This window comes from Mytilus trossulus, chromosome 12 (assembly GCF_036588685.1).
Source record: "Mytilus trossulus isolate FHL-02 chromosome 12, PNRI_Mtr1.1.1.hap1, whole genome shotgun sequence".
Classification (NCBI taxonomy): Eukaryota; Metazoa; Mollusca; class Bivalvia; order Mytilida; family Mytilidae; genus Mytilus; species Mytilus trossulus.
This window is the reverse complement of record NC_086384.1, coordinates 46876222-47149857: the sequence shown is the minus strand read 5'-3', so window position 1 is coordinate 47149857 and position 273636 is coordinate 46876222. Positions and strand designations below refer to the sequence as shown.

The 273636-nt window shown below is 31.3% G+C and overlaps 4 protein-coding genes and 1 pseudogene across 11 annotated transcripts; 1 reads left to right on the top strand and 4 right to left on the bottom strand.

The window, feature by feature from the left end:
* Window positions 1-41009: 41009 nt before the first annotated feature.
* LOC134693614 (uncharacterized) lies at window positions 41010-54824 on the bottom strand. Of its 2 annotated transcripts, none has more exons than XM_063554452.1 (6): window positions 54633-54824; window positions 47973-48215; window positions 46326-46389; window positions 45171-45317; window positions 42452-42735; window positions 41010-41227 (listed from the first exon to the last, which is right to left on the bottom strand). In XM_063554452.1, the coding sequence occupies exons 1-6, from the start codon at window positions 54666-54668 to the stop codon at window positions 41015-41017; spliced, it is 987 nt and encodes a 328-aa protein (XP_063410522.1). In that variant the 5' UTR covers window positions 54669-54824; the 3' UTR covers window positions 41010-41014. The 2 variants fall into 2 exon arrangements, with proteins under 2 accessions (XP_063410522.1, XP_063410523.1); XM_063554453.1 differs by lacking the exon at window positions 54633-54824 and adding an exon at window positions 49662-49756.
* A 7815-nt stretch (window positions 54825-62639) lies between these two features.
* On the bottom strand, window positions 62640-76658 carry LOC134692709 (transmembrane protein 185A-like). The gene is made up of 7 exons (XM_063553205.1): window positions 76492-76658; window positions 74382-74558; window positions 71510-71717; window positions 67764-67847; window positions 66595-66771; window positions 65513-65636; window positions 62640-64168 (listed from the first exon to the last, which is right to left on the bottom strand). Exons 1-7 carry the CDS (start codon window positions 76527-76529, stop codon window positions 63942-63944), a joined length of 1035 nt encoding a protein of 344 aa, XP_063409275.1. The 5' UTR covers window positions 76530-76658; the 3' UTR covers window positions 62640-63941.
* A 182-nt stretch (window positions 76659-76840) lies between these two features.
* LOC134692708 (ankyrin repeat domain-containing protein 46-like) lies at window positions 76841-83649 on the top strand. The gene is made up of 2 exons (XM_063553203.1): window positions 76841-77224; window positions 80250-83649. Exons 1-2 carry the CDS (start codon window positions 76908-76910, stop codon window positions 80512-80514), a joined length of 582 nt encoding a protein of 193 aa, XP_063409273.1. The 5' UTR covers window positions 76841-76907; the 3' UTR covers window positions 80515-83649.
* A 10010-nt stretch (window positions 83650-93659) lies between these two features.
* Window positions 93660-95139, bottom strand: LOC134692511 (uncharacterized; annotated as a pseudogene).
* Window positions 95140-105192: 10053 nt separating this feature from the next.
* On the bottom strand, window positions 105193-241542 carry LOC134692706 (zinc finger protein squeeze-like). Of its 7 annotated transcripts, XM_063553198.1 has the most exons (8): window positions 241483-241542; window positions 240990-241059; window positions 171047-171122; window positions 163566-163608; window positions 142951-142998; window positions 116969-117180; window positions 112066-112204; window positions 105193-107391 (listed from the first exon to the last, which is right to left on the bottom strand). In XM_063553198.1, the coding sequence occupies exons 2-8, from the start codon at window positions 241004-241006 to the stop codon at window positions 106571-106573; spliced, it is 1356 nt and encodes a 451-aa protein (XP_063409268.1). In that variant the 5' UTR covers window positions 241007-241059; window positions 241483-241542; the 3' UTR covers window positions 105193-106570. The 7 variants fall into 7 exon arrangements, with proteins under 7 accessions (XP_063409268.1, XP_063409267.1, XP_063409266.1 ...); XM_063553197.1 differs by lacking the exons at window positions 240990-241059; window positions 241483-241542 and adding an exon at window positions 240622-240863; XM_063553196.1 differs by lacking the exons at window positions 240990-241059; window positions 241483-241542 and adding an exon at window positions 223885-224113.
* Between the last annotated feature and the right edge of the window lie 32094 nt (window positions 241543-273636).

Here is a 273636-nt window from a genome sequence, read left to right as displayed (position 1 = left end):
TAGCTCTTTATCGTTCTCCTGTTCTTAAAAGGTTAACGATATTTTATACTGTAATTACTAAAGATAGTTATGAAAAAAGTCGTCTTGTAGACAGGTCATACTGTATAAGTCAAACGTAGTGTAGCTGATGGTATAACAATTTTATCTAGAAAAATAGAACAATAACATTATCAAAGCTTTTTTGGGAATATGCTGTCGTGTCCTTTACACAAGACAGACTAGTATCGTATAGGTACAAAAAAGGGACGAAAGATACCAGCGGGACATTCAAACTCATAGATCAAAAATAAGCTAACAACGCCATGACTGAAAAAGAAAAAGACACATACTCAACTAGGTGTACGCAAGCCATAACATAGAAAACTAAAGACTAAGCACAACATGAACCCCACCAAAAAACCGGGGGTCATCTCAGGTTCTCTGGAAGGGTAAGCAGATGCTGCTCCACATGTGGTACAAATATACTATGTTATGAAGAACTTAATTATGAATATTAATATAAAAGTATTTGTTAAATATTTTCTCCTCATTTTACCTCATGATCCCAACTCAAACTGAAAAGTAAGCATTTTATTATTTTGTCTATTTAGGCTTTAAATACAAAAACTTTACAAACTGAATCCCGTTCTGCTCGCTTTTAAACATGTTTTGTTTTGCAATCAATCTATCCGTTCCTTTGGAATGTGAATGAGAAAAGATGACCTTGGTTGTCAATAAAACAGCAACCCAATGACTGTTATACATCTAGGATATCTAGTAAACCACTGCAACAAGCTACATATGTTCAGGCTAATATACATGTGTATCTAGTACCGGTATTTCTTCAGATTCTAGGTCAAACATTCAAGTTAGTGTACTTCTCAAATGTTTGTTATACATGTAGATACACTAACAAATTCTTGTTTTCTTATCAGTGTAATGGTACCTGCTTACCAAAAACTATTCCAATAAATATACGCATATGTATGTTCATATCGTTAGTTTTCAATTCTTCAGCATTGATAGTAAAATCATGTCCGATGAAAAACGTTGAATGCTAACAATATGGACCCTCTAAGGCTTATATATGAAGACAACACCAAGACATGCTGCCACACAAGAGGGGAGCAAGACCTTTTTCGGGACGTCGGAATTTGGTGTTGTTAAGCTCCGGATTTCAGGATTGATCCTTTCGGGATCCGGGAATTCTTTATTCGAATTTCGGGATGTCGGGATTTAAATCTTTAAATTCGGGACCTCGGAATTTCATGTTTTTAAGCCCTGGATTTCGGGATCAGGACCCCTTTGACCCCGCATCCTCTCACACAATGTTGTAGGATTTGTTTACATCTAGTTATGTTGAAACTTACTTGCACTGAAGTTATAGTATCGTTTAAGCTTTCCAATCTATAGCCAATGATCGTTATATTTCAGCGATGATCGATTACAAAAGCGTGCTTTGATCCTAGTAATTGTTATATCCTAGGGTTGATTATCGATACCAGTACTGCATGCAGGAATTGAAAAATAACAGCAATATTTTATCAATGACAAACACAGTCTAGAAAGGTCAAATTTTATACTTTATAGATTTAATCTTGACATTTTTCTGAGATGTTTGATCAAATCATTTGCCAAAATGAAAATGCATGAATATTTCCATAATTTAACTGGTACCATACAATGTTGAGAAAAGACGAAGCGACAACGTTGTATTCTAGCAATTTATTCTTCTTTAAGATCCGTTTCGTTCATGCTTTATTACGCCTACGCAGTTTTGTAGAATTGAAAACTAGCGATTCACTATATTATACTAGAATCCCTTATTAGTACGATATTATGAAATCATGAGATAGAAAAATTACTTCCGCTTGCTGATTCATAACTCTTATATACAGTTGTATTACAAAAATAAAACCACTACTAACTCTTCAGATTACACAGTCATTATTCTAGACAAGGGCTGGCCCCCCTTTCTGGGAAAAATTTTGGTGGCTTATATAGGGAATCACTGAAGCGTGACTGGAGCGGGCCCCCTCTTAGGTCAGTCAGTGGGCCCCCACTTATGAAAATTCCTGGATCCGCCACTGAATGCGTACTATATAATACAAAATGTTACAACCAAATTTCCTATAAAATAAGAAGATGTGATATAATTATAATTGATACATATCTCCACCAAAGACATGCCATAGGAAGATAGCAACTATAGGTCTTCGTATGGCCTTCATCAATAAGTTTTTTTTGTTTTAAAATTAATAATTTTTACTGCTTACTTATTTTATAGCTTTTAAGGTAAACATAACATTTCTATTTCGGAAAAATGACGGTGGTTGGTTATTCGATCTTCTATGCGTTCTAAATATTCTATTTCTCTATTATACATTATTGTTACGGTAGAAAATATTCTTCTACAGATATGTTTGAATTCAATGTAAAAAGATTCAAATCTTTTGCAAATTATAGATTAACCACTGTTCTTCAAATCGGTAAATTTATTCACATTCATACTTGACGTATAACAAAAGTGTTATATCTTTTCCAAAAAACTTGAAGGTATTGGATTACGATACTCAAGACATCTGTAATAAGCTCCGATTCTAGCATATAATTAACAGGGGGACGGTATCAGTTGTAATGACAATGAGGTTTAACCAATGAAGATTTATGTTTTAGATAGATGATAAAAAACATAATGAAAGTAAGTGTTATTAGGTCTGTTATTTTCTGTTTCAATCATTTTATGAGCTGATTAATGATTTTGTTTTACTTGTGTGTTCTTATTCGCCTTGTCTGAATCGAAAGTATTATCGGTAATCTTATTGTTCGTACTCCAAAATGAAAATACGTCACGTCATTCAATTTGGTTGAATTTCCATTGTATAGAACGTTTTAAACCAATCAAACCGTTTTTGTGTACGCTTTTAAAAGTATTACCCAGAATGCATTAGATCTTGAAATGGTGTAATACAATTCCGTCCTCTTTTTGTCGATTGTAAAATCATAAAAAGTGACTTAATTATCACCAGCTTTAGATTTTACTAAGAGCAGCATGACGGGTGTCACTCATTGAAGCAAGATATGGTAAAGGTTACCCTTCAAGGTCACACACTGAGACTCACATCATCCCCATATGTTAGCAGATTTAGTGTTGCTCAGTCTTTATTTTTTTGCGTTTTGTTTTTGTGGACTTGTTCGTCTTTCCGTCGTCTTTCATTTATTACCAATCCTTTGTACGTATCTTTGAGACTTATGAATTTTGAATGTCCCCTTAGTATATTTCGCCTCATTTTATACAATGTATTCAATAAATTATTGGTTCTCTAGACAAACTTCGGTCACTGACTTATAAAAAAGAAGATGTGGTATGATTGCCAATGAGACAACTCCCCACAAGAGACCAAATGACACAGAAATTAACAAATATAGGTCACCGTATGGCCTTCAACAATGAAAAAAGCCACATCGCATAGTCAGCTATAAAAAGGTCCTGAAAAGACATATGTGAAACAATTCAAAAGAGAAAACTAACAGCCAAATTTATGTAGAAAATATGAAAAAAAAAAAATATGTATCACATCAACAAACAACACTGACAACTGAGTTACTGCTTCCAACTTGGGACAGGCAATTTCATATCGAATGTGGCGTGGTTAATTATGTTAGTGGGATTCTCACCCTCCTCCTAACCTGGAATAGTGGTGTAACAGTTCAACATAAGAACAAACTATAAAAATCAGTTTGAAAAAGGTTTAATTCATCAAATGGATACAAATAGAAATACTTCTAACAAAAACAAAAACACAGAATGGAGCGGCCGGGTACTTGTATATCCCTATTACAAAAGGACTTTTCTGGATTAATAAAGAAAAAAATGTCATTACATGTAATTCTATTTCCAGGACAGTAAATTAAATTTATCGATCAAGATGGTACAAACATGCATGTAACACTACAGGGAGATAACTCTGTTAAAAATCAACAGTTTCACTCTCCCTCCTTCAGTTCCCCTAACTCCTAAATGATAATTTGTCTCATAACTAATAAAATGGCTCAGAAAATGTATCAATATGTGAGGACTGTAAATGGGATATAAAACTCAGACATATGTTCTCTTGTTATATCCTTTACCTTATAAAAGTTCTTTTTTTGCGTCAAGATAATAAAAAAATACCAGTGTTATATTGATGTGGTAATATGTTACTTAATTGACAAATTAAAAGCAACCGGATATGCTACAGAATCAGATACTACGATTGAAATCTTAAAATATCAATAATATATTTCATTTATTAGCTTTTACACAATAATCTGAAGTTAGCCTCCATTTTATAAGTTATAAAAAGTTCAATAACAAAAATACCGAATTCCTATAAAAATCCAAAACGGAAAGTGTGTTATCACAAATGACATAATCAAAATATAAAACACATCAAACGAATGGATAACAACTGTCCTGGTACAGACATTTTTGACGTAGAAAAGGGTGGATAAAAGCTGGTTTACAGCTAGTTAAACCTCTTATCTGTATGACAGTTGCATAGAATAGAATAGAATAGAATATAGAATAGAATATTTTTTATTTCCAAATTACAGGGCCCATAAAGGGCATAAAATCAGATACAATTGATTTACATAATTAGTAACAACAGCAACAATAGAGGCATATACATATATAATTGGAATATAAGCATTGGTCAGAATCAAGCTAAAAACCACATATATATTGTGAAAAAAAGAATAATAAAATTACATTATACATGTATATGTATTTATTTTCAAATTATTTACTTGACTAAATGTCAGTGTTCATGCCTGATCTCCTTAATTCAAAACAGTCACAAATATAACAACCCAGTTTTTCCATAAGAGTAACATTTTCTTGGATCAAGAGCCATAAAAATTTAGAAGATTTATTTAAGTTTATAAAATTATAACAATTGTTAAAAATCGTCCCTTTGAATATCATAAAGAGGGCATTCTAATCAAAAATGAAGCTCATCTTCAACTTTACCAAGTGAGCAATTAGTACAAAGACGCTCAGATCTTTCTATATGCTTTTTTGAATATCTGTCTGTCTCAATTTTTAAAGAGTGAGCACTTATTCTTAATTTACAAATTGACTGCCTTTTTTTGAAGTCCTGCTATTCTAAATATTTTTCTTTTTTAAAACATTTTTTTATGGAAAAACAAGTACCAAGCTTCCCTTTTTCAGAGTTAATTGTTTGATACTTCAGTTTATTCCAAAATGTGACATAACTTTTACATAGTTTATTTTTAACATACTGACATAAAGAACCAATTGATTGGTCAAAATTTGGTAATTCAATTTCTTTCTGAATATAATCTTTACTAGAATACCATGTATTTACATTAGAGCTATGTAACTGTTTACAACATATAAACGCATCATATAATAGTCCTTCTGTCAAATGTTCCAATCTATGACAATATTTTAACATTGATAAAATTATAGTAAAATACATAGGAAATCTACCAAGCTCTGACATTACAGCTATATTACTTGACTTTCTGTTTACACCAAGAATGTATTTCATAAATTTGGTGTGAGCTTTTTCAGATGAATCCTGACCAAAGACTTTTTCTAATATATAATCATTATCTTTTTTACAAGCAGCTGAATTCGTTCTAAACATTCCCCATATTTCACTGCCATATAATAGTATGGGTTTAATTGTATGCATATGATCATAAAGATGTAAAAAAGTGGCAATACTAGGGTTAGATGATGACAAGCATCTCTGTAGCTTAAAACAAGCTTTTAAAGATTTGTTGTATAATTCATCTTTACACTGCTTAAATAAACCACTAGATGTAAATGTGATTCCAAGATATCTATATAATTTTGCACTTTCAATCTCTTTACTTCCAAAACGTAAACAGCATTTTAAAAATTTTCCTGGCTTGTTAAAAATTATACTTTTTGTCTTTTTTAAATTTACATCAAAACACCATTCTACACAATATTCATGTAACATATTACTTCTCTTTTGCAAGCCTTCCTGTGTTTCTGAAAAAATTACTACATCATCAGCATACATAAGACAGTCTACTCTGCGGTTATTAATATTTACTGGATCAGGACAAGATAAAAACTTGTCAGGTAGATCATTGATAAATATTTTAAAAATATTTGGGCTTAAAACATCACCTTGTCTAACCCCTATAAATGATTTAAAACATGGAGTCATACAATTCCGTTGTGTGAACAAAACAAGCAGACGTAATGGGTAAAATTGTCGAAAATACAGTCGTCAATATTGTGTTATCATCTTAATCACTTTAAAAACAAACAAATATATCAGCAAAGAAAAACAAAGAAAACAAAACACCATAACGTCTTACTAAGACAATAAACAAGGCCATAACCACAGGCACTTGTCTCAAAAAATATTTCCTGTATAGGCCTACCTTAATACATTGTATATATTAAGGTATACAGGATTTTTTTTTTGAGACAAGTGCCTGTGGCCATAACCTAGAATTGATACTTCAAGACCATAATGTATGATTAGTGAAGTTAGTACGGATATATATCAACACGCTCTTAGTTATTCTGATGAAATTTTTAAAGGACTAGACTTTCTTTGACAAAACCCTTGTTTATCAACTTTCTGCTCAGACACGTGTGCAGTCTGAGTAGCAGCTGCAAGCTCTTAAATACCGAATGAGGCGGGAAATTCATATCCAATATGCAGGCTAAGTTGATATGTTAAATTATCTGCCTTCTTTGCCTGCTTTCGACAAGTTACTGAAAGAACTCACACTCATATGAAAAAAAGAGGAGGTCGACAAGGCGTACAGTTCATTCCAATATGAATGCTGATTATTTGTTGAAAAAGTCTACCTCCAAATTCAACAAATATTTTGTTAATAAGAATCTCCAGCATACTGATCACTTGTTCCTCTTTGTATTTTTGTCAAGGTAACGGACTATTACTTTGTAGAACATCCAATGAGCCGACAATGTAACGTTTTGTAAGGATTTTGTAAAGCTTAAGTATCAAATACAAACAATTAAAGTCCTCATATATGTTGCTGTTCAATGTAACATTCATTAAAAGCACTTATGATTCGCCAAAATTTCAGACTTGTTTAATGGTATGTGTTTGTATGTGGGATTACCAAACTGCTCATTTATACTTAATTCTTTTACAATACACTCGGAATTTATATATAAGATAATTTTATATGCAGCTTTGTCCGCTGGAACAACAAAATATCTCCTTTTTGTAACCTGTTCGTTCTGTAGCCATAGGTAGATATTGTTCTAAACAAAAAAGAAAAAAAAAAGAAATTAGTATTAGGTCTTTACGAAATGTCAAGGTAGTTGAAAAATTATAAACTTTGATTATATTCTAGTATACTACTAATATATAAAACCTTATGGCAAATCTAAGTATAAATCTCCTTGCAAAGTACATAGTATGAATCCTTCTATTTATATGCTACATGTATTTAAAGTAAACAACATTTCCCCAGCCCATGCTGACGTTCTATTTACGTGTGCCCTCTACGACAGAAGAATCACTGTCAGCTATATATTTACATCAGGAGATATTCCAATACAAGTAAAATACTATAAATATGATCAATCACATGCTATGTTTACAAAACGAATTTAAACCAAAGATCAGACAAAAACAGATTATTCCAGGAATAACTCTGACAACATATTTCCTTAAATCGAATGATAATCGCCACAAAATATCAATTAGAATTGATTAATCAGAGTGATTATATATTAACAAGACTGATCATTTATTCTAAACGACAAATACACGATGTTAAGAAACAACACCTTTGCTCAAGGTGACAATTACAGTCAGTCTTCATTGATTCTCAATTGTATGGCACAGTTGTATATACGACTATCGTGTGTTTTGTTTGTTAAGTAGTTGATAAGCATTCGTCACAATTAGGCAGATTCCGAACTCCTGAGGAAAATTTAAAACGAAACGTCCGAATCAAATGGCAAAATCAAAAGCTAAAGCACGTCAAACCAATGGTTAACAACTGTTATATTTGTGACTTGGTACAGACATTTCCTTATGTAGAACATTTGTGGATTAAACCTGGTTTTATAGCTAGCTTAACCTCTTTACTCAACCAAAGTTCTAACTCCCCTACCAAAGTTGACCTTAAATAAATTCGAATATATTTTCATGTCCCTATTAGGAATCAAGATCCTCACGTATCTGTTTTAACACATCATTGGCTTTAAACTTGTGGAGTTGGAGTTTTATAGGTTAAGGTTATTCCTGATCAGAACTTCGGACGCACGAAATTTATGAAATGTTATTATCAATTAACAGTTTTTTATTACAAAAAATTAGAAAAAGGTAAAATCACAAAAAAATACTGAACTCCGAGGAAAATTCAAAAGGAAATTCCCTAATCAAATGTCAAAATCAAAAGCTCAAACACATCAAACGCGAATGGATAATAACTGTCATATTCCGGAATTGGTACAGCTTATTTTTTGTGTAGAAAATTGTAAATTGAACCTGGTTGTGTAGCTAGCTAAATAAACAGCATCATACAAATGACTGAGTCTAGATGAGAGAACCAATTCACATATATCTAATACAGATAGACAAAGGACTTATCATCGATGCTGTACGGTATAGGGAATAACCAATCTTTCTGTTTTTATCACAACTGATCATGACGTATACTTATTGTTGAAAATGCGGGCAATTCATTTCCTATAGAATCATACACTTTGATTGTCTAAAATGTTAAACATTGTAGTATCACACTTTCATGTATTGGACATCGGTTATCAAACCTTTCCAGATCACCACGCTTATGCCGGAGGATTGATAAAAGATCCGAAGTCTGAATGATGGTAACATTGAAGTAATAATTAATGCTATTTTGTCTTTTGTAAATAAATGTTTCAAATTAAAGCTTATCAAATGTTCTTTCACTTTTAATGCACCGCCTTTGATTACTAGTAACATCATGACTGTCCGTATGGCCGTCATGTATGGGATACACATTTTGGTTTACGGCAGTTTACCATCAAGATGTGGTTACATCAACTAGAAGCTTTATAGAAAAACAAAGGATATAGGGTGGCCATCCATGACACAAATTCAGTACATACAATACTAGTTTTTTTCATGAAGATGTAAAACTTCTTTCAACATATGCCAAATTAGGGGTTAGAAGCTCTTTTTGCGACTCACTGACATCGAAATATATAAGTGTAGAAAGGACAAATGTTAATTGCTTTTAAAAGAGGGACGAAAGATACCAAAGGGACAGTCAAACTCATAAATCTAAACCAAACTTTCAATATTTGTTTGCCATCTATTACTATCTTTAAAAAAAAATCCAGTAATTTCTATAATTGCATTGCTATCACTACTGATTGTTTATGTGTTTCCCTCGGTTTTAGTTTGTAACCCAGATTCATTTTTTTTATCAATCGATGTTTGACCCTTAACGGTAGTATGCTACTGTTGCCTTTATTTGTCCCTTAGCTGTACAGACGAATCGCCCCTCACTAAATCTCAAATTTATTTTAATGAAAAATTGCTAATAAATAACAACACTTCTATGGTAACAAAGAAATGTTGGAATCAACACTGAGAAATTAATTGATAAATCTTAAAACATTATTCAGACGTGTCGTAGAAAACCATGTACTGTTAACGCCATACTGGATATTTATTATTCTGTATCCGTCTGTCAAGAAGAATTAATTGTCTGTATAAATCTTAAGTTACCTTTGAGATAGTAACAATGTGTTAAATCAGGCTCAGCTATCTGAGTTATGGTGTTTACCATTCCTTTGTAATTGTTAGGAATGATTTAATGATTAAATGTCAACAATTAAGATCTAATCAGAACAAACGAAGGCCTCTGATCTTCAGAGACAGTTCCATATGTATTTTAATAAGATGCTTCAAAAAGAACATATTCAAATAACGGGTGGGAAATAATTGGTGAAAAGTATGCTTCAGTGAGTAAAAGAGGGGCGAAAGATACACAGGGACATTCGACCTCATTGTTAAAAAAATAATAAGACAAACAAACGAGAAATAGTATACAAAAACTATAGAAAAATATAGACTAAGTAACACGAACCACATCAAAAACTACAGCTGATCTCAGGTGCTCCGGAAGGGTAAGTAGATACTGCTCCACATGTGGCTTCCGTCGTGTCGTATGTGCATTGAAATTCGTTCAGTTTCATTAAATCTGTGAAATTTTAATCCAATATGAAGAACTGGATTTTCCCTCACTTTACTGGAAACCCAAATCAATTCACAAAAGAGGATATAGAAAAATCCTGTCGCTGTATTATTCAAATGATTGTGATTATTTATTTAGTTAACCTGACAAAAAAGATATTACAGATAAAGTCAAGAATGATTGGTGTCTTGCCTTATATTTAGGAACTGATAGTTATGATTGATGTCCATCTTAACTTAACGTCTGTGAACTTTCCATTTCTGTCTTACAGCGTCTCAAATTGGAGTATGTTTCTCCTTGCTGATGCTATATTCCTATTGCGATTTCCTTGACAAGGAAGTGATTGAACTAAGGGTTCCAATTATTTTTGAAGTCCTTCAAAAAGACAAATAAAAAACAGTATACAAAACAGTACGTAAAAATCTAAAGATTTGGGAACACGAATCCAAGCTAAAACTGGGTTGATATGCAACTGTTATCTTTCACTTCGTGTTGCATTGTCGTTTGGTTTTTTGTTGCACTTTAGAGTTTTTATTGTGTCGTTGTTTTCCTCTTATATTTGATATGTTTTCCTTAATTTTAGTTTGTAACCTGCATTTATTTTTTCTCTCAATCCATTAAATGATTTCGAACAGCGGTATACTACTGTTGCTTTATTGATATCAAATGTTCCTGAAGATTAGCAGATCCGGGTCCACGTAATAAATCATATTTGAAAAAATATAAACATAAATATCTGTTAGGACTTGCATCTTTTTTTCATTTTATTTTTTTATCCTCAATGGTAACCCTAATTTTGTCAAGGCATAGGGCAGGGGGGGAAAAGTAGAAAATGTTTCTACTTCATGTATGCACTTATAGTAGTCTTCTTTGGAGGTGGTGTATTTTTTCTTAATAATTTTCGAACGAAATAAAGTATTATGTCCCTTCCAATTCTGAAAATTATTCTTTTAACCAAAAATTGAGAGTCAACTCAATTTAAAAAAAACCTCTACATGCAAAAAAAATTATACATTTTTCATAATAGAAATAGTTAAACAAATAAACTGCTGTTAAAAGATACCTTCTCACTCAATAGCTTGGAATACTCTTTTCTCATCGAAAAATGTTGAACTGTCATGTTTACAAACATGCCAACGCATGAAGTGTATAATTAAATGAAAGTGAGCCTTGATCAGTGTATCCACATTTCTTTCTTTCTGATACTTTTCTGTAGAATTTGTACGTGATTAAGTGTTAACTTTTCTCTATAAAATAATAGTTTAATTGAGCGTTTATAGTGTAGTATATTGAACCATTTTATTTCATCATTTTCATTATTATCGTTGATAGATTTACATCAAATGATGGCCACAATAATTGATGGTGTCAATTTTATACTGAGTGTAATCATTTAACTCGTTGGCTTCTTTATCAATGAAGTATTCTAAAATTTGTAAATTTATTTATTATGAATAGGGATTCTATTTCCTTGGGCATTTAAAATATGCTAATAATGTTAAACTAAATTCTTCGTCGATTCTATTATTGAATGCAATTTTCTACTTTGTATATATCTTGGAAAAAGGGGGGGATTATGCACTTTTTAATTTTCAAACGTCTGCATGGAAAGTGATATACCTGTATGTATCTGTGACAAAAAACTGGATTATACAAAAATATAGTGTTCACAATAAAAGTGATCTTATGATTTCCGTCGTTTTTGGCACAACTTTTTGGTTTTATTTAAAATGTTTGATTTTCACGCTTTTAAACTTTGTTTATGATTTATTCTTTCCACTTAACATTTTTTATTTGATCGTCACTCAAGTGTCATAGAAACTGATATATAGCACTGTTCGAATTTTATTTGTGAATCTGAAATATAGCACTGTTCGAACTTAAGTTTTGAAGATTAATTGGTGTTGAAATTTAAGCATTAAAACCGCTTGTATTGCGCAAATTGTTCCAGGCAAATAAACTTATCAGAAATACCAAGGTTGAAATTCAAATTTAAAATTTTGAAATCATTTAAAATTAGGGAATGACATTATCTCCCATATGCACCGATCTGACTCTTAATCCAGGTTTAGTTAAACGTTTGATCTTTTCTTAAATATGAGCTTTTCAACTTTTGTATTCGATTTGGTTTGATCAGACATTTTGGCCTGGAACATTATTGAAGAGACTTATAAAGACTGTCGAAAGGTGCATATTGTGCATCACAATATGCTCTGTTAAGTTTGCGAAAATGTAAACACCATGTGAAGCTTTACTTTTATACTCAAACTGGCTGGAAAGTTATCATTCTAATCGCATATTTTTGTGTAAGCCCGGTTTTTTTACACATGTAAAAAGTTACGAACAGATTCCAATTAGATTTGGTTATGTCAATGGTGTTTCAACCTTTAGTGGCAATAATTTTTTTTATTAATGATACTAAAGTGACATTGAAACTCTTGATTCGAAAATAAGCTGACAATGCCATGACAAAAAAAGAAAAGACAGAACGCCAGTATACAAAACACAACAAACATACTATTTGGTATTAACCTGGGGCTGTTCTTTGTTCTTTGTGATGGTTGTTGTTTCTTTAACACCTTCTCTGTTTTAGTTCTCAATTCCACATGTTCTCCAGATACTTATACAAAAAAATGGATACTGTCTAAATTGGTACTCTTCTTAGACAATACAACATATATTTCAACTTGCCACTAGAAATAAACCAATCAACAATCAATTAATCATTCATTTTTACTGAAAATAACATTCGTGCAATGAGCCTTCATTTTGCAATATCATGTGACAGACTTTGTAATTAAACTAACATTTACAATGATGCCACACAGTTGGTACATTTGCAATTACAATTTTGTCATGGCATATTCCACTGTATTCTAAAGGTAAATTGTTAGCATACAGATACTAACAATTTCAGAGTTCTTTGAATCCAAGTAGTTTCTTTTAACAGAGAAAAAACGTAGTGGAAATATCCTGCGTCCAAAATGCTTTTCTGAAATTAACTTCATCGCCATTGTCAGATTTCTCAAAAAAATACAATCATGTTCGACATATGATTCTCAAGTTTAACTGCCTTTAATGTTGATATTCACATATATAGAGCTCATGTATACAACATGATTTTGAAAAGAACTGAGCACACATCTTAATATATATTATATCGATCTCCATTAACTATCAACTTTTATATAGCGGTTGCCCAATTCTTTATTTTATCTTTATTTGTCTCTTCTTAATCGAATATCGGTACACTGATATTGCCAAGTACCGCCCTACACGACAACGACGTACAGAGTAGTGTGTAAGTTAGTAAACTGCTTTTTGTATCTGTGTGCCTGTTCCAAGTGAGGAGCCTTCAATTCAGTCAGTTGTCGTTTGTTTATTTTTTGTACATAAATAAGGCCGTTAGTTTGAATTTGAATTGTTTAACATTGTCATTTTTGGGCCTTTCATAGCTGACTATGGTATGGGCTTTGCTCATTGTTTCTGTGTCATTTGGTCTCTTGTGGATAGTTATTTTATTGGCATACATACCACATCTTTTTTCATATTTATCTACTGCTTTGACCCTACTACTTTGCATGGCTAAACAAAGTCAGTATACCTGATGCATATGGTGGTCTTGTACTGTCTTTTTTTTACCTGCTTTTTTTTTCATTTTTTCGGTAGTTTTGTTTTATTAATGTGTGTGGTCTTTTGAGATCTTTGAACTGTCTGAAAATGTTGATGATTCTGTTATTCTTTTCATTCATCATAAGTTTATATTTCTATCGAACTTGTAAAATGCTGTTGGTTGACTGGTTGTACCAAAGACATCTTCCGTTAGAGGCGTGTAAAATACCACGACAACAATGATGTTGTAGTCAACAAAATACACCCCTTTATCTAAATAAGGTGTTGTGGTATGATTGTTCAAAGTTCAAATAAAGTAGATGTTCTTTGCCAGTTACGAAAAAAAATATATTTAGGGTGTGAGAAAGCAATGCCATCAGAGTTCATTAGTATGGTTTTATTGCATGCAAAAATTATCTACCTGAAGGAATATAACGCCTTCTCAAGAATTACAATCCCTTCTAAAAGATGTCAACATGAATATTGATTGCTTTTCTCGTTGTTTTACATGCTGCCATTTACCGTTCTGGATGCAGAAGGATGAATATATTTGTACATTGAAGACATTAACCTTAATATATCGATGTAATGGTGTTTTAAAACGTTCTGACCTAAATATTAATGATTAAATTTCTTTTTGCCAAAAGAAAAAGTCTGCGATTACACAAAGTCAAATGAAAATGGATACTTTTACGTCGGATATCAAATTGGTTTTAGTGAATAGTTAGCCTGATTCAACGATGTTTAACTCAAAGCACTGATTTGACAAATGTATTAAAGATGACAGAAAGTATTCAGCGTATTATCTAAGAGTGAAATAAATCTTTTAAGTGCATAAAGTTCGAAAGTACCCGTCGAAGATTATTTCAGAAAAGAAGTGTTGCCCACACAAAAAGGAAATTTAACATGTTAAAAGAAGATTTAAAAAGGTTTGATGAAGGACTGTCAGCTTTTATAATTTTCCATAAAGTTCGGGTTTTTTTTTTTTTTATTGTACTTCTTATAACAGATTTACATCAAACTACAGCTGTTCATGAGACAATTAATCCAATACAACATTTAGGAATTTTGGTCCTTAATGCTCTTCAACTTCGTACTTTATTTGGCCTTTTTAACTTTTTGGATTCGAGCGTCACTGGTGAGTCTTTTGTAGACGAGACGCGCTTCTGGCGTATATACAAAATTTAGTCCTGGTATGATGAGTTTATTTATATTTAACAAATTATTTTCAAAATCTTTCAAGATCAGCAGTTTTGCATGGAAGTCCTTTAAGTATATAATTACAGTACTGCAACCTGTAAAACAATCGGCGCAAATGAAAAAAAAAATCGGCGCAAATGAAAGAAAAAATTGGCGTAAATGAAATGCACATCGGCGCAAATGCTAAACGCCGCTGCAAACTACATAGGTGTACAAAGATTTTTATGACCCACCGTATACATACTTGTCATGCTTTTCGCAATAAGCATAACTGATATCGATGGAACTAATGATTGGATGTCTTTGTTCTAGTGCTCAAATTAGAGACTAGCATAAAATTTCTAAATTGTCGGATCACTTCTTCTAATACGAAAACAACAGGACTGGCTCTTTCATATTTATGATGGTCTAAAATCTAGGAAATTTAGATTAACTGTATTTTTATTGAAAAACTAATAACCCAAAAATCATTAAAAAATAATAATACATTGATTCAAAATTGTCCACAAAAGCAACGAAAAGCACTGAATTAATATTTTTATTTTCCGGATACAAGTATATAGCTGTTGAAAAAATTCTGTAATGTTTATAATCTAGATTCGTATACAAGTTCCAGTTTCATATGGTTTCACTTACTTTCGCATTTATACCTTCATACCTTTATCTTTTGGTCGTTATAATTACATAAGCCAAGGCTTCTACTGACCCCTCATCTTGGATTGTCGTATATGATTCCTCATCTCATAATAATATATTTTAATATGATATATTAAACTTATCAAAAATACTTATTTAGATGTGCGCAGCCGAAACACTAAACACGAACATATGAAATTACATGGGTTCCAATTTTCGCCATTTAATGCAGACTTATAATTATTCAGAGTCTTTGTCGTCACCGTTAAATCTGACAGGTTATTCCATTGATCCACTACTCTAACGGTAAAAGTATTTAGTCTATGTGTAGTCTTGCACTGGTTTTTTTTAAGTTTTAATGAGTGACCTCTAGTATTATTAGATGGTGCTAAAGTAAATAGGTTCATCCAGTCGATGTCATCTATACCATGCAATGCTTTGTAGACTTGTATCATATCATTCCTATCACTACGATATTCCAAGCTTGGCAAACCCAATGAACGTAACCTGTCTTTATAATTAAGATGACAAATATTTTTTACAAGTTTTGTGGCCCTTCTTTGTACAAATATTTGTATTCAGTTGGCGAATCAAATTCAGTGCACACTGACCATACTGAGATGTTTTCAAAATGTGATTTTTCAAAAATAGATTATTTAATCCTCCCTCTCAGTGTTTCCATCATAGAGAGAAACAACGCCTAGTTTGAATGTTTAATTTTAATTCTAACAAAAGATAGAAAAGGAAGAACTGCTAAAAACTTGAGCAGTTCAAGTGATTTTGATTTTAGTTTATTTAAAAGGTATTTGTTAGGGGAATAACACTTTGGAAGTGTTAAACAAGTCCTTTAAAAATAGTTGAGATGTTTACCTTTTATTTATAGATAGTAAAATTGTGTGTAGGTATTATTGGAATAGAATAGATAAAACATGTTTTTAACAAGGTATCATCTCTTATGTGCTCAGTTACTTCATTTAAAGTAGGGCGATACTTTGTACCGGAAACTTAGACTCAAAAACTTAACACACATTTTATTAGTACAGTAAAACTTGACTAAACCTAATCCTGCATAAACCGTAAAATCTGTATAAACCAAACATGTTCTTAAGCACCGACATATCAAATTACATGCGTTCTGAACCTGATAAAACCGAACATCGGACAAAACAGAACAAAATCGTAAGTCCAGGAGAGGTTCAGTGTAAACAGGTTTCACTGTAGATAAAATGAATGACCCTTCATCTTTCATTCAATGTACAAAAAAAAAGATAAAACATTATGTACTTTGAAAAAAAATCATATTGTGAAATATCATTTTGATTTCAGTAAATCAGACAAAAGTATTTTTGATGAAATGAAACGATAAGATTCAATGGGAAAAAATACGTTTCCGATAATTTTATGACTTCTGGCTATGGAAATTCAGGTCAATTCGAATAAAGAAAATGACTTATGTAACAATCAACTGTATGTTAGAAAAAGACATTTGATAGTAATTTGTGCTATTTCAAGTAATTCATGTTTTAAATCTGCACTTTAGTCGTTATTGATGATTTTAACGCGTGTAAGAGATGTCTGTGTCCGTGGTATATATACATGTTTAAGTTGTTTAAGTTATATATAGTTCCTGAGGTGTTGATTTCGCATATTCTATTAATGTATCATTCAGACATTTTTACTTTAATTATGCTGTGTCTTGGATCATGAAACCATGTTCATGATATTTCTATTGTGTCCTCATTCTTAATAAAGGCAACATAGTTTATCGGTGTTCAAAAGTCATATATCGAAAAATAAATCCACTTTAAAAAATATAACCAAGGGGAACACATCAACTATAACAGTCAAACAAAGAACCAACAGGAACACTGAAGTGCAACAAAAACAACCGGCAACATATATATATTAACGAACTGTTTGATAACAACTGCCATATTCCTGACAGGTATAGGACATTTTAAGAAAAAATGTTGGGTGAACATGGTTTTATGGCTAGCCAAACCTCCCGTTTATATGGCAAAGTTTACAGTATCACTTCCAAGAAATCAAAAATAAAATCTGTTTCGTTGGTGTTTTATTGATGTTTTTATTATTATTATCATATTTTTTTCATTATTGTTTGATACTGATGAAATAATACATTGCTGTTACAAAGTTTTTTGTTGCAAAAGAATATATAAAAGGAAAACAAAAATATGTTTTTGAAAAAGAAATCATTTCTTCAAATTTCAAAATTGAAAATGAAATTAGATGCGTTTTATTGTAAACGAAAACAAAGTCACGTGAGGCGTTTTAATACATTCAATTTGTCCATATTAGTTTGGTGCGAATGTACAGAAGGAATGGGAACAGTTTAAGATTACATGTACGATCAATTCACTTGGACAAAATATCTAAAAACAAAAACATTTAATTCAATTATATTATATTCTGGTGATTTTTTTTCTTTGATGCATTTGCATATTATATAATCTGACTCTTACAATTCAACAGAATAATAAGGAAAAAAACGAAGTTTCCAATTTATAATCATATTGTGGAATTTCGTGCACGACTAAAAACTAACTTTAGGGCATTCGGTGACTTTAAGTTGCTAACTTGTCAGTTTATTTTCGATCTATGAGTTTGTCCTGCTGGTATCTTTCGCCTCTTTTTTTGTACATCATGTGTTCTCTGCAAGATAATCGTCTGATTGACAATCATATTACAACGCATTAAACTCCGCTTATTTTTACGCAACAAGGTAGATTCGCAACGTGCTTTTGAACAAAGTTCACTTTTTTTGCTGGAGCGCCAAATTCATCGTTATATGTATATATAGTTCTATTGAACTATCTTGCAGATGTTCTACTGGATAGCGATGCCAGTATATACAAAGTGCAACGTTTTGGTCAGTATTTTAAACTGATGAGCAACACAACAATATCGTCCTTTTAGTGTCCAATACTACATATTGAAAAGCAAAATACTCACACCAAGTTATGAGTACATGTATTTCATTTATACACACTTCTAGCATTTCAGTTAGCTTGTTTCATTTTACATTATGAACTTATTGTTGATACTGACAATCTTACATTGACTGATGCAGTTTATCGAATAATAAAACATTTTCAACCAAGATCATATTAGAAAGGCGCCAAATTATGATAATTGTTTTTTTTCTAGAATTAGATGCTATTGATGTTTTAGTTGTTGTTCATTCATTTAATGAGATTGAGCTGTTGATTTTGCCATTTGATTATTGACTTTCCTTTTTTGAATTTTCCTCGGAGTTAAATATTCTTTTTTATTTAATTCATTTCTAATCAAACAAGGAAAGTCATTCCTATGATTTATAGTTTATACTAAAACATTTGTGCAAATCAACTTAATTACTGTAATATCTAAATTTATTTTCCCCTTTTTTAAGTTGCTGATATAAAATTATGGAAATCATCTTTTATATGAATAATAAATCTTTCTGATTTCTCGTCCGCATTTGAGTATTCTCTTAGGTTCTTTTATTTTCATCAAGTCTTCGACGTTTTTATTAGGATTGGATTATCAAACATTTTGGACCCAAGCATCTTTGAAGAGACATTAGTTGTTGAACTGTGCATGTGTTGCTGTAAAATCAGTTCCGTTAATGTTATTTGTTAGTTGACTCTACATGAGAAGAAGAAAAAACGCAAAACAAAAACTAACTTTTCTATTTATAAATTATAAACCAGATAGAGAAAAATAAGTGACCGTGTATTTTTCGCCGGAAATTAAGTCTCTGATAAAATATATATATAAATCAAAAGATGCAACTTAAAAATAAACGCACGTGGAACAAACACATATCGTATTTCAATACAAGACACCCGTTATCAATCAAGAGCCTGCATTGTGGAATTTAAAGAAGCATCTTCGTCCGTCCATTAAACTGCTGATAAATTGCATTGTTTTTATACTAATTCTAACACATATGCACTCTTTAACCATGTTTTCAACATTAGTACATGACTGGCACGTGTATGGTACCATCTTTTATCTATGTATTATCACTTTTGTAACAAATAACAAGATTGATTCGGAAATGATATCTTCATCTAAATTATACAGTGATAAAATGTTTTATTTTGTCATTACTCAACGTCAGTAATGGTATCAAATCAGATGGTACGTACTTGTATTACTGATCATTTTGCAATGACATGATTCTTTCTTTTATTTATACTTACTGACTGGTAAAAAGCTTAGAAACAGAAGTACATATTTTGGTATCCTTAGATAAGATTCATTGCATGTTTTGAAACTTCTTTCCTTTTTTTTCTTATATGTATTTGACCTTTTTTTTTCGATAATATGAACTTTTTATTTGCATTGGCTTTGGACTAGCTGTCAGTAGCTGCGAGTACTATCAGATCTATCATAGTCCTTTTTGTTGTTGTAAGGGGTGATGGATGGATATATACCCTCTCACGCTCAGTCTGTGTCTTTATGCCCCATCTACGATAGTAGAGGGGCATTATGTTTTCTGGTATGTGCGTCCGTTTTTCCGTCCATTCGTTCGTCCGTCTGTCCCGTTTCAGGTTAAGTTTTTGGTCAAGGTAGTGTTTGATGAAGTTGTAGTCCAATCGACTTCAAACTTAGTACACTTCTTCCCTATGATATGATCTTTCTAATTTTATGCCAAATTAGAGTTTTTACTCCAAGTTCACGGTCCATTGAACATAGAAAATGATAGTGCGAGTGGGGCATTCGTGTACTGGGGACACATCCTTGTTGTTACGATGTTTTTGTGTGTATCGATCTGATGATGTAAGCCTTTTTCAACTGAATTTTATAGTTTGTTCTTGTGATGTGCAGTTACACAAGTATTCCAGGTTAATTAGGGGAGGTTTGAGCGATCATAAATATGTTCAACCTCGATAAATTCTTGGTGTGCCCAACCCAAGTCAGGATCCTGTAAGTTAGTGGTTGTCGTTGGTTCATGTATGTCATATTTGATTTTCGTAAATTATTTTGGTATAACTGTAATTTCAATTATAAAGTTTTTGGTTCGACCCGGTCGGTGTCTGAACTGAAGATATCTCACACTCTAGGCAAGCATGCTACGACGAGACCACCGGGCGGTGTAAAGGAAGGCGTGAAGGACAAAATATGAAGAGGACTTTATACTGAATATTACATCTTTGATGTCAAACATGTTTTAATATCTTTTGTAATGAAAATTTACTGTCTTTTTTATTATGATGAGAAGCGTTCACTGCATCAAACTGGTTTCAAGGAAATAATCATTTGGCTACGTATCTTATTTCTACTTCAGGTTTTGGAACTGCGACACAGAAAACGTCTTAACAGCATTGTTTATGCGAATACTTACTATTATATTAAACGTTTTAACAAGTGGTGTTAATTTAGCAAATTTACTGGTTATTTTGGTTGATTCGTATTTTATACAAAATCAACTAAATCAGAGAGTATACAGTCGTCTGTGTTACAATGACGAAAACAAATTGGTAAATAAATAATAAGAATATGTCAGAAATGTACCTTTGAGGTTAGGGTATTACAGTTAGAACACGTGATACAAATTGAATTTTTATTTGAAATTGTTACATCTGATGAAAAATTAATAAGTTGCTTAATTAAGATAAGCGAAATCATATAACGTTCATACTTTCATGATAATACGAATCACACGTGCTTTATGAAGAACACACTCTCAGAAATGATGAAATAGTTAATGGCACTTTTAAGGTACATTATGGTAGATAGACACTACAGTGTATTTCTTTCTTTGTTTTTTTAATAGTTGTAGCCAAAAGGGTTGGTGCCTATCGAACAATAATTAATGTTTATACTTATTTTATTTAAAGAATTTAAGGATATGTCAATTGTTTTTGTATCTATTGACAAGTGTTTAAGCTTAAGCCAAAAGGATTGCAATTGGCGCCTATCGAACAATGATAGAAGCATAAGTTATCGCCAAAATATAAAGGGCAATCTGGCGTCTACTTTCGGGTATATGTAACAAATAAAAAGGTTTGTTGTATATTTCTTGCATTTCTGATGCAAACTTATTTTAGATAATGACATTCTATTGTGCATGTATGCATCAGAATTTTTGAAACGATGTGTCAAGCATAGATATGGAAAAGTGTATATACTGCAGCAACGATTCAAGTCTATAAATTTATAAATATAAATAAAAATATTAAATAAGTTGAGCTACTTTGATTAACATAGGAAAATTCTCTTCACAGCACTTCTTTTGAAAAAAATCCAATAAAACCAATAAAGATTTTGTAAATAGGTCAAACTTATCGTAAAAAACAAAAAATGTGAAATCGTTTAAATCATTCGATATTTTTGCTCTTGCAATAATGGAAATATTATATGATTTCAAGAGAAAACATGATTGCAACATTCTGGTCAAAAATCCCTCCCGCCTAGGATTTTTCTAAAACTTTTCATCAAAGTAGACAGTTTAAATCTGCCGATCTTTTATTCCAGGGATGTAAGATAGCCGGGTACTTTTACAGAGTTGAAAGGTCTAGACATATTCTAAAGAGATTTAATTACAATTCTTATATTCCAGTTGGTATAATTATCAAAACAATTCATATGACAAAGTGGAAATTTATTTACTATTTCCTAAATTTATTTTTTCATATAATACCTATAATATGTTGACTACGCATTTTTGTTTCTATTGGTTCCAACGCAACTTGTTGTTTAAAAGGTTACAGTATTTTTTAACATCTTTGGGAAAACTCTTTTTCGTCTTGAAAAAGGGATAAAGGTAGTGTATCAATTAAATATAAAAAGGTTTGTTTGAGTGCCAATGAGACAACTCTCCATCCGAGAAACCTTTATGAACCACATCAACAAACGACTACCACTGAACATAAGGTTTCTGACTTAGGACAGGTGCGAACAAATGCAGCGGGTTTGATAGACAATAACTGTTTAGCGTCTTTAAATATCAGCTGTATTTGTACGAGGCTAGGAAACAAGGTGTATGCGAGCTTTTAGCGAGCTGTATTTGTACTCGGCTCGAAACAGGTGTAGTTCTGTAGCTCGCTAAAAGCTCGCATACACCTTGTTTCCTAGCCTCGTACAAATACAGCTGATATTTAAAGACACTAAACAGTTATTGTCTATTTATCTGGCGTCAACCAAAGACAGTTAAATAGGGGTGCAATGTCTGCTCAAGAGGGGGTCTGCTCTATTCATTCTTTAGTAATTCTCTTATTTATGAACTTCATTTTTCACACAAAAGGGGTCCGGACCCCTCTCCGCCTAAAATCCGACTTTAGTCCTGAGTCTGGATCCTTGTCAGCTGTTGTCTTAAGTCATATTTAAACAATAAATTGTCAAATATTAAAAAAGAAGACGTGGTGTGATTGCCAATGAGACAACTCTCCAAAAGAGAACACTTATATTAGACTGTGATTGTCAATGAGACAACTCTCCAAAAGAGAACACTTATATTAGCCTCTAGTTGCCTTTTACTTATACTCATCGTTCGGTTGCTGTCTAGTTAACAATTACATCGTATGTCCCTTTTCAGAGTGAGATTTATTTTTTTACATTTTGCCTTCGAGTGTTCATATCAAAACTACTTATCTCTATAATATCAAATATATGTTTTATGCATTTAATTTAATAAACTTTACAAGAAAAACATCAATGCAAAAGATTTCTCAATTTAATTCATAATTTTTCAGGAACCATTGAATTTCATTTATATTTTATTCAAGGTTTTTATATAGAATCAACATCACAGTTTGTAATTATTAAACTTATTTTTCACTCAAAATTGTATGTAAAACATTATAATTTGCAAAGATAAACATTCTATCGTGACTTTTTCTACGATATCGGTGTAATAAAATTTAGGTTCTTTATTAGAAAATGTAAAAGTCAGAAATTGTTTTTTCTTTACATTATTTCAAATTGACATTAATAAAAATGTTAAAAAGCCGACCTCAAAAAGGGCTTCTAGTTCTGGGTTCGCCGTGAAAAGATCCGAAAATCTTGGTAGTATCATATAATTTGAAATAATCAAATTTGTATCCGTACGGCAAAACATAAATACACCTAATTAATTCTGAGCTAGAATGACCATAAGAAAACTTTCCCCCGTTGAATATCCACATAGCGATTTTTCGTGGTAGTAGCGATATCAAACGTTGCGTCTTTATCGTGTTCCATATATCTGATCTTCGTATTTAGCCCCTTTCACCTAATGATTAATAATGGATTCTTCTATATATCTTTGAACCAAACCTTTGACAGTTTGGATTTTTCTGCTCAATAAAGCATGGGTCATTTAGGAGAAGGATCAACACCGTTTTCGTCCGGATATCAATGTAATATTTGACACTGGACGTTAAACATCAATTTAAAATGCATCCTTCCATCCGAATTCTTCCATTCTAAATAGTTAGAAAACAAAAGAGTGACTCTTTCAGATGATTAAATAGTATATTTGCAGGCAGGCAATTCTATTCTTATCTATATGTATAACTGTTCAAGCTAAAGACTTCACATTGAGAAGATATGTTTTTGTTAGTGGTGGTTTTGCTAAAGTTTACAGTAGCATTATATAGATATAGGAAGATGTGGTGTGAGTGCCAATGAGACAACTCTCCATCAAAATAACAATTTAAAAAGTAAACCATTATAGGTTAAAGTACGGCCTTCAACACGGAGCCTTGGCTCACACCGAACAACAAGCTATAAAGGGCCCCAAAATTACTAGTGTAAAACCATTCAAACGGGAAAACCAACGGTCTTATCTATATAAACAAAACGAGAAACGAGAAACACGTATATGATCGTATATATTACATAAACAAACGACAACTACTGTACATCAGATTCCTGACTTAGGACAGGTGCAAACATTTGCAGCGGGATTAAACGTTTTAATGGATCCAAACCTTCTCCCTTTTTCTGAAACAATAGCATAACATCACAACATAGAAAAACATACCATAAAATATCAATTGGCAGACTTAACTCAATCAAAAAACGTATGATTACACAATGAACGAATAAATTTGATCTGCGATATCTGAATACAAATGCACAGTTAACTAAATATTAGAGACAAACATTCATGACCAAAAAGCTAACAAAGAAATTCAAACACACTGAGAAATATTTAACCAATCAATGTTCACTTTAGAAAAAAAACGTGTTTTTTATAATCCTAAAGTTTATACAAATGTTGTAAGAACAAGTGAAAAATTGAAGATATTACAAATAATTATATGATTGTATTTCACATGAAATTGATGCTTTGCTTAAAGGACTTGATATTGGTATCTTAGAAAGCTTTACAGCGCCATCATTTTGGGTTGACCGTTGTCGGTATGACCATCCTTTACACCCGTTTCATCTCTAGGGGATTTGTAGGCGTTTAAGCTACCTTTATTAGCATTAAAGTATTGTACAGTGAAACCTGTTCAAACCGAACCTCTTCGGGACTTAAGGTTTTGTTCGGTTTAAAGCGATGTTCGGTTTTATCAGGTTCAGAACGCACATAATTTGAGATGGTGGTGCTTAATAACATGTTTGTTTTATACAGGTTTCCGGTTTAGTCAGGTTTCACTGTATAGTGCAGAATTCAAGTACATGTAAACTTTGTTCATTAGTACCACGACTTAAAGATTTATCAGAGATCAATTCGTCCATATCGATAAAAACTGTCTTAACATCATCCGAATGATAGAGGTATCAAGAAATAATGTCTCCCAGTCTGTCTGTATCTATGTCATCAAAGTGTTTTATTCCAGTAGCACCTACTATGAGGTCGATCTTTCCGTGTTATAATCAGAACCAAGTAACCAAAGAAAATGCAATATTTGGCACAGAATCCGATTAAATGACGGAAGAAAGAATTAAGGCACCATTGTAAATATTATTACGATGAAACTAGAGGTGTGAGATGAGCCAGTTTAGTGTAAAGTCACTACGTGTTGTCTTTGAGTGACAGCGATTAATTACCCTTTCAATACTTTTAGGTAGGTACTTTGTGTAAATTAACGCACATTTTATCTAAACCGTTCTTTGTTAATGATAAACATTCCATCAAATTATACCCTTGTCTATTCTTATTTTGTTATAAGGTTAATGAAACCGTTTTATGTGATGTTACCTGAAAGATATAGACAAAAACTATGCAAGAATTCCCCTTGAACTTGTTGCCATTGAATGGGATCTATTAATCACCCAATTATGTAATAATCTATCGAAAATTGTTTTTACTCGAAATCAAGAGAAACGTGGAAGCTATATGCAACAAAGGATGGGATGCAGATTGGTGCAAGCTTAATTGAATCTTCAATTTATTAAAACAAAAGTTATTGCGTAATACTGGCATTGCAATTTTTTTCATCACTAAAGGGTCGGGATCGTTAACATATTGCTTTATTTCGATATTAAACGATCTCGTGTTTCGAATCATTGATGTAAACAATTACACGGTACCAGTTAATGATATAACAAATACATTTCTTGAAATAACAGTTCTAGTTTGACTTTGTATCACAGTTATAGTTTGACTTTGTATCACAGTTATAGTTTGACTTTGTATCACAGTTCTAGTTTGACTTTGTATCACAGTTCTAGTTTAAACATATTTATTTTTAGTGGATTGGGAAACAAGTTTTGTAACTTATATTAATTTATCCCTGTCCACTTTGCGGGTGTGAGTGCTGCATTGTAGCGGCATTGGCCTGCTCTCATTCGAAATCTACAAGGTTGTCATTTATGTGCAGTAGATATGGCTCTCTCTCTTAACACGGGTCAGCCATTTATCGTCCCCTTCAGATGGACTATCATCGTTTCTTCAAGACCAAATTCGCAAATGGTGTCAAGGGAGAGCCGAAAACTGAATCTAATGACGTGCTATGACGTGGTGTGGTTGGGTGTCAATTGAATATACCTGTAGACACTGACCGAGTCCGTTTCAAGCACGTTTATTCCTTTCATTCAGAGACCCAACTCGACCTTATTACGTCCTTATAAAGTCTTTAATCCGTCTTAATACGAACAAAGGAAAATAAAGTCCGATTCCTGTAAGCAACAAGATTGTTCTTAAATAAATACGTTAGAAGAACTATATATAGGTTCTATATATTATGCTCTACTCGTGTTTATTGCGTTCTTATGTAGTTCTTAAAACATACAAGTAGACAAATGGTATACAAAGAGGTTATTTTCTCACTTGTTAATCGTTTGGCTACATGTAGTTATATATTTAGAAACGCTTGTACAACATGGAAGTTCGTTTTTGGAAGGAGGAGGCTGGAATAATCTTCAGTCACCGTGTTTACAGTTTTATATATAAAAAAGAAGATGTGGCATGATTGAAAATGAGACACAATAGACAAAAATGACACAGAAATATATATAGTCACCGTAATAGTTTTCAAACAAATATACATAGTATATATGTGTTTAGGGGCCAGCTGAAGGACGCCTCCGGAATTTCTCGCTACATTGAAGACCTGTTGGTGACCTTCTGCTGCTGTTTTTTTTTATGGTCGGATTGTTGTCTCTGTGACACATTCCCCATTTCCATTCTCAATTTTATTTAAATGATCTGACATATCGCCTTAGAAATTTAATTGTTTTGATTTTCTAATGTTTCTCGTCTACGACGAAAAAAACGTGAATTTCACAATTTAAATCAATAAACGTGAATTTCACAATTTATATTAAAAAACGTGAATTTCACAATTTATATTATAGACACTTATGTAATACTGTTCTATCTTGTTGCGGTTACGAAATGATTTCGATAGAAAATTTCCATGCTATGGTGACTGAGTTGTTGCACACATGTAAAGGAATGCGTGTTATCTCAAATTCATTGACTTGCTATCTGAGAATACTTTACAATGTTGCTATGAATAATGTAATAGCATCTGCAATTTTCTCTTTCTAAAGTTGTTGCAACATAAAGTCAATCATTCTTATAATTGTTTTCTAATTTGAAAGCTTTGATTGGGTATTTCATATGTTCATTCACTCATTCATTCATACATTCATTCACAATTCATTTATTTGGAGTAATCTGTTTTACAAGAATTTGTCAGGATGGAAGAAAGACAACTCATTACAATTAAAATGTTGTTGGTTTTTTTTCTTACAGATTTACGCATCTTTGCACTTTAAACCGTAACTAGTATAGCGAACAGGATTGAATTATTACAGCTAATTTTCTAAGGCATGTAAAGCAAGCATTTGCTTAGCTTACCTGCTTTCTTTTGTATATATAGTTCCATTGTTATAAGGATAACGTCCAAACAAATTTAAATATTATATGCAGGTTTAACTTTGCCTACATATATTGTTTGAAGATGTCAATCTTACATAAAAAAAATCTTTGGTTAATATGTATACAAACAATGCAAGCAACCAAACCAAAGTATTGCCCTCCAAATATTATGAAATTAGCTCTAATTTGTGTTTTTTTATCTTCTAAATAATGGCTATACCAATCATTCATTAATTCACATGTTCACTCATTCGTCCAATAAAAGAAGCCCGAGACTCATTGGCCAATTCATTGAAAATAGTAAAATAACAAAAATACTGAGCTCCAAGGTAAATTCCAAACGGAAACAAAAGGTTCCAAGTCAACTATTACAAGACCGCTTTTTTATTTATCTAAAAAATAAAATCACAAAAAAACTCCAAAGAAAATTCAAAACGGAAAGTCCTTAATCAAATGGTAAAATCTAAAGTTTAAACACATCAAACGAATAGATAACAACTGTCATAGTCTTGACTTGATGCAGGTCTTTTCTTATGTAAACAAATGGTGGATTAAACCTGGTTTTATAGCTACAATGTAGCTAAGTTTCTCATTTGTATGACAGTCTTATAAAATTCCATTATATTGACTACGATGTGTGATCAAAACGAACAGACATATAAGGTTAAAATGTCAAAAATAGGGGAACAACAGATTAAAAATATGAGACATAACAAGTGATATGATTTTTGATGCGACATCTATCTATGTAAGATCACATAACAAGCCTGAGAACAAATTCATGTAACGGTTACGCCTACGACAACGCGTACATGCCTTTTGCTATAAACATTGTTTAACGAATGAAGTGTATAGCTAATTACTATTATTGTTAACCACTGAATAAAAGTTCCTAGCTTTGGATCAGAACATTACAGCAACAACAACAACAATAATTTATTTAAGAAGGTTACACATTTAGCTATAAAACTAATCCTCCCTGAGGGTCTCATCATAATAAATCAACAAAATGCATATACATTGCATACATTAGTATAAAGAGTCAGGTATGATAATAATGTTCAATACAACTTGATAAAATGTTATGAAAAAACAAACTTGATGACATAATTCATTTTTTCAATATTTTTTCAACAGGTTGACTTCAATACATTATCTGGTTTGTTTTTTTTGTATATGAAAGAATTTTAACATTTTTAATATTTCCTACTGTTTTTTTGGCAAATTATTCCACAAGAATGGTTCAGAAAAAGTTTTTTTCGAACAATTCTACTTTTGGTTTAAGGAGTATGAAGTTGCCTTGAACAGCATTTCTCAAGAGGTATGGAATTTAATCTGAAACATAATGAAACTGTTAGTACGATATCATGGGGCATCATTTTTTATGCTCTTAAATTTCATCACAAACTTGTGATATTTTATTCTCTGTTCAACATACAAAGGGTGGTAGAGATTGAATGCCTTTGGGTGCTTACATTTTGTATTTATCCTGTATCAACAATGGTCAAATTTGATCTCCCACCTTGGAGAGGGTTTTGCGTTCGGTTGAGATCTAAAGATCTGAATCTCAAGTAAATAAAAAGGGCATGTGACCTTTGAAATATTCAAAACCGAGAATCAGTTCATTATAAAATTGTTCAGAAATTTACAATTTCCTAAATCATAATTTTACACCACTTTCCCTGATCAGTAGAGGAATGAGCGTTTGCAAAAATGTTTTTTCCCCGTCACATTTTGAAATTTTTTTATCTTTTGGAATTTTTTATCCTTAATGCTCTTCAACTTTTAACTTGTTTGGTTTTATAAATATTTTGATATGAGCGTCACTGATGACTCTTATGAAGACGAACAAGTCATGTCTGGCGTATAATTATAATCCTGGTACCTTTGATAACTATTTGCATATGCCTGCCAAAAGTTAGGAGCCCGTCATTCGTCAATATTTGGAGATTCAAACCGTGAAAAAAACCCGGTCTAATCTATATAAAAAGATGTTATAAGATATAAGAAGAGGCGGTATGAGTGCCAACGGGTCAACTCTCCATCCATGTCACAATATTTTAAAAAGTAAACAATTATTTAAGTCCCACACACTTTGCTCTAGCATCATCATTTATCTGAGCTGTGTAAGCCATGAAAATATAATAATATCATGCTTTAGATAGTATATGATGGCTTATGTGCTTGTACAGTAGTTTTCAAAATATCATAATTAACACATTTATAAATTTTTTAAAATCAGGAGATGTAATACAATCGTCAATTAGAAAATTATCCACCGAATTTTAAATGAAGTTGATGTAAGAAATTTTAGTCAATCGAATGGCCTTCAACAATGAGAGAATCCCATACCATATAAAAGGCACTGGCATGATATATATGAACTACTTTAATTATGAAATTGAAAAAATTATAGCCGTCTTATTCATAACAAAATAATCTAAAAAAAAAATATATATATGACAGACACGAATCAACGACAAACACTGTACACTAGGTTCCTGACTTAGCATAGGCCAACAAAGAATGTGGCGGGGTTATGCATGTTTAAAGACATATACACTCCTCTTTTCTATGACAGTAGTGTATTTTAATACGACATAAAAACAACCTATAAAGATCAGGGGTGGTGATCTTGAAAGTATCGTAAGATTAAACTTTTAGGATGGACTTAGGATCAACTTAGGACACTCTTAAGTTGTGTCTCGAAGCTATCTCAGACGCATCTTATGTTAGGACGTCCTTTACATATCCTAAGTGCGAAATTTTAAATCGTATAAGTCATTTTGTTATCAAACATTATTAATGACGAAACAAATAATAAAACTGTTTATGAATTTTATAATTATATGTATAGAATATATGTATGATTTCAAATGTAATTATAAAATTAGATAAAAAATGATTGCAAATATAAACTAGAAAACAATTTGTTTTGAAATGAGAATTTGAATTAGTAGTGTCATCGTATAGTGAAACACGAAGTTCAAAGTTTAACATCATACAGAATTTCCTTATTTACGAGTAAATAACCAATAGTGCGTTTCATTTCATGTTTATCTACACGTAAAAAAATGAGCAAAAAGAGAATTTCAAACTTTATTAACATGTGGAGCAGGATCTGCTTACCCTTCCGGAGCACCTGAGATCACCCCTAGTTTTTGGTGGGGTTCGTGTTGTTTATTCTTTAGTTTTCTATGTTGTGTCATGTGTACTATTGTTTTTCTGTTTGTCTTTTTCATTTTTAGCCATGGCGTTGTCAGTTTGTTTTAGATTTATGAGTTTGACTATCCCTTTGGTATCTTTCGTCCCTCTTTTATTAAGTTAGGATGTAGATAGGATGATCTTAAAAGGGCATACGATACAGTTTTGATCCTGTATTTACAAGTTCATGAAAATTTGCATAGAGGCTATTTTTTACCTGATTAAATCAAATCTGTAATAAAAAATATATCTTCATGTGCTACTTTTCGAGTAAAATGAGGTCCAAATTTTGTATATTTGCTCAAAATTCAGATTTATGGCCGTAATTTCTTTTTCGAAAGAAAGACATAACTTTTTTGTTATAAAAGATAAACGCAAATTGTTTTTTGTTAAATAATCGGTAATTTCTGTATTTTATAAGTATCATTAAAATTTATGCAATTTTTATCCAGAAATAACTCATATTTATTAAATGTTCATGAATAGAGGAAAAAACGTAATTTTTTGCTGCATGTTTATCAAAATTAAAAAAAATCCTCTATTTACAGTTTTATAAAATTTGGGTCACATAATCTCCCTGCAAAATGAAACAAATTGCCGTTTTGAAAAATAGGGGTCCATGAACTCGTTTTCAAATTAAATCAGGTTGATTGATAAAAATCAGTCGAAAAATGCATCTTTTCCCGATATGTTACAGTTTGACGTCGCGAAAATAACATTTTACGTTAGCAACGTCATTACCTCCCCTGTAACTGTATCGTATGCCCTTAAGACACCTAATTTGGTGTTCTTAAGTTAGGACGAAAAATGCGATGAATCCTAAGTTAAGAGAGCTTCGAGAACACGACTTAGGACAAAGACTTGTCATAAGTTGGTCTTAAGTTATGACACGTCCTAGTCCTAACATAGCTTCGAAAACACCACCCCAGTTAAAAAGGACTGAACCCATCAGATCGATACAAAGAAGAAACACCTAAAAAAAAACAATAACTCCGACCGTACATGGCAGATTATCTACACACCACTTGCATCAGAAACGACATATCTGAGAGTACTCGCAGATACAATGTACTAACAGCCAATTCAAAGCCTTTAAAAAAATAATAAACAAACATGTATCTAAGACTGAAACATCAATCAGTACACATCCAACATCCAATGGATTTAGTGTTAATTGAGACTTCATTGTCATTCATAGTATTAAAAAAGTTCTATCGTATTTATTTAAGACCCCTCCCCTTTTCTGTACTTTGAAATAATAATCATACATCTGTTAATCTATTTCGAACTGAAAATCAGCCCTATGCAAAAAATGTAACTGTTAGAAAATCAAGTTGATATAAAAATCCTACAAAAAAGACATATATGTTATGATGGTATGATACTAAACCCCTAACGGGAGGTTTTGTGCCTGATGTTCATATGATGGAATCATAATCTTTCAGTCAGTTTAATTGGTCTGGAGCTGGCATGTCAGTTAACTGCTAGTAGTCTGTTGTTATTTATGTATTATTGCCATTTTGTTTATGTTATTTGGTAACATCTTCTGACATCAGACTCGGACTTCTCTTGAACTGAATTTTAATGTGCGTATTGTTATACGTTTACTTTTCTACATTGGCTAGAGGTACAGGGGGAGGGTTGAGATCTCACAAACATGTTTAAACCCCGCCGTATTTTTGCGTCTGTCCAAAGTCAGGAGCCTCTGTCCTTTGTTAGTGTTGTATTATTTTAGAAATATTTTAGTTTCTTGTGTACAATTTGGAAATTAGTATGACGTTCATTATCACTGAATTAGTATATATTTGTGTAGGGGCTAGCTGAAGGACGCCTCCGGGTGCGGGAATTTCTCGCTATATTGAAGACTGTTGGTGACCTTCTGCTGTTGTTTTTTTTTTATTTGGTCGGGTTGTTGTCTCTTTGACACATTCCCCATTTCCATTCACAATTTTATACAATCATTTTTATTTAGTTACTTATTTGAACGCTCCAAAATCAATCGAAGACTGATACATGTACATTTAAACGTGCATTTGCAAAAGATCGCGATCGTTTATCATATCTACGTAGCTTATCTGAAAGATTGTTATTTCGTTCCATTCAAGGACATTCGTTTGATGGTTTATTTTTAAATAAGCAGATTGTTATCGAGAATAATTGTGTATGGAAACATGAATTTTGATTATAAGTTGAAGTAAAAATTACTTTCAAGGTAAAAGGTTAAAGGTTAAATGTCTTCAATTTATCAAGCAGAAGGATATAATTTTATATGTTTACAAAATTATTTGAATTTGAACAATTTATTCAATCTATGAAATGATCAACAGAAAGCTTAAATGAGTAAGCATATGCCTGTTTTACAAAATGAAACAGTTCGAATATATTAAACCGGAACTTATGTCTTTCCCCCTACCTGCCAAAACATTGCAATAAAATCAATCTTAAAAAAACACTAAACTCCCTGGCAGTTCCAGCTTTGATCCGCATACTAGTTCCAAAACGGAAACGATCTCTGTACGGTACAGTTGTATATCAATTATTATAAGTCTAAATCGGTCACACTGCCCAGAAAAGTCTGAACATAAAAAGATAAGGATTCAAGATATTTTTCAGATGCATTCTTGTTGAAAATTCAGTACTGGTCGACATGTTGATAATAAATAAAGTCATCATAGATACCAGGACTAAATTGTATATATACGCCAGACGCGTGTTTCGTCTACAAAAGACTAATAAGTGAAGCTCGAATCCAAAAAAGTTTTTAAAAAAACGTTGAAGAGTATTGAGATCCAAAATTCTTAAACGTGTCAACAGAGATTAAGTAATGTTTAGTAGCTTAAAGTAAATTCAGTATGCCCCTTGTCTGTAAGGAAATAACTAACTGAACAATGTACACATCGCTGACAGATTTGAAGTGTATTGGCTGAACAGTAATGAATTTACCACATAATAGATAAGTAGATGTGGTATGAGTGCCAATAAGACAACTCTCTATTTAAGTCTTAATTTGTAAAAGTAAACAATTATAGGTCAAAGTACGGCCGTCAACACGAATCAGTGGCTTACATCCAACAGCAAGAGAAAAAGGACCCCAATATGATTAGAGTATATAAAACCATTCGAACAGGAAAACCAACGGTATAATTAAGAAATAATTTATGGAAGCCATAGATTTGTTGGAAATTTACACATGGCCTGGGCCGTGATATTCGAATTTATTCCTGAGCGTTAGCGAGGGATAAAATTAACGAATATCACGGCCCAGGCCATGTGTAAATTTACAACAAATCTATGGCTTCCATGAATTATTTCGATTCTAATAGGACAAATAAGTTAATCTAAATACTGAAGCGAGGGTTGGTATGCCGTGTGTGGAGCTGTTCTTTTTTACTCCTTGTTAGATAAAGCTCAAATATTCTCATACATCTTTAACTTGCACTTCGTTGGTTACAAAAAAGTTTTTATTTTTGTGATTTTGACTAAATATTGTTTTTATACTGCAACTTAAATTAGTATATTGATATTTTTTTAAATCGTACCATAAATATCAAGCTTATATGCATCCCTTAATGAACCCCTCATTGTAGAGAAAGTGTTCCATGATGAAATTGACATTGCACAGAATATACAGTGTTACTATATTTAGGAAATAAACAAAACTAGTTGCAATACATTAATTCTTTTTATTATGCATCTGAATAAGAATAAAAGTTTTTATTATTTTTTGTTTAATTAAAATTAGTAATACAATAAATTTGGCAAAGCGTTTGCAATGTAGGTTCAAATACATGTGGATTTACGTGGGAGGTATATTGTAACATCCATTATTATGTATATCTCTGAGTCTGCGCTAAGTATAGATGTATCGAGAATTTTCACACAGTGTTGTTTACAAAGCGAAAGAAGCACGTCATATTAGAATTTATTTTAGAAACGAGAAACACTTATGAATGACATCAACAAACAACAACCACTGAATATCAAATGCAGCTTTTTACCAACTAGTAAGTACATCACATTGTTGTGCCTTACATCACTGAAATTATTTTTTGAGAAATGCAAGCAGTTGTGATTGGTGTAGAAAAAAATGAAGAAATTCACATAGCTTATATGGCTTTTAACATCAAGGAAAAAAGCATTTCAATTCTATTAAACAACTATTTAGAATGATTTATACATAATTTCTCTATCACTTTCATAAAATTGATTTACTGATGCAGTTTATCTTTGAATTTTTGATATACTAAGGTTAAAAGGCTTTTCTTCATCAGGAATAGATAACCTTTAAGTTAGCTGTATAAGGAAAAACTTTTGGAATATTTGATACTCAATGCTCTTCAACTTCGGAAGTTTTTTGACCTTTTAAACTAATTTTTATTCGAGCGTCATCAATGAGTCTTTTTTTAGACGAAACGCGTGTGTGGTGCAAATAAAAAAATTCAATCCTGGTATCTACGATGAGTTTGTTGATGTTCCTTTAAGGTCCTTGTTGATCATACGACTCCTCACAATTCGACGAATTTGTACACCCTTGTATTTCAAATATTTAGGTTTGAGCAGTTTCTTTATGAAAAGTAATCCATCATAGCATTGCGGGTGAATTCATTTGTCCTCAATTTTCTTCAACTACGTAAGTATTTTTTTTTATTATTAAAAGTTCAATTTCAATCATGTGTAGATTTCAGTTTTCAGTCTCACGAATAAGACACACAAAAGATTTACAAAACCAGCCATCTTTTGTCATTAGCTTATGTTTGTCAGAAAATTACCAATTACAATCATAAGAACCAATGAATGGTGGATAATAAAGGCAACAGTAGTATACCACAGTGTTCAAAAGTCATAAACTAAAATCGAGGGAAACATATATACATAGAAACGAACAACTCCCATATTTTATCGTTATCGTTATCGCTTTAGTTTATAGTTATAGTTTAGAGGAAGCTCTTAAAAAGTATATATACATGTATTTGTAAACATCAAACGTTGAAAAGTTACATTTATTACTGTCCAAAGAAAATTTACGTTTATCGAACCTTTTTTATGGTTTATTGGGTAAACTTGTAAATACCAAAATAAAGTATTTCACATTGGAAGTCCCGACATACATAGACACACATACAAATGAATTGTCATTTAGAAAGTCAAGAATCTAAATCAAAAAGAAATTTAGGCTTTTAACTCATAGTCTCCTGTCTAAAGTTTGTAGTAAAAAGTAGTCTCCACGTCTACAGTTTGTAGTAAAAAGTAAAATAATAACAATACCAATCTCATAGGAACATTCTAAACGAATAGTCCCTAGGCAAATGGCAAAATTAAAAGCGCTCAACAAGTTTTAGCTTTCTAAAAAGCTATGGACTACTTCGCTCTACACTAATTTAAGGTTGTATGTGTGCATGTGGTTGTTAAAATAATATTGGAATACATCCATGCTTTTAGCAAAACAATCTCTTGATGAAAATTAAAACAATTATACATTTAGACACGACTCTTTAGGTGTGCCTTTCTGGAGTTGTGCATATATTGTCAGAAGTTATAAAATACAGATAATGCATTTTTGAAAACATTGTATAGGAACATCGTTTATCAAAGCAAATCGTGCAAATTGCAGATGATAATTGTATACTAGGAGTACAATATGACATAAAAAATACCCCTTTTGTAACCATCCGTTTATAGTATGGTTCACACTAATGTGGAAGTACAAGGCAATAGTAGTTTATCGATATTTCGTGGATCCATTTTGACTGTATTAACCAATCGAGATCACGATGTGAGGAATTAAAAAAAAACTAGACGGGAGCGTCGACATTTTGGTAAATCAAGGGCTGTAACATTTTCAGAAATAAATGAGCTGACACTGCATTTTTATCTAGAATTATCTAAAAAGTTTGAAAAAAATAAGTTCTTTTTTATCTGTTTTTCATTTGTGTTTAAACTTACTGCTAATTAAGATATTTCAGATAGTGTGTTAATGCTTGAATATGTTTACCTAATAAAGAATTCAAAATACAAATTAACTAGCTTCAATTATCGTCACAAAATGTTTTATTACACCCACGCATCATACGTACACACATCCTCGTCCAACAATTTACACCACAATAAAATTGCGAATGGAAATGGGAACGTGTGAGAGGCAACAACACGACCGAAAAGCAAATTTACCGAATGCAACCATTGGGTCTTTAACTCAGCTAGAAAGTCCTGCACATAAAGGCGTGCTTCAAATGGCCATTTAACAAAAATGTGTACTAGTTCAGTTATAATGGAAGCATACGGTATGGGCTTTGCTCATTGTTGAAGGTCGTACGGTGACCTATAATTGTTAATGTTTGTGTCATTTTTGTCTTTTGTGGGTATTTGTATCATTGGCAATCATACCACATCTTCTTATTTATATACTCCTAAACATATAAATTAATTAAAATAAAAATCTAACAAATCTAACAAAGACCAGGGGTGGTGTTCTCGAAAGTATCCTTAGATTCGTCTTAAGACACATCTTAGACCAATTTTAGGATGGACTTAGGATCAACTTAGGACACTCTTAAGTTGTTACTCGAAGCTATCTCAGACGAATCTTATGTTAGGACGTCCTAAACATATCCTAAGTCGAAATTTTAAATAGTTAAAGTAATTTTTTGATAAAACATTCATTAATAACGAAATTATTTAATAAAATTGTTTACGAATTTTATAATAACATATACAGAATTAAATGCATAATTACCAATGTAATTATATCAAAAACGATTGTTATTGAAACTGGAAAACAATTTGTGTTGAAATGAGAATTACATTTGTAGTGTAATCGTATCGTGAAGCACGAAGTTCAAAGTTTAAAATCATGCACAATTTCGTTCTATACGAGTTGATAACCGATGGTGCGTTTCATTTCGTGTTCATTTTCACGTAAAATAATGAGCAAAAAGCGAAATCCAAACTTTATTACACTAGGATGAAGATAGGATGCTCTTAAGACACCTTATTGGGTGTCCTAAAGTTAGGACGAAAAATGAGATATATCATAAGTTAAGAGAGCTTTGAGAACACGACTTATGACAAAGACTTGTCATAAGATAGACTTAGGACACGTCCTAGTCCTAAGATAGCTTCGAGAACACCACCCCAGGTACTTCTGACCTGGGAGAGGACAAACATGTCGCGGAGCTTAACATTGTTTGTGAGATCTCCGCCCTCCCGAATACCCCTAGTCAATGAAGATTAAACAAACACACAGCAATACGAACAGTGAAACTCAGATTAAAAGAAGACGAATTAATGAAACAATAGAAACAATGTTTTTAAATTGAAATCAATGTTGAAACGTGTAAAACTGTGTCAATTAATAGCAGGAAGGTTCTCATACCAAAGAATCTGTCTTTTACAAATGATAAACAAATTACTTACTCCACATCCGATAAATTACTCTAATTATTTACTAGCAACAACAAATGTTCTTTATAAGAAATGGAAATTCTAAAATTACTTTCTCAAACGTAAATAACTTTTTTTTTCAATTAATAAGGCAGTCATGTGCTAGAACAGACGCAAATCAAATATAACTATTTGTGGTTGATAAAACCAATTCAGTGACCAATACGTTACATTTAAATCACATTTCAATTATGTGTCACCTCTTAACCTTTTAACCTTTATTGTTGTACCAGGTGCTGAATTATTTATTTTTTTATCAATCTTGACGATTTTAAAACATTTCATCGCATAATTAACACGGTGACAGAATGATTCCCACTCTTTATAATACAAATGATTAGATCAATAGCAAAAACAACATCTACAACAAAGTTAAATGTATCGCGGAACTTTTTAATACATGGGAAAAAAAACAAAATTTAAAAATATCGAAAGAGCGAGCACTCACAGACACTTGTCTCTGAAAATCAATTAGATATACACCTTGATGAAACACAGGGTACTTGAATCGGTACAAGGAAATTCTCACCTCCTCATTTACTAGTTGTCAAGTAACTTATGTAGTACAAAAGTATAGAATCAAAGTCAAAGACAAGTGCCTGTGCGAGCACTATGCAGATAAAAAAAAATAGAGTAAAAAATAAACAAACAATCATGAGAACTTCAAAAAAAGTTAGTGATTACAAAAATTATTAGCAAATAAAGTTTATAAAAGACCGTTGGCTTTCCGTTTGAATGGCTTTACAGTTATCCTCTTTTGGGCCCTTTATAACTTGCTGTGCGGTGTGAATTCAGTCGGAGCCAAGGCTTCGTGTTGAAGACCGTACTTTGACCTATAATGTTGTTTGGTTTTTTTTTTAAATTATACTTTTTTGGAGAGTTGTCTCATTAGCACTCATACCACATCTTCCTGCATATAAATATCCTTTTAAAATTTATGCGAGTGCCAAATTGAAAAAATAAAACACATGAAGAGTTTTATGACAACGAAACACACGTCTGACGTATTAAATTATAGGCCTTGTACCTTTGATAACTATTGTGTAGTCTGTTTTTTTTTGGTTTTTTTCTTATTTCTATAATCATGATCAAATGCATACTTTTCAATTCAATCTTTGTGAGACAAAGCTCCATGTTGAAGACCGTATTTTAATTTTCCATTTGTAGATGGCGATGTTCCTTTGGCACCATCTTACGGTGTTTATATTTCACAGCTTGTTCGCTTTGCCCGAGTCTGTTAGGACGTTTTTGATTTTAACGAACGCAATCAAAATTATGTATTACTGATAAATTATTAAACCAGGTATAGCGTTCCCATAAATTACTTAAAACCTTTACTAAATTTTTCCATGGATATAAAGATTTGATTTTGAAGTTTGGTTGTACCTGTAGAAAACTTATATTTCAAACGGGATAGCACATCCTCATTCTAACGGTAATGTTGTTAACCGTGCTCGGAAATTTAGAAATGATTCATGTAAACTCGTCGCTCCTTTGAATAAACTTATTCTAAAAGGTTACCTATTCAACACTGTAATAAGATCCATTGAATATTGTTTTATTGGTATAAATATTGATTTTGTTATCAGTAAATTAAAAGCTAGCTAAATATTACTAGTATGTTATATACATATACTGAGTTCAGTATTTTTGTGATTTTACTTTTTATACATATTCATGGATCTACAATCTGTCGATACCTGTAACTTGGCATTGCACAAGGTCATGTTTGTCATTGGCTGTTTATGACGTCTTTACACTAAATCCATTGGATGTTGGATGTGTACGGATTTATAGTTAAGTCTAAGATGCATGATTTTTTTATTAGTTGTTAGTGTCTTTGAACAAGCTGTCAGATAAATGCGAGTACTCACAATCTGTTCATTGTGTCTTTTTGTGTCGGGATGTATAAATACCCGTCCACGTTCACTTGTATTTGTATCTATCTGATGAGTTAAGCCTTTTTCAACTGATAGTTCGTTCTTATGTTGTACTGTTATACCACTGTCTCGTGTTAGAGGTAGGGTTTAGCCCCGCCACATTATATATGTGTGTGCCTATCCCAAGTCAGGAGCCTGTAATTCAGTGGTTGTCGTTTGTTTATGTGTTATATATTTGTTTTTCGTTCATTTTTTTATATGAATAAGGCCGTTTTAATTGTATTGCATTGTCTTCTCGGGGCCTTTTATAGCTGACTATGCGGTATGGGCTTTGCTCATTGTTGAAGACCGTACGGTGACCTATAGTTGTTAATGCCTGTGTCATTTCGGTCTCTTGTGGACAGTTGTCTCATTGACAATCATACCACATCTTCTTTTTTATATTTGACCTATAATGTGACTTGGAAAGAGAGTTTTGTTATTGGCACCTTCACAACATCTTATTATATAAAATTAAGAATCTTTATACGGTATTTTAAAAAATAAAATCTTTGAGATGTATATGAAGTCATAAATTTATTTTCCATTTTGGTAAATACTTTGCACCCTGAAAAGATGTTATTTGTCCAATATTTGAATTAATAGTCTGCAGTAAATCCACAGTATAACCGTTGTATCGATCGTCACCATATCCTACTCGCGAGTAGAGTTTAGTCACATTAATACTGCTATTGAGTTGTTTCATACTGATGTTTGATTCCTCTAAAAACTTATTTGATATCTGAAAATAAAAGCAAAAATATATTATTCTGATTATTACTTTAAAAGTATTTATTTATAGTGGATTGGTAAATAAGTTATTGCAACTTATATTAATCCCTTTCAACTTTGCGGGTGCGTGTGTTGCCTTGTACAGTAGTGGCATTAGCATACATTATGATTTGTATTTGCATATATACTTTTATTGGCACAATGAACTTAAGTAGTAAATGATATATTGAGAAATATAACGTTAACGAGTCAAATACGTTGCGTTATATTAAGGTATATATGTAATTGTTTTTCAGAGAGTGCTCGCTTTTTCGATATTTCTAAATAATGCTGTTTTTTATATATTCAAAACTTCCGTGATACGTTATATCTATAGCAGTTTATGTTGCATTTGTTTTATTTACTTGTATTAAATAGTACGAAGATCATTCTGTCATCGAGTTAATTACCTTATTGTTTTCAGTATAATAGAATTTTATGGGACGTCATACAAGTGAGAGAATTAGTTAGCTATAAATAAACTTATCATAGATAACAGGACTAAATTTTGTATAAACGCCAGACGCGTTTTTCGTCTACAAAAGACTCATCAGTGACGCTCGTATCCAAAAAGTTTAAAAGATAAAATAAAGTGCGAAGTTTAAGAGCATTGAGGACCAAAATTCCTAAAAGTTTACCCAAACAAGGTTTAATTCACAATTTTCTATATAAGAACATGCATGTACCAAGTCCCGAATATGACAGCTGATTTCAGCTTTTGGTTTGTTCATTTGATTCAAGGCTTTTCATTTTGAGTTTTCATCTTGAGTTTGGTATATTTTTTATTATTTTTTTACCTTTTCAATGTTTCAGTGTCTTCTTTAAAAAAAGGATTCACTTTTTGTACATTATATAAACGTCTTTTTATAACTATCATTTTTATTATTATTATTATTATTATTATTATTATTATTATTATTATTATTATTATTATTATTATTATTATTATTATTATTATATTGATTAAAATTAAGTGATAAAGGGAATATGTCCTTTTTTCAAATTGAGATTGAAAAATATATGATGAGGCATTACTTTTTGCATGAATCGTCTTTGTAATTGGTAATAGTCTTTGCAGAAATCTTTTTGGGAATTAACAATAAATAGAAAATAATATTGAGTTATAACATTCTAATGCTGCGCATCAATATACATTAAACAATACATGCATTTATTGAACAAAAACAAAACTTACAATATAAATTTTATTCGTCTTCACCATATCTGAAACATGTAAAATCCATTCGGTTTTCAGAAAATTTGCTAAAACTAGTATAACATCTTTTCGCCTTGATTTATTTGCCAGGTTCAATTGAAGAAAAGATTTTTCTTGACCTGTCTGACCATACATGCTTACGACGTGTATTTCAGTGTCCTTATTGTCAATGTCTTTGTAACAACTAAAAGAAGATCTTTTTTCGTTTGATATATGCTTTGTCAGTCTCTTGGTTCTGTGAATAGCACACCCGTTAACAACAGCTGTAATACAAAAGCTACATGTATACCTTTAAAAATTAAAATCGAGTTATGAACATGTAATAATATGGTTGCCATTATTTTTTCAGCTCCAAAATCTTAATTTATTCCAATTCTAAATGTCATTAACTAAATAATAATTAAATATTATTCATTCTCCCATTCTTCGTCAATTTATCCCTTTCTGCACCCATTATATAAAAAAAAATAATCAACGTGTGGTTCGTTTGTTCTCAGTACTTCATTGGTTAAAATCCGATTATGACGTCGAATTTTCTTGATTTCCTCTGAAATTCCTATTGTGACGGCATGAAAAAAGGCGACCATGCCTGCTGACGTCACATAGAAAGAACACATCTTTTTTGCAGATCATTCGAAAAAAAGAAATAAGTTTGCCTGAATAATGTTAGAAAATCATTAGAGAAAGAGGTTCCACCACAAAATCTCGTGTAATACGATATTTATCTACTCTCGACACTTAGATTTTAAAATATTTTCAGTCAACATTACAGAGTACTATTTCTGCTTTAGAACTTATATAAGTGTATGAAATTAAGTAAATGCTATTTAGTTTAAAAGGCCACTTGGCAATTCAATTAGGTAAACAAATAAGTATTTCTATTTTAAATTTACTAAATGAGAAAGAAGCTCAATATTGGATTATTGTTTATTTGAATTTTCAAACAAGTTATGTAAAGATGTTAATTTCACAAACATGTTTAACCCCGCCACATTTTTTCGCCTGTCCCAAGTCAGGAGCCTCTGGCCTTTGTTAGTCTTGTATTATTTTAATTTTAGTTTCTTGTGTACAATTTGGAAATTAGTATGGCGTTCATTATCACTGAACTAGATATAGGAAGATGTGGTGTGAGTGCCAATGAGACAACTCTCCATCGTATATATTTGTTTAGGGGCCAACTGAAGGACGCCTCCGGGTGCGGGAATTTATCGCTACATTGAAGACCAGTTGGTGACCCTCTGCTGTTGTTTTTTTATTTGGTCGGGTTGTTGTCTCTTTGACACATTCCCCATTTCCATTCTCAATTTTAATGAATATATATTGACTCAAAATTTAACTGTTGCATATATCCAACTTTTATGTGAAATTTGAACAACTCTCTGTACATCTAAAACTGAATGAATTTGCTTTTGTCCCTTTTTTTTTAAATTAAATCGTTTAAATAAATGACAGATCAAAAACGTAATACGCAATAAGACATTACGAAATAAATTCATTGGCGACACATCACATCAAAAACATGATTTTCAAAACATGTTAATGGAGTAATTGATATTTCAAATTATAATTCTATAAAAATAGATATTTAACAAATAAATGTAATTCAAGAAACTTTTAATTTAAAAAAGAAAACATTAATTTTTCATTTATCTATGAATTAAAGAAATCAAATTCAAACATCAATTTTATGCATGTATTTCACGTTTTTTATTTCAAAGATTTACAAATATACAAGGCTATCAAAACATCGCATGCTTTTTGTCATTAAAATTCTTTTTGTACCTACTGTTTTGTGTGCATAGCACAATAAAAGGTGCTAACGGTTAATTCTCACTGATATTGATTCAAGCAAAGTATGTTCGATGGTAAGATTTCACACAAGGTCATATTAGATTGTGCGTTTTCATTAAATGAAAATTATGTAATCTTTAAAACGCAGTTAATATTTTTTGTAATTTGATCAAAACTTTTTCAGTACCGTTTGGCAAAGGCAAAAAAACATAAAAATACAAAATAAATGTGCTTAATCTTACAGAGATTTCTTTACTGTGCCAGTTTTACTTATCAATCTTTGTCAATAAAATTTATGTTAGCTCTTTAAAACAGTATACATATACTGTGGATTCATTTATTTTCGTAGGTACCAATTTTCGTCGATTGAGGAAAACTTACATGTTCGTTGATATTTAATTTCACGGTCTTGCCGAAGTATGCAAATAAGCTTATGGAAAATTTTGTATTCGTTGAACATTTAATTTCGTAGTTCACATGTTCCTACGAAATCAACAAAAATGTTATCCAACGAATAAAAATGAATCCACAGTATACAGATCGCCTCCACTTTTCAGTCAGAATACAATTCAATCAATTATAAATTAAAAAAGATGTTAAATATACAAAAAGTTTTTTACTTGAATCATCCGAAGTTTCAGACTGTCATACAAGTGGTTTAATCTCACATTTTGTACACAAGGCAATGCATGTAGCAAGTCAGGAAATTCAAAATGACTTTTTTTTTTATTTTCAAATTCGATAGCTTGGTGCGAGTTTTTTTTAACATTTGTTAAAGGACTTAATGTTTTAAACGTTCCATCAATTTCGGTATTGTTGTTGTTTTGCTGTTTTGTGTGTGGTAGAAAAAGCTGTGCGGGAAATCTATGACTTTAAAGTAACTTGCTAATATGGTGTTATTACTCACGTAAACATGTATTGGTGTCGTAAAATTGATTTTTACACCTACATCTTCCTTTTTCACATGTGGATTCGAATCGAAATGCCGAATACTTTCTACACGTGGTTTGGCATGGGATAAAATCCTTTAACGATTTAAAGGTATTATCAGCACCTGCAAAAATATAACATTATTGTTTTATTACATGCATTTAATATTAGTATTATATAATATTGAAAAGGTGGGAATGACAAATAGAACGTTATCAAAAGAAAATTGTCAAATTAGTGGAATTCCGAAATGTAACTTCCCTTATTTGTTAGCATCTTCTAAACAGAATCAAATCACTAACAAATTAACAGTCTTGTGAATTTTCCATGCTTGATTCTCTTTCAAGCTTGTTTTGGCACCATAAATGTATAAAGCGTTTTGTGACGTCAAACCTTTGGCAAACCTAGTCTTATATCATGACAAAAATATCCCAAAATTGATATACGTTGCCATTGGATAGAAGCATAGAATGATACTGCTTTACAAATTTCTATTTTCACGTTTTATATATTATCGAGATCAGAGATTCCATATATACCATTACCTAAAAGAGCGTCAGCAACTTTGTTTAGTAAGCAGGTTTTGTTCGCCATTTTACACCCGTTGTTTTGCTCATTTAAGTTTAAATTTAAATTTGGTGATAAGTTTCAGTCATATTTGAGGAACAGAGGATTTGATTGCGGTTACCACAATTGAAATATAATCGTCGTCAACTGTGCAACAGATATTCTATATCAGTCAAAAAATTAAAGCAACACATTATTAATTACATTGGTCCGACGCCCTTGTCTGTATTTACCTTCTACAGGAAAACTTACAGCCGAATATTTGAAATCGAAACAGTTGAAGAGCCTCATTACCAAACATGAAAGAACCAGTTCGTGATGTCGAGTTGTATTATTATTTATGAACATTTGAATGTTTTTCACATATAATGAGTTTGGTCCTTTAAAAAATGCGTTTGTAAGAGTGACCGCATAAATGAATAAAAATGTCTTCAAATTAATTAAGGCTTCAAAATCAGTTGGCTTTTTTTTACTGCAATTGATAAACTAGCTTTAAAATGATAGTACTTGGAACATTCGAGCCGTTTCAAAGACCATTGATTATTTGCTCAAGATATAAATATACCTTTTGAAATATATCTTCTTCTGTTGCTTGTAATGTTTGAAATCTGACCTGTATCATTGTTTCGCTGAAAATAGTATAAAATAATCAAATAATTGGAAAAACAAACATGACGATAAGAAGAATGACGATCTTTGTTGTAAAGAATGGATTAGAAGACATATGTGTGTATTGACTATCTAACAATGACGATGGAAACGTCTGAAAATTAATTTGAAATATATTTACTGACGTTGCTGATATTCAAATACTTTCCTTTTACCAAAAAAATGTTGATCAAGTCGTTATTTATCAGGGTTTTTTTTTCAAGCCGGAGCAATTTCTTTTCAAATAAACCTTCAACCTTTATCAACATATAAGCTAGTATAGATTTTAACGTGAACGTTAAGCTTTTATCTCATTTTTGCCAAAAATATAAATGCCTTCGTGTATCAAAAAATATACCACCTCGATTACAAAAATGGCGGGCAACATTCAAGGCCCTCGATAAATGCATACTGATTCATTATTATTCGTTGGATGTCTATTTTTGTGGATTACTTGGTTACCATTGAATCACGAATTCTACTGTGACACGAGTAACATTTTTTCTACAAAAATGTATACAAATTTGAGCAAAACCATGAAATCAAATATCCACAAAAAAAAAAAAAAAGTTTTCTTCACCACAAAAAATGGTACCCACGAAAATAAATAGATCCACGGTATGTTTATTAGAGTCCACATTGAATATCAAGAGTAATTTACTTAATTAAGGCAACAGTGGTTTGCGGATATTAAGACTCATTTATGAAGTGCTGTGAATAAGGTTACTTATTTCGATACTCTCTTTTTTATCGGGCGTACATTATTCGAAATTGATGGGTGTTTTGTAACCGAAACACGCATTCAGCCTACAAGTCTATAGAGCCTGGTATTTTTGGTGAAGTTTTTATTTTATCTGATTCCGCATGCTTGAAAGTATTCGTCACAAGACGTGCAAATGTTTGTTCACCACAAAAAAAGCACATCAAGATAAGCTCATCAATCATGTATGGTTCAATAGATTCCTTAAATAGCAGTCGTATTAGTCAAAATGATATATAACAATTTTCATTAAATTCAAACAGTAAAAAAAACGATTAACAGAATTAGTGATGGGTTTTTTGGTAGGCGTTTTACTTTCAGGAACACAATTTATACAACTATTCCAAATTTCAATGATATTGGGGAAAAATTTATTTGGGCAATACTGACACGCTGAATAAGATTGTTAAACATGCTAGCTCCCCAGAATAAAGCCAAAATGGAGATATGTCATCCGTCTGGACATATTATTCTTATTAAGAGATCATGCAGCATGGTGGGGTCATTGGACACATCTATTAAACTACATGTCCCAAACTTGATAGCTTCCAAAAGAGAGGCGAAAGATACCAGAGGGACATTTGAACACATAGATCAAAAATATCAAATGATAAAAAAAGATAAACAGACAAATAATAGTACACAAGACTCAAAATATTTTGGCGCTTGGACCAGTAGTTTCAGAGAAGAGAATATTTGTAAACCTAAATGACGACGAAAGACGACAGACACCAAGTAATGAGAAAAGCTCAATTACCCTGTGGGCCAGATGAGCGAAAAATATAGATTGTAAAATGTACATACCTCTGAAGAAATATCGGTCAGAAGTTGTGAATGATGATTGTTCGTTTTCTGAATAACAACGCTGACAGTTATCGAAATAGCGATAATCATAGTCAACATAAAACCACATACACACAGCACATTTCGTCTTTGTTTATTCCTTTCAATTACAATATGTTGTGGCACGTGAATGCTTATATATTTGATATGCATTGGAAAGCTTTCTTTGTCGAGGGTAAAAAGCGGCTCCAAGTCGTCTCGTGTCTGCAAAATTAATAAACTTACATATACAAATATATATTTATTTGAATAATTTTTTTATTTAAAAAATCATTTTCATTTCAATTGAAATCATAAGGTTGAAGGTTGCACTTATTTACTACTAATCAATATGAATAAATTACAGTGTTTATTTAGATTATTAATAATTAATGTCAATGTTTAGATTTCAATTAATGAAGCTTTCGATTTAGTAAAAGTGTATACACCACAACGAAACTGATTAAAGTGATGACTCCCAGCTTCAAACATCACATGGTTAGACGAAAAATCACAAAAATACTGAGCTCAGAGGAAAATTTATAAAGGAAAGTCCCTAATCAAATGTCAAAATGAAAAGCTCAAACACATCCAACGAATAGATAACAACTGTCCTATTTCTGACTTGGTACAGAATGACAATATATATTGTCTGTGACTCTATCTTACATTAATTTGTAGGATCCTTTACTATAGATAATTTAGTTGATCTGTAACTATAACATATTCATGCCTTATATATCATGTACTGTAGTACGCCGCAAGATTGAAACTGACGTGGAAAGGTAACACATGGCCAGCGAAAGCTCTTTTTTGAGAGCCCAGGTGGTCGTGATGTCTAGCTGCAGCAGTGCAGGCGATTCGGTGCCACGATATCACAGTAGCATGGATTCGAATCCCGGCGAAGGAAGAACCAAAAATTTGCGAAGGCAAAATTACAGATCTAACATTGTTGGGTTGATGTTTAGACGAGTTGTATATATATATATTTTTTGCATTGATATGCAGTTTGTCTGAACGGGTTAGATTTGTTTTTAAATGAACGGTTACAATCTAACGGTTTGCAAAAAGATAAAACATTAACCCTCGACACATGACCTGTCCAGTAGAGTCCAAATTACTATTGGTAATTTATGTTTATTGATTGCAGTAAGTAACTTTCGCATCTAGCCTCGGCCACTAAAGTCAGTCGAGAAAAAAAACTCATAAAAATACTTTATTCATGATATAAAACTTCACACGAATGTGTGAGACCAAATTTGCAATTTAATTAAATAACTTTTCAATGATATACAGAATAATGAATGCAAATTAAATTTAAATATTTCAATCTTTAAATAGAAGTGCAGTTTTTGTCAACAACATGATTTCTTTCACAGGAAACTGGTGACATGTAACATGCGATTACAGTGCACATAAAAATGGAAATTATCTTTTTTATAAGTATTCTATGTCCAACAACTATTCATGTAGATACATATTTATCTGCATATATATATTTTACATATAAATCAGTAAAGTGACATTATTGCAATACATTTAATTGGTTGAATTTGACAATCAGAAAAAGACAAACAGTTCTGCTTGATGAATACAAAATGAACATTCTCAAGGCGTTCTGCTTTATTTTACCCCCATTTTTTTGTTTATTCGTCCTTTTTTGTTACAAACCCCACATGAAATGATTCCGATATGCCACACATTTAGGAGATAACTGTATTGTATCTTAAGCTCCGACGGTTACAAATCACCAAATGATGCCGATATGCCACACATTTAGGAGATAACTGTATTGTATCTTAAGCTCCGACGGTTACAAATCACCAAATGATGCCGATATGCCACACATTTAGGAGATAACTGTATTGTATCTTAAGCTCCGACGGTTACAAATCACCAAATGATGCCGTTTTAGCTTGAAATACAAAATATTGGTATCTCAATTGTGACGAAACTGACAGAAATAAAATAAATACCATACATACGTCGTCCGTGCTTGCGTGTATGCTTTCATGACATAAGTTGTAAATTCATGCCATGAAAATTAGTGACGTTATTCAATTAAAATGAACGTTACAAACCATGTTGCATTAGAAAACCATTTTTTGTCATTTGATAATGCCTGTAATAAGTCAAGAATATGACAGTTGTTGTCCATTCGTTTGATGTGTTTTGTCATTTGATTTTTTCATTTGATTAGGGACTTTCCGATTGAATTTTCCTCGGAGTTCAGTATTTTTGTGATTTTACTTTTAATAATCATTCTATATTGAAGACAGTACATAGTGTGCGTGTAAATTTCTATTCCGAGTTCTACAGTCTTTTATTTAGAAAAACAAAACATATCTAGGAAAAGCATTGTGTCCAAAATATAGCACAGTGAACTGTAGCTACATGATTGCGCCTATTCCGACTGGTCGTGGTGTTGATTCCACGGGTGGTTAAAACCAATATTGCCTTGCAAATTGATTTGCTTACTGCTACTTTATCCTGGAAGGCTCTCCTTTGATTGAAATTGTCTATTTTGATACATCCCTTTTGGTATTACTTCTCGCGTAATTTCAGTTATTCATTCGTCCATGGTCATTTTAGTCAGGAGCGTTCCTCGTCTAGTTCAATCTTAAAACGCGCATCGGACACGCTTAGTTTATAAAAAAAAAATTTGGTGTGTAAAGTTGATTTTATAACTTGAAAATCATAGTCATGCAAAACTTAATGTACGAATAAATACGCCAAGCAGCCATGCAATCCAGATTTTGCAATATCAAAGTAAATTACTGTTGTGTTAAATTATGTCTGATTTTCTATACCACATGCAGTTACCGATTTGTGATTTATACGAATAAATCTGTTATGTTTAACTTCACTTCATGTTAAGTCTATAACATTTAACATAGTTTAGCATTTATTGTCAGATATTTAAAAATACATATCATGATTTAAAACCATAATTATCTAATTAGCCCCTGATATTTTACCAATTGTACTAACGCATATATCATATTAAATAATTCATTGGTTTTATTCTTTATTATTCAGATAACACTGTATATTAGCGGGTTGTCTATAAAAATATTAGCAGTTACAAAATAGCTAAGATATTGATTTATATTTGATTTTAATCATATTAAATTTATTCATCTATGTCAAAATCATTGCATAGTATAATGCTGATGATACAAAATTATTCAAGTAATAAAAAAATGTTCGAATTTGAGGACTCCTCATTGCTTTTGAGATTCTACTTTATCAAGAACAATGTTAACAACCAGAAAAGTGAAATAAAGAAGGGAAATTTGGGAATTATCAAAGAGACAACAACCCGACCAAAGAACAGAAAACAGTCGAAGGCCACAAATGGGCCTACAATACAGCGCGGAAATCCTGAGCACGGAGGCGGTCTTCAGCTGGCCCCTGAACATAATGTGTACTAGTTCGATGAGAATGGACGTCACACTAAACTCATATCTGTACAAATCGAATTTAGCAGCAGTATATGGCGAAATTGACAGCATTCTTTAGTTTGACTAATTTATAATTTCCAAAAATCTTAACAATGTTTCAATTTTTAAGCGATTTATCGAATTTTGACGGCTAGAATATGTGGGGACCCTTCCAGAGCACCCCAAATCCTCCGGTTTTTGTAGCGGCTATTGTAACTCAGTTTTGAACTTTCTATGCTGTAATTTATGTACTGTTGTTTGCAATGGCGTTTTTAAGTTTATTTTCGACTGAGTGTGTATAACTCAATCAAGTATCTTTTGTCTCTCTTTTATAATGAATGACGCAGTCGTCCTCTATCAGAGAAATGCTTAATAGGCTGTCCAAGTAAATATCAGGCAAATCCTATGATATGGATGGCACAACATAATGTTTTCCCACTGAATTATTGGTTCCTATGCAATGTTTATATCATACAAAGGATATATATGTCAAAGATATTTTTGAATAAAAAGTGGATGGTTCAGAAAATGATTTTAAAGTTCGCTAACAATGCAACACATTTTTGTACAAAATGAAGAGTTATCTCCTCTTTTCAATGAATTTTCAGTGCTTTCTATGTATTTTTTTCTCTTTATTTGTTGCAGTTAATATAAAAACAAAATTTAATTTTGAGAAAGAATGAATATGTGATATGAAATAGATGAAAACAAAATATGTCATGTGCCATCCACTGCCTGGTTTTTCCATGGACACCCTCTTAATACTTCAAAGCAAACGGCTTATTATATACATGGAAAATATGATTTTATGTGTTTAATTGTTTTAATTAATTCAACCCTCTGTTTTTTTTATTACTATTAAATGCAACGAGAACTACCAGCTTGGTCAAAGAGTATTGGGCTAATGTTATCACTACAGAATGTTTAAAGAAGTAAAATCAAGGACTAAAAATAAAAACAAATTAAAAAGAAGTTGTATCGGCTATTGTTATCTGAACAAGTCTCTCAAAAAAAACGCATTCACATTTTTGGATTGAGTTGTGAATTAAAATTTAAGATATTTAAACGACAATATATTAATTGGCCCATTACTCTTGGTAAATGAAAACATGTTAGTTCATTTTGCAAAACTCAATAACTTATGTTTCCATGTGTATGTTTCCATGTGCCTAACAATATACACTGATTGCCATTGGCATTCCGGAACACAATTTAGTTACAAACTACTTTATTGACAAAAACAAAACTATTCTCTGTAAAAATCCTCTCAATATATCGTTATTTTGATAAGACAATTCATTTTGATAATATAATTGGTCTAAACTTCATTTAGTAAAGTTCAGTTTGCTTAAGTTTTTGAATTCGTTTCCTAAAAAGTCAAGTGCATTTCAGTAATCGAAATTCATTGTATCCGATCATAAAATGTCCTTAAACATAAACATAGAGTATCTCAATGGTGGGTATAATTATCTCAATTTTTCTAAATGTTCTCAATATTTGAAGTGAATTTGCTTTCTCCTTATTCTATTTATATCTGAAACAAGTGTCTAGGAAATCGGAACAGTTTCCATCATTATGGTATGTATGTAAAATAATCCAATGGCATACTAGTATAATAGTTAATTTTTGTATAGGATATTTAAAAACATTTATGTTTTATTAATAACTTTAAATTTCACAATCTTGTCATAATTGCGTTTACGTTTATTACTACCAACTGAGATTGAGAATTTAGCTGAAAAAAATAAAATATCTTTGATAAAACGCGCGTCTGAATATAATCCTGGTATGGTCGATGCTACTGCTGGCAAAGCCTTTCTCCCCGAAGGTATCACCAGCCCAGTAGTCAGTGCCTTTATGTTAACATGCATTATCACTGATATGATCATAATTATAAACTGGCTGTATACAAAACTTTGAAGTTTCAAAAATACAAATGATTTTCTACCTCAGGTCTAGATTACTTTTACTCTGTATTTGGCAAAACTTTGTGGATTTATAGGTCCTCAGTACTAATCAACTTCATACTTTATAAGGCCTTTCTTAACCTTTCTTAATAAAGCAGCAATGATTAGTCTTTTGCAGAAGAAAAGCGTGTCTGCTGTACACATTACAGTCCTGGTATCTTTAAAGAGTTTATTGCATGCATTTATTCCATTTATTCTAGTGGATAGTTGTCGCGTTGTTATTTCTTCTACCCTTACTTCATTTCTGTTGTATATACAACACATTCGTGTTCGAGTTCTACCACTATCACAGTGACACTGATGAATTTTATTAAGACAAAACGAGCGTCTTTCAAACAATGGTTTATCTTGGTATCTTTATGATAAGTGTGTCCACTCTAAGCAGGGTACCACTTTAAATTGTAACTAAGATGGAACAATGAACGTTTCTACATCTTCATGTATAATTGAATACATTCGTTTAGCATATGTAAATACCAATGAGTTTAATTCATTAGATGAGAGGCGGAATATACCAAATATACATTCAAGCTCACAAGTCAAAAGTAAACTTACAACGCCCTGACAAAAAAAGAAAAAAGAACACAAGAACAAACAACAGTTTACAAGACAAGACATTGATAACTAAAGACTGAGCGAGACGAACCAAACCCAAAATCGAAAGGGATTTTTATTATATAGAAAGTTTAAACAGATTCTGCTCCACATGTAGCATCCGTCGTGTTCTTAATGCAAGTGCAAATTCGGTGATATAAGTTATTATATGATTTCAAAAAAAGACAGGGTTGCGGTTACGGCAACTGAAACATATTTGTCGTCATCTGTAAAATCGATATCTCCTTAGCGATCATAAAAATCATTTCGAAATATTCTAAACGAAATTTTGGTGTGGTGTGTACCAAGCACCAGGTACTTTAATTTTTACTTCTGGTGTTAAATCAGATTTTTCTATATAGATATATACAATATAAAGACGCAAATGTTTCAGAAATTCATAAAAGCGTATAATAGTAGCTCTGAGTAATTGACAGCAATACAAATTGGGCTTTTCTTTGATGTATCAACATTCTTGAATTACAAAATTTCAATCTTGGTATGATTTATTTTATGTTTATTAATTATTGATCTTTTTTACAAGTTAGAAAGAATTAGTATCAGTATTAATAGAAAATAAGATTCAAATTTAAATAAATACAAACATTATAAAGATATATACAATTACAGTGACTTACCTGAATTTTAAAACTAATATTCTTTTTATATTTCATCCCCGTTTTTTCCTAAGAAAATAAATTTAATTCTTTTCAATAAAGAATCATTCGTTTTCCCATTGCAAGAATAAAATACAAGCTCTATCCTTAAACGATGCTGCGGAAATAAATAAAATACCAATGTTATCAAATGTTTAACTGAATAGCTTTTTATTGCTGGGTTCACTGAATTAATTTAAGAAGTGGGGGAGATCTTATGGAGTTTATTTACAGACTAGTGAAGTGTAACAATTGATATTACCAATATCATTCAACAGGTAAAAATTTCTCGTTGGCCACATGGCTTCTCAACTTCGACACCTGACTAATACCTGTTGATTAAATAAAGATTTTACAGCAGACGGGAATAAAAGGAACAGCCGGTAGACGGCAAAGCAGGGTTTTTTGAAAGAGTAATTATGAATATGATCTTATTGAAACTAGTAAAGAATAACAGATAGCAAATGACGGAAAATTATCTGCACGTGCACATGAAATTTCTTTATCATTTTACAGTACCCGTATTAAATTTTATATAGATTTAATTTGTCATTTAAGATCTTTACATATGCGTACGGTAAAATTGTTTATTACATAATTGTTGCATGGCGTTTTAAAGTCTTGGAATTTTATACAATGTGAAAAGAATATAATACAATAACAACATAATGGGTCCACTAAAAGTTATAAATAGAGTATCAGGAATCTAATTTGATCCACCAGACTCATGTTTTTTTCTAGATAAAAACTACCAATAGTACTCGTATCAAATTGTTATATGTAGTCTTCTTATATTTTAGGGGCGTTAGCCACGATGACATTAGACTACTATATTTGATTTGCATATATTATTAGAAGTGAATATTAGTTATTTTATTCTTTTTCTTGTTCTTAAAAAAACAATTAGGTTCGATAAAACAAGAAAAAGTTTCATTTTTTAAATATTTCACATGTGGTAACACTTCCATGACATTTTTCAAAGTTGTGCATTTGGAATAAAATCTTAAATAATACTTTATCACTGCTTTTGTGTAGCTATTTGCGTCGCTGTAACATCTTGTATTTTTCTGGTTTAATTGCCAAAACCTTAACTTTTTGCTGATAAAAGTTAACTTTTCTATATGAGGTCAAATAAAAAACGAAGATCATCGGAAGTAAATTGAAATAGAAAAGTTACAAAAGTGTAGTATGTTACGTCTGGCTAATTAGTCGTCTTTCCCGGTGGTCAAAAATCCCTAGTGTTTCATATATTTGTAAAATTGTAAACAGTAAAGCTATAAAAAAAAATTACCGTGAAAAACATGTCAACCATTGACTAATCCATTTGGGACCGAAACGGTCACCACAGTGACATCGACACTCAGTGGTTGTTAAAACATCAAAGATATCAGGATTATAAATGCAGACAGGTTAAAAAATACCGGGTAAAGTATCAATCTAGAATTTAAGATAAGTAAAACGGAATTCGCAATGGCACTATCAGAACAAATCAACTATTACTAAGAAAACAAACGTTTAAACAGATATATTTCAAGGAAACTCTTGTGTATATGATACAAACAAAATAAGAACTGAGAAACAAAAACTTAGTTAAACATAATAGCAAGTGAACATTTTTGTATTTAGTGAAAGAATATATTCCGTGGTATAACCCAACAATGTTAGATCTGTTAATTTGCTTTCGCAAATTTTTGGTTCTTCCTTCTTCGGGATTAGAACCCATGCTACTGAGATATCGCGACACCAAATCGCCTGCACTGTAACCGGTGAGTTAGACCACACGAACACCTGGGTTATATATCAACTATACGTTTTTAAAAATAAGAGTTATTGACTACTTATATTTATGATCTAATGTTTTTTTCCAATTAACAAGGAGTTCTATATCAAAAAATGTGAACCGTTGATTTAATATGTCCTTTATCAAATGCATTCGGTTATATTTAAAAATCCAAGCTCCATTGAGTCTCATTTTAAAGATATCGAATTTTGTTCAATCATGTAGCGTAAAATAGGAAATAAAAGTGTCAGATTTTTAAATAACTTTTAAGGTGATCGTGTCGTTAAACATTGATAGATACAATAACAGCAAATTCAAGATGAGACGATTACAAAAATATAAAGAATCATCATATTAATTGATAGTAGGTAATACATTTTGCAATATGAGAAGCTGTTTACAAAAATGCGAACAGAAAATGCTCTAAATCCGTAGAAAAAACATAAATTGCTGAAAGTTGCAGTTCTCTTACAAATGCTAAAAGTCGAAAATTATATCAAAGAATGTGCAGTTTTGTGGTTGTTCATAAAACTAAAATGACATAACTATGTAAACATCGGCTGAACATTTTGTTGTTGAGAAAAAGTTAAGATTCTCAATGTTAAAATTAGTGTGTGTCAAATTGTTATATATCCATTGCAATTTTACCGGTAAAGTATGTGGTTCAAGCTTTTTTTTAATATATTTTTGTCAAAGGGTCAAAGAAAAACCTTTTTATTTTTTAAATTATCGAGCGAAATAAGTTTTTGGTCAAAGTGTTTGGTACCACATTCTAGAACTATCAGTCCTGGACTTACTAGTATGATATGTACCAGCATATATGGCTGAGTTCACCTGAAACTCTTCAATCGATTTCAGAGTTTATCGATTATCACGTGAACGCACTAGGGTTGATATTCGGAACAACTCTAAGAAACTCTAGGGTAAGGCCTTGATCAAGCATAAAAAATAATATATTCTCTTTGGTTTGACGTCATTCAACATATTTTCGAGTTTAACCCTGGCTTGGTGAGGGTTGGAACTAAAGTACGAGGGGTTAACTCGATTGGTTCAAGTAAAATCGTTTTGTTCAAACCCGAGTAAGTAAAGTAAACTCGAGAGTTTCAAGTGAACTCGGCCAATGATAAATGACAAACTTATCCTATATATCATGATTATAATGTGTACGCCAAGCGCGTAGTTGATCACTCATCAGTGGCGATCGATTCTAAAAGTTATAAAAATTAATGGACGAACGATTCTAGAACATGGGAAGTAATTTGTTTACTAAAATTATTTATGTAATAAATATCTCAATACAAGTATAAAGTAGTTTCAAAAATATTTGTTGAAATAGGACAGGTTTTTTTTTTGTGACATAATTTTTAATTCAATCTTTGATAGGAATCGTTGATATTGTAATAAAAAAAACTGCTGTTTACAAAGCATTTTGTTTTTAAATATTAAGGCTTTTCTACATCAGGAGTAGATTACTTAGGCAGGAATTTGGCAAAACTCTTAGAAATTTTTGGTCCACGATGCTCTTTTACTTCGTACTTTATTTGAACGTTTACCTTTTTTTTTTCGAGCGTCACTGATGAGTCTTTTGTACATGTAGACGAAACACGCGTCTGGTGCAAATATCTGTGATGAGTTTATGTTAACCTTTAAACGTTGAAAAATTCAGAGCGTACATAATGATCCAGCATTTAGCAATTTGTAAAGGTTAATATTTCGATTAATGAAAAACCTTTAAGCACTTACTCATTTACGTCTTATTCATGATTGTGGGAGGGACGATGTTTCTGAAGAGTAGCTATTAACACTGGTATGTTATGGGGTTATCGAAAGCAGCATGTACAAATTGGTAAGTTTGCTACTTGTTTTGCCACAATTAAACGTTTTATTTTTATGAGCAATACTTTATGTAAGGCACTTATATAAAAAAAAAAATCGAAAGGGTTCCGCGGAACCCGGTATCTCCGATACTTTTAATGTTAATCCCAGGCTCAACAAAAATGAGGGGGGGGGGGGGGTATATCTCTCTCGATCCTATCTTTTGATTTTATGAAACTACTGTCCAAGTTTGATAAAAAAAAAAATCCAGGATAAAAACTTTAACTGCATATTTTATGTAATGTTAACTGGAAGAAAAAACAAAGTCCATTTATAATTAATATACAAAAAAACAGGATAGCATAGAAAGTTATTAAAATTCTAAAAACTTTAACGACAAAGTGAATGTAATGTTTCCGGGAAGAAAATTAAGTCCATTTATTAGTAAAATGCGGGAAAATAAGATTTTTTTTTACCGAATTTACTTCTGAATACTATTTTTGATTATAAACAAGCTTCTATCCAAGTTTGGTACAAATCCATGATAGTTTAAGAAAGATATTTGAATTTTAAAAACTTTGACCACAGAGTGAATGTAATGTTTCCTGGCAGAAAAACTCCATTTATAAGTCCATTTATAAGTAAAATTCAGAAAAAAACAGGATGATCTTTTTTTAAAACATTTACTTCTTGTAACTATCTTATAATCATAAACTAGCTTCTGTCCAAATTTAGTACAAATCCAGAATAGTTTTAAGAAAGTTATCAAAATTTCAAAAACTTTAACCTCAGATTGAATATTTGTGGACGACGGTCACGCCGACGACGAAATATAGGATCGCTATGTTTCGCTTTTTCGAAGAAAAAAGTCGCACTCTCGACAAAGACACACAAAATCACGGATACATCTGGAAGTCATCTAGAGTTAAACAGGCAAACATAGAAAAGCGTCAAATGTTAGGATTAGACCAAATCGACCAGTGTCGACACGAGTAGTTACTAGTAACTATTTGTTGGTGTTTTTGTATGGGATGAAGGAGGTTTGGCATGCCACAAAACCAGGTTCGACCAACCATTTTTTCCTTTAAATATGTCCTGTACCAAGTCAGGAATATGGCCATTGTTATATTAAAGTTCGTGTCTGTGTGTGTTACATTTTAACGTGTTTCCGTTGTGTCGTTTGTTTTCTCTTATTTTTGAGTGTGAATTCACATTACAATAAGACGTGTCACGTTACTTATCTATCCCAAATTCAAGTATTTGGTTTTGATGTTATATATGTTATTATTGTATAGCAATATAATATTTCCCACAGAACGTTACCAAAAGTTAGCGTGCAATAAATTCTAATATTGTATTGCACTAGTGCAATAAATCTTCGAAATTCATGACGTCATCAACGTTTAAATCTTAGTTTAAACCAAATTTTACTCTCAAATATTATATTACTATACAATAAAAGGGTTATTGCATGAATATTGGGAAATATTGTCCCTCGTAGAACATATATTGCACTCGCAAGCTCGTGCAATATAAAATTCAACTCGGGAAAATATTCCCCCATATTCATGCAATAACCCATATTCTCATAGGATTTTTTTCTAATGCTTTGTACGTTTCTGTTTGTGTTACATTTTAATGTTGTGTCATTGTTCTCCTCTTACATTTAATGCGTTTCACTCAGTTTTAGATTGTTACGCCGATCTTGTTTTTTGTCCATGGATTTATGAGTTTTGAACTGCAGTATACTACTGTTGCCTTTATTTAACATTATTAGAAAGTGCGTCATGAGCCGATTTCGTTTGTTGACTATTTTGTAAACTGGTATGATTATGGTATGTTATCGGACATTCGGGTTGCAATACAATATATAATTCTTCTTTTTTTAATTATAAATATAAATTGTATACTTTTGTTGGGATGAAGTATATAAATCCGATATTTTTTAAGTAGCAAAAGTTAATCAACCGTTTTATCATTTTGAGGTCGGGGTTGGGATAATCCAATTACAATAGGACATTGGCATACAGCAATAGATTAAAAGTTTCCCATGACATTATTATTAGTTTAGTCAAATAGGTGAACCAAAGCCATTCTTCGTAGTACTTCAAGGTCATAAAGATGGTTTGCAATACATAATCACAGTCCAATGGTTCAGATTGATTAACACCTATATCTAATAAGTAAAAAATTATACGGAAGATTATCTTATGAATTTTCACATGTTTAGTTAGCACAGCAGTATCGAGAGGACAAGTCAGTGAATTTTAAACTCATTCAAATTCATTAATAACTTTTTTATTCATTGAACAAAGAATCAATGTCAAAATAAGCAGTGAATGATTATTTATTATATCAAAAAGTACAAATATTTTACACAAGCAGTAGGTACGTTTAAACTGCCATCAGTTAAATATAAACTTTTTTTAATTTAAAAGCTTTGTTCTATAACTTAGATCAATTTCCAAACTCCATACTGTGAAGATATTCTATAAGTTTTGTCTCCTGTTTTGTCCGGATGCCACACCACGGCTTGTCATCAATACCTTTATGTTATCCTATTAGTCATAATTTCCCTTCCGTCCATCAATTCAACTTAATTTGCATTTGTTCATTCAGTGCAGGCGTCCATTAAACTCTAAAGTTCGGTTCAATTCAGTCTTTAAACATAAAGATTATGTATATTTGTAAGGGATAATTCGAGAAAAAGACATGTATAAATCATTTCCGATACAAAATTTATTGAATAACCTAAAACTATTGTTTTATATACTAGTACATGCAATTCTTGCAAAGATTATAAATTGTAGTTGAGAATTTGGATAGGCAATATTAAATTACAAATATTAAGCAATACCCCTTTGTGAAATTATGTTACAAACTTCAAGCTTGGCAGCCTGAAAATAGTTATCAAAGGTACCAGGATTATAATTTAGTAATTATGTTACAAACTTCAAGCTTGGCAGCCTGAAAATAGTTATCAAAAGTACCAGGATTATAATTTAAAACGCCAGACGCGCGTTTCATCTACATAAGACTCATCAGTGACACTCATATCAAAATATTTATAAAGCCAAACAAGTACACTTGAGACAATGCCCTAATAATATGTCAACACAACAGTGTCTACCACTGATCTAGTGGTACGTTTTTTTACGAAACGTTCATCAGAGGTGGCATAGACCAAGTGGTTTAAACAGCTCATCAAATAAACCAGACTTATATTTTGGTATGCCAGATGCCGTTCCATCTATATATGACTCATTAGTGGCAATTGAAGGTACAAATCCACAAGCATGCCTCCGGTGTGGGATTTTCTCGCTGCATTGAAGACCCATTGGTGGTTTGCGGCTGTTGTCTGCTCTATTGTCGGGATGTTGTCTCTTTGACACATTCCCCATTTCCATTCTCAATTTTAGTATTTGTATTATTTACTTTCAGTTTAATTTTCATACCACAGTTGTACGCAAAACAAATCTATGACATGACTGACATTGTTGTCAAGATAAGAAAATTTTATGTAACTGTCATATACAAGAGAGGGGTTAAGCTAGCTGCTTTCTACATAAGAAAATACCTGTACCAAGTCAGCAATATGACACTAGATATCCTTTGTTTCGTGTGTTTGAGCTTTTGATTTTTCCATTCGATTCGAAATTTTCAATTTTGAATTTTCATCAGAGTTTAGTATTATTGTTAATTAATTTTTTATCCTAATTGACTCTAAGCATTTTCCAACTTGTGATTTCCAAAGGATTGATAATTTGACTCCATCCTGCAATGTTATTCTATGTAAGGGAGGCAATCCAATTACACTCAAATACCTTAAACTGGCTTTCAAACTCGTGTTTTAGAACAAAAACAATGCTTTATCAATGTTTTATTCATATTATAAATTCATCAAATTATCACATTAGTATCTTAGTTAATAATTAACTCATCATAGATACCAAAATTGAAATTTTTACAGTTGAAATTTGTTTAAGTTCAAAAATTCTATAATTGATTAACTAATTATTTAGGGATTCTTTACAAAAACCATTAGAAAATTCTTTTAGGCATTATCATTTTCAATGAGAAAAATAATTTCCTTAATTTCAAACCAACAGGAGAAATCACATATCCAGATTGTTTAAGATAAATGTATATCATATTTTACACAGCTCTTAACATGACACAATACATACTAAAGCTGTGCTTTTATATGTTTTGATTTTAGTTAACATATGACATTTCTAGTACATTTGGATATGTACAAAGGGTACATCTTTTCAGACTCACTTAAATAATTTAATAACAAATTTCTGTAGCATATGCTCATTCTTAACAAGACCTGAGCAAATAATCGTCAATTCAACCTGGTTTTTTTTTTCATTTTGTAGAAAACAAAGCTATTGAAATTTATGTTTGAACTATATTTCTTGAACACTTCATCTTTTTAACATCATTTTTCTGATAAAATGGCTCTTTTTATAGCTCAAAACAAAAAAACAAGACAAGCTTATGCTATTGTACTATTTAGGTAAGAGTTAAGAATCTTTTCATCTTTTTAGTGGACCATTTAAAACAATCAGAAATATTGAAAATAATCAAAGTGTGTGCTAGCATTTAGTTGCAGAATATTGCTGTCAATAAGCAAAATTGAAATCTAAATTACAAATTGGATATGTTATCAAAGAAATATATCCAGACAATATTGTGGATAGAGTTATCTCCCTTATTCCAATTATATACAAATTTCTGACAAACAAAAATAAATAAGATAAATATAAATCGTCATGAGTTTGTCAAACTTTGATATTTTTTCTTACATAGATACACCACAGTAAAATAAGCTTGAAAAGGGGATGTACCAAAAAAAATTCAGCATTGAATAATTAGTTGGTTTACTGTATTTCAATTCATGGTTTCCAAACATACATGAAATCACAAGAATATAAATGAATCAACAGTATACAAGTCATGGAAACAAATTGACATAAAATACTCTAGAAAAGGGGATGTGTCTATAAAAAAAGGAGATACTGCAATAATTAGTATTCAAATTCATGGTTTCCCCATATTCATGAAAGTTCTGAAATTGGCTTCACTGAAATATTAATGAATCGACAGTATACAAAATCAGTAAACGAGTTTCATAATTTTATTCCTTTAATGAACATGACTAAAAGCAAAAAGGGAATTCCTTAATTGTTTTTATAACCCTGTATTTTATATATATATGCTAACTTACTCTGTGGACTCACAAGTATGTCTCGTCTGTACTTCTACAAAGTCAATGAGGCATGGCTGAGATAGTAAGGCATCAATAACAACAGATGTGAAGATGCAAATAGAACAATATGCCATGTCAGAGGGTCTGAATGGGGTGTTTCAATTTCTTTATTTTAATTTTAAAGACAATTTTTCATTATTTCATTCTGTTTTTTCCATTTAATATTCTCTACTGTTTACATTTTTACATTTTGGGTCTCTTTTCTGTATTCTACATTTTTTTAGCCCTCCATTTTGTAAACCCTATTGAGACCATTATGTAACTCCGACATACATGTAAATTTACAATTGCTCTTCACACAGCAAAATAACAGAACTTATGGTGGACTTTTTAGACACCGGTAAAAAGTGAAAAGCAATATCTATGACTAGCCTGCCATAATTACATAGAAAACAAGAATATACATAAAATGATTTGATTTTCAGTCTGGTGTTTCAATAGATATCACAGGTACTATTGGTTTGGGTTGCTCATCATGTATGTATTTTTTATGTGGTAATTTATCTGCCTTGTCTGGTGGTGGGGGTCGTGATTCCACTGTGAAATTATTGTCTTTATGAATTGTATATGAAATATTTCCATACTCTTGCAGTAATGGACAAATTCCTAATAGAAACTGACAGAAGTCTTTCCTGATTCCAAACCACCCTGAAAAAAGAACATAATATTTACTGTACACATAATAGAAAACTTGAAAATAGACATAATATTTAAGGTTTAGATCCATTAAAACGTTTAATCTCGCTGCAAATGTTTGCACCCGTCCTAAGTCAGGAATCTGATGTACAGTAGTTGTCGTTTATTTATGTAATTTATACGTGTTTCTCGTTTCTCGTTTTTTTTAAATAGATTAGACTTTTGGTTTCTCCCTTTGAATGGTTTTACACTAGTATTTTGGGGCCCTTAATAGCTTATTGTTCGATGTGAGCCAAGGCTCTGTGTTGAAGGCTGTACTTTGACCTATAATAGTTTACTTTTTTTAAATTGTTATTTGGATGGAGAGTTGTCTCATTGGCACTCACACCGCATCTTCCTATATCTACACATTATAGAAAACTTGAAAATCTGAGGAGCTCAATAAATATATTGCTGGCTCATCAAATTAAGATTAAAATTCAAAATTTCTTTTAAAATGCAATTCGGTACAAAAAGAAAGAAATTACCAGACTACGGCAGTCAAATAAACAGAATTAAATAATTTTTATAAGAATTGGGCATATAAAATAAAACTGTTGACATACCAGAATTGGGCATATAAAATAAACAGAATTAAATATTTTTTAAAGAATTGGGCATATAAAATAAAACTGTTGACATACCAGAATTGGGCATATAAAATAAACAGAATTATATATTAAAGACTATATGAGCCGTGTCAGATAGAAATTGACCTTATACAAATCAACATCAATACATTGGTTAACCTATAGAGGTTTTCAGGAAGCTCGTTTTGGAATTTTTGTCAGATTTTCGGAATCCTCCGGTTTTATCCATTTTAATGCATTAACAAATTTTGCCCGGTGACCCCAATTTTTTTTATTTATAATTCTTTTACATGTATAATGATAAGCTGTCTGTTTAAGTCTTATAGAATTTTAATTATTTTTTAATAGATTGTGGGGACTTAAACTTGTCAATGATAAAGCTATTAAAGGTCAAGAGAGAACATTTTCCTTCCAAAATTCCAATGGCTAATACATCGAAAACAAGCATGGCGACCTATACATTTTTTGGCTCTTTGGATTTCTTTATTAATGCGCTATCAATATAAACTAGTGTTTTGAAAGAATCAAACTCCCTTAATATAAATTTCAATAGAAAGTCTGGCACAAGTTGAATTGATAACCAAATGCTACCAAACTTCATCTTTTATTTCACTGTATTTCGTATATAAATGTTCCAAAAACAATAAGAGTCTTATACATATACATATTTATGTACACTTGCATACAATTAATTTCTATCCGAGGCAGCTCATATATTGATACTTACATTGGTTACCTCCCTTAGCACCAAATGAGAGACATATCAATGTTACGAGAGATATAAACAATGGCACTGTAATGGCAGTATATTTAAAATGATTGTCACCGTCTAAACGATTGGCTAATAGTACCTGGAAAGAGACAAATATAGTAAATATAAATATGGTACGTCATACAAGAATAAAGAATATATGTCCATATGCACAATCTCATTTCAATGTCATTTAACCCAATCTGTTTTTTTTGCATATTATATCACAAATAAGGGGGCAAGAGATACCTATACTTTTTTTACAAAGTAGGATTTATCCCTCCCTAAGACAAGATACTTGCGTCTAAGTTGGCCCTTCTATTTTATGAAGCAAATTAGAGCAATTCCAACTCTTTCAATTCGTCAAGTAGTTGGAATTGGGAATACTTGTGTAGAGTGTAGAAAATCCAAATGTTTAATTACTATTGCAAGATGAAAGAAACCTAGAAGTTATGTGCTCTAAAAGATCTTTGTTTTTTTTTCAGTATCTGTAGCCTTTTCAATACAGTTATGGCCTTCATCAAAAGTTAATATATAAAATTATTAAATCTAGGCAAGGTTATTTTCTGAATGTTAAAATCCAAAATTATCAAATAGAAGGAAAAGTTAATATCTAAAATTATTCCATATTGGTATTTTTTTGGAAGGTTTCTTTATATAAATTGGATTTTGAATTAAAAACATATTCACCTGAGAAAGTGTTATTCACTGCGCTAAAGGTCACACACTTTTACATGCAAAGTTATGGTAAAATGTTTCATGTAAAATTTGTTTTGGTATATGTTTGTCATTAAATACATTTTCTTCTCTCGGAATATGGAATAAAACAATTACTGTCTTTTGTTTCGGTAAATATGCGGTTTTATTGATTTTGAAAAAATGATATTCACTGAGGCCCACAAAAGACAGTAATTATTAAATCTAGGCAAGGAAAGCCCAATGAATATAGAACTGATTTTTTACACTGCATATATCTAAAACATCCAAGGGAGATAATATAGAGGAAAAATAACCTGGATAAAAAAATACAATTTTTCTTGTCTTCTTTAAGTTCTTACCTCAAAAACAAGTAATGGTACTACCATTAATGAATAACCTATGGCAGATGAAATGTTTCCACGTCTTTGTTGTGGAATAATGTCTGGCGATTTGATTAATATAATGGCTAGAATAATAGCATATAGTACTCCTATCATGGCTGTACACATCAAAATCCAAATTGGAATGAAAACAATCTGTAAAAGAGACAAAAGTTCATAAGAAGACAGAAATAATCTTAGTATTAACATGTTTCTTTCAAGTTATGTGCCATGGCTTCTGTGTACTGTAAACCAACTTATTTTTGGGGATGCTTTATTTCGCGTATTACCCTTCTTAGACCACTTCAAGGCTATTTAATTTCGCGATTTTCTGACTTACTTGATGAAGTTAAATAGGGAATGATCCAAGTTTTAGATATTCTCTAGGATTTATATCTGCGTTATTTTTTCACTCACAAAAGTCGCGAAATTAAATCCCTCGCGAAAATAAGTTGGTTTACAGTATTCAAAGTCATCATCATGAAGTACACTATTTTGGATGATTTATAACAACAGCTGAACCAGGTATCAAAATAAAAATATCTCATCAATGTGTATTTGAATTAAAGGAATGACCATCTATGAGGAAATAACATCAAAACATTCAAAATGTAGTGCACACTGACTACCTTGTGTAGTGGGTTGTTTTAAAGTGAGCACCACATTTTTATATTATTTTGAATAGACAGAAAAATCTGGCAGTCATTTCTTAAAATTTAATTCTAAATCCCATTTTAAGTCGGAGTAAATTGTGGAAAAACGTCAGTCACATGACAAAACCAAAATTTTGACACATCCAATTTTTACTCATCAGGAGTCGAATTACATACATTTATATGGAACAAAGTTCAGGACCAAGTGAAAACTTTGACTCATCTGAAATTTCGAGTCAACCGAGTTCGAGACAACTAGAGTTAACTGTATATAAAGGATTAACTATACCTTCAAATATTGTTTAAAGGTAAACTGTGCTCACTACCTGTTTACCAGGGTCTATAAAGATGATATACCTTTTCATCAGGAATACCACAGTTGTTTTTCATGTGTTTTAATTTTGAGCTTTTAATTTTGCCATTTGATTACGGACTTCCCAATTTGAATTTTCCTTGGAGTTCTGTATTTTTGTAATAATCTCAATTTATACATACCACCCAGCTCCATTGGATGACTTTATCTAATCTTAGAGACAGAAATATAAATTGTAGAATATTTACAGAACAAAACAGCTCCATCTGAAAAAAAAATTATCACGGTTAAAATTACAAAACAAAACAGATTCATCTGAAAAAAAAAATATCACGGTTAAAATAACAAAACAAAACAAATTCATCTGAAAAAGATATACCTCTGTTAAAATTACAAAACAAAACAGATTCATGCAAAAAATCATAGTTAAAATTACAGAACAAAACAGATTCATCTGAAAAAGAAAAATCACTGTTAAAATTACAGAACAAAACTGTGTGAAAAATGCATTGATCATGTTGATAGCCATAAGAATATATAAATTAAAACCAGTTAACCAATTCATTTTTTTTAATTTTCCTTGTTTCAATCTTCATAAAAATCTCTTCAGATTTAGTTTTCAGATTTTCTTTCAGTTTCTCACATCAAATTGTGTTGTATTCTATTGATTAAGAGAATAATTATTGATTAATAACAAGTATGTGTCCATAGTACATGGATTCACCACTCGCACTGAAATTTTCTATGTTCAGTGGACCATGAAAATTTGGTCAAAACTCTTAATTTGGCATTAAAATTAGGGAAAATGTAAACTAAGTTTCAAGTTGATTGGACTTCATCTTCATTAAAAACTACCGAATACACAAATTGTACTGAAACTTAAACCTGAAAAAGTTAAACAAGCAGGACAGACAGACAGACAAATAGATGAAATAGTGTTGACCATAAAACATAATGCCTATAAATGGGTCATAAAGAACTAGAATTTCCGATGACATAACACATAATATAAAAAAGATGTGGTATAATTGACTATGAGACAACTGTCCAAAAGAGACCAAAATGACACAGAAAATAACAACTATAGGTCACAGTACAGCCTTCAACAATGTGCAAAGCCCATACTGCATAGTCAGCTATAAAAGGTGAGAAAATTAACAGCCTTATTTATGTACAAAAAATGGATGAAAAACAAATATGTAACACGATAAACAAACAACAACCACTGAATTACAGGCACCTGACTTGGGACAGGCCCATTCATACAAAAAGTTCACCAGAAAAATTCCTCAGACGATTAAAAGCTTTTAAGGGAACAGATATTAGCACTACATCAGTTGAATTGACTGAATCAATGTTGATCTGTTCTGGACTCAACACCATTGTTAACCAGCCTGTATTACTCACCTGATATACATATTGAATAAATATCAGGTGGGGCTTGGGAGGCCTCATTTGATCGAAAAAAAATATTTTGGGGCACAGAATTGTCCCAAAAAATGTTTTCATCAAGGGTACTTTTTATCCCTTTCAGGAGGATTACATCCTCTTCCCCCAACCCTGAATCCTCCTGTGAACAGAGACTCAATGGTAACAAATATTTTCTAGTGGTCATGCATGGTGGTACTGCCTTAAAACTAAATACAACAAAAAAAACATATCAAATTATGATCATTCAAGTTTGTTTGGACTATAGCTATAGTTTAGAGGACACAGAAACCTTTTAAATGCTATGTTATCTTTTATTTATTTCTGAATTCTGTCAAGCTTAATCTTCTAAATATCTAATCAAATATCTAAACAGGAATTTTCACTTATTTTTTTTACAAATTTATATTTGGAGTAACAGTGGCAGCCATGTTTAATGCTATGGGTAATAAATCACAAGCATTGTAGGCTTATAGAGATTTAAAATAAAAGTACAAATATATTTTGAATTTCTGTAATTAATGGCTTAGTATAGATATATATAGTCAGTCATCAACTTAACTTCTTTTCCAGCTTAAATAAAAACCACCTCAAGAAATGTTTTTTTTCTATTTCCCTCATAACACCAACCAATCTATTTCTGAGAGCATCAAACAACCTCAAAGGTGAGTTAACAATTTTATAGCAAACTTGCAAATAACAATGAACAACCTACCTCAAAAGAGCATTCATTTTTTACAACCCATACACAAATACCAATGGACAACCTACCTCAAAAGAGCATTCATTTTTTACAGCCCATACACAAATAACAATGAACAACCTACCTCAAAAGAGCGTTCATTTTTTACAGCCCATACACAAATACCAATGGATAACCTACCTCAAAAGAGCATTCATTTTTTACAGCCCATACACAAATAACAATGAACAACCTACCTCAAAAGAGCATTCATTTTTTACAACCCATACACAAATAACAATGAACAACCTACCTCAAAAGAGCGTTCATTTTTACAACCCATACACAAATACCAATGGACAACCTACCTCAAAAGAGCATTCATTTTTTACAGCCCATACACAAATACCAATAGACAACCTACCTCAAAAGAGCGTTCATTTTTTACAGCCCATACACAAATACCAATGGATAACATACCTCAAAAGAGCGTTCATTTTTTACAACCCATACACTAATACCAATTGACAACCTACCTCAAAAGAGCGTTCATTTTTACAACCCATACACAAATAACAATGAACAACCTACCTCAAAAGAGCATTCATTTTTTACAGCCCATACACAAATACCAATAGACAACCTACCTCAAAAGAGCGTTCATTTTTTACAGCCCATACACAAATACCAATGGATAACATACCTCAAAAGAGCGTTCATATTTTACAACCCATACACTAATACCAATTGACAACCTACCTCAAAAGAGCGTTCATTTTTTACAGCCCATACACAAATACCAATGGACAACCTACCTCAAAAGAGCGTTCATTTTTTACAGCCCATACACAAATACCAATTGACAACCTACCTCAAAAGAGTGTTCATTTTTTACAGCCCATACACAAATACCAATGGACAACCTACCTTAAAAGAGCATTCATTTTTTACAACCCATACACAAATACCAATTGACAACCTACCTCAAAAGAGCATTCATTTTTTACAGCCCATACACAAATAACAATGAACAACCTACCTCAAAAGAGCGTTCATTTTTACAACCCATACACAAATACCAATGGACAACCTACCTCAAAAGAGCGTTCATTTTTTACAGCCCATACACAAATACCAATGGACAACCTACCTCAAAAGAGCGTTCATTTTTTACAGCCCATACACAAATACCAATGGATAACCTACCTCAAAAGAGCATTCATTTTTTACAGCCCATACACAAATAACAATGAACAACCTACCTCAAAAGAGCATTCATTTTTTACAACCCATACACAAATACCAATTGACAACCTACCTCAAAAGAGCGTTCATTTTTTACAGCCCCTACACAAATACCAATGGACAACCTACCTCAAAAGATTGTTCATTTTTATAGCCCATACACAAATACCAATGGACAACGTACCTCAAAAGAGTGTTCATTTTTTACAGCCCCTACACAAATACCAATAGACAACCTACCTCAAAAGAGTGTTCATTTTTATAGCCCATACACAAATACCAATGGACAACCTACCTCAAAAGAGCGTTCATTTTTTACAGCCCATACACAAATACCAATGGACAACCTACCTCAAAAGAGTGTTCATTTTTATAGCCCATACACAAATACCAATGGACAACCTACCTCAAAAGAGCATTCATATTTTACAGCCCATACACAAATACCAATGGACAACCTACCTCAAAAGAGTGTTCATTTTTATAGCCCATACACAAATACCAATGGACAACGTACCTCAAAAGAGCATTCATTTTTTACAGCCCATACACTAATACCAATGGATAACATACCTCAAAAGAGCGTTCATTTTTGACAGCCCATACACAAATACCAATGGATACAACTGACATAAACATTAAAGGTATAAATACAAGTATCCACGAATGGTGCTCAGTCTCTAGGTTATCACAGGCTAATATTTCGAACATCAGCAATAGTAGGTGCAGTCCAGTACATATCACCATAGCTTTATACTGGACATAACCATTGCCTTCTAGTCTGAAATAGAAAATAAAGACTTGGTGAGTACCATAATAGCTTTATACTGGACATAACCATTGCCTTCTAGTCTGAAATAGAAAATTAAGACTTTGGTGATTACCGTAATAGCTTTATACTGGACATAACCATTGCCTTCTAGTCTGAAATAGAAAATTAAGACTTTGGTGATTACCGTAATAGCTTTATACTGGACATAACCATTGCCTTCTAGTCTGAAATAGAAAATTAAGACTTTGGTGATTACCGTAATAGCTTTATACTGGACATAACCATTGCCTTCTAGTCTGAAATAGAAAATTAAGACTTTGGTGATTACCGTAATAGCTTTATACTGGACATAACCATTGCCTTCTAGTCTGAAATAGAAAATTAAGACTTGGTGAGTACCATAATAGCTTTATACTGGACATAACCATTGCCTTCTAGTCTGAAATATAAAATAAAGACTTAGTGAGTACCATAATAGCTTTATACTGGACATAACCATTGCCTTCTAGTCTGAAATATAAAATAAAGACTTGGTGAGTACCATAATAGCTTTATACTGGACATAACCATTGCTTTCTAGTCTGAAATAGACAATAAAGACTTGGCGAGTACCATAATAGCTTTATACTGGACAAAACCATTGCCTTCTAGTCTGAAATAGAAAATAAAGACTTGGTGAGTACCATAATAGCTTTATACTGGACATAACCATTGCCTTCTAGTCTGAAATAGAAAATTAAGACTTTGGTGATTACCGTAATAGCTTTATACTGGACATAACCATTGCCTTATAGTCTGAAATAGAAAATAAAGACTTGGTGAGTACCATAATAGCTTTATACTGGACATAACCATTGCCTTCTAGTCTGAAATAGAAAATAAAGACTTGGTGAGTACCATAATAGCTTTATACTGGACATAACCATTGCCTTCTAGTCTGAAATATAAAATAAAGACTTGGTGAGTACCATAATAGCTTTATACTGGACATAACCATTGCCTTCTAGTCTGAAATAGAGAATAAAGACTTGGTGAGTACCATAATAAGAAAATTGCATTAGGAATTTAATTAATACATATATAATATTTATGCTTTTTTTTTTTTTTTCAAATTGCAATAATTATTCTAGCTTTTTTTATGCCAAGAATAAATGCTCATAATTATTTTAGTGAGAGGTTTAGCTAGCTTTAAAATCAGATTTAATCCACCATTTTCTACATATGAAAAAGCATGTACCAAGTTAGGAATACGACAGTTGTTGACGATGTGTTTGAGCTTTTGGTTTTGCTGTTTGATTACTAGGGACTTTGCTTTATGTATTTTCCTCGTAGTTCATTATTTTTGTGATTTCACTTAATTAACAGTATTGATTGATTGCTGTCTACCACCGCTTTCAGCATGAGCAGGGTTTGAACTGACAACCTCAGTGTTAACTGGCTAGTGATTACAATAGTAAAACTACTTGAGACCACTGAGGCCCTTACCACATAAGATATGAGTGATGTAATTCACATGTACTTGATTATCTTAAGTTACATATCATTTAAAATTCAATAATCATATATAATGGAAAAACTTTCTTAAGTTAAAAAAACTTGTGTCTGATCCTTTTTTTCATTGTTTATGACAATCATTAAAGTAGAATGTTCTAACTACTAAATACAACCTCAGTCATTTAATTTTAATTCTTAACAAATAAAACATTTCACCATTATATCAAATAGATGTAATGTTTCGTACTAATTGTCACTTTTGTTTGAGTGACAAATGCATTAAACAACAAATAAATGACATCTTCGTTTTTTTCTGTATTTTTCAAATATGAAATTGACTCCCTGCAATTTTAACATGCACACTAATTCTCAAATTATTATTGTGTCAATAAATAAGATATTTTTCTCTTTTTCTGATGCATGGTCTTGTTCTTTTTTGTGTGAAAGTTTTTGAAGCTCCTGCAAATTAATACACATAAATCTCTGCATTTTAAGATGCACACTAATTCTCAAATTTGTCATTATTATTAATGTACAACAAAATTATTATTGTGTCAATAAACAAGATTTTTTTTTCTTTCTGATGCATGGTTTTATACTTTTTGTGTAAAAGTTTTTGGAAAGTCCTAATAAATTTATTCTATATTCATTCATCAGGTTTTTTAACAAAATAGGAAATTGACTCCCTGCATTTTAACATGCACAATAACTTTCTATTTTGTCATCATTCATAAATACAATAAATTGTATTAATGTGTCAATAAGTAAGATTTTTCTTCTTGTTCTAGTGCATGTTCATGTCTTTTTTCATGAGAACGTTTTTTGAAAATTTTGCATTCTTTCTATTAACATTAATTCATCAGTTATATACTCATACAAAATTGGAAAGATTAATCTTGCATTCCAGTTCATTGTTCATCATTTAAAATAATAAAGTCTCACAAAATTTGCAAATAAATAGATTTGTAAAATTCTAAATTTCTTTTCATTTCTTCAGTTTTTAACTCTACATGTGTGCCAGCTGAGGACGACCTCTTGGTGTGTGATTTTCTCACAGTGTTAAAGACCCATTGGTGACCTTCCGCTGTTGTCTGCTCTTTGGTTCTGATGTTGTCTCTTTGACATATTCCTCATTGCCATTTTTAATTTTATTAAAGTATTGTAAAATATTCATGTCACCTGCATTGTGGATTTTTCCACCAAATATAACTGCCAACACCTGCACCCGCCATAACCACAATCTTCCAGATCCATATCGGTAAAAATATCACCCAATAACTCCATTCAATTGTATTGTCTAATCTTAGAGCAAACAAGAATGAAAATAACAGTAGGCAGGAAAACACAAGGAATTTGCTGAAAATGAAGAATAAATATAAGTTTTATCATGGTCTATAAATAACTTTATGGTTCAAACCACTAAACATGACTGTATAGCTATATTAAACATAATCCTTTGCAGTTACCGTTACACTAGCACTGACAATAAATCCTAATCCTAAAGACCTTATAACATACCAAAACCATGTTTCTGATTGGGTATTTTTTTCCCTCTCTCACTGGAGTCAGTGTTGGTGTGGTCCATTGCATACAGCATAGTCTTTTATTGTTAGTGATTCTTGTTATGGTCTTTTTACACGTTTTCTTTAAATTTCAAATCGGGACAAGTAGTTTGAATTTATGGAAGGTTTCATGATGCTTTGTCTTATATTTTCAATAGAGTTCTTTGTTGACTTGTTACTTTTTGTTATTTTTCATGTTTTTCTATGGTTTTTGTCAGTGTATTTCCCATTTCCAGCTCTGAAAGTACTCTTGCCATTCCAGGTACATTTTGTATATATGCTTCTTATTTTTGCATAGTACATGAAGTATCTTTCATTTAATTGTTATCATGGTTATTGGAAGTGTATCATTGGTTTGGCAAACTTTACACTTCTATCATAATCATGATAAATGGATAAATGTGAAAAACCAATGCCTTCCACTTTCAATTTTCATCCTGCTATTTTTTTACACCTGGTCCCCCATTTTTTCTTGTTAAATATCTTGCAACACTACTGAAAAGGAGTAAGACCACTCTTAATTCACACTTGCCAACTTGTCCTGCTAGTTACGAATTCAAAAAGCCTTTACCTGCTTAATATTTCCCTGAATTATAAAGGCCTCCCAATGCATCATTCTTAGGAAACAGAGTTAAATTTAGGCTTGGCAACTCGTCCCACTAATGAAGAGTTCAAGAGGTGTTCAATCCGGGTTAAGAATCACCCAGGCAATTCACCCCCACTTTTGAAAAGATATGTCCAGATGAATAATGGCCAGTCAACTCGCCCCATCTACATTTTATGTACATGTATGTTTAAACTATGTTTAAAAAGAATCTAAAAAGAAGTATTCATATAAGCATGATGAGTGGGGTGATTTTGCATGGTTTTATTACAGCAGGATATGATTTCTGTATGCAAGTGGGGCAAGTTATATTAGTGGGTCTTGAAATACATGCAGGATTGAATTCCTTTTAAATTAAGAAGAGATTTGGAATACAGCTGGATTGAAAAATGATTGAAGTCCTTTTAATTGAAGGGACAATTAAGGCACATAATTAATTTCACGGGAGTTAACTACATTTAAATAGCTTGCAAATTGACAGGCCATAAATCAGCAACACTTAAACCCTATTTCAGTAGGGCCAGATGGGATATACTAGTCCAAATAATTATGACGTCTTGAAAGGCTATTATAATTTTTTTCTTTGACGCCCTACTTCAAAGTAAGGCATTTTTTGTAAGGCGTCAAAGAAAAAAATTATAATAGCCTTTCAAGACATCATAATTATTTGGACTAGGGATATACATGCACAAATGTAGTTGGGGCAAGTTGGTCTGCGACCAGTTGTCATGGATCCGTCATTTCTCCATGAATACACGTTATCGCTATTAACCTACTCGGCCGGCCGAGCCTGCCGCTTGACCTTTTGACGCATACAACAATCACTTTTCCATTGTGGAGTCAGATGTTTTGTTTTATGATGTCAAAATTTTACGGGAACCTGTGTGATGTCCAGTAATGGCAGTCAAATAGCGATAAGGTGTATTTGTTCCCCTCATTTGTTAAAAGTATACTGATTTTGGTTTTTTTATTTACGTTCCTGTTCAAAATGTTTTTATTTTATTCATGTAACATAAGAAAAAAAGTGACAGAACTACATTTTGATTTTTGTAAGAACCAAGTCTAACTATACAAATCCTTGTAAGAACTAAAAAAAACACCACAATAATATTATTTTTCAGACCTAGGGTTGAAATCCTGAAATAGATTCCGTAAATTCATTTTACGGTCATGACTTTAACCAAATCTGTTCATGCATCAAGTGGTAGCCATCGTAATCACAGTAGAAACAAACAGATACGAAGAATGAATCAGTCACTATTGTCAAGAGAAAAAAACATGGGGCCGCACATATCGTTAAGGAAATATTAATGAAATCAATAATAAAGAAATGACTAAAAAAATATTTTGACAAATTTCCGCACAATTATGATGATTTTGTTGTTTTAAATGGAAAACGTTTTTAACCATAATAGTGTAAAAATATTCTGTTATTTATATTATAAATTCAGAATTATGCGGTTCGCAAGCGGCACTCAACTTTCATTTTGTAAACAGAAAGTTATTGACATTTTGTAAAATGTTTGATGTCGTATTTGAATGGAATCTATAGATCACATGTTAGACATGATGGAAATCGGAAATGATTTACAAGAAGCTGTACTTGATGGTAACGTTGATCTTACCATAAATTTGTTAGAAAGCAGAAAATTTGACCTAAACAAGCGAGACAAACAAGGGCGCACTCTACTCCACTATGCAGCATGCAGAGGCCAATGTGAGATAGTCGAACTTCTTCTAGAACAAGGGGCAAAGGCACACTTAAAAGACAAGAATGGAAACACTCCTCTTCATTGGTGTGGTCATGCAGAGGTTATTGATCTTCTTATTAATCAGGGAGCAAAAGTAGATGACAGGTATACATTAATGTCTAGTTGGGTTTTTTTTTATATAAAATGAGTTACACAAGTTGACCCCAGGTCAATTATTGTTAATTATGTCATGAACCTTACCTTACCTCTTGAACCTTACCTTACCTTACCTATCCTGTATTTTCCACCTCTGTCAAATGAACCACTGGCACTTCTGTCCTTTGTCAGTGTGAATTACTGTAAACTATTTAAAATCCATGAATTGTCACTTCATATTGTATATACATTTTGTACATACACGGTTACAGTAACAACGGTGCACTGATAAAATCGGTTAGCATGAACAATTAGTTATCACTGTTATTATAAGCATTGTGAAATAACTTTTAAAAGAGGTAGGACTATATAAGAATAAGAATATTTTATTTCCAATTAAAGGGCCCTATAAAGAGCTTTCATGACATTACATACAAGTACATATGATTAGACATAAATTAGAGACATATAATATAAGAAAACAACATTGTTTAGTACTATTAAAAATGTTATAAAAGGCCAGGACAGAACCAGACAATACTATTTAGATCTTTAAAATATACCATTTAAAATCATATACCACTCAAAATATGTATATTTGTGGCTAATTTGTATTCATAATTTTTTAACTTCTCCTTATCTCTAGATTTTTAGATAAATACTTTCCTAAACATTTATACACATTTAAATTTTCTTGTGTAAATAGCCATAAAAACTTTGAAAAATTGTCTAACGATTGAAAATTATTACAATTTAGACATATTTCAGTAAAAAAATCATTTCTGTTATCAATATATAGTGGACATTCAGTTACAAAGTGTATCTCATCTTCAACTTTATTTAAAGTACAGTATAAACATTTTCTGAGTGTCCTATTCACATACAGTTTGCCATATCTATCAGTCTCAATCCTTAATGGATGAGCGCTTATTCTAATTTTCAGATTGATTGCCTTAATTTAAAATCTTTTAGATCCAAATATTTTTCAAAACAAAATAGAGTTTTAAAGGAAAAATAGATAGTAAGTTTACCTTGATCTGATTGTAAAACTTTATTTCTATTTTCCTTCCAGAAATGGAGATAGTTTTTATATAGCTTATCTTTAATAAATTTTGTGAAAGAGTAGATACTGGTTTTTAAATTACATGTTTGTATGCCTAGCTTTTTTAAAATACAGTCTATACTTGAAAACCATGTATTCACTTTATTATTGTGAAGTTTTTTACTACATACATATGCGTCATATGATAAAATGTTCTTAGAATTATTAAGTCGATGATAATATTTCAACATTGCTAATAGAATATAAAAATACATTGGGTATCTCCCTAGTTCAGAAGTCACAGCAAGATTACTGGATTTCTTATTTACACCTAGAACATATTTCATAAATTTGATATGTGATTTTTCAGATGTATCATTTGAAAACACCTTTTCTAATATATATTCATCATTTTTCTTACATGCAGCTGAGTTTAAAGAAAACATACCCCAGACTTCACATCCATAGGTTAAAATTGGTTTTACAGTGTGGTCATATAAATGTCAAATGAAGTAAAGTTGAAACACTAGGGTTTGAGTTGACGATGACATACATTGTTGTAATTTAAAACATGCTTTCATAGACTTTTTGTACAGTTCATCTTTACATTGAAATGATTAAAATGTCTCCTTGTTTTATTAAAAATCATAACTTTTGTCTTGTTCTCATTTATATTTAAACACCATTTAGAACAGTAATTGTTAAGCATGGTTATAGAGTAAAAACTATATAGAGTAAAAACAGAAAGGTAGGACAGAGATTACAACTAAAAAAAAGCTGTACTAAATTTGTTATCCCCATCCCGCAAAAAAAAAATTTGTAGCTCCCTGAAGTATAAACATTTGTATGAAGACGGACAGCCTCTGCTCAATGTTAGCATGCTTAACTTGAGTGAGGGTAGTGATGCACTTAACTGTCTGGTGTCAAACGGTCAATTTCGGCTACCTTTAGCGTCAAATTGGTTAAAATTTAACCATGATTTGTCCAAAGATCCTAATTTGATTTGTCAGAGGTCTTAAATAATTATTGTTACCATTATTTTGGGGAAATAGTCAATGTGATTCGTCAAATCAGTCATTTTTATATCGTCTAAAAGAAAGTGTACCGGGGTATATTTTATCTTCTTGCAAATAAAATTACTGTTAAAGTCATGAAGGTACCCCCAGTACTACCCTCTTGAGTATGATGGGTGTTCAAGGGTCAAACCAAAGCCTTTAAAATTGGTATTTGCTGTTTCTCTGTTAAACAAACAATATTAGGGAGAAACAGTTAAGACTCATTTGCAAGTACATGTATGTAAGAAACCTACAAATTTTTATGTTACCTTGTGAACTTTTAAAAAAAAAATAGATGTGGTATGATTGCCTATGAGACAACTCTCAAACAGAGATCAAATGATGTAAAAATTAGCTATGATAGGTCACTGTAGGGCCTTTAACAAATAGCTAAAAACAATTATAGGTCACCTTATGGCCTTCAACAATGAACACAAACTTATTTGTAAGCTACTAACATGACTAAAGGCCTGGAAATGACAAATGAGAAACAATTCATATGAGAAAACTAACAGCCTGATATGTTCAAAACAATAAATGGGCACATTAAAAATCCAGCATAGCCTGTTGGCCTCGTCTTGGGTTAAACCAGAGCCTTTTAACCTCGTCTTGGGTTAAACCAGAACCTTTTAACCTCGTCTTGGGTTAACCAGAGCCTTTTAACCTTGTCTTCGCTTAAACCAGAGCCTTTTAACCTCGTCTTCGCTTAAACCAGAGCCTTTTAACCTCGTCTTGGGTTAAACCAGAGCCTTTTAACCTCGTCTTGGGTTAAACCAGAGCCTTTTAACCTCGTCTTGGGTTAAACCAGAGCCTTTTAAGTAGGTATTTGCTGCTTCTTGAAGCTTAACACTCATCATTAAGAAGTGAGAGTAAAAGACTGACCATCTCGAAATCAGAATGATGTGTATGTATTTTATCATATTATTTTCTTTTTCAGAAATTGTATAGGAGCAACACCTAAAGAAATGGCTAGGAGAAGAGGAGTGCCGAGATCAGTATTACAAGTATTTGACCAGTATAAGAAGGAAGAAGAAGTATCTCAGAACAATTTGAAAACATTGTTTCACGAGTTTAGCGAAGAACTTGGCATTAAGAATCTCCTATTACTGATACTTTTACTATTATTTATTTCTGTTTATGCAGCATATACTATTACAGGGCTGTCTTCACATCTAAAGAGAGCAAACCCTATTATTGTGTAAATATCTGATTCTGTCCGGCCAAATAAAAAAAGATGTGTGTTTCCTTTTACCCTACCCTTCATTTTTTAAGCTCCAAAATAGCCTACCCTTAAGTTTCTTTTGTCATTTACAATAAGCACTGTTAAAGTCAGAATATCCTTTCCATATTGACTCAATGTAAAAAAAAAAGGTGAAATAAAAAAAATCCCTTTCTACCTACCCTATTATTTTCAAATACGTAATCAATGGTAATAGGAAACACATACATGTTTATTAATTTTTGTGGCCTCAGTCTTAATTTTTGAATATTTGTGAGTTATGAAGTTTTTGTCAAAATTAATCACTCACTATTTTGAAAGGTTTTTGTTGCATGTTGTTTTTCAGCCTCATAACAGACTTTTACCACCAAAACAAATAAGTGCAAATAATAATTGAATAAAAATTTCTCAATTACTCTTGGAAGTATCATCTCAATTGAAATCTGGATTTCAAATTAAGTAGTTATATTCCATATTTTCAATTCTATTATAATTTATCCCAGCAGTACAATTGATAGAAGGAGTCAACTATTTTTTCGCCGAGGCCATATAAAATAAATGTGTGGTTCCATTTACCCTACTTACCTTTCTTTTTAGTCATAATAAAAGCCTACCCTAAAGATTTTTGTGATTTTTAATTAGGCACTATTAAAGTCAGAATTTTGCTCCCAAAGACTTAATGTAAACAAAAAACAGAAAATTAAAAAAAAAACTACCTACATGTATACCTACCCTATTTTTTTGTAACTGGAACTACACATACTATTTTATTTGGCCTCATATTTTCAAGTGCATTTATATATTACATTGATTTGTGTTGTAACATTGTCTCAAGTAAATTCATTTCTTTGTAACTGTAAATTGAGTCAATTTTCAAAAATATTTTTTCTGACTCAATTTAAACAGTCCAATGGGAATGTCAAAGTAGTTCATGTTCTCCATTATATTTTTTCTGGTTCATCTGACACAATTTATATAAATGTATACAATGCAGTTTAAACAGAAAAAAAAAAATTTAATTTTGAAAAAAAAAATCAGTTAAAGGGAGATAATTCAGTACAACATTTGGAAAGGATTATTTTGATAGACAAAATCAGATGTTTGCTGTTTTGATTACTTCCCTTTGCATGCTATATGATAAAGTGATTATCTAGATGAAAATGTCAGTTGTATGAAGACTTTCGTATGTTACTCCTGAAAACTTTGCTTTTAATGGACATTTTTTTTAAATTCTTGGTCTTAAATGGTCATAATCAAATTGCTTCAACATTATCAAAAGATAAGTTTATATGGCATTGAATTTAACTTTTAAGGATAAACATGGATATAAGAACTGCCATGTGACTATATTATTCAAGAAAAAATATGGTTTCAAGTAATTATTTAAACATGATAAAAATGATTACAGGACAAAAAATTTAACACTTTTCTTTTAATTTTTAAATTAGAAAAGTTTTTGATATGAAGATATGATATCCATTTAAAAATAAAATAAGTTCAAACTTCAACTGATTGTTTTTTTACTTATTTTCTATGATTTCTATTTTTTTATTTATTTGTTTTATTATTTTTGGGATGTGGATTATCCCAGAATTGTTATTTTTGTACTATTTTTTTTTTATATTACTGTGTTGCAAGCAATTATTAGATTGTTAATTTTCTCTCAATATTCACTTTAAAAAAACATATTTTGTTATGTAATATGTTATATGAATTGTTATATTACATTATTCAAGAACTCATTTCATCAGATTTTTTATGAAAATCACTAGACTGTTATTATTAGGTATTCATTAAATAATTCCATTTGAAATATAATTTCTTGTTGATAACATACATTTTTTATTTTAACTTGTTAAAGTACAGCAGTGTCTAAGTTTATATACTTAAATTTTCCTGGAATAGAGCTAAGTATATGGACACCAAAAGTTCAGGTTATAAAATAGATCCTCATTAAGGAATAAATTCTCCATAAGACCTGTATTTAAAGTTTAATTTTCAGAATAGGATTTAATGACCAACACCACAATCTATCAGAGTTAAAATAATGAATAGTTTTAAAATAGGGTTTTTTTCTCTTTAAATAACATATTAGAGGTCTACCAATTATGTAAAAATTATCATAAATTTCAATTTTCTCCTAATTTATTCAAAAGAGGCAAATTTTCATTAGTTTTTAGATTGGTAACATTTTGTATTATGCATTCATCAACAAAAACAATTGTACATTTAGGAACGACATCAAAGTTCAATGGAGGATAAAAAACTTAATTCACATAGTTTTTTCACTGACCCCCCCCCCTTTCCTTTACTTAATTTGGGAAAAAATGATTGACCCACCCATATAGATATATGTAAAAATCAATGTCAGATAACCACATCTTGCAGCAGTTATTAAAGAAATAAAGCTTAATAATAATTGTTTTATTAACTCTCTTAAGTTTTATTATGCATTTAACTGAACCAATTTTCATCTAGAAATAATGGACTAAATATTGAGGTGGTGTATTGGCCGTTTACTAAATATTTCATAAAGAATAAATAGGGGGAATCATTTCTTGTTAAATATGGTGGGAAATTATCTAAATCAGCTGCTGTGAAAGAAAAGTAGTGATTCATGATTCTTGTTTTTCTGCTATTTCACAAAATAGTGTAAATTTCAATTGATTTGCAGTTAAATTATGTAACGCTTGTATCTGCATTGAACACCTTAAAAGAGTTATCTCTCCTTGCAAAATCAGAATTTCAGGAAAGATGATTAATTGCATCTCTTAAGGGTGTAGACCTTGAATCAGGGAATTAACTCTTTGAATCAGTTATCTGCTTTTTTAAAGTCAATATTCATCAATGTAATTTAAGCAATTACCTGAAACGAATTTGAAATAATTTATTTAATTCAGAAGCTAAGAATATATTCATGAAAATGGTTGACACAAACATACTGATATAATTTTATTTTCCATAACCTAGGTGTAGCTCCTTAATGCATGCATGCATATCTACAGATTTGTAATTTCAGCTGGATTATATATTGTCAAATAATCAAATATTTATACTTTTTATCCAGAGTCAAGTTCTATGTTGTATACAGAGTTTATTAAATATGTTATTTTTAAAAGCAACTGTATTTTCATTTATTTAATTAATTTGATTTGATGAACGTCACATAGCCAGAAATTGATGTTTCCTTTTTATTTTATGTTTCCTAGTTGGGATAATTTCAAAGAAATTCATGATAGTGCTTCGAATAGTTTTGTCCTTTAGGAAATGATGTGTTTATGAAGATCTTATGCTCACCTTTGTTGGGAAGGGGAGGGATAATTTCTTTTACCCATATCTGTTTTAATGAAATTAAATTGTTTTTATCTAGCCATTGTAATAAATTACTAAGTCTGATAATTTTTAGTAATCATTTTGTTTAAATTGTCTTCTTTTTTGTTTTGTTTTTAATTATTGTTTTGTACAAAAATCTGTTTAAGTGTTAGTATTCTCATTTGAATTGGGGACTATATTTGTCAGAGCCTTTTATAGCTTGCTTTGCTGTAAGTGCTTTGATTTAATGTCTGGTGACAATTTTTCTCATTAACAATCATACCCCGTTTACTAATTTTGTAAACTATATAGAAAATATTGAGCTGTGTAGGCCCCAAAATACTTGATTTAGAACTCTTTCAAGTTTTAACCAAACATGCCCAATTCAGTTTGTAGCTAGTCTACAGAAGTTTTGTTTGTTAGCTGGTAATTTCCAGCAGTTTTAGGCTAAAAGATTGCAAATGTTGTATCTTTCAAGTCTTTACCAAGTTGACAACTTGCACATTTAGTTTGAAGGTGGTATTCTTGAGTTAGTGAATGTCCAGCAGTTTTGACCAAACAGTAGTAAAACAATGTTCAACTTAAATGGTAATTTTGATCTGAACAGCACATCAGAATGAACAATGAATATTAATTAATTATCTTTAGTAATTTCAATTCTTTACTTGCAGTCTACTAAGATCTGCTTAGACTATTTTCAGACTTTTCAGTAGTTGGCATTTACTACACTGGATTGTCTGAAATACAATTGAACTGTGATGAATTGACTGTAAGTAAAATATCTAATCACTACTGTAAGTCAAGAAAATATCTGAACACTACTGTAGGTCAAGAAAATATCTGGACACTACTGTAAGTCATGAAAATATCCCAAAAATAACTAAAAGTTTTATGAAGACTGTTTAGGTTCGTACTATTAAGATGTTGAGAATTTAAGACTAAAATCCATTTACTAGTCAAAGGATGAATGGTTTAGTTTTGTAACCAGTCTTCATTAAAAAAAATATAGTAATTTTCAGCAGTTAGTCCAAAGCTAAAATACGTTATTTAGATTTCTGTCATACCATTACCTGGTTTGCTGTACGGTAATGTTTTCCTATGGTTTATTAATACCGGATCATAAATTATTAAATGAAATGTAGTGTTTTCAATCCAAAAGCACAAATGAACAAATACATGTACAGTAAAAATAATAAAACTTTCTGTGCAATATGCAAAGCACTCAATTGTTAAATCTCTTTATTCTCTTAAATTATGAATAAATTAAATGGTAACTATTTATAGATCTTCCATTAACTATCAACCTCTAGCAGTCAAATAACACCCTAAAAAACCAACATAAGATGAAACAGGTTCAAGGTTCAAGTTATCAACAGTCAAGGTCTTTCTCCCACGGTAAACATATCTAGAGGAAATGTTTCAGCAAGAATGCTTATCAAAATTAGATGTTAAAACAAGCCAACAGGACTGAAATCGTCAATTAAACCATTTTGAGAGTCACTGCTGTTGAAAGATGATTTTTTCCATTGTTTCAGAAACTAAAATAGATTATAAATAAAGGCAACAGTAGTAAAAAGTAAAATAACAAAAATACTGAACTCCGAGAAAAATTCAAAACGGAAAAACCCTAATCAAATGGCAAACTCTAATGATAAATTCATCAAACAAATGGACAACAACTGTTATATTCCTGACTTGGTACAGGCATTTTCAAATGTAAAAAATGGTGGATTGAACCTTGTTTTATAGCGCTTAACCTCTCACTTGTACGACAGTCGTATCGATTTCTTTTATGTTGGGCAAAATGTCACAAGAGGTACAAAACAACACGGACCCCATCAAAAAACTAGGAATGATTTCAGGTGCCACAGAAGGGAGGGGAAAGGGGGTAGGAAGGGCCCTTATATCAAAATCCCGGGCTTAAACACACGAAATCCCGAGGTCCAGAATTTAAATAAATTAAAATCACGAAATTCGAAGAAAAAAAATAATTCCCGGATCACGAAAGGGTCAATCCCGGAATCCTATGCTTAAAAACACCAGGTCCCGGAGTCCCGATAAAGGTCATATCCCCGTCGCAGAAGGGGAAGCAGATTCTCTTCCAAATGTTGCACCCGTCGTGTTGCTCGTGTTACAAAGCCGGTAAAAAGTCTAATTCGGTAGGTCACATTCAGGAAAAGGGAAGGGGATTGTTGTTACGACATAAGGAGCATATCTGTTCAAAGAATTTTCCATAACGTTCAACCAACTCGTGATGGCGTCTATAATATTTATGAAGTGATAATATTTTGATCTCTTGGTTTAAAAATGAAAAGTTAATAATTGGGAAACTGATACCATATCTTGTTTCGTTAAGGTTTGTTTTCAACCGACCCTCATATTCAATAATTAAATAGCAAAATCAAAAACTCAAACACATCAAACGAATGGATAACTACTGTCATATTCCTGACTTGGTACAGACTTTTCCTTAAGCAGAAAGTGGTGCATTGAACTTGGTTTCATAGCGCTAAACCTCTCAGTTTTACAACAGTCACATCAATTACAGTAAACCGCTGTTCGAAGAGAGAAATGTAAATATGAAAAATGCTCAGTAAAATTAAGATCTATTTAAATGAAATAAACCCCTTATAGGAGTTATTGCCCCTGAAAGTTTGTCAAGACTTAATGCAACTTGAAGTCTGGCCTGTACAATGATGTCCATGCTAGCCAAAGGTACTGATCCAGTTCCCTTCTCTCTACTTGTAACCATTCAACCTTTGGTTATCGAAGATGGTATAACGTATGTTCTGATGAGTTTTTAGTGATTAACTTAATTCCTAGATGTCTTTGTATTATTAAGTCTCCCAAACAAAGTTTGGAGAATTATTGTTTTTGCTCAGTTCTTATTATTTTTTATTATTCTTCCTCTTCTTACTATTCTGCTTCCTCTTCTTTCTTTTCTTCTTCCTCTTCTTCTTCCGCCACTTTAAAAATGAACTTGTCAGATTTACTTAAGGTTTCATAGAATGTTAGACTAATATGTCAAGGTGAGCCATCAATTGTTTGTTTGTGCATTGGGGTCTAATTAGGGGTATTTTGGGGACAGAAAGAAGGGAGGGGTTAACTTTAGAATTCTATGGGAATTAATTTTCTATAATTTTCAAGAAATGCTCATAGTACAAGAAAAATATCGCATGAAATTAAAGGGAAACCCAGGGGGTCACCCCACCCTGTTCAATTTGAAAATGTGCTATTATCTTGTAAACGGTCCAGATCCCCACCCCAATAACCATATAATTCTTGGAGAGGACAATAAAACAAATCAAATGAATTAAAAGGGATGTCCCTGGGGGTCATCCCCACCCTGTTCAATTTGAGAATGTGCTATTATCTTGTACACGGTCCAGATCCCCACCCCAATAACCATATAATTCTTGGAGAGGACAATAAAACAAATCAAATGAATTAAAAGGGAAGTCCCTGGGGGTCATCCCCACCCTGTTCAATTTGAGAATGTGCTATTAACTTGTAAACGGTCCAGATCCTCCTAAACCATCTATATAATTGTAAGGGACAATAAAACTAATCAAATGAAATTCGAGGGAAGTCCCTCGAGGTCATCCCCACCCTGTTCAATTTGAGATTGTGCTATTTTCATGTAAACAATCCAGATCCCACCCCTAAACCATATATATTCTAGTAGGGCACAATAAAACAAATGAAATGACATAAAAGGAAAGTCCCTTGGGAGTCACCCCATCCCCTCTTGATAGAAAACTTGTAAACGGTCAAGATCCCCATCCCTGAACCATATATATTCTTGTATGGTACAAGAAAACAAATCAAATGAAATGTAGGCAAAGTCCCTGGGTGTCACCACCACTCCCTCCTGTTTGATACTTGTAAATGGATGGGACCATAGGAATGGCGAGTTATGGAAGATTTGTTTGGGAGACTTCGTAACAGCATCCTGTTACAATTACTTCTTGTTTTTTTTATGAAAAAGTGGGGGGGGCGAGTTTGTCTATACATGTTTAACCTACAATACGGACTAAAACAACACTAAACTCTCAAAGCAAGCTTAGAGTTTTTAATCAGCAAAATTAAAATCGTACCGACCTGCACCCTAATATCGGCAGCTGCACCTCCGCGTAATCATATTTCACACACCCAATTAACGTAATATTAATGACAAGAATCAATGACCTTTTTCTCCATGTCACAAATCAAATTTCACGGTATTGGAGCACGATATGAATATGAATGAAATATTTAACTCTTGTTTCAGTTATTTAAAGAGCTCCGTAATTTAAATAATTAAAATTAATTGTTTGTAAATAGAGTCATTAATCAAACTGTGAATGGATTGTTGTATTTTTGTTTTTCTGTTTTAGTGCAGAAAGGGTGTTCCGTGCTATAAAAAAATTTAAGGTATCGAGTGGCAATCTTATGTAAAAATATTGGAAGAGGTCCAAAGTAAAAAAGAATCTTATAAAACATATTTCCTTTTGGTTTTTTTTTAAATGGAGGTGTGATAGCAATTTTTTTTAAATGAAGATTTGATAGTATGTTTGTTTAAATGCAGATTTTAATGCAATTTTATTTAACGAAATTATTTCTTAAATTATTTCCGAGTCCCTAAAACAGCTACATATAGATCTGTATCTATTGGTTGTTAAAATTTGATTGGTTAAGTCTTGTTTTATTTTATCATTTTCAGTGGTAATTATTACAAGCATATTTAAAAAGACGAGAACACGTTTTTGATCATTTTATCGTCAATAAGGTAGGTTCTGCATCATTGTCAATATAATGGAGTTTGATGCGACTGTCGTACAAGTGAGAGGTTTAGCGCTGTAAACTAGGTTCAATCCACCATTTTCTACATTTGTACAATGCCTGTGCCAAGTAAGGAATATGACTGTTGTTGTTCGTTTGATGTGTTTTATCATTTGATTTTGCCATTTGATTAAGGACTTTACGTTTTTGAATTTTCCTCGGAGTTCAGTATTTTTGTGATTTTACTTTTTTTCTGCAGGTCAGCCAGGATGAAGAAACGGGTAATATATAAACTTAGCAATCCGGAGTTTGCAAAGTTGCTGCAACTTCGGAAATTGCAATCACTTATATCTTAAAAACGTAAAGAATTGTTGTATTAATTTATGTAAGAAAGACTGGCTTCTTATTTGAATAATCCAGCGTTGAAAAACATATTTGTATGACAAATGGACACAGAGCAACAATCAAGTTTTAAGTACAAATTTAACTGGATTTATTTCATATGGTTTTAAATTTTGTATCTGCATCTTTCAACCAATTTTGAATTAGCTCTTCGGTTTTTCTAATACTTGTCGAAAGGGAACTACAAATATTTTTTTGCTATAAGGATAAGTAATTGTAGCCTTCAAATGATTTCATACGGTTTCCATTGAATTCCCCACAATAATTGTTTTGCTAGTAACTATTATCTTCTACAATAAGTTTGACCTAAGTTTTTTTTCTACTTTCTACATTGAAAGATATACCAAAATATCAGGCTTAAGATCAGCTATAAAAAAAGATTTATGAATGATTTACCAATTAGGCCGTAGAAATTAATTTACGTGTATTGTTTATTATGATTTTTTACAATATGATTAACAATGCATGGGAAATTTTGCAATTATGGCATTTTTTTTTATTAAGGTTGGTCGTATTTAATTTAGTCAAAGAGTGAGTATGAAAAGTTCAAACTTTATTTGTTCTTTTTAGAAGACAAGATTTTCCTCTTTGAATCACTCTGGAATTCCAACTTTTTAAAGTCAATTTTTTTCTTTTGATTTTTCTTTTTGTTTTATGAATATCGACGGTATTTTCTGCATAAACATTTCTGCAGTGAGTTAGTTTGAAATGTTTTTTTTTTATAATTTTCTTACTACAGAGACTAATTATTTTGTTTTTATAACGATAATTGCTCTATGAGGAATAATTAATATGACATTTGTATTCGTCTTTCCACAAGAAGCTATTTTTTGTGATAATTCTTTCAAATTATTATTTTCCCATCAAAATTTTAATTTCGTTATAAATTTTGGATTTTAAGAGATCGCAAAAATAACGAGGTTATAGCACGTATTTCGGTGTGAATTTTCATTTAATAAGTCTTTTATGACCTTACTGTAATAAAATATAATATAGAATAATGTAAAGGGAACGGGTATGTTTTGAATTTTATCCATATCAGAATTCTAGGGAGACACATAATTTTTATTGGTGAAATGATTGGTAATATCGATATAGTAATTATTCCATTTATGGATATAATTTAAAGGTTAAAAATTTACGAGCTTTCAAATGATTTTTATATTGAATTAAAAATAGATTTTACAGAACATTTGACACTTTCATTTTCAAAAAATCGTTTAATACAATGTGAGACATATATATGCCACCTTCAATACCGTGAGTGCGCTCTTTGTACTTGTCCATGGTTTCAGTAGTTTGCGAGATAAATGATGAGGTTGCTTCATTTCTCTATGGTTTTATGTCACTTTTCTATATTCTCCTCTCCCCTTTCCCGCATTACTCTCTATTCTTTAAATTTTAGCATTCATAATTTAGAATGGAAATGGGGAAGAATGTGTGTAAGAGACAACAAGTTGTCAACCTAATATACAATACCCTAACAAAGGTCAGAGGCTCCTGGCTTGGGACAAACACAGAAATGCGACGGGATCACATACATGATTTGTGGGAGCATGCCGGCCCTCCTTCAGTCAGTCAACCCTCCTTATGTAAAGTTCTGGATCCGCCACCGATGTACAAAAAAACAAAATCGGGATTCATATTCAATGAACGATCATATAATCATAACAGAAAAGCATTTTAAAATGTAGCTTTGAATTTGACCTTAAATCATAAAAGTCATGCATATTAATGATCTTTTAAAGTTGTGATCGACGGGTCAATTAAAAGACGAACACCATAACTAACCATGAATGATTCGAAAAAGGATTGTGTTATTATAGTTTTTAATAATTTCAGTATGTTTTAAATGTTCAAACGCATTTGTTTTCATTTGAAGTATATATTAACTGTATTCCATGTATTCCACTCATGTATTCTATGTCATTTATCAATTTCCATTTTGCAGCATTTCTGACCAATTTCGCATGAGATTTGCCTTTCAAACTGTAAAATAAAGAAACCGTGACACTTCGAATTCAACTCACTCAAAAACTTGTAATGATTTTTACCGATTATATATCTAGTTAACAATAAGTTTGTTAAATTTTTATATAATACGTAATTATTTTATTTTTTTTATTTTTTGTTTAATGAAGTTTACATGTACAATTATTATACAATAATTATTAATTAACTTTGATTTAAAACTAGTTTTTAATTAACCATATTTAGAAAATCTAAAATATTGATAAAATATTATATCATATTTTATTGTTTTCATATTTAATTTGCATTTACTTTTCCGCACATACTCAGGACATCGGTTAGGACGTTCAAGCTAAGATATTCTTAAGATAGCTTCGAATTCGATGTTCATGCTGAGACGTGTTGCAAGTCGGTCCTAACTTCATCCTAAATTCTGTCCGAAGGAATTCTTAGGACGGAAATTATAACATTTTCGATAAACAGACCCCTGGTCATTACTGAGATCCAGAATATCTTGAGAGAAGTTTGACTTAACATTATTAATCTAAAATGAAACCAGTATTTAACGGATATATCTCAAAATGTAGAATATGTAATTTCTGTGATATTTGATTGGGTCAAATATTTTCCTGAAAAGCAGCTTGAAGTGAATTTAACAGAACACGAGAGCGATCAATCAAACGAAACTTGGAAAATAACATCGTTTACATCAGCACAAAAAATTTAGGCACTAAATAAAGGCAACAGTAGTATATACCGCTGTTCAAAAGACATTAATCGATTGAGAGAAAACAAATCTGGGTTACAGACTCAAACAAAGGAAAACACATTAACTATAAGAGGACAACAATGGAAAACAGAAACACTGAAGTGCAAGAAAAACAAACGCCAATACAACATGCATATAAACGAACTATTTGATAACAACTGCCATATTCATACCTGAATAGGTACATGACATTCAAAAGATGGTTTATTATTGAGTTTGATTACGAGCAAAATGTCATCTTGAACTCGAACCATGGTAATAACCATCACTTACAAAACTTATTTTTCTTTTATAGTTACAACTAACTCTCGTTTTCCAGAGGTATGTCCGATCTTGATGAAATATTTTACTAAGAGCGAACTTCGTTTAAAGTTAACTACATGCAGTGTGTTTTTTGTGAGCCAAAATTTGTTCCTGTGAAAAAGTTCTAGAGGACCTAATTTCACAGGAAATATGTTCTGGGTTCTGGTGAAATAAGTTCCAGGTTTGTGAGATTTGTTCCTTACCTGGTGAAATAAGTTTTTTGTCTGTGAAATAAGTTCCACTGGTTAAAAATGTTTTCTAATATACTGAGCACTTGTCATCAGTGATTTTAAACTATTATTCAAGTGCAGTATAAAAAGTTGTATTAAATTGATAACGTAATAAATAAAAAGTGTAAACATCCAATTTGAGCCAGAAAAGAGTAGAATAAGAATAATCATTCATATAAAAAAGTAGATTAAGATGAAATTTGTACTAATTTGAAAAGGTCAAAATGAATGATTAATCGCATCAAAAGATATAAAGAATCACACTCTTTTGAAACTGTACCATAATCTTATAGCTAAGTACATGTATGCCGACTAGAACACCCTCGACAGATTTACAGGGAGATGGAATACCACAGAGAACATAACTGCAAATTATGATACATTACCATTGCTTTTCTTCATCCTACAGTCACAGTCATGCCTTGAATTGCAAGTTTACCCCATGCAAGCACAGTACAGCATTATAATTTTTAAGTATAACAAGAATATCATCTCTGTGCGATATGTTGCAAAGGTACTTATTTTCTGTGAAATATGTTAAGCAGAACTTATTCATTGATTTCTATGAAATATCTACGTTTAAAACTAAAATCACGTGTATTTTTTCACTTTTTTTAAAAAATTTAATATTTGAACAAAATTCACGGAGCTGTGATTTTTGTTCCGGAACTTAATTCACATTTCGTCAAAAGATTAGTTCTGGAGCAAATGTTACAGTGCTGGAACATATTTTCTGTGGTATAAATTCCGCTGGAACATATTTCGTATGATATATGTTCCGGCGGAACAAATGACACGCCAGGACAATTTTTGTTTTTCATTTTTGTTCACTTCAGTGTTCTTGTAACGACTTTGTGCTCCTCTTACAGTTGATGTTTCCCTCGGTTTTAGTTTGTAACTTGGATTTGTTTTGTCTCAATTGGTTAATCATTTTTGAACACCGGTATATTACTGTTGACTTTATTTACTGTTTGAATGCCTATTTGGTATCTTCGTCAATCTTTTATTGTACGTTAGATTCAACTCATTGATGAACTCAGTATGTTCGACACATCATAGTTTATAATTTATAATGTGGAGAAAGATCTGCTTACCTTTCCGGAGGACCTGAGATCGATCACCACTAGTTATTTTTTAGTTTTCTATGTTGTGTCATGTGTACTATTGTTTGTCTGTTTGTCTTTTTTCATTTTTAGCCATGACGTTTGTTATTTTCGATTTATGAGTTTGACTGTCCATCTGGTATTTTTCGTCTCTCTTTTATAACACTATATAGCCATCACTGTTTTGCTTATTGTAATCAGTAGTTTCATGTCAACCATCTTGTTATCACTGGTTGTACAAAATTACAAATATTTTACAAATATTTTATTGGCACAAACACAATTACAATAATTGGCAAAGGCCCATATTACAGTGCATTACAACAATGAATACAGCATACATTTACTAGTATTTAAATATGTTATAATTAAGAAGCTAAAATCTCGTTTCTATACATCAGACATTTATATATATAAGAACTAGTCACTTTCAGGACTTTTAAAGAATTACTATTAATACAACTATTAATATTTAGCTGATTTTCACTACAACATGTAGGAAGTATATTTAATATCTTATTTTTAAAGTTAAATCTATAGTTTGAAAAAATTTCACATTTCAGTAAAAAGTGATTTTCATCTTCTACCTCACCTGATTTACATACATTACAAACTCGTTCGTCGGTGGCTAAACCTAGATATCGCCCCTTTTCAATAGCAAGATTGTGTGCACTCAATCTAATTTTACACAGAGATGACCTTTCTAATCTATTACTTAGAACATCAACATAAGAACTACGCTGCTTTGAATTATGAAATTGTTGGTAAAATTTTAGTTTTGATAAATCATGAATTTTTTATGATTGATCCTGTGTGCACTGATCAATCACTCGTTGTTTAATACTTGGTAGATATTGTTTAATAGAAAAGTTTCCCCCAGCTAGGTTTGAGAATCCTAGATTGTTAAAAATAGAATAAAGTTTCTTTGTCCAGGGGTTATTTTTTTCAGTTGCCAGAAAAACTTTGGATATAAGTGCGTTTTCAGACCTTAAAATATGATCATAAAACTTAATACAAGAAAATGATATTTTTGAGCATAACGGTAGCCTGCAAAGTTCAGCTCTACAAGGAGCATTAATTGCTTTACAATGAACACCTACAATTTCTTTTATGAATTTCATATGGAATTTTTCCAAAATGGAATTGTCTCCCGAATTATCAAAAACACCCCAAATCTCACTACAATACAGCAATATGGGGCTTACTAATGAATCAAATAATTTTTCTAAAAGTTTACAAGGATTATCCAATCCAATTGTTTTTTTAATCTTAAAACATGCTTTCCTAGCTTTTTCCATCAGCAAGGATACAGCTACGTTAAAGTTGCCATTACACTTTAACATTATTCCCAAGTAGCAATATTTGGAGACAGTTTGTATGATATTATCATTATAAAAAAACTCATTTAGATATGTTTTACCATTAGAGTTAAAATCTAAAACCTTTGATTTTTGAACATTAACCTGTAGCTTCCAATTTGAGCAATATGTACTAAGAGTATTGAGACTGGCTTTCAAACCAGTTTTGCTTTCTGATAGTAATACAATATCATCAGCATATAATAAACAATTTACAGACAAATCACCAACTCTAACTGGTTCACAGCTACCATTGAATAAATCTTTTACAACATCATCAATAAAAATATTAAAAAGTGTGGGGCTTAAAACATCCCCTTGTTTAACACCTCGCTCTGAAGTGAATGCAGTACTAAGACCATTTGAAAATTTAATTCTAGTGGTAGTATTTTCATACATTGCAGAAAAAATATTAAAAAGCTTTTTAGGTAAACCTGATTTTAAAAGTTTATAAAATAAGCCTACTCTTCATATGGTATCAAAGGCTTTACGTAGGTCTATGAAAGCAGCAAATACTTTCTTCTTTTTACTTTTATAGTGATCAATAATGGTTTTTAAAGAAAATATGTGATCAGCAGTTCTACAATTTTGTTTAAATCCTATTTGATATTGACTGATAAGAGATATGTTATTAACAAATTTCAGTAATCTTGAATGAATGACTCTATTAAAAAGTTTTCCCAAGTTAGAAGTGATAGAAATGCCCCTATAATTGCTAGGGTCCATTTTGCTTCCAGATTTGTGTAAAAGGACTAGGAAACTATCATTCCATTTAGATGGGAATTGGCCAATATTTAGAATAAAATTAAACAGCTTTGTGAGAGGATTTAATATAGCCTGACCTCCATATTTAAGCATTTCATTTGATACCAAATCCATTGCAGTACTTTTCCCATTTTTAAGAGCTTTGATAGACTTAATTATTTCATCTGTAGTGATATCTACGTCTAAAACTATAAAACTAAAACGTTGTATTAACTTAATTAAACGGACAATTTTATTTTATCAGTGTGATTTGTTTTTGTATTTTCGAAACCTTAAAACATTGTGGATATTTTGATATATTGCTTTTCTATATTTGTAGATATTGCCTTGGGCCAGTTCATAAATTAGAAAACGCCATGATTAAAAAATAAAATACTCAGAGACAAACAGACAAACAACAGTGAACTAAACACAATATAGGAGGCTAAAGAATAAGCAGCACGAACCCCACCAAAAAGGCATGTGCTCTGGAATGGTATCCAGAGCAGACAGGCTTTATTTATACATGATTTCGTCCTTATGTTATGAACATGCATATAGATAATCCACGATACAAAAAGCAGATGTTTGCTTAAGTATAGCCCTTGTCCATCATTGACGTCCTTATGGTGACCTATAGTTGTTAATGGCTGTGTCATTTTGTCTCTTGTGGAGAGTTGTGTAAAAGACAATACTACCATACAAAAAAACAGACAAAAATCCAAGACCAATGAACCATGAAAATGAGGTAAAGATCAGACCAAACCTGCTAGACTGACATGTAACAATTACAGTCATTCTATACACCACATATAGTTATCCGACTGCTTATAGGATTAGAGGAACTGACCTAATCATGTAACTTTAACCTTGGTCACTGGTCCATAAATTGGGGTCGAGTTCCGGTGAATCGTGTCTGATGGACACGTAGACGTTGCAAAGAATACATATGTCCAATGTAGTTATCTGTTTTAATATTAAGTGAGAAATTTACATTACAAAAAACTCATTTTTTTTATCAAGCAGTCACTGAACCATGGATACTTTGTAACATAAGGTATCTGCATACAAGATATGAGGAATATGTGGCTGACCATGTCTTAAACCTCCTGAAATATAAAGCTGTATTCGAGTACTTTACGTCACCACCAGATAGTAATATCTATGGCTGACATACTATGACTGTCGTCACAGATGAGACAAAAAATGTGAAAAATGGCAAGAATATTCAGAAATAGATATTAAAAAATATATTTTTGCCACCCAAGGATTATAATAATTAAGGCTAAAAAAGTACTTTTTCACACCAACAATTTGTTTTTTAATGGGTATTTCCCCTGCAAGGAACCAACCTTTCAAAACCCCTGCTAAAGTACATGTACTTTTGATTATTGTTTATGTCACTGTGGGACTATAACGTGTAAAATACATGTAATGTTGACAATTTTTATGTCATTTTTTTTCAAGGATAAAATGTAATGATAAAGTGTTATGTTGTTGTATTTTAAAAAAAATCTTGTATCACATATATTTTGCAAGAGAATAAAACTATTAAATGTAATGATAAAATGTGTGGGAAATGTTGTTTTGACTTTTTTTATATTTTTTGTAGTTGTCACAATTCTTAGTCTTCTGCACAACCAAATAATTTTTCAGGATACTTTTTTTGTGATTGCCTATTCTAGCCAACTTTGGTATTACACGTACTAGTTATGGGGATTTTCTAACTGTTTCACAATGTGCTTAAAACACTTATCATATGTCATCTCTTTCTTGACATCATTCAGTTCTACTTTCTGTTCTGATATTTATAACACCAGCCAATAATTTTTCAACCTTTAAATTATTGAAAGTGTGTAACATTATGACAAAAGCAGAGGATTCCGAAAGTTTTTTGTTTTTTTAAAAGTATGGTACCATTATTTCTTATGTTGTCGTAAACTTTCTGTAGAATTTAGAAAATTTGTATGACAAATGTTTTGGGACGATAAAATGTTTAATTATAAAATGTGTGCAAAGTGTTGACTTGACCACACCGGCAAAGTTTGTTTGGACTCGATGGTATCTCATATCCGGCACGGTGACGGAACATTATTGGACAGAGAAAAGGTTGATTTCGGTTTATTTATTTGTTATTTTTATGATATCGAAGAATGTGTACACATATATAACTATTTTCTATTGTAAGGTGTTATATATTTTCTACAGCCGTTCTATATTAACAGAGAAATAAGTAAAAATGCATGTCAAAATGACGATTTGCGTGAACCTTGCCTCGAATTTGTTTAATATCTCGTTAATTTTTTCACATTGTACGGAAAGAAAGGTATGAAAAGAAATATATTGACACGGAGATTACAAAACTAGCCACTTCGAGCACCTCAATACTTGTATTTCTGAGTATGGAATGACAGAAATGGGTCATGTCAAAATGGAAATGCCGGATATTAGATACCATCGAATCCAAATAAATTTGGCCGGTGTGGTTTAAACACAGTGATTTAAGTGATTTCAGAAGAAATGAAATTATCACAATTCTAAATAATTATCGAAGATATGTAACATAATGGAAAAAAACAGAGTTTCCCAAAAGGTTTTAAAAAAACAAAAAAGTAGGGAAGCATATTGTGTTATACTGTTGTAGAAATTTTCGGTAACATATAGAAAATGTAAATGTTTTGTGAGATGGTTAAGCTCTTAAATTTAAATTATACAATGTGTGCGAAGTGTTGTTTTGGCTTTTCTATGACATTTCAGAGATGATAAAATGTGCGCGAATTTTTTGTTTTTTTTGTTTTTTTACTTTTCTATGACATTTCAGGGATGATAAAATGTGTGTTTTGTTGTTTTGACTTTTTTTATGACATTCAGAAGAGGTGTAATTGTCAAAATTCTTCTGCACAATTGAATATTTTTTCAGGATATAATTTCTCGTGATTGCTCATTCTAGCCAACTTTGATGTAACTAGTTTTTGGTGATTTTCCATCTTTTTACAATGCGCTTGGAACACATATCATGTGTCATCGCTTCGTTTATAAGGATCCGGCATAGCTCAATTTTACTGCTTTCTCTTCTGATAATTATAACACCAGCCTATCACATTTCAACCTTTGCATTTTTGAAAGTGTGTATCACTATGATAAAACCCGAGGATCTTGAAAGGTTTTTAACAAGAGTTCACACTATAAAATGTCTCGACTTCTATACAAACCTATGATAAACTTAACATGATCCAAACAAATGGGATCAAGGTCAGATAAATAAAGGCAACAGTAGTATACCGCTGTTCAAAACTCATAAATCCATGGACAAAAAACAAAATCGGGGTTACAAACTAACACTGAGGGAAACGCATTAAATATAAGAGGACCTTACAATCATTCAATACACAAAGTATAGTTGACCTATTGCTTATAGTTTCTAAGAAAACAGGCTTAACCAAGAAAACTAAACATCAACCAATGAACCATGAAAATGAGGTCAAGGTCAGATGATACCTGCCAGACAGACATGTACATCTTACAATCAATCAAAAGTTGACATAATGCTTATAGTATCTAAGAAACAAACTTAACCTGGAAACCTTAACTTTGACCAATGAACAATAAAAATAAGGTCAAGGTCAGATGATACCTGCCAGACAGATATATACACCTTTCAATCGTTTCATACAATAAATACAGTCGAACTATTGCGTATAGTTTAAGTAAAACAGACCAAAACATTAAATATTAACAACGAGCAATGAACTGTGAAAATGAATTTAGGGCCAAATAAAACCTGCAAGACTGACATGTACATTATTAAATATTCCCATACACCAAACATAGTTAACCTATTGCATATAGTATTAGAAAAAACAAACAAATCAAAAACTAAACTTTGACCACGGAACAATGAAAATGAGATCAAGGTCAGATGACACTTGCCATTTAGATATGAACACCTTACAATCTTCTATACACCAAATATAGAAGAGTTCTTACTTATAGTTTTTGATATGTGGACTGGACAAGAAAAACTAAACCTTGTTCACTGATACATGAAATGAGGTTGAGGTCAAATGAACTGACTGACGGGCAGGAGGACCTTTCCAGGTACGTACATACTAAATATAGTTATATTATTACTCATAATAAGAAAGAAATTAACATTACAAAAAATCTTAACTTTTTTCAAGTAGTCACTGAACCATTAAATGAGGTCAAGAACAATGGACACATACAGACATAAAACTTCGTAACATAGGGCATCTATATACAAAGTATGAAGCGTCCAAATTTTCCACCGTCTATAGTATACAGTTTTTAAAAAGTTAGCTAAAGCTGCAGCGGCCGGATCACAATCCCTATGTCAAGCTTTCTGCTACAGAAGTGGCAGGCTCCACACTTAATGAAAAGAATAGTATTACATAATATTATGTTGTTGTTAAAGATTCTGTAACCTTTAAAAAAACTTGTGTGAGAGAGTAAAACTGTTAAATTTTAATGATGAAATGCGTGTGTGCTTGTTGATGAATTCATTGTGACATTTCAGAATGTCAACTGCATTAAATAAAGGCAACAGTAGTATACCGCTGTTCAAAACTCATAAATCCATGGACAAAAAACAAAATCGGTGTAAGAAACTAAAACTGAGGGAAACACATTAAATATAAGAGGAGAACAACGACACAATATTAAAATGTAACACACACAGAAACAGACTAAGCATTAGACAAAATCCTATGAGAATAACAAATATATCATCAAAACCTAATACATGAATTTAGGATAGATAAGTACCGTGACATGTCTTATAGTAATGTGAATTCAAACTCAAAAATAAGAGAAAACAAACGACACAACGGAAACACAACGTTAAAATGTAACACACACAGAAATGAACTATAATATAACAATGGCCATATTCCTGACTTGGTACAGGACATTTTTAAAGGAAAAAATGGTGGGTTGAACCTGGTTTTGTGGCATGCCAAACATCCCTCGTTTATGGCCATGTGCAATATAAAATTAAAATGACAACATTACATTACAGGACTACAATATAAATAAATAGGAGAACACAATTGACAAAGAAACACACGAATAATAGCTAACAAAAGGCAACAAGTTTAAAATTTTAATACGCCAGATGTGCATTTTGTCCACACAAGACTTACTATAGTGACGCCCAGATACAAAAGTTTGAAAGCTGAAACAAGAACAAAGTTGAACACCATCGAGGAAGCACATTGACTGTTGTTGTCAGAATGAAAACTTGTTATTTTGCCGGGCACACAAGCCAAAAATGGGGAATAATGAATGTTTCGGGATATTTGGTTTCCTGATAATGCTTTCTAATCAACACTGATGTGATTGGTTTTTGTTATTTTTTAACTGTTTCACAATCTGCCTGAAATATAGAACTTGCGTCTTAAATGGATCTGACAATACTTAATTCAACATACATTAGCATTTTTTTGAAAGTGAATATCAGTAGAACAAAGCTGAAGGGTCCAGAAATGTTTCAAAGACAGAAAGTAGAATTGAGCGTTGTCAGATTTTTGTAAGTAAGGCGTAGAAGCATCATCTGTATTTTTATCAGCTTGACCAATAACCCATAAGAGAAATTGAGTTTAACACATTCCTAACAATTTATATTCCAAAGTTGAAGGCCGTACGGTGACCTATAGTTGTTGATGTTTGTGTCATTTTGGTCTTTTGTGGATAGTTGTCTCATTGGCAATCATACCACATCTTCTTTTTTATACTTTGACTGGCACTTGTTATATTATAGTTCTTTTCTGTGTGTATTGCATTGTCTTTTGTTTGTTTGTTGCACTCCAGTGTTTCTGTTGTTTGTTGTTTTCCTCTAATAGTTGATGTGTTTTTCTTCATTTTTAGTTTGTAAAGCCGATTTGTTTTCTGTCAATCGATTGATGACTTTCAAGCAGTGGTTAAAACCAGTTAATTATTAGCTGGAAAATCTGAGTGAGATCAGGATTTTTGTTAGGGCTAGAAAATCCTGAATTTTATATAAATAAAAAAACAAAAGAAAGAAGCAAAGCGAAGACAGCTTTATTATTACATTGACTTGAAGCCTTTTAAGCATTGGTCACAATACACTATAATCAATATTTTAGAGTTGCTATGGCAACTGTTTAGCCAAAGAATATCAAGCAGTAATACACCAATACATATATATCTACCAGTATATAATATTTACAACAATATTTCAACAATTATGATATTATTATTATTCATGATCATTAATGAAGTGAAGCTACACTTGATACACTCTTTAGCATAATAAAGGGGGGTGCATCTATAAGGAGTAAATTGGTGATTTTAATCTATTTTAAAAATTTCTATTTTCTTATAAATTTTAATGAAAATGTCAACTTTTCTGATGTTAATGAAATTGAAAAAAAAATTACTTGCATTTCTGATTACAAAACTATCATTAACTACCTTATGTAAAAATGAACAATATTGAGAAACTGTAAAACCAATTATTTTTTTTCGTGAATATTTTATTTTGTATTTAGCCTTTACTATTCAAATTTGTGATTTTCAAATTGCATTAATGTAGTAAGACAAAGAAAAGATCCCCGTTTTTAACTTTCACAACTATTTCAACTGGAATTATTTTTCTCCTTGCAATAAATAACACGTAGAAATTAGTTGATTTACAGTAATTAATTCAGAATGAATATTATTGACATAAGAATCTCTCCCTTTTTCTACAATGAGGATGAAACACATGATGAAAAAATATTGACAATTATGCATGAAAAAATTACAATTTAATCTTAAAAAAAATATATATGAATAAAAAAGACCATCAACATAAAAAATCCCAATGACATCTTTTGAAATAAATGTCTATTTCATGCACATTTCATTATAATTTTCAATGTAAAAAAATATTTGTTTATCAACTCTGCTTTATAGATTACTAGGGTCATGAAACATGGTTCAAATACGAGATTTATTCTCATCTTATGAAACCTATTAGCATTTAAAGCCAAAATTTAACTATACATATTTTCAATTTTCAACTTATGGGTGAATGATGAAAATGATAAATCAAATAAAACTAAATTTCATACCCTTAAGCTGCAGCAAATGCCCAAAATAATGTACAGAGGCAGACCCCCTCTAAGGCACTCAGTGGGCCCCCTTAGGAAATTTCTCGATCTGCCACTGATGTATATCATACATTTATATAGTTACTCATTTTTCTACAGCTAATAATATAAAAGATGATTCGATATTCAAATACAAAAAAAAATCAAAGTACAATTTTAAACTGCCAAAAACTTCAAGATATAATATTATCTATCTCTATTTAACGAAATTTTCCTTTCATCTTTTCTGACTGATAATTTCCTTTCTCAGCACAGTATAAAGATATGAAAAATTACAGCTAGAAACTAAGTGGCACGTGCCGTTGTCAATGTAAACATTAACATCGTCATAAGCAAAATAGCGATAAACTGATTATCATTGGTGACATCTCAACTTGATTGTTTTTCACCCTTTTTGCCATACTGGCTCGAGGGAAAAAAAATCTTGTTGAGATGACCAACTATGAACAATCACCCTTTTTGCCATACTGGCTCGAGGGAAAAAAAATCTTGTTGAGATGACCAACAATGATCTATAAATCAAATCAAAACAGATCATCCATCTAAGGAAATGAAGATTTAGGTGGCCGCTTTTCTAATTTATTTCTTGGAATTATCTACTTGTGGCTTTATTCTAAGGAGTAAAAATTTAAATTAAAAAAAAGTTTTGAAAAAAAAGTGTAATTGCTCTACACACTGAAATGTGAAAAGAAAAAAATATACAATAGTAACAAAGTTATTTTTTTCTATCTATATTTTCTATATTTTTTGTACATTTGTGACCCCAACAATGCAAAAAATACACACACACATTATATACATAAGACAATGAACAAACTTATAAAAAGTTTTGATTTCATAAATGCACCAATTTAAGTTCTTAACAAAAACAAACAACCTAAACAATGAAATGTGAGTAATAAAAGTACTGAAAAGTTATTTAATAATGATAGCACCATCTAGAATGTTGCATTATGGATAAAAAAAAATACATGACATTAATCATTAAATAATGCAATCATCACATCAACTATAGCACTATTAGATAAGACTCTGGATTTTTTTCTGTATAAATATTTTTTTTATAAATTCTACCAAACAATTTTTTTTGTGTAATAACACACAGGCAGTTTTTTCTTAATGGATAAAATTTTAGCCTGCCTACTGCAATGATACTCTTGTCAAAAAAAAGTGCATGTAGTCCAATTTACTATTAACAAATTCACAATGGAATGAATTAAAATAATAAAACTGGGTGGAAAAAAATCATGTGCAATTTGTCTTAAAGACAATAAACTTAAAGGCTAAATATTTACAGAAATATACATATTTACCAACAGATCAATACCATTTAGAAATTAAATGTCAAACCTTAATTTTAACAATTTTGTAAAAGAATTTATTAATGCAGTCTTTAATTCAATTAACCAATCAATTCATTGAATTTTAGGTCTGTAATTCAATTTACCAATCAATTCATTGAATTTTAGGTCTGTAATTCAATTGACCAATCAAATCATTGAATTTTAGGTCTGTAATTCAATTTACCAATCAATTCATTGAATTTTAGGTCTGTAATTCAATTAACCAATCAATTCATTGAATTTTAGGTCTGTAATTCAATTAACCAATCAATTCATTGAATTTTAGGTCTGTTATTCAATTATCCAATCAATTCATTGAATTTTAGGTCTGTAATTCAATTATCCAATCAATTCATTGAATTTTAGGTCTGTTATTCAATTGTCATATCAATTCATTGATATTTTCTGATTTTATTGTGATATGTGCCTTTTAGTTAGTTTAAACATATTTATTTATAGTGGATGGGGAAACATGCATGTGGACCTCTTGTTTAAATGCCTTGGAAACACATTTAGGCATCATAGTCCTGTGGAATTGTGCAAAAAGGTGACTCATGACGAAAATGCTGTTCCAAATATTTAACTGCAATAAATTCTAATGGTATTTAAACTGATTATCACCATGCATATATCATTCAAGAATAGGTGTTAGCGTAAAAATTACCATGATTCTTTTAAAAGGTTGAGGAGTCACGGTCAAATATCAATCTATTTTAACATGAAATAAAAAATTTCATAACTGACGAACTTTTAAAAAAATAAATTGTAATTCGGTGCTCTTAATACTATTCTCTCTCACAATTTTTCAAAACGTAATTGTTAATTCAGCTTATACTTTATAAGTGGGAATGAACATATTTTTTATTCCGATAGATGTTTAAACATATTTAATAAAACCCAATGTGTTGCTGTCTTATCTAGTAAAAATGTTAATTTATTCAGAAAATAGAAAATATATACACTTTAGTACCCAAGCTGTTTCACATGCACTTACAATGAACTTCCATTTTGTCTTACAAATGACCTTTTCATTAAAATTACTGGATTTATGATTTTATTTGAATATTAAACTGATCCAAACTGTTTTTTTAAAAACATCAATACAGTTTAAAGAATACTGTAAAATCTGAAATTATTGTGTGCATTTATCATTACTATTTTGTCATTTTAGACTAAATTGCGATTTTAAATTTTTGCTATATTGATATTCAAGAATTAATTCATATAAAAATTTCAAAAAGAAAGTTTAAATTATTGCAATTTCGCAATAATAAAAGCACAGCAATAATTACTAAATTTACAGTAGACATATCTATAATGATTAAAGTTCTACAGAACACATAGATTTATGAACTTGTGAATTATACAATTGAATAAAAGCTACTTTAAATTTTTTATAACTTTTTATTAGAACTTATGACTTATTTTCCTTAAAAAATACTTTAATTTTTTTTTTTTATATATTTGTAATGGCATAAGAGTTCAACGTTTAGGTCAAGAAGTCTTCTTGAATTATCCTGTGTAATAGGTGAAAATAATGGTTTCAGAATATTGTAATATGATTATACTGGATTTCTGGTAAAATTTTAACATTACTAAAAACACTGTGAAGTAATATCAAGATACATATTATAGTTTATATTCTGATGACTAAGAAGTTTCCAAATGCTAATCTTTTAAAAATAACCCTCAAAATGCTTTGTATGGTGCCTATAATAATTTGCTATTGTGTGCAAGGTGCTTAGAAAAGCTCTAACTAAAAGATAAGGCTAAGTTTTTTTACTTTTTAAAACTTCATTTAATATTTTTCATATAAAGTAAATATTAATCAGCTTAAAAAAAAGATAAATTATACTGATAACATTTTTATAGATCAACAAATTGAAGTTTTTAACGACCTTGATTGGCTTATAATACAGCCCTTGCACGGTCGGTCGGTATTTTGATAGATTGTAACTTCAATATATACTCATGATGGCACATATTACGAAAAATGGGCAGGTAACCAGTGATATGAAAGTTTATAACAACACTAAGTAATGTGGCATATATGATTTAGACAGTAGAAAAAGACAACTTATATAGAATTGTCAGCCTACTGTGAAGAAAATAAAACTTACATCTAGTATAAACTTTATAATCTGTCGAGTCAACAGGCATTCGCATAAATATAAACATCGTAAAACTATTTATACAATATATTTAAAGACATCCATTCATAAATAAGTACTTTTTTCTCAATTTAAAATTCCCAATAATCAAACAAAATGTTTCATTTATATTTTTGAAAATGCACCAAAATTAAATAGATATCTTTTTTTAATAAAATTATAAACTGCAATTTTAAAATATTTTTTTTAAAATTTCCATCAAGTTTTTTTGTGTTTAAAAAAAAATCAATGTTTTCCATTTTGAAGCTTGAAATATTTATTCAATTTTTCTGCAAAGCACAATTTGAATTTGAATTGGATTGAAAGAAAAAAGTATGCACTTATGAATGATACCAATTCTAATGAGCAAAATATACTTAAAAGAACGAAGATTACAATATCTATCTTATAGTTATACATTCAAACACTACTACTAATAAAAATGTCTATCACAATAAAATTATGCTAGTCTTGAGGCGCTAGCACTTCCCGTCGTTGTAAATGAAGGCATCTGCTGAGATGCATAATTTTTTATTGACTGCAGACTTAATAGGCTGTTGGCCAGTAACTGGTTTTCATGTCGATTTATAGATGAATTGAAAGTTCTTTCTTGAGCATCAGGTTTACGGAAGCTGAAATGATCGTACGGACCAATATAACTCCGTGGGGTCATCGATGATATATGCGGTAACGATGGATTAGTGGATAGATGGTTGTTTCCGTATGGAAAAGTGCCTCCGGAGGAGCTGACCATATTACTAGGAAACTGGGGAATCGGCATAAAAGCTGAATTCATTTTCCCACAGTGTGCTGATCCTTCTTGAGACCTATCCGGGATGCGTTCAGCAATTCGACAGAACTCAGCTTCTATGGAATGCTCCGAAGGCTCAGTTTTGATTGAGCGTGGGGGTCCCATTTTGTTATTGTCTAGGGTATGTTTGCCCATATGCCTTGTAAGATAAGTTTCCTGTGTATAAGACTTTCCACACAGATGACAAATATGTGTTTTTAAATGTTTAGTTTCTGAATGTTTAGGGATATGTTCTCTCAAACCTTGCTCACTGTTGAAGCACTTGTAGCAGCTGTTACAACGGAACGGTTTATCGGTCATGTGTGATCTTGAGTGCGACTGGAGATTGGACAGCTGGGAGAAGGCTTTACCACAACCAGGACTCATACATTTGTATGGTTTTTCCCCTGTATGGGTTCTTATGTGCTGTTGTAGATGAGAAAGCTGGGTGAACTTCCGCTCACAGATATCACACTTGTATGGTCTGATGCCTGCAAAATAAAACAATACAGTATGCATGAATGAATGAATATTTTATTTGCAAAAGCATAAATAACATGCTATGGCAATACAATAAACAAGTATATACAATGTGACAAAACAATATAGCAAATTATAAATATCATAATTATTGGGTGCCAAAAAAATTGCAATTATTTTGACTGCATCTCATCAACTTCAAGATATGAACAACAGCCTAAACACAAAATATTCCTTTTAAAAGACGATGTCTTCCTAGAAGCCGAGGGGTCGGTTTCACAAAGAAACGTGTGACTAAGATCTGTCGTAAGTATACTGAATTGTTTTTTACTTAAGATCAGTCTTAGTTGTAAGTTTTTTTTGTGAAACTGACTCCTGAATTGCTCACCTAGCAAACATAAGCTATATTGAAATATCATTTATTGGTTGATACTCATATGTATAATTCACATTCTCAAACATGATATCCAAACGATTAATCAGTTTTGTTAATAAAGAACACATACTGTTAACAAACAATTTCATTGCTGTTAACTATATTGTAGTAAACATCCTGTTATCATAAAAATTTGCTACCAATTAAAGGTAACATTTGTGACTTGTCCGAAAGTTGAAAAAGTTAAAATTTGTATTTGTTTATCTCTAAGGGATGAGATAAGGTGAAGAAAACATGGTTGTCCCACTTTTCAGTCTAAGGGATGAGAGAAGGTGAAGAAAACATGGTTGTCACACTTTTCAGCCTAGTTGTTTATTTAGAGTTTAAAAGTTCATCTTCTAGATACAGGCTCATAGGCAGTTGTTCCTTAGAAAAAGTAGGAAAAAAAATAAAATGACAAACTTAAAAAATATTGAGAGTGTTGAAAACAGTTTTCTAGTGCCCAAACTTACAATCCCAGTATCTTTAATATAGAGGTTATAAGGTTATATACTACATCAATCAACATGGCCATTTATAGCAGATGTTTCTGGGAAAACTTCGAAGAAATAAACTAGAGGCTCTAAAGTGCTGTGTCGCTCACCTTGGTCTATGTGCATATTAAACAAAGGACACAAATGGATTCATGACAAAATTGTATTTTGGTGATGGTGATGTGTTTGAAGTTCTTACTTTACTGAACGTTCTTGCTTCTTACAATTATATCTATAATGAACCTTGCCCATTAGTAACAGAGAAAAATATTTGGTAAAAATTGACTATAAAGGGCAATAACTCCTTAAGGGGTCAATTGACCATTTAGGTGATGTTTGACTTATTTGTAGATCTTACTTTGCTGAACATTATTGCTGTTTACAGTTTATCTCTATCTATAATAGTATTCAAGATAATAACCAAAAACGGCAAAATTTCTTTAAAAATTACCAATTGGAGGGCAGCAAGCCAACAACTGATTGTCCAATTCATCTGAAAATTTCAGGGCAGATAGATATTGACTTGATTAACATTTTAACTTCTTGTCAGATTTGCTCTAAATGCTTTGGTTTCAGAGTTATAAGCCAAAATCTACATTTTACCCCTGTTCTATTTTTAGCCGTGGCGGCCATCTTGGTTGAATGGCCAGGTCATCGGACACATTTTTCAAACTAGATACCCCAAAGATGATTGTGGCCAAGTTTGGATTAATTTGGCTAAGTAGTTTCAGAGGAGAAGATTTTTGTAAAAGATTACTTAGATTTATGAAAAATGGTTAAAAGTTGACTATAAAGGGCAATAACTCCTAAAGGGGTCAACTGACCATTTCGGTCATGTTGACTTATTTGTAAATCTAACTTTGCTGAACATTATTGATGCTTACAGTTTATTTCTATCTATAATAATGTTCAAGATAATAACCAAAAACAGCAAAATTTCCTCAAAATTACCAATTCAGGGGCAGCAACCCAACAACAGGTTGACCAATTCATCTGAAAATTTCAGGGCAGATAGATCTTGACCTGATAAACATTTTTATCCCTGTCAAATTTCCTCAAAATCCTTTGGTTTTTGAGTTATAAGCCAAAAACTGCATTTTACCCCTATGTTCTATTTTTAGCCGTGGCGGCCATCTTGGTTGGATGACCGGGTCACGCCACCCTTTTTTTAAACTAGATACCCCAATGATGATTGTGGCCAAGTTTGGTTTGATTTGGCCCAGTAGTTTCAGAGGAGAAGATTTTTGTAAAAGCTAACGCCGGACGACGCCGGACGCCAAGTGATGAGAAAAGCTGTGGGCCAGGTGAGCTAAAAATAAAAAAAATAAAAAAAATATTCGGAAAGGTGCAAAGAGGCTGCTCAGTGCTCAACCTTACAAAAAATTCAAGGTCACATTTGAAGGACAAAACCACACCTGACTCTACCTAAAAAAATCATCTATTACAAGACAAAAACCATCATCAAATGGTACGCTGCATAATTTTCTTCAATGCTTTTTTAAATTAAAGATCTATGAACCTCTACCGATATTACAATAGGTGATTTTTCGTTTAACATGTAACTGCATTTTATGAAATAGCCCGTGCAACATTAAAGGGAAGAAATTTAGTATGAAAATTTAAGCAATAGAAAGCCCTTTGATGTTACATAACGTATTCCAACATTATTAATATGGGATCAAAATAAATGTAATTTTTGAACAATTTACAAATTAATGGGGGTACCAGTAATGTACATTTCTGAAAATCTACTTAATCATGCTACTAATGCTAGCAAAGAAATATTTTCAAATTTCAAAAGAACAAATAGTAGTTTTAATTTTTATAAATATGAAAAAAATATTATCTTGAGCTGAATCACTTTCTTATTGATATGAAAATTCAAAAATTATTTTTTAATTTCAAAAGAACAAACACTTGTCTTGATTTTAATAAATACAAATAATAATATTTTTCTGATCTGAATCATTTTCTAATTGATGTAAAATCAAACTCAGTTTTATCATCCAAAAAGGTTAAGAATTTTCTTGCCTTGGAGCTCTAAGTCATATTAAAATTATAAGTTTACAAAAACATTTTCTAGACTAGCTAATGACATTTGTATTGAAGATTAACACTTTTAGTACATAAAGACGAAATATTTACCATAAACAGTCTTAAAAATCGATATTATTATGTAATCTCTGCGTCTAAACATGACTTTTTTACACTTGTAAAGAAAAGCAATTTTGCATGTTTAATATAAATCTGTGTAGTCTTGTTCTCCTTATTCAGTTGTTGATAGATATTTGATGAAAGTGCAAATGTCCTGTTACAGATGGAATATAGAAACTGCACATTTCTATCCATATTTATTTTAATAAATAAACAAACTGAAGCCCAGATTTAAAAAAAAAACTTGTTTATTTCTTCACAAGGCTCTTTTCTATCAATAAAACATTCCCTTGAAGCATAATAAAAAAAACTATTTGTTTTTTGAAATATCAATTTTAATTTGAAGGAATTACACATTATATTTTGAAAGGAATTTTAGACTACAGTTGGAAAATGAGGTTTAATTGGATAGGGAAAGAAATTTAACCTCACAACAGACCACCTATGAACCCATTAAAGAGTTTTTTGCATTAAGTGTTCTTGACCTTCAGAGATCCTGGAACTCTCTCTACATAATGAATCTGATCTAAGACCCAACTTCCTCATTATGACATGACCTGGCCGCTATTTTATACATCCCACACAACCAAACAGATGCCCCCAGGCCCCTGTTGGTCAGAAGACGAAGAGTGACCATGTTTCTATTCTATTTTCAAGCTTGAGGTGTGAAAATAAATGACCCCATACTAAGTAAAATAATGTAGATCAGGATACCTACAGATGGATTAATGTCAACTTATTAATGATTAGCATCCCTGATTTAAACATGACTTACATGTTTGACATTCTGATTTACAAGGAAAAAATAGGCAGGTAAACATGTTTTTGAAGACCCATTGGTGGTCTCCAGCTGTTGTCTGCTCTTTTGTCAGTTTGTTGTCTCTTTGACATATTCAAACAATAACATATTATTCCTGCCAAAAACTGCCAATGTGTGCACTTGCGTCTAAACACCACATGATTTATAAATTGGCAATAGACATTCTAGATATATAGTTTATCATGAATTCTCAAGATTTCCATTGCAATAACTCTTTTTAAATAAGAAAGCTTTAAAAAGACATTAGATTGTCACCTAGCAGGTTATTATCAATTATGTCACATAATAGATGATGTCTTATTAAATGAAAAATGTTGTTCTAACTCATGACAGATGATTTCCTATCACATGATAGATGTTGTCCTGTCACATGATATATGTTGTCTTGTCACATGATAGATGATGTCATATCACATGACAGATGATGTCCTATCACATGATAGATGTTGTCATATCACATGATAGATGATGTCCAGTCACATGACAGATGTTGTCCTATCACATGATAGATGATGTCCTGTCACATGATAGATGTTGTCTTGTCACATGATATATGTTGTCCTATCACATGATAGATGATGTCATATCACATGATAGATAATGTCCTGTCACATGATAGATGTTGTCATATCACATGATAGATGTTGTCTTGTCACATGATATATGTTGTCCTATCACATGATAGATGATGTCATATCACATGATAGATGATGTCCTGTCACATGATAGATGATGTCATATCACATGATAGATGATGACCTATCACATGATAGATGATTTCCTATCACATGACGTTACCTACCAGCATGTATCCTGTTGTGTTGTGAAAGATATGAAGAATTAGCAAAGCACTTCTGACACTGTGGACATCTGTATGGTTTGGTCTCTTGTCTGTGTAACTGTTGGCTGTGTATCAACATGTCAGACTTGGTGTTAAATACCTGAAAATAGATTTATATTTGTTAAAAATTTCAATATTTGATTATGTCACTGTCGAATGAGTATCAATATGTGGGATAAAGATGAAAGATTTGGGTTTCATCTCAATTCATTGTGTACCAATTTTCATTCATTTTGTTTTCATGATTATAATTTTAAATTATTTTGAAGTAATGCAACCTTAATATATGAACTATTTTTTCAAATGGTCTCATATATCAGTTATCTTCTAGTCTAAGTCTAATAGAGGCTGGTTGCACCCAAATCTAATAAAAAAAAAAAACAAGGAAAAAAAACACACAAAAAAGATATTTTTTAATGAGAAAAAAAAAGGGCCATTCACCCTTCCCTTCACCAAAATCCCACATTAGTCCCCTATCTAAAGGAATATTTGTCTGAAGTATCTATCACAAAAATATTTGTTTTTCATATCATTTTAAATTTATGTGTAGTTCAAGATAACTTATAGACTGTACCCCCTGTGGGTAAATATCAGTTATGTATTTTTTGCACCTCAATGTGAAGGTATATTACATAATTTTTTCTGTGCAAATTAGCACTTGAAAGGTTGTTGTTTTTTTAAAAGCAATAATGCATGTGACTGAGTATTAAGATTACTTATAGACTGTGCCCACGGTGGGTAGTTATCACCTACATATTTCCTGCAGTCCAGTAGGAATCGTTTCAATATTTTTTGTATCAAATGGAACTTGAAAAGTGTTTTTTTTCGTGTTTTTTTTAACATATAGATTGTCACAAATAGCACATGACCGAGTATGCAGTTCAAGATTACTTATAGACTGTGCCCACTGTGGGTAATTATCACTTATGTTTTAAGTGCAGCCTAGTGGAAGATATTTCATTTTTTTCTGAGCCAATTAACACTTTAAAGGCTGTTGGGTTTTTTTTTTAAATGAGAAAAAAACAAGTTTTGTGTTGATATTAAGCCAAATAGTACTTGAAAAGTATACAGTTCAAGATTATTTAGAGACTGCCCACTGTTGGTGATTATCACTTATGTTTTTAAGTGCAGCCCAGTGTGAAGGTATTGTATTTTTTTGTGCCAATTAGCACTTTAAATTATTGTTTTTTAAAAATGAGGACAATAAAAGTATTTTGTTGATGATGTTTAAGTGCAGCCCAGTGGAAGATATTACATTATTTTTTGAGCCAATTAACACTTTAAAGATTGTTTGAGGGTTTTTTTAAAGAGAAAAGAACAAGTTTTTGGTTCATATTGTGCAAAATAGTACTTGAAAAGTATGCGGTTCAAGATTATTTATAGACTATGACCACTGTGGGTAATTATCACTTGAGTGCAGCCCAGTGGAAAGGTATTGTATTATTTTTTAGCCAATTATCTCTTTAAAGGGCTGTTTTTATAAAATGAGAAAATACAAGTTTTTTTATGATGTGGTAGATTGTCACTAAAAAAGTGTGACTAAGTATGCAGTTCAAGATTACTTATAGACTATGCCCACTGTGTAAAATTATCACTTAGGTAATATCTGCAGGCCTGTGAAAGAATTTTCATTATTTTTTGTACCATTTTTTATTTGTTGATGCCACAAAAAAAGTGTGACGGAGTATGCAGTTCAAGATTATTGATGGACTGTGCCCACTGTGGGTAATTATCACTTATGTATTCACTTATGTATTTCTTGCACCTCAGTAGGAATGCATTTAATTATTTTCTGTGCCAAATACCACTTGAAAGGTTGTATATATAAATTGTGACAAATTTCATGTGACTGAATATGCAGTTCAAGATTACTTATAGACTGCGCCTACAGTGGGTAATTATCACATTTGTATTTCTTGCAGTCCAGTGGAAAGGTATTGCACTATTTTCTGTGCTAATTAGCACTTGTTTTTTAAATGAGATAAAAAAAAAAAATTTGTTCATATTGTGCCAAATAGTACTTGAAAAGTATGCGGTTCAAGATTATTTATAGACTATGTCCACTGTGGGTAATTATCACTTGAGTGCAGCCCAGTGGAAAGGTATTGTATTATTTTTTAGCCAATTATCGCTTTAAAGGGTTGTTTTTTATAAATGAGAAAATACAAGTTTTTTTATGATGTTGTAGATTGTCACTAAAAAAGTGTGACTAAGTATGCAGTTCAAGATTACTTATAGACTATGTCCACTGTGTGAAATTATCACTTAGGTAATATCTGCAGGCCTGTGAAAGAATTTTCATTATTTTTTGTACCATTTTTTATTTGTTGATGCCACAAAAAAAGTGTGACGGAGTATGCAGTTCAAGATTATTGATGGACTGTGCCCACTGTGGGTAATTATCACTGTATTTCTTGCACCTCAGTAGGAATGCATTTAATTATTTTCTGTGCCAAATACCACTTGAAAGGTTATATATATAGATTGTGACAAATTTCATGTGACTGAATATGCAGTTCAAGATTACTTATAGACTGCAATTACAGTGGGTAATTATCACATTTGTATTTCTTGCAGTCCAGTGGAAAGGTATACTATTTTCTGTGCTAATTAGCACTTGTTTTTTAAATAAAAAAAAAAAAATGTTTTTTGTTGATGTCATTATAGGTTGTCAAAAAATTTCAGATGTACTTTAAAATCTTTCTTACAAACACACAACAAGACATGATTTCAGTTTGATGCAAACAGAATAAAAATAAAGAGGGAAGGTGTCCATGGGACACAGATGAGGCTCCCACAGCTTTTTCTCTATAGTATCATTTCACAACACACTTTTTTCTAATTTCAATTTTAATTAAGAAAGTATGGAGACTTTGTTATCTTGCAATGTAATGAACACAAAACAATGAGTACAATTCTTCATTGAAAAGAGCAAATTTGTATTCTGAAAAGCAACATATTTATAGGACTTTTCATTCCAATGCAAAATTGTATATGATCTTAATCCCATGTAAAAAGCTTCTTTTACGGTTAGCCGACATTTGTTTTATTACAAAAAATAAAATCATTGCATGAACAATAAAGAATGATGATTCAATCAGAAAATTTTGTTTAAGTCTACTTTAAATTTAACAATTTTGTTATGTGTTGGATAAAAGAAGTATTTCCTAAGAGCACTTATTCATTCTGAATTTTGCTAAAAATAGACCTTTCCAATTTTCGAAAACTATGGATATTTTATCCAATTTAGCAACAAATTTGGAAAAATGTTAATTGAAAAATAAATCTTTCAATTTTGCACATAAATTCATAGAATGCAAATTCAAGTATTATCATAAATCCTTCATAAAAACCCCAATCTTCTTGTTCTCTCCCTTTTGAAACAAAATGAACAAATCACAACTTAAATGTGTAAATTCTCCTAAAGCGGAATTTCCCATGATTTGAAAATTCTCATTAATATAAAAACACTAGTCACTAATTTGAGTGATCATAGCGAGCATTGCATAACAAAATAGTGTTACATAATATTGGATTTGTCAATCAATAGTACAGCTACGTACCATGATAGTACATCTGTATCCATAGAAAACTTTAAGTACATGTATTGCCTGATTGTAGCCAAATTTTAAATCCAATGTGGTGAAATTTAATAAATGCTAGTGGATAATTTGTATCGGTCTTTGTCACTTAAATATTCATTGAGCTTATAAAATATTATATAAAAAAATAGATTGAGTACAAAAGTCCTTCAAACAATGCACATACACACTGTATATATTATCTGCAGACAGCCTGGCAATAAGTCTATAGTTTTTTGTACTTTTAAAATTTTTTCACAAACATCTTACTAGAAATGATATGCGATTGTTTACAATGAAATTTTCATTAAATTTCTATTTCCAAGGGACGTAACTCCTTTGAAACTAGTTTATCAGTACTGATTATTGAACTCAACTTTTGACATAAAATTCATAAAAGTCTTGCAACATGGTTATAGCAACATCAAAGACCCTACATATGAGGCTCTGAATGGGGAAATCGTAGATTCTGTATTCTTTTATATGTTGGAATATACATTTATTTTGTCCCTTATTTTTTATTCTTTATATTTATTCTGTCCAATATTCTCTATATTTTTTTTTGAACTCCGAAACTATTTTCCGGTTGCTTTTTTACTATTTTCAATACGCCCATTATTCTTTTTTTTGTAGACCCCATTCGGAACCCTCTTCTTTTCTTTTAAAAGCATTATTCTTTGATATTTAACATTTGTTTGATCAGATTAAACACAATTCTGTTATACTTTCTTACAAAATCAAAATGGTTAGTTTTATTGGTAGGAAAAACAGGATGCCTAGGGTAATACTTTGACCTTCAAAGAGAGGCTGAAACAGAGCTGAAGCCGATTTACCTGAGAACACAGAAAAATCTCTTATATCAAAAAAGCTTGAAAACATAAAAAAAAAACTGATTCCATTAAATAAACATTATTTTTGTATTCCAAAACGTATTATCATAGGAATTTTCTACCACAAATGATTTTTTCGAAGGGAGATAACTTTCATCCAAAGAATTTAACCTGATATAAATACTGGTACAGTAGTCACCATGACTACTATCAGTTAATATAAGTAAAAGATGGAGTGCATGTTGCCTATTTTCAATCTTGTATACATGAGAGATTGAGTGAAAATTAAAAAATGTTTTCTAGAATTTAAAATGAATTTCATAAAATATGTTTAAAGTATTATAGGCTGTGTAGAGTATGCATTTATGTACAGTACACACCTCCAAAAATTGTAAAAAAAGTAGTAAAATAAAGTGAAATATTTCATGTATGTTACCCTGACATTATAATTACCTGGTCACACATTTTACACTGATAAGTTTTGCCCGGTTTATGGTTGATATTATTGGGTTTCACTGGCTGCGGTACAACTAATGGGGTATTAGTCGGTGTAGATGGACTGCTAAGACTTCCCGAGTTGCTACGGAAACTGCCTGTACTACCAGTACTCCCATGACGTAAAACTCCTGGTGGCTCATGATTTGTCATTTCGGAATTGATATTTCCTATAAAAAAAAAAGCAAGTAAAATATTAAATGAAAAGCTGCATTTTTTTAACTTTATCTAAGTTTCCTGTAAAAACTGGTTAACAATCAAAATACACTGATCTAAATTATTATGTTGTGTCCTCAATTATTTTCCTTAAAGTTATATTCTTTTGCCTTTACAACTTAATTTACTTCGACAATACCAAAAACTATTCTAACAGAGCTCAACAAAAATGTCAGTAATTTTACAATGTAGGCATCAAAATTTAATTAAGGAAGAGTCAGAAAAAACAACATGTTACAGGAATGTAAGAACAAATCGTTCTTTTAAAAATACTGTATGGCCTATTCATTCTTACAGGAATACTCTGTGTATTCTTACATTAATACTGTGAGAAGTATCAATTCTTACATGAATACTGTGAGAAGCATCAATTCTTATATGAATACTGTGAGAAGTATCAATTCTTACATGAATACTGTGAGAAGTATCAATTCTTACATGAATACTGTAAGAAGTATCAATTCTTACATGAATACTGTGAGAAGTATCAATTCTTACATGAATTCTGTGAGAAGTATCAATTCTTACATGAATACTGTGAGAAGTATCAATTCTTACATGAATTCTGTGAGAAGTATCAATTCTTACATGAATTCTGTGAGAAGTATCAATTCTTACATGAATTCTGTGAGAAGTATCAATTCTTACATGAATACTGTGAGAAGTATCAATTCTTACATGAATACTGTGAGAAGCATCAATTCTTACATGAATACTGTGAGAAGTATCAATTCTTACATGAATACTGTGAGAAGCATCAATTCCTACATGAATACTGTGAGAAGTATCAATTCTTACATGAATACTGTGAGAAGTATCAATTCTTACATGAATTCTGTGAGAAGTATCAATTCTTACATGAATACTGTGAGAAGTATCAATTCTTACATGAATACTGTGAGAAATATCAATTCTTACATGAATACTGTGAGAAGTATCGATTCTTACATGAATACTGTGAGAAGCATCAATTCTTACATGAATACTGTGAGAAGTATCAATTCTTACATGAATACTGTGAGAAGTATCAATTCTTACATGAACACTGTGAGAAGTATTAAATCTTACATGAATACTGTGAGAAGTATCAATTCTTATATATAGGAAGATGTGGTGTGAGTGCCAATGAGACAACTCTCCATCCAAATAAAAATTTAAAAATTAAACCATTATAGGTTAAAGTACGGCCTTCAACACGGAGCTTACATGAATACTGTGAAAAGTATCAATTCTTACATGAATACTGTGAGAAGTATCAATTCTTACATGAATACTGTGAGAAGTATCAATTCTTACATGAATACTGTAAGAAGTATCAATTCTTGCAGGAATAGTGAGACCTATTCATTCTTACAGGAATACTGTGAGAACTATTCATTCCCACAGGAATACTGTGAGAACTATTCATTCCTACAGGAATACTGTGAGAACTATTCATTCTTTCAGGAATTGATTATTCTGTAAGATCAATCCCTTCTCTTAAGAATACTGTGTGGCCTATTTATTCTTATTGGAATACTGAAAGAACTGTTTATTCTCACAGGAATACTGTAAGGAACTATTCATTCCCACAGAAATACTGCGAGAACTATTCATTCCCACAGGAATACTGTGAGAAATATTCATTCCAACAGGAATATTGTGAGAACTATTCACTCCCACAGGAAACCTGTTAGACCTATTAATTCCCACAGGAATACTGAGAACTATTTATCCATGCAGGAATACTGTTAGAACTATTAATTCCCACAGAAATACTGTGAGAACTATTAATTCCCACAGGAATACTGTTAGAACTATCCATTCCCACAGGAATACTGGAAGAACTATTCATTCCCACAGGAATACTATGAGAACTATCTATCCATGCAGGAATACTGTGAGAACTATTCATTCCCACAGGAATACTAGACTTAACATGTATGTAATAAATTTCAAACTTGTAATATAATAAATAAAATCTTTGAAGGAATCAATATTCAAGTTTTAAAACAAACATATGCTTTAAATGCATGTGCATTTGTTTAATAAGAAAGGCAGAAAATCAATAATTTTAAGACAGATGTTACAATTCATTTACATGTCTGTCATAAAAACAACATATTGTGATAAGTAATAAAAAAATCATTTTTCATGTTTTTGCTGCACATAATACTTGTATTAAAATAAAAAAGAACTAAAAATCGTACATTTGCCTTTAAGTATACACAATTAATCCTTTTTGCTCTACTTTATGGAAACAAAAGCCATTCAAAACATGAAAATTGAGCAATACATGCATATTACATGATTTAAATAATTTGATTTTTTAAAAAAATGGTTTTATCTCTTACTTTTTATTTTACTGTATTTCAAAAATATTGATAAAATTGAGAAACTACTCCAAACAAATATTAAAATCTAATTAAAAGTTGAGGTAAATGATCAAGAATATTTCTATTTTTATCTAAACATTTGTATAGGGTGTCTGTGAAAGTCGTAATATTGATTGTTTTTCATTGAACCTAGACAATTAAACTAGCTTGTACCTAGGCAGAACTAAGTCAGTCACCAAGATGATGACTGGTTAAGACTACCAGTTCGGAAAACTAGCTTGAACCTAAGCAGTACTAAAACAGTCAACCTAGCTTTATTGCCCTAGGTTAAGACAAATAGTTAGGCAGTCAATCTAACTTGTATCTAGTAAAGACTAATAGTAACACAGTCATTTTCTGGCTTGTTCCTAGGCAAGACTAAAGACTCAGACAGTTAAGCTAGTTTTACATAGGCAAAACTAAGACACAGATTGTCAAGGTAGAAAGTAGCAAGGCAGGACTAAGATTTAGACAATCAAGATAGCTTGTACCTATATGTGGCTAGGACTCACCGACAGTTAAACTATCTTGAATAGTCAAGAAAGCTTGTACCTAGACAGGACTAAGGCAGTCAACAAAGCTTGTACCTAGAAAGGCCTATAAAAGTCAACTAAGCTTGTACCTAGAAAAGCCTACAAAAATCATCTAGTTTGTACCTAGATGAGAGGGTCAATCTCCAATAATTCTAAGAGAAAAGTCTGAATATATTTCATCACAAAACTAGTCAGATCACTAATTTTGTTTCTTAAAAAACCTAGAAGTTCGTTTAAAAATAAGAAGATGTGGTTGATAATTAATCAATGAAACAGCTATCCACCAAAGAGGCAGATTAGTAAGAAAGAATAAAATAGGTCACTGTATGACCTTTATTTTGACATTTGTATTTCTTACTCCTGATGCATAATAAAGATTATCAACCACTTATGAATGTATTAAACATATAAAAAGGTCTAAATAGAATCAATATGTAAATGCACTTTACAAAAAAGTACTTAAAAAAAATATCATTATACACAATCCCCTTGTTTTGATATCTAGCATACATCACTATTGATTTTGACACCTTGGTTAATAAATGGTTTTTATTCTTCATTTATTATTCCACTAAAAAATTATTAAAAAGACACATAAAGTTCATATTATATACATTTGTATATTATAACATATACAAGGCAATAAAATATTTAAAATTTATACTTTTTTTCTTTGTTTGTATTCTTTTATTGCCGTTTTCAAGTTTCATTGTGAACTGTGTTGTTCCTCTTTATTATCAAATTTCATTAACACCTACTTTTAAAACTATTCAAGTTAGTTTGTAGGTAGCAAAACATGACAGAATGTGTTTACAGAGGGGGGCAGGAGGGGTCCTGATCCAGAAAACACGGACTTAAAAAGACGAAATCCTGAAATCCTGGGCTTAAAAATACGAGATCCCAAGGTCCCGAAATTCGCAAAAAAAAATTCCAGTCAATCCCGAAATCCCAAGCTGAAAAACGCCAGATCCCAGAGTACAGATAAAGGTCCTATCACCCCTTTTTACACTTTGCCTCAATGCAGTTTTTACCATGATGATTTTCAAAAATAAAAAAGTAAACTCTTTGGTGTGGAGAACAGATTTGCATAACTCCAAATGCATCCTTTTAATCTTGTATTCCAAGTTGTGATCTTGACCTTAAAACAAAGAAATCTTTTCTCGGAATTACTCCATACCCAAGAGTTTGATCATAAATAGGGAAGATTGAATGCAAGGTTAAAGCCCTACCCTGCCTTAACAGATGTCATGCTGACTTGGTAATAGTCCTTAACCTTTAAGTTATAATTGTATTAATTTAAAAAAAAAAAATCTGAATTATTTGAGAAAAAAATAAATATTGAAACTTACTGTTATCAGTATCTTTCTATGATAATTAAAAATTTGCACTGCCATAAAAAAAATATATATAACATTGAAATTTTATTAACACTCACACATTAATTCAATACCTTATAAGTTAATGACCTTGAGATGGAGAAAGGTGTTTTTACACCTAGGTTTAATAAAAGTTTTTTTAAAAACCCTCTTCTTCATTATGCATCCCATAGAAAAATCCCAAAATTTTAAAACAAAGTTGTCATTTCTCCACATTTGGAAACAGCGGAAATCCCCCTTATCTCCAGTAAACCTAATAAAATGGAGGAAAAAAAGAACTAGACTTTTTGAAATAAAATATAAAAATTTCTAAATCTTGCTAATTATTCAACTTCTTACAAACTTTTCCTTGATCGCTTATGATTGTTTGACAAGTGCTTTGTAATAATACTAAATTTTATTGCAGTTTTATTTTTTTGCCAATAATCTCCTGCATAATTTGACAGTTTTCCAAAAAATTATTACACATATTATTGACATGAAAAAAAATATTACAAAATATTTCCACCAATTATAAGACATATTATATTGCTCCCAAAACACAACTCAAAACTCAGAACCATGGTCTCATTATATTTCAAGACGAAACTCTTCTTGTACTAATACTCTTTAAAAGATTAAACAATCATTTAGTGAAACGCAAGGGCACAGTTTATGCAGAATTACAGTGAGCACAATTATTCAAAAACATGGTAAAATTATATCACAGAAACTGAAACGATTATAATTCAAATAGTCTAATGAAAAAGGGCCAGTTTTACTTTTTATTTGTTCACCTACCAAAATACATTTTATCTCCACAAGAGGAGGAGATATCAAAAGTTATCTATGTTCATTTTGGATGTGTACGGATTGATAGTTTAGTCTTAGATGCATGATTTTTTTATTAGTTGTTAATGGCTTTGAACTAGCTGTCAGATAACTGCAAGTACTTTTAGATCTATTCATTATGTCTTTTTGTGTCAGGATGTATAAGTTCCTGGCCACGTCCACTTGTATTTTTGTCCATCTAATGAGTTAAGCCTTTTTCAACTGATTTTTATAGTTCGTTTTTATGTGTACTGTTATACCACTGTCCCAGATTAGGGGAGGGTTGGGATCCCGCTAGCATGTTTAACCCTGCCACATTATTTATGTATGTGCCTGCCCAAAGTCAGGAGCCTGCAATTCAGTGGTTGTCGTTTGTTTATGTGTTACATATTTGCTTTTCATTCATTTTTATATATAAATAAGGACATTAGTATTCTTGTTTGAATTGTTTTACATAATGTCTTATCGGGGCATTTTATAGCTGACAATGCAGTATGGGCTTTGCTAATAGTTGTTAATGTCTGTGTCATTTTGGTCTCTTGTGGACAGTTGTCTCATTGGCAATCATACCACATCTTCTTTTTTATATCATATAAATGTCTACAGATTTTACAAATGTATCGCCAGTCTTAGTCTTAATCTGGCCATTTAGTCATAATTAGTCTTAATCTGGCCATTTAGTCATAATTAGTCTTAATCTGGCCATTTAGTCATAATTAGTCTTAATCTGGCCATTTAGTCATAATTAGTCTTAATCTGGCCATTTAGTCATAATTAGTCTTAATCTGGCCATTTAGTCATAATTAGTCTTAATCTGGCCATTTAGTCATAATTAGTCTTAATCTGGCCATTTAGTCATAATTAGTCTTAATCTGGCCATTTAGTCATAACTAGTCCAAATCTGGCCATTTAGTCATAACTAGTCCAAATCTGGCCATTTAGTCATAACTAGTCCAAATCTGGCCATTTAGTCATAACTAGTCCAAATCTGGCCATTTAGTCATAACTAGTCCAAATCTGGCAATTCAGTGGGGAAATTTTACCTCAAAATGTCTAAAATGAAAGCAACGTTTTTATTAGTATTTCAATTCTTTTACTGAAATTTTGGAATTTGACACATTTTTAACAAAAAGTCAAGTTCACCTTCCAATCAATCAAAAAATCTAAAGGCAAAATAATACCTCCCTGTGCAAACTGAGGAATAGGAACTCATCAATAGTTGGCACATTCTCCTTGGCAACCATTTGACACATTTTAACTATTTTTACTTTACTATAAATGCAGCACTAGATGACATTATTTTGATGACAAAGCATATTTTTCCGAGGAAAATGAACCCAAGGACGTATTCTATCTGAATATGACAGAATCTAATTGTCCTATTTTAACATCAGATGATTATGAAATTTATTCCAACCTATTTCATTGCATAATTAATTTCATTTTTTTTTTAACAAAAAGATCAAAGTCAGTGATGTTATTTTTTCCGATATTAAATGTTTCATGGTTCAATACATATATTATAATTATAATAGTTGTGCATATCTTTCTATCTGTACTATGGTTCATTTTTTTCAAACAATTATTATTCGCCATCAGGTTTTATTAAAATGCAGTTTCAACTCAGTGTGTTAACTTGTCCATTAATGAAAATAGTTAAATAATTAAATAGATCTAATTTAACATTATCAATAATTTATTTTTATACTTGATGATGTTTACCCTTGATTTACTGCAGCAAACAGACCAATTAAGTTGACCAACATGGGTGGATCAAGCTAATTTAATACAGGGGTGTCCCAAACCCAGGAAAAAGGAGGGGTTCCAACCACATGTCCCTATTCAAATGCATTGATCGTCCAAAAAAACACAAGGGTTTCGGCCACTGTCTAATTTCGAATTTATCTCCTCATATGATGTGCCATCCTTCTATCAAAAGTACAACCACAAAAAAATTATCAATAATATAAGTAGAACCATGATTCCATTATAAATAAATGCAAGACCCTTATGTTTTTAAGGTGGTACCTAACACTACAGGGAGATAACTCTGTAAAGTCAGCTAAACGTTTTAATTATGTTGTGTTGTAAAAGGAAAATTAAGCTTTTCAATGATCAAAATTGTTTTTTGTCAAAGTGCTTTATAACCAGTGTAATTTTTCTGACAAAACAGTTAGTTCTAAGTTTTTGAAATTTTTATATTTTTTTTAAGGGTCAAAGTAAATACTTTGACAAAATTTTATGAAAATTAAACGAGCCAAATTAATTTTAGTGAAAGTGTTGGGTACCACCTTAAGTCCAGCTGGCAAAGCTAAGGTGAGGAGCGTACATTTTTTTCTCCAGTCAAGGTTTCTGTTTATTCTAATGTCTAATTGTCATTGCTTTTGATTATAGATCAAGAAAAACTTAGGTGTGCAGCATATTTGATGTCAACATGAAACTTTATCAAGGAATACAAATATAAATTCATAATTCTTGTCAAAAGTATAGTTTGACCTTGATTTCATGCCTGAACGATCATACCATCTTTTGATATGTATAGTGCACATTTGTGTATAATGTGCACCCTCTTTATGGTCCAAGAAACGAGAGAAAAAAAGTTTATTGGTCATATATAATATACTCTTAGACATTTTCCAAAAAGTTACAGTCCCAAAAGGTGGGGGGGGGTTGTTTGACTGTCTGTCATATTTGTTTTTAGTTTTTATGTCTTTTCATAATAAAATCAACGGTACCAATTTTGTTGCACCAGATGCGCATTTCGACAATACATGTCTCTTCAGTGATGCTCGTGGCCAAAATATTTGAAATCCAAAGCATATATAAAAGACGAAGAGCTATAATCCAAAAGGTCCAAAAAGTATAACCAAATTCGTGAAAGGAATCAGAGCTTTGCATGAGGGAGATACATTCCTTAATTTATAATAATTTCTAATATTTTGTAACAGCAAATTTATCAGGCTGCGCTTTTTCTCAACAAAATCGTTTTACGTTTTGTCATGTCAGGGATTTGATATATAGCTGACTAAATAATATGGTTTTTTGCTCATTGTTGAAGACCTAATGGGTTGCCTTTAGTTGGGTTTATCTACATTATTTGTAATCTGTTGTGTGGCTGTCTCATTGGTAATTTACCACACCTCCTTGTTTTTATAAATATCATGTTAAAGAGCAACCATTTAACTTCGAAGTTAATTTTTGAATATGTCACAATTTTTTTTTATTCAGAATCATTTTTTTGTCATTTGTTTGAACAGAATATTTTCTTTTTCATTTAATGAAGGATCAGAATATTTTTTCAGAAAAAAAACATAACCCCTCCCTGAAGTTAATGGTTGTACCCTTAAATAATGGATTCCTCATTAGATTCATGTCTTAATCAAATCCAATAAAGTCTTACAATATTTTTTTGACATAATGATACTATCAAAATATTTCCATTTTTGGCCTCATCTGAAAACCTTTAATTACGTAACCCTTTTCATTAAAAAAATTCAATTAATATTTCAAGTTTGAAAGTGATATTTCCTTCCAACTTTGATGTTCCTTCAATTGTTTTTATAATTCTGTTAATTTTTAATGGTTTTTGACAGTTGGAATTTCCCAATAGTTATTCCTACTTTGTTTCCAATCCTTAGAAAATCGCTTAATTTATCTCTTCTGCATCTCATAACAGTGACAAACCAAAACTGCAATAAAATGCAGCTTACGGATCACAAACGATACACATAATTCTTTTCCCAGAGGAAATAAAATCGTGATGCCATGAAAAAAAATGAGTGTAAAATCTAACTTTTTTGTTCTTTTGTTAAATTTATTATTTAAAAGTAAAAAGAAATATTGGTTAAGAATATAAAATTCAAAAACATTTCAACATCAAATATAATAATTAAACATAATACATAGATAAAAAAATAATAAGTTAAATATAAAAAGTATAAATACCATTTATAGAGAGTTATATCAAATATAATTATTTTTCAAATTTTTTTGGATTAAAAAAACAGTGTCTTGCATAAGATTGCTGCTGTCAGTTCAAAAGGTTAAATTTGACCATCCATTATAAGTTAAATATGGAAATTATTTTTTTTTCAAATCAAACTTTTTTTTAATGCTTTTTTAATCTTTTATCTTCGAGAAAAATGTCTAACTGTCATAAAATTTCATGAAGGTTAACAAATTTATCATGTACAAAAAAATAATCCTTTATATTGTGATTAAGTAAATGTCAAATAAAAAAAAAACACAGGAAAGCTTCAGCCAAAGTCTAACACCAGATTATCAACATGTGAATTGCAAAAAAAAAAAAATAAAAAAAAGTTAAGCCCTTCTTAATCAGAAAAATATGGAAAAGGGAAAAAAAATAATCATATTACTTTGCTAAAGATACTGGGTTCTAAAATAAAAAAAAAGCTTCATTCCAAATTTCATGACACTTTCCATGATGTTTTGATTAATTTATTGATGACTGAAAACCTTTGACCTTAGGGTGTATCTTAGAGTTAATAACACAAAAATAGAACATATATCAGTAATATATTGTCAAAATTTTGCCCTTGATACTATAATCTTATGGTCCTATTAAAGTGCTGTCCATAAAAAATCCATGAAGGTTTGACAAAGTTATTGGGGTCTAAAAAAGTAAGTTGGTAATCACCAATTGATACCCTAGGTGGTTAAAATACAAAACAGTTTTCTCCGAAGTATTGTCTTACAATGTAAACATGTTATATATAACTGACAAATTAGACCAAATCAAAGGATACTCTAAGAGGCTGAAATCACTTCTATAAGTAAAAAAAGTCACATTGATATTTCACTATACTTCTTTTTACATCAATGTTAGTAAAGAAAGTACAGAAATGTCAAGGTCATATAATGTAATTAACATGTTATTAATGACACATTTAACCTTAAACAGAGGTTTGGCTTGAGAATCTAAAATTACTCAAATAGTCCCCAAATTTATTGCTTTTAGAAATAAAATTAAATGGCAGACCTGCCAACTTTCCTATTTTTTTTTTTGGTTTTTAAAGAAATTTTCCATGAAAACTGTTGACCTCACACTTGAAATTCTCACTAACATGATAGTCTATTTTGAAAAAAAAACCCATGAATAAAGCATTTAGAGGAGTAACCCCTGAGTTGACAGATGTTTAACACATATTAAGGCACTAAACTAAGTCATAATCTTTCAGTGGAAATTGTATGCTGACCTATAAATGTCATTTTGCTATCTGTTGTTTTTGGGTTGTTGCCTAATTAAAAATAACACCACCCTGTGTCTCTTTGTATCTTCTCTTCTTTATAATTATGTATTTTTCAAATATTTTCATTGCTTTGTAGTATGTTTTCCTGATTTGGTTTTGTAAAAATTTACCATCATGCAACATTTTAAAGTTACCCATCATGCAACAAATCAAAAGAATTAACAAAAGAAAAATCTATAATAAATTAAAGATTATGCCTTATTTGTATGTTTGGGCATGTTTCTGGGATTTCAGAAATCACTCCTAAGATGTTGATGTGATACAATAAAAGTTTAGTTTTTTTTTATATTTTAAGACAATAGAAGAATCCCAATCAATTTCAAAAGAATGTTTCAAGTTTTCTACTTCAGTGCTATCATTTACACAATATGCTCATTAGTTTTAATGATCTTCCTGAAGAAAATAAAATTAAAGTTTTCAAAACAATAAATTGTGTTTTTATGCATATTTTGTTATGAAAAGCATAAATATTCAATGTACAAGGGATGAAAACAAAATCTGCAAATCTATATCATATAAAGACATAAATTTATAATAAGCAATGTTAAAAAAAATTGTTTGAATCTGGATTATTTTTGAATTCTGGAAAATTGATACTAAAAGTATGATTAAAAAAAACCAACTAAATAAGGTTAGCCATGAGCTCATTGAGTTGAAGGTTAATTTTACATTTACTTATATTTTTATGATGAACAACCAAACCCCTGTTAACCATGGCTAACCCTATTTAGTTGTTTAAGTTTACACAAGGATTTGTATAGTTTAACTATACAAATCCTTGGTTTACACCACACATTTCTTACAAATTTTCCAAAATTCAAAATGATTCCAGATTCAAATAATTCCTTGCTTTAATTTACTACTTTTAAAAATGGTTTTAAGATAAAAAATAAAATTTAAAGTTCTCATTTTGATGTTTATCTCAAAACACATTTTGCATATAATCATTTAATTATTAATTTGGTGCAGAAAAGTAAAATAAACTTTTAATTCTTGTTCTGATTGGAGACCAAGTATCTCCATTTTAGTTTAAACATATTTCTTTATAGTGGATTGGGAAACAAGTTTGACAACTTATATTAATCCCTTTCCACTTTGCGGTTGCGAGTGCTGCCTTGTAGCGGCATTAGCCTACTCTTTTTCGAAATCTACAAGGGTGTCTTTAATGTGCAAGAGATATGGCTCTCTCTTAACTGGGCCCTGCCATTTATCGCCCTGGTCTGACAGACTATCATCGTTTCCTCAAGACCATACTCGCAAATGGTGTCAAGGGAGAGCCGAAAATTGAGTTCCTGAAATTTTCTTCCCAAACGGAAATCGAACCAGGAACCTTTGTGTTAGAAGTCCGATGCACTAACCACTACACCACGGATCTCTATTTGCATTTTATGTAATAACGGAAGCATTGCATAAGTATGTAAATGTCAGATACTGCTGTTTTCTCAAGACCAATATTTGTATTTAATTTGAAAAAAACTTTTGTATTGTATTATCCAATCAAGGAAGGAAAGTGCCAAGTTTTCTGTTTTTAAACATGTCTTTGGAAGATGACCATATATGGGTACATGATATAATCACTTTATGACAACCTCATTTATAGAAAACTAAGAGAACAGAGGATTTTACTTCAAGGGTGTGTTATGGTTTTTTCTTTAAAAAAAATTCTGATCCTAATTTGATGACAAAAAATATTGCAGTCAAGCAAATGACAAAACAAAATATTCTGAATCCAGATTTTACCTAATTTTAGTTTTGAATTTTGAAAAAAAAATTATTTGGATTGATAGTGTTGGAAACCTTTTCTGACTCAAACAAAGTACGATACCATCCCCGGATTCCTAAGCATTTTCAGTCAAAGTCATATCCAAGTTAGCTTTTGAATATAAATTTCAGCAAAAATAAATCAGTTCGAAATCTTCAAAATTAAACTTTCTTACTTTTTTTTTAATTCAGTGTAAATTATGTCTTGTGATAGATATACAAATTCCTAATAAGGTCAGATGTAGGGAAGGGGGGAAAAAAACTTCTGAATTTATGCAATAACAGTGGCAACAACAAGGTTTTGTTTATTAGAGTTTTTCCTGTTTTTGTTACACAATAACACAACATGTGACAATGTTTTTCTCTAATAGAAATTTCAATCATTTTGAAATGAAGTTTTTAAAAAGAGTTGATAACTGGTTGGTCCATGTATTAATTAAGTGTCACACAAAAACTCCCCTTTTCTTAATGCTTATAACAGGATTAATAATTTTTTATCTTATGTGCTTAACTTTACTTTTGGTAACCCTTCATGTTACAAGAGTTTCTGAAGAACAAATTAATGTTCAAAGAAAAAAATTGGAATTTAAAACATAAACTGGTAGAAGACTAAGGTAGAAGTACTGAAAATGTTTCTATATGTGTAGTATGAAACAAGAGATTATCTTAAAAAATGTTTGTGAATCTTAAAGAATGGTAAATCATCTACTTAATTGGTCAGGATTTGGACCAACAGAGACAAGTTGAACACATATAAATTTTTGATGGTTCACTTTTTCAACAATTCTAATTTTGTTTGTCTGAAGCATTTTTCAGGAGTTCAAACTTTATAAGAAACTTCCAAACCATTATATTTGAATTCCAAAGAATGAGGGGGGATAGGAGGGGTCCTGATCCCGAAATCCCGGGCTTAAAAACACAAAATCCGAAGGTCCCGAATTAAATAAAATAAATCCTGACGTCCCGAAATTCGAAAAAAAGAATTCCCGGATCCCGAAAGGGTCAATCCTGAAATCCCGAGCTTAAAAACACCCGATCCCGGTGTCCCGATAAAGGTCCTATCCCCCCTCAAGAATGTAAATCAAAGCCTGAAAGGCTGTAAAAGCAATTGCTGCCATGTTTATGTTTTGGGGACTTTTTTTTCATCCACATATATTTAAGAATTAAACATGACAGGAGTGTTTTCTAGTGAGAATTAAGAAGGTTTTAACTTTATATCAATTAAAGACTTTAGCAGAAAGTCATTTTTAATATGTTTTATATTTCACAAAGGAGACGTTTACCAGGCTAAAGTTGGGGTCAAATATACATGTGCTGAAACATATAACTCCAAGAGAAATTATCATGGATTATCCCCTAGAATTCTAGTCAAATCGGCACCTGGTTAAATCGGCACCCGGTCAAATCAGCACTCAGTATAGTCAAATCGGCACCTGGTCAAATTGGCACCTGGCTAAATCGGCACTTTATATAGTCAATTCGGCACCCATGTTAGATTTGTTTAATATACATATTTGAACAGTTATTTCCGCAAAAACAGTAAAAATAAGGAAGGGGTTGTCCAGAAATATTCTCTTAATTTTATTCACATTTTTTGGAGTTGATGTATATATATTTTTCTAAATGCATATTTTAGTTATATATACAATGATCAAGGATTTGTATAGTTTTCACTATACAAATCCTTGCAATGATATATGAGGTATGGTACTGGATATTTTTTATGCACATTTTAACAGTTGAACATTTTGTGGTTGTTGGTTTAATGCCGTTTCAACTCTCCTGAAGAAACATTTTGAATTGCTAATTATTTTGCATGAAAGTTTGAGTTATTGAAAGGGACTCATAATTTCCATTGTATTGCTTCTAATTGTCTCATTGTTAAACATTAGCTTGTGTAAGGGCTTCTTTGTTTCTTATGCAGTTTTTGAAGAATAAAACATTAATAAATACCTTTAACATTCTACTGTTGAGTTAAAACCACACACATATTAATTATGTACTTGATTAAAGTTATTAAAATTAGTTGAAAAAACATCAGTCATATAATGTTGGGAAAACTTTAAATAATTAACCTAAGTTTTCTAACTGTTTGATTCTTTTTAATGATGTAATTCAAACCCCAAAATAAATCATGAATTTATACATTTACATATATAATATCAAATATTTTTGGATGCCGATTTGACTATACTGAGTGCCTATTTGACCAGGTTCCGATTTAACCAGGTGCCGATTTGACTTTTTCTATGGGTGCCGATTTGACCAGGTGCCGATTTCACTTGTACCCATCCCCTAGTAGTGTTTGTAACTGGACAATAATTTCCTTTATTGATTTAATTTTCATTGAAAAACGGGAAAGAAACAAAATATTTTACAAGGCATAAACATGTAAAAAATAAATATATATTTCAGCTGACCAAAAATATTTTCATAATGTTACTTTGTCATCATTTCTTAAAAACTAAGTCCCAAACATTATTGCTCAGTTGATATGTGTCATCCTCATGGGGTACGAGATAACTATAATTATCGTGCAATCCCGAAAAGAGGGGCCATCACAGACAAACATGACATTAAATCGTCATTATACGAACAAGACCAAACAGCTCTAAGTTGCTTTGATATTTATCCAATTTTCAGGAAACATTGTGAAAATGATCTTCAATATTTCGAATTTATGTGAAATAAAATTGCAAACACGGTGGACCGTAGAGGGTCAACAAACGTAGTAGACTCGTTCATTGGAAAGACTAGGATAATGGTTTCATCATTTGTCATGCATACCCAGTTTTGAATATGATATCCAAAAAGGATGTACTTTTTTAATCTATGAAACTAGAAAATTCCAAATTGTAAATATCTCTTCATCTGGACTTGGCATCTATCACGTTTGAACGGGTCCATTTCATTAGTAAGGTGATCGATAAATCTTACGGAGTTATGGCAAAAAAGGAAAACAAACTTATTGTTGTGTGTTTTTAACAAGGGTTTCGTTCCTCTAAATTATTTGCGCAAACAAATCAACAAAATAGGTCAGTTAACTTTGTCTATTTTTAGATGACAGGTAATCATTTGACACTACGTATAACCTGATAACCTGTGTAGTGATTTTGATTTTACGATAAATTTATGAATGAACGACAATTTTATGAATGAACAAGAGCACCTGACCTCTTTCTTAAAAGAACACCAATTAAACATATAAAACCGTATATTATAAAAGATAATTCAGTCAAATTTTCAATACTAAATCAACAACTGAAATGATTCCATATTTTGTTGAAACATCGTACGAACGGAAAACGGAATCGCAAGTATAAAAATGCATTTTTTCACTCGGACGTCTATGTTTTTTGTTAGTCAAACGGTTGTCCCCCTAAATACAAAAATACATCTACAAGAACGTATGCTGAAACTTCTTAAATCCACTAACGTTTTTCAAAAGTTTCAAGCTATGTATTGCATTAGAAAACATACACAGGTGTTTAAGAATGACAGATCAGGAGCCTGTTTAACAAAATACTATGGCTTGATCTGGGCGGAGTCTCTGATCTGGGTCACAAAGATGGCCATACGCGACGGCATAAAAGCAATTGCTTTAAAAACTAAAACTCATGAGGAGCTTAGATATGACCAATAGGGACAAAAGAGACTTTTCGTTGCTAGTCGAGACCTATTGTTATTTGGAGCTTGCCTCATGGAAGTGACATTTTTGTTGTTGGAAACCTCAAGTTGGATTCAAATGCCTTTATTTGGTTTTTGCTATTGGATTGTTGTAAACTTAACTGTTGTGTAACTTTTTGTGCAAAACAAATTGTCAATTTCATTACCAAATAAGAAAAATTAACACATAGTTGGTGCTAAATTGTACATTTTACACTTTGTTTTAAAATTTCTATATTCAGGAAATTTTAATGAGTTGTAATGATTTAATTTGACTTGTAAAAACTCTCAGTTTGGTGTTAACCGACAAAAATTTAGAGGAAAATAAATAACATTGAAACTACTTACAAATAAAGCAAACTTTTTAAAATTTATTAAGCCACCTTTTATCCCAAAAAAAGAAAAAAAGATCTTATCAAATTTTAATGAAATTATATGCAACCTCAATCTCTTTATTCTAGTTGTATAGGAGTCTAACATTGAAATGAATTGTTATGAGTGTAGGAAGAAAATGAAGTTCAGTTTTCCTTAACAACCAAAATCAACAAAAAACAAAAGTAAGACGCAAAAAATAATTTTTGATACAGCTTGAATACAGAGATTATATTCAATAATTAACGATGAAAATCCGGCAATGATGTCACACTCACGCAACGAAAGAAAAAAATTTAAGCCGCAAAAATGTTCTTGCCATCACAAATTTAATCGCCAACTACCAATATACGACTGCAAACAGTTATTTTACCGCTGAAATCATCAGACTTTCTATTTGCTGTCCTTTCGTCGACATTCATATGTATACACCTTGATGAAGGCATCTCGTTTGTAATTCAACATCATTCACGAAGTTAGTTTGTGTTAATTATGCAATGCAAAACGCCATTTTCGTTCATTAACATTCAAAATAAAACATGGCCGCGAACTAAAATTCTTCGCCCTCTGTGATACTTATGCATACCAGCGCAACAAATACGAATTCACAATGATCTCAAATTTTTGTTCTATACTAGCTGATGTAAGAAATGCAATTTTTTTTTCATCAATATAACTAAAAAAAAAATTACTATTTAAATATGCGCCATTTTTTGCCACATTTTAATTTTAAGATGGGAATGCAACAGGTCAAGATTTAACGTTTCGCACAGCGCTAATGATGAAAATCTACGCGACAAATGCTTTGATACGAAACGAAAGAACAAAAAATATCAACTTCTTCCTACCTCTATCAAAAAAACAGTAGCTGTTCAAATAAAAGTCTCGAAGCATACCACGATACTGCATTATGTCCAGGGATATCGTCACAGTAAAGATCCAGACATGGGCATGCGTAACAACGTCTTAAGTACCAAAAACCGAACTACTATTTAGTATTTTCCATAAAATGCCTAAATTCGAGTGAGCTTTATCTTTTTCGAAAAAAAGCCGGTTTTGTTACTCATCCTTTTTTGTCGCTATGGAAACAATAACAAAGGCGTTCTTAGTTAACACAACTGTTCTTGTAATTGAAATTACATAAAAACCAAAATGGCGTCCTTGGCCTCCCACAAGAAAAAAACACATTACCACGCTCCATCAAACCAAAAGGTCACAAAATTCAGAAATGTTGCAGCGACAATCACTTCTATCATCTTAAAAAGTTCAATCTAAAAAAGCACTTTCGAAACGAACAAAAAACGACAGATTTGTAAAACTTTCATGAGAATAATAAACCAACTGTAACTATTCGGATTACATATAATCAAATGTAGGTCATCAGAAAAAGAAGTCCCGCTACATGTAGAACTTGAAAAATGGTCTAATGGCGTCAATTAAAAGAGGCGGTTCAGACAGATAACCCGTTATATAATCTGATTCTCTAACAATAATCCTAGAATAACCTTACAGTTTCAGGTTAGACGAACTGGGGTACAACTTATCAAAGTAGGATTTGATTGGAGGCCTTCTATCGATTCGAAGTCTGGCCTTGGTTTCGAGTACAAATTATTTTGCTGTCTGGGAAAATGATTACAAAGCATAGCTGACTGTTTAACATACCTTTAAAATACATCAAAAGGGAAGAGGCCGGACCAACATTTTTTATCCATGTTGAATGGTGCATGTTTTTAGTTGTTAAATACCATTAACGTTTATAAAAACACCACTGCACATGCGCACATGCATTCTAATCAAGATGAATTCAGCTCTTATTTCTTTTCTAGACTGTGATTAACAAAAGATGAAATTACATGCTTGTTTCTCCTTCTTTTGACTTACGACATGGATAAATGCATATATAAAATGCACTTGCACATTAATGCACTTCGATGACAACCAATATTTTACTATTTTAAACAGCGTCATGCAGTGTCGCACCTTTTATGCAACTTTTAAGTACCTTACAATAAAAAGAAGTCATTAGTTATATTTTACATTTTTAGTATTTATTATAATAAAAATCTTTTTTGTGTTTTACCTTCTTTCGACATTATGAACAGCTGAATGCTCAACCCTCGTCTTTAAAAAAAATGTGTGGTCTAAGTCCAATTATGATTTCGCATAAATGCCTCTTAAGTAAAAAATTATAACCTATTATGACTTAAAAGGATAAAAAATTAATAATATGAAATAACATTAAATCCTTATATAATACTGCACTGCGACATCATTCCGCCCAAATCGCTTTCTTAACTGCACAAAAATCATTGTCTGTTAATAGCCTTTTCTTCAATTCAAGCTTCTCCGTGCACCAGACTTTTTAAAGGTTTTTAATACACTTGATTTACATCGGGATACGCCATGTATTTACGGGTTGAAAATAAAATCAACAAAAAAATGGTCTTACCTCTGTTATATAAAAACTGCATAAAAGGTGGTGACATTTTTTGGTTCCAGTAATTACCCAGCATGCTTTGTTGTAACGTACACATTGATAAATAAATTACGTATGTCAAAAAAATAAATGCCCACTATAAATTATGCAAGTGTTGTATTCAAAGTTTTAAATATGAAGTAACAGACTTTTAATACATGGTGTTCTTTATACAACACATGTAGCCATCCTCCATTAAAATACATATCATTTAAAATTCTATTGATTTCAAATTTATCCATTTAAATTCATTGCTGTCACATAAGCAATGATGTGCAATTCAGGAAATGCCGGGAAAAAAATTTGAAACTATTTCATTTGTTGGTTTTTCACAAGATTAATAGAGTTTTAGAGATTAACATACATAAACTTAAAAATTTCAATATCAAACAAATGTATTCAGTATTTTCATACTACAAAAATATGAATATTCATGAAAGCATTTATTCATGTTTTGCATTATGTAATGCAAAACAGCTTTTCACAAATAATTCACAAGTTATCAGATATACACATCAATAGAATACTTTTGAAGTATTACTTAGGAAAGTAATGTTTAAAATTCATATTTATGGGACTAAAATATTAAAATTTTGAATTTGATACTATATAAGGTAAGATACGAGGTTTATTTCAATGAGATTGATTAACTGGTTTTTAATGTCACTTTCAACTTTATTGACTACATTGGTGCTCAGTTTCTATAGGTAGGGAGAACCTAAAAGTGTCTAGGGGAGAACCTGAGAGTGTCTAGGGGAGAACCTAAGAGTGTCTAGGGGAAAACCAATTGACCTTTGGTAGGACTACTGACAATCTTGGTCAATTATTTGATATTGGATTTGAATGTGGGTTCAAACTCACAACATCAGAATTGACAGGCTAGGTATGCAGCAGTTTAATTATTTTGACCACTCAGCCACCAATGAGGTGACAATATATAGTGAAACATGTTTTAAAAGACCACTTAAGGGAGAGAGAGAAAAAGTGTCTTATAAAACTGATGGTCTCTACAGAGAAACCTAAAACAAATGGTCTTATAACACAGGATTTTGCTTTATACAGGTGGTCTTCTAAAAACAAGGTTTGGCTGTATAATGGAAACAGTACAACTTGTCTTGTCTCACTGAACAATGTTCAAATTTTTTTTTCTTTTCTACAAAAATATCTTTATTGCATTTTTCTTTGCTGTAATGACAATTTACTGGACAGCAGTTGGCCGAGTATCCCTGTTAATTAGTCACTGAATAACACTGTTGTAACTCCATATATGGGTAAAAGTAGATGTTATGTAAAATTACATCAATGAATCAGTACCTCAATGGCACAAACTATCAAAAGACAGTTTTCTTGTCAAACTGCCAAGCTCTTAATTATCAATATCTAAATAAAGTTGAGAACACATTTTATATAAAGAATTAAAGATCGGCCATCATTTCAAAAAATTTCAAAACAAACCAAAAACAGTTTCTCTCTACTAACTGAAATGTCTGCTAAAAAAAAAACTCAAGGAAATATGGGTAAATCTAGTTTCAAAACAAAACTGTAATGTGTTAAAAATGTCATACAAGGGCCAAAACTCCTAAAAATTAAGACTGTGGTGCTCATTTTTGGCATTACGTTTTTTGGTTTCCAATCTACTACAGTTTCCCAAGACTTATAATAGCCAACATTACTAATTTTCTTTTTTCTTTTTAGAAATTCTTTAAGCACAATTAAGGAAGCTATCTATTTATATGTTATTCAAAATTTTATTATTTGGTTTCTTTTCATAAATAATGGTTAATGTCTATAATCAAGTCTAAATAATGTCGGTTAATAAAATCTAACAATTTTGGAAAACAATGCAGCTTGCATATGTCGAGCTCTATGACTTGTGCAACTTTTCACACTTCTGAAAATAGTATGAACTACATTTTGCATTTAACAATTGTACTGTTATTAATATAGGATATCAACTATTATGTTTTGCTGATAAAAAAGTGCAATTTTTTCACACTTCTGAAAATAGTATGAACTACATTTTGCATTTAACACTTGTACTGTTTTTAATTTAGGATATCAACTATTATGTTTTGCTGATAAAATAACATAATTTTGATTTAGATTTTGCTTAGTATTCTTGGTGTGTGCATTCAAAGGTTTGATCTTTAGATAAATTTTACATAGCAAAACAACAACTTTTTTAAAAGAATAACAGGATGCTTCTTTAAGTCAATAAATAATATAGTTATATTCAAATACCTAAGTATTAAAAATATTACATATGTTTAACATACATTTTTTTTGTATTCCAATAAACTAGAGAATTGATATTTTGTTAGCAAAGGAATCAAATATTTTCTTAATTTTTTGGGGGATCCATAGTATGGAAATATCTTTGTGAAATAGTATGCCCAAGCGGACATGTCCAAAACCCAAACAGACATTTTTATTGATCGATAGTTGGTCAAAATTGAAATCATCGTTTTATGGAAAATGCCTTGAATAACAAAAAGTGGCAAACCAATTCTGTTTGAGGCTGAGAGCAGCCGGACTTTTTAAGAAAGTTTCGGTCAAATACGGAATATATAACCGTTTTGGAAGTCTTGATCCATACCCCAAAATCAAATATATAACTTCCTAAATAACATAATTAAATAAAATGTACTTTCTAAGAGTCATTCTCAAATTAGTAATTTAAAAAAAAAAGAAATTGTCTAGTACATTGGAGTATTGAGGTTTAAAAAAAAACAAAATTAAGAATGGAAATGGGAAATGTTTCAAAGAGACAACAACCCAACCAAAGAGCAGAAAGCAGGTGAAAGTCACCAAAGGGTCTTCATGCTTCTTCGACTTCTTTAAAAGTAATGGGAAGTTACCTGGCATGGGACCTTGCCTATTTAACCAGAAATGTCTATATACTTAAATGCTTCAAAACTTATTGAAAATACCATGTACAGTGAAACCTGATTATAAACCGAACCCTGAATAAACCAGAAATCTGTCTAATTCAAACTTGTTCTGAAGACCAATCATATCACATTTTTAGCATTGTGAACCTTATGAAACCGAATACCTGCCAAAACTGAAAAAAATTTCAAGTCCCGAAAGAGTTCGGTTTAGTCAGGTTTCACTGTATTCACTGTATAAGGAATGCAAAGATGCAAATATTACGTTTGCTGAATCTTTACCTATCCAAATCATTTGAATAACATCAATTCTAATCTTCTGCCAAATTCAAACCATGCAATTTTTAAATGCCAAATTTCACCAAAATCTCCATTTCTGACTTATTTGGAGTGCAATTGTCAAATTTCACCAAAATCTCAAGTTCTAACTTATTTGGGGTGTAGATTTCATATTTCACCAAAATCTCTTATTTTTGACTTATTTGGGGTGTAAATGTTAATGTTAAGTCACAAAAGTTTGACTTAAATTATTCAATTCCACTTTCTAATATATTTATTCATCAACTTGAAACACTTTTCATTTTGAAAGTCAGTTTGAAAGTCAGTAGGGGACTAATAATGGACTTGACATTGAGCGGGCCACACAAGGCTCTTACCAAAACTTTTCTGTGAGTTACTTTTGATTTTTTTAATCTATTTTTATAGGTATTGAAATATTGCTCAAATGCAAATTCTATTTCAGATGTAGATCTCTCCATCCCCCTCCCCTGGTCACCCCCTAATTTAAAAAAAAAATCAAAACGAACAAATTTGTGATGCATCATGGCTTTGCAGAAGTATGATAAAACAATGAGTAACTTACCGTACATACAGGCTGAGTAATTTGAATTATAATATTCATTCCCGGCACTATAATACATTTCGTCCATATGAGCATGGTCAAAATCATTTTGCGGAAAAAATCGACAACTAGAAAACATTCTGAATATTTTGTAAACTGAGTAAGGACTTGTGCGAAAAATTACAGAATAAGTTTGCCGACAAAAATTTTACACACGTTTATTTATACTGTATTAATGTCAATTCAAACTGTGATTTAACAAGGTGCTAATTTTTCTTTAACTCTCTTTGAAAATAAAATAAAATGTTGATATTATTGAAAATTAATAAAATAATTAAGCAATGCCATGTTTGAAAATGTAAAAAATATTATGGCCAGTTTAACATATATTTTCTAAAAAAAAAAATTATTTATCATAAATTTCAAAAGACAAAAACAGAACTAAGACAAAAATAAAGAACGTTAAAACAAAAACTTATATCAACAAATAATGTCTTTGAATTGTAAAAAATCTGGTTTTAAACTTTTTTTATTCAAAATTTAAGAAACAATTACAATTTATAAAAAAAAATAATCTTATTCTGATTTACAACCTAACTATTAAAACTTTGAAGAAAAAACCAATCATTTAAAAAAAATTATGAAAAAAAATAATCTTATTCTGATTTCCAGCCTAACAATTTCAACATTGAAGCCAAATAACCGTTCCTTTACAAAGTAGCAATCCTAATATACATAAAATAATATTTTTTAAACATATAAGTTCAGAAACAGCAAGAGACTGTGTCTGTAACAGATTTTATTCAACAGATTGGGTATTGTATAATAAAAAATGACAAGTGGTTTTTTTTTGTCTTTTCAATGTACTGAATGATCACTAGTAAATGCAAATTTACCTGGTAAAAAAATTCAATATATTTCAATTAATAACTTTATTCATTTGTTTTAACATGTTTAAGGTGAAACTTACAATGATGAAATTATCTAATTATTTTTTTTCTTTTTTTCTAAAAATTTTCTAAACTTTTCTATACTTGTCAAACGAACACCTGACCAAAGAGTCGAAAACAGCCCTACGAGCCACCAATGGCTTTTCTAGAAAGTCACAAGACAATCCAGCACATGAATTCTACTTTAGCTGGCCTCTAAACAATAATACATACTAGTTAAAAAAAAAAGAACAATATACTAAATGCAAAGGCATACAAATGAACATAAATAGCAATATTTCAAGTGGCGGATCCAGAAATTTATATAAGCGGGGGCCTATTGACTGCCTAACATTTACCTTGGGCCCTGCTTCAGTGATTCCATATAAAATCTATAAAATTTCCCAAAAAAAGAGTGGCAGGGTTGTCTGCCCCCACTAAATCCACCTCTGATTTCATTAGTGTGAAAAATAAGGCAAATGCATACAAAAATGTTTCAGGTTAAACATGTGCTTTTTCGTCAATTACATGACATGAGAAATGTTATAATAATACTGTTCAATCATTTTATTTGGTATTTTTGGGGAGTATAAAATCAATTGCCTGATGAAATTGAAAATCTTAATGAGGAATGTGTTGAAGAGACAACAACGGGACCACAGAGCAGAAAACAACTGAAGGCCACCAATGGATCTTCAATACAGCTAGAAAATCCCACACCTAGAGTCATGCTTCAGCTGGCTATAGTTTAAAAATAGACCTCTTGATAATTTATGGTTTTGCAGTCAACACCGTTAGCCACTAGCCCCAGACTAGTAAAATTTGAGAATAACTAGTGAAAAATTATAGTCATATAGATACAAGTTTTGATGGTAATTCACAATATGAGTCCTCACCAAAATCATTGGTATAATGGTAATTCACAATTTGAAAACTCACAAATTATTGGTATAATGGTAGTTCACAATTTGAAAACTCACCAAAGTTATTGGTATGATGGTAATTCACAATTTGACAACACACCAAAATTATTGGTATGATGGTAATTCATAATTTGACAACTCACCAAAATCATTGGTATGATGGTAATTCACAATTTGAGAACTCACAAACTATTGGTATGATGGTAATTCACAATTTGACAACACACCAAAATTATTGGTATAATAGTAATTCACAATTTGACAACACACCAAAATTATTGGTATGATGGTAATTCACAATTTGACAACACACCAAAATTTTTGGTATGATGGTAATTCACAATTTGAGAACTCACCAAAATTATTGGTATAATGGTAATTCACAATTTGACAACTCACCAAAGTTATTGGTATGATGGTAATTCACAATTTGACAACACACCAAAGTTATTGGTAAAATGGTAATTCACAATTTGAGAACTCACCAAAATTATTGGTATGATGGTAATTCACAATTTGAGAACTCACCAACATTATTGGTATGATGGTAATTCACAATTTTTAGAACTCAACAAAATCATTGGTTTATTGGCTATTCACAATCTGAGAACTCAACAAAATCATTGGTTTTTTGGCAATTCACAATTTGAGAACTCACCAAAACTATTGGTATAATGGTAATTCACAATTTGAGAACTCACCAAAAATATTGGTATAATAGTAATTCACAATTTGACAACTCACCAAAGTTATTGGTATAATGGTAATTCACAATTTGAGAACTCACCAAAATTATTGGTATGATGGTAATTCATAATTTGAGAACTCAACAAAATCATTGGTATTATGGTAATTCACAATTTGAGAACTCACCAAAATTATTGGTATGATGGTAATTCACAATTTGACAACACACCAAAATTATTGGTACAATGGTAATTCACAATTTGACAACACACCAACATTTTTGGTATGATGGTAAATCACAATTTGAGAACTCACCAAAATTATTAGTATAATGGTAATTCACAATTTGACAACTCACCAAAGTTATTGGTATGATGGTAATTCACAATTTGAGAACTCACCAAAATTATTGGTATAATGGTAATTCACAATTTGACAACACACAAAAATTTTTGGTATGATGATAATTCACAATTTGAGAACTCACCAAAGTTATTGGTATAATGGTAATTCACAATTTGACAACTCACCGAAGTTATTGGTATAATGGTAATTCACAATTTGACAACACACCAAAATTATTGGTATGATGGTAATTCACAATTTGAGAACTCAACAAAATCATTGGTATAATGGTAATTCACACTTTGAGAACTCACCAAAATTATTGGTATGATGGTAATTCACAATTTGAGAACTCACCAAAATCTTAGTTCAATATTGGCAATTCACAATTTGTGAATTCACCAAAATTATTAAGTATAATGGAAATTCATAATTTGAGTACATACTCACCAAATCATTGGTTTAATGGTTATTTATCAATTTGAGTACTCACCAAAATCGTTGACATGATGATGGTTCATGTGTTTCCATTTGAACAAATCTGAAATCAAGAGAACAAATATTGAATCGTCATTTCAAAAATGCAAAAAAAAATAATTTCTGAGTACAGTTTCAAGAAGTAAGACCAACTGTCTATGTGGTTCATCATAACAAAGCAGGGGTGGAACAAGCTATTTTCAAAACAGTAGTTCCCAAACCATAATATAGGGGGTATTCCACCCATATGTTCATATACATTGATTGTCCAAAAAAAGGAAGTTTCAGCCACTGGAATACCCCATACCCCTCCTCCCCAAGTTTGTTATAAAATCTGAGTTTTTCAAATTATTTTTCATTTTATCTGCAATTAATTGGGTAGAAAATCTTATGCTTCTCCATAAATTTATCTGTAGATGGTTACAAATCATTTCAAGATAAATGCATTAATTTAACAATAAAATTGAGAAAGGAAATGGGGAATATTTCACAACCCCATTTTACAGACTTTATATTTGTAAGAGAAGTTTAATTATTCTTTCTTTTCTTCTGTATGAAAGGGATGTTGTATAAAAATATAATTTTTCTGTTTAATATGCATTTAAGCATAATAAGTATCAGATTTATCTACCAATTTTTTTGGCTACAAAGCTACGGATACCAGTATTATGTCCCAAGTATCAAATTTTTAAATGAAAAATGAAAACGGTTTAGTCACCTGTCAGTCTTGCCAAAAATGAGAATTGAGAATAAGATATTTCCTCAATTATAGTCAATGCAGTATTGTATTTCTTTTGACTATCAGTGTACATATCATAATACATGGAATAATTTACCTTTTATGTAAAGAAAGAAACTTTACAATATATTATTTGACCTTTAAAGAAAAAAACAAATATATTATACGGATGCTGTTCCTTTTTTCTGCTCTGTACTTCAGAACAAACAAGAGGCTCCAAGTATACACAAGAGAATTTTTTTCATCTCTGACAAGTTTTGATCAAATTGGCAATTTTTTATTTTTTTTTCTTCTTCTTAATTCAGGACCTACTGAAGGCTCAAAGTATGGACCAGAGATTTTTTTAAACACTATTTTGGCAAAGTTTGGTACCAATTGGGATTTTTTTTTAATTTATTTCTTAGATTCCTACTACAGAAAATATAACAGGGTCAAAATATACACCAAATAGGTATTTTATACATCATTTGTGCCAAATTTTGTTCAGATTTGCAAATAGAACCTTCTTTTTTCTTTTTCTTGCTTTACATTTCAAAACAAATTAGAGGCTCCATGTTTACGTTGAAAAATTTGTTTACATCATTGCCGCCATTAGTTTGGATCAGATTTGCAAATTGTTTCAAGGAACAAATTAAAATAATAAGAATAAGGATGAACAAAATATATGACAGACCAAATGACATTTACATGATGTAGGTCGAAACTAAATCCCACAAAAGCTACAGTATTAAGTAAATAAGACAAGGATGACAAGTTAAATATCAAGGGCACATGTATCCTATTACCACCTTGTATAACATGTTAATATAACCTAGGACTTGGTGTTATGATAATAGATCCAAGAGACTGACACTATAAATCTGTTAAATTGGTAACCCAATTAAATTCAAATGCAATTGATATTTTGGTACCAAAATTTGTGTGCATCAAAAAAAAAATAATCATTTTTTAAAAGTAAAAAGAGTTCAAATTATTCTTGATTTTTTTAAACAGTAGTTCTACGTAAATTCCATACAGTGACCTATAGATGGTAATTTCTGTGTCATTTAGTCTCTAGTGGAAAGTTGACTCATTAGCAATCCTACCACATCTTCTTACTTTTATATTATCTTTTAAGACAATTCACTTTAAAAGAAGATTTAAAAGTTCAGTATTGTTTTTATATAAAAATGTCTATTCTTTTTTTATAACCAGTAATTCTGGGTAGATTTATTTATTGAGACAATTGACTTTAAAACAAGATTGAGAGGTTCAGTACTGCTTGACTAGACTAATTGTTTTTATCAAGTTGGGGATCAGAATATTGTTTTAGGTAAAAAAACATAATCCCCTCCAATTTAAATAGTCGTTCTCTTTACCACACAGCAATTTTTACTAAGAAGGTTAATATAATTATATAGTCACTTATTGGGAAATTCAAATGTTACATTTTAGACATCTTGTTTATCATTTTTTCCACTTGTTGATTTTTTTAGATAACCTTTTTACACTAACATCAACTCAGACACCAAACATAAAAAAACCAACACAATTCCTTCACCATTATAAAAACAAAAGAAGCATCAATAAAAATCAACAAGTTAGGCCATTTGAACAGTTAACAGGCTAATTATTTGAACTTGGAATTATTTTTAATTATGGAATTTGCAAAATTTCTTGTGACTAAATTTTTTAATAAATTCCATGTTTATTTGGTATTATGATCATTTGAGCCGTTTATAACATTTTCCATACAATGTATTTTGGTTAGATAGTGTTGTGCGCTGCACAGTACATTCTATTGAAAATATAATATTTTCTTTGTAATAGAAAGTAGTGTGTGCAGCACAGAACATTTCAGTACAGAATAAACATGTAATTTATAAAAAAAAAATCAAAAACAAGAAATCAAGCAAAATCCATAATTAAAAATAATTCCAAGTTCAAATAATAGACTGTTAGTTGTTGTTTAAACAAAGAGGAACCTATGGATTATTACAAGAAAAACATCCATGATGCAGTTTGTTGATTGGAAACTTATAGTCACTTATTGGGAAACTCATGCCGGTCCAATAGTTTGTCTGTCTCAGTCAAGATGCTGTTTTTAGATGATTTTTTTCTCTCACAAAAACACAAGAAAAACACCCGTGAGGTACTTCACAAAAACAGAGGTACAAATAAGTCTGTTGATTGTATTGTGTACTAAAGTCAAACTGTTCCTTTTGTTTGTCTGTTCATCCATGTTTTTAAGAAGGTACATTTTTTCTAAATAACATCAAACAAGGGATGAGTACAAGCCAAAAACATCTCTGATGTGCTAAACAAAAACAGGGGCAAAATTGGCAATTGTATAGTTTAGTCACTAATTGGGAAACTCAAAACTGGTCACTTTATTTTTGGGTTTTTCTAGATGCTGTCTACATAGAAATCTTTATACTAGAACACTAACCCATCTGGGATAAGAAGAAGAAAAACACATATATGATGTTTTTAATAAAAACAGGGAAAAAAATAAGTCTATAGGTGATTGTATACATATAGTCACTAATTAGGAAACTCATACCTGTTTATCCAGACAAAGTTTTTTTGAAGGTGCAATTGTTTTACACAATAGGAAACTAGGAGTACAAGAAAAAAACATTTATGATGTGCTTAACAAACAGAGGCAAAAAAAGTCTATAGATGATTGTTTACTTATAGTCACTAACTGGGAAACTCATATGTACGTCACTTTGTTTTTTCTGTTAATCCAGATGGTATTTTCAAGAAGGTTCAAATATTTTGCACAACATAAAACCAGGGATGGTTACAAGAAAAATCAGAAGAAGGAATGCTTAAGAGAGAACCACTGACCTTTAGCAAGAACACTAGGTAATCTTAGTCATTTGAAATTGGAATTAAACTGACATGTGGGGTTCAAACCCACAACCTCAGTGTTGAGAGGCAGGTGATAATGTAGAAAAAAAAAGAGAATGGAAAAAGGGAATGTGTTAAACAAAGAGACAATATTCTGACCATAGGGCATAATACAGGCCAAGCCCATCAATAGGTCTTCAATGCAGCGAAAAAAATTCATGCAAGCATAAGGGGGTGAGAAGGAGGTTCAGCTGGCCTTTAGAAACCCCTAAACAAAATGTGTACTAGTTCAGTGAAAATGCTTTGACCTTTCTGGCATCCAGGCATCTTAAATGCAAATTCATGAAGAAACAATTCAAAATGTGTTATTTAGTTACATATTTGAAAACTTTAATCCACCTTAAACCATAAAATGTTGACACAGAGAGATGTCTTACCTGTAAATTATTTTGAGAGTGAAAAGCAAAATACTCAAAATCAATGACTGAATATTCAATGCCAAATAATTTCTGATCTAAAATATATGCCAATGCTAATACAACTCCATTCTAAATACCATTGACTTATCATTAAGTGGTTAATTCCTATTTAAACTGACTAATAACAAAATTTAACATGTAAAGTATGTAGAAGTTCAATCCTTCCATATAACAAATATAGTTGACCTATTGCTTATAGTTGAAGAAAAAAAGTCAGTAAAACACCAAAACTGAACACTGAGCAATGAACCCTGAAAATGAGGTCAAGGTCAAACAAAACCTGCCAGACTGACATGTCGAGGGAAGATGCTTTCATTCATAATTCAATCAAATCATTTAACGTTATTTGATGCATCACTCTAGTCTCCAACGCAAAGGTTTATTTCCTTAGTTTAATTCATGAAAACATATTAGTTGCTATCTCCCAACAGTCATATTTGATCAATACTGCATATCATTGCGTAATATAATAGAGTTTTTATTTCGCCCTACTTTACACTGGAGCAAATGCATGTGACAATTCATATATATTTATTGCATATAAAAACTGCATAAAAACTCCATAAAAAGTTTTATATTTCACAGCTGATCTAAAACGGAGAATAGTCACTGAAAGCATTATTTTTTCACTGTCTGGTGGTTTTCAACGGAGAGTCGATATTTCTAACTATAATTAATTCCATGGGAGAATATTTAATGATATGTTTCTCAATTACATAATAAAAACAAACTATATGAGATAGATTTTGTTTATTTCATGTACAAGCATGCATTACTGTACTTCCTCATTTGAATAAAAGAAAGAAAATACATTGTAACTAATGAGTGAATAAAAGGAAGAAAATACATTGTAACTAATGAGTAAATAAATGGAAGAAAATACATTGTAACTAATGAGCTGACTGAATCAATGAACTTCATTGAATCATAATTGCTTTTAACTAATGGAGAGACTATATTTAAATATATGTTACGTCATTTCTGTGGATTGATTGACTGAATTTTGGTGTTTAACGCCACTTTGAACACTATGGCTGTTTCATTGTGGCCAGTCTTTGAAGGTGGAGGAAGCTGCAGTGCCCAGGGAGAACCACCAATGTTTGGCAGGAACACTGACAATCAAAGTCAATTTTAAAAGATTTGAGTCAAACGCACCTTGTTGTTGACAGACTAGAGATATTGTTGTTGAACTACTACAACAACTTCACAACTAAGGCCTATCATTCTTTGGATATATGGAAATAAGATACCAATTTAATAATGGAGAAAGAGTGTAATTTTATAAGATGCCATTCTATGAATGATTGGAATCAGAATATTTTTTTACTTATGTTAAATGTTAATTTCCTTACGAATCGACCCATCTACTTTTAAGAAACTGAATAAAAACCATCAGTTTTAACTGCATTCTAAATTTTAAGTGATTGTTGATTTCATCCGCAAGCAGAATATTGACAATTAAAAAAAATATTCTATTAATAGTAAAAGTTTTTGAATATAATTAATTAATAATAGTTTGACTTCTTTATTTGACATTTATCATTTTGCATTTTAGGATTTAGTGTCAAATGTGGTGTAGGCACTTGCTAGTATGTGTACAACATTGAATAGAAAGCCCTCGTTTGGCTACTGAAAAAAATCTTTTTTCTACGTTTTTTAATAAAAGTTTTAAAGCGGAAATGATGATAGTCTTTGTATAAAGTTATTAAATGATAAAATAACTTGTCATGGAACAGAATTTCTTATTAATATTAGTTCCAAGCTTGATGACAACTGAAGAAGTGTAAATAACATGGGTAAAAAGTAATTAGCGATTATCATCCAATATCTCCTAGGGGCATTAATTGAGAAAAGATGGAGAATCTTCCAGACCATCCTTGAAGGTCATTGACCTTTAAGATTAGATCATGTCTGGCTAATTATTTCAGGACCCAAGCATCTCATTTTCTTTATTAATAATTAATGAAACTCACTCCCATATATAAAAATTTACAATTAAAAATTTGCTTATATTTTTATAAGAGTAATTCAGTATAACCTCTTATCTTAATTTTCAAGATCTTTTTTGAAAATGAGCACATTTACATTTTATAGTTGATTTTATCTGATATTTTGTAAACAAAGAAAGATAACCCAAATTTAACCTTAAGAAGAAACAAACCTAATCAGATATAGGAAGATGTGGTGTGAGTGCCAATGAGACAACTCTCCATCCAAAGAACAATTTATAAAAGTAAACCATTATAGGTTAAAGTACGGCCTTCAACACGGAGCCTTGGCTCACACCGAACGACAAGCTATAAAGGGCCCCAAAATTACTAGTGTAAAACCATTCAAACGGGAACACCAACAGTCTAATCTATATAAACAAAACGAGAAACGAGAAACACGTATATATTACATAAACAAACGACAACTACTGTACATCACATTCCTGACTTAGGACAGGTGCAAACTATTTTCACATTACAACTTTTGACTCCAGAGGTTTTTTTTTTCCAACTGTTTCCTTCTTTCTTGTTGGACATCCTGGTACTCAGTCAACCAAGAGAAACCAAAACAAGTAAAATCAAACATCTAATTTGGTGTAATTTGAGGGGAATTTAGTCTACTGTTTTTGATGATTTTATGGTGTAGAGAAAATATGAAGCAGTTAATTAACCCGCAGAAATTGTACCGATTGAAAGCTTGATTTTACTCTTGCTCTTGTTTTGGTTTCAGGATGTCCAACCACAATGTAGGTAACCAGTAAAAAAAAAAAAACTTCAGGGTCAAAAGTCGTTAATATGAAAATAGTCTATTACATTGATGGGTAAATGGTCTGTAAATAAGAAATTAATACATGATATATGATCAACAAGACAATCATAAATATTATAGCCATCCAGGTTAAGTGAAAGCTTCCGTAACCTAGTATTTTTTTTTATTGGTAATTTATTTAAGCAAGGACTATAGAATGCCTTGATTAAAGAGGGACCTTTGTATTGACACATGTGAAGAAATATCCCTTTTGTGATTGGCAAGTGTAATTCACCCTATTATCAAAACAATAAGCTCCTAAAACAGCCTGAATTCCTTTCCTAGCATATGGGTTAAAATTTTAATGCTTTTTTAATCAGGCTAAAATACTATTCATTTCACAGAAAAAGTTGTGATATAACTATTAATAAAGAATAACAATTTTTTAGAAACATCACATTAAAAATGTCAAAGAAATTTTCCCTCTAGTATGCATTATGTTTTATGTAATCTTAGTTTTGGTCAAATTTTCAAAAATATAAAAATAGTTTTAACTGACAAAAGAACAAAAAAACAAACAGATGCAAAACATAATGAACCTTAAGTGGAGCAAAAAAAACCAACACGGCTGGGTATCTCCCCCATTTACAAAATAATTGTAAATTTTCAAATAGCAGGGGGTGGGGTGACCCAGGGGACTTAAAACTCTGTATATCATTCAAATCATAACAAATGGGAATAAGTATTGTTCAGGGGTAGGGATATTCATCACTAACAAGATATTTGAACATTCTCCGATGACAGGGGGCGGGGCAACCTCTCCTGATCCACTCTTAATATCAATCAAATCATTTTCACTAACAAACAGGATTTTATATGGTTAAGGGGTGAGAATCTGAACCAATTATAAGATTATAGAACATTCTCAAAAGGCAGGGGTGTGTGAACCCTAAGAAATAACCCTGTATATAATTCAAATCATCTTGAAATGATAAAATGGAATATATAGTTTTGAAAAGGAGATCTCAAACACTAACATTTAGAATTTTCTCAAATGTCCCTGGATGGGGATGACCCCTGGGGACTAACCCTGTATATTGTTCAAATCATCTTGACATGACAAGGTAGAAAATACATGGCTGAGGGGTGGGGATCTTGACTACTGAACAGCATTCCCAAATAACAGGGGTGGGGATGAACCCTGGATACTAACCCTGATATCATTCAAATCGCCGTGGGATGGCAAACTGGAATTTAAATAGTCTAGGGGAGGGAATCTTGACATTAAGAATATTCTCAAATGGCAAAAAAGGTTTGATGTGACCCCTGTAGACTAATCCTATGTATTATTTAAATCATAATGGGATGATAAAATGGAATATATAAGGTTAAGTGGTGGGTTGATCCCTGCAGACTTACCTACATGTTATTTTTTTTTATGTAGGAAATGTTCATTACTTATGTTAGATAGACACTACAGATATATTGGCGCTGTTTATCACACATGCTTCCAGGGGAACTTTTGTTAGGCGGAACAAATATTATGGCGCCGTTTATCACACGTATCCAGGGGAACTTTTGTTAGGTAGAACAAATATTATGGCATTGTTTAGACCAATGTTTCCTGGGGAACTTTTGTTAGGCAGAACAAATATGATAAAATTGAGAATTGAAATGGGAATTATGTCAAAGGAACAACAACCTGACCAAAGAGCAAAAAACAGCCGCAGACATTGTTTATAACGAAGTTTCAAGGGGAACTTCTAGAAGGAACAAATATACATTGACATACTTAAAAGGAACAATAATATTTGTAGTATACATTGACATACTTCAAAGGAACAATAATATTTGTTTAATAAGTATTTACTTCACACTTAAATACAGACGTGAAGAAGCTCAGTCACATGTTACAAACTATTTTTCCAATAATACGCCATATCTAAACTTGTTAACCTATTTCATGGGTTACTAAATCAGTGACGTCAAGTCAATAGAAAGAGAATTTTCAAGGCACTATTATTAATAACTTTCACAGTTTTTCATGTTAATCCATCTGTCTTGAACTTGGAAATTCATCTCTTGTCTCACATGTCTGTCAAAGTTGTGAATTTGATTTTGAACCCAGAACTCGGCAGGTGTGTTCTATTCCAATATCAATTAATTAGAATTATCAGTTTTCCTGATGAAGGTCGTTGAGTATTCAGTGGCGGATCCAGAAATTTTCATAAGTGGGGGCCCAATGACTGCCTAAGAGGGGGCCCACTCCGGTCATGCTTCAGTGATTCCCTATATAATCAACCAAATTTTCCAAGAAAAGGGAGGGGGCCTGGTCTGCCCCTCTAAATCCGCCTCTGGTCTTTCCATCCTTGACTTTCATTAAGAAAAACTGACCACCACCATATAGTCAATAGGGCTGAAAGTAGCTTAAAAGCAGAACAATCAACTTGACGTCATTAATATATTCACTCAGCTTAATTTTCACCAGAGTAAAAACAAACCAAGATGAAACTATTGCTTTAACCTAATAATGGTATTGTATGATCATTGTACATAAAACCACAAGCGTAACTTGTCTCAGATTTTTTTTAAACCTATTACTAGAAAATAGAACAAAGTGTATTAAAGTAAATAGGTAATTTTTTTTCAGAAACAATTGATATGCACAAAAAATATAAACAAATTTTCAACTAATTAATTTTAGCTTGTTTCAGTGTCTGTTTAGTTTACTTATAAAAGTTTTCCATGATAAACAAACTATAGGCTCACCATAGTAAATGTGCACCTTCAACAATGGGTTCCATTGTTATCTAAGGGGCAATAACTACTTTAAGAGTTGTCTGACAGTTAGTCTGTTAATAGAGTAAATAGATAGAAGGTAGATCTCAACATTCTAAAAGATTAAGGCCCCTGTCTATATATATAGGGGTTTTAAAGTTGTCAGACAATTGATAAATAATAAGTACAACTTTTGGCTACCTGGAAAGGGCTACAACTCGATCATTAACAAGAAAAAAACCAAAAATCGTGATAGTTGAACTTGACTTTCACTTCTGGCCACTGGAAACGGTGATATATACCTCATTAACAAGAAAAGCTAAATTTGTGATAATTGAACTTGACCTTCACTTTTGGCTATTGGAAAGGGCTATAACACATTAACATGAAAAACTAAAATCATGAAAATTAAAATTAACCTTCATTTTTGGCTACTGGAAAGGGCTATAACTCATTAATTATATTTATAGGAAACAGCATATCTAAATTTGAAAAAAAATCGTCAATGTGTTTTCATTTTAATGAACAAACACTGGAAGCCGTTCACCCGCCCACCCACCTCCCTGCCTGCTGCCAGCCTTTCAATCCAAAATCAATAACCAATTTTTCCTTTGAAAATCTCAGTTTTGGTTGTAAATTCTGTTTAAACCTCTGTTAGATTTGTTAGTCCGCTATAAGAGTTAATAAAAGCTCACTTGGCATTTTATAAAGATGCTTAGGTATCACTGGAAAATGAAATTTTTAGGTTTATAATGAAAAAAAAAAGTGAATTTTTAACATAAAGTAAATTCAGAAATTAAATTGTGATTTCAACAGGACAGAGCAAATTGTGAAAAAAAGTGATTTTTTAACATAAAGTAAATTCAGAAATTAATGTGTGCATTTATTATTGTGATTTCAACACGACAGAGCAAAAGGTGAAAACAAGTTACTGGAATTGCAGGAAAAGCTGCACATAAATATGTCTGTTAATAGGCTTGATAGTCTTGGATGTCATGTTTGTTTACTAACCTGGGGGCAAAACACAAACTTTGTGCTACATATCCATTAAGGCAGCAACCATTTGATTTCCGGGGGGGTTTGTTTCCAGTTTTTGGTGAAAAAAATAATTTGTTTTGGACCCTGAGAAAAAAAATATGTTTGTTTCACCCTCAGCTGCCACTATATGTAATGCTAAAATTGAAAGGAAAAAAATTGTTTTCGGTTTGTCGTTAAAAAAATAAATTGTTTTTCCATAGCCCCCCCCCCGAAAATCAAATGGTTGCTGCCTAAGGATCATTCACCCTAAGTTTGGTTAAATTGGTTCTATAGTTATAGAGAAGATCTTTGAAAAAAGATTCACGACAAACAGGACAGACACGCCAAGTGATGGAATTTATACATTATGTAGCTCACTTGGCCTAAAACAAATCTTTCTGCAAAATACAAGAACATAGAATACGGCAGATGGCGCAGTGTCTTAGCCATAACTGCATATATCTAAACCAAATTTAATCAATAAGTGATTTACAGCACGAAATGTAGGTCTAATAATGACCCATTTTTCCCTACATGTCTATATTTCCAATCAATACTATTTAGAATCTATAGCACAGACATAATTAGAGGTCATAGAATGGTCAATGATGACTCTGAGGGAAAGAAAGTGGTTTAAGTATCTCAGATTTTATTTTTTTTACAGGATCTACGTATATATACAAATTATTTACAAGTTAACAAATAATACAGGATACAATTAACATTGTAAAATGAGAGAATAAAACCGGTTTTAGATGACATAATCATTGTGTAGACTTCAAATAAAATTGAGAATGGAAATGGGGAATATGTCAAAAAGACAAAATCTGACCAAAGAGCAGCGATAACAGTCTATTATTAAAAACCATACGAATAACCTCAAGATATCTTTTCATTTTATTTTATTTTATTTCTTTTTTATTGTTGGGCGACTCTCTATATGAAGGCCTCTCAACTCCCACTTAAATCTTATAAAATCAATTGTCCCATATGTACTGAAACCAATATTTTAGATTTTTTTGGTATTTTTAGATCATTCTTTCTATATGAAGTCTTCTGAACTGCCACTAATATTTTCAATTTTTTTTTGGTCCAATACCAATTTTAATATTCTAATATTTTTTTATATAGTGTGAGCAACTCTTTTTATAATGAAGGTTTCTCACTCTACTGAAATTTGATCTTCATTGTCCAATCCCGAGCCACTTCAATATGTTAAAAATTTGTAGTCCATTGAAATGTAACTGATCAGTGTACGATAATATGTCCAGTATAATAATACGAAGATGTGATATAATTGCCATATGAGACAATTATCCATCAGACATCAGATGCTCCAGGAAAAAAATAACAATAATGCATTTTTTTTTTTAGGAAAATGTATTTGTTGAAATATATATAGCAGTATTTGACTAATATAATACCATGATAGATTGGTTGATTGGTGTTTTAACACCACTTTGAAGCGGCTATTTTGGGCTATTTCGTGGCAGCCGTTTTTTTCATTGGTGGAGAAAGACAGAGTCCCCAGAGAAAACCATCGACCTTATAATACCATAAAACATCTACTGAAAAGCAGAGCTTCATGTTATTAGTATCTGTAATTTATGAAAAATTTCTTGTAAGAAATAATATCAATATGTCCTTCAATTATCATTTGTAATAGCGTAGTAAATTCTGTAATCTTAACCAAAGTACAAATAACTAAAAGTACTTTAAATAATTACAAATCAAATAGAACTGGTATATTTTCCTAACATACTTTTGTAATTTAAAAGTAAAAAATCTACTTAAAAATTAAAAAATATCCTTTAATTTCCTCAGTTTTAATCTTAAACCTTTCGTTTGGCCTCAGTACATGTAACAATATGGACTAATCCCCTATATACATGTATGAAGATAGATATATAAGATTTCCTTGTTAGACACATACTGTACATATGATCTATATAATAATTAAATCATCTGTTTTTTGCCAAGCTATTTACGTTTTATCACAAGATATTGATTTTTGAGTAATAATGAAATTGACGACATACCTGAAATAGGACCACGTAATGACAAATTCATCTAATCCTCTTCTTCATCTGTCAATCATTAAAAAGATGTCTATTTCTTCTTAATTGGACCAAAAATTGGACCTTAAGTATTTTAGTCCTTGTTTTTTTTTCTCTCTTGTTACCCTATATAAATTGGGTGTGTATTCTGACATGAAACCTACATGTGGTTTTTACACAACAGCTATTACATAATCAGCCCTAGTTGTGCAGCCGTTTATGTGCAGTTTTTACACCTAGGCCAAGCATAGTTAATTTTGAACATTCCTCTACAAAGGGGAATAACTCAATTTGAAAATATGACATTTCTTTCATCAATTTTTTTTTGTCATTAAAAAATATCCTTTTTCTTTCAGCAGCTAAACAAACTTTCTTTAATACTTATGAAAAGAGATGTAGATTTTATCATTAAATATCTTGTATTGTCAGTCAAACAGTTCTTTTCAATTTTTTGTGAAAATTTAAATGTCCCATTATTTGTAGAAAAAATAAATAATTGTTAAGTAATTTAAATGACATGTGAGTGCACCTAGTAATCATCGAATCTCATTTTTTCCCTAAAAGTCAATATATTTTATTCAAAAATGGTTAAACTGTTAATCCAATCTGTCAAATTATAAATTCTAAAATTTCAAGAGGTTTGAACCCAGGAAATGATAAGTGTGATCAAATATCTTTGCACATTTTATTTCAATTACTGAGACACTTTTCTTCACATTTTGTTTATCATTTTTATATAAAAATCTGAAATTTGCATTAAAAACACTTTAAAAGTTAGCCTTAGTATTATCAATTCATATCTTTACTGCCATTACAATAAATCTGACCTGATTCACTGTCAATTAAAGTTAACTAGCATAGAACTTCATTTGTTCAACTGTTTCCGTCATTTAGCATTAGTTTAGCTAATATGTATTTGGATAAATCATCACATAACAAGTATAATACACTAAGGGGGAAAAGAGGGGAGGGGGGTGTAGGGTGCTTGTACATTCTCTTTTTGGAAAACATTTGGTTGGTTGTTTAGGGAATCCTAGAAACATGATTGGAGCAGGCCCCTCATTAGGCAGTCAGTAGGCCCCCCTGATGAAAATTTATTAGCTCTGCCAATAGTTTTGTGGATCCAGAAATAAGCAAAGTTGCTTTAACAAATCTGCACTCAATTTCAGAAGAGAAAAGATATACTTGTCAGGCAATTTGTAAATATTTCAGTATAAATTTATGATCAATTTTTATTTTAACTTTCTAAGAGTTTTTGAAAAAAGGTAAATTTCTCGTAATCAGTCAGTATTATTCGTAATGAAAAATGTAAATGGCCTTCAAATAGAAAATCTTCAATCTTAACTTTCTCATCTTTGTTTTTATCTCTTTTCAAGTTGAAAACAAATCTTAACAAAAATATGGAATAAATAATTAAAAAAATACATAAAAGGAATAAGAAATATCATCTACTTATCATTCAGAAACTATTTAGCTCGTATATATAATAATTGCTTCTCATCCTTAATCTTGAAACATTTGCCACTTGACGTTAAACATGCAACAACCAAATATAAATTTATTTTTGCATAAACATAAAAAAATTACTTTGAATGAAAAAGTCATGAAAAATAATCTCCACGGCCTTATTTCTTTTTCACAATGTCATTTTTGGAAAAACATATATAAACCACAAATACAAAAATCTTGTGCAAAATGCCCCTAAGAAAGACAAAGTATTATTCTTGCGGGTTTTTTTTACCACAAATTTGTGTCATATCAACCTGTCACTCATCAATAATATTTTTACGACCAAAAACAACAAATTAGATTGCATGAAAAGGTCAAGGCTTATTGTGTCCTGGAAGATTTAAAACAGAAAAAAAATTAAAACTCAACTTTCAACTTATAATTAAATTCCAGGAGCTGATTCCAAACACTAATTAGAGGCAGATTTAAGTGAGGGGGGGGGGGGATTAAACATTTGCATAGTATTTTTTTCTCTTTTTAAAATTAACTTTTTTTGAAATATTCCTAATACAATTTTGTACTGTCCAATATCACAGCCAATGTGTGTTCCTTTTAAGAGGGGGGTCACTGCAGGGGCAGATCTATCAAATTTTAAAAGTGTGGATTCTTACCCAGGAAAAGGAGGGGTGTTTCCAACCAAATGTCCCCTTTCAAAAAAGTTGATCTGCCACTGCACTGAATCCAGGCAATAGTTCACCTCTTTGAATTATGAAAATTGGACTTTTTCTTCAACTACAGTCTAGTAATATTCAGAGCTTATGTGTGGTCCTTTTTAAGGAAGGTGGGCCCAATTAATTGAAAACATGTTTTTAAATTATTGTAATTGGTTACATTTTTAATTATAACCCAATACCAAGAGCCTATGTGTGTTCTTTTAAGTGAGGAATAAAATTAATGGCATAATCACCATTTTTAATTATTGAAAATGGCAATTTTTTTTTTTTATATAGTCCATAGTCTAGGTGTGTTCCTTTTTAGAGGAGGGACATAAACAATAGAAATATACCTCTTTAAATAATAGAAATTGGCAAGAGTGGTATTCTGTTGCATTCAATTGATTTTGTGAGACTTTGGCATTCTAATAATTTTCTTTGTAATTTGCTGCGGATCAGCTGGATAACTCATTAAGATATTGTTTTCTTACATGTAAGTGATGCATCTGACATTTAATGCACATGATGCAGAAATGCACAATTGTTGTAATATCTTTATGTTTATAGTATAAGATATGAAGTTCTTAAGGTGAAGTTTTCTTTAGCCTTTATGAAAGAACTATATATTATGTTTATGGTAAAAGATTTGAAGTAGTTAAGGTGATCTCTTTCTTTAGAAGCCATGCAAGAATAATACGTTATTGTATAATGGTTCTTCAAAAAAGAGGGAGTTTCTTGTCTACGATCATTTTAAGGTGCGAGTGCACTTAGAAAAGAATTAGTATGAATGTTCTTCTAGTTTGAAAGACCATTGATAATCTATTAATGCTATGTTCTAAGGCAACGTCATGATGGCATACACTCTCCTTGACTGAGAGAAAACATGCAGTAAGATGAACAAAAAGTATCAGAAAAAAGCAAACAAATTCCAATTCTTTCTATATTCAATCTTAAATAGAATTTTATAGAACAGAATGTTCTACATTTTTAGCCATATTTTATGCCATTAAACCACTAAAAATTGAAAACTGTTATCAATTTTCCCAAGCTCAAATAATTAATTTAATAAAATATTACTGAATCTAATTGAAACAATAAAGTATGTCATATTTAATTCATTTGTGATTTCACATTTCCTATCTCTGCCCATATTAGTATCATAAAGTGAAAAGTGAATACGAAAAAAAATAAGTACTCAATATAATTATTATTGGTAAAAAAAATCATTAGTTTTAAAAGTAAAGTAAGCACTTTATGAAAATAAATGAGTATGTACCTTTTGAAAATATATTAGTAAACACTTTTTGAAAATAAATGAGTACCACTTTTTGAAAATAAACTAGTGAGCAATTTTTGATAACTTAATTGGTAAACACGTTTTGAAAATAAATAACTAAGCACCTTTTGAAAACAAAATTAATAAGCATTTTTTGAAAACTAAATTAGAAAGCACCTTTTGAAATAATTTAGCAGCACTTTTTGAAAATAAATTATTGAGCACTTTTTGAATATAATAAATAGCACCTTTTGAAAACATAATTGGTAAATTGAAAATAAATAAGTATGTACATTTTGAAAACTAAAATTAGCACCTTTTTGAAAAATTAAAATTAGTAATCAACTTAAATCAAATTTAAAACAACTTTGGAAAACTAAAACCACTGTGCACTTTTGGAAAACTAAATTAGTAAAATAGAGAATGGAAATGGGCACCTTTGAAAATGAGCACCTTTGAAAAAATAAATTAAAAAAATTTAGTTCTAAATTGTCTCCAGAAAATTGTATTTAGTGTAAATTGGTTGTTGTCTTGTTTGACATTTTCTATCAAATAACTACACCCCTCCCGTTTCCCATTATGAGTATACAAATAAGGAGATGTTTTATGGTTGTCAAATAAGACAAATAAATGGTTATAAGCAATTACAAGACTTTTTTCTCTCCAGTATATAAAAATATTTTGATTTTAAGTAGCTTGGCCTAATCCTGCATATTCTTATTGATAGTTTTTATGCACAGACAAATTTATCTCTTCTAACATTATATCCCTGTCTGATAAAACCAAAGGTGTTCATGTGTGAGTTATATAATACCCTAATTTTAATGCAGATTTTTGCATCAGTGAATTTTCACCTGTACCAACAATCGACTGATGAAAGTTGTTTGATAACAGGTGTTTTTACAGGTAGAAAAACTTCCCAGGTGTTGTTAAAATAAAGTCTATGTCTGTCTGCAGATGATCAGTTATATAGATAATGATTTATATGAAAGAGAGGTCAGCATGAACTATATACACTAGAAAAAAAATTAATGTCTTTATGTTCAAAGTATATTTGTTGGCATCTTCTACATACAGTAATAATTTTAAAACAAAACAAAAAAACGAACTTTTTTTTTATATATAATGAAAGTTCATTGACACACATGATTTATGAGTTGCATCACAATAATCAATGATGGTTGAAATAACTTCCCTTAAATTTTCAAATGTTATATTAATCAGGGACTTTATGCTGGTCCTTTATATCTTGATTCTTGGATCTTTTTATACAATTTTCTCTATTTCATAATTATTTGGACCCCTTTTCTTCATTCTTTTTATTTGGACCCCTTTTCTCCATTCTTTTTATTTTAGCTCCCCATTATTCTCTATTTTCATTTTTTGTATACTCCACCCAGACCCTCATAAACAACTGTGACATAGAATTTTCTTATTTTAATTAAACATTTAATTAAACAATTAACAGTAGGTAAAACATAAATTTCCTCCAATTAAAATTGCATGAAAACGTTGAGTTAAAGTGTGAGCTTACCTAAAGCATTTTCTGATTCTATTTCAATTTTTCAGTTAAATTGCTATTTCTTTTTTCTTTCTTTTTTTTTGGGGGGGGGGGGGGAGGGAGAGGGGGAGGGGGTGTTAAAAGAATACTCCCTAAACAAGACTTGTAGAAAATTTACATGTATAGAACTTTTAAAAGTATCCTGTATGGCTTTTAGTTTTTTGGTGTATTTTTTCTTGAATTGAGATTGTCTAATGTCTTCAAGGAAAGGTTTTTGCGAGTCAATTAAAAATGTCATTATGGTTTTGTTGGGATGGAGTGCTATAAATAAACAATTTTTTGTGCACATTTATTTTTAAAGTTGTTGACACAAATGCAAGACAATTATTGAGCTTCACGAAATTCCGCTGACATGTTATGCATTCAAAATCTAAAATAAAATTGAGAATGGAAATGGGGAATGTGTCAAAGAGACAACAACCCGACCATAGAGCAGACTGAACAGCCGAAAGTCACCAATGAGTCTTCAATGTAGCGAGAAACTCCCCCATTCAGAGCAGTCTTTCAGCTGGCGCCTAAACTAAATATATATATTAGTTCAGTGAGCATGAACGTCATACTGAACTTTCAATTGGTTGTATTTTTGTGACAACAATGCTGTCAAAAGTTTTACCATAAAATAAACCACAGCAAAAATGTGTATGTATATATCATTTGATATGTCCTGTCACAGGCGATAATAAAATTTAAATATATGATTCAAAGTAGAATGACATACTGTGGATTCATTTATTTTCGTGGGTACCAATTTTTGTGGATTATGGAAAACTTGCAAGTTCGTGGATATTTAATTTCGTGGTTATGCCGAAGTCTACATACAAGCCTATAGAAAATTTGTTATTCGTTGAACATTTAATTTCGTGGTTCACAAGTACCCACGAAAGCCACCAAAATTGGTATCCCACGAATAATAATGAATCCACAGTAAATATCAATACACCTTATCGCTATTTGTCCGCCATTACTGAATATCACACAGGTTCCCGTAAAATTATGACGTCATAAAACAAAATAGCTGACGCCACAATGAAAAAGTGATTGTTGTATGCGTCAAAAGTTCAAGCGGCAGGGTCAGCCGGGAATAGCGATAAGGTGTATTGTTCTAATAAATACGGATCTTACACCATGCAAACATCAATTCAATCAAAGTTTGTTTACATATGTAATTATACTTTCTTGTAAATTCATGTTTAACTATCAAAGGGCAGTAACTCTATAAATATAATTTAATCACCACAACACTATGAAATAATTCTGTCAACTCATCAGTCCTCACTGGTATTTCTATTGCAAAATACCAAAACTGTGTCTATTGCAAAATACCAAAACTGTGTCTGTCTATTGCAAAATACCAAAACTGTGTCTGTCTATTGCAAAATTTTGGAAGTCAAATCCACTTTTAACAAACTCTAAATCGTAGATGTATGTCCTTTCAAAACAACTAAAACTATATTTATTTGTATAAGAACTGAGACTACTATATATAGTAGTCTCAGATAAGAATAAGGACTTTATTCTTGACTAACATGGCATAAATAAGACAGCCATCCAACAATCTTCACTGTATGTTTCATAAGACTTGTGTTTGTATAAGGTTACAATAAACCATTGGATGGTATGGGCACAGTCATTTTAAGAAGATATAAACATGATATTCAGATTATGGTTAATTCGAATTAGTCACTGAGTATGTATGTGTAGTCAACATTTTATTACCAGAGACTTTGAGCACTCTGCATTATAACAAAGGCAAACAAATATTTTCCCAAACCCTAAATGACATTTGAAGTCTTTTCTACACTGCAACAAGACACATACATCTGCAGTTTTGATGGGAAAGGGCAATTAGTACAAATTGCACCAAGAAAAGCCGTAGGAACATTTTGTGAATAAAAAATACTGATCTAATACTTTAATTCTAGTTCGGTTTTGTTCTATAAATCAACTTTCTAAAGTCTGTTTGCAGAAAAATGCTACTGTACCCTCCTCCTGGAAAATCAATTGTGTTTTGCAAGCATAAAGCCCATTTTTTTAATATGCTGTCATAATTTAGTTTAAAATCATGTTTATAATTTGTACATGTAGTTTTTCAATCTTCATTATTTATTATAAAATGCTGAATCTACCAAAGGAATATAGTACTTTATAAAATGCAAAACAAAAATATGTATTTCCCCAGTCATAGTAGTTGTAGATGAATTACTTCTATCCAACCTTTCAACTGATTTTCAAATTTGAGTTATCTCTCTTTGAACCATAAAGGCATCTGACTTTTTGAAGACAGGATAGATCTCTAGAATTCTTTATGTCTTTGCTTAGTGACAGTATTGGGTTGCTGTTTGAATGAAAAATTCCCTTGTCTATGATTTTCCTCTAAACCCCTCTAATTTCAAGTTTCTTCATTTAGAACAAATGCCTCATTGGATTTTTTTTTCAATTTTTGAAAATATAAGGCTTGTTGCTATCATATTTGAATTATTAAATGACTACACTCAAATTAGAATATGTGTTTGTGTCAAAACACAAAAACATCTTAAGGGTGAGGTTTTGGATATTTGTGTAAGATGTTAGGGCTCAATACAGGTAAAATATTTTGACCCATAACACCCATTTTTCTTTTTATAAAAGACTTTAATAGGCCATCCTAAAAGATCAATTTCCAAAATTTAAGCAGATTCTTAATTTCTTTTTGTATCGTAAGATTGGTGACCCATATATTACCAATGCAAAAATACGTTAAAATTTTAGTCAGCCTATCACCACCATTTTTTTAAAACTCAAATTTCTAGACATGGAGCTCCACAACCTGTCAATAATTTTAGCTTATTTTGTTCCTTAATAATTGATGCTCTTTTGCCTATGTGCCAATTTTAATTTCTTGATTTTTTTTAATTTCACCTAAGTATATCCTTAATTTTCTGTATAGGCATCAAAAAGTGTTTTACTCTTTGAAGAATTAAAACACAAATTCAGACATAGTTCACCTACCTGCTGAAGGATTAACTGGTCCTGGGTCTGGCGCTGGTGAACCCTGAAATAGAAAAACAATATTTTACTAGAAATCTAGTTAGAATTATCTCCCCTTCAACACTGAAAAATATTCATGCCTGTAAAAAATAAATTAAAATGACATGATAATCAAGATCTTTCAAAAAGATTTTGTGTGATCATGTTACTGTTCCTTAAAGTTTTATACTGGGTAGAAGAAAAAGAACTGAGTAAAAAAAAAGCTTACCAAATGGAAACTATACAAGTTATTGTCTGACCAAAAATCAGGATTCCTTAGAATATAACCAAAACTGTAATGCATCGTGCTGCTGGTCTAAATTATACAAACTGACACCAATAGAAGTGGACAAAAGTTTGAAATACTACGAAAATAGTTCTAAAATCTGATTGGAAGATTTTTTGGAACAAAAAAGTGCTTTTTTACAGGTAAATTTGCTTTGCGTGTCATGTCATGACATAATTTCTCATTGCCAGAGGTTGGAATCGGAACTTTTTTAGGACAACGAACTTTATCAGGATGTTCCTTGTCTGTTGTTTCCTTTCAGGGACATCCAAGTTTACGTGTTCTCTGCCGTATTGGTTTTTGTCTATTTTTTTGATGGTCTCAAGTGGTATATTATTTGGTCGGGTTGTTGTCTCTTTGACACATTCCCCATTTCCATTCTCAATTTTATATTGAGCTATGGACTTTCAACATTAGGATTTTCATTCAGTCTATGACACTTATGCAACTTAATTAATAAAATAAGATTCTTCAAGACAATGAAAAAGAAACAAATGAGAATACAGTGGATTTTTTTTATTTTTGATGGGTATCAATTTTCAGGAAATGAAAGAAAATTGGATTTCAGGGATTTGGAGTTTTTTCCAAAGTCTACATTCAAGCCTATACAAATTTGTACTTTCTAGAGCGTTTAAAATCAAGGTAAAAGTCACTGTTACCTGCAAAATCCATGTAATAAAAGTTTCAATGAATTATGATTAATCCAAAGTATAGAAGGAAGAAAACGTTGACGAAAATATGAAAAAGGATATAAGATGGAGATAAAAGGAAACATTGAAGAAAATATGAAAAAGGATAAAAGAAGGAGTCCATAAAATCCAAGAAAATCTAGTCTTGAAAGAAGCATATATTCACAATCCAGTATAATCTCAAATATTTCATTCAAATGCATTTTCCATACTAAAGTATTTGCAGACAGCTATAAAAATGTCTCTCCCAACTATTAAAATCAAAATCTTTGTAATTTGTTCCTTTCTGAAATTTCATCTTCTGTCATAAATTGGGATAATACCATAGAATTACAACAATTTATTGTTAAATATTATGCAATGGTTATAATTCTAGATTGTAATATAAAATTAGACGGCAATTTATACCCACTCAAATAAGGTAAAGTTTGAAAGAATTAAAATTATTCAGAAGTCACGTTTTACGAATGTTTGGCTGTTATGGACAAGAAATTACTATATAATCAAAGGTGGATAGAGGATTTCTGAAAGGGTCCAGAACGAATAAAATGGGGGCGATATAAAAATTGTTAAGACTTTTTATGCAGAAATCATGAGCAACTGGAGATATTTTACAATTTTTTGGCAATCAAAATAAGAAAGGGAGAGGGGTCGACCTTAATGCAATGAAAGATGTGTATTCACCTTTTTATTCCTGTTACGACCTTGACCATGTTAACAGCATGATTGAAATGAAATGGGCTTCAAGCTCTTCCAACTGCCAAAATTTGATGCAATAATTTGTGAAGATTACTACACACAGAAAAGTACAAATATAAAATATTTACAACCTTGCTTAAAGTTGATTGCCCTGTCATGACCTACTTCCCCCTTTTTTTGTATTTCTGATCACCTTGATAAAGATTAAATTATTTAACTGAGAATTATACAAGGTCAATATCTTTTAAAAAATTTGATCATCAGCGGTTTTCATGTCTAAATGTGAAAATTCCAATAAAGTCTTTGTTTAAAAATCTGACTTGTGCAAACCTTTGAAATATATCACCCCTTAGCAGGTAGTGTCTAGAAATCGAATAGACAGACATACCCTGGAATGCTATTTCATAAAATGGTAAAACAAATTCATGTGTGTCTTTAAGGTTAGATTGTATTTTCACAATTTTAAGTTAAAATCTACCGTTTTGAAAAAGGTAATGAATCAAAAATGTAATTAAATATTTGCCGTAAAAATATGTAAAATTCCATATTAATCAGTAAATTTGTATTTTCACAACTTGATGAACAAATCTTATGTTTTTAAAAAAGGTAATGGATATATTCAAAACTGCATCTTATAAGCCTAAATAATTTGAAAATATTTTAATATTAATCAGTAAATTTGTATTTTCACAACTTGAAGAACAAATCTTATGTTTTTAAAAAGGTAATGGATATATTCAAAACTGCATCTTATTTGCCTAAAAAATATGAAAATATTTCAATATTAATCAGTAAATTTGTATTTTTACAATTTAAAGAACAAATCTTCTGTTTTGAAAAAGGTAGTTGATGAAATCAAAACTGCATCTTATAAGCCTCAAAAATATGAAAAGATTAATTAATCTGTAAATTAAATAAGGTCTATAATACCCTACGGTTAAGTTCATTGAACTTTCAAGTCGGTTATCATACCTACAATCACAAATCAACCAATCAAATACTCAGAAACTGGATTTGGCTTTTCACGGACTTTGAACCCCAAATATTGAGTAAAGTTTTATGACCAAGACCCCCATTATACTCATTATCTCTAGTGAATGTATAAGGGACACAACTCAGGGAAAATAATCCAACTTGACAATAAGGAATCATTGAATATTAACTTTATGCATCTCATATATTTATAAATGTTTTGTAAATCTATCTTGTTTCTGTCTGTCTGGGGTGGGGAGATGGGATGGACTGTCAGTAGAATAAAGAGGCAATGGTAAAGATAGGGGGGTCTGTCTGTCTGGGGTGGGGGGATGGGATGGACTGTCAGTAGGGGGGTCTGTCTGTCTGGGGTGGGGGGATGGGATGGACTGTCAGTAGGGGGGTCTGTCTGGGGTGGGGGGATGGGATGGACTGTCAGTAGGGAGGTCTGTCTGTCTGGGGTGGGGGGATGGGATGGGATGGACTGTCAGTAGGGGGGTCTGTCTGTCTGGGGTGGGGGGATGGGATGGACTGTCAGTAGAATAAAGAGGCAATGGTATAAATCTATCATGTTTCTGTCTGTCTGGAGTGGGGGGACGGGATGGATTGTCAGTAGAATAAAGAGACAATGGTAAAGATAGGGGGGTCTGTCTGTCTGGGGTGGGGGGATGGGATGGACTGTCAGTAGAATAAAAAGACAATGGTAAAGATACAGTATTTGTTTTTTTTTGCTTTGCTATACAATATGCCTAAAAAAAAAATAATCAAATTTTATAGATTTTTGCAAACTTTTGAGTATTTTATCCAGATAAAAAATAAGAATAACCTTATCTGATCCCTATGACTATTTCTCTTGTACCAGACCAGCCAAAGTTGATCAGAACTATTATATATTTCTTTGAAAAAATCACCAAGAGATCCATGTGGACTAGCTAAGGACCCAGAAAAAGCATAAGATTGCAGCATCATGAACACTGTAAATTCAAAAATTATTGAGAGGTTTTTATTATTAGAATAATGTAACTTTGTGATCATCACAATAATATAAGAACTGGTATTCTGATATATGCTGACAATCCTAAAATAGTAATAATTAACCTCTCATTATATTGTCCATTCTTCAAAATTTATTGCAATAATTTCTGAATTTATAGTATATATTGAAACTTGCATATATTTGCAGTAAAGTTTTATACACACTTAATTCATCTAGGAAACAGATGTCACTTTGAATTTTTTTATAAACACATAACATTTGCATTGTATCAAAATTACGTAACATTTTCATTGTATTAAAATTGTCTTCAACAGCAATGCAGAGCCCTGATTACATTTTGATGTATGCTTTACATTCTGTTAATTCAGAAATTATTGGGATGTTTTTCTTATTGTGAAAAATTCAACAGATTATAATCTCAATATTTTAAACTCGCATTTTAAAAAATTTCATATGGTTTGAACGGGATTTTTCTCAATATCGCCAAAATTAAAAATTGCATTTTAGTCTAAAATGACAAAATTGAAAAAAAAAAATGCACACAATAATTTCAAAATTTACAGTACCCTAGGCCAGTATGTAAAAGTTAATGGCAATTTTTTAGATTATGCTATCAAGATGCTTAAATTCTACTAAGTTTCATTAATAAATGTTGCAATCTAAACTAGGTAAATTGACAAAATCTATTCACTATCTAAAGCCCCATTCTTATTCTTGGTAAATAAAAAAATAATTGGAAAATTGATAAACTAGGTTATTCTATGTAGGTTTTGAAAAAACCTCCTTCCTCTTTCAAAAATTGACTCTTTTTCACATGATACTTGTATTACTCCTACACTTCCATGAGCAAATGACAACTTAGAATTTAAGATTTGTCCAGAAATACTATAAATCATTTATAATGGAGGGACAAACTCAAAAAGTTATAAATTATAGTAAAAATTATAAATCTTTTTTAACAAAATTTTCACAAACTTTACATGACTATAATTCACAGAAAAACAAGCATGACTTAAATTTCTTGAAAAGCTTAATTATTAATCCATTAATCCTGATCAACTCTGTATAATAAGATGAAGCAAACAGTATAAGCTTTTCCCATTAGTCAGGGACCGCCTGTAATATTCAGGGACCGCCTGTAATATTCAGGAGCCGCCTGTATATCAGTGGTTGTTGTTTGATGCTGTGTAACATTTGTTGTTTGTTTATTGATGTACCTAAATCAAACCATAAGTTCTTATTGAAATGCTTAACATTAGTCATTTTAGGGCCTTTTCCCATCGGATTTTGTCTAAATGCTTAGTCTGTTTCTGTGTGTGTTACATTTTAATGTTGTGTGGTTGTTCTCCTCTTATATTTGATGCGTTTCCCTCAGTTTTAGTTTGTTACTCCGATTTTGTTTTTGTTAATAGATTCAGGATTTTTGAACAGCGGTATACTACTGTTGCCTTTATTTATATATTGCTATGTGCTCATGTTCAGTATGGATTTTGCTAATTGTTGAAGGCTGGACAGTGACCTAAAGTTTCATAATTCTATATGCTTTGGTCTCTGGTGAACAGTTGTCATGTTTGGCTATCATGAAATAATATAACCACATTTCCTTAGTTTAAACAATATTTATTCCGATAAATCATCACAAAACGATATGTCAGAGCCCCAAACATTTCCTTATTTTCATATGGTAGGGTTGTACATATATAAAGATTACATCAATGAATCAGTATCACAATTTTATATAATTTGAATTAATACGTTTTATTTGAAAGATATTGTTTATTCCCCATATCCATCTTTGACATTTCATTTACCAATATCCTGTTCGGGGACAGGTTTTAATGAATTTAACTATATTTCACAACCCATATTATTATGCTTTTGTGGTCAAATAATTCATCATATATTATAAACTCAAGGAAAACATGTAATCGTCTCATGAATATTCATGACACAGTTCAAGCACTTATTTTAAGGTGAAGGTAACATGAAAAAAAACAAATGATTTTTATTCTGATATATTCATCTATTAGTTGATCTTTCCACTTAATTTGACATTTTTTATTGTTTCTATTATTAAACAAGTGCCGAAAATATTTAAGTCTTAAACAGATAATTCATGACACGGAGGGCCTTGCAGCAATTTATTGATTAGGTGATAATCTTCCTTACAAGTATATGGACTGAAATTCAAAATGATGATCTCCTTATATTTTTAAGGAAGTGCCGAAACCGCTAAAAGAGCTTGTAATTCAGCAGTTGTCGTTAGTTGCTGTATATCATATTTGTTTTTTGTTTATTGTTTTGAACATAAATCAGGCCGTTAGTTTTCTCATTTGAATAGTTTTACATTTGTCATATGTCATTTCAAGGCCTTTGATAGTTTGCTACACGATGTGGGTTTTGCTCAATGTTGAAGGCATTTAATGATAACAACCTATAATATTACATTGAACTTCTGGACTGTAAATCAACTACCATCAAAATATTTGTTTTTGATTGTATTATGTGTTTATCTTGTTTAAAAAAAGTGATTATTGATTATGTGATTACATTGGCTAAACATTTGTGATTATGTGATTACTTGAACACACCCCCAGAGGGGCCTCATACATGTAGTACTTCCCATAAAGTGAATACAAAACACTTACAAATATACAAAGCAACTGTTCTGTTCTTGAACACATGGAGAGAGAAGAGAAATATTTCTAATATCGTAAATTATTTTCTCATTTGGAAACAATTTTTATCGAAATACTTTTTTTATATTTAATGTATGTTTAAAAACATTCTATGCTAAATATTTATTAATTGATAGATAAATAAGAGTAATATATTTTTAACAGGCTCTAAGCACTTTTGATAATTCGCCATAATTCCTGAATCTTTCTATGAATTTAATACAAACTTTACTCACAAAATCCAAAATGACTATAAAGATTAGGTATTTTATTTCAATTAAACTAGTGAAATGTGCTTTTTTGCGTACATGTATTTCCTTATGTGCATTGATTGAAACAGCAATTAAATCCAAAAGTATAAAAAAAAACATGTGCCAATTTTGAAATTGTAGTAAAATTCTGTATACTTAAAATTTATCTATATTTTTTTTTTATGACTTTCCAATGTATTACTTATCTAATAGCACTATTGCAATACTACATGTATGCCAGACACAGATAATTCTTCCTTACCTAATATTTGTGATCAGGTAAAAATAATTCAAGGTTAAACTGAAGCTAGACAAACTAACCTCTGTGGGGGGTTTAAGAAATGCTATTTTCAACAAAATTTTACACAAGACTTGCTTGGTACAAAATTAACTAAATTAATATAAAGACTAAGTAAGATGACTAAAAGGCTTACAAATTGTATAAAAATAAAAAGATGTGGTATGATTTTTATTGAGACAACTATCCACCAAAGTTCAAATGAAGTTGATGTACCTAATTATAAGCCATTATACATGTACCAATACAAATTTCAAATAATTGGAGAATTTGTCCATAACTCAATAATGGTAAATGTTCAAAACCCAAATTCAAACTAGATCTGTGTTTAGTAGTAATAAGCATTGTCTATAAATTCATAACATTTGATTCAGTCAAACTTCTGTAGAGAAGTAAACCTATTTTGGGACTGCCGACTGACGTACAGATGGACAAGGGTATCACTTTATGCCCACTTGGCTGCATAAAAAACAAATCAATAAGACAGACATGAACAAATGACAATAACTAAATTATAGACTCCTGACTTGGGACAGGCACATGAAAATGTTGCCAGGTTTATCAACTCCAACTGTGATGTAAAGAGAGCTCACCTGTATCCCTGCCCAGAGACTGTAATCTTCCCTTTGATGGCGCTCAGCCATATTAATTCCTGCATAGCAATCAGCACTGAAAAAGAGAAAGAAAATTTTGTCAATTAATTGATACATAACCTTAAAAATTGTTAAATTTCATGGTTACCTCAAAGGTTTCCAAATCAATCAATTAATGAAAATAATATATTTTATTATTTTCATGGTCAAAGAAAGACAACTCAAGTTTAAAAACCTTAAAATTTTCCCCCAAATATTCATTATCTTAGTGTTTTTTTTTATATAAACAAGATGAAATGCATGGTAGGACTTTTCATATTGAGATCCTGAAGCAGATGATGATGAATTGTGTTTAATGTCCAGTGTCAAATATTACATGTATTAAAGGACTAGAACTTGATAATATGGTATGAAATTGAAAACTTCTTTGCACTAGACCAACACAATGACCCCATAAGATCAACACCCAGCCTCCTAATCTATATTCGTCAGAATAATGACCATTTGTATCCAATGTATCCAATGGTACTCAGGCTAGTAAATGCTACTATATTCTAGTATATTAAACATTTCATTGATATTTTGCTGTTGCTGAATTTGTTATTTGTATAAAAAAAACCTAAAGTTGACCATCTCTAAATTACTATGTCTTTATCCTTTATAAAACAAATGGTTTGCCTGTGACCTTGAGGCCATTTCATTTTCACCCTCTTCCATCATTTGAGTTATGTACATAGTATTTTCTGTGAGGGAAATATTTTTACGGATAGCAAAAACATCGGTTAACTATCTGCGTAGAAATAAGATAATCAAGGTCAACTAAATTGTTGTTTTTAATTAAGTTATTAAATTCATATATTAGACCGTTGGTTTTCTCGTTTGAATGGTTTTACACTAGTAATTTTGGGGCCCTTTATAGCTTTTTGTTTGGTCTGAGCCAAGGCTCCGTGTTGAAGGCCGTACATTGACCTATAATGGTTTACTTTTATAAATTGTTATTTGGATGGAGATTTGTCTCATTGGCACTCACACCACATCTTCTTATATCTATAGATACAATGTATCTTTATACTAAATTTAAAATAAAGAATGGCCTTCACTCATAACCTTCCCTCTAAGTGGGGCTGGATATGGGAAGATCTACTTTTTATCACCCAAAGTTTGTCTAGGTGTGCCAGTACTAGAACACTTTCCATCAAAACTGACCATAAAAAGTGTTGCAAATTCTGATTTGAAGACAACTTGGTTAGTATTCTTTCAAATGTTTAATATTTCTTGGACTCCAAATTTTTGGTCTCTCTAGTCAAACATCTCTGATGATATTTCTTCAAGAACAATGTCATGCTCATTGAAACTGGTGTCAAACATTTAATGTTAGGAATGCTCGAAACAAAAAATATTAGAAAAGAACTATTGATTGATTGATTGTTGATTTCTTAACATCCAGTGGCAAATATTTCATGCATGTTCAGGACAATTAAAGAACTATAAATACAATTATAGCAATGTTTGTCATATCTGTTTAATACACCACTGACTGCAATATTTTCAAATACTGTTGTCATTCAAAACTGTTATGAAGACCCATGAACTATTTCCCACTGGACTTTAAGCAACCAACCAACAAACAATCATTCAAAACTGTCCTGAACATTAATGAAATACTTGCCACTGGACATAAAGCAACCAACAATCAATCAATCATTCAAAACTGTCCTGAACATTAATGAAATACTTGCCACTGGACATAAAGCAACCAACAATCAATCAATCATTAAAAACTGTCCTGAACATTAATGAAATACTTGCCACTGGACGTAAAGCAACCCACAATCAATCAATCATTCAAAACTGTCCTAAACATAAATAAAATACTTGCAACTGGACATAAAGCAACCAACAATCAAACAATCATTCAAAACTGTCCTGAACATGAATAAAATATTTGCAACTGGATATTAAGCAACCAACAACCATTCAATCACTCAAATCTGGACAGCAGTTTGCCAACGAGCAAATTCTATCTATATTATGCATATGACATATGTAAGAAAAGTGAAAAACCAATATTTTAAAGTACTAACCGGTATCACACAAATATGCTCTGAAGATGCATGAACTATTTGCCACTGGACGTTAGGTAACCAAAAAACAAATGCTATCAATATTAACATATGACATATGTAAGAAAAGTGAAAAATCAACTGATAATTCAATTCCATTAAACAAAACAGGTTTATCTGGCATTATTGAGGATAAGAGTACATAAATTATATTTTATTTCTATTTATGCCATAAATTTCATAAACACATAAAATTATGGCAGTAAATTCACTAAAGTCATAAAAAATAAATAAAGTAAATGATCCATGCTACATAAAGGTCATGACCCTAGTAAAAGCTCTACTTTCCTCCCAGCATGCATCATAATTATCACAGCATGTCAGTTTGTTATCTTATCCAATCAATGATTACAGACCAGCCCGCCTTACCAACCTTCCACCACGCTGTAACAAATTTATCTATTACAATCTCAGAAGATAACGTAGAGGGTACAACTGTCAGAATTCAAAACACAGACAAAAAATCAGCTTCTATAAAAATCGTCAGGATTGCATAACACAACCTTACACCTGTGCGATCTTCCTCGAGATAAGACGAATGATAGGTAATCATTGACAAGCGCAGAATAGTCTATAAATCTAACTCGATAAAATGTTTATTTTTGATGCTATACATGCTGCAATTTTCCAAAACAAACGTAACCGTCATTACTTATCATGATAACTCGCAATCATTTCACATTTCAACATTAATTAACCGAATCTGGCAAAAATCACTGGATATTTCCTGAAATTAATGCTCTAAATACTGAAATTTTAAACCCAGATACTTTAAACATGGCAAGAAAAAATGTGCGAAAAATGTGCACACATGCAGCAATTAACTTATAATTCAATCTATTTTGAATTGTTTATTATACTAAGATCGAGTAATGTCGTATTTTACGTTGCACAGGTTTAAATACACGTTTCTAATGGGGCAATAACTCCTTGTGAAGGATAATCTAAACTGACACAAGGGCATTAACTCTGAATATAGGATCAAACTAACAGAAATCTACCAGCTTTTACTTAATTGAAACAGAAAATAAAACATTTTATATTTTTTTTAAAGTGTGTGTTTATTAATTAGGCTACTGGGTAATAAACTTCAAAAACTTTTGATTTTTAAAATTTAGAATAAAATTTTAAAATGACTATAATTATTTTAAAAAAAAAATCAATAAGCAAAAGATATTTTTGAAATGACAGTATCACCATTAGTAATAATTCTTTTCCAAGTTTTTAATAAGCAATATTTCCCTTCAAGCTTGGCTCTTTAAAAGCTACCATAAATAAAGTGCCATCTTGTCCAAGAAAAAGTTGTTTCAAGAATCAAGTTTTCCCTCCAATCTTGGCTCTACAATGGCTACCCATGAATCCTTAATATTTCCCTCCAATCTTGGCTCTACAATAGCTACCCATGAACCCTTAATATTTCTCTCCAATTTTGGCTCCACAATAGCTACCCATGAACCCTTAATATTTCCCTCCAATCTTGGCTCTACAATAGCTACCCATGAACCCTTAATATTTCCCTCCAATCTTGGTTCCACAACAGCTACCCATGAACCCTTAATATTTCCCTTTAATCTTGGCTCCACAATAGCTACCCATGAACACTAAATATTTCCCTCCAATCTTGGTTCCACAATAGCTACCCATGAACCCTTAATATTTCCCTTTAATCTTGGCTCCACAAATGCTACCCATGAACACTAAATATTTCCCTCAAATTTTGGTTCCACAATAGCTACCCATGAACCCTAAATATTTCCCTCAAATCTTGGCTCCACAATAGCCACCCATGAACACTAAATATTTCCCTCAAATTTTGGCTCCACAATAGCTACCCCCATGAACACTAAATATTTCCCTCCAATCTTGGTTCCACAATAGCTACCCATGAACCCTTAATATTTCCCTTTAATCTTGGCTCCACAATAGCTACCCATGAACCCTAAATATTTCCCTAAAATTTTGGCTCCACAATAGCCACCCATGAACACTAAATATTTCCCTCCAATCTTGGCTCTACAATAGCTACCCATGAACACTAAATATTTCCCTTTAATCTTGGCTCCACAATAGCTACCCATGAACCCTAAATATTTCCCTAAAATTTTGGCTCCACAATAGCCACCCATGAACACTAAATATTTCCCTCCAATCTTGGCTCTACAATAGCTACCCATGAACACTAAATATTTCCCTCCAATCTTGGCTCTACTATAGCTACCCATGAACCCTTAATATTTCCCTCCAATCTTGGCTCTACAATAGCTACCCATGAACCCTTAATATTTCCCTATAAGCTTGGCTCTACAATAGCTACCTATGAACCCTTAATATTTCCCTCCAATCTTGGCTCTACAATAGCTACCCATAAACACTAAATATTTCTCTCCAATCTTGGCTCTACCATAGCTACCCACGAACCCTTAATATTTCCCTATAAGCTTGGCTCTACAATAGCTACCTATGAACCCTTAATATTTCCCTCCAATCTTGGCTCTACAATAGCTACCCATAAACACTAAATATTTCCCTCCAATCTTGGCTCTACCATAGCTACCCACGAACCCTTAATATTTCCCTATAAGCTTGGCTCTACAATAGCTACCTATGAACCCTTAATATTTCCCTCCAATCTTGGCTCTACAATAGCTACCCATAAACACTAAATATTTCCCTCCAATCTTGGCTCTACAATAGCTACCCATGAACACTAAAGATTTCCCTCCAATCTTGGCTCTACAATAGCTACTCATGAACCTCCAATCTTGGCTCTACAATAGCTACTCATAAACCTCCAATCTTGGCTCTACAATAGCTACTCATGAACCTCCAATCTTGGCTCTACAATAGCTACTCATGAACCTCCAATCTTGGCTCTACAATAGCTACTCATGAACCTCCAATCTTGGCTCTACAATAGCTACCCATGAACTCTAAAGATCTCCCTCCAATCTTGGCTCTACAATAGCTACCCCTTTCCCTCCAATCTTGGCTCTACAATAGCTACCCCTTTCCCTCCAATCTTGGCCTTACAATAGCTACTCCCTCCAATCTTGGCTCTACAATAGCTACTCATCCCTCCAATCTTGGCTCTACAATAGCTACACATGAACATTAATGATCTAGTCATCAATCACTCCCTAGATTTCACACAACTTGACATATAATGTTCTCTTTTTAGAATGTTGATTATTTTTTAAAACGTTTCACTGGGATTATATATATTTCTTCATCTGTGTATAATTACACTTTGATGGGGGAGCTGTTTTCGTTAAAACTACATCAGACTACTCGCTGGCCTTGTTGTGCAATGGTTTCAAGCTTTCAAATGACATGGATTTGTTTCCAATCTCTGTTAATTGCATTAGGCAACCAAATTGATCTCTCGCTGTGATGAGGTAATACAGATCTCTCTGAAGACAGGAGAGCAATAGACTGAGACAGAGTGGGTCACTGCAGGGTCTCCTGCGAAACTACAAATCCAGAAACATTCGTACATATGATCTCCTCCTTCTCAAAGGCAATTATACAAGCAAGGCCACCCTACAAGCATGACCAAAAAAAAACCTAACACCTAGAATGATGCAGATGCATGGTGTCAAATAAACATAAGTTACAATTTACAGTTTTGTTTTGAAAGGAGAAGTCAAATTTATATATAAAGATGTCAATAAAAAGAGGCTAATAGGAGCGTAGCACATTAAAATTATTGTCAGATTTTAAGTTGTTGTGTTTTAGATTTGACAAATAAGTGCAGGAATGGTTTAAAAGCCAGAGCTTTTTAATTGCAGATGCAAAATTCAGCAGAATACAAATATACCACTGCATTATGACCATTGTCATTTTCTATGTTCAGTACTGGACTGTGAAATTTTGGACACAAATTTAATGTGGCTTTAAAATAAGAAAGATCATATCAACATGCATACTAAGTTTCAAGTTGATTGGACTTCAGCTTCACCAAAAACTACCTTGACCAAAAACATTAACCTAAAACTCACACTTTTAATCTCTATGTTCAGTGGACCATGAAAATGGGGTCAAAAGTCTAATTTTGTTAAAAATAAGAAAGATCATATCATAAGGAGCATGTGTACTAAGTTTCAAGTTGATTGGTCTTCAACTTCATTTAAAACTAACTTGACCAAAAGCTTTAACCTGAAGCTGCATAGACGGACGGACGAACGCACAGACCAGAAAACATAATGCCCATAAATGGGACATAATAACTTTCCAAGTTATTAAAAATAACAGGAAATAAAAATGTTGGAACCCTTACAAGTATCACTATGTAAATATCTAAGAGTACACATTAACAAATATAATGACTAAGTATTATTAAATAGACACTTCTGTTAAAATCCTAAACACTGAAGTACTAATCAAAATTAAAATATTTGAAAAAGATAAAAAAAAAAATTATCAAGTAAATAACTGCTTATACTCTTTCCTCTTAAAATCAAATATTTTGGAATTTACTCTTCCTTAAATTTTTGTCTGGAAACATTAAGCTGTAACCTAGTTTTTTTTACTTTTCCAGGTTAAGAAACAATCACAAACGGGCAAACAAAACAGTATTACTGTAAAGTATCATTAGAAATTGTGGTAAAAGTATAACGGCATCCAGGTGTAACGAAAAAACAAGCGCCATAAAACAAGTTGTTAATTGTCTGTGTGATTAGAAAACATGCATCCTCTGAGAGGCTGGCTTACATAATGAAAATTGATATTTGTTTTCTTACTATTAAAGGGGTAGCATATCCATAAAAGAGGAGTGAAAGATACCAGAGGGACAGTCAAACTCATATATTGAAAATAAACTGGTAGATAGATAAGATTGCCTTACATAATGAAAATTGATATTAAATGGGTTTTTTTTAACTAATACAGGGGTAGCATGTCCATAGATTAGATACTAGGCAGTGTATGGTCATCTCCAAAAAAATAGTACATTTTAAGACTTAAAGGCTAAACTTGAAATTCAAACTTGTAATGTATTTTGAAACTCTTAGAGGCTGACTTACAAAATAAAAATTAATATTTTTTTTTTAACTAATTCAGGGGTAGCATGTCCATAGATTAGATACCTAAGGCAGTTTTATCATCTCTTAAAAATTAGTACATTTAGCCTTAAAGGCTTAACTTGTAATTCAAACTTGTATTTTGAAACTTGATATTAATCCTTTTTAACTCAATACTCTAAAAGTTATAACTCGATACTTGACATTAATAAATTAATTAGTTGTCAATAATATGATACATGTACTTATATTTATAATTCAATAATTTTTATATTTCTTGACTCAAATTCACAAAACTGTTGTGTAAAATCCCCAATATAGGTGTAAAGATTATTATCTTGGCCCTGAGTTGAAGATTTGGAACTGTAGCTCAATAAGGTCCCTTGATGATTATTTGAAAATGTATACTGTCTTTAAATTGTCAAAAAAAAATCAGAATATTGTAAACAAATACGTACATTGACCTATAATGGTTTACTTTTTTAAAATTGTTATTTTGGATAGAGAGTTGTCTCATTGGCACTCATACCACATCTTCCTATATCTACTATATTATTATGGAATTGTGATCAGGATTTCCACAAAAAGTATCTGGAATTTCAATAGTGTCTATGGTCCGTAGGTGGCCCTATGATTGCAAGGACAAAGTTCTGTTCGAAGTCTGAATATACCCTCATTTCCAGTGGCAGTCCAAATTTCCCTGAAATTCATCCTAGATGGCCTCTATTACAAGACCGACCTATTGTATTTATTGTTAACTTGTTCTTGTCCTGAACATGCATGAAATATTTGCCACTGGACATTTAGCAATCAATCAAGTGGCTATAAGAAAACCAATTGAATGTGTTTAGGTACTGTAAATTCCGAAATTATTGCATGCATTTATTATTGCGATTTTGTCATTTTAGACTAAAATGCAGTTTTTATTTTTACGATATTGAGAAAAATCATGTTTATTTCATATATAAATTTCAAAAACGCGAGTTTGAATTATTGCGATTATAACCCTGTCACATTTTTCACAATAATAAAAACATTACAATAATTTTTGAATTTACAGTAATTATAATCAAAATATAGGGTATGTAGGAGGCAGGAAACAAAACTATATTTTTTCAGTCAAATGGTTTCAGTTTATTAAATTAAAACTGGTCTTTTCTGAACTTAAGTTAAAACTATCCTCAAAATTGTCTCAATTGGAATACAATAAAAGATTTAAAAAGATAAGGCTTGTGAAATGTCTCAATTTAAAAAAAAATACATAAAGGTATTATTGCCAGTGACATAAAGTCATTGTGTCAGAAAATAGTTTCAAGATTTTGTCTAAAACTTAAAAAATAAAGGATCCAGGATTTAGAGCAAAGATTATATATTAAACTCCCCTTGAAATACATGTACAAAACCATGGTATAAAGACATCACACCCTGAGGTGACAACCGTATCGTGATAGAGATTTCACAAAATACAAAACGCAAACATCAATCTCGCTTACTTATTGGATATTGACAGTTTTTGAACAACCTTGGTAAAATATTGGCACGACAAGGCTTCAAGATATTCTTACGTTGGTGTCTCGCTCCACGCCTAAAAGGCAAACATTTACAGTAATTTGTACTTTCGTGTGAAGAAAAAAAAGAAAAAAGAAAAATGTCTTCCTTATTAAATAGTACAATGAACTGTTTTATTAAAAAATTATACAATTTATTAAAAAAAATTTGAAGACAAAAATTATGCTTCTATGTTTAGGGACAACATCAAAAGTTCAATGTAGGATAAAAAAACTTAATTCATATAATTTTTTCACTGACCCCCATCCCCCTCTCTTAACTTCATTTTGAAAAAAATTGATTGACCAATATGGATACAAGTAAAATCGATTTTAAATTAACAAAACTTGCAGCAATCTTACCCCCCCCCCCCCCCCTCCAAAAAAAACTATTTGATTTATTTTTTTTAACCTACATAGATCGTTTGATGTTGTCCCTTATTGATATTGGTTAAATTCAATTGCATTTAAAATGTTTTCACTATGTAAATGAACAATTCATTTTTTTTTTAAATAAAATTCCTTCCCTAACTATTATTAATTTCCTGATCCTTTCCTTGTTTTTTCACAAGAAAAAATAAAAAAATCATAAACAAAATTTGAAGAATACATTGTAATTATGATTTTGGCAAATATAGCCTTAAAAAAAATATTCAGGAAATATACTTTTGCATATAATTATTTTTTTATATCTTTATCTAAACGATATATTAAGGGGATTCTGGGGGGGCTTTTCCGTGTCAGTTTTAAAAGATTTGTAATTCCAGTTATTTCTAGCAGTATCACTTACACTTTGATAAAAATAATGTATCAAGTTGTCAATCATATTAATTTTTTAGTGTTATTTGCTGAAATATCACAAAAATCTGTAATATTAAATGTTATCAAGCTCACCTTTTCTAGTTTTTTGAAACATGAGGACAAACAATTGCATGCATTTTTAATTTTTCTATTCATGTTTTTTTTTATCTTTAACTATATACTGCTTCAGAATCACATGACTAAGTATTGATGTCTTTACAAAATATTTCTAAAGGAGTCTTATATACAGAAACTATTTTAGGGATTTTTTTAAGAATGTGTCCAACGTACACAGATGCCCCTCTTGCACTATCCTTTTCCATGTTCCATGGACCATGAAATTGGGTAATAATCTAATTTGGCATTATAATAAGAAAGATCATACTATAGGGAACATATGTACTAAGTTTCAAGTTGATTGGACTTCAGCTTCATCAAAAACTACCTTGACCAAAAACTTTAACCTGAAACTCCCACTTTCATTTTCTATGTTGAGTGGACCATGAAATTAGAGTCAAAAGTCTAATTTGGCTTTAAAATTAGACAGACCATACCATAAGCAACAAGTGTACTAAGTTTCAAGATGATTGGACTTCAGCTTCATTAAAAACTACCTTGACAAAAAACTTTAACCTGAACGGACGAACGCACAGACAGACGAATGAACAAACGAACGAACGGAGCCACAGACCAGAAAACATAATGCCCCTCTACTATCGTAGGTGGGGCATAAAAAGTAAATCTCATATGAAGTATCAATTCCTATAAAAATTGCTTGTTTATAAGATGCATTTGAAAAATAAACAAGATTTTTTTTTCTGTTATGGATCAATATAAAATGAACACTAATGTTTATACTTAAAGTAGGAAAAAACAAGAGTGAGAAAATATCATGTAGTGTATTTAAGATTTATTTGTTAAAAAAACCTATTGAGACAAATTTGAGTTTTTAATGCATGGCAATAGGAATGAAGATTTGAAGGAGTTATAAAAAATTGCAGGAATGTGATAGATATGATCAACAAAAATACAAAAAACTTCTGTTTATAAAACAAATAAAACTCCAAATGACCAGATTTATCATGCTTTTATAAATGTGTTTTCTGGAACACCAAGTAGTGCTTATTAGTTAAATGAAAAAAATGTGTAAAGTCTAAACCAAAAAGAACAAACTAATAGTATTTAAATAAGAATCAATCATTTATTTTTATTGTCTTTTCTATACCTTAAAATTGAAAACATTTTATAAATTTCATCAGGAACGCTGAAAGCCGAATATTTGAAAACCAAGGATGTATAAGAAAGAACCCAAACAGTTGAAGAGCTATATAACCAATGATAATTAGAATCTAAATATTGCTGATAGATTTGATAATTGACTTGTCTTTTGTTTATGTGTTACATATTTGTTTTTCGTTCATTTTTTTTTTTTTTACATAAATAAGGCCGTTAGTTTTCTCCTTTGAATTGTTTTACATTGTCTTATCGGGGCCTTTTATAGCTGACTATGCGGTATTGGGCTTTGCTCATTGTTGAAGGCCGCACTGTGACCTATAGTTGTTAATGATTGTGTCATTTTGGTCTTTTGTGGATAGTTGTCTCATTGGCAATCTTACCACATCTTCTTTTTTATATTACCTCATTTTGACAATAATTTAATTAAATTTGAATAAAAAATATTATTCTAAAATTACTTTACAAACTTTGACCTGATGGAGTAAATTAAAGAAAGAGTAAATATTAATAAATTTACCGATGTCCCTCTCATATTTCTAAACCTTACCTATGCTGATATTCATAGGAAAAACCTCCATAAAGTTTCATCTCTTCTTCTCTCTTATTTTTAAGAACTATTTTCTACTGATTTTGAGGATCAACAATCTACAGCATTGAATCAGCTAACTTTAAATTTTATTTCTATCTCAGGAAAGTTTTTATAAGTATGTTTTCAATCAAGACTTCTGATTGGCCTGAAAAAAAGTCCAAACAAGAATTCGGTCATGGAACTAGTCCAAAGACCTATGGCTTAAAAAGGTCATGGTGGCTAATTACAAGGTGTTGATAAAGCTGTCACCCCAGGCTTCCACTTTACTAGGAGTTTTTGGCACCAGATATTTTTTTGACAATTTCTTCAGGAAATAAATGTACTTTGTGTAGATTATTAATCTTATGGCACCATTGAACTTTGAACTGATGTCAAGAAATCTTGTTCCATTCTGATATTCATTATTGAAATTTCAATAAACTTTCCTCTTTTCTTCACTCTCATTTTTATTAAATACTCAATTGATATTTTGGGGTAAATCAACCTGTAAAAAATCAGCTAAGAGAGCTACCACCTGATTTTTATGGGGTGGTGCTTGGATGAAAAATGTTGTCCCACATTTTTGAAAAGTTGAAATCTCTGTCCTGCCTTTTTATTTTTCAATGTTTTTGGTACTGCCTTTTCTATTAGTTTATCCAGACTAATATTATACATTAATTGTCATCCTGCCTTTTTTTTGCTAAGTTGCTCATCTAGCTTTTTTTTATCTCACAAATCTCATGTCCTGCCTTTTTTGTGCAAATTTCATTCCAGAGCAACCCCCCCTCCCACCCCCTGCCAAAACAGGACCCCCTCTTAATAAATTCAAAATCAAACAGCAGCCTCTTAATTATACAGATGGGTGCGGTCCTAACCTTGACAAAAGTTAACTTAGAGTTAACTTGTTGACTGCTTTCTAAGTTAACTTGAGAATTTTTAAGCAGTCAAGCAAGTTAACTTCGTCGTTCGTGGACAAGACCTACGGTCTGCTTTTTTAGGACTGCTGCAGACCTATCGACAAGTCTGCTCCAGACCAGACCTGTGGACAAGTCTGCTTTTGACCAGTCATGAGGACAGGTCTGCCCAGACCAGACCTGTGGACAAGTCTGCTTTTGACCAGTCCTGAGGACAGGTCTGCCTCAGACCAGACCTGTGGACAGGTCTGCTCCTGACCAGACCTGAGGACAGGTCTGCTTTTGACCAGACCTGTGGACAAGTCTGCTATTGACCAGACCTGAGGACAGGTCTGCTTATGACAGATTATTCATATCAGACTTGAGCTTTCAATAAAATATGTAAACAATTCAACATTCGCATTGTTTTTCCACAGATATCATTTATTATTTACTCGCTAGACTCTACTAGATATTATACAAATGCTCTCTTTTATTTGATATACATGTATTCTTATATAAATAAAAAAATGGCTATACGATCACACAGAGGTTTTTGTATTAGAAGGCGGATAGAAAGGTTATCCAACGCATCGGAACACTATTCTTATATCACGGGATATCGGCAACATTGTCTACGTTACTTCGTTCCCCGTTGTTTACCTGTCCCTTCCTAAATTTTACTTTATGCATAAATTTATACTTGCATGGATATTTCATTGATATTCAACTTGTTTGCATTGGATTTAATATTCTATTTCCCGCAGAATATTGTAACAGAAATTGTACAGTGTCCGTAAGCATACGGTGTGGTAAAACTATCAACAATCTCGTCAAATTCGTCAGATTTATCGAGAGATTTGTCATTGCCGATATTTATATGGGACGTCCTAAAATTATACTCAATGCGCACTTTAATGAAATAGTTGCCACTTGACGTTTAACTATAAACAAAATCAATCAACCGACATAATAGATTCCAAGAAGAGAACCTCGTATACTTTTTTTTTATTATTAAATCATTGTAAATAGTACAAATGCAGACATGTCAGTGTTGGTACTTTGATGATGTGGCATAATAGTTTTGTTTTACACGTACACCGTCATGAACTCCTATATATATGATGTGACTGTTATTATGAATAAAGAGATGAAATTCTGACATTCTCAATTTATTCAGAATATTTTTTGCATTAATAGTTTTCTAATATTATTGATTACGTGTACATTTATGGTATTACTAAAATGTGAACAGGAGCGCCAGGAAAAGACATTAAGGCACTCGGTACAATGGTATGCGGGTATATAGATTTGCAAATAAAAGTGCACATATGATCAGTTTTGGTCAAATAGTTTTGTTTTCCAAGTCAGCATGAGGTATTAAAACTACTGAAATTTTGTTACGTATCAATATTTTGAATAAAAGGAGGACACACTGGTATCCTAAATTTATGCGAACAAAAATTTGTGTTATTAAATTGCAATATTGCTGTCCATTGTCATGATTATATTATACATTGATTCCTGGCATAAAAAATATGGCTGATTAATACTATGCGGGTATGTGGTGTATATAGATTTACAAATTAAAGTGCACATATGGTCAGTTTTGGTAATGCGGTCAAATAATTTTGTTGTACAAGTCAGCTGGAGGTATCAAACCTACTGAAATTTTGTTACGTATCAATATTTTGAATAAAATTAGGACATGTTGGTATCCTAAATTTATGCGAACAAAAATTTGTTGTTATTCTATTGCAATATTGCTGTCCATTGTCATGATTGTATTATACATTAAATCCTGACATAAAAAAAAAGACTGATTTACTGTCCGGGTATAAAGATTTTCAAATTAAAGTGCACGTATGGTCTGAGTTTTGATGGATCAGTCAAATAATTTTGTTGTACAAGTCAGCTGGAGGTATCAAAACTACTGAAATTTTGTTACGTATCAATATTTTGAATAAAATGAGGACATGCTGGTATCCTAAATTTATGCGAACAAAAATTTTTTGTTATTTTATTGCAATATTGCTGTCCATTGTCATGATTGTATTATACATTGAATCCTGACATAAAAAAATATGGCTGATTTACTATGCAGGTATATAGATTTACAAATTAAAGTGCATATATGGTCAGTTTTGGTGGACGCGGTCAAATAATTATGTTGTACAAGTCAACTGGAGGCATCAAAACTACTGAAATTTTGTTACGTATCAATATTTTGAATAAAATGAGAACATGCTGGTATCCTAAATTTATGCGAACAAAAATTTTTTGTTATTTTATTGCAATATTGCTGTCCATTGTCATGATTGTATTATACATTGAATCCTGACATTAAAAATAAGGCTGATTTACTATGCTGGTATATAGATTTACAATTTAAAGTTCACATATGGTCAGTTTTGGTAATGTGGTCAAATAATTTTGTTGTACAAGTCAGCTGGAGGTATCAAAACTACTGAAATTTTGTTACGTATCAATATTTTGAATAAAATGAGGACATGCTGGTATCCTAAATTTATGCGAAACAAAAATTTTTTGTTATTGTATTGCAATTTTGCTGTCCATTGTCATGATTGTATTATACATTGAATCCTGACATAAAAAAATATGGCTGATTTACTATGCAGGTATATAGATTTAAAAATTAAAGTGCACATATGGTCAGTTTTGGTGGATGCGGTCAAACAATTTTGTTGTACAGGTCAGCTGGAGGTATCAAAACTACTGAAATTTTGTTACGTATCAATATTTTAAATAAAATGAGGACATGCTGGTATCCTAAATTTATGCGAACAAAACTTTGTTGTTATTTTATTGCAATATTGCTGTCCATTGTCATGATTGTATTATACATTGAATCCTGACATAAAAAATATGGCTGATTTACTATGCAGGTATATAGATTTACAAATTAAAGTGCATATATGGTCAGTTTTGGTGGACACGGTCAAATAATTCTGTTGTACAAGTCAACTGGAGGCATCAAAACTACTGAAATTTTGTAACGTATCAGTATTTTAAGTAAAAAGAGGACATGCTGGCACCCTTAATTTAGGCGAACAAAAATTTGTTGTTATTATATTGCAATATTGCTGTCCATTGTCATGATTGTATTATACATTGAATCCTGACATAAAAAAATATGGCCGATTTACTATGCAGGTATATAGATTTACAAATTAAAGTGCACATATGGTCAGTTTTGGTGGATGCGGTCTAACAATTTTGTTGTACAGGTCAGCTGGAGGTATCAAAACTACTGAAATTTTGTTACGTATCAATATTTTGAATAAAATGAGGACATGCTGGTATCCTAAATTTATGCGAACAAAAATTTGTTGTTATTATATTGCAATATTGCTGTCCATTTTCATGATTGTTTTATACATTGAATCCTGACATTAAAAATAAGGCTGATTTACTATGCAGGTATATAGATTTACAAATTAAAGTGCATATATTGTCAGTTTTGGTGGATGCGGTCAAATAATTTTGTTGTACAAGTCAACTGGAGTCATCAAAACTACTGAAATTTTGTTAGTATCAGTATTTTGAGTAAAAAGAGGACATGCTGGCACCCTTAATTTAGACGAACAAAAATGTGTAGTCATTATTTAAATTATTTAAATGAATTAAACTATTGCTGAATGTGGATGCATAGTTCAAGGATGTATAACTAACAAGGACGTATACACCTAACATCAAATATACTTCTTTTCAAAAATATACATAATATGATTGAATTTGATCTCGGAATATATATATATTCAGTGCCTGTTATCATTGTAACCGAGATCGTTTATATAATAGATAAATTGTCAGATCACAGATAAATTTTTGTTACGTTCTGTGCGTACTTATTTTCAAATATTTGTATTTAATCCTGTTCATAAAACGGAAGTATTAATTTTCAAATTACTTTATTTTCGATGTTTATACTACGAAACAAAGATATTATTATTTTTGTTTAAATCAACGAAGAGCGGTCCTGGTTACAAGTTAACTTAGTGTTGAGCAGACCAGTCAAAAGTTAACTTGGGAACAGGTCTGGTTTTGATCGGATTTGTCCAAGCAGAAGTTAACTTTGTGGCAGGACCGGTTTCCAAGTTAACTTATGTTAACTTTATGACAGGACCGGTTCCGAAGTTAACTTATGTTAACTTATGACAGGACTGGTTCGAAGTTAACTTATATCAATAGCGGACCTGTTTCCAAGTTAACTTTTTGGCAGACATAAAAACAGTCCTAGGACCAAGTCCGCTTTTCAAGTTAACTAGATTTTGGTCCTAGGACTGGTCAGAGCAGTCCTATATTCGGTCACAGGTTAACTTTGACCAGTCCAAATGACTGGTTATCAAGTTAACTTGCTGTACAGGTTAGGAGTGCACCCATCTGTACTTCAAATTTAATTTCCATTTTTTTTTTTTTTTTTTTTTTTTTTTTTTTTAAATTAGAAGTCCAGAAAAAGGTACAGTTAACTAAATAGTATTGCAGTGTTATCTCAAAGAACTCTATGTGTGCTCACAGTGCTTTTAAAAGTTGCCATAGAAGCTGTAACCCAAGTAATTTCCTTTAAAGTTTTTGTCCTAACAAGTTTTTGACAATCTCTTCAGGAAACTAAATGTTACATACGTTGCCTAGATTAATAATCTTAGGGGAATTTTGAACTCTGAACTAATATACAGGAACTACAATGTTTTTTTCATTTGTAGACATTTATTGAAAGACTTCCTTTTCTAGACATGTCAGAAGTGCAAAAATATTTTAAAGTTGCTATGACATTAAGTGAGGTCACTGTGCATTGGATTGTGGTCTACAAGCTAAGTGTCAACAAGGTGTTACCCCAGGCTTAAAATATAGTAGAGTTTTTGGCTCCACATATTTTTTGACAATTTCTTTAGAAAACGTATGTACTTTGTCTACATAACAAATCTTAAAGGACAAATGAACTTACTGCTGAATGTAGGATCTTATTTTATTTTTATATGTTGATTTTGTGGGTTACATCAGGAAACTGCATATGTAAAGTAAAATTCTAAATTTCTATTGTCTTCTATACAAACTACTGTAAAATCAGGAAATTAGATATCATCAAAATTGGTTTCCACAAAAATATTAAAAAAAAATTCTTTTCTGTAAATGTAAAAAAAAAATATTTTTATTTTTATGGAAACCAATTTTTATAAAATTGATGATAAATTGATTTTTTGTTGATATCTTACTTCCTGGTTTTACATTAGTTTGTATAGAAGACAAAAGAAATTTAGAATTTTTACTTTACATTTGCAGTTTCCTGATGTAACCCACAAAATCAACAAATATAAAAAAGAAGATGTGGTATGATTGCCAATGAGACATCTGTCCATAAGAGACCAAAATGACACAGACATTAACAACTATAGGTCACCATATAGCCTTCAACAATGAGCAAAACTTGGTACCCCAGGAATAATAATCTAAGTATATTTTTTTGCTATTTTGGTGAAAATTAATCCATTAACAATCAGCTAATTTCTTTCTTTTTTGTATAAAAAGATATCTATAATTTTTTTTCAAAAAAAGTTCTAAAATTTATTTCCTTTTTTAACTATCCATAAGTGCAGAACTGTTTATTAATTGAAAGTAGTTCTGACTTATAAAGGGAGTTAACTTTGAATATGTTTGTTCTAGAAGCTAGGTGTTGTTTTCAGCTGTAACCCCAGGCTTTATAAACACTTCCGTAGAGTTTTTGGCTCCATGTTTTTTTTTGACAATTTCTTCAGGAAACTAATGTACTTTACATATAGATTATTAATCTTAAAGGACCATTGCACTTATAACTTATATTGAGGACTAAAAGAATGATTTTTATAGGTAAGCATGTGTTACAAAACTAAAAACAAAAATACCTTTTCTTATATTCATCAATAAAATTCTGTGAAGTTTTTTCTTTCCAAAAAAAATTATAATTTTGGGTGAAAATTATTCCATAGAAATCATCAGCCGATTTCAACATTTATTTCTAATTGAAAAATGTTTGATTAGTGGTTTTTTTTTCAAGAAAATGTCCAGAAAAATTTGCAAGGGTTCCGCAGATCCCAGTGTCTCGCCTATTTTTACTGTTAATCGCAGGCTCAACAAAAATGAGGAAAACAATCAATAAAAATATTCCTCTTGATACTATCGTTTGATTGTACTTCCAAGTTTGATAAAAATTTAGGATAGTTTATGAATCTTATAAATGTTCTTAAAACTTTAACTGCAGACTGTTTGAAATGTTAACTGGAAGAAAAACTTTTGTAAGTAAAATACGGATAAACAGGTACAAAACTTCCTTTTAGATACTAGCTTTTGATCATAAACAAGCTTCTGTCCAATTTTGGTACAAATCCAGGATAGTTTTAGAAAATTATTACAATTTTAAAAACTTTAACCACAGAGTGAATATTTGTGGACAACGCAGACGGAATGTAGGATCACTTGTCTCGCTTTTTCAACTAAAGTCAAAGGCTCAACAAAAATTGAGCAGTCAAATAAAGAATTTGATTGGCGCCTGTGTACCCAGAGGTTATGACCTTTAGTATGGTCACACATATACAAGGTGTCAGTGAGGCTGTAACCTCAGGCTTAAAACTTCCGTAAAGTTTTTAGCTCAACACGTTTTTGACAATTTCTTCAGGAAACTTATGTTCTTTGCATAGATTATTAATCGTATAGTGGGTCAACCATTCAACTAATGACTGAATCTAGGAACTAAATTGATTCATATTTGAAGACACTCTTGTAAAAGCTTACAGATTCTGGTATTTTTTTTTATATTTTATATGTAATATTTGAGAAAAAGATCACTTTGGACGTCATACTTTTTCAAATTCAAATATATTAGATTAAAATAAAATTTTACGAATGAGGACATGAAATAATACATCATGCTATATTTATCAAACCTTGTCTGGTAATATTTGATAGTTTGGTATTTTAAAAATGCACTCATTCCTTAAACATACTGTTAAATTAGACCGACTTATTCCCAGACAAAGGAAATGGCCAGAAAGCCTGCATATTAGCCCTTTCAAGTTATTGCTGCTCAATTGAATACAACCTCCTCCCCCTTTTTCTTCCCCCTTCTTTTTGATATTTTATGAAAAGGTGATATTTTACTTCATAAATGGCCCAAAGTTTGAAAAAAAAGGCGAAAGATACTAAAGTGACATCCATAATAAACTGACACCGCCTTGTCTTTAAGAAAACACAACATAGAAAACTGCCGACTAACTAAGGTGCTATAGACCTTTGTGTACTAGTTTTCATGTTAATGAATATTCAAATTTATGTTGATATACTACTTGTACTTTATTATAAAACAGAACGAACAGTACTGGTACCTTTAATTTATGATACTTATCATTAAGATGTCTAAAATATTTTAGTGGTTTTTAAACTTTCATGCTAAAAGGAGTTAAAGTTCGGTAAGGGTCATATGTGGCCCCGATTATAAAATTCAATGATACAAGATAAAAAAATGTTTTATGTTGACTTAAAGTCTTGTGAGAAAGTAAAATAGAACTAAGTGAGTCAAAGTTTTATTCTAACATTGATGTGTACATCCCAAATAGGTCAAGATAAGAGATTTTAACGAAATTTTACAAAATCGGCCGAATCTCAATCAAATTTAGGACAAGAAAACACAGAGAACAAATGCTGACAGACTAAATATTCAATCTCAACATGTAAAATTTCTTAACAAATATTATTGTAAAAGATCTTTTTTGTCGACATATGTGCTCTATGCTTCCTGTCCAATAATAAATGGAAATTTACCCATTTTCATAGATTTTTGCGTGGAAAATATAAATGAGTACTTTTTGTGACGTCACAAATAAAAAGCAGGTCTGTTAATTTTCAACAAAAGGCTTATTTCCAATCTAGTCACTGTATTAGCTATGATTCATTGTGATACATGTATTGGTCAATGAATTCTAATTTGAAATTAAGCTAAAAAACAGGGCCATTTAAGGCCCTAATCGAGAACCTACTCCTCTCACCTTTTGATCACAAGTATAAAGCATGCAGCACCCTATATCAACTTAAACAATGCTATCAATAGAATCAATTTTGGGCATTAACCTGACTGACAGAATACAAGTTTAAGATTAAAACATTGTGCTTTATTTTTTCTCTTTCCAACCACAACTGTTTTGATAATTCTTTTGCCATTCAATCTCAAATTAAAAATTAATCCAAAGTATTCTTTTTTCAATAACCCTTTACAGAAAGTAAAAGTGACCACACATCTGAATATTTTCTGGTCCACTTTTTACCCCCCCCCCCCTTTTTTCTCCTTCACATGAAAGAATTCCTTCTAAATCAAACTCTTCTCTTATCTATCTCTTCTATTTATAAAGAAAGTGATGGTTCCCACACCTTATTATTTTCTTGTCCACTTTTTACACCCCCCTCCCTTTTTCCTCACATGCAACACTTTCTTCTAAATCAAATTCTTCTTTTAATTTAAGCATATTTATCAATTGTGGATTGGGAAACAAGTGACTGCAACTTATATCAATCCCTTTCCACTTTGCAGGTGAGCATATCTTTTATCTAGCTCTTCTTTCACTTAAAGTGATGGTGACCACACCTGATTACTAGAATTATATATTCCTCAACAGTTTAAAATAATGACATACTAAGTTCATCCCCCCTTTTTCTTCCTTTCAAATCAACCTTTTCTATTATCTAGCTCTTCTTTACTTAAAGTGATGGTGACCACACCTGATTACTAGTATTATATAATCCTCAACAGTTTAAAATAATGACATATTAAGTTCATCCCCCCTTTTTCTTCCTTTCAAATCAACCTTTTCTATTATCTAGCTCTTCTTTACTTAAAGTGATGGTGACCACACCTGATTACTAGTATTATATAATCCTCAACAGTTTAAAATAATGACATATTTTTGTGAGGTAATAAATTCCATCTCTGCATTGCCATATGTTTTATCATTGCAAGAAATGAGTGATGCATCATAGATTAACTGGTTTTCTTCCCTAAAATCCAGTTGCTGATGATTCGTCAAATATCTGACAGGCCCCCACTGATCAGTGCTGTTTTTATCAGTGATAGTTTTTTCATGTAATAACGAGCGTTACCTCATACAATTGTGTCTTGTGGAATTTTTTAAGACTTCTATTAGAAAAAAAATCATTACTTTTCATTTTTGTGATAATTTTTCGTTTTTCATGTAATAACTTCTATTACCTCATGGCAATTGTGTCTGGTGGAATTTTTTATAAGACTAAATTATCTAACTTCTATAATTATAAAAAAAATCATTAATTTCCATTTTTGTGTACGTCTTGTGGAATTTTTGTAAGACTAACATATCTAACTTCTATAAGAAAAAAAATCACTACTTTTCATCTTTGTGATAATTTTTCATGTAGTAACTTCTGTTACCTCATGGCAATTGTGTCTGGTGGAATTTTTTTTAAGACTAAATTATCTGACTTCTATTATAAACAAATTATTACTTTCCATTTTGTGTTCGTCTTGTGGAATTTTTTTAAGACTTACATATCTAACTTCTATAAGAAAAAAAGTCACTACTTTTCATTTTTGTGATAATTTTTCATAAGTATTGCCTCATACCAATTGTGTCTTGTGGATTTTTTTTTTCTAAACTAAAATATCTAACTTCTATTATAAAAAAATCATTATTTTCCATTTTTGTGTACATCTTGTGAAATATTTTTAAGACTTACATATCTAACTTCTATAAGAAAAAAAGTCACTACTTTTCATTTTTGTGATAATTTTTCATAAGTATTGCCTCATACCAATTGTGTCTTGTGGATTTTTTTTTTCTAAACTAAAATATCTAACTTCTATTATAAAAAAATCATTATTTTCCATTTTTGTGTACATCTTGTGAAATATTTTTAAGACTAACATATCTAACTTCTATATAAAGATAAAAATACAATAAAATTTACATTTCATCTTTCTGATCATATTTCAATTATTAACAAAGATTGCCTCGATCTGACTTACAATTGCATGGGTCTGGTGGAATTTTATTTTAAGTTAATATATCTAACTTCCATAAGACAAAAAAACCTTAGGTTTCCTTTTTGTGTTAGTGATAATTTTTTATGTAAAAACAAGCATTACCTCATACCAAATCTGTTTTATGGAAACAAATTTAAAGACAATCTATCTATCTACTAAAGAAAAAAAATCATAACAATTCTTTTTTTTATAACGTTATGTTATTGAGAAATATCTTAACAATTACTTTTCTTGTATCTTGGAATATTTCTGAGACAACATATCTTACTATTATTAGAAAAAAAATCATAACATTTCAATAATTTTTAACACTTTGTATTATTAGAAAAATTATCTGAACTATTGCTTCACATTTTTTTCTTTCCTCTAGGATTTTTTTAAGACAATCATAACCTACTCTTACATGTATTGGAAAAAAATCATAACATTCTATTTTCTTCATATCATTAGATAAATATCTTAATTATAAATTCATATTTTTTCTTGCGACTTGGAATTTTTTATCAAGCCAATCATATCTAACTACTATTCTAAGAAAAAAAATCATACCATTCCATTTTTTTTTAACACTTCATATTATAAGAAAAATATCTTGACAATGACTTCAATTTTTTCTGGTGTCTTTGAATTTACATATATCTAACTACTATTAGAAAATAAATCATAACATTTAATTTTCTAACACTTTGTGTTATTAGAAAAATATCTTCACAAGTCCTTCAAATTTGTTCCTATGTCTTGGAATTTACATATACATTCAACTACTATTAAAAAAAAATCATAACATTTTAATTTTTTTAACACTGAATTACTAGAAAAATGTCTTAACAATTACATTGTACATCAATTTTTTTTTCTTAGAATTTACATTTAACAAACTACAATGAGATAAAAAAAAATATTTCATTTTTTTTTTACAAGGAGTTACTAGAAAAATCTCTTAACAATTATTGCATGTCATTTATTTGTTTCATTCATTGTTGCTACAATCAATATAAAGAGATATAATTAAATAAGACGTAATACAAAATTATGTAACTTTTTCCCTTCATTTTCATTAAATCATCTTTATCTTAATTGATATCCTTTTCACTTAAGAACACTTCTGTTTAATATTAAAACTTATAAATAATGCATATTTATCAAAATTTTATACATTTATTTCAAAAATATAAAAAATTAGTAGAAAATTTTATCTCCCCTCAATTGTCATCAGTAAACTAAAAGATAAGATATAAATTTGTTATTATTTATTACGCATTATATGCCATAGTTGTACTTTCTATCGTAAATAAGTGCTATTTATTTTTATCTTAAATGTACTCAACTGATAATTACCGGAGTTTTCAAGTACTTGAAGCTACTATTGTTAGCGTCCTTGGACAAAACACTCTGTCTGTGATGATGATGGAGTTTGTTTTGTTGACATTTTGTTGTCAATTGAATGGAATTTAATGCCACTGTCATACAAGTGAGAGGTTTAGCTAGCTATATAACCAGGAATCCATCATTTTCTACATACAAAAATACCTGTAACAAGTCAGGAATTTGGCAGTCGTTATCCATTCTTTTAAAATGTTTGAGCTTTTGATTTTGCCATTTGAGTACAGACTTTCGTTCGGTATTTTTGTTCTTTTACTTCAAATAGTCTTGACTTTCTAAACAGCCACACAGGGTTGCCAGGACGTTGGTTCCCACAGGAGGTGGCCATTTTGGTTGTGATTTAGACAAGTGACTATCAAAAATCAATTAGTACATATTTCCACTAAACTGTCAACCATAGATAGATTGATAACCAGAGATGACACATATCCTGGCTATTGACAACAAGATGACATACTTTTCTTTAAAGACAACAAGATAGCACATTTTTCTTTAAAGACAACAAGATGACACACTTTTCTTTTAGACTTTTCTTTAAAGACAACAAGATGACACATTTTTCTTTAAAGACACCAAGATGACTCATTTTTCTTTAAAGACAACAAGATGACACATTTTTCTTTAAAGACAACAAGATGACACATTTTTCTTTAAAGACAACAAGATGACACACTTTTCTTTTAGACTTTTCTTTAAAGACAACAAGATGACACATTTTTCTTTAAAGACAACAAGATAGATGACACATTTTTCTTTAAAGACAACAAGATGACACATTTTTCTTTAAAGACAACAAGATGACTCATTTTTCTTTAAAGACAACAAGATGACACACTTTTCTTTAAGACTTTTCTTTAAAGACAACAAGATGACACATTTTTCCACTTTTCCTGAAGGACAAGATGACACAATTTTCTGTTTAATTGTAATAAGTTGACATATGTTCCGCTCAACGCCAAGATGACACACCCTATGTTAAAGACAACCACATGACACATTTAAGGTTTAATGACAAGATGGCACCCATAATGTTTAATGACAAAAGGTTGAAACACTATATGTCCAAATACAACAAGAGAGACACAATTACTTTTTATTTAAAAACAAGAAGATTAGGTATGATTGCTAATGAGACTTACTATCAATAAGAAACAACAAGATGTATAAGTTAGTAACTATGGGTCACCATACAGCCTTCAACAATGAGCAAACCCATAATGAATATAAACTTTTTCAAAATACAGTGTTATCTTCATCACAGAGTAACTGTAGGTCACCAAACAGCCTTTAACAATGAGCACACTTATAATGAATTGCTAAGTACAGAGTGCTATCTTCATCACAGAGTAACTATAGGTCACCAAACAGCCTTTAACAATGAGCACACTTATAATGAATTGCTAAGTACAGAGTGTTATCTTCATCGCAGAGGCTAAAGTCCTCATATCAAACTCCTCCCCAAGAGTCAAGGACGTTGAACCCTCTTCCTCTTTAATCTACTCAATTCCTTCTTTCTACATGTCATTTCAAGAGTGCAGAAATTACAGAAAGATCTAAATACTTCATCAAATTCAAGAAATGCCACAAAGCAATCATTAAAATTTGTTACAGATAAACATTGGGTGAATTATGGAACTGTTTTATCAAATATTTGTGCTGCAAATCAAACGCTTGATGCATTGCGTAATTTATGGCACGATTGTGAAATTAAACTCGTAAGTTAAACACGTAAATACAAAATTCACTCTAATTGCAATGTAAAACGTATGTATTGCAGAGAGTATAAAACTTATCAGAAACTGCAGGAAAAAATTCAAGATTTTAATCCTTTTACAAACAATAAAATTCATCTTTATTGAGTAATCTGATTTAATTTTACAATTTTTTTCATTTTGAAAGTAAAAGTTTAAAAATTTATAATTTTAGTTTCTTTCATTGTGAAATGAAAGTTAAGACTTGACAACAGTCACGTTCAAGGAATGTTTCAATGGGAGTGATTTATGCAAAGCTTGGTCCTGATTGGTCTAAAGATTTTGATTTATTTTGGTAGATACTGGTACAAGTTTTCATGAATTGAAGAAAAAAATGTATTTTCATAAATATTTTATTTCAGGATTTGTCAAATAAAATTGAGAATGGAAATGGGGAATGTGTCAAAGAGACAACAACCCGACCATAGAGCAGACAACAGCAGAAGGTAACCAACAGGTCTTCACTGTAGCGAGAAATTCCCGCAGCCTGAGGTGTCCTTCAGCTGGCCCCTAAACAAATATATACTAGTTCAAGTCTGCATTACAGCCAAATAATGATGTGAACTTTGTTGAACATTTGAGATTGTTGTTTAAACATTATCAAGAAAAATTGTATGAGCTATATTTGAAATGACTCTCATGACTTTAATGCCGTGGATGGAACAGCGGCACCATCAAAGAAAGTTTTTCCCAAAATAACGGTAGCGATAATTATTTGAGACCTCTGACAATTCACTACACGGATATTTTGACGAATCACAGTAAAATTTTAATTCATTTGACACTAATTAGTTGCTGAAAATGACAGTTTGAAGCCCAACAATAAAGGTCATTCGTAGCGAAACCCGATGATGATATTGCCCAATATCTGCTAGAATCTTGCTGACAAGAAATCCAAATAGTCTGTAGCAATCAAGTTATACACATTAAAAAGGACCTGCCCCTTTTGAATTCAGGGAACATAAATGTTCAAAACCAGACTAACTCTAATGCAGGCAATAACATAAACCAACTTATTTTTGTGAATTTTTTTTTTTCTCATTTAGTCCCCACTTACTGACTTAATTGTGCCAAGTTTTTCAGCCATTCCTGACTTTGTGATCAAAATTGACTCTGTGCCAATTTTTCAGCAATTCCTGACTTTCTGAATGTAATTCCTATGACATGTGGCAGATCATACATTGTAGTTTGACATATTCACATGATTTTTCAACTAGCAAAAATTAGTTGTTTACATTACAAAATTATAAAGCCTTCAAATGTACAAAAAATAGTCCCAATAAATCATATTTGCCTAATTTTTGGTTTAAATTTATTTTTAAAAAACTTAGTAGGTATAGACATAGCATACAGTAGGTGAAACATACATCACTTTTTTTTTGGCAATTTAAATTAAATTATTCATTTAAAATATTTAGTGTTAAAATCTGTCTGCACTTGGTCCATGTAGTCACCTACATTTTGAGGCCAATTATTCTAAAAATAGAAAATCTAGTCTCTAAAAAGAGATTGTTTTAAAATACAAGGACTTCAAATCATATAACTGTAAACAGTTTAAAAGTGTAGTTTACACTAACAATGACAAAACTATCCATCTTAAAATAAAACAATGAAAAAATGCAGAAAGGCATGTCTCTGTACAGGATCATTAAATTATTACAAAATGGGGTTGATATTTTATATTATTATACTTCATGTCAAAATGCAAGATTTTGATTGGATAATACGAGGGTGTCAATATACTCTATTACCCTTCATAGAGACGCTTGCTCAAGTGTGCGCTTTATCAAATACAACTCTATCCTATGACAAATACATACCTGTCAACTGACCCTATGGCAAATACTATATTACCCTTCACGGAGACGTTTGATCAAGTGTGCGCTTTATTAAATACGGATAGTTATGTACAAGATGTCATAGTTTATAACTTTGAATTTAAAATTTAATCCACAGTAATAACAGAACATTCAGTATAATAAATTAAATAACACATAGCTGAGAGGGTGATAGAGCAGATTGGAACCCCTCGAAAAGGCATGGTCAACCTTGGCTTCGCCGCGGTTGACAATGTTTTCTTGGGGTACCAATCTGCTCTATCACCCTCTCAGCTATGTGTTATTTATATAGAGTCTTTCAGTGTTGTGATGTAGCACTATTGTTTTCGGTAAGGGTGAAGGTTGGTACCTATTAAAATGTTTAACCAACTGCACTTGTTTGCACCTGTTCTAAGTCAGAAACCTGTTGTTCAGTGGTTGTCGTTTGTTGATTAGGTTCATAAATGTTTCTGGTTTCTCTTTTTGTCGAGCCTTCTACTTAAGTCGAAAAAGCGAGACTAAGCGATCCTACATTCCGTTGTCGTCGGCGGCGTCGGCGGCGTCCACAAATATTCACTCTGTGGTTAAAGTTTTTGAAATTTTAATAACTTTCTTAAACTATATTGTATTTCTACCAAACTTGAACAGAAGCTCGTTTATGATCATAAGATAGTATCCAGAAGTAAATTTTGCAAAAATAAAATTCCATTTTTTCTGTATTTTACTTATAAATGGACTTAGTTTTTTCTGCGGGGAAACATTACATTCACTGTGTTTAAATTTTTTTAGAATTTTAATAACTTTCTTAAACTATCCTTGGTTTGTACCAAACTTGGACAGAAGCTTGTTTATAATTATGATCATAAGATAATATCCTGAAGTAAATTTTGCAAAAATAAAATTCCATTTTTTCTGTATTTAATTTAAATGGACTTAGTTTTTTCTGCGGGGAAATATAACATTCACTGTGGTCAAATTTTTTTAGAATTTTAATAACTTTCTTAAACTATCCTTGGTTTGTACCAATCTTTGACAGAAGCTTATTTATGATCATTAGATAGTATCCAGAAGTAAATTTTGTAAAAAAATAAATCCATTTTTTCTGTATTTTACTTTTAAATGGACTTCAATTTTCTTCCAGTTAGCATTACATACAGTCTGCAGTTGAAGTTTTCAAAACATTTATTATATTCATTAAACTATCATAGATTTTTTACCAAACTTGGACAGAAGCTTCATAAGATTATATCAAGAGGAATATTTTTAATGATTTTTTTCCTCATTTTTGTTGAGCCTGCGATTTTAGGCAAAAGTAGGCGAGACACTGGGTTCCACGGAACCCTTTCAAATTTTTTATATAGTAACGTTAGATCCTTGGTTTTTCCAGTTTAAATGATTTACACTAGTAATTTTTTGGGGCCCTTTATAGCTTGCTGTTCAGTGTGAGCCAAGATCATACTTTGACCTATAATGATTTCCTTTTAGAAATTGTGACTTGGATGGAGAATTGTCTCATTGTCACTCATACCACATCTATTTTATATTAAATAGCCATCTGTGTACAGTTTCTAATTGATTGATTGTTTAATATTTGGTATTTAACACCACTGTAAAGCACTACTATTGGGCTATTTTGAGGCAGTCAGTTTTTATGGGTGGAGGAAGCTGTAGCGCCGGGAAAAAACCACAGACCTTTGATAGGAAAACTGAAAATCCTTATCAATTAAGATTGGAGTTGTCAGTGCATCCACATGAATTGGGTTCCAACTCACAACCTCAGTGTTGACTGGCTAGGGATTACAGTAGTAGAACTAATTTAGAAAGGCCACCAGTACAGTTTCTGATTACCATATTTATCATTGATTTGGAACAATTTAATTATTGTGCAAATTGACCTTATGTTATTTATACCTATACATTTTCTACAATATCAGGACCGTCAAATATTCACTGGGACCACCACATTTTTTAGTCTGAGTGGTTCCAACACACTATAAAGAATTGGAGAACTCTAATATGGACCCTTCCTGGAAGGTACATGTTTTAGAAATAGCAGCCTAATGAGAAATAAGTAATTTTTTAATTGTGGTAAGTATGATAACATAAGAATTCTAAATATGTATAGTCCAGTGCATTTAAACATCAACGAATCACCCCTTCCTTCACATGATTGGCTTCCACAGCATATGTGGGTTTTTTTTCTCAAAGAAATTATATTATACGATTTCTACCACAAAACCTATTTGCAAGGTTTCATCTTCTATTCATTTATGGTCTGTTATCATCCTTATACGTATGTCAAATTTACTAGAGGATACATTTTCACGATTTTATGTTAATCATAAATTCACAAAAAATAAGCACCTCACAATATTTTCAACTTTGCACTAGTTTAGAGTTTATTTCTATATCATCTTAATCAGGCAAAAACGTAAGGTAATATGGAATCAAATTAATATTAAAGTTTTTCATTCAAAAATCTTCCAAAAAACAGAGCAACCTTGAACAGCATGCAACACTTGCATATACATTTTCATTTGTATGTTATTCTTTTTAGGCAAAAACGAAAAGGTAATTTAGAAGCAAATTAGTAAGTCAAATTCATTCAAAAATCTTCCCTAAAACACGGAGCAACCTTGAACAGGATGTAATACTTGCATATAAATGCATCTAAATGCATCTAAATGCATATAAATGCATCTAAATGCACATGTACTACATGTACTATCAATCATTTACTACCCATTGTGATGGATATGCATAAATTCATTATGATAAATGATTCTTATAAATATGATATAAACTTTTGATGAAACCCCTATGAATTTCCAATCTACGCCATTAACCCCATTAATATACTACCGTTATGTAAGGTACCATCTTCCCACATAAGATTGAACGTCTCAAAAGTCATAAAAGGACTATTGTCTATCTATTGCTAAATGTCAAAGTCAACATTTATCTTAAGATTATATAATACGTAAACCAATCCATTTAAAAATGTGGTTTTTAGTAGCTTTCTACCTATCAGCCTTTGTTTCCTTATGATTTTGAAAAGTTGAAGATAAAATATATTTTATTCCAATAACATTTAATAATATGGGGTTTTTTTATTATTATTTCTGAACAACCATATAAAACATTTTATAGAAACATACAAGTATTATTTGTTTTGAAGGAAGGGTTCATCTTGACTGTATACCTGCCGAACTGAAGGATAATCAGTAATTATTGGTTAAGCCTGGGAACAGATAGCGAGACTACTGAATATACATTTCCTATATATTGAGATTTTTAAAATAAAATCACTGTACGGAATGAACCAATTAAAAGTATATTTATATAAGCAGAGAGTCAACCACTCAATAAAACCAGCCAAGGTTATATTGAGTAATTCAGAAGAGAGTCAAATGTCTTAAGTCTAAGATGTTACCGATATACTATGTTTTAAAATAAGATCACTGTACGGAATGAACCAATTAAAAGTATATTTGTATAAGCAGAGAGTCAACCACTCAATTAAACCAGCCAAGGTAATATTGAGTAATTCTTAAGAGAGTCAAAGTCTAGGTCTAAGACGTAACCGATATACTATGTTTTAAAATATAATCCCTGTACCAAATGAACCAATTAAAAGTTCATTTGTATAAGCAGGAAGTCCAATACTCCATATTAAAACCAGCCAAGGTTATATTGAGTAATTCAAAGAAGTAAAATAGACACCAGTTATTACTGGTTGAGCCAGATTGGTTATACACTGACTATTGAATATGTCATTTCCAGGACACCTAGTTTTGATTGGATATCACTGTATGAAATGAGCCAATGAAAAGTACACTTGTATAAGCAGAGGTTTCAATATTTTTCGTAGGATACCAATTTTCATTGAATTTTTGGGTAAAGATAAATCACAAATTTAAATGTTCAACATTTACAAATTTTCTATAAGGTTATATGCAGACTTTATCAAAGCACTGAAATCAAATATCCATGAAAAATCAAGCTTTTCTCAATCAACCAAAAATCTGTAACCAGGAAAACAAGTGAATTAACCGTAAGCCTGATCAGTTGCTGAGTATACATTACCAGTATACCGATACTAAGTTTTAAAAATAAAATCACTGTACGAAATGAACCAATGAAAAGAAAATCTTGGGTTTACTGATTATCACCAAAAATTCTTAAGGGTTCCGCGGAACCCAGTGTCTCGCCTACTTATTCTGTTAATCGCAAGCTCAACAAAAGAGGAATAAAATCAATAAAAATATTCCTCTTGATACTATCTTATGATTCTTAGAAGCTTCTGTCCAAGTTTGGTAAAATACAGTATGTTTTAAAAACTTTAACTGCAGACTGTCTGTAATGTAAACTTGTAGAAACATTAAGTCCATTTAGAAGTAAAATACAGATACACAGGTACAAAATTTTAACAAAATTTTCTTATAGATACAAGCTTTTGATCATAAACAAGCTTCTGTCCAAGTTTGGTACAGGTCCAAAATAGTGTAAGAAAGTTATTAAAATTTTAAAAACTTTAACCACAGAGTGAATGAGTTGTTTCCTGGCAGAAAATCTAAGTCCATTTAAAAGTAATATGCACAAAAAAATGGATTTATTTGTTAACAAAATTTACTTCTGGATACTATGTTATGATCATAAACAAGCTATTGTCTAAGTTTGGTACAAACCCAGGATAGTTTAAGAAAGTTATCAAAATTTCAAAAACTTTAACCACAGAGACTGGTGAATGTTATGTTTCCTGGCAGAAAAACTAAGTCCATTTTTAAGTAAAATATGGAAAAAATGGAATTTTATTTTTCCAAAATTTCCTTCTGGATACTATCTTATGATCATAAACAAGCTTCTGTATAAGTTTGGTACAAATACAGTATAGTTTAAGAAAGTTATTAAAATTTCAAAAACTTTAACCACAGAGTGAATGTAATGTTTCCTGGCAGAAAAACTAAGTCCATTTATAAGTAAAATACGGAAAAAATGGAATTTTATTTTTACAAAATTTACATCTGCATACTATCTTATGAACATAAACAAGCTTCTGTCCAAGTTTGGTAGAAATCCAGTTTAGTTTAAGAAAGTTATTAAAATTTCAAAAACTTTAACCACAGAGTGAGTATTTGTTGACGCCGCCGACGACGCCGAAGCCGAAGGAATGTAGGATCGCTATGTCTCACTTTTTCGACTAAAGTCGAAGGCTCGACAAAAACGAAATACATGTTCAATCAAAGAATTTTAAAATTCAGTCAGGAAGGCGGATTTTGGGTTATAATATCCCAATAAATATGGATAAATTGCAGGTGTTAATTTTCTTTTGGTAACAATAGTGATGGCCTTGTCCTCCATAACAGACATATAGGAAATGTTGTCTGACTCTGTTCTCAGCACCAACAGTTAAAGTGGTACTTATATTTCACTTATAAAATGTCACTCTCAACTGACATTGAGGTAATTAATTATACTGCCAGCACATATTCATTTCAAAATTATCATTTTCTCACAAAAATTAACAGAACAACGTAGTAATTAAAGTACTTTCCCAAGCTATATAAACGACTTTTTATTCAAATGTAGTAATTTTCCTTTTCTCCATTTTTGATATTCAATTGTTCTAGTACTGTTTTTTGATATTCAACTGTTCTAGTACTGTTTTTTGATATTCAACTGTTCTAGTACTGTTTTTTGATATTCAATTGTTCTAGTACTGTTTTTTGATATTCAATTGTTTTAGTACTGTTTTTTGATATTCAATTGTTCTGAGTACTGTTTTTTGATATTCAATTGTTCTAGTACTGTTTTTTTTTATATTCAATTGTTCTAGTACTGTTTTTTTTATATTCAATTGTTCTAGTACTGTTTTTTTTATATTCAATTGTTTTAGTACTGTTTTTTTTATATTCAATTGTTTTAGTACTGTTTTTTGATATTCTATTGTTCTAGTACTGTTTTTTGATATTCAATTGTTCTAGTACTGTTTTTTGATATTCAATTGTTCTAGTACTGTTTTTTTTATATTCAATTGTTTTAGTACTGTTTTTTGATATTCAATTGTTCTGAGTACTGTTTTTTGATATTCAATTGTTCTAGTACTGTTTTTTTTATATTCAATTGTTCTAGTACTGTTTTTTGATATTCAATAAATGTTCTAGTACTGTTTTTTGATATTCAATTGTTCTAGTACTGTTTTTTGCTTTTTTCATTGTCTTCCCTTCATAACATTATAAGAAAAACAATATTGTGTCGATTCATAGTACACAGATGCATACCTGCCAACTTTTCAAAATGCCCATGGGGGTTTTACTTGCAATATGGCTCTTTCAGACTTTCAGTCAAGGGAGCCTTCAAATGCATCGTAGTATTGTTGTTTGGCTTCTACTTCTACTGTAGGTGGGGCATAATAATCTAGTTAACATAAGCATATTTTTTTTTACAGTGTAACCTGCTTGTCTGACATCTAAGTATTTCATTTCTGCTTAAACCAACACATTTGCAAGGTCCCAAAATATGAATATCCTTGCCAAAAAAAACCTGAGTATTCTGACACTCTGCTTGAATCATACATTTTTTTCTGACCCCCCAGGGTGTTGCACTATACAGGTTCCACTGTAATAATACAATAAATGCCTTTTTAATCTGAATTTAAATCTGTTATAGATTGATGGGACATGGCTGTTAACTTTCAATTAATACATATTCATCAATTTATCCAAATATAACATCATTGAAGTGGGTCTCGTTGGGGTCTAAGCGTGACGCGGGATTGTCATTTTTTTGTAAGCATGACCCTTGAAAGTAATAATTGTGCTATGAAAACGGGAAATTAAGTCTAGAGGGACACGGGAAATTACAAAAAAATGAGATTTGCTTACTTACATAGTGTAAGCAGGATATAGGAATCTGATAAAACAGTAAGTGGGATCCGGGATCAGAACCCCCCAATGAGGCATCATAGAAAAGCTCATTCTTTTTTGGGAACAAAGTCATAATTACATAACTTGGGGTTCATATATATTTCATATGAAATCACAACTTCATAGTATTGTTTTTATTTGAGTTATTATTAGTCATATCAATAAAATCTACATAAATTAAAAATGCAAAAGATTTAAATTAGCATCACCATGAAATAATAATTTTGTCAAAGATGAAATTTATACTTTGTTGTGTACCTTTTAGTTAGTTCTAGCTGTCTGACATGTCCGTTTGAACTGTCAATGATTGTCTAAAAATATTGAGCATATAACCTTTCCAATCACATATATAAACTGTATTTAAAAATATAAAAAATTAAGAAAGAATCAAAGAAAACTGTATAATGGAGTTCACACTATTGGGTGGCAAACTTTGTACATGTATCTACCATCCTGAACAATCATGAAATATTTGCCACTAGACGTAAAGCAACCAACAATCAATCAATGTATCTATCCAGTTAACATCATTTAATAATGTTAAAATACATAAATGCAAACTTTTATTTAATGGATCAGTGTGGGATTAAAGGCAAGGTATAGAGGGTGATAATGCCCCCTTTTTTATTGAAAAAATATTGTGTCTTGGAAATCGAATGAAATTGTAAAAAAATCAACCTTTGATTAGAAAAAAATATAAAAACAATCGGCAAAAAAAATGCATCTTGGAGCTAAGCACTATATTTTTTTTTAACATTACACTTGATTCTAATTGTTACCTTTTTGTCAAAGTATGTGATTTAAGGATGTAGTCAGGTCAGGTGTAGGACATTTTTGAGATGTTTGATTTCTTTGGGATTTTTTGTTTCTGATACAGGGTTAAATATTTTTGCCCAAAAAGGCAAAATCATTCACTTTCTTTTCATAGAAGACTTCAATAGCTCATGTTAAGGTTATTACCAAATTTTTGAGCTGATTCTTGATCGATTGATTGTTGGTTGTTTAACTTTCGGTTGCAAATATTTCATGCAAGCAGCAGGTTCTAGTGTACTATTGTTTTTCTGTTTGTCTTTTTCATTTTAAGCCATCGCGTTGTCAGTTTGTTTTAGATTTATGAGTTGACTGTCCCTTTGGTATCTTTCGTTCCTCTTTTCTAGATATTTTTTTAAAGATTTGTGACCAGAAATTATACCAATGCTAAATAATTATAAGGTAAAAGTCTGAGTAAGCCTATTCCCGCCTTTTTAAAATATAAAATATATCAAAAATGGGTTTCATGCTTAAACATGTGAGATAGCCAGTCAAGGTCACTAAAAACTACCATCATCAATGTTCTTGTACAATGTTCTAATTTCAAAAGTATAATTTAATCTGTAACCAGATGCTCCGCAGGGCGTAGCTTTATACGACCGCAGAGGTTGAACCCTGAACAGTTGGGGCAAGTATGGACACAACATTCAAGCTGGATTCCGCTCTAAATTTGGATTGTGATTAAATAGTTGACACAGCATAGGTTTCTGACACAGAATGAATGTATTCAAATGAACTTAAAATTTTTGTTTTCTCTTAGAGCAATTCACTATGCTGTTGAATATTAATCCTCTCCAAAAAATGTTTGAAGAAATTTTCTTTTTATTTATGAAATTTCAAATGAGAAAAATTGAACCCAATTTTTTAATCACATCCCCCTTTCCCTTATTCCAAAACTAATTTCAATTAAAATATTCTAATGGAGTTTGCAACAATTACTACTCATTTAAATACATCATAAAATATTAAGATGTAAAAAAACTGCTTGTTATCACTGAATGGTAAAGATAATTTAAATTTATCAGTTGGTAGTAAAAAGTGAATATACATTGTATATTGTATATAACGAAGATTTAAGTTGATTCTGGACAAAGAAAGATAACTCCAATTAAAAAAAATTCTTGCAGATATTTCTTGCTTACTTTACTGGACAAAGAAAGATAACTCTTAATTAAAAAAAAAATTGCTATTTCACAATATTGTGAAATTTGATATTTCTTGCCATTGCACAATACTGTGCAATTGAAAAGACTTGCTATTGCACAATACTTAATATAATAATTTTAGATCCTGATTTGGACCAACTTGAAAACTGGGCCCATAATCAAAAATCTAAGTACATGTTTAGAATCAGCATATCAAAGAGGCCCAAGAATTTGATTTTTGTTAAAATCAAACTTAGTTTAATTTTGGGCCCTTTGCACTTTAATTTAGACCAATTTTAAAACTGGACCAAAAATTAAGAATCTACATACACAGTTAGATTTGGCATATCAAAGAACCCTAATTATTCAATTTTTGATGAAATCAAACAATGTTTAATTTTGGACCTCGATTTGGGCCAACTTGAAAACTGGGCCAATAATCAAAAATCTAAGTACATTTTTAGATTCAGCATATCAAAGAACCCCAAGGTTTCAATTTTTGTTAAAATCAAACTAAGTTTAATTTTGGACCCTTTGGACCTTAATGTAGACCAATTTGAAAACGGGACCAAAAATTAAGAATCTACATACACAGTTAGATTCGGCATATTAAAGAACCCCAATTATTCAATTTTGATGAAATCAAAACAAAGTTAAATTTTGGACCCTTTGGGCCCCTTTTTCCTTAACTGTTGGGACCAAAACTCCCAAAATCAATACCAACCTTCCTTTTATAGTCATAAACCTTTTGTTTAAATTTCATAGATTTCTATTTACTTATACTAACGCTATGGTGCGAAAACCAAGAAAAATGCTTATTTGGGTCCCTTTTTGGCCCCTTATTCCTAAACTGTTGGGAACGAAACTCCCAAAATCAATACCAACCTTCCTTTTGTGGTCATTAACATTGTATTTAAATTTCATTGATTTCTATTTACTTTAACTAAAGTTATTGTGCGAAAACCAAGAATAATGCTTATTTGGACCCTTTTTTGGCCCCTAATTCCTAAACTGTTGAAACCAAAACTCCCAAAATCAATCCCAACCTTTCTTTTGTGGTCATAAACCTTGTGTCAAAATTTCATAGATTTCTATTAACTTAAACTAAAGTTATAGTGCGAAAACCAAGAAAATGCTTATTTGGGCCCTTTTTGGCCCCTAATTCCTAAAATATTGGGACCAAAACTCCCAAAATCAATACCAGCCTTCCTTTTATGGTCATAAACCTTGTGTTAAAATTTCATAGATTTCTATTCACTTTTACTAAAGTTAGAGTGCGAAAACTAAAAGTATTCGGACGACGACGACGACGACGACGACGACGACGACGACGACGACAACGTGATAGCAATATACGACGAAAATTTTTTCAAAATTTGCGGTCGTATAAAAAAACCGTATGAGAACCAAAACTCACATGTTTTTCTTACTGCAATAATATTTACAACTAATTATGAAGAACCTCTACACAGTAAATCATAAATACAAGTGTAGGCACCAAGTATAGCACTTGCCTATGATAATTAATCAAGCTCGCTCAAAAGAGCATGTGACATGGTAGCAACTTGTCACAACACAGGTCAACGAGCCGTAAGTATTTTCAAATGGTGAAATAGTTAAAACCACTAGAGTACTGCTCATTATGCAAGGTTTTCTGAAATCCTAGATCTGAGAAAGTACTTATGGGGCTACCAGAACTCCAAAAGCAGACTATAACGTCTGCAGAATGATGCCACATATTCTGAGGACATTTTATTTCCTAGTATTTTTTTCCCTCTTGTTCTGCGATGTCTAAAATATAAGTTTCTGTTTTTATATGAAAATATGTCAAGTACTTTACTTTTTTTATGTGTTTCAAACTCTGGGGATTTTTTCACAAAAAAATCTTAAAACTAGAGTAAAACTGATTGTTAGGTATACTGAAATACTTATGACTTAAAAGTATTATTTCTCATAAGATTTTTTTGCTGTCTTTTTCTACTTTCAATTTTTATTATAGTGGGAATATTTTCATGTATTAGTTATTATAACCTATAATGGTAATTTACTTTTAAAAATTGTGACTTGGATGGAAAATTGCCTCATTGGCACTCATACCACATCTTCCTATATCTATGGTTCTCTTTCCAGATTTACCAATAACTTATACCTTGTATATCTATCTGTTGAATTTACCTTCATCTTTTCAAAAAAGATTTTTTTTTACAATATTAAATTAAAAAAAATACTACATTTCGAACACTGTAATTTACCAATAGTTTATACCTAATATAGTATCTTCAACTTTTCAAAAAAAGTGGGTTTTTTTCAACAAAAGATAAATCGAAGTTTAAAAAAATTACTAAATTTTGAACACTCGGTTTATATTGGCAACTCTGTCTAATTTTTTTTTTAAATATATACATTTTAAATAATCAGTATAAAAATGAGGGATTATATTGGCAATTAATTCCGTTAAAAATTAAAACCCAATTCAAACATATTCCCAGTCTAAATTAATTTATTTTTTTAAATACTACATTTTGTAACACTCAGTATAAAAACAGGGAATTATATTGGCAACTCCATTAAAACTAAAACCCAAATCAAGCATATTCCCTGTCTTAATTATTTATTTATTTTACATTTCGAAACACTCATTATAAAAACAGGGAATTATATTGGCAACTCCATTAAAAATTAAAACCCAAATCAAGCATGTTCCCTGTCACTGCCACAAACCACGACAACATATGATTGGAGCAAAATGTCATCAGGTAAAATCGACAAGTGTCCTCCCCCGTGTTATTAATGCTAGTCATTTGTAAGAAGACAATGAATTTGACAGTTATGGCTACCTGTAGGCGACATTATGATGTCCTTACGGTACCACAACAAATTATAATAAGACCACAGGTACATAAATATCATTTGGATATTATCGTCACAAATTTCAAGAATATCCATTTTTTTTCCAATTTTTAACCTCACTTTTACTACAATGAAAAATTAAATTAAATGATAATCTTTTATAATTTGCTGTGTCATATGGATTTTGCTCGTTGTTGAAGGAATTATAGTTGTTTCCTTCTGTGTCATTTTGTCTTTTGTTCAGAGATGTCTCATTGGCAATTATACCACATCTTTCTTTTTTTATATTGGTTTTATTAAATTCAAAAATTGTATAAGGGTTTTCCCCTCATTTAGGCAATTACATGTATAAGAAATTCCCAAATTGTATTTGAAATAAATGAAGAAATTAAGTCATTATTTCTAGAATTAAAACAGGGAATTTACAATAAAAATATAATGTAAACTTTACCAAAATCAGACAAAATTAATTTTATTAACTGTAGTAATTAAGGAACAGTGGATTTTTCTTTGCCCATAGATTTTATGAACTTTAATTATTCTACAAAAATTCCGCACGATCTCCTTCTAAATTTAAGTCCCATATCAAAGTCATTATATTCATCAACGATAGGGATAATTGGTACGGAATTCATACTAATACCATAAGATAACTATAAATGCCAGTAGCTGTTACTGCTTTTAATTTATATTTTGTATATTAATAAAGAGAAGCTGTATTATACATGTACCTGAAATCAACACTAAACTTGATGTGGTACCAAACACCTTGACTAAAATTAAAATGACTCATTTATTTTTCATCAAATTAGGCAAAATATTTACTTTTATCCTTCAACAAAAATATAAAAATTTCAAAAAACTTTATTGAAAATTTTTGTTGGATTTATATATAGCAGTTTGACAAACACTAATTTTGATTATTGAGATTAAGCTAGATATTTTTTTTACATTAGGACGTACATGATTACATGTTCTGATGATTTTTACAGAGTTATCTCCCTGTAGTGTTATGCACCACCTTAAGTTGTAACTCCTATCACCAATTGGTTGCTTTTAAACACATCAAGGCTGTTTCAAAATATATTTCAAATTTTGAATGTTAAAAAAACTGTTTTAGACACATTATTGCATTTTCAGAGACAGAAGCTATTACAGACACTTTTACATTAATATAGAGAAAATCTGTTTCAACCCAGGGGTGGATCCAGCCATTTTAAAAAGGGGGGTTTCCAACCCAGAATAAAGGGAGGGTTCCAGCTATATGTCCCCATTCAAATGCATTGATTGGCCAAAAAAAGGGGGTTCCAACCTCGGAACACCCCCCCCCCCCCCCCCCCCCCCCCCCCCCCGGATCAGCCAATGCAACCACTCTTTACATTCTCAGTATGGATAGCAGTTTTTGGTAACATTCTGTATTTTCAGAAGAGAAAGCTATTTAAGACACATTTTTAAACAATCAGAGGAAAGCTGTTTTGGCAAATTTTTGCATCATTAGAGAAAAGCTGTTTCAGACACAATATTACATTTCCATAGACAGAAGCTATTGCTGACATTTTTGTATTACAGACAATATCTGATTCAAAATTTTTCAAAATAGAAAAAAAGCAGTTTGTTAACAAAAGAGTTGTAAAAATTCCCTAGAAAACTGACATGAGGGAAAAGGGCCTGCTTTAAATTTTTGATTGATACTAATGCAATCATTTAAGGAATTGGAATACATGTTAAACTTGAGTATCAATTTTATAGTGCAATATGAAATTGAGGGCATCGCTAAATACACATTATCCATCTTATGTATTTATCTTAATACCATGGCATTCAGAAATGGTTGCCAACGGTTATTTTGAAATTTGAAGCTAAATATCAGAAATTAGTTTATGATATCATATTCTGCGAGATATCTAATTATGTTGAAATCGGAACACTTTGACAAATGTTGACATACTTTGGAAGCCATGTTGAAAATGGTGGTTGACGAATAAATTTTAACACCATGAATTTATCCAGGATATTAGGTTTCATTTTGATATCACAGTTTCATTGAGATCCAAACATTTTATATGGTTACATGTTTTGAGAAACCTAGCGATAATTTTGATAGCATTCAATGTACCAAGATAGATATCAATTTTGTTGAAATCCTTGTACTTTTAAAGATGTACCTCAAAAAACCTTTTTCCCACAACTTTCACAATTTTAAAATAATAAGCACTTCATAAATATGAACCATACACTGTAACAGTGTAAATGGTTTTCTAGTCATACTCAACTCTTTGAGATTTATCTTTCAAATAAAGATTTTTCAAAATTTGTATTCTCTTTCAAAAACTTCTAGCTTGTACCCAAAACTTTTTTAATATTCAACAAAAAATTCTTATTTATGCAAAACAGCTGTACACCCTATCAAATAAACTCATCATAGATACCAGGACTAAATTTAGTATTTATGCCAGATGCGCGTTTCGTCTACAAAAGACTCATCAGTGACACTTGAATCCAAAAAGTTTTAAAAAAAAGGTCAAATAAAGTACAAAGTTGAAGAGCATTGAGGACCAAAATTTCTAAAAGTTTTGCCAAATAGAGCTAAGGTAATCTATGCCTGAGGTAGAAAAGCCTTAGTATTTCAAAATATTCAATATTTGGTAAACAGTAATCACAGACGAAAAACCAAAAGTCAGACATACGGCCATACAGCAGTACACTTGAATCTAATAAAACTAGATAAAGGATATTGGAACTTATGTATCTGATAACTGCAAATATTTCAGGCTAAAATCTAGAACTTTTTATACTTATCAACACCACCGAATCAAATGACACTATGAGGACTTAATAAGGACTCTGATGTACTAAAACATTTCTCATGCTTTAAGGGAGAAATTACATTCAGGGATTTTTAAGGTTTATTTAGATTAATCCTGAATAAATTTAGCAGGAGTCAGAGAAGGAAAGCAGAACTCATGAGATCTTAAAGTAAGAGAAGAGGAAAATATTGAAAGAGAAATGCTGAAAAGTTTCTTTGACTGATTTTTGTATGAGAGTAAAAGGGTGGATTTTTGGGGAAAGTGAGGTTGCTATCAAACTGACTTAAGCTGAAAACTTTATAACAACTGTTGAAGCATCCTCTGTCATCACAGTGGGAAAAGCAACACTTATATCTGCCTTCTGCGTCCTTTGTAACAGGCAAGACAATTTTTGTTCTCAAGAAACTAGGCTTATAATTTTGTATGCTGAAGCATGTTTCAAACACAAAGACTCATCCATGATGCTCACATCAAAAAGTTAAAAGGCCAAATAAAGAACAAAGTGGAAAATAATTAAATACTGATAATTCAGGAATGATTGCTTAATAAATTGCCTGTGTTATTGCAATTTTGTAATTCAAAACTAAGATGCAATGTAAATTTTTGCGATATTGAGAAAAAATACAGTTTAATTCATACAAAAAAACATTTCAAAATGAGATTATAACCCTGTGCAATAATCATGATAACAGTGCAATAATGATAACATTGCAATAATGATAACATTGCAATAATGATAACATCGCAATAATGATAACATCGCAATAATCTCTGAATTAATGGTATCCCAAATTCTAAAAGGTTATGCCAAGTACAGCTTTACAGTAATCTATTCCTCAGGACAGATACAATAGTCTTACCCTCCTTTGTAGCCACAAAATGTAGGCGGCACAAATAAACTACTTGTCATTGCATCCTGAATTTCAAATTTTCAAGGTTCTCCGTATGATTTACCGCCATATTAAATCTTGTCTGACTACATGAGTGGTCCCACTACTTAATGTCAACTTATGAAAATCATAATTTAAAAAGTATGTTTTGATTGATGGGGGGCTGTTTTGTCTGCTTTATCAATATTCATAATCAGGCTGTCAAATTTATGACAAGAAAAACATATAACAACAGGTTCAGGTAAGGCCAACCTTCAAGACAGTTCTGTTGACAAATATATTATTAATTTAAATGCTCGGCAATAAATATACTTGACATTTTAAGACCATTGCTGTCAATGACCAATAATGACCACTTGGTGACCACAACAAAAGTTCATGTGGTAGTGGTCAATTTCCATATAGAAGTCACTCTTTTGCTTATAAATATTTCAATAGTGTTCCTTTTATATACAAGAAATTATATGCTATGTATATAAAATATACATTAGGCTCTATTCAGTGAGTGTTCTTTTCTGAACTGTAGTATTTCATTGCTTTAATTACCCATTTCAGAATTAATATAATGCATTCTGGGAAATATTTTCAAAAGTGCAAATATCAGTTTACAATTCTACAATACCTGAAATATCAAATAGTTATCAAAGGTACCAAGCTTATAATTTGATATGCAAGAAACACTTAAAATTTTTGTCTACATAAGACTCATCAGTGACGCTTAGATCAAAATAGTTAAAAAGCCAAACAAGTATAAAGTTGAAGGGCATTGAGGACCAAAAATTCCAAAAAGTTGTGCCAAATACGGCTAAGGTAAACTATGACTGGGTTAACCATACTTTCACTTGAACTTTATTAAAAATAAATGTCAATTTGAAACAGAAATTAATATTTATTATTTAATTTAGCAAATTTAATTTAGCAAAAATATTATAAAGTTATCATCAATACAGATGTGTCACTGGCTTATTGTCAATCGATCCTCAGACATTTTACACATCTTATAATATTTAAGTTTTGCATTAAATTTTATATTTCCTGAATTCCTGACTAAAAAGCACATTTGTTTCAACCTTAACAAGACAAAATCTTTGAATCTAACTTTTAGGAGATAGTTTTATTTTAAAAAACAATATTTATACAGGCTTTCTAATCTTTTTTTCACTTAAGCCTGTGCTAGGCCTAGGTGCAGTGAGGTGAGAGTTTTTTGCTCCATGTTGAAGGCCTCCCTGCGACTTTGAAGTTACAAACATCAATAAAAGTACTGTTCCTTTGATTTTTGTGTGTTTTTTTGCTGTGCATGAACTGTTTTATGTCATGGATGGATAGTTCATATCCTCCATTTTTCTATTTTAGACATTTATCAAATCATGAATCAAACACACCCACAAAAATATGATATTTCTAAAATCTACAAAAAAATTGCTTCCAGTGACTAAAAGGTAAATGAATTCACAGTATTGAGGATCAGAAATAAGACATGTCTTGAATATTTGTGTCTCTGGGTTGCTGTCTCCTTTAATGTATATAAAGCCCAAAAAAATTGTACAATTGTACTTCTAAGTGTCAAATGATCCATTATAAAGCTTCTTCTTTTCTCATTACTGAATCTTGGCATACTTGTAATATTTATTTTCATGCTACTCCCTATCATTTCAACAAGGTGTTTGATATTAGGATTAAACACATTTTTTCTAGAGGTTATTGACGTGTAAAAAGTAAAATCACAAAAATACTGAATTTTTGAAACAGAAAGTCCCCAATCAAATTGCAAAATCAATAGTTCTAACATATCAAATGAATGGATATTTGGGGCCATGCACTCACAAACTGAATAAAGAGTCCAAAGTACTTCTGTATAAAGTATGCATTAAATTTGTAACAGTTCCGCAGAACCCAGTATCTTGACTGCTTTTGCTGTTAATTGCAGGCTCAACAAAAATGAGGGAAAAAAATCAATAAAAATATTTCTCTTAATACTATCTTTTGATTGTAAGGAGCTTCTGTCCAAGTTTGGTAAAAATCCATGCTAGTTTATGAATCTAATAAATGTTTTAAAAACTTTAACTGCAGACTGTACATGTATGTTATGTTAACTGGAAGAAAAATTTGTAAGGGTTCCGCGGAACCCAGTGTCTCGCCTACTATTGCTGTAAATCGCAAACTCAACAAAATTGAGGAAAAAAATCAATAAAAATATTCCTCTTGATACTATCTTTTGATTGTAAGAAGCTTCTGTCCAAGTTTGGTATAACTATTGGATAGTTAATGAATCTAATAAATGTTTTGAAAACTTTAACTGCAGACTGTTTGTAATGTTAACTGGAAGCAAATCTAAGTCCATTTTAAAAGTAAAATACAGAAAAAATGGAGTTATCTTTTTACAAAATTTACTTCTGGATACTATCTTATGATCATAAATAAGCTTCTGTCCAAGTTTGGTACAAACCCAGGATAGTTTAAGAAAGTTATTAAAATTGTAAAAACTTTAACCACAGAGTGAATGTAATGTTTCCCCGCAGAAAAACTAAGTCCATTTAAAAGTAAAATACGGAAAAAATGGATTTATTTTTTGGCAAAATTTAGTTCTGGATACTATCTTATGATCATACGCATGCTTCTGTCCAAGTTTGGTACAAACCAAGGATAGTTTGAGAAAGTAATTAAAATTCTAAAAAACTTTAACCACAGAGTGAATGTAATGTTTCCCTGCAGAAAAACTAAGTCCATTTATAATTAAAATACGGAAAAAATGGAATTTTATTTTTACAAAATTTACTTCTGGATACTTTCTAATGATCACAAACAAGCTTCTGTCCAAGTTTGGTAGAAATCCAGTATAGTTTAAGAAAGTTATTAAAATTTCAAAAACTTTAACCACAGAGTTAATATTTGTGGACGCCGCCGACGACGACACCGACGACGACGGAAAGTAGGATCGCTTAGTCTCGCTTTTTCGACAAAAGTCGAAGGCTCGACAAAAACTAAGTCCATTTCAATAGGTACAGATATACAGGTACACAATTTTAACAAAATTTCATTTTAGATACTAGCTTTTGATCATAAACAAAGCATATGTCCAAGATTGGTACAAATCCAAAATAGTATAAGAAAGTTATCAAAATTTTAAAAACTTTAACCACAGGGTGGATGTGTTGTTTCCTGGCAGAAAAAGTAAGTCCATTAATAGTAAAATACTGAAAAAAACGGATTTATTACTAATTGTCCAATATCGTAATGCATTGTGACTATGTGATATAAAGCACCAAATATGATCTATAAAATATTGTGAAGTTGCATTATAGTGTAACAAAAAATCGCCAAATGTCAACACCCTTTACAACAATCATGTAATTTCATCCTTGTACATTTCACACCTCTTGCTTTCTTGATAAGCAGGTAATAATACAGGAGAATTAAGTGTGTATTATGTGAAAAAAGGGGGATCAGATTACTAATCATATACTTTTGTCATTTTTACAAATATACAAGTATAGTAATGTCAACAATAAAATCTATTTAATATTTCCTGAAAGTCACACATTCATTGGTTATAATGACCAGGAAATATTTCCTGGGACAATCAAAAAAATCTGGGACTAATACTTCTATTCTGGAGCTTTCAGTCCACTATTCAACTCTGACAAAACCAGAAAATCACTTCTTCTGAATGTCAATTAAATTGCCCAAAAACATAACAAGGACTCTGGCTGTCAGTCAAATTCAACACTGACATAACCAGAAATTCTATCATAAACTGACAGTCAAATTCAACACTGACAAAACAAGAAAATCTATTCTAGAACTGACAAGTCAAGATCAACACTGACAAAAAAAGAAAATATATTCTAAAACTGACAGTCAAATTCAACACTGACAAAACAAGAAAATCTATTCTAAAACTGACAGTCAAATTCAACTCTGACATAAACAAAATCTATCCTAGAACTGAGACAGTCAAATTCAACTCTGACAAACCAGGAAATCTATTCTAGAAATGAGTCAAATTCAAAACTGACATAAACAAGAAAATGTATTCTAGAACTGACAGTCAAATTCAACTCTGACATAACCAGAAAATTTATTCTAGAACTGACAGTCAAATTCAACATTAACATAACCAGAAATCGTCCAACAGACTGAGTCACATTCAACTCTGACATAACCAGAAAATCTATTCTAGAACTGACAGTCAAATTCAACACTAACATAACCAGAAATCGTCCAACAGACTGAGTTAAATTCAACACTGACATAACCAAAAATCTATCCTAGAACTGACAGTCAAATTCAACTGACATAACCAGAAAATCTATTCTAGAACTGAGTCAAATTCAACACTGACATAACAAGAAAATCTATTCTAGAACTGACAGTCAAATTCAACACTTACAAAACAAGAAAATATATCCTAGAACTGACAGTCAAATTCAACACTGACAAAACAAGAAAAGCTATCCTAGAACTGACAGTCTAATTCAACTCTGACAAAACCAGAAAATCATTTCTTTTGAATGTCAATTAAATTCCCCAAAAATATAACCAGGACTTCGGCTGTCAGTCAAATCCAACCATGACATAACCAGAAATCATCCAACAGACTGTCAGTCAAATTCAACACTAACATAACCAGAAAATCTATTCTAGAACTGAGTCAAATTCAACACTGACAAAACAAGAAAATCTATTCTAGAACTGATAGACAAATTCAACTCTGACATAAACAAAATCTATCCTAGAACTAAGACAGTCAAATTCAACTCTGACAAAACCAGAAAATCTATTCCAGAACTGAGTCAAATTCAACTCTGACAAAACCAGAAAATCATTTCTTCTGAATGTCAATTAAATTCCCCAAAAACATTACCAGGACTTCGGCTGTCAGTCAAATCCAACTATCACATAACCAGAAATCGTCCAACAGACTGAGTCAAATTCAACTCTGACATAACCAGAAAATCTATCCTAGAACTGACAGTCAAATTCAACTGACATAAGTAACCAGAAAAATCTATTCTAGAACTGAGTCAAATTCAACACTGACATAACAAGAAAATCTATTCTAGAACTGACAGTCAAATTCAACACTAACAAAACAAGAAAATATATCCTAGAACTGACAGTCAAATTCATTACTGACAAAACAAGAAAAGCTATCCTAGAACTGACAGTCAAATTCAACTCTGACAAAACAAGAAAATCTATTCTAGAACTGACAGTCAAATTCAACGCTGACATAAAAAGAAAATCTATTCTAGAACTGACGGTCAAATTCAACGATCTATTCTAGAACTGACAGTCAAATTCAACAATCTATTCTAGAACTGACAGTCAAATTCAACACTGACATAACAAGAAAATCTATTCAAAAACTGACAAGTCAAGTTCTACTGTAACCTAACAAGATAGTATTTTCTTGAGCTATTGATAAATATTGTCGTATAAATATATTTTCTCTATGTGTGTTTCTAGCTTTTTGAAGCAAACTATTTTGAGATTTTCTCTCCATTTGACAAGTTCAATATCCTACAAAGGATAATCATATTGTCATCCTCTGTATCTGTTAAAGCAAAGTCAGTGTCAGAACAAAAATGACCTGAGAAAAAAAAAACATTTGTCAAACAGTAAAATAATATAATAACATGACTTACTATCGATTTTTTTTTTTAACTTTCTTGTCATATTTTATAATTGATTTCCAGGAAAAAAATATTTGGACCAGTTGCAAACTTTGCTCTAGATTTTTTTTAACACATTCCTAATCATTTCCTTATATTTCATTAAGCTGTTAATAATTTAGCATGATACTTCGACAGCATCCATATTTCATAAATTGCTTTTGATATCTTAAAACAAATAAACTTAAACCGCTCTTACATTTTTTCAGACCGAACATGAACCTTATCAAACAGAGACAAAAATGTAAAACAACGCCGTCTTCAATGCAGAAAATAAAATTTTGTCTTTGTGATATTGAAAAACTATAATGCTATTGTGTTTCAAGTCTGGAAATCCAGACTATAAAATTACAAAAGTAGGAAAATAAATGTTATTTTATTTCTGTCAATTCATTTTTTTTTTAAATCTCAGGAGAAAAAGCCAATAAATATTTTCTTCATTCTACGACTTTGTAGACAAAGTTTATCAAGTTTGCTACTAGTTGTTCATGCATTAAATATTTAATATTAAATATAAACTTTATTTATAAACTGCAGTACTGTGCATCTAAAAAATATATTCATGAGATATCTACTTTCTTGTTTTAGGGACAGCAGCCAGGAAAAGGTGCTTAGTAAAAATGGCTCATTTTGAAAAGATACTAATTAGCATTAAAATTCACAATTTCTAAAAATTCTGAACAAAAATATATTGTAGTTATTGCTATTGGTTTTAAATTAAAGTTTCAAAAAACTATGGTACGTGTTCTTCAAACTTCTTGCAAATATCTCTGAAATTGACATTTTTTATTATGTTAACACTGAAATTTGCAGTAAAATTTTTTTTTTTAAATATTTACAATAGTTTACTCTCTTAGCGCCTTTGAAGCTATTTAGCCTATAAATTAATCATTTATTTCAATTATTCATAAAATGATAACACTTATCACAAAAAAAATATTTTTTATTTATAACACTATCAATTTTTTTTTCTAACAATCAGCTATTAAACAATTATCTTTATTATTTTTATCAGTATCAAATTATTTGGAATACTGTAGTCATTTTTTCAAAGCAATCATGGTACAAATATTTTTGTATAAAATGATTTCAGGTCTTAAACAACAGGTTTAATTTCAATGTCTTTCTGAGACATAAAAATAAAGTCAGTTCCTATTAAAATAAGAACTTCTATTAAATTTGTATGGGGGCTAGGAGGAAAATTGAAAAAAAAGGCAAAATAAGCAACTTGGCAAAAAATAAAAGGCAGGATGACAACTTATGTAAGAAGTCAGGATAAACGGATAAAAAAAGTCAGGACAGAATTGAGTGAAAAATAAAAAGGTAGGACAGAGATAACAACTTAAAAAACCTTTTCATCCCCCCCCCACCAATTTTTTCCTCCCATAAAAGTCAAATGGTAGCTCCCTTAAAAATTGCAAGATTAATTGTTAATAAATTCAGCGAGATTTGCATACAGATATATATATCAGGTAACAGAAAGCAAGTTGTTATTTATAGCATAATTACTTAAAATTGCATTATTGGCAATAATAAAAACATTGAAATAATTTCTGAATTTAAAGTATGAAATTGCAAGGTGAGTGACGCATGCAGAGCAGAAGATGGCTATCATATCAATGCACCCAGTTCCAGAAGCGTGAAAACAATTCCATCAGTTTTTTTAACTTAATAAATTAATCCTAATTGTTTCAAAAGTTTCAATAGGGAACATTGATAAAATTATTCAAACTAGATTCAGCATATTTTGAACATTGGTAAGGTCAACAACTAGAAATTGACTATAGACAAAGCGTGCATCAGCGTGCATCTTTTTTATTTCTACGTCAACTTTGTCATTTGTTTGGCCTTTCAACTGACTCTTTACACTGATTATTTTAAAGTTCTTTATTGCAGTAGATTAACATCTTTAAATTATTTGCTGATATCAAACTAAGAAAATGCATAATGCTTCTATAAGACTAGTGAACACATAAGTTGATTCATTTATAGAATTTTGAACCAGCTACAGAAAGAAGCCCTATGGTATATTAGACAAGCTAGAAAGGGACCTTGAAATATTGAACCAGCTTGATAGGGGCCCATTGAATATTGGACAACCTTGATAGGGGGGCCATGGAATATTGGACAAGCTGGATAGGGGGCCATTGAATATTGGACAAGCTTTAGAGGGGGCCCATTGAATATTAGACAAGCTTGATAGGGGGCCAATGGAATATGGGACCAGCTTTAGAGGGGCCCATTGAATATTGGACAAGCTTGATAGGGGGCCCATTGAATATTAGACAAGATGGAAAGGGACCATGAAATATTGGACCAGCTCAATAGGGGCCCATTGAATATTGGACCTGTTACACTATTATGGCCAATGATTATATTGAATTGAAGAGTCACATAGTACATATAAACAGAGAACATTTGTTAATGAATGTCAAAATTTGTTTCAGTTACATGACTTTTAAAAATATAAAAAGTTTGAAAAAATAATCTTAAAAAATCTTCTACAAATCAACATAATCCAGAATAGAGCAAGTTTAAAGAGTTTATAAATTTTGAAATTATATCTGCGCAGCAAAAATAAAACATAGATATTGCGTAAAAATATATTTCACATTTCTTGTACCAAAAAAAACAAACCTGCCGTTTTATTACAACATTCACTCTACAGTTAAGAATTATGTATATCAAATAATAGCTTATGTCACTATCATGGGCCAAAGAGAGTTTTTGAAGCACATAACAGTAATTGTGAAAAAACAATATTGAGAAAATCTGTCTAAATTGAGGTTCATTTCAATTTTTCAGATATGACCATAAGGTCTATGAACGCCATAATTGTCCCTCAGTGTGATTAATTATTTATTGAAAACAACTAATAAAATTGAGAACGGAAATGGGAAAAATGTCAACCCAAGCAAAGAGCAGATAACAGAAGAAGGACACCAATGGGTCTTAAACACAGAGAGAAAATCTTGCACCCAGAGTAGGCATAAATATGAAATAGAAAGAGGAGAAGATAAACTATAACAAAGTCATCATTAATTAAAATACTGTGGATTCATTAATATTCGTTGGATACCAATTTTCGTGGATTTCGTGGGTACAGTGGAACCACGAATTTAAATGTTCAATGAAATACTGATTTTCTAAAGGAATGTATGCAGAATTTGCCAAAACAACGAATTTACATATCCACTAATTTGCAAGTTTTAATCAATCCACGAAAATTGGTACCCACGAAAATAAATGAATCCACAGTATATCATATCCACCCAAATACTGTCTTTTCAAATCTCTGTTAATATGCAGACGGGTAAAGTTATTGCCTAAGAAAATCAATCTATTTTATGCAGACGGGAAGAGAATAATATCGTTTAAAAAAATCAATCGGTTTTTATATCTTTTTATTATCTTTCAATAAATTTCCAAGGTTTTATGGAAGCTCTTTCTTATTGTTAAAATTTTGTCATCAAGCGTCTTAATATTTTTAATTGTATTATACCATTTAAAACAAAATAACTCTGAAAACAATTCCCAATAGGAAACTAATTCTATGCAAGATTATCTACTAAAATACGAATAATTCCTTTCAAAAATCAATTGAAAATATAAAATCATCCTTGAATCATCTCAATGAAAAAAATAATATACTGAAATTTTTCTGAAATAATTGCTGGCGTCAAATGTACAGAGTGTTAAATTCCACACAATTTTAAACAACTTACTAATCTAAGTATTAGCTTTTCATTCATTACATGTTCAATACAACAAAAAAATGTTTTCGATAAGAAAAAAATTCTTAAATTATCTTCTTCTACTACACTGTTAGTACATAAGTACTTTAAAGTTATATCTTGATTTTTTATCAACTTAATTTCCTTAACAATCTTTTTTTTATAAAAGAGTTGACAAGCTATTTCTGTTTTTTATCACGTTTTTTTTTCTTCAACAGTAGTAATTTAACAAGACAATAGTAATTCTTTCGTGTTATTTTTTCTTCCTTTTTTTCACAGATATAAATGAACAATATACTGTAATCTACGTATTTTTCTTCAACAGGTAGAATTTTTACAAGACAATAGTAATTCTCTGGTGTTATTTTTTTCTTCTTTTTTTTCACAGATACATCAATGAATGATATTGTGAAAATCTTTGTATTTTTCTTCATGTTTTATAACAGAATGGATAGAAACAAATGCTAGAATAACTGACAAAACTTTAGAATACTGCAAATAGTCAGCGTCAAGCTGTGAATTTGATTTATAGCTTTCAGAGCCGCAAAACATAATACTACAAGAAAAATGTCAAATTTCTATACATTCCCCAACAAAAAAATGTTACTATGGAAACAATTGGCATTTTTCATTTAAATTATATTTTTTTTTTTATAATAATCAACAACAAAAAATTAAAGACACATAAAAAAATCAATTTACATCAAAAACCTGTTGATCAAATAAAAATAAAAATTATGTTAGCAACTAATTAGCTAATTAGTTTGACTAATTAATCAATTAAGGTATTAATTAAGGACTGACCTGAGCCATCTCGGCTGTGAAGAAGTCCAAGCGCCAAAAGCCTCATTGTACATTGTTCAATCTTTCACGGAAAAAATAATTATGTCCGATGTAATTATGTAAAAAAATTATAACAGTCAACCACAGTGTGAATGTTTTTTTATCACAATAAAACGGATCCTATGTCCTGAGCTGACCTGTGGTCAACACTACCAGTCAGGTATTCTTGATGTAGTACAACCACGTGTAATTCCTACTAATAACTCTCTGTGAATGACAACAATTTCATGTTTTGGTACATATCACTGCTAATTGTATACAAACGTTACCTATATAACATAGACACTTTTATCTACTAAAAATCACTCGATCAGAACAGAACAATTTTCATCCAAACTATACAAGAAAAACAAATATATATATATATATATAAATATATTTTTATTGATACACCTAACCTATTATATTTAATTCTTTGATTTGCGTGTAACCCTTTGGTACCCCCTAGATGCTTTATCTTCTGCAATTTGATCTTCTGCTGTTAGAAAACAACTCTCTGCTTTTCAAACTATTGACATTATTTTGAAAACACATGTACAAATAAAAAGCCATTCTTGATTTTATGATTTATGAATTGATAATTTTTTTTATTATCTTTATTAAGACAGATATTTTTATTTTTTTTTATTTTTATAATTAGATAAATTTACCCGTTATAGGACTGGTTTTCATTTTCGCTGATAATTATAACTTTTTTAAACATATTGTGAAATTATTACAAAAGATTTGTAAACTGAAGAATGAAATAATTTTTAATGTATATTAGTTCTCTTTTAATGATGATTTTATGCTTTGTTTTATTTCAGACTCTCTCTGAGAATACACAATCTTGATGAAACTGATTGTACAAGTGAAACTAACGTGTTCATGTCATTTTCTTTGTTTATTTCTTATATGATTTTTTAAGAAAGATAATCATACAGCAAATTAACAAAAACAAGAGGCCCCAATGAGTCAGCAGCACAAATCAGATTAATTTTAAACTGCTATAGATAAATTATATGATTGATTGTTGGTTGCTTAAGGTCCAGTGGCAAATATTTCATGAATGTTCAGGCAGAGGATAAAAATTATAATACTGATATCCTCAGACAATTAAACTACTAATTGAGATCAAAACAAGATTTACAGTCAGCAATTGCAAAAGAATCATTCTCAACCTTGCAAAAAGTCCAAACTGAAATAAATGTAAATAGAATGATCAAAAAGCCATGCGAAGACCCATATGTTTATTTTTTTAAACATAGTGTGAAAGGGGTACTATTACTTTGTGTTAAAAGGTTCATATGAGCTAAAAACCTGACCCATGCCTACCTTTAATAAAAATCTGCTCATCAAACTGGTTGAACATAAAAGAAAATATGACAGTTGCAGGTACAAATAAACAAGAATGTGTCCACTGTACACGGATGCCCCACTCCCACTATCATTTTCTATGTTTACTGGACCGTGAAATTGGAATAAATTGTCTAATTTGGCATTAAAATTAGAATGATCTTATCAAAGGGAACATGTATACTAAGTTTCAAGTTGATTGGACTTCAACTTCATCAAAAACTACCTTGACCAAAAACTTTAACCTGAAGTGTAACAGACTGAAGAACGAACAGACAGAAGTACGGACGGACGAACGAACGAACAGACGAACGAACCAACAGACAAACTAACGAACGGATGAACGGACGGACGCACAGACCAGAAAACATAATGCCCCTCTACTATCGTAGGTGGGGCATAAAAAAAAATATAGTTAGACATGTAGTTGCTGAAATTAAATATGTTATAAATGGGTTACTGACAGACAAATCAGAGGTAAACCAGAATCTTGTCTTGTTTGGAGAAAGAGAATGATATTGATAGCGATGAGAGAAGAATGTATCAAATGATGAGTGCTTTACATACAGTGGCTGATATTACATGTATATTTAAGGATGTTCGCTGCTCAGTTTCAAAATAAATAACTTTTCATAAAACTAGTATGTATTGATAGGGAATAAATTGGAGAATCCAAAAAGCCAAAATAATATAGGGGTCAATGTGCTTGTTTTCGAGATATTAGCCATTGGAATTTTGACGGGAAAATGTTCTCTCTTGAATTTTCATAGCTTTATCATTGACCAGTTAAAGTTCTCAAATACTATTAAAAAATAAATAAAATTTTATAAGACTTTTCCAAATGACTTATTATTATACATGTAAAAGATTTATAAAAAGAAAAATGGGGGTTTATGGGGAAAATATTTTAAGGCATTCAAATGGATAAAACCAGAGGAATCCGAAAATCTGACAAAAAGTCCAAAACATGACAAGCAGACATCCTTAAGCTGAGAGTATGTAAATGTGATATGAATATTATACCTGCTTTATATCAGATTGACACTGGGCAAGATTTGTAATGGGTTCTTAACATACAGTGGCAAATATTACATGTATATTTAAGCTGGGAACATGTAAATTTGATATGAATATTAACCCTATTTTCTATCAGATGAAGTTCTCTAGACAATAATTGTTATTGTTACCTTATATACAGTGGCAAATATTACATGTATATCTAAGCTGAGAACATGTAAATATTATACATGTATGGATTTTAACCCTGCTTTGTATCAGATCAACACTGGGCAAGATTTGTTATGGGCACTTAACATACGGTGGCAAATATTACATGCAGATTAAAGCTGAGAACATCTAAATGTGATATAAATATTTACCATTTTTTCAATCAGATGAAAACTAAGCAACAATTACTATTCTTACGTTATATACAGGAACTGATATGACATGTATATTAAGTAGAGAATATGTAAATGCTATATGAATTTTAATCCTGTTTTCTATCAGAAGAACACTGTGCAAGATTTGTAATGGATACTTAACATACAGTGGCAAATATTACATGTATAATAAGTTGAAAACATGTAAATGGGATATGAATATAAACCCTCCTTTATATTAGATCAAAACTGGGCAAGATTTGTCATGGGTAGTTTATATACAGTGGCAAATATTACATGTATTTTTAAGCTGAGAACATTTGCTATGAATATCAACTGTTTTATTTTACATCAACACAGGACAAGACTTGTCATTGTTAATATATACAGTGGCAAATATTACATGTACAGTATATTTCAGTTGAGAACATGTAAATGTGAAATGAATTGTAACCCTATTCTTTATCAGAAAGATAATGGGCAATAATTGTTATTGTTAATTTATATTAAGCAGCAAGTATCCAATGCATATTTAATCTGATAACATGTAGCTGTGGTGTGAATATTAACCCTGCTTTATATAAGATCCCCACTGGGCATGATGTGTAATGGACACTTAACATGCAGTGACAAATATTACATGTATATTTAAGTTGAGAACATGCCAAAGTGTTATGATTATCAAATCTCCTAATATCAAATTACCACTGTGCAAGATTTGTAATGGATACTTAACATAGAATGGCAAATATAACATGTATATAAAAGCTAAGAACATGCAAGCTTGATCTGAATTTTATTTTCTTAACCATGTTTTTTTATATTTTAAACAATGGGCAAGATTTGTAATGGATACTAAACATACAGTGGCAAATACTATAGAAGAAAACTGTTAGATATTCAATTATTGTACAAAAACTGTTTACAATAAGGGTAATTCAATGCAGATAACTATAATGAAGATTTGACAAATTATAACCCATGTTATAAAATACTGACAAATTATGACCAAGATTATACAATATTGACAAAATTGTGAACATGGTTATACAATACTGACAAATTATGACCAAGGTTATACAATACTGACAAATTATGACCAAGGTTATAAAATACTGACAAATTATGACCAAGGTTATACAATACTGACAAATTATGACCAAGGTTATACAATACTGACAAATTATGACCAAGGTTATACAAAACTGACAAATTATAACTTAGTTATACAATACTGACTTATTATGATCAAGGTTATACAAAACTGACAAATTATGACCAAGGTTGTACAATACTGACAAATTATGAACAAGGTTATACAATACCGACTTATTATGATCAAGGTGTTACAAAACTGACAAATTATGACCAAGGTTATACAATACTGACAAATTATGAACAAGGTAATACAATACTAACAAATTATGACCAAGGTAATACAATACTGACTTATTATGACCAAGGTTATACAATACTGACAAATTATGAACAAGGTAATACAATACTAACAAATTATGACCAAGGTAATACAAAACTGACTTATTGTGATGAAGGTTATACAAAACCGACTTATTATGATCAAGGTGTTACAAAACTGACAAATTATGACCAAGGTAATACAATACTGACAAATCATGACCAAGGTAATACAATACTGACTTATTATGATCAAGGTGTTACAAAACTGACTTATTGTGATGAAGGTTATACAAAACTGACTTATTGTGATGAAGGTTATACAATAGCCACAAATTATGACCAAGGTTATACAATACTGACTTATTATGACCAAGGTTATACAATACTGACTTATTATGACCAAGGTTATACAAAACTGACAAATTATGACCAAGGTTATACAATACTGACTAATTATGATCAAGGTTATACAAAACTGACTTATTGTGATGAAGGTTATACAAAACTGACTTATTGTGATGAAGGTTATACAAAACTGACTTATTGTCATGAAGGTTATACAATAGCCACAAATTATGACCAAGGTTATACAATACTGACTTATTATGACCAAGGTTATACAATACTGACAAATTATGACCAAGGGTATACAATTCTGACAAATTATGACCAAGGTTATACAATACTGACATTATGATCAAGGTAATACAATACTGACAAATTATGACCAAGTTTATACAATACTAACAAATTATGACCAAGGTTTTACAATACTGACAAATTATGACCAAGGGTATACAATACTGACAAATCATGACCAAGGTTATACAATACTGACAAATTATGACCAAAGTTAAATAATACTGACAAATTATGATCAAGGTTATACAATACTGACAAATTATGATCAAGGTTATACAAAACTGACTTATTGTGATGAAGGTTATACAAAACTGACTTATTGTCATGAAGGTTATACAATAGCCACAAATTATGACCAAGGTTATACAATACTGACTTATTATGACCAAGGTTATACAATACTGACAAATTATGACCAAGGGTATACAATACTGACAAATTATGACCAAGGTTATACAATACTGACATTATGATCAAGGTAATACAATACTGACAAATTATGACCAAGTTTATACAATACTAACAAATTATGACCAAGGTTTTACAATACTGACAAATTATGACCAAGGGTATACAATACTGACAAATCATGACCAAGGTTATACAATACTGACAAATTATGACCGAGGTTATACAACTGACAAATTATGACCAAAGTTAAATAATACTGACAAATTATGATCAAGGTTATACAATACTGACAAATTATGATCAAGGTTATACAATACTGACAAATTATGATCAAGGAAATACAATACTGACAAATCATGACCAAGGTTATACAATACTGACAAATTATGACCAAGGTAATACAATACTGACAAATTATGACCAAGGTAATACAATACTTACAAATTATGATCATGGTTATACAATACTGACAAATTATGATCAAGGAAATACAATACTGACAAATTATGACCAAGGTTATACAATACTGACAAATCATGACCAAGGTTATACAATACTGACTAATTATGACCAAGGTAATACAATACTGACAAATTATGACCAAGGTTATACAATACCGACTTATTATGATCAAGGTTAAACAATACTGACAAATTATGACCAAGGTTATACAACTCTGACTTATTGTGATGAAGGTTATACAAAACTGACAAATAATGACCAAGGTTATACAATACTGACAAATAATGACCAAGGTTATACAACTGACTTATTATGATCAAGTTTATACAATACTGACAAATTATGACCAAGGTTATACAAAACTGACTTATTGTGATGAAGGTTATACAAAACTGACTTATTGTGATGAAGGTTATACAATACTGACAAATTATGACCAAGGTTATACAATACGGACAAATTATGACCAAGGTTATACAATACTGACTTATTATGATCAAGGTTATACAATACTGACAAATTATGACAAGGTTATACAAAACTTATACAAAACTGACTTATTGTGATGAAGGTTATACAAAACTGACTTATTGTGATGAAGGTTATACAATACTGACAAATTATGACCAAGGTTATACAATACTGACAAATTATGACCAAGGTTATACAATACTGACAAATTATGACCAAGGTTTTACAATACTGACAAATTATGACCAAGGTTTTACAATACTGACTTATTATGATCAAGTCTATAGAACTGACAACTGCTGACATTGGTAATATAGAACTGACAACTTGGTCAACATTTACAATTAATTCTCCATAGGTGGTAATGGTAATGTTTTCCTCCTTTGCTCAGTCCATGTTGTTTACTTGAACATGTATGATGGCTCATATCGAAGCTGATACATATATACATGTCTGGTTAAATTTTAGGGATGGCAAGTGCAATTACTTTTTTCGCAACTTGCTGACATTGGTAATGTAGAACTGACATTATTGTAATGTAATAATGATATGAAATTTTATCCCACCCTCTAATTAAATATTGGAATTGTACCCCTAGCAACTATTATGAAAAATATGTGAATAATTATTATATATATACTTTCTGAGAAATACAAAAAAAGTTTTGATCATCTATTTTATTTTAAATGGGCAAACAACAATGTTTGTCAGAAAAAAAAGTAAAATTAGTTTGGGAAAATAGTTTTTATCCAAAAAACTGTTCAAAACTTTACTACCAAACAAAAAAAATCTGAGAGTTAAAAAAGTATAGTATTTGCATTTAAGGCTCTTTACATTCAATTTGTATTTTTCTTCCAGATTTTTTTTTTTAAATCAACTACTTCAGATAAAACACAAACATAGATGAGTGCCTGGAGGGTGTTTACAAAATAAAGAATAAAGGCCAAAGGATGCAAAGAATGGACCAAAATATTTAGAAAAGAGAAAATGAGTATTTTGTTTATAAACATTGTGTATAAGATCCGTAGCGTACAGTTAAGATAAAATTAAGTTAGAAAACAGAAACGTAAAATTCAGCAATTAGTCCATTTATAAAGGGACAACACTCTAAAATGGTATAGGAGACCTCCCCAAAATTCCAACTTGATCTGTTTTTGTAGTAATAAGCATTCTGTATAAGTTTCACAATATTTGGTTGGGGCAAACTTAAGTTGGAGTATGGTAACCAACTTCCATATTACAGATGTACAGACGTAATGAAGGACATACAGACATTAAGGAGGTACAGATGTACAGAAGTTATGAAAGATGTACAGATGGACGTACAGATGTACAGAAGGAGGTACAGACGTACGGAAGGATGTACAGATGTACAGAAGGACATACAGACGTAAAGAAAGAGATACAGACATACAGAAGGACGTACAGACATACAGAAGAATGAACAGATGTACAAAAGGACATACATATTGATGTACAGAAAGAGGCACAGACGTAAAGAAGGAGGAACAGATGTACAGAAGGACACACAGACATAAAGAAGGAGGTACAGATTTAAAGGAGGTACATATGTACAGAAGAACATACAGACGTACAGAAGAATGTACAGATGGACATACAGACATAAAGAGGTAAAGATGTACAGAGTGACGTACAGACGTACCGAAGGAGGTACAGATGTACAGAAGGAGGTATAGACGTACAGAAGGACATACAGATGTACAGAAGGACATAATGATGTACAGGACATATCGGATGTACAGAAGGATGTACAGATGAAAAGAAGGATGTAAAGATGTAAAGAAGGAGGAACAGTCATACAGAAGGATGTACAGACGTACAGAAGAAGGTAAATATGTAAAGAAGAAAGTACAGACGTACAGAAGAAAGTACAGACGTACAGAAGAAGGTACATATGTACAGAAGGATGTACAGACATAAAGAAGAAGGTACAGATGTAAAGAAGGATGTACAAATGTACAGAAGCACGTACAGACATAAAGAAGAAGGTACAGATGTAAAGAAGGATGTACAAATGTACAGAAGCACGTACAGACATAAAGAAGGATGTAAAGACATACAGAAGGACAGACAGATAAGGATAAAACTGAATGCTCCCTGATTTACAGCAGGGCAAAAAAAAAATCCCCAAAAGACATTAAAAAACAACTTGTTTGAATTGTTTTACATTGTCTTATCAGGGCCTTTTATAGCTGACTATGCGGTATGGGCTTTGCTCTTTGTTGAAGGCCGTACGGTGACCTATAGTTGTTAATGTTTGTGTCATTTTAGTCTTTTGTGGATAGTTGTCTCATTGGCAATCATACCACATCTTCTTTTTTTATATTAACCTTGGAAACAAAAAATATTATTAAAGGCAGCATTTATTTGAAGTCCTTGCAATCTGATGTGTTGATGACATAAGTGATTTAATAATATTCTTTTGGTTTCAAAAAGACCCTGACATCCTTAGACACATCCTGACAACGGGTCTGAAAATATCAAGTGATTGGGCTAAAAACCTCAAGTGTTGGGGCTAAAAACCTCAAGTGTTGGGGCTAAAACCCTCATGTGTTGGGGCTGAAAACATCCTGTGTTGGGGCCGAAAACCTCAAATGTTGGGGCAGAAAATCTCAGGTGTTGGGGCTGAAAACCTCAGGTGTTGGGGCTGAAAACCTAACGTGTTGGGCTGAAAATCTCAGGTGTTGGGGCAGAAAACCTCAAATGTTGGGGCTGAAAATCTCACCTGTTGGGGCTGAAAACCTCAGGTGTTGGGGCTGAAAACCTCAGGTGTTGGGGCTGAAAACCTCAGGTGTTGGGGCTGCAAATTGCACGTGTTGGGGCTGAAAACCTCAGGTGATGGGGCTGAAAATCTCACGTGTTGGGGCTGAAAATCTCAGGTGTTGGGGCTGAAAATCTAACGTGTTGGGGCTGAAAACCTCACGTGTTGGGGCTGAAAACCTCAAATGTTGGGGCTGAAAATCTCACCTGTTGGGGCTGAAAATCTCACGTGTTGGGGCTGAAAATCTCACGTGTTGGGGCTGAAAATCTCAGGTGTTTGGGCTGAAAATCTAACGTGTTGGGGCTGAAAACCTCAAATGTTGGGGCTGAAAACCTCACGTGTTGGGGCTGAAAACCTCAAATGTTGTGGCTGAAAATCTCAGGTGTTGGGGCTGAAAATCTCACGTGTTGGGGCTGAAAATCTCACATGTTGGGGCTGAAAATCTCACATGTTGGGGCTGAAAATCTCACGTGTTGGGGCTGAAAACCTCAAATGTTGGGGCTGAAAACCTCAGGTGTTGGGGCTGAAAACCTCACATGTTGGGGCTGAAAATCTCACATGTTGGGGCTGAAAATCTCACGTGTTGGGGCTGAAAACCTCAAATGTTGGGGCTGAAAACCTCAGGTGTTGGGGCTGAAAATCTCACATGTTGGGGCTGAAAACCTCAGGTGTTGGGGCTGAAAATCTCACCTGTTGGCGACAGTAGTCTATACATTCCTAATCACTTGTAAATATTAAAAACAGGAAGAATTAAAAAGTTCACAAAGATTAAACACCTGAGGTTCAAATTGCATAAGAATTTGACAAAAAAGTGCGATGTAGTTTGTTGCCAAAGAGAAAACTATCCACAAGAAAGTCCAAAGGACATGGATGTAAATTATTGATTGATTGGGACATCTTTTTTTCAAATTCATAAATTGCCACTGGTCACTTGTAGCCTTGATCATTACATAATTTTCACTTTGCATATAAATTCTGTAAAGAAAAATAGAGGATAGCAGGTATTTTTTTTAATGGCTCTACATACTGTGAATTCATAAATTATTGTGTGCCTTTATTATGGCGATTTTGTCATTTTTTTACTTAAATGCGATTTTAATTTTTAGGATTTTGAAAAAATCCTGTTTAATTCAAATAAAATATTTCAAAATGAGAGTTCAAAATATTGGGTTTTGCAACTCTGTCACATTTCTCGCACTAATTTAGTGTTGATAAAACCAGAGGATTACGTATATGTGACAGGTCAAAAACAGGAGTTGTGAACACACAAAAATTATTGCTTGTTATCAAATATTCAGAATTGAACCTTGCCTTTCTTGAAGAAAAGAGGAAGCTAGGGCTACCAGTTTTTATTACATAACTGATTAAGAACAGAATCAAAAGATGAAAGCACTAGAATTAGTTAATCAATGGGTGCTTTCTGAATGTCCAGTGACAAATATTTCAAGAATATTTTGGACAGCAGTTAAAGAAGAAATTTCTGGTAAAAGTTCCGATGAAAAACTTGTGTCTCATATATATCAAACCCCATTTTTTCCTTTTTAATTCAGTACATTATACTTTGAGTTTAATTAGGTCATAGTACAATAGTACAGTATCTCAGTACAAATAACTCTAGTATAAAAGTATATCTGTCAAACATGGTAGAAGTGTGTACTCTGAGAACATAGTTAATATAAGTTGTCACAACTATACCTCATGTTTGTATAGTACTTAATTATGCCATTAAAAGTCTAAGACATTAGATCTACTTGATTGTTTTTATTTCTATATCAACTTCTTTGTTTTTACGTTAAATATAGTATTATACTATAAATTAAGCATCGCTACTTATAAAAGTCTGCAATGATGGAATAAACAAAATAACACAAAGCAAAATAATTTAGAAAAACAAAATATTCTGTCATGATGTAAAGTCTGCAATGATGGAATAATTATAGAATGACTAATTGAAGAATTCAAATAGAGTAAAATGTTCTACTAGTGACCGAACAGGAAGTAGCGCATGAGCTAATTTTTAGTGTTGTTTGGTCACAAGTTGAATATTTTTTCCATATTTGAGTTCTTTAATTAGTTATTCTTTTATTACATTGGCAAAATGGCTATTTTTAAAGTAATTAATGTAAAAAATGTAAGAAACTATATCTTTTTTCTATGCATTCACAATTTGTTTTAATCCACCGTTGATGTCTTGACAACGCCTATTGTTGTATGACGTCAGAGAGTGAAATAACCACGTTTTTTCAAATGTGAAATTATGGCTTTTTATTTAGCTGGAAAATCAATGTAATTCATTGCAACCAATGTAATAAATGTAATTAAACAATCAAAATAATTTGAAAACACAATATTTTGTCATGTTGTCCTTTTTGGTTTCTGTCCAAGTTTAATGTAAACCATTTGGGTCAGCTATGGTAAAGATGTGGGCTGAAATTGCCCCAAAGTTGGTCCTCATATGCAATAAGCGCCAATGTTGATGTTTTTCATTCTTTTTCTTGACCTGGAAGACCAGAAGTTCATATTTGAGCTCAAAATGAACATTTAAACTGAGAAACCTGACCACAAAGAGTTTAAGATTGAGGAACCATGCCTACACTTGGAAATAAATGGCATAATGTTGACCTTCATATGTATGCAGCACCATCATGGAGCCAAACAACAATGATTTGGATACGGCAGTTACATAACAACCCCTGCATGGTAAGGGTTAAGAAAATCATTTGGAACAAAGATGTCTGATCTTATCAAAAAAGGTAAAGGAGGTTCAAAATGAGAAAGAACAATGTTTTTCTACAAAGGGACAGCAAGATGGGGAACAGACCAGGCAGGTTTTCACTTTAAAAAAAGTGACCTTTAAAGATTGTGTTGATTTTGATTTTTTGTGTTTTAAGACCACTTTTAAGCACACTTTTGGGCTATATCATGGCACAGTTTTTATTGGTGGAAGAAGCTGGAGTGCCCATAGAAAACCACCCATCTTCGACAGGAAAACTGACAATTCTAGTCAATAAAGATTTGAGTTGAGTGCACCCGCATGAGTGGGGTTAAAACTCACAACCTTAGTGTAGACTGGCTTGTAATTACAGAGGTCGAACTACATAGACCACTAGGCCACCAAGGCCCCCGACTTTAAAGAAGGTTGGACAGTAACTGTATTAATATTTCTTAAGTTATGACTACAGTCACGTTACAAGGTTTCACATTTTTATTTCAGAGATCAAACTATACCCCACATGTGATTGTAAATAAAAAACATGCAAATGATATGCAATCATATCACAATATGCTGACAACTAGGAAAAAAATTCAAGTCTGTTTTCACTCGATCTTTAAAACTTTCAATAAACCAGCAATATAAAGATGTCGAGATCTTTAAAAATAATGCGTAACTTACAGTTTTCAAAAATTTACTGTTAACACTTAAGATATAAATTAAGTCAACGTTACTGCATCTTTTTCAAATTAAAGTTAAATGTCATGGAAAAGATTTTTAAAGAATGAAACGTTGAATATGAAATACTATTTTAATGACTTGTTGTCTAGTCCTTAAACAATAAAACATAGCTTGATGCATTAAATGTCACAAAATGCACTGCAGTTGTTACATTTGAAATCTATCATCATAGATTTTTATGGCTTTTTTTTTTCTCATGTGTCAGTGCAGTTTGAAAACTATAAGTAACTTTCATGCACCGACTGGCATGAAAAATCCATGTCATAGTACATTATAATTGCATTAATTGCACATTTGATGCATTTAGACTATTGCCATTCAAATTTCAAGTTTAAAAAAAAAAATGAAATGTCACTGTGAGGTATTGGTCCATTATCTGGGGTAACTACAGACCCTGAAATAGGATTGGATATTTAGACATATTTTGAGGGTTCATGGGATGATTTCATTGGATGTGTTGCTCAAATATCATACAATATACATGATATATGAAAAGCTTAGAATTGTTCGTTTTCCAATCATGAAATTTCCTTCTAATTTTCTAATATTCTTTAAGGGGAAACAACTCTTACATTGGACAATCTGTATCCCTGTCTCACAAAGCCAGTAAAACGAGCATGGAATGCAGATAGATAACAGTTTCTAGAGTTTCCATTGCAAAAAATCTAATTATAGGACCCAAAGTGTAACCCGGAAATCAACTATTCAAATTCATATGCAGTACTTATTTTTCATGTAATTTCAAATTACATTTCAATTAATACTAGATTCATGAATTTGCCAATGTTTGAAATAAATCCTACAAAAATACATACTTCTTTCAAAATTAAATATGTACAACATTTATGCCCAATGAATCCACAAAAACTGGTACCCAAAGAATAGCAATGAAAGAACAGTATAGATAGGTTGATTGGTTGTCCCTTGCTTAACATCCATTGGCAAAAAGTTCATGCATATGCAGGACGACAGGCTTTACTATTGCAAAAATATGAGGAAAGATTGAATCCAAATGGGTTCTCAAGTAACTTAATATAAAAGGACATACTGTGCATTCACTTATTTTTGTGGGAACCATTTTTAGCGGATTAAGGAAATCTTCTATTTTTGTGGATATTTGAATTCGTCGTTATGCAGCATATAATTCTATGAAACATTTGTTATTCATTTAAAATTCAAATTCGTGGTTTTGTTGTACCCACGAGGTCCATGAAAATTGATATCCAACGAATAATAATGAATCCACAGTATCAATGATATCTTATGATATTTTGTCTGCCATAACTGGACATTAGAAATGTCCGTGTAAAACTTTTGACTTCACATAAGAACATTTCTGACACCATAAAGTGAAAGTTATAGCTGGATAAAGTCAATAGTTCAAGTGTCACAAATTCTCAAATATAGATATAGTATTATGTCCCTAGTTTCTGTTTGAATTTTTGAGTGATAAATAAAGGTTCTATACACAACAGACATCTGCTGTAAATTCAGAAATTATTGCGCAATTTATTATTGCGATTTTGTCATTTTATACTGAAATTATTGCCATTATAACCCTGTCACATTTTTCGCAATAATAAAAACATTGCAATAATTTCTAAATTTACAGAATTTATTTCTCTTTTTTCTCTTTTTTTATGAATGATTTCTATTTGTTATTTTTCTTCTTATTTCAAAATCTAAGGATAGTTTATTCACAATCATATTAGTATTGTTATGTTTGAATCTATATGGGCAATTTATTGTATTTTAATTATGATTTTATTAATAAACATGCAAAATAACTATGTACAGATTAGATTTTATGGCATGAATATAATTAAATTATTCATTTTTAATGGTCTATTGAAGTTATGAATAATTATTAAGGGTTAAACTGAACCTATGAGGCGAAGATCAAATTAAAATAGGTAGCTTAGAGGTAGATCTTAGAATAAGTAGTGCATCCATTATAATTCTATTAATATCTGAAAATAATCATTCACTATTATGTATTTTAAGTAAAAGGGGAATTATCCAATCAAATAATATTTAAAAGAATATCAACAAAGTTACCAAAATGACAAAATTGTAATAAAAAAAACCTGCACCAATTTCTGATTTACAGTAATAAAATTTGCATTCATAATTTCAGTAGTGATTTTCTTTCGCAGCCAAGAAGGACTTATTTAATATACTAAATCAACCCAAACATTCTCAAATATATACCACTATAAATAATCTCAGTTAAAATAGTCAAATAAGTGATCCAAAATGTCCCCTCAGATGACACTAACAAGACAACAGGTCAATGGTCAGACATTTATGCAGCCTACAACCATTAATCCAATTAGATTTATTTTCTTAGGACAAACTACAGTGAGAACTCGCCAAAATAAAATGTTTTCCTGGTTGTGAGGACTCGCCAAAATAAAATGTTTTCCTGGTTGTGAGGACTTGCCAAAATGAAATGTTTTCCTGGTTGTGAGGACTTGCCAAAATAAAATGTTGTCCTGGTTGCCAACTCTTTTTCCTCAAATAATTTTTTGGTTTTCTTCAAAATTTCAAAAGACATTTGTTTATTTTCAAGGTTAGTATCAAACATCATAGATGAAGAATCAATAAATTACATTTGAAGTTTGACATTTAAGTTAATAACTTTTCTAATTTTTTGTTTGTTTCTTCATTTTTTTTTAATAAATTTCCTACAAAAAATGTAGCCGTGCAATGGTTTCCAATGCATTTTTTTATGTAACTCCTACCTCTTGTAACAATAGTTCGTCAGCCCAAATTGTTCTTTTGATACCTCTTATAGTATTCAGTAAACAGGGAACTGAACATGTACAGTAATGGATGCTCATACTTCAAAACTTTGTATGGGCTCAAAACAGAATGAGAACCAACATGGTCATGTAATAAGTATCCAGTTTTCTGACCAACTCTAGGGTTATAACTCTTATAAAAACAAATTGTTCTATAAGCCATTGTTCACAAATGTCTGAGCATACCCCTTTATTTTATCTTAAAAGCATTGAAGTGAATACTTTAAAACATTGTATAACTTAAACAAAAATGTGTCCCCAGTACAAGGATGCCCCAACCGCACTATCATTTTCTATGTTCAGTGGATCATGAAAATGGGGGAAAATCTCTAGTTTGTCATTAAAATCAGACAGATTATATCATGTGTAATAAGTTTCGAGTTGATTGGACTTCAACTTCATCAAAAACTTACTCGACCAAAAACTTTAACCAAAACTTGAGCTGGACGAATGGACAGACGAACGGACGGACAAACAGATGAATGTATGATTGAATGAACAGACAGACAGACAGACAGACAGACAGACAGACAGACAGACAGACAGACAGACAGACAGACAGACAGACAGACAGACAGACAGACAGACAGACAGACAGACAGACAGACAGACAGACAGACAGACAGACAGACAGACAGACAGACAGACAGACAGACAGACAGACAGACAGACAGACAGACAGACAGACAGACAGACAGACAGACAGACAGACAGACAGACAGACAGACAGACAGACACAGACAGACAGACAGACAGACAGACAGACAGACAGACAGACAGACAGACAGACAGACAGACAGACAGACAGACAGACGCACAGACAGACAGACAGACGCACAGAAAACATAATGCCTATAAATAGGCATAAAAAATCATAGAAACACCAGTCCATACAATAAATATACAAAACAAAAATTCCACAGATAATTTGCTCTGCATGCTTATAAGTAATCAATTTCTAAAAATGTCAATAAGTGTTTATTATAATTATTATAAGTGTAAATATAGATACATAAGTAAACATTTGATATTTGTTGATCAAAAGCTTGAATAATAGATATAATTAAATGAGTACAAAACATTTTGTATATAAAAAAAAATTAATAATAACACTATTTCGGTAAAAAAATGGTAAAATAATTGAGTAGAAAATATTTTGTAAATAAAAAAGAAATATATAATAACACTATTTCGGGAAAAAAATGGTAAAAAAAATTATGTTATAAGATAAAACTGTCATAAATGTATCGCTCTTATTGTCTATAACATAAAATGATTCAATAGGACACATTTTTTACAGACGAACATACAAAAAAAGCTACGACAAGGTACGCAAAAAACAAAACTACGATATTAATTCTTTACAGTCGCAGACAAATAAAATGTGATTAATTCATTATCTTGTTATTGTCACAAGCGCTACTTCATCAAAATCGTCTTTACATTCTTAGATACTACGACAAGCTATTATCAGGCCCTGCCCAACAATGATCGCAGACAAAACGGAAACTACAATGACATCTAGACACAACTTACCTAGGGGGAACATCGGCTGTCACTAGGGGGCACATCAGGTCAAACTATTTGATGACCGATTAATTACGACTTTTAAACACACAATGACAAACAAATTATATCCAGTGATTGTAATAAAGTCCATAAAAATAAACTGATACCAATCAAATCGTTTCCTGGAATCAGTCAAGCGTGTTATGATTGAAGCATATCAATATGATATCTAGGTAAACAAAACGTCAACAAAGATTAATAATAATAAATGATTTTTATCATGACATATTAGTACCTATCTCGGAAAGTACAATTTCCTCATGCATGCTTCAACGCTTTTTAATATTACATAATTTTCTGCGTTTAAATTCATCATTTTTAAGTTTATGACTTACCTGATGTCTTCGTTCATTTCAGGTAAATAATTTCAAGAAGGACAAATTTCGTCAATTTCAAATTTCAAATCTGGAAAATTAAAATTTTAAATAAAATTTATTGGGTTTTTTTTTTTTATTCTAACTGGATAACATAGCTTTTCTATTTATTATCTTTCTCATAGCTCATATTTCCGATATGTGTTCATTGAATCTTAAGGTTGCTCAACATCCAGTGGCCAATATTACAAACATGTTCAACAAAAGAATCTATTGGTATTTTTTGTTAATTTTAAGAGGGTAACATAGCTATACTATTTATCTTTCTCATAGCTCATACTTTTGATATGTGTTAATTGAATCTTAAGGTTACTTAATTTCCAGTGGCCAATATTACAAAATGTTCAACAAAAGAACAAAGCATACATATATTATACAGTTATGTATCATAGAAAATTAGAATTATAGTATAGGTTTAGATATACTGCATTCAAACAGACTTTAAATGAATTACCTTTTTGAGTTCTTCCAAAATATCAAACATTGTCTTCTTTCCACAAAGTTTTCAATTTATCGCCAGAAAGGGATGTCAGTGAAAAATATAAAGTGTGGCCAACATTTCGAGGGAAATCTAAAGAAAATAAATAATTTCAAAATAACAATATCATCAAAAGTAAATGCCTTCATAAGAATTGTAAAAACTTGATGCCCAAAAGGGAATTAAATCTTGTTGCACTCAAATCGCACAGGGAAGCAATCGTTGTTGTAAGAATTCATTAGTCTGCACTCAACATGGAACTTTTAAACACATTGTTTCAAAAGAGTAAGTTTGATGAGGACAAAATGTGGCCCTGTTCTCTAGCTAAAGTTTTGAATTCAGATTTTATTGTAGGTGTGACAATGTATCAAAGTTAAAAACAATCAGCAGACAACGAATATATAAAAAAGAAGATGTGGTATGATTGCCAATGAGACAACTATCCACAAAAGGCCAAAATGACACAGACATTAACAACTATAGGTAGCCGTACGACCTTCAACAATGAGCAAAGCCCATACCGCATAGTCTGACAGCTATAATAGGCCCCAATGGACAAACATATGTCTTTTTTTAATATTGACGTATATTTGTTCTTTTTATGTCAAATTTAATCATTTTCAATTTTCAAACAAATTCAACTAAACCAGTGAATTTTGATTGTTTTTTAGGATGGAAACAAACATTGCATGCATGTAAAAATACTTTCATTTACATTAAGTTATTTTTTTTAAATAACCTTCATGACTTGAATATTTAGTTTGAAATCAGAAGATTCAATGTTTCCTCGGCCAAAATGTAGTTGAAATCAAGTATATGCATTCAACTTTCACAGAATTCTTTTGTCTTTAGGGATGAAAATGTCGACAAAATTATTCTAGTTGAAACAATTTTTTAAAAATATTCCAAAAAACTTTATTATAATTGCATCAGCCAACAGGTCAAGCCTGTATAAGCCCTTTTCAGATTTGTTCTATTTCACTTGAAACATTGGAAGTATCAACTGGAAAATCTTTTCTTCTTGAAGTTATGGAATGTGCTTGTCCCAATTCAGCAGCATTTTATTCAGTGGTTGTCATTTGTTGCTGAGTTACATATTTGTTTTTGTTCATTTTTTTGTACATAAATTAGGATGTTAGTTTTCTCATTTGAATTGTTTTACATTTGTGATTTAGGGGGCCTTTAATAGCAGACTATGCAGTAATACCTCATTGCTGAGAACCATACAGAAAATACAGTGACCTATAGCTGTTAATTTATGTCTTTTGGTCTATTGTGGAGAGTTGTCTCATTGGCAATCATACCACATCTTCTTTTTTATATTAGCATATTGGGGACAAAATAGAATACTTACCACACTCGCTTCTTTTAAAAGGGACCAGTCTACTTAGCAGTAGTTTGAAGCAGAAGGATAAAGTCATCCTGAAATTTTAAAAATACTGCAAATTCAGATACTAGAGAAAAACAAAAGATATGGTGTACACATTTATGACACAAAATCAGTGAATATGCGCAGCAAAAAAAAACACACCCACACACAAACTAAAGTTCCAGTGCTTTAAATATTGTTCTTCATCTCAAAGTCACAGCCAGGCCTTCAGCACAAAAAAAAACTATCTATAACTTTCAAACAAATTCAACGAAACCAGACAATTTTCATTGGTTTTTAGGATGGAAACAAACATTGCATGTAAAAAAACTTTCTTTACATTATGTTAATTTTTTAAAATAACCTTCATGACTTGAATATTTAGTTTGAAAATCTGGGAGATTCAATGTTTCCTGGGCCTTACAAGTTTAAACAGCTCCTAACACCTCCTTCAGTGGATTCTGTTTAAAAATAATTTGAATAGACTTTGTAAGATATAATTCCAACAAATTGGGCCAGCAAAATGAATATGTGTCCTATCTGCACTATCCTCTTCTATGTTCAGTGGACCAGGAAAATAGGATAAAATCTCTAATTTGGCATTTAAATGAGACAGATCATATCATAGGGAACATGTTTACTAAGTTTTAAATTGATTGGACTTCAACTTCATCAAAAACTACCTCGACCAAAAACTTTAACCTGAAATGGGACGAACGGACAGACAAACAGACAAACAAAAGGACGGAAGGACACACAGACCAGAAAACATAATGCCCATAAATGAGGCATAAATAACATACTAGAAAGTTTACATCAATCTATAAATTATTTTTAAAATGGACATCAATGATCAATTATTTTACGATTTCAGAAAATATATGTGTATGAGACTTCAAGTTCTTATTTATGTAGTGGTACTATTCAAATAGATAAAAACTCTGAAATTTACAGTTTATTCCAGTCCTTATAGTAAAAATTTAATAGAGACACAGGTTAATCACACCTGAATAGTTATTTTCTCATTTGTCAACTTAAAATAACCTCACAGATATTTTATGGTCCATGGCATTACAGTAAATTCTAATTATTTTGTGATTGGCTTATTTTGGCAGTATTTGTGACTGGATAAGTATTGCAATCATAAAAGCTCCCATTCTTAAATTTTAGAGATAATTTCCTAATGCATGTAGAGTAAGACTTTGGGGTGGGTCTCATTGGGGTCTAAGCTTGAGGCGGAATTGTCAATTTTTGGTAGGTGTGACACATGAAAGTCAAATTATTGTGTCGTGAAAACGGGAAATAAAGTCTAGCGGGACACAGGAAATTACAAAATACTGAAAATTGCTTACGTACATAGTGTAAGCGGAATACGGGAATCTGACAAAACAGTAAGCGGGATCCGGGATCGGAACACCCCAATGAGACCCCTTTTGGGTAGCTTGCTTTCTTTGTTTGTATATTGTACAATTGTTATCAGGATAACATTAAGAGGCTGTCCAAGTAAATATCAGGCAAATTCTATGACATGGGTGGCACAACATTTTTTTTTCCCCACTGAATTTTTGGTTTCAATGCAATGTTTGTATCATACAAAGGATATATATGTCAAAGATATTTTTGAATAAACAGCTCAGAAAATGATATTAAAGTTCACTAACAATGCAACAAAATTTTGTACAAAATGAAGAGTTATCTCCCCTTTTCAATGCATTTTCAGTGCTTTCTATGTATTTTTTTTTCTCTTAATTTGTTGTAGTTAATATTAAAACAAAATGTAACTTCGAGAAAAAATGTATTTGTGATATGAAATAGATGAAAAATTTTGAAAACAAAAAATGTCATGTGCCATCCACTGCCTTGTTTTTCAATGGACACCCTCTTAAATATATTTTATTTTGTTTGCAATGGGGTTTTCCTGTTGGTTAAAATTTGGTGTTAGCTGCCCAAGGCACGAGAAATGTTTTGACGGTTTCTACGGGTGGGGTTTAATGGTACTATATAAAGTTTGGCATTTAAATGTATTAGTATCAAAGGTGCTCGTAGTTACATCGAATTAAAGTTGGTCACATAGGTTTATATACAGTTGCTGCTATGTATATTGTATGTACAGGCGTTGGATGTATTAGCCAAGGAAAAAGAAACGATGCGAAAGAGGAACAATATAATTTGTGACTTTGTCATGTATCTGTATATTTTAATAGAAACAAGAATGTGCCCAAAGTACACGGATGACCCACTTGCACTATCATTTTCCATGTTCAATAGAGTGTGTAATTGGGGTCGAAAGTCTAGTTTGGCTTTAAAATTAGAAAAATCATACATAAGCAGCATGTGTACTAAGTTTCAAGTTGATTGGACTTCAACTTCATCAAAAACTACCTTGACCAAAAACTTTAACCTGAAGTGGGACAGACAGACGCATGCATGCACCCATGGACGAACAGAAGCACCCATGGACGAACAGACAGACAGACGCACAGACAAGAAAACATAATGACACTCTACTATCGTAGGTGGGGCATAAAAATCTGTACATCAAAGTAAAATAAAATATTGTATCGCAAGAGAAAATAATGGTACTGCAAGCAACTCTAATCCTATATCTGTGTTTGTCTTGTTTATAGCCTATTGAATTTAGAGATTAAATACTTTAAATTCAGACAAGCAGGGCAAGGGAGAATTTAAATCAAATTTTAATATAATATATACATGTTAAACTACAAACTTTCTTATTTAAACATGCTCAATTTGGTAGTGTTACATCATACAGTCTATTCAAACATCTTTTGAAAAGTGTCAGAAAAATCAAGGCATTGTACCTGGCAGTACAGTGTACAAGATCTTTTTTTTGTTTGACAAATCAATCTGAATTAAAGACTGCCTCTGGCCCACGTGTTTTTCATTAGATTAAAACCAAATTAGGGTCGTTTGTAAAAGACCTTCTATAAATCAATCCTGCAAAGTTTAGTGAAAATTGTATAAGTGTTTTTTCAGAATATATAAAATGTAAAGTTAAAAAATTAAAGAAAGTGGCAGACAGGAGACAACAATGGCAACAAAGAAATGGCAACAAAGAAATGGCAATAGCTCACATTGACCAAATGGCAACAAAGAAATAGCAATAGCTCACATTGACCAAATGGCAACAAAGAAATGGCAATAGCTCACATTGACCAAATGGCAACAAAGAAATGGCAATAGCTTACATTAACCAAATGGCCACAAAGAAATGGCAACAGCTCACATTGACCAAATGGCTAACAAGGATTATGTCAATAGCTCACATTAACCAAATGGCAACAAAGAAATGGCAATAGCTCACATTGACAAAATGGCAACAAAGAAATGGCAATACCTCACATTAATCAAATGGCAACAAAGAAATAGCAACAGCTCACATTGACCATATGGCTAACAAGGATTATGTCAAGCAGACAAAATTTGATTTGACTTTTTGATTTTATGTGTTTTTAACGCCACTTTTAAGCACTGTATTTTGGCTATTTCGTTGCGGCCAGATATTTTTGGTGGAGGAAGCAAGAGTACTCGTAGAAAAGCACCGACCTGATAATCCTGGTCAATTAAGATTGGAGTCGAGTGCACCCACACAAGAGGTGTTTGAACTCACAACCTCAGTACTGATTGGCTAGTGATTACAGTAGTTACTACATAGACAACTTGGCCTACAAGGACCCCAAAACAAAATTTGATAACTAGTATATACTAGTTGACTTCTCGTTTTCACATTAATTTACGTCATCTACAAAAACTAGAGGCTCTAAAGAGCCTGTGTCGCTCACCTTGGTCTATGTTAATATTAAACATTGTACACAGATGGATTCATGACAAAATTGTGTTTTGGTGATGGTGATGTGTTTGTAGATCTTACTTTACTAAACATTTTTGCTGCTTACAATTATCTCTATCTATAACAGTAATTTCTGTGGAAAATATTGGTGAAAATCTACAAATTTTGTGAAAATTATTAAAAATTTACAATGAAGGGCAATAACTCCTTAGGGGGTCAATTGACTATTTTGGTTATGTTGACTTATTTTTAGTTCTTACTTAGCTGTACATTATTGCTGTTTACAGTTTATCACTATCTATAATAATATTCAAGATAATAACAAAAAAAAACGCAAAATTTCCTCAAAATTACTAATTCAGGGGCAGCAGCCTAACAACCGATGATCCAATTCATCTGTAAATTCCAGGGCAGATAGATCTTGACCTGATCAACAATTTAACGTCGTGTCAGATTTACTCTTAATGCTTTGGTTTTTGAGTTATAAGCCAAAAACTGCATTTTACCCCTATGTTCTATTTTTAGATGTGGCGGCCATCTTGGTTGGTTGGCGGGGTCATCGGACACAATTTTCAAACTAGATACCCCAATGATGATTGTGGCCAAGTTTCAATTAATTTGACCCAGTAGTTTCAGAGGAGAAGATTTTTACTAAAAGATTACTAAGATTTACGAAAAATGGTTAAAAATTGGCTATAAAGGGCAATAACTCCTAAAGTGGTCAACTGACCATTTTGGTCATGTTGACCTATTTGTAGATCTTACTTTTCTGAACATTATTGCTGTTTACAGTTTATCTCTATCTAAAATAATATTCAAGATAATAACCAAAAACAACAAAATTTCCTTAAAATTACCAATTCAGGGGCAGCAACCTAACAACGGAATGTCAGATTCATCTGAAAATTTCAGGGCAGATAGTTCTTAACCTGATAAACAATTTTATTTCACGTCAGATTTGCTCGAAATGCTTTGGTTTTTGAGTTATAAGCCAAAAACTGCATTTTACCCCTATGTTCTATTTTTAGCCATGGCGGCCATCTTGGTTGGTTGGCGGGGTCACCGGACACAATTTCTGAACTAGATACCCCAATGATGATTGTGGACAAGTTTGGTTAAATTTGGCCCAGTAGTTTCAGAGGAGAAGATTTTTGTAAAAGTTAATGCCGGACGCAGGACGACGACGACGACGGACGACGGACGCAGGACGCCAAGTGATGAGAAAAGCTCACTTGGCCCTTTGGGCCAGGTGAGCTAAAAAATTAAGGGACATGAAATTAACAAGTTTGAGACATTGTACACTAGGGAAAGTGTAAAAATGAGATATTATAAATACATGTAGCTGCATCATGACAGCATAATACATTCATCCCCCAAAAAAATCTTAAAATTGTGTTTTTCAAGCAAACTATGCAAATATATCTAAATTTTCTTTCAGCATGTGAAATTAAGCTTACAAACGATAAATATGAATCAAAAGGGATGTTTGGAATATTTGAATGAGACATCAACCCAATGACGTCAAAAAAAAAAGCAAATAGAGGCCCAAAAGAGCCTTTGTGATCCACCTAGATTTTAAGCATCGTCAACAACAGACACTCCAATATTAAGGACTAGAATAGAATTCATGACCAAAACAAATATTTTGATCTTGTCAAGGATTTGTAAAGTGTCACTATACAAATCCTTAATCTTGTATTGCTGATAATTTTTTTTTTATGTTTACAGTTTCTCTGTATCTTTTTTAGATTTTTGTGCTGAACACAAAAAATGGTAAGGGCAATAACTCCTATAAAAAGTTTACTTTCAATTTGGGAAAAATATAACTTATTTGTAGATCATGTATAGCTGACTCTTTTTGCTATTTAAAGTTTCTCTCTTTGTACTATATTTTTAATATAATAATATGCAACCAGATGCTCCGCAGGGCGTAGCTTTATACGACCGCAGAGGTTGAACCCTGAACGGTTGGGGCAAGTATGGACACAACATTCAAGCTGGATTCCGCTCTAAATTTGGATTGTGATTAAATAGTTGACACAGCATAGGTTTCTGACACAGAATGAATGTATTCAAATGAACTTAAAATTTTTGTTTTCCCTTAAGAGCAATTCACTATGCTGTTGAATATTAATCCTCTCAAAAAAATGTTTGAAGAAATTTTCTTTTTATTTATGAAATTTCAAATGAGAAAAATTTAACCCAATTTTTTATTCACATCCCCCTTTCCCTTATTACAAAACTAATTTCAATTAAAATATTCTAATGGAGTTTGCAACAATTACTACTCATTTAAATACATGATGTAAAAAAACTGCTTGTTATCACTGAATGGTAAAGATTATTTAAATTTATCAGTTGGTAGTAAAAAGTGAATATACATTGTATATTGTATATAACAAAGATTTAAGTTGATTCTGGACAAAGAAAGATAACTCCAATTAAAAAAAATTCTTGCAGATATTTCTTGCTTACTATACTGGACAAAGAAAGATAACTCTAATTAAAAAAAAAAATTGCTATTTCACAATATTGTGAAATTAGATATTTCTTGCCATTGCACAATACTGTGCAATTGAAAAGACTTGCTATTGCACAATACTTAATATAATAATTTTAGATCCTGATTTGGACCAACTTGAAAACTGGGCCCATAATCAAAAATCTAAGTACATGTTTAGATTCAGCATATCAAAGAGGCCCAAGAATTTATTTTTTGTTAAAATCAAACTTAGTTTAATTTTGGACCCTTTGCACTTTAATTTAGACCAATTTTAAAACTGGACCAAAAATTAAGAATCTACATACACAGTTAGATTTGGCATATCAAAGAACCCCAATTATTCAATTTTTGATGAAATCAAACAATGTTTAATTTTGGACCCCGATTTGGGCCAACTTGAAAACTGGGCCAATAATCAAAAATCTAAGTACATTTTTAGATTCAGCATATCAAAGAACCCCAAGGTTTCAATTTTTGTTAAAATCAAACTAAGTTTAATTTTGGACCCTTTGGACCTTAATGTAGACCAATTTGAAAACGGGACCAAAAATTAAGAATCTACATACACAGTTAGATTCGGCATATTAAAGAACCCCAATTATTCAATTTTGATGAAATCAAACAAAGTTTAATTTTGGACCCTTTGGGCCCCTTTTTCCTTAACTGTTGGGACCAAAACTTCCAAAATCAATACCAACCTTCCTTTTATAGTCATAAACCTTGTGTTTAAATTTCATAGATTTCTATTCACTTATACTAACGCTATGGTGCGAAAACCAAGAAAAATGCTTATTTGGGTCCCTTTTTGGCCCCTAATTCCTAAACTGTTGGGACCGAAACTCCCAAAATCACTACCAACCTTCCTTTTGTGGTCATAAACATTGTGTTTAAATTTCATTGATTTCTATTTACTTTAACTAAAGTTATTGTGCGAAAACCAAGAATAATGCTTATTTGGGCCCTTTTTTGGCCCCTAATTCCTAAACTGTTGAAAATAAAACTCCCAAAATCAATCCCAACCTTTATTTTGTGGTTATAAACCTTGTGTCAAAATTTCATAGATTTCTATTAACTTAAACTAAAGTTATAGTGCGAAAACCAAGAAAATGCTTATTTGGGCCCTTTTTGGCCCCTAATTCCTAAAATGTTGGGACCAAAACTCCCAAAATCAATACCAGCCTTCCTTTTATGGTCATAAACCTTGTGTTAAAATTTCATAGATTTCTATTCACTTTTACTAAAGTTAGAGTGCGAAAACTAAAAGTATTCGGACGACGACGACGACGACGACGACGACGACGACGACGACGCCAACGTGATAGCAATATACGACGAAAATTTTTTCAAAATTTGCGGTCGTATAAAAATGAAGAAAAAAATATGATAAATTTTATTCCTATGCAAGTTTTTATTGCTGTTTTTTTAAGACACATGTTGCAAATATTTCATATTTTGTTTTGCTAACAAAAATTATTTACCAATTTGCTTTAAACTTTTCTCTTTTCAATGTCATCACCATTTATATTGTAGTTCTTCATCTTAATTCACTGAATATTCCTACAAGACAACATTTGTATCTGTAATAAATCATTGATGATGACTTGAATCAGTGTTCAACAAGAATGGGTCCCCAGTACAAGCCCCACTCGCACTATCATTTTCTATGTTCAGTGGACCGTGAAATTGGGGTCATAACTCTAAAATTAGAAAGACCATATCATAAGGAACATGTATACTAAGTTTCAGGTTGATTGGACTTCAACTTCATCAAAAAACTGTAACCTAAAGCGGGTCAGACCAACAAATGAACGTAAGAACGAACGGATGGACGAACAGACGCACGAACAGACGCACATACCAGAAAACATAATGCCCCTCTGCTATCGTAGGTTGGGCATAAAAAATAATCATGTATTGTTAGTAGATCATCCACAGTAATAACAAGCCACTCTGAGGTTGCCCCCCTCATGGCAATATGTAGTTGATTCCAAACTAAATTGACTATAAGCTATAAATTTTTTCTCATTGTTGAAGGCAGTACAGTTGTCAATTATTGTGACATCCACTTTATTTGAACTTTGGTGCAAACAGGTAATTGGCAATCATACAAAATATTTTTATACGATTGCCAGTGTTTCCCGTCAAATAAAGTGCTTTGACGACTGAGTGCTGAAAACAACATTTTACACACAAAAATAAATACATAAAATGGAAATTTAGAAAATACAATTGCATTTAAGCCTTATTTAACCATTTTTAAACATTTTTTTTATTTATCTGTGTGAACACTTTAAATATTGCCGGAGATTTCAAAACCAAAGGTAGGGATACATTGAGTTTTTTTTCTGCAAATAGCAACATATATAATTGCTTAGTTTTCACATTTGTTTTTAATTGAGAAATACCTAGTGCTGACCATTATTCAATGAACTGAATATTCTAGTTAACGCTGTAGTGACATCTGCCATCAGATTCTTCTCTATGACTTGCATTCTGCAACTTTCGTCAAAAATAATACATGTTTCTTCTCAAATTGAAAACTGTGTCTTTTCTTTTGTAAATCATGAAACCACAAAAATAAAACCCAACAATAATTTATGAGACCGTGAAGCACTCCATACCATTTGTTTAAAGGTTAAACATATTAATCAAATCAAGGTTTTCCCCATTGAAATGTTGACGTAAATTGTAATATTCTAGTTAGCCTACTTTTTAATTTCCTTAATGTGGCTTTTGTTTTCAAAACCTTTGGCCCTGAGTGCATCTAAGATATGTGTATTTTAAGGAGATGACAGTTGCACACACTGAAGGTGAAAGTAGAATTTGGACCAAATCTGACATTTTGTTTCATTAAAACCGTATTTTGAAAAGAAAAAAAAAATCTGATTAAACCATTGCAACTTTGTTGAAAATATATTAATACTTTTCAAATAGGCATGATAGTAAACAGTAAATTGATATGACAAAATGTATTCATGAGGAGTAATTTTTTGTGGAGAAGGATCTTCTAACCCTTATGGAGCACCTGAGATTCAACCTTCAATTTTAGGTGGATTTTTAGTTTTTAAGTTGTGTTTTGTAATGTTGTTTGTCTATATGAGAGCTGGATGGGGGTCTGTTATTCTGTAAACATTTAATTTTCACTCCTTTTTTTCTCTAATCTTCTTTTTTTAGCCCGTAATTCTCTAACCTTCATTTTTTAAGGGCATTATTCTTTAATCATTTAACCCCATCCAAACCCTCCTATATATCTTTGTTTATGCAATTGTTATTTGCCATGGTTTTGTCTGTTTACTTTGAGACTTCAGAGATTGAAAATCCTTTTGGTATCTTTTACCTCTGTTTTACACTATTTCTCTCCCATGTTTACTTAACAACCTACATTAGAAGACTTACCTCCAAAAACAGGAAATATATCTATTTGCTGACGTTTTTAATTTCTGGAAGCCACGTCTTGTCAATATGAATTTAGCACACATTTTCTGAAATTATAAATTTTAAGCATAAACTAAACCTGAGGTTAATCCCTTTCAAAACATCTCTATGGTTTAAAAAAAGGCTGAATCAAGCCTTAAGTAAAATTTTCATTTATGAAGGACTCAAATGTATAGCAGATTCCTATTCTATGGCTAATATGACATCATGCCATCCCAAATGTATAGCAGATTCCTATTCTATGGCTAATATGACATCATGCCATCCCAAATGTATAGCAGATTCCTATTCTATGGCTAATATGACATCATGCCATCCCAAATGTATAGCAGATTCCTATTCTATGGCTATATGACATCATGCCATCCCAAATGTATAGCAGATTCCTATTCTATGGCTATATGACATCATGCCATTCCAAATGTATAGCAGATTCCTATTCTATGGCTAATATGACATCATGCCATCCCAAATGTATAGCAGATTCCTATTCAATGACTAATATGACATCATGCCATCCCAAATGTATAACAGATTCCTATTCTATGGCTAATATGACATCATGCCATCCCAAATGTATAGCAGATTCCTATTCTATGGCTAATATGACATGCCATCCCAAATGTATAGCAGATTCCTATTCTATGGCTAATATGACATCATGCCATCCCAAATGTATAGCAGATTCCTATTCTATGGCTAATATGACATCATGCCATCCCAAATGTATAGCAGATTCCTATTCTATGGCTAATATGACATCATGCCATCCCAAATGTATAGCAGATTCCTATTCTATGGCTAATATGACATCATGCCATCCCAAATCTATGGCATGATTATTTTAGAATCCTAACAATCTATAGCTATTTTTCTAACTTCCTAATTTATGGCGGATTTTTGTTGTTTCCAAATCTTTTTCAAGATTTTGTGCAAATGGAGCACAAGGCAGTATATATAATCAATGACTTGCCTAAGACAAGTGGAAATGTACAACAAAGGAAGCATGGCTATAAAAATTTGTGAAATAAACTTTCCATAATGGTAAACCAATTCATGATGGTAACCCAAAACAAAAATATATAGAGTAAGTAAGATATTTACCCTTATTCAGACATTCTGTATTTGACTGTACCAAGTCATGAGCCTGTTATTCAGTGGTTGCCATGTGTTTCCATGTATCATACTGTGGATTCATTTATTTTTCGTGGGTACAAATTTTCGTGGTTTGAAGAAGACATACATATTCGTGGATATTTAGTTTCATGGTTTTGGCAAAGTCTCCACTAATTCCTTTAGAAAATTTGTAATCTGTTAAACATTTGAATTTGTGGCTCTTCTGTACCCACTAAATCCACAAACATTAGTATCCAATGAATATTAATGAATCCACAGTATTTTGTTTTTTCTTCATTATTTTGTACATAATTAGGCCGTTTGTTTTCATGTTTGAATTGTTTAATATTTGTTATTTTTGGGCATTTAAAAGTTGACTATGCAGTATGGGCATTGCTCATTGTTGAAGTATGTACTATGACCTATAACTGTTAATGTTTGTGTCACTTGGTCTCTTGATGATAGTTATCTCATTGGATAACGGAATCAAGGATCACTATCTCTCACTTCCACAAAATCAACAAAAATGTTTACACGAAACTAAAATTTATTTTCATTCCTTCAACTAATTGCAGGTTGTTAGGAAAATTAGCTTTACTTGAAACAGACATTGCACTAAATATCACTTTGTTACTACGTTTGGAAAGCAATGAAAATTGGAAGTGTTCTGGCTGCAGCAATTATTTTTGTGATACATCAGGTACAGAAATGGCATTTAATTGGCTGCAAACTTAAATATATATCCTCATAGTACTGAATGATTTCATCAAAATATCTTTAAGTTTGTTTTTTTAATCTGCAGCTATGGTATAAACCTTCCTGTTATTCTTATACAATTTATCCTTTTCCATGACCTGTTTTTTTTTTTTTTCAAATCAATGTTGTTTGATCTCGGTTCTTCATTGGTCAAAATTGGAGTATGACGTCAAATTTTCTAACTTTCATCTGAAATTGCTAATGTGATGTCTTGAAAAAAGGTGACCATGCCTGATGAACAAATCTTTTTGCAGGTTGTTTGAAAAGAAGGATTAAGATTGTCTGCATTTATAACATCAAAAATTATCAGAGTAACCAAATCTTGTGCAATACCATATGGTGGGTCTCATTGGGGTCTAAGCGTGATGCGGAATTGCCTATTTTTCGTAAGCATGAAACGTGAAAGTCAATTTGTTGTGTCGTGAAAACAGGAAATGAGGTCTTGCAAGACCCAAGAAATGACAAAAAAATAAGAATTGCTAATGCACATAGTGTAAACGGGATACGGGAATTTTAACAAAACAGTAAGTGGAATCCAGGATCGGAACCCCCCATATTTATCCACTCTCCACAGCTACATTTTAAACATTTAAAATACTCAGTGAACTTTGTGTTTAAAATTGAAAATCTAACTGTCACCAGTAGATAAATATTGTGTCACACTCGACACAGTGGTAGAATCTTTATTTTTCCCGTTAATCTTTTGTAACATGATGATTAATCCTATATATGGGAAATCCCTAGGATTAATTTAGAATCGATAAATGGCTTGTTATGTAATATATACTTTATTATTTAATCTGATACAAATCTGTCTAGAATTGGAACAGTTAAAATTCCTTATTTTATCTATTTTTGTGCTAGATTATGAAAGTTTATTGACAATCATAAAGTATATAGTTATATATGTAATCTGAAACAATCAATATTTCATCAGATTCAGCTGTGAAATTCGTATTTTTTTGGCCTCACAGTACAAAATAACTTATCATTTACATCTAATTTCTAAAGAGACTCACTTTTTAGGCTTTGCTCATTGTTGAAGGCCATACGGTGACCTATAGTTGTTAATGTTTGTGTCATTTTGGTCTTTGGTGGATAGTTGTCTCATTGGCAATCGTACCACATCTTCTTTTTTATATAGAGCTAATATTCAAAATTTCTAGCTTTTACATTGCATTGATTGCAATCTATTATTTTTACTTTTATTCTTTTCAATTGTGTGGGTTTTTTTTTTATTGTCAAAAAGTCATTTTTATATTTTCTTTTATAGGTAATTTTAGTAAAAAAAATTAAAAAATACCATTATTTTTTAGTGTATGTGTAATTAGTTTTTTTATTATTTTACTGCACATCTTTAATAAAGGTAATCTTTTTACTTTCTGTTAGTTTCAAATTTGATTCATGTTTTTTTCTTTTACTTTTAAAGGGTAGTTTGGGGTCTTTTTTGTATTTGTTTTTCTTATATATGTTAGTATTTTTTATAACTGTTTTATAAAATGTTATTTACTCACCTCTTTCCCATAAAAACTAAACAGGGAATCTGTTATTGGTCTTTAAACTTTCCTACCATAGGAACAAAAATCCTCAACATGGCACTGTTTTAAAAATCTAACAAAAGAAAACACAAAAATTCACTGACAAATATTATAAGTAACATAGCAAATGAAGAAAAAAATCTTTAAACAAATCATAACATAGAAGAGGAAAAAAGTCCTTTTCAAAAATAAATTTCATAGAAATTGAAGGAAAAGATTCTGTAAAATTATTGGTGTAAAAGTCTTTAGAGACTCAAGGAAACTAAATGACAAAGAAGAAGGGCATAAGTTGCAGGAGTACAGCAAGGTATTCTCTATGTGCCTATTCTATATAAATTTGTGTTGTGGGGCTGCTGCCGTCAATGTGACTTTCCTCTAAATTTTACCTAAAATCTTTTTTCTCTAAATTTATTTTAGTTTTTGTACGCAAATACATCATTTGTTAAGTAATGGATAATTCAAATCTATATATCAAAGTCCCTGACTAATAGCAAGAATGACATTTACGGAACAACATTAGGCGACGCCATACGGCCTGCTGGGTCACTCGGTATATTACCACAAAGTGACGATCAGTTACGACATTAACATCTTCAATTCATTTGTTTGATGAAATTTGTGTGTAAAATAATGACACTGATTTTAATCCAGTTACTTAATATGACTTAGAGATCATTCGGTTAACATGGAGGCCAGCCATCTTGTCTTTAAAAAAAACAACCAACGCCCACTACGAGTGTCTTGATGCTTCCTCATTCTTGTACATAGGTATCACCTTAACGGGTTCGCTATTGTACTAAAGACAATTATATCTGGTGTAAAACACTGTGTATTTCTTATTAATTGCTTGTATTATTGAGATATAATTATTTATAGCGTGTGTTTACAAAAACAACGAAAATAAATCTATGGTAAAAGACATCGTCAAAGTAGGACATTTAGTTAAATATAACAAATAATAGAGGTATAAACCACGACCTTGACGTCAGTACTATAAATTCAGAAATTATTGCAAGGTTTTTATTAATGCGAATAATGCGACTGATTAAGCAGTGCAAAAATAAGAACTCACATTCTAATTTCTTATACACATATCTGCATACAATATTTTCTGATATCTTATACACATATCTGCATACAACATTTTCTGATATCTTATACACATATCTGCATACAACATTTTCTGATATCTTATACACATATCTGCATACAACATTTTCTGAAAAACGCAATAATGAATCTTGCATTTTTGTCCATTATTCAAAATCACAATAATAAATGCACCGAAAATTTCTGAAATTTCTGAAATTTACAGTATCTAGGCAAATATTTGAATGATATTTTTTTTCTAAGTTCTCGTAACTTATTGTTGTCCTGACTCAAAATGTGATCTGTATCAGAAAGAACTATTAGTAATATACAAGTTAAAAATGCAAAGAAAAGAATAAAGTATGCAAAAGATGATATATAGCAGAAATAGTATGCATGTATGCAGCAAAGAGAGCTGTACAGGTTAAGAAAGAGCTGGTAAAACTAAGTACAGCTAGAGGAGATAGCTGATAGAACTAAGTACAGCTAGAGATATAGCTGATACAACTAAGTACAGCTAGAGAGATAGCTGATACAACTAAGTACAGCTAGAGAGATAGCTGATGAAACTAAGAACAGCTAGAGAGATAGCTGATAAAACTAAGTACAGCTAGAGAGATAGCTGATGAAACTAAGTACAGCTAGAGAGATAGCTGATAAAACTAAGTACAGCTAGAGAGATAGCTGGTAAAACTAAATACAGCTAGAGAGATAGCTGATAAAACTAAGTACAGCTAGAGAGATAGCTGATGAAACTAAGTACAGCTAGAGAGATAGCTGATAAAAATTTGTACAGCTAGAGAGATAGCTGGTAAAACTAAGTACAGCTAGAGAGATAACTGATAAAACTATGTACAGCTAGAGAGATAGCTGATAAAACTAAGTACAGCTAGAGAGATAGCTGATAAAACTAAGTACAGCTAGAGAGATAGCTGGTAAAACTAAATACAGCTAGAGAGATAGCTGATAAAACTAAGTACAGCTAGAGAGATAGCTGATAAAACTAAGTACAGCTAGAGAAATAGCTGGTAAAACTAAGTACAGCTAGAGAGATAGCTGATAAAACTAAGTACAGCTAGCGAGATAGCTGATACAAATCTTTAACTGATGAAAATGATACAAAATGTACAGGTCAAGAAAGAGCTGGTAAAAATGTGTACAGCTCAATAGATGGAATCACAAACATACATAGATACAAAGAGTGTTGATACTATACATGGCCAATGAATCATAAAAATGAAGTGAAGGTTGGATCAAGCTACCAGACTGACATGTACCCTTTTCAATCATTCAACACATATAGTTGTTCTAATACTTATACATGTAGTATTTGTGAAATGGACCTTATCAATTAAGATGATAAACCTTAAACACTGATCTAAGAAATAAGGTAGATGTCTGACATACATGTAGATGTTGCAAGGACGGACCCCGTCTACCAAATATAGCTCACCTTTTACTAATGACCCTGTCTACCAAATATAGCTCACCTTTTACTTATAAGTGAGATATTCACATGACACCAAAACTATATTCTCTTACCAGCAGCTGTTGAACCATGAAAATGAGGTCAGGGACAATGAACATATGACAAACAAAGACTTCTTCATATATATATAAGCTAGGTCTTTTATAGCTGACTGTGCAGTATGGGCTTTGCTCATTGTTGAAGGCCGTATGTAGTTGTTAATTTCTGTGTCATTTTGGTCTCTTGTGTGAGAGTTGTGTCATTGGCAATCATACCACATCTTCTTTTATCTGCATACAATCAATCCAGGTGTTCTACCTTCTGAAATATAAAGCTTTATACAAAAAGTTTACATTGCCGCCACAACCAACAGATAGTTATACCTATGTCATGCATACTGTCCCTTTTGTAGCAGGCGAGACAGATTAAAACATGTACAGAACAAAAATAGCCTAAGAAAAATATAAAAGAACACGAGGTGCAGAAATGCATGTTAAATAATCCATTCTCAATTGATCACTATGTGTGAGTCCATAACAATGTTGGTTCAAGTTATTTATGATGACATACCTCGGTCTATTTTAAGAAATAAAAATCTAGATCAATGAAATAAATATAGGCATAAAATTTTCTTACTGACATTTTTATTAGTTCAATAACTCATTAGCAAAACAAAAACCTTCAACTGCTTATTTTTTTGTGGCATATTTTGTATTGACCCCTTGGAGGTCTTTATATAGTTTGTTTTAACGAAAAAAAACATAAACAATGATGGTATACTATACCACAACAGTGTATATCATTTGAACTGTCTGCATTCCTTCAGTAAAAGTTATGTTCAATTTAGATTTTTTGATCTTTTAATTCGTTAGGCAGTTTTAGAAGATATTACCAATGCAAATATATCTTTTTTCATAATATTTTGGATGAGTAAATAAATAAATCAATCAATACATGGATTTACAGACTTAAATTATTAAAAAAAATATATAAAATTTCCATAAGCTGCAGTAAAATGTAAAAAAGGAGACAAGTCTTTTGGTCAATGTATTTTATCATTTTAATTTTATTCATAACAACCATTGTTTGGTCTCATGAATTGCAAATTTAGCTACTTTTTGTTTTAAATTATAATAATTTTATTGGAAAATTAATGAAAACCATGTTATAATTGGCACTAAATGTACTATCATGACTTGTCTTAAAATGTTCCAATTAAAACATCTTATCTGAAATGACCGTTTTTCATAATGCTCCTCTTTTAAGAAAACAAAGAACTCTGAAGTCAAACTTGGATGTTTGTCAAGAAAAAAAAAGAAAGATCATTGACCAGATGGCAGGAACTAAGGGACATAACTCGTAATAGTGTAAGCAGGAACTAAGGGACATAACTCATAATAGTGTAAGCAGGAACTAAGGGACATAACTCATAATAGTGTAAGCAGGAACTAAGGGACATAACTCATAATAGTGTAAGCAGGAACTAAGGGACATAACTCATAATAGTGTAAGCGGGAACCAAGGGACATAACTCATAATAGTGTAAGCAGGAACTAAGGGACATAACTCATAATAGTGTAAGCAGGAACTAAGGGACATAACTCGTAATAGTGTAAGGGTGCTATAAACAGTTTCGTATAAAAAACTAGGGGTTATTCCCCGACTAAAAATAACCATGGAGGGAAACCCCTGTTTATTAACTCAATTGGTGCAAAAGTATCATGTTTTTTGTGTTTGATTGTAAAAAATAGTTAATAAGCTTTCAATTAAAACAGGTTGAATGATTGAAATAATTTTAAAAATTATATTAACTTTACATGTTTTGAGGGGAGACAACTTTGTAAACATCCTGTTTTTTTTGGCAGTGAAAATTGAAAACTTATTTGAAGCCACTGTAGCTCTTTTCGGAGCAGGAAACCGTACCCTGAAACAAGATTTTTTTTAAAGGCCAGGTAAAAACCTACAAATTTCATACAGTTTTGATAATGAAAAATGTGCATGGATCATGTCTTCATGGCTGTGCACATGACCTGGTTTCAAGTTTTTTCTGTCAAAATTATACCTTTTTCCCCCCATGTTCATTGGATGGAATGTTTTTAATATATTAAAAGTACACATTATTTTTATTTCATTATAAACTAGAGAACATTCTGATTCCAGTGATATCTAGTTTTATACAAGTATCTTTATTAATTAGTCCACCACTAAGGGTCACTTATGCATGGTCCCTCAAAATGTGACGTCATAGAAAAAAACTGTTGATTGCACCCTTAAAGGGACAAATATATATTATAGTGATGTTTTAGCATAGAAATGTGCATGCGAATGGAGTAAAATAATTCTGAAAAATATTGTACGGCATGTATACTTTAATTTAAAAGCATCAGTTTGGTATATTTAATGCAAATATTACAGATTTGTACATAGCAACCAGAAATAAGAAAACCAGACTCTGCGCGAATATTGAAGTTTTTTGCATCTTTTTGCGACGTCATGATATTTTATTTAATCTCTCATATATTTGGAACCAAAGGTTGCACATATAAAGTGTAGATTTTTTCTACTTTGACCTTTACTACTGATCAGTGTGACATAAATTTGAATTCATCATATTATATATTTGGTACTTTTTATAGTCATAAAGGTACATGTGCCATTCCTAAGAAAAGCACTATTTCCATATTTTTCTCAACTCAGCTATAACTTAGTTCACATAATACTAGGGACAAAATATATTTCAAGTAACTTTATTCATGCTTATTTCATAGTTTTTATTCTATTTATTCAAAAGAAACCCTATTTTATGAATTATTTTCTTTGTAAAACTGATGAAAATGAGATACAGGAAATGTTTGGAATTAGCTGGTTTAACTGTTTGCCACTGGCCAATATGCCAGTACTACGCTACATGAGAAAAGAGCTGTATTTTCACTATTCGTGGTCACAATCCTTAAAGTAAGACATCATTTTAATCGGTATAGTGTACAGATTCAGAAAAGCTAAAAAAAATTAATATATTGAATATAAAGTTTTGCCTTAAGGGTGCTATAAACAGTTTCGTATAAAAAACTAGGGGTTATTCCCCGACTAAAAATAACCATGGAGGGAAACCCCTGTTTATTAACTCAATTGGTGCAAAAGTATCATGTTTTTTGTGTTTGATTGTAAAAAATAGTTAATAAGCTTTCAAATAAAACATGTTGAATGATTGAAATAATTTTAAAAATTATATTAACTTTACATGTTTTGAGGGGAGACAACTTTGTAAACATCCTGTTTTTTTGGCAGTGAAAATTGAAAACTTATTTGCAGCCACTGTAGCTCTTTTCGGAGCAGGAAACCGTACCCTGAAACAAGATTTTTTTTAAAGGCCAGGTAAAAACCTACAAATTTCAGACAGTTTTGATAATGAAAAATGTGCATGGATCATGTCTTCATGGCTGTGCACATGACCTGGTTTCAAGTTTTTTCTGTCAAAATTATACCTTTTTCCCCCCATGTTCATTGGATAGAATGTTTTTAATATATTAAAAGTACACATTATTTTTATTTCATTATAAACTAGAGAACATTCTGATTCCAGTGATATCTAGTTTTATACAAGTATCTTTATTAATTAGTCCACCACTAAGGGTCACTTATGCATGGTCCCTCAAAATGTGACGTCATAGAAAAAAACTGTTGATTGCACCCTAAGCAGGAACTAAGGGACATAACTCATAATAGTGTAAGCAGGAACTAAGGGACATAACTCATAATTGTGTAAGCAGGAACTAAGGGACATAACTCATAATAGTGTAAGCAGGAACTAAGGGACATAACTCATAATAGTGTAAGCAGGAACTAAGGGACATAACTCATAATAGTGTAAGCAGGAACCAAGGGACATAACTCATAATAGTGTAAGCACGAAGCAAGGGACATAAATCATAATAGTGTAAGCAGGTACTAAGGGACATAACTCTTAATTTTGTAAGCAAGAACCAAGGGACATAACTCAATTTTGTAAGTTAGGAATGAAGGGACATAACTCTCAATATTGTAAGCAGGTACTTAGGGACATAACTCTCAATTAATTAAGCAAGAACCAAGGAACATAACTCTCAATTTTGTAAGTAGGAACCAAGGGACATAACTCTCAATTTTGTAAGCAGGAACTAAGGAATATAACTCATAATTTTGTAATATAACTCTCAATTTTTTAAGTAGGAACAATGGATATAACTCATAACTTATGGACTGAGAAGCAACCTTTATTTATCATAAATCTGTAAGAATAATCCCATTAGTATGTACTAATCAGGCTCTTACCCTAACTAACAAATTGCCCTCAAAATTATAGATGTAAAACATTCAAATCAAGAAAACAAATGGCTTGACTTACCGTGGTCCAAACAATAGAAGTATACTGTTAATTCAGAAATTATTGCATGCATTTATTATTGGGATTTTGCCATTTTTGACACAAAAGCAATTTCAATTTTTCTACATTGAGAAAAGTCCAGTTTAATTCATATCAAATATTTCAAAATGCAAGTTGATAATTGTGATTAACCTTTTTCTAAACCAGGTAGTACATGTAACTAGTTTATCATCAATTCATTTTTTTTAATTGTATAAGGTATCATTTACACATAATAAACAGTTTGGACTTCAATACATATATATCTGCAGACATGAACATTTTTCTCAGATTTCATTTTTTATTACATCCCTGTAAAAATTTAAATCTTTTATTCATCTTGTATCTTTCGGAACTGTTATTTAAAGGCATATAAATATCATTATAATATGTGTCAACTGTCAAATATCGTAAATTTGAAATCTGTTCCTTTTGTTAGAATTTGACAAATCATGCACATATAATGCAGTTGTGGTAATTACAAGTAATTCTTCATACCCCTTATCTGACAGGGGGTAATTTTTACTCTCTAATGGCGACAATCACTTGGTTGAGCGGTTTTCTGTAAAGCTGATTTTATCACTAACATGTTAACATATTACTTTTGTACCCACTTTTTTATCAGCTTTGTGAAGTGGTCTAAAGTCATGAAAGGTTATTAAATTAACATGGTTTAAATATCCAAAATTAGTTTTATCATCTATGCACAATTTAAAAAAACAGAACAAGAAATTAAGGGTATTTTTTTTATTTAAAGAGTAACAAAGGTAAAATTTATCAATTTTTTGTCAAGATAAGGTCCTCTCAGAGTCCCACCCCTCCTGTCTTTAATTTCTTTTAAAATAGAAACCAAAGTAAATTTCTTCAAATTTTGTGTCAAGATAAGGTCCCCTAGTTTCTAGTTCAAAGTAGGGCCACCCCATCACCTTAGAACAAATCCTGGAACCATGCCTGAAAATGCATTCAAGGTTTAGCATGCTCATTTGAAGCCTAAAATCAAATGTCAGGAAGCTAAATCCAAGTTTTTAATAAAAATTTTGATAAAATTTCATACATGGCCGTCATATGTACTAATATATAAGTATTCAATGATCATAAAGTGGTTGGGCCTGTTTTTAAAAAGCCTATCACAGTGATAACATGAAACAAGAAAGGAAATACCAATTTCAAGAAGCTCTGATTTGTAGTTCCTGGGGAAGATTTGTGCATATTTTTATGGGAGCAGTGAAAACATGGACAGAATGATAGTCATTAACAAGTTCTCCCCCCCCCCCCCTTTTTTTTCCTTTGGGGCCAGTCAGAAGTACAATAAAGAATATCTTAGCTTTATTGGTATATATATATTCAAAGCATCCTTCATACCCATTCTTTGTCAGTATTTCCTACAGCTTCTCTTTTTAGACCTTTGTATACTTTTCTGTGTGACCTTCAATAATGTTGCTTTACATAATTTTCTTATTTGTATTTATGAATACATATACTTTATTAGTACAATTTATCTTAATAACAATTTACAATGTGATTGATTTAATACATGTTTTGTCAAAATTAAATCCTATCATTTGCCCTGTAACCAAATCATGTGGGGTCTATAAAAAAATAAATTACGTCAAAATCATCTTTGTTTTATCTAAGTTGCGTTCAAAATATTGTTGCTGCTTCATAGGGCTACCTGATGATGATGAGTGTTTTTTTAACAATCTTGACTGGCTATGCAGCCCTTACATTGTCAAAGGCGCTACCTAGATTTTAACAATTGAACATATAGCTAGCCTAGCAGCTAAAAGATCTAGATAGCCCAAAATAATTGAAAGATTCCTTTCGGGTGCGGAAATTTCTCACTGCATTGAAGATCTGTTTGTTACCTTCTGCTGTTGTTTGTTCTATGGTCGGGTTGTTGTCCCTCTGACACATTCCCCATTTCTATTCTCAATTTTATCTAGGGAATCCAAAATGATAAAGGGAAGGTTATTACTAATGACATCATGTTGATAGGTTTGCTACATAGCATATCTTTCAACATAAATAGATTTCTAAGACATGACGGCTAAACTAGCTGCTACGATATTGAAAGCAACCTTGTTACCAACTTGGAAATTTATAAAAATGGTCAAAGAGACCAAAATAACAAGATTGCACACACTGAAATGTCTCGCCTTCTTTAATTGTCATTGATATTATGTTGATAGTCCTAAATATAAAGCTTTATTACAACTGTCACATTAACTTAACATTAACCAAAAAAACTAAACATTGACCAATGAACCATGAAAATGAGATCAACTTCAGATGAACCATACCAGGCTGACATGTGCAGCTAACAATTCTTCCATACAATTAATATAGTTGACCTGTTGCTTATAGTTTTAAAAAAAACCAGACCAAAACACAAAAACTTAACTCTGAGCTATGAACCGTGAGGCTGAGGTTGCTAATATCATAGTACAATATTATTTATCATATGATATCACACCTCTTTGCCACGTTTCTACAACCCTTTGGCAAGGTGGAGGTAGCAAGCTCTGGAAGGATGTCCTCAACCTTCCCCAGAAGTCTCTCCTTTGACAAGACCATTTGAGCTGGATAAAACCAGAGAGAACCTTTTGACAGTTTGCTTAAAGTTTAGCATTCTGTGAATGGACTCCCTTCTAGAATTGTACTCTTAAATGGTGGTACCTCTGCACCGATTACACTTCCAAATACCCAAAAGATTGGCAATGTGACATAAAAGCATCTAAGGAGATTTCGAACAGATTCAACCCTTCAACCCGAACAATTCCAAGCTTATGTCTTTACCTCCCATCTGTTACAAAATCATAGAGGGCTGATTATGATGTAGAAGCTGGCGATTCTTCACATAAGCAGGTAATCAATCAAGTGTGGCACCGGACTTACCATTAAAATTGACAGATATCTTACCAGGATGCTGATAGGGTTCAGTGAACTCTAACTGATGTGACGAATTTACATTATGTTGTGACACTGTGGCCAAGAACTAAGAAGTTCTGGTCGGGCGATGGACGTCTATGCTGGGTAAACCGCTGTGTTAATAACAATCAAAGGTGTTCTGTGGTGGAAGCTCTTCCCTGGAAATGGAACCCCAAAACAAATCCGAAACAGGATGGTCGATGTAGTCAACAGTGTCATGAGCTGCTGAGGGAATGGAACACAGTGGTTAAACTTGTGCCAGAGGTTAGGGCATCATGGTCACTCTGTTATTTTGCCAGGTTGTAGTGGGAACAATGTTTCAGGTGAATTGCTTGGCTTTTGTTGCTGTCGGTGCATGGAATATCTGGTCAGCCTTGTGAGAGTCGTTGTGATGTAATGCTTTGTGATACTAATACAGATGCTCAATAGAACGGAAGTAGAGGTCGTTGTATATACAAGGCCATGGATAGAAGTTAGATAGAACACAGTCGGCACCTTTAACAGTAGTCATGGTACTGAAAAAAACACAAAAAAAAAGTGTTAATGGTGTGGTAAGAATTAAATTTATCTAAAAACTTTAAATCAATTAAGCAAGGAAAAGTCGAGAGGCCTAAGCTTAACCCTTACCGGTACCCAAAGATGAGGGTACAAACACATAAGTACTGGGAAGGATGGAAGAGGGGAAATGCCAACGCAAAAAGGGAATCGTCTGAAATAAAAACACATACATATATAGTTATAATGTAAGTAAGAAATACAAAGTTGATTGATTAACTGTTGGTGCTTTAACTCTACTTTTGGGCTATTTCGTGGCAGTCAGTTTTTATGGGTGGAAGAACCTGGAATGCCTGGAAAAAAACACCAATTTTTTATAAGAAAACTAACAATCCTAGTCAATTAAGATTCGAGTCGAGAGCACACGCTGAGGTTCAAACTCACAACCTCAGTGTTGACTGGCTAGTGATAACAGTAGTGGAACTACTTAGACCACTCGGCCACCAAGGACCAAAGTTAAATTAAGATAATAATTCTAAGTTCAAACTATTCTTAAACATTGACATCAAAATAAATCAAAGTTCTTTTTTAACCATAAAACATAAACTATTCTTGCATTATCTCCAATCCACTTAAAATATAGATCATCTTATTCTATTAAAATCACTGGAAAATTGCAATATTAAAGGACTGGTACTTGATTATTTTTAATTTTTTTTAAATTTGAAAAAAATAAAAAACCTGTACATGAGTTAAACAGTTTTACAGGACTGAGGTTCTTAAAAACTAGCTTTTTTTTTAAGATTTTATAATTTAAAATCAAAAGGAACTACAATTTTAATTGCTAACTATTTAAACTACTTGACTGAAGGTCCTTTAAATCAATCAAAACTTCATTACATACATATCCTCATTTGATGATCCAGTAAATTATATACATGTAATTTGAACAAAATCTGTACGTGAGTATTGGATCGTAATTCAAAAGGTTGAAACTAAGTAAGTCATTCCCATGTTGCTTATTTGCACGGGGAAGACATAATGATGAAAACTTTCAACAAAATTATCCCCTTCAATTGACCAATTATGGACATGGGGCCGGTGGTATTGTTGTCTTTACTTTATGCAATATTTTAACAGTTGAAGTAAAAGGAACAAAAAGCATACTACTTTTCAATTTCCATTCTCAATTTTACTGTTGATTCATCATTTTCATGGGATACCAATTTTTCAGAATTTTGTGAGTAGAGTAAACCAGCCATTTAAATATTTAACAAAGTACATGTCTACTTCACCTATACTCCTGGCACCATGTCCATAATTGGTCAATGGAAGGGGATAATTTTGTAGATGCCCCCGCTTGCCAATAACACTACAAAGGGACATAACTTAAACAGGGTAAAGTGACACAACCCAAATTTCAAACTTTGCCTAGCTTGGGGACCCCCTTTTTAAAAATCCGGGATATGCATCTAATAATTGTGGCCCAATGATTCATTGCAGTTCAAGATAGCACTGATTGTAAAAGTAAATTTGACTGTATTTAAATTCCACTATTTACATGCATTTTATTTTTTCAAATTTCATTATTTATTTATTTTTTACATATCTTATATTTGGTCTTTTCTTGGGATTAATCCTTTGTTAATCAACTTTGAAAAATTCTTTACAGAATAAATTCATTAATGCAGATTGAAAATTACAAGTAAATAAGTTGCTTGGGGACACAAACAAAATCAGAATATTGTTGAATACTAATAGAAATGTCAAGTTTCTTCACGTTTAGTTCCAGGTGTTTTTGGAACGTCCCGTGTTAATACACCCATTCATCAAAACTTACAAACACTATCAATCTGTTTAGTGCAAAGCATTGAACGACCCAGACCCAAAAACTTTACCTTGACCCAAATTCAGATCAAATACCCTGAATCGTTTAAGAAATTGACGAAAAATTACATACTCAGAATGAAAAAGACAAATTCATGGTATTGGCAAACAGGAAGAGATTGTTCTTCAGTTAAAAAAAATGCTTATTAAATGGACACAGCTTAGAAGAATAAGGTATCAAATCAGTCTAATTATCATTAAATGAGAGTTAGGAACTGACAAAGTGAATGCAGAGCCTCATTATTTTTTGGTTAGAAGAGGTAGGTTGGAGGAGAAGAGATGTCATCCTGTATTCCCAGAATAATAAAATCTGAATCCTGAATTCCCCTAAAAATAAAGCATTTTTACCCTGATCCTAAAAAACTATTCATAAATTCCTGATACCTGAGAAGTGTTAGTAACCCTGTTTTCCTGCAAAAATAAAAGGCTCAATACCTGACGTCCAAAAAAGTTTCTTTCATCCATTTAGAATCCAGTTTCCAACAACCATTTTAGTATCTGAACTAGTTGATATAATTTTTATCTCAAGCATAATGTTGCTAATGTTGGACTGGTACCTTCTCTAATGTTGGACTGATACCTTCCTCTATTGTTTTAAACTGGATTCTTCTTGACCTGTTACTACCTGGAAATGAATCAAAGAGGTATATTTAGATTATTCTTTTTTGGGTTCCATGTCAGCATCAAGGTATTTTTTTTTTGTAGTACTGTAAATTAAAAAATTATTGCTTGAATTTATTATTGCAATTTTGTTATTTTGGATTTTATAGTCAAGAGATATAGTGAAAAATCCTGTTTAATTCATATAAAAAATTTCAAAATGGGAGTTTTAATAATTTTTTTGTTAATTCCAATGGCCAAAACTCCCATGATAATTAACAAAGAGCATTTCAATAGCTTATGGTCAGTTTTGTCGTAAAAAACAAAACTCGGTCAATGAAAAATTTTTGAACATGCAAATGCTTAAGTACAATTGACTTTTTGAAATTTAGAAGTCCCACCATGCACTTTCTTGTCACCACCAAGAAAGTTTTTTTTAAATACTGATTGCAGATAAATAAAAAAAAACATTTAATCATAAATACAATAAGATTTTCTTCCGATAGCACAAAAATACAACTGGTACAAAAGAAGTTAACTCCCCTTATTTTGATTTACAAGTGTAAGTAGGAATGATTTATAATGTAAATGAAGGTTAAATTGATATCTATCATGTTAATTGTACAACATGATGATAACAAATTGCAAGATTTATGACTTTTAACTTGTCTTCAGGGACATGTATTTAACATTGTCTTTGGGGGGAAATTTGCATAATTTTACTTCACTTCCTGTGATCAAGGGAGGAATTTTTATTTTCATTTAATTTTTTTTTTAAATATTTTGTTATTTCACCATGAAACTCATTTTTTTTTTTAAATAATATTAAACTATAAAAATTCTCTTGTTGAAGTTTCAAAAATTAAAAGACCCAACATTTTACTACTTTCTGGTTTGGATATCCCTCCTGGACACCCACTAGTCCAAAATTATCAAAATCTACCTCCCACTAATATCTGAGTCAATACACCTATCTGTTTTTGACAGAAAATTGACAAATAACAATGTAATCATTCTAATAAATGTCTTTTCAAATTCAACAAGTCAAAGTTATGAAACAAAAAGAAAGAGCACAAGTTGGCGAAGTTCTGCAAATCTTATCCTAATGTAGCTGCATTCCTCTTTAGAATGAAATTGATGAGAAACAATGCAAAAAAAAGCATTCCTCTTCAGAATGAGTATGATCAGAACCAATGTAAAAGAAAGCATTCCTCTTCAGAATGAGAATGATCAGAACCAATGTAAAAGAAGCATTCCTCTTTAGAATGGGATTGATGAGAACCAATGCAAAAGAAGCATTCCTCTTTAGAATGGGATTGATGAGAACCAATGCAAAAGAAGCATTCCTCTTTAGAATGAAAATGATCAGAACCAATGTAAAAAAAAGGATATTCCTCTTCAGAATGAGAATGATGAGAACCAATGTAAAAGAAGTCTCCTCTTAAGAATAGGATTGATGAGAACCAAATAAGATCTAAGGTATAACTACACCTTATATATGTATGTCCATTCCTAATAAGAAACCTGTCATGTAGTGATGGTTTTATGTTATATCCTAATGTTGTTCAAGGCCAATCTTTGACGGTTTACGATTAATTTATTCACACTTTTTTTTATGCAGGATGATTAAAATCTTGATGTATTGTGCAGACATCTGTTAAGTGTAGAAAGGTTGAGGCTGTCGAGATGTCTCTTCAACTCTCTTGATTATTTATGTCATTGGGTTGATGCCTCAGTGACATAATCCAAACATTTCCTTGTTTCTGTAACACAAGCTTTTTCTTATATTTACAGCTCTTTTCATAATGCTAGCAAGACAAATGTTTGGTTGACTTGATTGCTTTGCTTGGATAAATGTTAATTCAAGCTTTATAATTAACATTGACATGTTGAAACATTATAAATATGCATATTTTAAACTGTATTATATTATATTTAAATTTGATTGGATGTTACCACAATTACAATTGTTAATATTCAAACAAAGTAAGCAAGCTATCTAAAGTCTTACCCTACATGAATTAGGAAATTAGCTGTAAAAAAGAAGTATCTTATAAACTTCATTTAGGCAAAGTATTTATGATTCTATTGTTTTTCAGTTTAAACTTCCATATCAACCTTAAACAGCAAATATGGTTCAATCTTTTGAATAAATGGATTGGTGTTAATTTTTTTTAATTTGGATACAACTTTGTGTGAATAGAAAGAAAGCTAAACAATAGAATTTAAAAATAAAATATGAGAATATATAATGTGCTTTTTCAGACTTAGCTACAGTCAATATTGAAAAATCAATTTAGACTATTTAGGTATTAGACATATGAAACTAGAGGCCCCAGAGAGCTTGAAACAGTTGCAGATTCAGGATCTTGAAAAGGCCTTTAAAGGGGTACTTAGGTGAGGTTTTGGAAATTGGTGTCAGATTTTCAGACTCCTTGATTTTTTCCATCAATACAGGGTAAAATATTTTGCCCCATAACACCCATTTTTTGTTTTCATAAAAGACTTCAATAGCTCATAAAAGGCTATTTTTCTAAAATTTAAGCAGACTCTAGATTTTTGTTCTTTTGATTTGAGACCCCAAAAATACCAATGCAAATGTAAGGTAAAAGTCCGAGTCAGCCTTTTTCCACCATTTTTTAAAACTCAAATATATCAAAAAGGAGCTCAACGACTTATCAATATTTTTTTCTTATTTTGTTCTTTAACTGGTGCTCTTTTGGCATGCAATATCAATTTCTATTTTTTTATTTTTAGGCATGGGACTTATTGAACTAAACACTTAAATGATGATTGGATTAAAGTGATGGCAAACACTCACTCAGCAGCAGAGGTGAGCTACAAACAAGAACAAGTTTGTTATTGCTCATACAATACATGTAAATACTATGTAATTGAGATGGAGCTTACTGGTATCAAGACAAAAGCTCACATAGGCCAATGGACCAGGTGAGCTCAAATCATTTTTTTTCATTGCTCATACAATACATGTAAATACTATGTAATTGAGATGGAGCTTACTGGTATCAAGACAAAAGCTCACATAGGCCAATGGACCAGGTGAGCTCAAATCATTTTTTTTCATTGCTCATACAATACATGTAAATACTATGTAATTGAGATGGAGCTTACTGGTATCAAGACAAAAGCTCACATAGGCCAATGGACCAGGTGAGCTCAAATCATTTTTTTTCCATTGCTCATACGATACATGTAAATTCTATGTAATTGAGATGGAGCTTACTGGTATCAAGACAAAAGCTCACATAGGCCAGTGGACCAGGTGAGCTCAAATCATTTTTTTCCATTGCTCATACAATGCATGTAAATTCTATGTTATTGAGATGGAGCTTACTGGTCTTAAGACAAAAGCTCATATGGGCCTATGAACCAGGTGAGCTCAAATCAAGAACATTTGTTTTCATTGCTCATACAATGCATGTAAATTCTATGTAATTGAGATGGAGCTTACTGGTATCAAGACAAAAGCTCACATAGGCCAATGGACCAGGTGAGCTCAAATCATTTTTTTTCCATTGCTCATACAATGCATGTAAATTCTATGTTATTGAGATGGAGCTTACTGGTATCAAGACAAAAGCTCACATAGGCCAATGGACCAGGTGAGCTCAAATCATTTTTTTTCATTGCTCATACAATGCATGTAAATTATATGTAATTGAGATGGAGCTTACTGGTATCAAGACAAAAGCTCACATAGGCCAATGGACCAGGTGAGCTCAAATAATTTTTTTCCATTGCTCATACAATGCATGTAAATTCTATGTAATTGAGATGGAGCTTACTGGTATCAAGACAAAAGCTCACAAAGGCCAATGGACCAGGTGAGCTCAAATAACTTTTTTCCATTGCTCATACAATGCATGTAAATTCTATGTAATTGAGATGGAGCTTACTGGTATCAAGACAAAAGCTCACAAAGGCCAATGGAACAGGTGAGCTCAAATCATTTTTTTCATTGCTCATACAATAGATATAGGAAGATGTGGTGTGAGTGCCAATGAGACATCTCTCCATCCAAATAACAATTTAAAAATTAAACCATTATAGGTTAAAATGCATGTAAATTCTATGCCATGATGCTTCCTGGTCTCCAGACCTGATGGCCACCTTTACCTTAGACACGACAACCGTTACCTTAAACACGACAGTAATATGACATTTATTGTCATGTTATCATTGTATATATAATACTTGTCCAAAACAATATTGGACAAAGATGACATTTATAGCATTAAATGAGACAACCATAAACCCCCACAAATAGATACTGAAATTTCTAAACAGCTAGACTAAAAAAAAATATTACTAGACAGCCACAACCACAGAAGAGATCCAGATAGGCATACAACTGTGTGGCAAGGTTACTGCGGTAACTATGTAGATGTATAAGTGATCTGCTCCACACTTTTTTCAACAGCCTTAAGCTTTGTGCTTTTAAGTTGCACATGATCATTAAAAAGCACAAAAAAAAGGAGTCTAAAATTATGGAGTGTAGTACCTGTATTTTTTTTGAAGAGCAAATCTCAAATTCATCTTTGAACCTCATTTTAGGTATGGCTTTTATCTTGAAATTATCTGACACCATTTTGATTACCCATCATCGCCGCGATATAGCCTTTTTGTGCTAATGCGGCGTAAAGCAACCAACAATCAATCAATCAATTACCTATCATAGGCGGATCCAGGGGGCCCTGAGGGTCCTGGGACCC

What these genes read in the sequence shown, in the direction of transcription:
- LOC134693614 (XM_063554452.1), bottom strand. Translation starts at nt 54,668, where the DNA reads ATGAAATATAAAAAGAATATTAGTTTTAAAATTCAG. An exon ending in AAGAAGATATATTTCAAAAG is followed by an intron (nt 45,318 to 46,325) that starts GTATATTTATAT and finishes ATATTTTTGCAG; the next exon opens with GTGCTGATAATACCTTTAAA. An exon ending in AGACGAATAAAATTTATATT is followed by an intron (nt 41,228 to 42,451) that starts GTAAGTTTTGTT and finishes TTTTATTTTCAG; the next exon opens with ATATCAAATAAGTTTTTAGA.
- LOC134692706 (XM_063553196.1), bottom strand. Translation starts at nt 223,937, where the DNA reads ATGTACAATGAGGCTTTTGGCGCTTGGACTTCTTCACAGCCGAGATGG. An exon ending in AGTGTAAAATGTGTGACCAG is followed by an intron (nt 112,205 to 116,968) that starts GTAATTATAATG and finishes ATCTATTTTCAG; the next exon opens with GTATTTAACACCAAGTCTGA. An exon ending in ACACAACAGGATACATGCTG is followed by an intron (nt 107,392 to 112,065) that starts GTAGGTAACGTC and finishes TTTATTTTGCAG; the next exon opens with GCATCAGACCATACAAGTGT.
- LOC134692708 (XM_063553203.1), top strand. Translation starts at nt 76,908, where the DNA reads ATGGAATCTATAGATCACATGTTAGACATGATGGAAATCGGAAATGAT. An exon ending in GGAGCAAAAGTAGATGACAG is followed by an intron (nt 77,225 to 80,249) that starts GTATACATTAAT and finishes TTTCTTTTTCAG; the next exon opens with AAATTGTATAGGAGCAACAC.
- LOC134692709 (XM_063553205.1), bottom strand. Translation starts at nt 76,529, where the DNA reads ATGAATTTACGGAATCTATTTCAGGATTTCAACCCTAG. An exon ending in AAAATGAACGCTCTTTTGAG is followed by an intron (nt 67,848 to 71,509) that starts GTATGTTATCCA and finishes TTTTTTTTTCAG; the next exon opens with ATGGAGCTGTTTTGTTCTGT. An exon ending in TCATCCAATGGAGCTGGGTG is followed by an intron (nt 66,772 to 67,763) that starts GTATGTATAAAT and finishes TCTCTTTTACAG; the next exon opens with ATTGTTTTCATTCCAATTTG.